Source organism: Antechinus flavipes, chromosome 4 (assembly GCF_016432865.1).
Source record: "Antechinus flavipes isolate AdamAnt ecotype Samford, QLD, Australia chromosome 4, AdamAnt_v2, whole genome shotgun sequence".
Lineage (NCBI taxonomy): Eukaryota > Metazoa > Chordata > Mammalia > Dasyuromorphia > Dasyuridae > Antechinus > Antechinus flavipes.
In genome coordinates this window covers 205,839,440-206,042,098 of record NC_067401.1, presented here as the reverse complement: position 1 = coordinate 206,042,098, position 202,659 = coordinate 205,839,440, and the positions used below count along the sequence as shown (strand labels likewise).

At 43.2% G+C, this 202,659-nt stretch overlaps 6 protein-coding genes and 2 long non-coding RNA genes across 16 annotated transcripts; 4 read left to right on the top strand and 4 right to left on the bottom strand.

Moving 5' to 3' along the window:
• The first annotated feature begins 16,960 nt into the window (after nt 1–16,960).
• CRIP3 (cysteine rich protein 3) lies at nt 16,961–25,468 on the top strand. Of its 3 annotated transcripts, XR_007953532.1 has the most exons (9): nt 16,962–17,052; nt 17,824–17,918; nt 19,071–19,128; nt 19,337–19,480; nt 23,872–23,943; nt 24,134–24,228; nt 24,585–24,642; nt 24,948–25,133; nt 25,296–25,468. XR_007953532.1 is itself a non-coding variant. In XM_051997013.1 (8 exons), exons 1-8 carry the CDS (start codon nt 17,010–17,012, stop codon nt 25,007–25,009), a joined length of 627 nt encoding a protein of 208 aa, XP_051852973.1. In that variant the 5' UTR covers nt 16,962–17,009; the 3' UTR covers nt 25,010–25,468. The 3 variants fall into 3 exon arrangements, 2 of the variants coding, with proteins under 2 accessions (XP_051852974.1, XP_051852973.1); XM_051997013.1 differs by having other exon boundaries at nt 24,948–25,468; XM_051997014.1 differs by lacking the exon at nt 24,585–24,642 and having other exon boundaries at nt 16,961–17,052; nt 24,948–25,468.
• Nucleotides 25,469–25,788: 320 nt separating this feature from the next.
• SLC22A7 (solute carrier family 22 member 7) lies at nt 25,789–37,317 on the bottom strand. The gene is made up of 10 exons (XM_051997012.1): nt 36,890–37,317; nt 35,743–35,846; nt 35,286–35,440; nt 34,296–34,464; nt 33,824–33,947; nt 32,176–32,285; nt 31,506–31,720; nt 30,546–30,654; nt 26,572–26,778; nt 25,789–26,405 (listed from the first exon to the last, which is right to left on the bottom strand). Exons 1-10 carry the CDS (start codon nt 37,259–37,261, stop codon nt 26,351–26,353), a joined length of 1,620 nt encoding a protein of 539 aa, XP_051852972.1. The 5' UTR covers nt 37,262–37,317; the 3' UTR covers nt 25,789–26,350.
• Nucleotides 37,318–51,387: 14,070 nt separating this feature from the next.
• On the bottom strand, nt 51,388–122,848 carry TTBK1 (tau tubulin kinase 1). Its single transcript, XM_051997009.1, has 15 exons — nt 121,245–122,848; nt 117,452–117,613; nt 109,417–109,564; nt 108,998–109,071; nt 108,627–108,767; nt 104,674–104,778; nt 103,977–104,042; nt 103,442–103,534; nt 103,058–103,183; nt 101,840–101,994; nt 98,546–98,777; nt 97,903–98,081; nt 93,979–94,525; nt 58,540–60,149; nt 51,388–56,928 (listed from the first exon to the last, which is right to left on the bottom strand). Exons 1-15 carry the CDS (start codon nt 121,566–121,568, stop codon nt 56,499–56,501), a joined length of 4,392 nt encoding a protein of 1,463 aa, XP_051852969.1. The 5' UTR covers nt 121,569–122,848; the 3' UTR covers nt 51,388–56,498.
• LOC127561774 (uncharacterized) lies at nt 54,818–68,156 on the top strand. The gene is made up of 3 exons (XR_007953530.1): nt 54,818–54,915; nt 57,399–57,455; nt 65,784–68,156. It is a non-coding gene; the product is annotated as an uncharacterized LOC127561774 (long non-coding RNA).
• Nucleotides 74,140–83,794, top strand: LOC127561775 (uncharacterized). The gene is made up of 2 exons (XR_007953531.1): nt 74,140–82,736; nt 83,513–83,794. It is a non-coding gene; the product is annotated as an uncharacterized LOC127561775 (long non-coding RNA).
• A 10,221-nt stretch (nt 122,849–133,069) lies between the features above and the next one.
• On the top strand, nt 133,070–137,816 carry DNPH1 (2'-deoxynucleoside 5'-phosphate N-hydrolase 1). 2 transcript variants are annotated; one of them, XM_051997011.1, is made up of 4 exons: nt 133,070–133,316; nt 137,005–137,073; nt 137,342–137,452; nt 137,556–137,816. In XM_051997011.1, the coding sequence occupies exons 1-4, from the start codon at nt 133,085–133,087 to the stop codon at nt 137,702–137,704; spliced, it is 561 nt and encodes a 186-aa protein (XP_051852971.1). In that variant the 5' UTR covers nt 133,070–133,084; the 3' UTR covers nt 137,705–137,816. The 2 variants fall into 2 exon arrangements, with proteins under 2 accessions (XP_051852971.1, XP_051852970.1); XM_051997010.1 differs by having other exon boundaries at nt 137,529–137,816.
• A 15,416-nt stretch (nt 137,817–153,232) lies between these two features.
• CUL9 (cullin 9) lies at nt 153,233–180,789 on the bottom strand. 5 transcript variants are annotated; one of them, XM_051997005.1, is made up of 41 exons: nt 180,681–180,789; nt 178,555–179,167; nt 178,020–178,174; nt 177,381–177,902; nt 176,807–176,945; nt 176,444–176,640; nt 175,883–176,219; nt 175,349–175,541; nt 174,716–174,923; nt 174,069–174,265; nt 172,445–172,662; nt 171,515–171,773; nt 171,276–171,381; nt 170,840–171,067; nt 170,002–170,092; nt 169,668–169,839; nt 169,224–169,329; nt 168,824–168,919; nt 168,269–168,444; nt 167,849–167,982; nt 167,411–167,590; nt 166,969–167,078; nt 166,703–166,885; nt 166,413–166,573; nt 166,019–166,256; nt 164,769–164,937; nt 163,516–163,661; nt 163,111–163,240; nt 162,735–162,934; nt 162,005–162,255; nt 161,069–161,414; nt 157,288–157,428; nt 156,953–157,117; nt 156,506–156,669; nt 155,952–156,045; nt 155,417–155,491; nt 155,126–155,236; nt 154,829–154,946; nt 154,493–154,626; nt 153,816–153,892; nt 153,233–153,654 (listed from the first exon to the last, which is right to left on the bottom strand). In XM_051997005.1, the coding sequence occupies exons 2-41, from the start codon at nt 179,156–179,158 to the stop codon at nt 153,459–153,461; spliced, it is 7,527 nt and encodes a 2,508-aa protein (XP_051852965.1). In that variant the 5' UTR covers nt 179,159–179,167; nt 180,681–180,789; the 3' UTR covers nt 153,233–153,458. The 5 variants fall into 5 exon arrangements, with proteins under 5 accessions (XP_051852965.1, XP_051852964.1, XP_051852966.1 ...); XM_051997004.1 differs by lacking the exon at nt 180,681–180,789 and having other exon boundaries at nt 178,555–179,359; XM_051997006.1 differs by lacking the exon at nt 180,681–180,789 and having other exon boundaries at nt 171,515–171,764; nt 178,555–179,359.
• A 7,034-nt stretch (nt 180,790–187,823) lies between these two features.
• Nucleotides 187,824–198,912, bottom strand: SRF (serum response factor). Of its 2 annotated transcripts, none has more exons than XM_051997002.1 (7): nt 198,291–198,912; nt 195,565–195,831; nt 193,924–194,185; nt 192,832–192,966; nt 191,341–191,532; nt 191,088–191,164; nt 187,824–190,294 (listed from the first exon to the last, which is right to left on the bottom strand). In XM_051997002.1, the coding sequence occupies exons 1-7, from the start codon at nt 198,804–198,806 to the stop codon at nt 190,196–190,198; spliced, it is 1,548 nt and encodes a 515-aa protein (XP_051852962.1). In that variant the 5' UTR covers nt 198,807–198,912; the 3' UTR covers nt 187,824–190,195. The 2 variants fall into 2 exon arrangements, with proteins under 2 accessions (XP_051852962.1, XP_051852963.1); XM_051997003.1 differs by having other exon boundaries at nt 192,832–192,948.
• Between the last annotated feature and the right edge of the window lie 3,747 nt (nt 198,913–202,659).

The window sequence follows — 202,659 nt, the reverse complement described above, 5'->3', positions numbered from 1 at the left end:
GCCAACCAAGGGGGAAAGAAGGGAAAGAGAAGAAAAGATGGCGACTGCAATAGTGATGACCTGGGAGAGAACTGAAAGATTGAGGAATCGGAGGTCACAGTGTTGGACAAAAAACAGATGTGGAGATTGAAAGACAGAGGAAGAAGTGCAATCAGTGCTGGAAAGGGAGCCCAGGAAGAATGTCACCAAGAGGGATCCAAGTCTAAGTGAGAGTTAGAAGATAGAAGTGTTGAGGTCTAGATTTGGGGTACCTAAATAAAATTAGGGTTTAGTTAAGGTCTAGTGGCAGGTTTGGGGAACAAGGAGTCAAGCAAAGGCCCCCTGCAACCCCCCTTGGATTCAGCGCAAGGATACGGCGGTAAATGGGATCTAGTAGCGGCGCAAGTCCCCCAATAAAAGCATTTATTGGCCCGAGAGCTAGATTGATAAAAGAGGTTTATTATTGGGTTTGGAAGTAAGGAGATAGGTGAAGATAGAGATAAGGAGGGCACTGGACAAAGGGTCCAGTGGACAGAGGGTCTTCACATGGCGACCATGTTTGGAATCTCTGCAAAGAGGGGTTCCCAGCATGGCCTTTTTATAATAGGAGACTTAGCTCTAGGGGCTTTTGGGTGTAGCCCCAAAGTTGGCTCATATCCGGGTGGGGCTGGGACAGGTCTGGATCTTCTATTGGAATTCAAAGGGACCAGGATTTGTGAGTTAAAGGGCAATTTACATTATTAACTAGGAGAGGGTGGGAATCTAGAAAGGAAGCTTTCCCGCATCAGAAGCAGTGGGAAAGAAACAATTTAATATGAAAGCAAATTCGTTGCCTATGGAGCATGTATTCCAAAATGCACAGAAGGAGCTTTACAGTGGGATATTGAGGGGGTTGGGTGGAAGGGAAAAGGAGTAAGGGTTTGGGCAAGGTGAATGTGGGGTGGAAAGAGAGTTTGAATGAGCTGTGGTCTCAGATAGAAGTGTACTCTTGGGCAGTTCAGGCCAGGGGCAGATGCTTAGAACTGAAGGAAGGGTGTTACTTTCTTTTTCCCAAGGCAAGAACCTAGGATAGAGACTTGATAGATTGTTCTTTCTCCTCTTCCTTGGAAAGGTGAAATCTGGGGCCCAGTGGAATGATTCTTTCTTCTCTTCTAACAAGAGGCATGAAACCGAATGGAACAGGATCAGTGGGATGGCATTTTCTCCCTTTGTTTCACAGCCAAGAGACTGGTGCTTTATGGAATGAGATCAGGAAGGAGACCTGGTATGATAGAATGGCATTTTCTCCCTCACTTGAAAGGCAGGAGACTTGGTATTTCTCCTTTTCCTATAAGCTCCTGGACACCAGACAGGAGACCCAGCATGATAGCTTGACATTTCTTCTTCTTCTTTTTTTTTTCTTTATTGAAGCTTTTTATTTTTCAAATTAGCCTTTGCAAAACCTTATGTTCCAATTCCTCCTCACCCTTTCTCCCACTCCCTCCCCTAGTTGGCAAGTAATACAATATATGTTAAACATGGGACATTTCTCACTTATACCAAAATTCTGTAGTCTCACTTTATATAGTAACAAAGAATTGAAAACAAAATAGTGCCCCAGTTTGGGAATGGCTAAATAAATGGTTCATACATTTAAGGAAATATTATTGGACCACCACCTTGTTAAATTATATATACTTAAAAATTGAATGTAACAGAAGTCCGAATTTTTATATAATAATATTCTCCGTACATTTCAATATACAGAGAATTGTTAAATGCACAATAAAAGAGAAAAAACTGACCTGGCTATGAAGAACATAGAGAAAATTTATATACCCTGATTCAAAGTATAGTAAATAAAACCAGGAAATAATATACACAGTGGCTACAATAATGTAAGTGGAGAAAATGCCAAAAAAAAGAAAACTAAACACATCATTGTTATAATGATCAATCTTGATCCTAAAGAAAAGAAATTCTCTTCTTTTCGGCAGGGGGCGGGGGGGAGAGGCATGAAATAGGGTATATATTATAAAGTTTACCAAAATGTTAGTTTTCCTGAACCAACTTTTTTTTCCTACTTACTTTTGTTCTTTCTTATAAGGAATACCTCTCTGAGGAAGAGGGGTGGGGAAGGAAAAAAAATCAACATAGATAAATTAAGGTGAGAAAAACAAAAGTTTAATAGTATTTTATTTTTCCAAATCCATGCAAAGATAATTTTCAACATTCACCTTTGCAAAATCTTGTGTTCTAAATTTTTCTTTCTCTCTTTGCTTCCCCAGAAATCACATATTTCCATATCATCATGCTACACAAGAAAAATCAGATGGGAGGTAGGGCGGGTAAGAAACATGACAAAGACAAAAAAGCAAACAAACAGACAACAACAAACATTATGTTTTGATCCACCTCCGTAGTTCTGTGTGGATATGGATAGCTCTATTACAAGTCTATTGGAATTGTCTTATCAACAATTTATTTTAAAGAGTTCCTATATTTTAAGAGTTCAGGCATCAGATCATTTAGAAAGCAATTTCCTGATTTAACACTACCTTTAGTGAAAGCAGAAGACGGTCTATGTGATTCTGGCAGTGCTCTATTGAAGAACAAAGCTAGTGAATTATTCAAACAGTGCATTTCTGATGAAAAAGGGTTTGCCTTTTCAGACCTGATTACTTTTTGGTGAAGTCTAAACCACAGGGTGGCACTACAAGTCTTGGGGAGACTAAAGGAGTCTGTGGGAAAGAGGGACATATTGGAATGACAGAGGGTTGCTATGACAGCAACCTCAAGTTCAATTCCTTCTGGGAGGAGCTGAGTGCTTTATGGATTCCCGTGAGTCTTTAGCATTTTATGCATTTTCTGTGGGTTGATATAAAGGTTGTCCAATAGCCAATAGCCATCATCTACTGAGTGCTTGGCCATGATTTAGGGTTCTTGCTATTCATGTTTGCAACACGCTAAGCACAAGCTATATTTTATTTATTTTAGAAATTTCCTGGGATTAGTCCAGATGAAGGTAAGATCTTCAATACACTATTATCCTCTTGTCTATGAGGCCAATTTTTTTTTTTTGTCTTTTAAAAAACAATAATAGGTGTTTAGTTTTTTAAATACATCCAAAACTAATCTTCAACATTCACCTTTGCAAAACCCTGTGCTCCAAACTTTTTTCCCTCCTTCTTCCAATCCACCTCCCCTAGACAGTAAGCAATCCAACATAGGTTAAACATGTGCAATTCTTCTAAACATATTCCCACATTTATCATTCTGAACGAGAAAAAATAGATGAAAAGGAAAGAAATTTTAAAAACCAGCAAGCAAACAAACAACAGCAACAACAAAAAAAGGTGAAAATATTATGTTGTGATCCATATTCAGTCCCCATAGTCCTCTCTCTAGATGCAGATGGCTCTCTCCATCACAAATCTATTGAAATTGAAGACCATTTAAAATTTTTAAAATTATTTTTAATAATAGCTTTTTAGTTTTAAAATACATGCAAATATATTTTTCAGTATTCACCCTTGCAAAACCTTGTGTTCCAAACTTTTCTCCCTCTTTTCTTCTTACTCCCTTCCCCGAGACAGCAAGTAATCTAATATAGATTAAACCTGTGCAATTCTTCTATACATGCTTCTACTTTATCGTGCTGCACAAGAAAAATCAGATCAAAAAGGAAAAAAAAATGAGAAAGAAAAAAGGCAAGTAAACAAAATAGGTGAAAATACTGTGTAGTGATCCATATTTAGTCCCCACATTCTCCTCTCTGGACACAGATGGCTTTCTCCATCATAAGTCTATTGGAACTGAGGCTAATTTTTTTAAAGGCTCAAATGCATAGTAATTCTTCACTTGGAAGCATAGTTAGGAAATGGCTTGTGTTTGTGCCTCCATTTAGAAAACAGATCACTAACAATGGGCTGGGGATTGCCCTACAAAGCTCACTTTCACTTGTGCGGTTCCCAAAGCTGTCCTGTCTTTATGCTTCAGAAAATGGAAAGAGGGTCAACAATAGGTGTTTATGAGAATTCAAGCAAATGTATTCTTCAGCAGAATAGAAAAATATGAGGGAAAGTGAAATAGACTTAGGATCTGTTCATTCCTAGAGACTATTTTTCTCTCCAACTATCAGAATGAGCATCTGTAATAAAAAAAGTCACATACTCTCCATTTGCAGACGTCTCCTCTCATGGTCTTGAAGAAGGGAATGGCACACATTGTGGTTACTGATTTGCCATGACAGTGTTACTGTTACCTCTCCTTTATCTTCTCTCTCAAGCCTGTTAAAACTCCGGCCACAAGTAAAGAACTCCCAACAGCAGGGTAGAGCACTGGGTTTGAAGTCAGGGAGGCGAGTTCAAATCAGACACTGGTTGTGTGCCCTTAAACAAGTCTCATAACCTCTGCCTCAATTTCCTGAACTATTAAAATGGGAATAATAACATCTGTCTCCTAGGATTGTTATGAGGATCAAATGAGATAATCTATAATAAAGCACCTGGGAAATAGTAGATACTTAATAAGTTCCTTCCTTTCTTAAGGAATTATGCAGTCAAATTTCTAGAAAGCTTAACTATATAAATACTGAATGCCCCAAAAATTATAGCAGGGGACCAAGGAGAGAAGAATACCATGAGCCAGGTACTGAAGTCATTGAGAAACTTAGAGAAATTACCAGGAAAATAGTAGATGACAATAATGAATGAGAAGGTAATATAGATGATTGGTTTGGACCTTAAGACAGGAGAAGTCATTGAAGGATAATAGTAGAGACTAGAAGTGACTGGGGAAAAAAAGGAGATATGACCCCCCTTTTCTACTGGCCCTGTGAATCCAGAGCCAAGAGAGAATGGTAATATAGTGACTAAAGGGTAAACTACATTAAAGTGAGGAAATGAAAGAATTTTCTTGTGCAGCATGATAAAGGTGAAAATATGTATAAAAGAATCACATATATTTAACTATATAGGTCACTTGTTGTCTAGGGAAAAGGGTGGGGGGAAAGGACAGAAAAAAAGCTTGGAACTCATGTTTAAGTTGCAGGAAAGCCTACTGAGAACAAATTGGGAGTTCCAAAGGGCATAAATAGCATGAAGTAGGTGATGAATGAACTTGGTTGGAGTTGGCCTAGGGAGGAATAAAACTATTTGAAGTTGGGATGATGTTCTAAAAGGAGGTAACCTGAGTATGGTGCTCTTACCTGAGGTGATAAACCTGAATGACTGAACTGAGCCAGCATAATAGTTTGGTGTGGCATAGAATCTGGAGTTACTGTTGACGTATGAGCCTCCTTAGGACAAGAGCCTTCTTGCTTCTTGATACTGGAGATCTAGACAGGGCAGGGGAGATAAGAGATATTAACATGAAGTCATAAAGAAAAGATGCACTAAATAGTATTTCATGATCCAGTAAAGCAAGCATCTTGGATGGAAATATTTTTAGGACAACATGTACTTATATTTAAGTTTCTCAGTTTTCTTTAAAAGATCTTCATGTATTCTATTAAAAATGAGGAAATAGAATGAATAGCTGGGGTCACACAAGAAAGTATCACATACACATTTCAGATCTAGGTCTTACAATTCCAAGTCCATTTGATCACCAGCAGAACACCATCAATAGAAGGACTATATTCACAAAGCCTGCTCCAAACTCATGATTTACACTAACCAGATTTAATTTCAGAAGCAAAATAATTTTCTTTATTTCATATTGTCCTCATCAAGAGTTGCATCTAAGACTTATATGAACTGATGCTAAGTGAAATGAGCAGAACCAGGAGATCATTATATACCTCAACAACGATACTGTATGAGGATGTATTCTGATGGAAGTGGATCTCTTCGATAAAGAGAAGATCTTACTCAGTTTCAATTGATCAAGGATGGACAGAAGCAACTACACCCAGAGAAAGAACACTGGGAAATGAATGTAAACTATTTGCATTTTTGTTTTTCTTCCCGGGTTATTTATACCTTCTGAATCCAATTCTCCCTGTGCAATAAGAGAACTGTTCGGTTCTGCAAACATATATTGTATCTAGGATATACTGCGACATATTTAACATGTAAAGGACTGCTTGCCATCTAAGGGAGGGGGTGGAGGGAGGGAGGGGAAAAATTGGAACAGAAGTGAGTGCAAGGGATAATGCTGTAAAAAATGACCCTGGCATGGGTTCTGTCAATAAAAAGTTATTATAAAATAAAAAAATTAAAAAAAAGAGTTGCATCTAGGAAATCTCAAAAATAGTTTATGTGTAGTCTCTTCATATGTAGGTAAATAAAAGAATTCTCAGCTTCCATTTAATATTTAAGGTAACATGCATATATCCATGATAGGACAGCCTTTATTCCACCTCACAGAAAAATATAGAAAACCAATAAAGAACTCAACAGTAGCTTATAATCAATATGGTTCTCACTTTAATTCTACTTTTCTCCAGGGTCTTAAAGTTGTCTGGTTTCATGGCACTGACCTTTGCCTTCTCACAAGGAAAATGACTTGAGATTATTAGAAGCAAGTTTCCCTGTATTCCAGTAGGTCCCATGTATGCCCCAGAGACTAATATAAGCATTTTTCCTTATGGTGCTATTCTGGGCTTAAAGGCCTGGAAAGATAAGGAACTTGGAGTTGCTAGATAAGTGCCTATGTTCCCACCCACAGCCTTCCAGTGAGTTCCAGGTCCCCAGGAATCCATGGAGGTCTCCTGTCCTATGGTACCTCCTATTGGACTTGGATTCTGAGGAAAAGAAACAAGTTTGGGGTTGTTGGAAGAGCAGCTCCTTTTCCTATCAGACCTACACTGTCAAAAGAACACATAAGGACATTGGAGGGGAAAGCAGAGATCACTGAGTCAGGCTGGAGTTGCCTCAGCAGTCATGACCACCACCACTCTCAATCAGCGAGAACTTGCCTGCCAGAAGAACGTGAAAAGTAAAGCAAATGAGATAAGGGAAAATTCCAGGATGTTGGCAGTCTACTGCTGCCAAAAAACAGAACTGAGATATCATGAGACAGAAGCAGAAAAAAGCCAGCGAGAAGAAAGAAACCAAATAAAGATGATTTGTGTTCATTTCCCTTATTGATGGTGTACCTCAGCTAGTTCTTTTACACTAGGGGTCTTTTACAACACTCTTAGGTCCAAGAATGAATGACATTCTACCCTCTGTTTACAATGAGTTTTTTGGGTACATCCTTCTTCCTTAGGCAGCCTTTTGGGGGGGGGGGGGGGAGGAGGAGATTTCAATGGGATTTACCCAGACCATTAAAGGTAGCTTTATAATTTTTTTTAAAAGAGTAATCGAATCCCAGAGTTTTTGATCCCCTATATTATGGCTCAGATACCTCTGTTACTCCTTTAATTTTGGAATGTTAGTCTGTCCCTTAGCCTTCTCTGTCTTAAAAGGGTGGATGAAAAAGCATTTAAGTGTTTAGGAATACAAATAAAAAGGCAGAAGTAAGTGCCTGTTCTCAAGAAGCTCACATTCTAACAGGGAAGGCAGCCTACACAGAAAGTTTCCACTGCAAGTTATATGGAAAAGTCCTGTGATCTGTAAGGTATAAGTAGCAAAACAATTCATCATGTATTTTTAATGTCATTTCCACTGATAAGATCAGCTTCTGATGTTGAACCTTTTGATGATGGTTCAAGGACTTTGATGGTGAGAACTTTCTTTTTTGGGTCTTAAGTTGCTTTGGCTACTGCTCTTCTGGAGGCAATAGCCAGACCACATTTCCATAGGGGTTGATTCCCAGGATGATGGCTGTAGTGGTCTCCTTGGCAACTGTACTTGTGCTCTAAGGGGAGCTGCTATTCCTGGGGTTCTTTGGCTCACCTGCCTGAAGGTGACAGGTGGTAAACAGCTGGTATTGGTGGCAAATGAGGAAGGTGGACCTCTTTGATGATTGCCTCCTTGGTGATGGCAGTGGGGCTGGGCTGGAGATAAAACTGGTGGTTAATGCAAGAGCCTGAATTCAGAAAAACTGGTTATCATAGCTATTCAGAGTTCAACTTCCTCTTAGTGTTCATTTTGTTTACATTTTGTTTCTGCTTACTATATCAGTTCATTCAAGTCATGCATATTTCTCTGAATTCTTCCATACTTGCAATTTCTTGCTGCACATTTCTTTGTAGTGGCCAGAAACTAGAAACTGAGTGGATGCCCATCAATTGGAGAATGGCTGAATAAATTGTGGTATATGAATGTTATGGAATATTATTGTTCTGTAAGGAATGACCAGCAGGATGAATACAGAGAGGACTGGCGAGACTTACATGAACTGATGCTAAATGAGCAGAACCAGGAAATCATTATATACTTCAACAACAATACTATATGATGATCAATTGTGATGGACCTGGCCATCTTCAGCAATGAGATGAACCAACTAAGTTCCAATAAAGCAGTAATGAATTGAACTAGCTATACCTAGCGAAAGACCTCTGGGAGAATATGAACCACTACATAGAATTCCTAATCCCTCTATTTTTGTCCGCCTGCGTTTTTGATTTCCTTCACAGGCTAATTGTACACTATTTCAAACTCCAATTCTTTTTGTACAATAAAATAATTGTATGGACATATATACATATATTATATTTAACTTATACTTTAATATATTTAACATGTATTGGTCAACCTGCCATCTGGGGAGGGGGTTGGGGAAAGGAGGGGAAAAGTTGGAACAAGGGGTTTTGCAACTGTCAATGCTGAAAAATTACCCATGCATATATCTTGTAAATAAAAAGCTATAAAATAAAAATTAAATTAAAAAAAAGAGAGAGAGGGAGAGGGGAGAAAGGGAGGGAAGGAGGAAGGAAAAAAGGAAAGGAGGAAGGGAGGAAGGAAGGAAGAAAGTAGGAAGGAAGGAAGGAAGAAAGAAAGGCTATGAAGCTGGAATATATACTGGACTTTTCTCTTTTTATCTTTTGAGTCCTTGAGATTTATGACAATATGAGTTTGCAGCCTATTTTTTTGGAAGAATATTTGCAGTGACAAATTTTTGTCCTTTATAGATGGATTTGATTTTCGGAAACAGCTGAAATTCATTTCGAGTCAGGCCTGGTGAGTAATGCCATATTTGGACAAAAATAAGCCTATGAAGAACTAATTCATGTTTTCTTAGATGACTCCTAAATGATCTTTGAAAGCAGTTCCAAATGAGGAGATCCAAAGATATCCTAAACATCACTGCAGTGATGCAGTAACTCCAGAGGCAATGCTCTTTACTTAGCTACAAAATGCCCCTTAACTGTTTTTCTTGCTTCTAGCTTTTCCCCTCTCCAATCTAATTGACTTGATATTTGGAATCATGCAGTGTTAGAATGAGTTTCTCATCCACAAATGTTCCTCGTATGCAAGCTTCTTCTGAGTGATTTCTGTACTTGCTCATCTTTCTCAATGATAGTATGTATATAGATGGGACTATATACATTAGGCTTATGGAGGAAACATTCTATTGTAAATTTCCTTCCTATGTTAGTCCAGTAAATGCATTTGCCTTGAGTTAATTCTGTTCTCTGGTTGATTATTAAAAGATAAATATTTCAGCAGAGTTCTATGAACTGTAGTTTTAGGAATGTGGATCCACAGAATAAGCTAAAGGATCTGCCATTAGAACCTCACTATGAGTGTGATTTACAAAGAAAAATTCACCCATTTATTTCAAAGAAAGTAACAATAAGCTAATTTACACAATTAAAACTTATCACCTGTCCTTTTAGTGTTATTTGTAACAAAATATAAAGTAAACTGTCAATAAAAAGTTATTTAAAAAAAAAGAAAAAAAGCTTCTAATTTTGAATAAAAACAAAAACAAAAACAAAAACAAAAACAAAAAAATAAAGTAAACTCCATCAGTAATTTGGAAATGTGCTCCAAAGTTTATATAAAACTGTGCATACCTTTTGATTCAATAATAATATTACTAGGTCTATATCCCAAAGACATATATATATATGAACCTATATGTTCAAAAATATTTATTGCAACTCTTTTTGTGGTAGCAAAGAACTGGAAATTGAGGGGATGACCATCAATTGGAAAATAGCTGAACAAAATGTGTTGTTATATGATGGAATACTGGTATGCTGAAGAAATGATGAGCAGGTGGATTTCAGAAAAACCTGGAAAGATTTACATAAACAGATGCAAAGTGAAATGAGCCAAACCAGGGGTACATTGTAGACAATAAAATCAATATTGTATGATGATCAACTGTGAATGAGCCATTTTCAGTAACATAATAAAAGATAATTCTAAATAACTCATGATGAAAAATAATATCTACCTTCAGAGAAAAGCTTTTTTTTCTTCTTTTTTTATTAAAGCGTTTTATTTTTCAAAACATACATGTGGACAATTCTTCAACATTAGCCCTTGCAAAACCCTGTGTTCCAATTTTCCTCCCTTTTCCCAATGCCCTCCTCTAGATGGCAAGTATTCCAATATATGTTAAACATGGTAGAAATATATGTTAAATCCAATATATGCATACATATTTACACAATTATCATGCTACACAAGAGAAAAAGAGAAGCAAAATAAAATGCAAGCAAACAACAACAAAAAGAGTGAAAATGTTATGTTGTGGTCCACACTCTGTTCCCATGGTTCTCTCTCTGGGTATAGATGGTTCTCTTCATCACTGAACAATTGGAACTGGTTAGAATCATCTCATTATGGAATTGATCCATCAGAATTGATCATGGTATAATCTTATTATTGCCATGTATAATCTTCTGGTTCTGCTCATTTCACTTAGTATTAGTTCATGTAAGTCAGAGAAAAACTTAATGGAGTATGAATGTAGATCAAAGCATACTTTAAAAAAAAACTATTTTTCTTGGGGGTTTTTTTTTTTGTCTGTTTTCTTTCACAATATGATTAATATGGAAAATTTTCCCATAACAATACATATATAACCAATATCAAATTACTTTCCTTCTCAATGAGGACGATAGGAAGAGAGGGAGAGAATTTAGAACTCAAAATTTTGAAAAAAACAAATGTCGAAATTTTATTACATGTAATTAAAAAATCAGGGGCAGTTAGTTGGTGTAGTGGATAGAGCACCAGTCCTGAAGTCAGGAGGATCTGAGTTCAAATCTAGCCTCAGACACTTAACACTTCCTGGCTATGTGACCCTGGACAAGTCACTTAACCCCAGTTGCCTCAGGGGAAAAGAAAGAAAGAAAGAAAGAAAGAAAGAAAGAAAGAAAGAAAAAGAAAAATCAAATTGCATATTTTGGGGGAAAAGGTAAGCTCCATCAGGACAAAGATTCTTTTTTTTTTTTTTAATTTAATTTAATTTAATTTAATAATAACTTTGTATTGACAGAATCCATGCCAGGGTAATTTTTTACAACATTATCCCTTGCACTCGCTTATGTTTCGATTTTTTTCCCCTCCCTCCCTCCACCACCCCCCCAGATGGCAAACAGAACTATATATGTTAAATATGTTGCAGTATATTCTAGATACAATACATATTTGCAGAACCGAACAGTTCTCCTGTTGCACAGGGAGAATTGGATTCAGAAGGTAAAAATAACTCGGGAAAAAAATCAAAAATGAAAATAGTTCACATTCGTTTCCCAGTGTTCCTTCTTTGGGTGCAGCTGTTTCTGTCCATCATTTATCCAATGAAACTCAGTTAAGTCTCTTTGTCATAGAAATCCACTTCCATCAGAATACATCCTCATACAGTATCGTTGTCGAAGTGTATAATGATCTCCTGGTTCTGCTCATCTCACTTAGCATCAGTCCATGTAGGTCTCTCCAAGCCTCTCTGTATTCATCCTGCTGGTCATTCCCTACAGAGCAATAATATTCCATAACATTCATATACCACAATTTACCCAGCCATTCTCCAATTGATGGGCATCCATTCATTTTCCAGCTTCTAGCCACTACAAACAGGGCTGCCACAAACATTTTGGCACATACAGGTCCCTTTCCCTTTTTTAGTATCTCTTTGGGGTATAAGCCCAGTAGTAGCACTGCTGGATCAAAGGGTATGCACAGTTTGATAACTTTTTGGGCATAATTCCAGATTGCTCTCCAGAATGGTTGGATTTGTTCACAACTCCACCAACAATGCATCAGTGTCCCAGTTTTCCTGCATCCCCTCCAACATTCATCATTATTTTTTCCTGCCATCTTAGCCAACCTGACAGGTGTGTAGTGATATCTCAGAGTTGTCTTAATTTGCATTTCTCTGATCAATAGTGATTTAGAACACTCTTTCATATGAGTGGTAATAGTTTCAATTTCATCATCTGAAAATTGTCTGTTCATATCCTTTGACCATTTATCAATTGGAGAATGGCTTGGTTTCTTATAAATTAGGGTCAGTTCTCTATATATTTTGGAAATGAGGCCTTTTTAGGACAAAGATTCTTAAACTGTAGGTTGTGACCCCATATGGGGTCAAATAATTGAATAACTGTGGAGGAAAGGACAAAAATCTGCCATTGTTAAGATTATTCAAAAGAAGGGGCTACAATGCAAAGGGGGCAGTGGACAGAGTGCTGAGTCTGGAGTCAGGAAGAACTGGATTAAAATCTGACTTCAATCACGTAATAGCTATATGACCATGGGCAAGTCACTTTACTCTGTTTGCCTTAGTTTTCTTATCTGTAAAATGGAAATAATAATAGTTCCTACCTCCCAGTTATGAGGATCAAATGAGATAATAATTATAAAGTGCTTAGCACAGTATCTAACACATATTAGGTACTTAATAAATGCTTGTACCTTTCCTCTTCTCTTTCCTTTTAGTACAACAATTGTTTTCTATTCTGGCCAAAAACTCGTCTCCTCCCAGACTGATATTTTTGTGATAGTAAACTTGGCCATGTTTTGTCTCAGTTCTTATCTAGTCCTTGCTCATTGAATAGGTATTGCCCCAGATCAATTGAGAACTGGGGAAGACCTTAATTTAGAAAAGAAAAAGTCATCCACTGCATCTTGGACCATGGCCAGTCATCTTGACCTTTTCTTGCCACTGGACTTCAATGACTCTATCTGAAGACTCATTGCAATTCTGCCTCACTTAAATCTAATTCATTCACAGGTTAAGAAATCACCCTCTCTGAGACCTAAGGACCAACAACAGTGAGGAGGAGTAAACTGGTTTCAGCCAGGAATACAGAGTGATTTTGCTCAAAGGCACAAAGATAGCTAGACATCAGAGGCAGATGCTCTTCCCTCTCTGGATGCCCATCACCCCTCCTCCATGTCTGTGTCAAGGGTCTTTACTGAGTTATTATGGAAAAAAAATAAATCATCAGGTGACCATTTCCCTGAATTTAATTAGGCTGCTCTTCAAATGACAGACGTACAATCTGTCAATGAGCCCAATAGTTCTATAATGATCAATTTAGAAAAAGGAAGAAAATAAGTTTTAGCCCTTAAAATTTTCTTCTGCCTCTGGTCTGTAAAGCAATGATCAATTTTTATATTTTACTATTTAGGTTTTTGTTTTGTTTAATTTTCATGTTGTATAATTGTCTGTGGATAGAGCACCAGCCCTGAAATCAGGAGGATCCAAGTTCAAATCTGGTCTCAGACACTTAACACTTCCTAGACGTGTGACCCTGGACAAGTCACTTAACCCCAATTGCCTCAGCAAAAAGCAAAAAATAAATAAATAAACAAATAAAAATTGTCTTCTTGGCAGGACATGGGGGAACACAGTTCTGTGAGAGGAGCAAGCAGATGCTAAGATGCTATGACACTTCTGCTCAGAAGCTCAGGTCCAGGTCGGGAGAAAAGACAAGGCTATGAAGGAATTCCCGATTTAAGGTAATGCCAGTAAAGGAAGTTCATCATTCTATTTTTATTAATTATTCTTGCTTCATGGGTACCAGGGCACCTAAATGACACACTGGATATATTCAGGCCTGGAGTCTAGAATATTTGTGCTCAGATATGGCTTTGGATATTTATTAGCTGTGTGATCCTTGAACAAGTCACTTCACTTCATTTGCCTCAGTTTCCTTATCTGTAAAATGATCTGGAAAAGGAAATGACAAACTACTCCAGTATCTTTGGAAGGAAACCCCAAACGGGGTCACAGAAAGTCAGATATAACTGGAAAAACAATTGAACAATAACAACAACATATAGGTGCTAAATTCAATAGCTTCTGTGCTGCAGAGGAGTACAAGCATTCTCAGCCCTATGAATTTGAGAACTCTGGAACAAAGCCCTAATTGCTTTGCCCTTTTTATAGCTCTGGAGCTTGTGCTCAATGGCATTCCAGTCTTGTGAGATCTAACAAAGGTTGTGCTCTGCTCACAGTGTCTTCAGGAACCCTAGGGCAACTTGGTCAAAATGAGACATTAGAGGAGAGTTCTAGTCGGGGCTTTTTAAATAGACATATTTAATTCCTAAACTCCAGAGGCATTAGGGCTGTTACATTTTGAAAGTTGAGAGGGTATTCCCACCACCAAGGCAGAGAGGGTGTAATGCTTCCATATCTTGTCATCCCGTATGATTCTTGTCCAGGTCTTTCCCTAAATACTCCTTTCATAAATTCTCATTACAATTTACTGAAGGCCTTTTAATGATTTGTGAATTTTAGTACAGTACTCAGACTGTCATACGTACTAGCCTACCTTGTTTTCCAGCCCTAAGTGTCCTTGATGAATGTCTTTTATGGCACTTCTTCATGCAACTCATCATAAGTAATATACCACAGCCTTCTTAGACCCACCCTGAGCGTTTCCACTGCCCTTTGGAGGCACCCACAATTTTGATTCTTCAGAGATTGTGGGTGTTCCATGATTCACAGCCAAATGGCTCCAGGAAGAAATTGATGTTGAAAGACTGGGCTGTCTTCCTATTAAATTCCAGGTCCATATTAAGCATTATGAATGTTAAAAACAAAACTACCAACAGCTTGAGAGTACCTACTATATGGAAGAAGACATTGTCCTAGAGCTGCCAAGTCAAAAATAACACATTCCCTGCCTTCACAGAGATAATGTTCAGACCATATTAATGAATACAATAGTTCTCAAAGTATGAACTGTGGACCTTTGGGAATCCCAGAGACTCCTCAAGAATGTCTATGAGGTAAGAAATGTTTTCAGAAAAATGGTGAAATTGTTTTCCTATTAAGGTACCCCTCTCTTTTCTAACTGTATATATTTTTCCTAGGCAACTTTTATTTTTTAATTATAGCTTTTATTTTCAAAATATATACATGGTTAATTCAACATTCACTCCTATAAAATCCTGTGTTCTTTTTCCCCTCCCTTCCCCCCTCCCTCAGTCAATAAGTGATCCAATATATGTTAAACATGTGCAATCTCTCTCTCTCTCTCTCTCTCTTTCTCTCTGTATATATATATATGTATATATATATATATATATATATATATATATATATATATATATATATATATATATATATATTTAATTGATATGTTGGCTGACTATAGGGTCAGCTTCAGTCAAAAGGATCTGATTTCAAGTTCTGCCTTTGACACACTCACACTAGAGTAAATTCTCTATACATATTTCCAAAAATATTATCTAACTATATATTTGTATGGAGGCTAGATTTTTTTTCATATACGTCATCTAAAATAACATCAAGAGGTGATTCAGGTCAATTCCAATAGACTTATGATGGAGAGAACCATCTGCATCCAGAAAGAGGATACAGGGACTGAATGTGGATCACAATATAATATTGTGTTTGTTGTTATTTGGTTGCTTTTTTTTTCTTTCTTTCTCTTTTTTCTTTTTTCATCTGATTTTTCTTATGCAGCATGATAAATGTGGAAATATGTATAGAAGAATTACACATGTTTAACACACATTGCTGTCTAGGAGAGGGGGATGGGGAAAGAGAGGGAGAAAAATTTGGAACACAAGGTTTTGCAAGAGTGAATGTTAAAAATGATCTTTACATGAATTTTGAAAATAATGAAAATTATCAAAAGAAATTATCAAAACAGACTGAATGCAGTAGATATGCAAATCCAACTGTCTTCTATTAAGCCAGACATTAAGGATATTTCAAAAATCTGTAAAACAATGTCACTCTTATCCCTTTTTTTCTTGTTTTGGAAAATACCATATGTGTGTTAACATGTAATGGTCTATTGTTATTTTTAAGTGAATCGATAATTAAACATAATCAGTTTTAATTTCTTAGAGTAAATATTGATAGACATAATAACCCAAATGAAGAAATTTCTTTGAGATCTTCAATAATTTTTATGTCTATAAATGCCTCCTGAGACCAAAAGTTTGGAAACTTCCTGAAGTGGTGTAAGGAGTTCTCAGTAAGGAAACTTCCTCTGCCTAAGATGTGCAACTGATAGACAGTCTTAGATATTAAGAGACTAGCTCAGACAGAGTCTCACAGCAAATGCTGGTGTCAGAGGCAGCGACTTGAACCCAGAAATCCTGACTTGGAGGTCAGATTTCTATCCACCAATAATAATAAGTAACATTTAAATAGTGTTTACCATGTGCCAGGCATTTTACAATTATTATCTCATTTGATCCTCACAACACCCTTGGGAAGTAGATTATTATCCCTACTTTACAGATGGTGAAACTGAGGCGCGCACGCGACACACACACATCCCTTCCACCTCCACCTCCGCCCATAGTTTCAAAATTCCCGGTATTGATTGCTCCAATTTCCTCCTGAGTACAGGGTCCACCCAGCCCGGCCACGGATGCCTTAGCCCTCACCCTACCTGGATGGGAACCCGATAACCGTGTCCCGCCCCAGGGAGAGAAGCATTAACAGAACCCCTCCACCATCTCGGTGCCCCGTTTGATGTCCATCCACCTCCAGCTCCCCCCCTCCCCGAGAAATTGCACCTTCAGGCAGCGCCGGTGAAGAAGCCCCGAGTCCCCAGGTACAGCCAATTGTAACCGAGATGCAGCGGCCGATGTCCAATGAGGCTTGGGAGTGCGACGGCGGGCGGGGTCGGAAGGGAGCCCAAGTGGGCTTAAGTCACCCGAGCCGCGAGCCCCAGTGTCCAGAGCAGCTCAGAAGCCTTAGGAGCCATGAGCTGGACGTGCCCGCGCTGCCAGCAGCCCGTGTTCTTCGGTGAGACCAGGGGAATCTGGGGGAGACGCAGGGATGGGTTTGGGGGAGACGCTGGGAACAAAGCTTGGAGAAGTTGAGAAAATTTGAGAGTCTGGGAGTGAGTTTGGGGAAGATCTGGGGGATACCTTGGGAGGCAGTTTGTGGGGGAAACCCCAGGGTACAAAGAAGTTAAGAACTCTGATAAGGTTTTCGGGATACTCTGGGAGCCAAGTAGTGGGGGAGACCTGTGTTAGATATAGACGAGACAATGGGATGAAAGTTTGGTGAAAACATTGGGAAGAGTTATTTGAGGAAGTAATTATAGGATGTAATTTAGGATGTGGTAAGTTCTGGGAGGCCCCAGAACCTGAAGACAGAATCGGAAAGGTCCCAGGGTTTCCACTCCTTTGCAGTTAGTTCTGTATGATATGCCTCTGTAGCTGGAATAGGCGATCCATCCCCCATTTCCCCGAGTAGAGTCTCAAGACGTGAGTCCCTTTCTGCTGTTTTTTGGGGTGAATGGGCCTAAGATTGGATATTAAAAATTGGCAAAGATTCAAAAGAGTGGGCTCCCCGGAAGGAGAAGGGGGCAGACTGGAAGGAAGGTAGGTAGAGTGGGAGAATGAGGGGTGGTATCTACTAAGACTCAAGGATTGAGGAAGAGCGATAACGAGAGCATTCTCTTCTGTAACACCCTTCTGTCCCCTGTCACCCCATTACTAAAATCCCTGAGGGGCTGAACTGCAAACGGAGATCCTGACGCTCCATTGTCCACTCCGTTCCTTCTCACAGCTGAGAAGGTGAGCTCCCTGGGTCAGAACTGGCATCGATTCTGCCTGAAATGTGAGCGCTGTCACAATGTCCTAGCTGCGGGTGGACACGCTGAGGTGAGGCCCCTATTGGGAGAGGAGGAGAAGAGAGGGAAGGGAAGGGGAGGAGAGAGAAGCTATGACCTCAATGGGTAGAGAGATAAGCAGAAGGGGTGTCCAGATTATCAGCCCTGAATACCCTGCCTGGCTGAACTTTTTGTGCCTGGATCGTGTCTCTGTTATCTGAATGCCCTTTCTAGCTCCCTCTCTCAGTCCCTAAGTCAATCTCTCCCTGAGGCACAGTGAAGAGAGCACTGGGCCTGGAGTCAGGAAAATCTGGACACAGAAATTTATTAGTTGTGTGACACTGGATCACTCTGCCTCGGCTTCCTCATCTGTAAAATGAAGGAAATAATAATTCCCCTCTCACAGGTTTGGGCGAGGATCAATGAGATAATAATCACAAAGCTCTTAGCAAAGTATCCGGCATATAGTAAGCACCATATAAATGTGTTATGTCATTTCCCCCCATATTTCCAACCCAGTTCTAGCTTCTCCAACCCCTAATTGATTGATTGTTTAATTTAACTTTGTTTAATTTGTTTAAACTAAAAAAAAAAATTGTTTAATTTAAAAAAAACTAAATTGTTTAATTTAAGTGAAAGTTTAATCAGCCACCATTCCCATACCACACTCTCTCACCTGCCTATTGCCAACTTTGACATCAGGGAAACTCAACTTCGTCTCTATTTAATTTGAAATCCCGGTGCAGGAGTTGCATTAAAAGGAGGGGATGTTGGAGAGGGAAGGTTAAAAATGGAAGATTGTCTTCTTGTCATTGACATTCCCCTTCTGCGGTAGGTCGTGCCAGTGCCCAACTGATCCTGGGTGAGCCCCAATGTGTTGCCTGATCAGGCTAGTCATATTTGAGAGCATATAGTTTCCCTTTCCTTTTCAGTAATTGTAGGATCCAGGTTGTATTGGAAGAAATAGGGGGATTATAAATCACAGTTTTTTTGGGGCATTATGAGAAAACAGGTACTCCCTAGCTCCCTAGACAGCTTTATGTTATGAAGGTGGGTTTTGGGACCCGAAACTGTAATAGATTGTAGTGCCTCCTCAGCTGGAAAATCAGAGGCATGGGGTAGGGATGGGGGGGTCCCCTGTGAATTCTTCATTCTGCAGTGATTTTACCACTTTAATCAATTCCTGTTTTCTTCCTGTGTTTAGCATAATGGAAAACCATATTGTCACAAACCATGTTATGCAGTCCTCTTTGGACCCCGGGGTAAGTGCCTGTCCCCACAAGGGATGGAGGGAGAGAAGGAGAGAGCAGCCTAAATGGGGGATATGATGAGATGGGCCTGAGAAGTGGAGCCATGGGTTTGGATTAGAGCTCACGGAAAGGATTTTGGGGGTGGTCATCTTCTGAGGCATACTAGGACACCCCCATTCTCACCCCCTACTCTCTTCTTCCTCTCTGTTCTGCCTTTCAGGAATCAAGATTGGTGGAGTGGGCTCCTACATGGAAGAACCCCCCCATCCTCCAGCTCCCATCACCACCATGCCTTTGACCACTGGAAGCTTCAGTCCACCCAGGAGCAGGACAGGCCTCCCTCAGGCCAAGAGGGCGAGGAGGAGTAAGTGCCCTTTTGGAGTAAGTGGAGTATATAGCATCAGAAAACCTTACCTCTGAGTCAGCTTCTTACCCATTCTGGGGTAGCAGGGAGGCAGAATTACCGGGCAAGAACAGAGTTTTTCACTCCAATATCCTCATTTCTGGGCCAGAAATAATAGCCATCTTTGTGCCATCTCTTGTTTTTTCATGACATAGTTTGAGATCCATATATTGTGTAATCTTAGGCAAATTTCTTAAGAGCAGCAATGTCAAATTCAAACAGAAACATCCCTATTGATTTAGGAAAACACGGGTTGACATTATGTATGCTATATATATATAAAATTTTGTTAAAGCATTTCTCAATTACATTTTAATCCGATTACTATCAGGATTTGACATCTTTGCTCTAAGGCTGTAAGAGGGTTGAGCTGGAAGGTGCTGACCTGAATTGGTAGAGGGAGTTTGCTCACTGTGGAGTTCTCTGTACCAATGAGATCACAAATCCATTCTCAAGTTCTGTCTCATTGGACACTTATGCCAATTCTGTGAGGTGGGCAGGATGAGCTCTCTGCATTCATGACAAAGATGATTCCCAAATCTGTGTATCCAGCTCCCCTGAAATGTCATCCTACATTTCCATCTGGCTGCTGGAAATCTCCTCATAGACGTCCCACTGGCATCTCAAACTTCCACATGTCCCAAATAGAAACTAGTATGTTTTGATCTAAACCTCCCCTCTCCCTCCATCCTTCCTTCCACCTCGGTTTCCCTGTCTCAGTGGAGAATGCCTCTCTTCTGCTCACTCCATCACCTTGGGGTGCTTTGGTTTGTTCCTTTTCTTTATCTGGTCCATTGTGCCAACAGTCATCAAACCTTATTGATTCTATCTCCAAAGCACCTGTCAAATTTATTTCCTTTCTCTCCACTTCTATGGCCTCTATGCTAATTCAAGTTTCTTACCTCACTACTATTATAAAGGCCCCCTAACTACGCCCATCCTGATGGAGTCTCTCTCTTCAAGCATCAGAGGCATGGGGTAGGGATGGGGGTCCCCTGTGAATTTTTCATTCTGCAGTGATTTTACCATTGCATCCATCCATTCATCCATCATCACAAAACTGCCAAAATTATCTATCAAAGAAACAATGCTGCTAGCTCTTTTTCCGGCCCAGAAACTTGCTCCCTATTGTCCCTGTGTTTCTTCCTCTTATAAAAGAAAACACAAAATTCTTCAGCCTGGCATTTAAGCTCCATCATATCCCAATCCATCCTTCCTGCCTTATCCCCTTCACACACCCTATGCTATAGTTGAGGAAGGGGGTCCCAGCTGTTGGCAGAATACATCTCAGAAAGGAGAGAATAGTGCCTTCAGAAACACATTTGGAAGACTTCTTATATTTACCTCAAACTTTAGGCCTTGTTTAGTTTTATCTGTGTAACATATATTTATTAATATATCTATTGCAAAATATTTTATTATATAAATTATTATATAATTATTCTATAAATTATATATAATTATATAAATTATTTATATATAAAATATATATCTATTCTAAAACATTTATCATTTTACATTATTTATATTTTAAAACTTATTATTTGTATTTCTATATTATATATTATGGTCATTATATTAGGACCTAGAAATAGTATATATTTATTTATATATCTATTATAAAATATTTATTTTATATACATTTTTATAGGTGTACCTATTATATATTTATTTCATATTATATATTATTTATTTATAGGTTTTTTATTTCTGTATAATATATACACATTATTTATTTATTAAGAGAAGTATTTTATATTATTTTATACAAATTATTATGAACATATAATAGCAAAATGTTATCTATTTCTTCATATATTTATTATTTATTTTGTACATTTTATATGTGCATATATATTTATTTTGATTTATTATATATTATTTATTTTATGTTTAATATAATATGTACATATTACATATTTATTAATATAATAATATATTTGTTAATCATGTACTGTGTGTGGCCCACAGAGCAAGGCAGTAGGAAAATAAAAATTAGTGCACAGCAGAGAGAGGGAAACTTTACTTTGTATTTTGGATCTGGTCCTTTGTGTGACCTTGGACAGGTCATTTACCTCTTCAGAGCTTCAGTTTTTTCATGTGTAAAAAGGGGTGTTGGATTAGCTCAGCTCTAAGCCTCCCTCAGCTGGTCAAGCCCCTGTGAGATTTTTTGAATTGAATGAGGAAACTGAGATGGAGAAAAGTTAACAAACGGGACTTGACCTGAGGTCACACGGCTATTCAGAGGCGCATCTGGGACCAAAAGCAGGTGGCTCACTCAGTCCAGTGCCGTGGAAAGGTGTGACAATAGTGATCTTTGTCTCTTAACTTCTCCCCTTCTTTTCAATGTCTGTATTTGGAGGTTTGGGCTGGGAAAGCCTTGATGCCCCCTCTGCCTCCTTTCCCTCCCATTCCCCCCAGCCCAAATAAGCACTGACACTACACTCTCCAACACCCGACACCACCTGCCCTGGGCTCCAGCTCCAATGTCCGGCTCAGGTTTCTCAGGGATTGAGTTGCTGCTGATTGGGGCCAGGCAGGCGGGCAAGAGGGGGTTGGCACCTTGGCACCAAAGAGCAGGATGACCAGGGCTCCTGGGGGAATAGGAAGAAGAATGGTAAGAACTGCTGAGACTGGGTGAGAGGGTGACGGTGAAATGTAGGGGGGTGAGAGAAAAAGAGACAGACAGAGAGAGAGGACAGGAAGGAAAGAGAGACAGACAGACAGACAGAGAGACAGGCAGAGAGACAGAGACAGAGAGAGACAGAGACAGGAAGGAAAGGAAAGAGAGAGAGAGACAGAGAGACAGAGACAGAGAGAGAGACGGACAGGAAGGAAAGGAAAGAGAGAGAGAGAGAGACAGAGAGAGAGACGGACAGGAAGGAAAGGAAAGAGAGAGAGACAGACAGACAGACAGTCAGGCAGAGAGACAGAGACAGAGAGAGAGAGAGACAGGAAGGAAAGGAAAGAGAGAGAGACAGAGAGACAGAGACAGAGAGAGAGACGGACAGGAAGGAAAGGAAAGAGAGAGAGACAGACAGACAGAGAGACAGAGAGAGAGACGACAGGAAGGAAAGGAAAGAGAGAGAGAGAGAGAGACAGACAGAGAGACAGAGACAGAGAGAGAGACGGACAGACAGAGAGACAGGCAGAGAGACAGAGACAGAGAGAGAGATGGACAGGAAGGAAAGGAAAGAGAGAGAGACAGAGAGAGAGACGGACAGGAAGAAAGGAAAGAGAGAGAGACAGAGACAGAGACAGAGAGAGAGACGGACAGGAAGGAAAGGAAAGAGAGAGAGAGAGACAGACAGACAGACAGTCAGGCAGAGAGACAGAGACAGAGAGAGAGAGAGACAAGAAGGAAAGGAAAGAGAGAGAGACAGAGACAGAGACAGAGAGAGATGGACAGGAAGGAAAGGAAAGAGAGAGAGAGAGACAGACAGACAGACAGTCAGGCAGAGAGACAGAGACAGAGAGAGAGAGAGAGGCAAGAAGGAAAGGAAAGAGAGAGAGAGAGACAGACAGTCAGGCAGAGAGACAGAGAGAGACAGTCAGGCAGAGAGACAGAGAGACAGAAAGGAAAGGAGAAAGAGACAGAGAGAGAAAACAAGAGAGAGAGAGAGACATAGACAGAGAGACAGAGAGGAAAGGAGAAAGAGACACACGGAGAGAAACAGAAAGAGAGAGAGAGAGAAACAGACAGAAAGGAAAGAGAAAGAGACATATAGAAACAGAGAGACAGAGAAAGACAGAAAGAGACAGAGAGAGAGAGAGAGAGAGGGAGGAAGGGAGACAGACAGGAAGGAAAGGAAAGAGAGAGAGACAGACAGAGAGACAGCCAAAGACAGAGACACACAGAAAGGAAAGGAGAAAGAGACACACAGAGAGAAATAGAGAGAGACAAAGAGACAGGGACAGACAGGAAGGAAAGAGACACAGAGAGAAAGAAAAACAAAGAGAGAAAAAGAAAGAGAAATACAGAGACACAGAGAGACAGACAAAGAGAGACAGAAAGACAGACATAGAGAGACAGAGACAGAGAGACAGGGACAGAGACAGAGAAAAACAAAGAGACAGGTAGGAAAGGAGAAAGAGACACAGAGAGAGATACACACAAGAGAGAGAAAAACAGAGAGACGACAATAGACTGAGGCAGACAGAGAGAAGGCAGTAGAGGGGGGCAAGAAGATGGGACACTGGAAAAGAACACTTCGTGAGGGGCACTTGAACTTGGGCTCTTTGTGGAGGGAAGCACAAGCCCCTTCAGCAGACCATCCCTTTGCCCAGTTCTGATGAGGATGGGCTCTGGATAGGTTGCTCCGGGGTCCAACCCAAGTCTCTTGTTTCCTAAGGCCCAACACAGGTGAAGACGTATGCCGGTGAGACCTCCCTGTGTCCTGGCTGTGGGAACCCCGTTTACTTTGGTGAGTTGGGAGGAGCAAGTCAGAGGCAGGTCTGGGCCGTTGGGATGGGCAGGCCGGGGCTGGAGAGACTGCCGGGGAGGAGATCAGAGCCCTCTCGCTCCTGTCACTCCTGCCCAGGCAGGACCCACATGGCACCCGGGGAACAACCCCTCAGCCATCCTCTGGGTACCACGACCTTTCTTTCTACTAGCTGAGAAGGTGATGTCCCTGGGCAGGAACTGGCATCGGCCCTGTCTCCGATGCCAGCGCTGCCGCAAAACCCTAACAGCGGGGAGCCACGCCGAGGTAAGCTGGGGTCTGATTGATGCAGGTGGGACAGGGAGTGCCCAGGGAAGTCTGGGAGCCAGACACAGACATAGTTGGGGGAGGGAGCTCAGAGTTCCAGAACCCCAGAGCCATGGAACATGAAAGAGATTACCTAGTCTCCCCCCTTCATCTTAAAGATGGGGAAACTGAGGCTCAGAAAAGGTAAATGATTTGACTGAAGCTGCAGGTAATCTCTGGAGGGGGAAGAAGGAAGAGTGGGAACAGGGGCCAGGGGAGACTCAGGAAGCTGCAGAGAGCCCTGGAAGAAAAGTGGAGACTAGGTGGGGCAGAAGGATTTAAGGTAGGACTAAATCAAGTTCCCGCTGTGTTCCCAGCATGATGGTTTCCCGTACTGCCACATCCCTTGCTACGGATACCTGTTTGGGCCCAAAGGTGGGAGCCCCAATCCCAGCAATAACCAAGCTGAAATGCACTTCACTTGCATAGCTTATGCATGATTTGCATGTAGTTCCCTTCAATATTAAACCGCTTCTCCTTCACTTTGCCCATTTCTTCCCAGCTCCCTACATTCTTCCCTTACTGCCTTCCTTTCCCTTCTCCCTCACTGTCCTCCCTTCCCTTCTCTCCTAGTGTCTCCCCAGTCTCCTTCCCTCTCATATCCACACCTCCTCCCTCTTTCCTTCTTCCCCAATGTCCCCTCAGGACCTTCAAGTGACTCTACTCTTCCACCCTTCCAGGTGTGAACATTGGTGACGTCGGCTGCTACATCTATGACTCCATAGAGTTGAAATCTGACTGAGAAGCTAATCAAAGAATCTGTTTTCCCTGCCCTGGATCCCTCCCAGGCTCTTCCCATCTCCCAGGTTGAACAAAAGGCTCAGAGATTTCCATCCTTTCAGACTGGACAGGGATTAGTGTTCCAGGTAGTTGCCAGGCTTCATCCCCCATTCCCATCCCGGTTGATGGTTTACACTTCTCCCCTTTGTGCCCGCCATGCACTGGATGATGGAAGGATGAGGGGTGGCAGGACAGGAAAAGGTTGAAGATGCCCTTTATCTTCCTCTAATACTCAGCATGTTCCTCAGACCTTTGGCTTCAGAACAATCCAAGTTCGGGAGGAAGAACTGGGGAGGAGGGGAGCCAAGCCCACCCTCCAGTGACGTCAAAGAAGGCCACCTTTCTCTGTAGGTGTCCCTGCACTTCTACCTTCTCCCCTCCCCTTCCTTGAAGTTCACCCAATAAAAGAGTTTGCTCCTTTCGTCTCGGCTTCCCCTTCCTTTAGCATCCAGGACAAAGCAAGGGAGGACTGGCTGGGAACTGAGGATAGGCATCAGCCAGCTGAATGTTCCTCCTCCAGGATGGAGCATGAGCCAGCCATGTTAGCAGGCAGTTCCAGGCTTCAGCATCCAGGAAGAGGAGACAGCCCTTTTCCTTTGGGGACCAACAGAGCGTCCCAGGTACTGTAGGTGTGTCTCCTGCTGGTCTCCCCCCGGAACAGCGTCAGAGAGAAGGCTGTGGATCCCGCCAGCTATACCAGGTCACCAGAGTCCTCAAAGTACAGGATCTCATACTCTCCAAAGCACTTGACAGGTATTTTTTTTTCATCTGATCCTCACAACAGCCCTGTGAGGTAGGCTGGGCATGTGGTATTATCACCATTCCACAAGTGAGGGAGAAACAGACCCACTGGACCAACAAAACCGGGACTAGCCCCCAGGCTTTCTTGAAGCCCTGTCCCCAGGATGGAGACACCCCCCCCCAAGTAGGGATCAGAAGAGCATCCCTGGAGGCAGCCCCTTTACTGGAGGAAGTTATGCAGAGACTTGTGAGGATGTGAGGGGCTAGGCCATCTCTAAAGTCTGTTCCAACTCTTTTAAGAGTGTTAGGGTGGCTCAGTGAGTGCACTGTTCTGCCCCATCCTGGGATGGTTGGGGTTTGTCAGCCCTGTCCCTCACTCCTTGCCCCAAGGACCAACCAGAAAGAGATGGGGTCATTGCTCACTTTGTGGTATCGGGACTTAGAGCCAGAAGGGACCTTGGAGAGTTAGCCTAGTCCTCTTATTTTACAGGTGAGCACGGCAGCTAGCAGAGCTAGGATTCTTGATCCCACATGTGGTGCTCTTTGCTCAGCACTGTGATGCTTAATCTTGCAGCACCTTCATGTGCATCTCCTCTTCCTGGGCCTTTGGCAAGGTCCTGAGGAAGAGAACATCAGATGGTAGAAGTAGACAATCCACTGTCCCTGCCCCAACCTGGGACTCTCCTCCCCGCCCCCTGCAGCCTTCTGCCCCAGGCTGGATCGGAGTGAGGGTATTCCCTTCATAGTGAGGATGTAGGGATTCATTAAGGTTCCCCAACGTACCTCTTTTCTTCCACATCCTGGATGGTTTCAGGAAGCTTTGCATGACGAGTTTCTGGCAGCAAGAGGGCAGTGGCCGAAGCCAGAAGGGCAATCCCACCATAGGTGACCTTGGGCAGTGAGGACCACGTCCCCTCCAGCAAGGTGGCCAGTGGTGCGAGGGAGCCCCCCAGCCGGCCCACGAGAGCTGTCAATCCCAACCCTGTCTGTCTGTGCCAGGGAAGCAGAACAGAGGATTCAGAGGGAGGGGGTGAACCAGTGCCTCAAACTACCCATCTCTGACAACTGATGGACAGCATGTCCGCTCTGCCATGGCCATCTGACAAACTTCCTTCACCAATCATAGAGGTCTAACATGAATAAAGAGCTTAGAGCGCCATTGCTCTCTCAGACAGAGACAGAGAAACACAGAAAGAGCCAAGCTCTTGAGAGAGCTCTAAAATCTTTTATTCCAAGAGAGAGAGACAGAAACAGAGACAAAGACAGAGAGAGAGAGAGAGAGAGAGAGACAGAGACAGAGACAGAGAGAGAGGAAAAAGGAGAGGGAGAGAGAGAGGGGAAAAAGGAGAGGGACAGGGATAGGGACAGAGAGACAGAAAGAGAGAGAAAGAGAGAGAGAGAGAAAGGAGGGAGAGAGGCCTGAATACATGCTCTAAGCTCTTTATTGAGTCACATTGAATTGAATGAGACCTAGTGATGCCCATGGGTATCTGCCTTTCTCTGCATCTTCTAGCTAAGCTTGAAGACGTCATAGATTCCAGGTTAAGAACCTACCACCCTGGGTAATGAGGTGTAATCCCTATTTTACAGATGAGAAAACAGATTCAAGGAGATTAAAAGATATAGCCAATAGTAAGTGATTGAGACTGTCTTGAACTGAGTGTCATTTGAATTCATGAAAATAAGTTTTCCTGATTCCAAGCCAGTGGTTTTTCAATCTGCCACCTAACTGCCTTCTAAAGCTTGTATATCCTCCATATTTGATAATGATACTCTATCCAAAGAACACGATTAATAAATGTTCATGAAATTGAAAAAAAAAAAAAAGATATAGCCAAGGTGACATAGCTGGAAGTGGCGGAACTGATTTAAACCCTTCCAAATCGAATGTCTCATTCTTGTCCTCCTCATCCTCCTCCACATCTCTCATACTGTTAGGAATTTAAAGGGATCAGTTAGTCGAAACCCCCTCGTTCTAGACGTCAAGAACCTCAGGCCCAGAAAAGGGAAGTTTATGACTAGTTAAGAATCGAAGCTAAGGCGAGCCAGGTCTTCAGACTGCAAATCCAGAGCTCTTTCCATTAGACTGCTCTCCTCTAATATCTTATTTGAGAGACGATGTCATAGATAGAACACAGGATTTGGGAATGGAAGACCTGCTTTCAAATCATGCTTCTGATATTAAGTAGTTAATGTGACTGTGGGAAAATCCATCTCTTTTAACCATGTACAACTTTCTAAGATTATATACAAAATGCAGAGGAAATTGCCTCATGCGGGTAATTTGATCCTCAAGACCAAAGCTTTCCCTTGAAGGATACTGAGCCTATTATGCAGGATAAGGCTTTTCACTTCCCCTCTTCTAACATCTATACACGGTTTGCTGTTGGCGATGGTCAATTGTTGTTGCTGAGTTGAGCTATTTAATGGACTCTTTAAGGTCCATTTGGGAATTCCTTGGCAAAGTTCTGGAGTGGTTTGCCATTCCTCCGCTGATTCATTTTACAGATGAGTAAATTGAGGCAAACAGTGTTAAGTGACTTCCCCAAGGTCATACAATTGGTAAATGTCTCAGGTCAGATTTAAACTCAGATCCTCCTGACTCTGGGGTCAGTGTGCTATCTAACTACCCAGCTGCCTGTACACAGGTGGGATCAGGTTAAAATGAATACTCGGACAGCTCTGACTAGGAAAAGAAGTCTTAAAATGTCCATTTTTTGCAAGATTTCCATTTATTTTTTGAAATGGAGTAAGGTATTATTGTGCCTGTATAACCTCTATCTGATTGCTCACTGTCTCAAGGATGGAGGGAGGGATGGAATTTGGAACTCTAAACTTTATTTTTAAATGTCAAAAATAAAAAGTTAATAACCTGTCCCCACCCACACTAGATTCTTGAAGGCAGAGTACATCCATGGTTATCACTGTACCTAATAATACAATGAATTGGAATTAGAAGACACTTAAATATTAGTGAATAAATCAATGAAAAAATATTTTAAATTGCTTTAACACACAATTGGGGAAAAATAAAACATATTATTTTTTCTGATTGAGTAAGGGCAGGGAGGAGGTGGATTGATGCTTGGTATTTGAATGTCCCATTTTTTTAGTCTCAGTTGGGAGCTAGCTGTCCCCTGTTTCTGCTCAGTATCCTCTTGACTCACTATTGAAGCAGGGAGGTCTGCTTCCATTCATTGTCCTGTGTTCCCACCCCAGCTCTGGGAGGCAGACATAGTTTATAATCCAAGTGCCCCCCCAAAACAATAGGTAATAAGTATCAATAGCTGCTATTTATGTATCAGAATTCCAGAATTGGAAGGCACTTCAGGAATGACTCAGTCAACTCTGTGCGAGATTAAAACAGAGATGAAATCCCACTTATGACAACTCTAGCTTTCAAATACGGGGTGCCCAAAAGTATTAATATCAATTTAAGCCTATTAACTCACTAAAACTTTTGGGATACATTGTACAGACTTTTAATGACTTCTCCACCCCTACCTCCCACATTGGACAGCTCCAATCTTTCCTTAAATTGAGCCTAAATCTTCCTCTTTGCACCTTCCACTTATTAATCTTAAATGGAAGTGCAACCCATGGGATCTAGCAGAACTCTTAATTTCTACTAACAACATTGTGAGTTTTTGTTTATTTTGGTATTTTGGTTTTTGATGGCAATTGGGATTTGATTATTTGTCCAGGGTCACACAACTGGCAAGTGTCTGAGGTTGAATTTGAACTCAGGTTCTCCTCAAATCAAGGCATTTTAAATGCTTGAAGACAGCTATCCTCTTCCCATGTCATCTCTGCCCCTTTATTCAGATCCTTCTCTGGCAAACCCTCCAGTGCTATCCTTCCCAATTGCAGAACAATTGCAGTTCTTATCTACTTAGCCTGACAAACAGATGTTTGTTCAATTTAATTGATTTGAGTTCAATTTAATTGCATTTTATAGATGAGGCTCAAGGTCACATAATAGCTACAGAGTGGAGGAAGGAAGCCAGATTTCTATACTCTTCTAACAGCGACAGACATAACAACAGACGCCTTATTTCATTTCAGATATGCAGACAGATGTCCTGCACAGACAGACTAGCTCTGATGTTTCTTGGGGTTACCAAGTGCTAAGTATCGCTCTGGATAGCAGAGTCTAGATAGAGGTGGTGTGTGTGTGTGTGTGTGTGTATGTGTGTGTGTGTGTGTGTATGTGTGTGTGTGTGTGTATGTGTGTGTGTGTGTGTGTACATCCAAGTGTGTATGAGATGCAGAGGAAGAAGAAAAAGGAGGAGAGAGAGAGAGAAAAACACACAGAGAGAATAGAGACAGAAAAACTAAAAGAAAAGGTAGAGTAGGAGAAAGACAAAGAGCTGGAGAGAAGACAAAGAGAAAAAAGACACACACAGAGAGAGAGCAAGACAGAGACACAGAGAGAGGGAGGAGGGGGAGAGAGACAGAGACAGAGAGACAGACACAGAGAGAGCAAGACAGAGAGAGACACAGAGAGAGGGAAAAGGGGGAGAGAGAGAGAGAAGGAGAGACAGACAGAGAGAGAGAGCAAGACAGAGACACAGAGAGAGGGAGGAGGGGGAGAGAGAGAGAGAGAGAGAAGGAGAGACAGACAGAGAGACAGAGAGAGAGAGAGAAATCTCAGAAGGTGGGAAAGAGGGGTAGGAGGTGGAGTGGTTTCTAGATGAAGCTCTGATCATGACCTAAATGAGACAGGGTGAAGATTGGTAATTGGGTCCCAGACTCACCTCAGTACAGTGGGGTACAACTCTGATGTGAACAGGTAGGCAGTAGTAAAGGCTGCTTCTGAAAAGCCTTTTCCAGCCACTCCCAGGACCAGTTTCCACGCCACCACCCCTGGGAGGGAGGAGAATGCTGGGGAGTGACTAGGGATCTTTGCTGGGCAGCATGTCAGGGGTGGGGAGAAGTGGGGTGGATAGGTAGGAGCTATGTCACCCAGAGAGTGAGTTTTTTTTTGGAATCATAGAGACATAGAATTTTGAAGAGTTAGAAAGATCACAGCTACAAGCATAGGATTTAGACCTTAAAGGAAGCTTAGAGATCATCTAGTCCAAGAGACCATTTTATAAATGAGGGAATTAAGGACTAGATTCTAGGAAAAATGACTTGCCCAAGGTCATACAATCTGTTGTCAAACCAGAACCTTAAGGTCCTGACTCCCAATCCAGTACTCTTTTCTAGTACATCAAAGATCCTTGACAAAAGGAAAGAATTTAGTCTCCAAGGGATAGAAGAGGGAAAAGGAAAATTAGAAAGGGAAAGAGAGGAAAGGTGGAAGTGAGGAAAGAAGTGAAGAAGGAAGGAAGAGAGAAAAGGAGGGGAGAATGGAAGGAAAGAAATGAAAGGGAGAACAGAGGGAGGAAGAAAGGAAGAGAAGGAGGAAAGAAGGGAGGAAAGAAAAAAGAAGGGTAGGAAGAATAGAGGGAGAGAAAGTAAGAAAGGAAAAGAAGGAAGGAAGGAAGGAAAGAAAGGAGGGAAGGAGAAAGGAAGGAAGGAAAGAAAGGAGGGCGAGAGGAAGGAAGGATAAAGTAAACAATTATTTATCAAGCCCCTGCTATGTGGCAGGCACTATACTAAGTCCTTTACAAATATTGTCTTGGAACGGGTATCGTATAGGACTTTGTATAAAGAGTGAGTCTGGAGACTGGCAGTGCAGTGAGGGTAAGGAAGGATTCCTGGGGACTCACCTGAGGGCAAGAGCAGACTAGTGCCCACAGTGAGGGCAGTGCCCAGCAGGGCCCCCACCTCAGTGAAGCGGCGCCCTGCATAGCGTATTGACAGGTAGACAATCATCTTGGAGGGCACCTCCACTGCCCCAAACAGAAGCTGTATTTGGTACAGATTCAGCCCCAGCCCTGACAGGTCCAGGCTCAGGCCATAATATGAGAAGTTCACCCCAAACCTGTAATGAGGGGAAGAGGAGGGTCTGGGACACCACAATCCCTGGCTCAGAGCCTCCCCTCAGATTCCCCACCCTCTGTCTTCCATGAGATCTCCCCTCAGATGCCTTCTTCCTTCAGACCTCCCCGCCCTGAGATTCCTTCCCTCTCCCTCACTCTCCTGTTCTCTCTTCAGTTATTCCCCCTCCCCTTACACACACATAATCCACTCTGCATCCTCCTTGTAATCTTCCCTTTGGACCTCTCCTCCTCCACCACTTCACACCCTCCCCACCAAGAAGACCCTTTTACTACCCCAGGTCTAGAACTGGGCTGAGTCTGGGTCCTCCCAAGTCCCATCCTCTCTGTGGTTTTAGGAAGGTCACTTTAAGGTGGATCCTTCTCCCTCTTCCTTCAGAGAACCCAGGTGGGAAGCCCCCCAGCCATGCCCCCGTCAGGAGGGGATCCCACTTCTCACCACACCACCATGCAGCACAGGGAGATGTGCCGGAGCCGGGGGGTCCGGAACAAGTCCAGGTAGGAAGGTCTTCTAACTATCTTTTCCCTTTCAGCCACCAGACTCAGGGCCTGCGATTAGGGAATGGGGTTTACCCAGATTTGTTGTTCATCCTTCAAAGCGGACCAGTGACATCAGGAGGGTGAGGTTTCGACTTGCAAGTGAATTGGATTTAAGTGAGGCAGGACTGTGCAAAGTCACCAGCCTTGTTCTCTCCTCTGGAGCCATCTGGTCCAGTGGCAAGGCAGAGGTCAGCGGGACTAGTGATGGCTCCCTGCTTACCCAGGAAGTTGTGGGGAATATGAAGGAGTACATAATCAGAGTCCTGGAATGGAAGAACTGAGAGAAGCCTCGGAGGTTACATGATCCAACTCACTCATTTTACACATTAGTTTGTCTTTTCTCATTTTGTTATTTTTTACTTTGTTTGTTTCCCTGGAGTCTAGGACATGGCTTGATACAAGCATTTCATAAATTGTTGATACAGAGAAAGGAAGAACTGAAACTCCTTTTTCTTTTTTTTAAATTAAAGCTTTTTGTTTTCAAAATACATGCATAAACAAGATAATTGTATAAATATATATGACTACATTCAATTTCATGTATTTTTATCATGTTTAACATATATTGGATTACTTGCCGTCTAAGGAGATGAGGAGAAGGGGGAGGAAATTGGAACATAAGATTTTGCAAAGGTCAATGTTGAAAAATTATCCATGCATATGTTTTGAAAATAAAAATCTTCAATAAAAATATATATATGCATAGATAAATTTCCTTCCCCTACTCTCTCCTAGAGAGCAAATAATTCAATATATGTTAAACATATGCAGTTCTTCTATACATATTTCCACAATTATCATGCTACACAAGAAAAATCAGATCAAAAAGAAAAAAATGTGAAACTCCTTTTTCTAGGAAAGGAAAATGATTTTGGCAAGATCATGCTTCCAAATAGTAGATGCTTCCAAATAGTAGACAGCAGGGGGACAGTTAGGTCAATAGTCAGGCTTCAGGAAGATCTGAGTTCAAATTCAGCCTCAGATACCTACTAGCTGTGTGACCCTGGGCAAGTCACTTAACTCTATTTGCCTCAGTTTCCTCATCTGTAAAATGAGTCAGAGAAGGAAATAACAAACTATTCTAATATCATTGCCAAGAAAACTGTTAGATTACTCATCTGGAACTAGAACCCACATGTCCTAATTCCCAGGTTGCTTCTCTTTCCATTACTCACTTGTGTGTCTATGTATGTGGGGGGGTGGGGGAACGGGAGATGTGGTGTTATAGTCAGTGGTAGTCATAGGGGAATCTGGTGCTTACATCCCTGTTCCCCAAGTCTATTGGACTTTCCTCCTATTTCTTGATAATAGCTTTTTTATTTTCAAAATACATGCAAAGATAGTTTTCAACATTCACCCTTGCGTTTCAAATTTTTCTCCCTCCCTTTCCCCTACCCCCTCCCTAGACAGCAAGCAATCCAATATAGGTTAAACACGTTCAATTCTTCTAAACCTATGTCACATTTAGCATTTTTTCTTCTGTTCCTAAAGGGCCAAAGGGTATGTTCGAAGATAGTGACAATTCTGTCCCCCCAACTCCACCTTACCTCAGTACTTAGTTTTTCCCTAGCTTGGGGCCGGCCATTGAGCACTGCACATCGGTGGAGGTAAAATTCGGCTTCCTTAATCCGATTCTGGGTCATAAGCCATCGGGCAGACTCAGGCACCCACCTGGAGGGCAGGAGGCAGAGGGTGGAGCCCTCCAGCCAGAGAGAAGCCTGGGATAGTGAGTGGGGCAGGCAGGAGGGATGGGGAAGCGGGGAGGAACCGAGTACCTCAAACCAAACTGATCCTGGACCTCAGCCTTACATAAGGATGGGATTGAATGCCAAGTATCTATGGAAACCCACTTTCAATGCCAAAAGGTAAAGGTACCATCCAACAAGGGAATGGAGGTTTGATTCAAACCACCCACCGGATCACCAACAATGTTCTGCTTTGGAATGCAGGGGGCTGTTGAGTCTTCCTTCCCCCCACTTCCTCTGCTCTCTGTGCCCCATGGTCACCCACTCATCTCACCAGAGACTGATGATGCCCAGGGCACAGGGCAGGGTCACAGCCAGCACCAGCCATCGCCAGTCTCGAATCAGGTAGCCAACCAAAGCCAGCAGCATCACCCCCCCAGACCAAAAGGTGCTGCCAAGGACACCAGCCATAGTGCGATGTTCAACATCTAGCCACTCTAATTCTGGGTTCCAGGAAGGTGGGCAGGGCAAGGGGGAAGAGAGAAAGAGAGACACATAGAGGGAGGGAGAGACAGAGTCTCAGAGAGAGAAAGACAGAGAGAGAGAGAGAGACAGAGAGACAGAAAGAGACAGAGACAGAGTCAGACAGAGAGACAGAGACAGAGAGTGAGAGAGAGAGAGAGAGAAAGAGAATGAGAGAGAGAGAGGGTGACAGAGTGAGAGAGAGACAGAGACAGAGAGAGAGAGAGTGAAAGAGAGAGAGAGAGAGACAGAGAGTGAGAGAGAGTGAGAGAGAGACAGAGAGAGAGAGTGAGAGACAGAGAGTGAGAGAGAGAGTGAGAAAGAGACAGAGAGAGAGAGAGTGAGAGACAGAGAGAGAGACAGAGACAGAGACAGAGGGAGTGAGAGAGAGAGAGAGAATGAGAGAAAGAAAGACAGAGACAGAGAGAGAGAGTGAGAAAGAGAGAGAGAGAGAGAAAGAAAGAGTGAGAGAGACAGAGACAGAGGGAGTGAGAGAGAGACAGAGAGACAGAGAGAGAGAGGAAATAGAAAAAAAGAGACAAAGAAATACAGATGGAAGATCTGAATTTGTCTTTATTTCACCTCTTCCGGAAGACCTGATCCTCTCCCTCCCTAAGAACAGTCCAATCCTTATAGAAGTCCTGGTTCCACTAGGACCCCAGGCTATGACCCAGTCATCCAACCAGACCCTCCCCACTTTTGTATTTCTTCCTGTGCCCACCAGGGCGGGGAATACACTCCCTCTCGTTCCATCCCTCCCCTCCCTATACCATGGAGCCCTCCACGCCCAGGGAGCTCTTACCTAGGGGCAAGACAATTATAGTGAAGCCTGCCAGGGCAACCCCTGTGAGGCTGCGGGTGATGACGAACATGACGTAGCTGACAGAAATGGTAGAGACCAGGCCCAGGGCTAGCGTGCTCATGTAGGCTACCAAGAGTAGTGGGCGTCTCCCAAACCTGGAGCAGAGTCAAGATCAGACCTTCTAAGAACTCAGGAAGGCAGCGCTCCCTCCCCCGGGAATGGAGACTTCTGGCCGGGAAATGTCCCAAAACACTTCTAGCCAGGGGATGGAGGGGTGTGTCCCAGGCCGTGGGGTTACACTGGCGTGGGGGGCAGTGGGAGGGCCCATCCTAGACAGAAAAAGATCAGAGCATGGCACCCAGGACCTAGGTGGACACTGAAGGGGCATTTTGGGCGGTACAGCCCAATTTACTTCCTTGGTTCTCTTGTTCACCCCATGCCCTCTGCACCCCTGTACCTGTCAGACAAGTATCCAAAGATCACAGCCCCCACGAGCACACCGATGAAGAAGAAGGTGGATATGGCACGATTCAGTCCTTTCCACTCGCACACTAGGTCCCACTAGATTGGGGTAAGAGTTGTAAAGGAGAGAGCTAGGCATCCCGCCTCCTTGCCTGCTGTCTGCCTTGGCCACTGCCCTAATAGCCTATGCTGGCATCCATGAAGAATACAGCCTCCCCTGAAGCCCCCACTCTCCAGAGTCCATCATCCATCACTTCTCTCCCCTCCTCTTCCCTCTGTATTACAAAGAGGCAAAGTGACACGGTCCAAACCAACTTTTTTTCCTGATATTTCCCACCAAGGTCATATACTCCACCTGCTTTCATCCTAGACCAAGGGATGGGGATAGTCTATTTCACTGTTCTTGATTTGATAGTCGACAAACAATTATTATTCTACTATTTTATGTAAAGAAGTGGGTTAGGGGCTGGGACCACTAAAACAAACCAAAAAAAATTTTCAGAGCTGGTGAAGTCCTTGGTGGGACCTTCTTTGACAGATGAGGGAAACTGAGGTTCAGAAAGGGTAAATGATTCATCCAAAAATCACACAAGGGGCAGAGCTGTGACTAGACTTCAAGTCCTTTATCCCTGTGGTCTTATTTTTTTCTATTCCACTATTCTCTTGCTCACACACTCAAGAGCATTTCCTATATGTTCAGTTACTTCCATCTTTCCCTCTTCTTGTACTGCCTATGGTAGTGGAATGAACTAGAATCAAAGGGTCCCAGAAATCCCAGGTTCAAATCTTGGCTTTGCTACTTACTAGCTATCCGACCTTGGTCATTAGTTAACTTCTCTGGAGCTCAGTAACTTTGTAAAATGAAGGGCTGTATTTTCTCAAGGTCCTTTCCCGCTTTGGATCAAATGGTCTCTTGCCTCTATCCCGGCAATATGTAAGTAGGAGAAGGGCTATCTCTTTCATTCTTAAAGTCCCTACACATTTGGCTCAGCGTGAGTCACTCTTCCCCTTTTCCCCTTCTCCAGTATCCTTAGATTCTGAGAATTAGAGGGACCCTAGAGATCCTGCATTCTAAGAAATTCTCCTCAGCCTTTTGTCTTGGGTAAGATCCAACAAACGTAACAGGAGAACGTGAGCCTTACCTCAGTGGCAATAGTAGAGTAAAACTGTGATTGGTCATAAGTCCAGCCTTCAGGACATGGCACAATTTGATCCTCCCTTTCCACCTGGCTAGTGTTGGAGAGTGGGTGTGGGTAGAGATATCGGTAGCAGGAGCTGAAGCTGCCATCAAGCTCCCGGGGCAAGTAGGCTTCCAGCCAAGCCGTCTCTAGGGTAAGGTTGTTGAGAGGCTCTTGGGCCGGCAGGGCACAATGGTGAGTGGGCACTGCGGCTATGAAAATCGGCAAGAGGAAGTTCAGAGGAAGCAGGAGCCGGGGCAGGGCCAACAGCATCACATTTCGAATCTGGAAGCGACCAAAGCCACCCACCTCCTTCAGGATCTCCTCAAAGCCCATGCCTCCCACCTGGACATGGGGCCCTGGATGTCAGGCACCCACTTGTTAAATCCACTGCCTGAACCCTGGACTCTGAGGGAAATCTAAGAGTCAGCAACCTGGGTGAGTTGAGAACCCTCCCACTGTAGGGGCCGGACTAGACTGATTCAGGGAGGTACTGCTTAGGTGGATCTATAGGCAGGCAGAGGGCCATCCGTGTCATGGGATTCCTCTCAGTCCCAAGCTCTATCTTACCGCCCCCCCAAACTCATATCAGGGTTGTTTCCCTCTTACTTAGCTCAGTATCAATACATTAGCAAGAGACATTATCCAGAAGGGGTCATTAGAGGAGGTGCATAGGGGAAGTCGGATCTGGAGAGGGAACCCGAGATAGCCTTTTGTCTGTCTTAAGATTGTAAGGGGTACAGCTAGGTGATGCAGCGGACAGAGCACCAGCCCTGAAGTCAGGAGGACCTGAGTTTAAACCTGGCCTCAGACACTTAACACTTCCTAGCTGTGAGACCCTGGGCGAGTCACTTAACTCCCATTGCCTCAGCAAAAAGATTGCAAGGTCCATCTGTGCATACCGTCTGATCCATCAGTGTCTCTACTGAGCTTATACCCCAAAGAGATCATAAAAAGGGGGAAAGGACTCATATGTGCCAAAATGTTTGTGGCAGCCCTGTTTGTAGTGGCCAGAAACTGGAAAATGAGTGGATGCTCATCAATTGGAGAATGGCTGGGTAAATTGTGGTATATGAATGTTATGGAATATTATTGTTCTGTAAGAAATGACCAGCAGGATGATTTCAAAAAGGCCTGGAGAGACTTACATGAACTGATGCTAAATGAAGTAGAACCAGGAGATCATTGTATACAGTGGCAACAAGATTATTTGAGATCTCTGATGAGCATGGCTCTTTTCCACAATGAGGTGATTCAGGACAATTCCAATGGACTTGTGATGGAGTCATCTCCATCCAGAAAGAAGACTCAAGGGACTGAATGTGGATCACAATATAGAATTTGCACCTTTTTTGTTGTTGTTTGCATGCTTTTTTTCTTTCTCATTTTTTCTTTTTTTTTGATATGATTTTTCTTGTGCAGCATAAGAAATGTGGAAATATGTATAGAAGAACTGCATGTTTAACATATATTGAACTGCTTGTTGTCTAAGGGAGAGGGGTGGGGAAAAGGGAGGGAGAAAAATTTAGAACACAGGTTTTTGCAAGGGTGAATGTTGAAAACTATCTTTACTTGTATTTTCAAAATAAAAAGCTATAATTTAAAAAAAAAAGATTTCAAGGTCTTGAAAATACTTGGTGTACAAAATGATGAACTCCTAGTCACCATCATGATATGAGCTGGTGGATCAGCAAGTACAATACCATGAGTTAAGACTTCTGCCATCTCTACTTGAGACTCTCTTTCCCAGGGTCTGGCCAACTCTTTACCCCAGAGTTGAATAACCTTCTTCCCTCTCCTTCCATTCAGCAAACACTTTTTAAACACCTGCTATGTGTCTTGCATCATGAAAATCTCTGGGGACAAAAAGGTAAAAATGAAATCCATCCTTTATGTCTCCCTGTCTGTCAGTTTCTCCTAGCCTCAGTTCTCACCCTGCGTGTCATTTGCCATCCATGTCCTAAAGTTTTCAGCCTCCCCAAAGCAGAGCACAAATGCTCTATTTTTTTCAGCCTGAATAAATGAACCCATACAGTAGGTTCAGACTGGGGCAAAAGTGGAGAGATCCTGGGCATCAAGACACTCTGTGCTGAGTGCCTTTTGTGCTGGATTTCCTGGATTTACCTGGATTTCTTTTTGCAGGGCATGGAGGGCAGGAGACAGAGGGTTTTAGGGCCAATGGCATCTACAGTTTCTGGAAGCCTAGATGCAGGGACACTAACCTGGACCCAAGGTTGACTGCCTATGAAGGTCGTTTTTCTCCAGTGATCCTGCCTGGGTCAAGGTCCTAGCACATTCCAGCAAGATCCTTTTTCTTGTACTTTAATGCCTCAGCTTCCAGTATCCTTTTTCCCTCCTTTCTTCCACCCCCCACCATTCCTCTGGATTTATTTTCCAGGTCAGTTGTTTTTTCAATGAGGCATTTTACATTTTCTTCTATTTTTTCTTTTTGATTTTGTTTGACTTATTCTTGATGTCTCATTGAATCATTTACTTCCATTTGTTCAATTCTAATTTTTAGTGAATTATTTTCTTCAGTTAGATTTTTTTTGCTTCTGGCCAATTGAACTTTTAAATGAGTTGTTTTGGTCATTGGATTTTTTCCCCCCAATTCACCAATTCTATTTTTTAAGGAGTTGCTTTCTTTTTCCATTTCACCAAATCTATTTTTAAGAAGTGTTTTTCTTCTATATATATATATATATTTTTTTTCCATTTCACCAATTGTATTTTTTTTCACCAACTGTATTTTTTAATGAGCTGTTTTCTTCAGACAAATTACGTTTTCTTTTTCAAATTCTCCTGTAAAGCTCTCATTTCTTTTCCCCATTTTTCTTCTCTAACTCTCTTTTAAGATCCTTTTTGAATTCTTTCAAGAGAGTCTTTTGAGTTGAAGAACTGGAGGGAAAGAAACTTTCCTGGGCATCCCTGGGCTGCAACCCCTTCTGACCAACTGAGAAATCTTCCAAGATATCTTATGCTGGAAATTTGTTACATTACAAATATTTGTGAGTTCTGTCACTCCAAAATCCATCCAGAAGCCTGATCTAGTATTGGTTCTGAGGGAAGCCAGGAAAGGCTCAGGCAAAGTCCTGTCTAGTTTCCATTATCTTGGCTCCATCCTCTTCCCACCAATCCCAAGAATTTCTTTTTGGCCCCAGTGCCTTCAAACCCAGGACTTCCAAGGTAAGTAGAGAGTCCTTCCTACTTCCAGTTTTCAGCTCAGATCTCTTTCCTCCTAGTCCTCCTTTCTCCTTTTGGCCACCCTGTTTCCTTTCAGCCTTTCTTCAGGTCTCATTCTCTGCCTGGAAGTGCCAACTCCGGGTCTGAGTTTGAGCTGCTCAGTTTACTGATTATGTGATATTGGGTAATGGTTTTCCCATCCCCAAATGAGAATAATGATACCTCTCCACAAGTGCCAGAAAGACACTTTGTAAACAGAAAAGTGCTGTGAGCTATTATTATTATTAATATGATGATGAGCATGATGATCAGTTGATGATTCTGAATGGACAGCCTCAGTAGTAAGATGGCATAATGCTTATGGATTCCCTAGATCCAGTGGAAGGACCAGAGCTTTGAACAGGAAAAATAAATAAAAATTATCAGTGCCTATCAGTACAGAAAGTCATGATAATTCTCAATTCAATTTGATCAGCATTTATTAAGTGCCGACTACATACAAAGTACTTAGGTCCTGGGAATACCAATATGAAATAATAATGATAGTATTTATAGAAGGATAGCTCAGTGGGGCAGTAGATAGAGCCCAGGACACACCAGAGAAAGAAATGGCAAGCCATTCCAGTATCATTGCTAAAATAAAATTGAACAACAGCATTTGCAAAACATTATGCAAATATTTTATCTTCACAATAATTCTGCTGAAGTAGTTACTGTTATCCTTATTTTATAGATGAAGAAACTGAGGCTAAGAAGGGTTAAATGATTGCCCAGATTTACATAGCTACTAAGTATCTGAAGCTGGATTTGAATTCACATCTTCCTGACTCAAGATTCAATGTTTCATCCACTGTACCACCTACCTGCCATAGGAAAGTGAAAAACAATCTTTTCCTCTAAGGAATTTGTTATATTCTATTCTCAAATTGTGGAACCAATCAGAGCTAAGTTAACTATAAGATCATAAGATCACGATGATGTAATAAGGACTCTGTGTCTCCCTAATCTTTGTGGAGGGTGGGCCACCTGGCCTGGGGGAAATTCCTAAAAATGATCCCCACCCATCTGAATCTCTGTTGGGAAAGCTATCTGGTTCCCATCCGAATCTCCCACTCCCAATTGATCTGATTAATCATTTTGGTCTGGGAAACAATCAACATTTTTTATTGAATTGAAAAATTAGCCCTTAATCTCCTTAGCCTCAAACCACAGAAGGCTAATAAAAAAAACGAGTCTGAACCCCAAACTTTTGCTAATTCCTTTCCGAATTTGACCCACTGAGGAAGTTGTTTCTCAGTGTAAATCCATCTTTGCTAAAAGCCTACCTTTGCTAAATTCCTTTGGAACTAGCCCCTGCAAATTGTTTGTCAGTGTAATAAACCTTTTTTTTTTTTTTTTGCCAAAAATCTCACCTGCAGTTTGGGATTGGGGATTCTTTCGCAAAAAACCTGCCACCGCCTGGGGATCTTTCACCCCTCGTTTCTCACACCTCACCACTGAGATTTAGACCTAGAAGATATAGTTCAATATTCATTTTACAATTAAGAACACTGAGGTTCAAAAAGATGATGTCACACAGTCCAAAAAGGATCTCACAGGGCATTTGGTCTAACCTATACTTCAATTCTTTAATTTTTAAAAAAAGTTTTGTTTTGTTTTTCTGTTCTTCCTTCTTTTCTTTCCTTTCTCTTGCTTCCTTCCTTCCTTTCTTCTTCCTTCCTTCCTCTCCCTTTTGCTCCCTCTGTTCCTTCTCCTCTCTCTCTCTCTCTCTCTCTTTCTCCAAAACTGTGCCTTTTAAATGATTACCCACCATGTCTCCCATCATTTCCCATCACATCATCCCAGTCATCTTCCTGCTTTTCCAATGACACCCCAGTCCCTCAGTTCTCATTCCACCAAAGAACCCTGCTTTATAATAAATCAGTAAAGTGAGGGGAAAACAAATTTGCATATTGACATTCTTTGGTAATCTATGTCTAATTCTGCACTCATCAAGATTTGGGAGTACCTTTATTCCTGGGTCTCACATCTTCACTTATTCCCCTCACCTTCCTTGGTCCCAGAATCCATCCAAAACAGCCAATTGATGGAAAGACATACTTCCCACTGGGAATATTCTCCCCTTCCTTGCTTCCCACCACCATTATCTTGGCCCCAGATATCCTACAATCCATCCAAGACAGAGTTTGGGGAAGACCTACTATCACTAGACATACCCTGTCCCCTTTCTTTCCTCCATGCTCCCCTCACCAGGATGCCCAGAACCTTTCAGGACCACTTTCACAAGTCTTGGATGAGATTAAAATGATCAACTCAGATAGAGGACCATCTGGCCTTGCTATCCTCCTTACCTCTATATCCTAAAGACCCCAATTCTCATAGATTGATGGCCACTGGGCCTTGCCATCCATCCTACAGATTAATTCAGAGTATGAGTTGCTGGACAGCAAGGAAAGTATTACTTTTTCCAATTGTGTCTCCAACACTTAGCACAATGCTTGGCAAAAACTAACTGTATTGATTAGAGTTTTAAAGTCTTTAAATATTATTTTCTTAGATTTCTCTAGCAAATCAGAGTGAAGGATGATGGGAATCTTGAAATCGGCTTATTCTCTCTCCTTTTCAGGAAATGCTAAAAAGACTCATTCTGGGAACTTAAAATTCCCAGATTGTTTTATTGCCATAATTAAGACAATCATGATATAGCCATACTGCCCCATTAGCATTTTTAAGATACCTATGATGGGAACTCAGGCTTTCCCAGACTGCTTTTGTTAATTTTTTCAAGGCAATCTCAACATCTCAATATACAACCTTGTTTTTGCTTTATTTCCCTTCCTTCCCTGAGAAACCGCCAAAGGTACATTTCCCTCATAAAAGATGCACTCATGATGAAGATCTTTGCTTGAAAACCTTTTCAAGAGTAAGCTCTCATAGTGTCTTCATAGTGTCTTTTCTTTAATAGCTTTTTTCTCCTTATTAAAGCTAAATCTGATTAGTCTGTTAAACTCCTCTGTGGATTTAACCTGCCACTCAATGGCATCAGGTCTCATGGAAAATACCTTTAATGGTGTAGTCCAAACTCCTTTCCTTATTAATTCCTTTGCTTTCCCAAATCTATTTCATATTTACCATTCTTGATGCCTATTTTACCTCTTCATTTTGTCTGTAAATGTCCTTTTTGGCAAAATAAAATAAATATTATTATCTTTTTTGTTATAGTGATCATGTGAATTGTTCTCCAAATTGTATTCATTTAAAATTGAATCAGTTCATCTAAGTCTTACCAAGTTTCTCTGAAGTTTTCATAATCATTATTTTTAAGGCTCAATAATATTCCATTATAGTCATAGGCTATAATTTTTTGTTATTCTTTCCTTCTCCCCAGTCAATGGGCACTCACTTCCCTCCTGATTTTTTGTGCTTCTATTTGCCCTCTTTCTCTCTTTGCAGTGTTTACCCCAGGGCACAGGGTAATGACAGAGAGAGAAGAAGACTGGCAGAGCAGTTTCTGATGACCCTGGCATATTAAAGGGTTATTGCCCTTCTGAAATCCCTTCACTGGGGAGCTCAGTAAATTCGTCCTTGCAAAAGAGAAGTCCTCTGAGAGGAGAAATGAGAATGTGTACATTGTGGTGTACAAGTTTGACTTCCTCTTTCTTCTGACCTCCAACTTGGATTTCTTGGAGTCATTAGGGTGAGCAGCTGGTCCCTGGGGACACATGAAGGAGCACAGAAAACTTGACCATCAATGCATTGAAGCCACAGTGCCCAGAAAGCAAGACAGCCAGGAATTAATACTATGGAAGAGGTTCTGATCTTGAGAGTTGAGATAACCAGAGATGTGAGGTAAGATTTATAGCTATTGACTGGTAAAATGAGAGAAACTGATTTTCCTTACTGTCTTCCCTACTTTCCCTTGAACCTAATCCAAAATCTTGAAATAGGAGATAGACAGCCTCTTTCCTTCTTTTACCACTAGTTGTTGATATGTGTGGCCAGGAAAGCTCCTAGGATATATATATATCCATAGTCTGAAAGAGTCACCAGGAGATAACATATACTTCCATATAGGAGTACTTGGTATATTTCCTTTCCATTTTATTCTTTGCACAATAGACTATGTGGCCACAATATGCTAAGTCCCTACATCTTGTGAATTCGGGAGGTTGTGATTAGAGAGAGGGTTGTCCAAAGTGTGATCTCATTAGCACATTACAAATAGTAGTTTTAATCTTTTTTAAAACAATATTCTACTTCATTTCCTAGATTGACTTTGGACCAGGCCATGGAGGAGAAAAAGCGTTCTCTCTCCGTCTCCATTTGTCTGTCTCTTTCTCTGTCTCTACCTTTACCTCTACTTCTTTCCCTCTTTCTCTTTCTCTGCTACTTTCTGTCTGTCTCTCCCTCTGTCTCTGTCTCTGTCTCTCCATCTCTCTGTCTCCCTCTCTCTCTCCATCTCTGTCTTCCTCTGTCTCTGTCTCTCCCTCTCTCTTTCTCTCTCTCTCTCTCTGTCTCTCTATCTCTCTGTCTCTATCTCTCTCTCCATCTCCCTCTCTCTCTCCATCTCTCTGTCTTCCTGTCTCTGTCTCTCCCTCTCTGTTTCTTTCACACACACACACACACACACACACACACACACACACACACACACAAATACACTTCTGAAAGAAAGTGATAGCTTACTATATTGGTAACTCAAGTGAGGTTCCAATTTGGTGGATAACTCATGTAGTACTCTCTTGCTAGATAATTAATACATGGACACATTGCCTTTTTGAAGGCTTAAGGACATCCTATGGAAAACCAAGGAGAACTCAACTATATAAAAAAGTAACTGTAAACCAGTGTGTATGTGTGTGTGTGTGTGTGTGTGTGTGTGTAGTATTTTATTCTTTCTATTTGACCACCTTGAATGATATTCCTATTAGTGACATCTCTGAGTCAGAGGGTATGCAGAGTTTTATGATATTTTAAACTTTGGAATTCTCTCTACAATTGGCTGTCCAACCTCTACTTGAAGATACCTAGTGACTGGGAAATTAATATTTAATTCAATTTAATATTTACTTATTAAATTACTTTTGGACAGCTGTAATTGTTAAGAAGTTTTTTTTTTTCTTTCACGTCATACTTATTTGCATAATTTATTGGAAGAATTTGTTGAAAGAAATTCTAAACTTACTCCCCCTATTTTAAGGAGATCAGAGGGATTAGAGTGAATATTCAGCAAAAAGAGAACAATATTTATCTGACTTTGGGAGAGGGACATTGAAGTCTACTAGTACAGCTAGATTCCAGTGAATGTGAATAATGTGTTGATATTTGAATTCATACTCTTAGAAATTATAACCTTGTAAAACATGGTAATTGGTTCCAACTCAATGGAAAAGGCAATACAAATTCAAATAATGTGACCACCTCAAGGGATTGATTATTTTCAGCAATTTGGCCTTAGTTGTACTTCTATGGAACCCTGCTTCCATTGATGAGATTTTTTTCCCCCTGAGAACTTCCATTTTGAGGAAGAGTCCCAGACTGGCCTGGACCAACATGCTTTTTCCCTAATACCCCTTTCTTTCCCACATGCCTTTTTAGCTTCCTTCTATGTCTTGTCTTCTCCAGTTAGAATGTAAGTTTCTTGAGGGAAGGGACAGTCTTTCCTTTTAATTGTATTGTATCCCTACCTCTTAACAACATCTCTTTTTAAAGGAATGGATGGTCAGTTGGATGAATAGCATTTATTAAGCACTTACTATGTGCCAGGAACCATGCTAAGCACAAACAAAAGCAAGACAGTCCCTTCCCTTGAGGAGTAAACATTCTAGTGGATGAAATAACAGGTGTATGGAAGTTTGAGAAGTCACTAACATGATAAGTGGCACCAAGTAGGGGTTAATTGACAAGCCCTTTTCAGAAACAGTGGCAATATTGATTTAATTACTGTTTCCAGAGAAAGAGGTATAAAGCAGGGAAGGGTGATGAGCAGAGGAGGGTGGTACCCACAGATCAGCAAGGTGGATAGCAAGGAGATGACTGGGGAAGAATCTGATGGAATATGAAGCATGGTCTGCGGTCTGCTAGGTCGTGGGGCCATGTTTTTTTTTTTTTTTTTCTGTCTGACCCTACCAGTCAGCACAGACTAGCTTCACATCTCCAAAGCAGGGTGAATAAAGAAGCCCAGAGCATAGTCTCAGGAAGTCTGGTGATCAAGAGGCAAGGTATGTCAAGGTAGACGGTTAGGTGAGCAAAACACCAGGGAATTCAAAGAGTAAAAATGGCTCAAGATGAATGTTGGAGGGGATGCGGGAAAACTGGGACACTGATGCATTGTTGGTGGGGTTGTGAACACATCCAGCCTTTCTGGAGAGCAATTTGGAACTATGCTCAAAAAGTTATCAGACTGTGCATACCCTTTGATCCAGCAGTGTTTCTACTGGGCTTATACCCCAAAGAGATACTAAAGAAAGGAAAGGGACCTGTATGTGCCAAAATGTTTGTAGCAGCCCTGTTTGTAGTGGCTAGAAGCTGGAAAATGAAAGGATGCCCATCAATTGGAGAATGGTTGGGTAAATTGTGATATATGAATGTTATGGAATATTATTGTTCTGTAAGACATGACCAGCAGGATGAATACAGGGAGGCTTGGAGAGACCTACATGAACTGATGCTAAGTGAAAAGAGCAGGACCAGGAGATCACTATACATGGCAACAACAAGATTATATGATGATCAACTCTGATGGACGTGGCTCTCTTCAACAATGAGATGATTGAGGCCAGTTGCAATGATCTTGTGATGAAGAGAGTCATCTACACCCAGAGAGAGGACCTGAATGTGGAATACAACACAGCATCTTCATGCTTTCTGTTGTTGTTTGCTTGAATTTTGTTTTTTTTCTCAGTTTTCCTTCTTGAGCTGATTTTTCTTGTATGTCAGGATAACTGTATAAATATGTATACCTGGATTTAACATATATTTTAACATATTTAACATATTGAACTATCTGCCATCTAGAGGAGGGGGTGGGGGAAAAGGAGGAGATAATTTAGAACAGAAGATTTTGCAAGGGTCAGGGTTGAAAAATTATCCATGCATATGTTTTGTAAATAAAAAGCTTTAATAAAATAAAAAAAAACAAAAAATGGCTCAAGAGACATACATTTAAACTCATGAGAATATGACCTGTACAAAGATAGTCATAAATATAATGTAGGGAGTGATGAGAGTAAGGGAGAGAGCTGGGTAACATATCTTAGGAGGCCAGCTCTTACATAGCATAGTCTCCTGTTCCTTCATTGTCCTACTATCTTCCTCTGGATATCCTTTAGGTTGTCAATATTCTACCAAAAATATGGTGTTCAAAACTGAGCATCAGTCTTTAGATGTTGTCTGATCAGTGCAGAAGAGCACTTTATTGCCTGATTTCACCTCCCTCTTCTACCCCAGCTCCAAATCATAGCAAAATCCTTAAAACAAAACAACTCAAATCTCAAGGGAACCCCAGAGGACTTCAGTCATTTTGTAGATGAGGGAACTTAGATTCAGAGAGGTAAAAAGTAACTTGTTCAGGTCAACTAGGAAATAAGTAGCAAGGCTGGGGTTCGAATGAAGGTTTTTGAAATTCTAACTCTGTAGTAAACAGAAAAAAATATATATATATAATATATGTATATACACACATATTTATAATGTGTATGTTTTTATATGCACACTATATATAAGTGTACTCTGTATGTGCACACACAGACATATCATATATATATCTATGTAGTTGTAAAGTATAAAGTTAAGTGTAGCAAGATTCTTCCAAGTGTTTCTGATTGCATGATATGAGATATATTTACCCTCTCCCCCTTTGGATAGGTCAGACTTTCAATGTGCTTATAAGCCCTGACCTTAGAAACTGATAAAAAGGAACAGAAGATTCACTAGCTTTAGAATGAGAATGAGAGGAAGAAATGTGGCTACTAGCTTTGTCACAAAACAGGGATGGGCTGAGAAATTAGAAATTATTATTACCATCATATCTAAGACAAAATTCTTGTGTTCCATAATTTATCAATGTTGTGTCTACAGGTCTGCTTTTGTTTGGCTGGCTTTCCCTTCAGCATTAATGAAATCCTATTGGCAAAAATATAACCTCTGACTTGTGAGACAAAGAGAAAAAGCCTTAGTGAAGAATAATGGCAGCACAAGGGTGCTATAACTTTGGGGTAATTGAAGGGTAAAGATTAAGATTTTTTTTTTAAGAAAGAACGCTCTTGATTCCATCCAAAGTTAACCCACTTCTTAACTGAGGCTATTCTCCTTGCATATGATACTTATGGTTACAGGAATAATAATAATGAGGTTGAGAAATTGGATGGAATTATAGGGGCAATGGGATAGCAGAGGTGGGAATGAGGATGGGAATGGAAACTGGAGATTTTGATAATGGGAATAGTGACAATAGGGATGGGCAAATGGCCAGATGTCAGTGTTGGGAATTGGGGATGCTAATAGGAAAGATGAGGGGGATACTTATAAGGATGATGATGGCAATTGATGGCAATAGGTGAATGGAGAAGATGGTGATAGTGGCAAGAGAATTGTGATGGGAAGGAATAATGAGGATGCTGCCCTCCCTCACTTAAATTCAATTCACTTGCCTGTCATGGTATCGTCTCTGTGATTGAGAAGACAATTATAAATGGGAAGCTGAAGGTGGTGATGGTAGAGAAGTTAATGATATGATAATCAGAAACAGGGGTGAAGGAGAATATAAAGGGTAAACGGTAGGCCCTCTGATCATAGAACCACGAAAGGAGTCCCTAGGTTTGAAATTGGGTCTAGTCTGGACCTGGGCTGAATGAAAGACTGGTCTGAACCCTTTAAGCAGGTATTCCTCTCCAATTAATAAGACCGTTTGGCTCCAGCTACCTAGAAAGTCCTTAATTCTCACTGCCCCTTCTATCCCTCGGCCATCGCTATCCACCTTGGAGCCCTCTCTGGTTAGAAGGACTCTGGGTATAGCATCTGGTCCACCCAGTCTTGGGGAAAATAGCAATAGCAACTTACCTGGCAAGAGCAGGCAGGAGTCTGGTGGGAAAGTTCTGCTGCTATTTCAAACTGCTGATAGCTGCAAATAAATCTTTCCTACCCACTTTGATCTCTTTTGAACTCCAAACCCTAACCCTGGTGCTCTTCTTTGTAGTTTCCTCCCTTTTGTCCAGTAGATTCAGAGAGTGGGGAAAAGAGGGAAGGAGAAAGAGGAGAGAAGAGAAGGAGAGAGAAAGGAGAGAGGGGGATGGACAGAGGGAGAGGAGGAAATAAAGGAAGAGGAGATAATATAGGGAAAAGAGGAAAGAAGGATAAAAGAGGAGAGAAATAAGGAGAGAGGAAGGCAAAAAAGAGCAAAGAGAAGAAGGGAGAGGGAGAGAAGATGGAAGGAGGTGGAGAGGAGGGGCATTTCTCTGGGTTTCCTTTTTGTCATATGTAGCAGCCCAAGTCCAGTCTCACTCATCATATAACCTCTCAGAGTAAAAACTAGGGAAAGTAAGCAAAATTCTAGGGTATAACAAGGAACACATTTTTATATTACTTTCCATAAATGTACATATTTTTAATGCCAGAAAGTTTTGCTCTCCATAACAGGTAGGTATCAAATAAGTTAACATGTTAAATATTTTGCAAACATAAAGCGCTATATAAATGCTAGCTATTATTAGTATCAGCAGTGTGTGTGTGTGTGTGTGTGTGTGTGTGTGTGGTCGCATATGTTCCAATGAAGACTGAGAGCTTCCAGAAAAGGATGTACCTTGCTCAGAGTATCCCAGTTCTGATTGCCCTGTGCCTCAGTATCTCCAGCTCCTTAGTGACAGGGGAATAGAAGAGAGAGGGACTGCTGGGGAGGGGCATAGGGGGAAGGAAAGATGGCCTGTAAGTAATGGGGCAGACTCTCACCATGAATGAGTTCAGGGCAAAAAAACTAATACTCCTGAAGTCCTGAAGTCTGAAAAGAGAGGGTGCTTCTCTCAGTACCCATTCCTGCTTCTCTTCGCATTCAGGTGACTTCTTCAGGAGAATCAAGCCCAGTCTGAATCCTGGGAATAGCTGTGTCTGGCTAGTGGGCCCTGTGATTCCTGAGAGTACGATGGAGTTGGGTTCTTCCAACCCTTCGGTAACGAGGAGGCCTGGGGTGGGGGCAGAGGGAGGCACTATCAAGAGAGATATAGGAACTGAGTGTGGAGGTACAAATCCTGGGCCAGGAGGACCCCGAGGGACTGGCCTGATTGCATAGAGTCTACGTGCAGGTCTGGTCACCACACCTTACGAGGGACACAAGGAATGGAAGAGATGCAGGCGGGACCTCGTGTAAGCAAGGGGATGCATGGAGAAGGTGGAGGCCCCAGAGGGGGCCCAATAAAAGGATAGGGTCATTTGGGAATACTATTTTGAAAGCTGAGAAGAGACAGGATTGAAGTCTAGACAGTCATAAAGGCAGAGGCAGGAGGAGTGTAGCTATAGGTTAAGTGATTTGCTCAGAGCCACACTGAGGTCCAGGCTGAACTTAGATGTTCCCCACGTCAGGTCCAGCACTCTGTCCGCTAAACTCCCAGCTGCCCCACTAAACTGTCCTATCTTTAAATGAGGAGGCTCCCTTTAGTCTGAAATACATTTAGTTCACCTGAAAAGAAGTCTGGCTGCACACAGCAAGGAGGATATCCTTACTCAGAAAAGTGGCACAAACTAAGAATATGAAGAAGTAAAGGAAAGATCCAGATGAATTGGAGAATGACAGATCAATAATCATCTTAGGAGAGAGGTGCTCCCTCCACTTCTCCCATTCCCAGTAATTCTCCAGAAACTATAAATTATGGATGAGTGTTGATCAGTCATTGGGAAGTGAATTTCCACATGGGGAGTTCCTTATACTGATGAAATAAATCAAAGTTGAGATTATTTTTTAAAAGGAAAGAAATAGGCAAGCACCCATTAAGGGAGCAAATTTGCCTCTAGCCTTTCCCCTCCTATCTTCCCTCCCCCATCCTAGGGCCCAGAACTTGTGGGCACTTTATAGTCACCTAGTTGGGTTCTGGAGCAGATAAAGAACAGACCCTGGGGCATGTGCCTCCTTTGCCCGTCTTTGCCCCAAGTAGATGCCAATACCTCCCACTCCCCTCCAGAAACAGATAGCCCCTCTTCCAACTGGATTCTCTGAGAGCAGAACGGCAGCAGGGAGTACTGCCCAGGGTCCCTTCAGCAGTTCCCTGCAGGGAAGGAGAGTCCAGGCCAGCTAAAAGGTCAACAGGCTTTAATGGCATGGCTACTTCCCTTCCAAGACCCGATCTAGTTATGACAGTGGCTTGGGGGGTGGGGGTATGCTGGGGGGGCACGGGCCACGTTGGCGTTCCAAGGCCAGGGCGGGGCGGGGCAGGGCCAGGCAGGTGGGACAGAGGCCATGCAATGACTGTAGGCAGTGTGAGTGTGAGTGTGTGTGTGTGTTGGGGAACTGTTACATTCTGTTTGGCGTGTAAACATTCTTCCGTGGCTTCTTCAGCAGAACGTAGAGATGGGAGGAGGGCGGCTAAACCTCCTCCCAGACCCAACACATCCCTAAACAAACAGTGGGAGTTGAGAAGGGCCCAGGAGCCTATCGGGACCCACCCACCTCCCCTTGGAGCGGGGGGCTTTAGGCTAGAGACCCGTCCCTTGAATGTCGGCAGAGTTGTCTTGCCACACAACTACCATCCCCTAAGTGCGTGTGGGGCCAGCCGGGCCCAGGCGGGCGTTGGTGAGGGGTCCCTTCTTTTCTGGGGGGGGGGGGACTATGAAGAGGAAATCCCATTTCTGAGATTAAAGCAGGCTTGCTCTTCCTTCTGAAAGGCATATGTGTGATGGAGGAAAGGGGAGGGAGGGACTCTGAACCGGGGAGACCTCGTTGGGAGGGAGGGGTACCAAGGAAGGAAGGGGTGGGGACCAATTAGACCAACCTTGTCGGGATGCGCGTTGGCAGAGATACCTGGGGGAAAGCAATAGGCAGGGCTCTGCTGGGTTTTTTGGAAAAGGGAGACAGAAATGTTTGCTCTGGATCCTGGTGGAGGAGGGAAAGGGCAAGTGGGGAGTGAGGGCCGAAACCAGCCCAGCCTGACCCCTTCCCTCCTGCTGCTTGTGACATTCTGTGCTGCTGAAGCCTGAGGCCAGTGGGAGGGAGAGAGGGCTAAGGAGGCTTGAGTTTCCTGTCTCCCATCCCCTTCCACTCCTAAAAGATGTGGGTATGTCTGACAGCTCACGTTCCGGCGGAGGAAGTCAGCGGGTGTCTCAGGGCTCTCTCAGGCTCTTCCTCTCTTCCTTTAAGAATCTGATCTAGGTAGGCTTTGGCCCCCAGGTGGACCTTACATTCATATCTGAGGTGGCAGCGGGGGGGAGAGAACCCTACCCCCAGGACGTTTGGATTGTCAGAGATGCTGTAAGTGTGTGTGAGAGGGGGCTGGCACTACCCCTCCCGCTGCCAAGGCCTGACATAATTCTTTGTGCCACGTGCCGGGGTCATCCTCCCTGTTGGCCAATCTAGAGAGGTACTGGACCAGGCTGGGCACTGGGCGGGAAGATAGAGGAGGTTCTGTCACTGGGGAGGAGGGAGGGAGATTCCTGAGTGTCCTGGATCAGCCACGACTTTGATTAGGATCGTTCTGCCTCACACTGGGATCGAACGCCCCTCTAAAGGGCAGGTTGAGGTGACCATGACTGAGACGCCCTCCCAAGGTTCCCTCATCTACATCCCTGGGAACGGGCTGAGCAGGGGGGTCTTACCCAAGGGGGTCTCATCTACAGGTGCTTGCCAAGTACTTGCCACATTGGTTGTAGTCCCTTTAGAAATGGCTGATTACTGATGGCTGACGTGGAAGCTGCGGCCACCTGTACCTCCCCTGGACCCTCTTCCTAACCCTGAGCTCCCCGGGCTCCCACGGTGGAGGGGCCTCCTTTAGAGAGCCCACATTGGCACCCCTGGTGTCTCGGGGGTCCTGCCTCCCTCCCTCCCTGCCCACCGAAGAAGGGCAAGAGCAGTTCCCAGGAGCTCCTTCTCCCAGGCTTTTCTCTCTCACAGTCTTGGGTGGGGCCGAGGGCATGGGGCAGGGGTCACTGACTGGGGGCAGGGCGAGCAGACAAGAAGGAATGGCAGAGAGTGATCTCTGAGGAGAGAAATTTAAAGAACACTCCTGGAAGACGGCCATTCCTGCCCGGGAAGGACAAGAGAACCCCGACTCCCCAGTCTTCTCTGGCTGTCAGGGTTCTCTAGTACAGATGGACCAGAATGTTCCCTGAAGGGAGGGGACGCCTGGGTCTGCCCTCTCTGCAACACCATTCCTTCTCTCAGGGAAAGAAGAAGCGGGGGTCCCCTGCCTTCTGCATTTCTCTCTTGAAGATGAGATACAACACCAGCAGCCTGCCCTGACCTTGACCTTGGCCTGAGGAGCTATTCTGGGACTAGGATGGGGCACACCTGGGGAGGGGGGAGGAGACTTGGGGACCCCCACAGCCCTCCCCCTTTCTCAGCTTGATTCTGGAGCAGAGGCCTGGCGGGGAGCCCCCTCCCCTCTTCCCCAGAGCACCCACCCTTTTCAGGGGATTGTCTGACCAGTCCTACAGGTGTGCCGCAGGAAGTGAGGGTGGGGTGGGGAGAGAAGAGGAGGTTACATTCTTTTTTCTGGTATTTCCCACCAGCTGAAGGTAAGGCCCTGCCCCAAGACATCCCACGCACCGATTAGGACAGGTTGAGGTAGCCCCGCTTAGACCAGACCTGTCTAAGTGCAGGGGAGCCTCCTTCTCTGTTCTCCCTCCAGGAGCAAGGGTGGGGTTGGGGGAGGATGCGGGATTAGCTCTCCTCCCAGCATCCAGGGGCTGTCCTGGGGACCGGGGAGCAGAAAGCCAGGAGTGAGGAGGTCTGATCAGCCCCACGCTCAGGCAGCCTGGGGACTGATGGGACCCTCAGCTCTTCAAAGGAGAACTACTCCTGCCCCCCTGGGGAGGGCCGAGGGGAAGAGGAAGGCCAGTCTTTCCCACCTTCTTCCTTCCACACCCCTCCTCTCCTGCGGACAGCTCCCTTGGGAATTGGGGGCCGGGGAGGGCGTACCCCACTATCCAGTCTCTTCTGTCTCTAGCACTGGGTTCGAGGCAGAGAAAATGGCACCAGGCTTGAGGGTCAGGGTGGCCCTCTTGGGACAAGCAGGGGGTGGGGGAGGGTCTGGGCAGGCCTGCTGGGTAAGTGTGCCCTCTCTCCAGACCTGGGGACAGGAGGGAAGAGGGGCATTAGTGAGCTATTTGTCATGCCCTTAGAGTACTTAGTACAGTGTGGGGCACCAAGGAGGCACTTAGTAAGTGTTTGTTGAATGACTTACTGAAATATTCTCAAAATTTGGCTAGATTCCTCCCTTTCACCTCATCTTCAGAGCATCCATCAGTTCTGAAAAATTAAAGGTGTGAGCATGATTTGGACAACTGAGAGAACCCTGCTCACCACTCTGCCTCACTCCTATTACCTCCCCCCCACAGACATATAATACATGTGGGTGGTGTGTATATTCCTGTATATTCCATATATACATGCACAAATATACACACATATTCTCTACCCCTGCCATTTCATTGCTACCAGAAACTCAAGGGTGGGAACTCCTGCTACCAGTACACAGCTGCAACCTTAGTCTTTACAAAGTCTCCTGGAACCCAGAGAATGGACAAGGTGACATGGCCAGGGCCGCCCAGCCAGATGTATCGGAGAACAGAGTGGAACCCAGGCTTTCTTGACTCTCTGCCTTGTACTAGTAAGTGCTTTAATAAGTGCATGTTAAATTGGGTAGTCTTCAAATCTAAGAGTTAATATAGGACAGTACAGGAAGCAATACTCTTCCCTCTGCAGTGAAGGCAGAAAGAGAGAGCTGTCTATTAGGCATACCCTAATATTTTTAATGGTATTTTCTGCTTTTTTTAAAATTTTAAAATAAAGTTTAATTGTAAATTTTTAAAATTAGCTTAAATTTTAGTGTCCAGGAACATCCTCATGCCATAAAACTTGGTATTTTTTGCCTCCTTTTAATTTTTTATTTTTAAATAAAATTTGTTAATTTTTAAAAAATTAAAGTAGGTTTTAAGGGGTTTTTAAGCTTGTTTGATCAATAGAAATGGCTTTTATGATTGTATATTTGATAAACATTCATCTTTTAAAAATTTCCTGGATTGATAACCTAATGAAACATAGTGTACAGCTATGTCAGCTACACTATGTATGGAGCGAGGAAGGGATTAAAGTCAGACAACTGGATGGAGGGTCAGTTCTGAGCGCTGGACTAGGTGACCCCCAGAAGGATTTAAATCTTGGTTAAAGGCCCATGCCAGCCTAGCATCCTGAAGTACTCACCCACAAAGCCAGGTCACAATCTGGAGGACTCTCCTGGGGAGCTGCCTGGCTCCTGACTGCAGTGGCAGGTCCTAATGAGGCACCCTTATTCTTGGAGGGGCAGGGATGGGGTGGAAGCGTGCTGAGGGAGGACACAGCATTATCCAGAGCAAATCACCCTGCCTCTCCAGAGACACTTGAAACAGCTATGGAGCAGTAGCTGGATCTGAGCCCTTCTATCCCCACAGCCCGCTTTCTCTGGCTTCCTTTTTCTTCCTGACCCCAATCACTCTCAGACAACTGGGGGAGCCCACTGGTCCCGCTCCCTCCTTTCTGGGGGAAAAGGTGTGCAGACTGGCTGATCCCTCAGAGGCAGTGGGCCTGGCCCCTGCGAAGAGGGAATTCTCACTGCTGGGACTTGAAACCTTCCAGGGAAGGAGGAGGTTAGGAAAGAGAAAGAGAAGGGGAGGTCACCTATGGAGCAGGAAGAGAGATCCCCACCAGGAACAGAGAGATGAAGAGTGAAGCTGTGGCTGGGGAGGAATGAATGGGAGGCCTCGGGGATGCTGAAGTCTGTGAAAAAAAGCTGGGGACTTGGAATTAGAGCGTGGCTGACCCCAAACCTCCTGGTGGTCCCGGGACCACTGCAGCCGGCTCCCGACGGCAGCAGGGGAGCCTGGAGCTCACTCCTCCGCCGGCCCGGCCTAGCTTCCCCGGGCTGTGAGGATCTGAGGAGGGTAGAAGGCGACCAGGGAAGGAGGAGCCGGGCCCTCCCCGGGCCCCCTTTCGCCCAGGAAGCGAGGGCTCTTGGTGGCTTACGGAGGAATGGGGCTTACCACAATGTGTGTGTGTGTGTGCGTGGGTGCGTGCCTGCATGTGGGTGCTCGGGAGGGAGTCGGTGGGCTGCTCAAATATCTGGCATGTAAGGCTGTGCTGGGGGGTGCTCCAGTGTCACCGGCCAAGGGGGGGGTTGGGGGTACCCAGCCGGACCGGATTGAGAGCGAGGCATCATTATCTGGCCCCGGTTTTGCCCTCCGAGGCCCCTGAGGCCCCCGCTCTGCCTTTGGTTGCCGGGCTGTAAGTCTGGAGTTTCCCTCTGGGTCCTTTCTTGGAGCCCCCCGGAGAGGGGGGCCCTTCAGGCTGCCCGGGCCCCAGAGTCTGAGGCTGGGCCCTGGCCAGGGGCGCGCCCCGTGGGAGGGTGCCGCCTGGCCGCGCCTGGTGGGAGGGAGAGGGACTCTCTCTCCGGGTCAGAGACTGGCTCCTTGGGGAAGCACTGAGATGTCTGGCAGAAGGGAGGCCTGGGCCACGGGAGGGAGGGACGTGGCTGGGGCGGCGGGGGCTGGCTCGGCTTGGGGCAGAGCCAGGGCTGGGGTGGGCAGGAGGTTGTTTGGCGCGGAGGTCAGCGGTGGCAGGAGGCCCAGGGGATCTCTGCAGCTGGAGCCTGTTAAAAAACAGAGGGAAGAACAGGAAAGTGAGAGCATATTTGGCGTGTTGCCAGGAAACGGAGCTAAAGGTGATATTTCACACAAAATTCTCAAACTTTTTCGTGGAAAGGTATCTTAGAGACCACCTAGTCTGATCTTTTCTTTTCTAAGGGAGAAATGGCTGCGCTTCCACTTCTGCTACGCTCTATTACATTTTTCAATTACATTCATGCTCTGTAAAGTTCAATAATTTTGGTCTTTGGACAATAGAACCATACCAATGCTAAGCTGAGTCCCTTCTTGCCTTTCTTCCCTGATCTCTTTCCATGATCCAGGCCATCAGGGATAGGCCGGACTTAGAAGCTATTAAAACAACCAAGTAAGGGGGTTCCCATTAGGGGCACCTGAGGGGGCATTATTAGAAAGGACATTAGGGTGATGGGGTGTGTGCCTCAGGATAACCTGAACTTGTTCTTTTTCCTTTTAGGGAGGGCTCAGTCATGACCTGAAGTCACTGGACACTGCCCCAAGGCCTGGCATCCTGGTGAGTCATTCCATCAATCTAGCCTGAATCCTCATGGCTCACTCCAGTGAACTGATGGACTCCTCCAAGGGGACGGAGGGGCTCCTCTTGGTTTATTTTGAGAGGAACCTAATTGTCTCTCCGATAGGATGCGAGCCCCTTGAGGACAGGGTGTGGTTCTTTTTTTGCCTCTGTAGCCCCAGCATCTTGGCATTTAGTAAGTAACCTGATAAATGCTTGTTGATGAATTGGTTAGTGCTGTTCTCTACTTCTAGGTGATGTTTAACTTTGCTTTATTTCCTTGTCTTTCCCTTGACTGGAGGGAACCTAATTAGCTCATGATTCCAGAGGGAATAATATGGATCAAAGGCCAAAGGCCTCCTCTCCTTCTCTTCTTTTCTCCAACGCTTCCTGACTGTCTGGTTATGACTTGGAATACTAAATTGGACTAATGGGACAGTTTCAGAATGCCCAGATAGGTGATCCGAAATTGGCTTGAGGGTGGCAAGAAATTCTGGAGCCAGAGAAGCCATTCTTTTCGGGGGCCACAAGGGAAAAGATCATCCAGGCCTAAAGAGACTCATAAGCAAAGTTAGTTCTCAGGAAACTTAGAAAATCTTAGAAGTAGAATACAATTCACCTAAACTTCTAATTATCTCACTTGGTAGTATTATCTCTGATTTGGTATATTCCTTTTTTTTCTTGTAACTAACCCCCTGGAAAATGTACTCTTTGGCTGGGAGTTAGAAAGTAAAGAGGAAGTGGGTGCTGAATTCCAACTATGGGGAGGGGACAGTAAATAAGGATTGGAGGCAGCTAATTTTTGTACTCAGAAGCCAGGCTTAGAGCCCAGGAAGCTGAGGGACTCAATCAATGTTTGATGAAGATTTAGGATAAAGGTTAAAATACTGAAAACAAATGGCAAAGGTCCCTTGGACAGGTTCCAAAAGAGAGATGGGTTCCTGGAAAGATTTAATGAGTCCTAAAGACTAAGGTCAGCTCCTTCACATAGCTCTACACTTGTGGGCACTGTACCTGCGGGAGGGAGGAATGAGGAATGGCACTATTTATCCGTCCCTGCACCATTTATCTCAAAGTGTCTCACCTGCTGGTGATGGCTGTGTCTGGCGATGGGACCATGCTGTTGGGGGCACCGGGGTGTTGCGTCCTCTGGGGACTCCCCCCGCTTTTGAGTTGTACTGGGGTGGGTGTCCTGACACTGACAGGCCGAGGGATTCGGCTCCTCGTGCCCACAGCCCGTTCCACCTTCCTGGGGGCCGAGTCATCTGAGTCATGGGTATCCTCCTCGGATCCCGTGCCAGACAGCGTCTCCGAGGCCCGACGCCGTTCCTCACTGGATGAAGCTGAGGATGAGGCTCCGGAGGCAAGCCGCAACAGGAGGCGGCCCTGCCTCTTCTCCATCACCAGGCGGGCGAGGTCAGGCTGCCGTGTCCGCTTACACCACCGTTCTTTGGCCGAGACTGAGGCTGACAGCTCAGAGCCTGTGTCCTCCTCAGAGAGGAGGATAGGGATACGGCTCCGGGGTCGGGAGCCAAGGAGAGCCTGGGATCCAGGGGCCACAGGGACTGTCTTCTCTGGGACCCCAGGCTCCGACGACAGAGCAGGCTCAGTTGGGATGGTGGAAGGCTGCCCGTTGGTGGGGGCAAGGCCATTGGGCAGAGTGTCGCCAGCCACTTCTGAGGGCGTATCCCCAGGTGGTACCGATAGGGCACAGCTCTCTGTCTCTGCTCCATCTGGCCCTGATAGAATACTGCCATTTTCTAAGGGAACAGAGGGCTTCTCCTCAGCAATATCCTTCTCCAGGATGGCCTCTGGGCCCAGCCCTCCATTGCCAAGGGTGGTTTCCTCAGGTCGAAGGGGCTGCCCACCGGAAGACATAACATTGAGATGGGTTTTCTCAGCAATGTGCACAAAGGTCCTCTCAACTTTGGTGAAGGGTGAGGAGGCAGCCGCCACAACACCCCCCGGTCCTACAGCTGGTCCCACCCCAGTACCAGCCCCAGGGGGCTTCTGTTCAGACTTGAGGACAGAGGACAGTGTCCCTGGCTCAGACACATCCAGCTGGCTCCCTGTGGGGTGGGGCCGCTCATTCTGTGGGGTCAGGGCAGCCAGGGTGCCGAGGTCAGGGTCAGGAGCCAGGTCAGTGGTGACAGGTGACTTCTTCATGTCACCTGGGGAGAAGAGCACCAGTGTCTTGGACCCCTCCTCTGGCTCTAGGTCCCCATCAGCCATAGATGCCCTACCCTTAGATTCTTTCTGGTCATCAGCAAGTAACGTGGATGGGGCTCCTTCTTGGCTTCTGTCTGTACTCTTCTCACTCACTTCACTGCTGGAGTCACTTCTCAGCCCTAGCACCTGTCCCAAAGCTGCTTCTTCTTCCTCTTCCTCTTCCTCCTCTTCCTCTTCTTCCTCTTCCTCTTCTTCCTCTTCTTCTTCCTCCTCCTCTTCTTCCTCCTCTTCCTCATTATCCTCTTCTTGGCCTTTCCCGTTGATCTCTGGCTGGATGGGAGCTGGCACGGACTGACAAGGGGCACTGAGGACGACATGGGAGAAGTCTACTGTCCGGACCCTGTGCAGGAGGCGGGCACGCTCCCTGTAATCAGACAGGTCTTTCTTGAAGTCCTGGTAGGGCAGGCTCAGGGGCACAGCCCTAGGGAGGCCATTCACCTCAAAAGGTGAAGACATTGAGAACACCTGCAATTGGATTCAGGGAGGACTAGATGAGTTAGAATTCCCTGTTCTTCTACCCACCCAAAGTATCCCAGCAATGGACCTCCCAAGACCTGCCTCCACTTAAGGACCAGGAGAGAGCCATAATCACCTGTGTCTCCTTTGGGCCACATTTACACTGTTCCCACCCAAGTCAGAGGAATCAATCTAAACCATGTATACAGTGCTTATGTTCTTAATCTATAAAATGAAGATAATAATGGCACCTTCTTCCCAAACTTGTTGTAAAGCTCAAATGAGACAGTAATGTAGACCTAATACAATGTCATTGTTAGCTTTTATTATTACTATATGTCAGACACTATGACATTATTACCTATCTCTCTAGATTCTAGGAAGAAGACTGATACATTGGCACACAGTAGGTGATTAATTAGGGCATCTAGGTGATCATCAAGTGATTAGAACACCAAGCCTGCAGTCAAGAAGGCATCTTGCAGAGTTCAGATCTGACCCAGACACTTAATATGCAAGCCTGGGTGAGTCACTTAACCGTGTCTGCCTCAGTTTCCTCATCTGTAAAATAAACTGGAGAAGGAAATGGCAAACCACTCCAGTATCTCTGTCAAGAAAACCCCTGTGAAGTCAGGAAGAGTTGGGCAAGACTAAAATGACTGGATAACAAAAGGCACTTAATAAATGTTTGCTGAGTGATGAGACTAGTCTCTCTCTCATATCCTCTTTTCCTCCTTCTCGCTCCCTTTCCCTCTTTCCCTCTTTTTCTTTCCTTTTTCTTCTTCCTCTGTTTCCCACTTTAGCAACCCTAACCCTGGAGCATCTGTCTCGGGTTCAAAGGGGATCTAAATATTAGTGTGACTGCTTGGCTATTGCATAGCTAGATCTGGCCAATAACTCAGAAAGGCAGTTTATGGCAAAGAAGGAGATGGGAACAGTTAGCCTGGACAAAGGAAGACTTACAGAGTGACTTGGGATAACACTCATTCATTTGGAAACCTATCATGTGAAAAAAGGATTAGATGCATTCTGGTTGGCCCGAGAAGGCCCCTTTATCAGCAATGCGGGGATGTTGCAGCGAAGAAGATTTTGATTGGATATAGACTTCCTAATTAGGAAAGTGGAATGGGTTGCCTTGAAAATGATAATAAGGACACCACCAACAAAATCCAAGAGCAAGAGATACAAAGAGAAATTCCATTCAAAATAACTGTTGATAGCATAAAATATTTGGGAATCTACCTACCAAAGGAAAGTCAGGAATTATATGAGCAAAATTACAAAAAAGTTTTCACACAAATAAAGTCAGACTTAAATAATTGGAAAAATATTAAGTGCTCTTGGATAGGCCGAGCAAATATAATAAAGATGACAATACTCCCTAAACTAATCTATTTATTTAGTGCTATACCAATCAGACTTCCAAGAAAATATTTTAATGATTTAGAAAAAATAACAACAAAATTCATATGGAACAATAAAAAGTCGAGAATCTCAAGGGAATTAATGAAAAAAAAATCAAATGAAGGTGGTCTAGCTGTACCTGATCTAAAATTATATTATAAAGCAGCAGTCACCAAAACCATTTGGTATTGGCTTAGAAATAGATTAGTTGATCAGTGGAAAAGGTTAGGTTCACAAGACAGAATAGTCAACTATAGCAATTAGTGTTTGACAAACCCAAAGATTCTAAATTTTGGGATAAGATTTCATTATTTGATAAAAACTGCTGGGATAACTGGAAATTAGTATGGCAGAAATTAGGCAAGGACCCACACTTAACACCACATACCAAGATAAGATCAAAATGGGTCCATGACCTAGGCATAAAGAACGAGATTATAAATAAATTAGAGGAACATAGGATAGTTTATCTCTCAGACTTGTGGAGGAGAAAGAAATTTGTGACCAAAGATGAACTAGAGACCATTACCAATCACAAAATAGAAAATTTTGATTATATCAAATTAAAAAGCCTTTGTACAAACAGAACGAATGCAAACAAGATTAGTAGGGAAGTAACAAACTGGGAAAACATCTTTACAATTAAAGGTTCTGATAAAGGCCTCATTTCCAAAATATATAGAGAACTGACTCAAATTTATAAAAAATCAAGCCATTCTCCAATTGATAAATGGTCAAAGGATATGAACAGACAATTTTCAGATGAAGAAATTGAAACTATTACCACTCACATGAAAGAGTGTTCCAAATCACTATTGATCAGAGAAATGCAAATTAAGACAACTCTGAGATACCACTACACACCTGTCAGATTGGCTAAGATGACAGGAAAAAATAATGATGAATGTTGGAGGAGATGCGGGAAAACGGGGACACTGATGCATTGTTGGTGGAGTTGTGAACGAATCCAGCCATTCTGGAGAGCGATCTGGAATTATGCCCAAAAAGTTATCAAACTGTGCATACCCTTTGATCCAGCAGTGTTTCTATTGGGCTTATACCCCAAAGAGATACTAAAAAAGGGAAGGGGACCTGTATGTGCCAAAATGTTTGTAGCAGCCCTGTTTGTAGTGGCTAGAAACTGGAAAATGAATGGATGCCCATCAATTGGAGAATGGCTGGGTAAATTGTGGTATATGAATGTTATGGAATATTATTGCTCTGTAAGGAATGACCAGCAGGATGAATACAGAGAGGCTTGGAGAGACTTACATGGACTGATGCTAAGTGAGATGAGCAGAACCAGGAGATCATTATACACTTCGACAACGATATTGTATGAGGATGTATTCTGATGGAAGTGGATTTCTCTGACAAAGAGACTTAACTGAGTTTCATTGGAGAAATGATGGACAGAAACAGCTACACCCAAAGAAGGAATACTGGAAATGATTGTGAACTATTTACATTTTTGATTTTCTTCCCGAGTTATTTTTACCTTCTGAATCCAATTCTCCCTGTGCAGCGGGAGAACTGTTCGGTTCTGCAAATATGTATTGTATCTAGGATATACTGCAACATATTTAACATATATAGGACTGCTTGCCATCTTGGGGCGGGGAGGAGGGAGGGAGGGGAAAAAACGAAACATAAGTGATTGCAAGGGATAATGTCGTGTAAAAATTATCCTGGCATGGATTCTGTCAATACAAAGTTATTATTAAATAAAATAAAAATAAATGAATAAATAAATAAATAAATAAAAAGAAAATGATAATAAGGGGTCAACCGCCACCTGGGGGAGGGGTTGGGGGGAAGGAGGGGAAAAATTGGAACAAAATAATTTCTAAATAATAAGCTATTTTAAAAAATGATAATAAGGGTTCACATTTATATAGCATTTTCCAATGTGATTTCCCAGCAACAGTCTTTGTGAAATGGGGTAGATAGGCATGATTAATCCTATTTTGCAGATGGAGAAACTGAGTCACAATGAGGTTAAGTCACTTTCTGAAGGACACATAGCTGGCAGTTGAAGGGGGAGCTTAAAGATTGTTCCCTACCTCCCAATCACCTAACCCCTTCAGTTAACAGATGAAAAACTAGGTTCTGGAGAAGAGAAGTTACTAATCTAAGATCACACTGTCAAATAGTCTCCTCGGTACTCAAACTCATATCTGACTCCATTATTCAAGACAGCCTTCCTCATGACTGCAGGTCTTAAAGTAGACTTCAGAACTCACTCAGCTCTTGACCAATTTCCACAAGAATCTTTTCCTAATATTCCCTACTCCAGCTTCCATCCCAAAATTACTTATTATCTATCTTAACTTCTACAGGTTGTCCCAAAAGTCTTCGTGCAGTTTAAAGTTTCAATGGATTAGTACCTATTAAAAATCTTTAAAACTGCACCAAGACTTTCGGAACACCTCCTATATATACAAGTCTTCTCTTTCAGGAAGAGAATTTCCCTAAGGGCTTGCAAGACCAGAGTCATTTCTGTTTTCTCATCCCCAGGGCTTAGCACAAAGTCTGGTACATAGTAGGCATTCAACAAACGCTTCATAGACTTAAAAGAGTTAAAAGGGACCTAAGAAGTCACAGAATAAAACAAACCAGCAGGGACCCCAGAACTTATTTAGGCCTCGTTTTACAGAAGAGGAGCTCTCATATAGTTGAAAGATCTACTGGGTTTAGAGTTCAGAGTTTGGGATTTGAATGTTGGATTAGGTAAATTGGGACAGAGGTCTTTGACCTGGGGAAGTCTAGACACTGATTTTGAAATTCTTAGCTAAAGGAACCAAGAGACTCAAAGAATCCTAAAATAGTCAAGCTGAAAAAGATCTAAAAGGTCATCCATACCAGAGGTGTTACCTTCCCTGCCCATCTACTGCAAGTAGCTAGGAAAAGTCATAAAATTAAAATCGAATTGGGAAATGTTTGACAAAATAAACAAAAATACAACATATTAATTTTAAATTATTAAATAATTTAATAAATATTTGTAATTTTCTATTTGAATTTGACCTCTTTTCTATCTGAATTTGACACCACTGATCTAGACTAACCCTTTTATTATTTTGCAGTCCAGGAAACTGAGGCACAGGGAGCATAAATGATTTATCCAGGGTCATACAGTGAATTAGCAGCAGAGAGAGGACTAGAACCCCGGTCTTGGACACAAGTTTTGGACCCTTTTCTCTTAAGTGTCTGATCCTTTTGGGTTTTGCTCAGGAACTCAATTATTTTGTTGCCCTTCTTGTCTGTGGCCCTCCTCTTATCTGGTTCTCCTCCTACCTATTTGACTGCTCCTTCTCAGTCTCATTTACTGGGTCTTCATGCAGATCACATGCCTGGAATTCTCTCCTCATCTCTTCCTCCTGACTTCCTAGCTAAAAATCCCACCTTCTACAGTAAGTCTTTCCAAATCCCCTTTAATTCTTACACCTTTTCTCAGTTAGATATCTCTGATTTATATCCTGTAACTAGATAATTTGCACATAGTTGACTACATGCTGTCTTTTCCATTAGACTGAAAGTTCCTTGAGAACAGGAACTGTCTTTTGCCTTTCTTTGTATTCCCAGTGATTAGCACAGGGCCTGGCACACTGTAAGCACTAAATAAATGTTGACTCTTTGACTGACTTGGTCTCTAGACTGACAGGGACCTAGAATACCTCTTCATCTGTCACTACTCTCTCTCCCCCTTTTTGAAAATTATTTTTATTTTTTATTTTCCCAGTTACACATAAAACATTATTTTTTTCTGGTTATACATATACATTTTTTAAAATCACATTTCCTTATGAATCATGTTCTCCTTCTCCCCTTTCAACTGTTTCCCCAAACATCTCCTGCATGGTTTTGATACAGATAGTGTTCCCCTTGAACTTTTGGGGAGATGGGAGGGAAACTTGTGAGGAGCTCTCCTCTGGGAGAGACCCACTCCAGGGAATCAAGATAAGTAGTTTCATTCTGTTATCTTGATAGACTAGCTGCACCCTCTATTGAGTTGAAAATTAGCCCAGGACCACTCCTACTTAGCTTGAATTTAAGTGGTCTCATTCAACTGGGAATCTAGGCCTGAGACTTCAGTCTCAGATTTCCTATTAAAAAACACAATTTTAAACTCATAACTTGCAGAGGTCCGAAGTGACACGGCTGCCTACCAGGACCCCTTCCCACTGTGAAGAGACACCCTCTTCTCAGTGTTAACATTTCTGTTTATTTCTCTGCCAGGATTTCTCTGCTGGGACCTTTATCTCTCTGCCAGGACTGACTTCTCAGTGCCAATAAAACTTCTTTTTTGCCACTAATATTTCGGATTCGTGAATTCTTTCATGTTGAATCTGAGCCAACCAAAAGGGGATTCTCACACCCTTATTCTCTGCACTGCCACTAACCGCATCAATTTAATCCCTAGAAGAAATGCCTTTTTGCCCCTCAGTTACCAATCACCAAAATCCCTTTCCCCCTCCCTATAGTAACCATCTCTTTACCCAAGGCTGCTCTCTCCTCTACCCCTAGAGTATAAGCAACAAACGCTACCACTCAGTTCATTGAGAACCAGTTAAGGTTCCATTTTGCCTTCTACCTCACATCCCTCCCCAATCCTTCTTTGAGGATATGCTCCTGGCCATAGTGTCTCACCCCTCCTTAAAATTTGGGTCATAATTCCGAAATGACTCCTCTTACCAGGGAGGTTTGGGGAGGATTCTCCATTGTACTGGTGGAAAAATTGACGTCCAGAAAAAGGCAATGACAACGTCATATACAGGATCCATATAACTTGGATCTCCTGCCTCTTAGCCCAGCACTTTTCTTTTCAAATTTTGATTGATGCTATTTTTAAAATGACTTTTACTTCCTAATAAATGTTCCCCTCCCTCCCCAATAGAATCCTGTTATAATAAATATGCAGTTAGGCAAAACAAATCGACATGCTGGTCATGTCTGAAGACGTATGCTTTATTCTACACCTAAAGTTCACCACTTCCTTTTAGAAAGTCAGTCCTGTATTGTTCTTTTCATGATCTCCAATGCTTCCTAAGGAAGCGCCATGTCCACCCTCTCTCCACTGAGAAAGAAGTAACTGGGAAAACCTTGCCTTTCCTTCCTGCTAGCAGTGGTTGGGGCTCCTGGACATTCTGTTCTGTGGTCTAGCTTCTTATGAATACTTGGGGTGACTGGGGGCCTATTAAATGTGCCCCGGGAATTGTGGCCTCTATCCACTCACCTAGTTCATGCTTCAACTCCCCAGATAAGGAGGCTCCCTTCTTGCTAGGTTTTGTGACACTGCTCTTTTCCAGTTCCCCTACTATCTGTCTGTCTGCCCTTACTTCTCAGTCTCCTTAGCTGATCTGTCTTGGGCTGTCTTCTCTTCTCCCTTTATCTCAGGGATGGGGAACCTTTTTATTTTTTCTGCCAAGGGCCATTTGGATATTTATAGCATCATTCATGGGCCATACAAAATTATCAACTTAAAAACTCAAGCAGTGAGAAGTTGTTGTACTTAGCTTTCAGCTCATCACCATTTGCAGTTGCCTTGGCAGGACCAGACTAAATGATTTCAAAGGATGTTCCCTATTCTTGCTTTATTTCTCCCTCTCCCTCCAACATCAGAAACTAATAGAATTTTCATCGTGGAAATGATATAAACAAAGAAGCATTTCCATCTGCCTTGTTGCTCCACCCTAAGGACTATGGGATCTATCCATCTGACTTGCAGTTAAAACCTTCCATTCTATACTATCTTTCTTGGTGATCTCATCAGCTCCCAAGGATTCAATTATCTTTCTGCAAATGATTCCCAGATCTATATATCTACTCTTAATTTTTCTTCTGAGCTCCAATCTTGCATCCCCAGCTTTTGGAACATCTCGAACTAGATGACCCATCTCAAATTCAGCATATCTGAAACAGAAATCATTATCTCATCCCCATCCACCCCTACCACCGCCCACCAAAACAACAACAACAAACCAAATCCTTATCCTATTCCCAACTTTTCTATTTCTGGTGAGAACACCACCCTTCTCTCTTTCACCCAAGGTCAAAAACTCGCTGTCATCTTTGACCATTGATTTACACTCACCCTACATAGCTAATCGATCAAAATTGACATTCCTTTGGGTAGAGCATTCACGATACCCCATGTGGATAGAAGGAAGAGAAAGGAAAGGATAAAAAAAAAAGAAAAGAACAAATCAGAAAAGAAAAAGAAAGAAAAAAGCTGTGTCAAACAGAGACCCGTTAAAGACCCTATTAGTTTAAAAAGAGCCAAGGTCTTTCACTACATCTGGAGCCATTTCTAGTCATTCTGATCTCTATCTAACCTATGGACCCAGATGACACTGGGGGAGAAAGTGAGGCTAGTGGCTTTGCACAGCTCTTTCTCACTTAAATCCTTACATATTATAGCATCACCTCCCTGATTGTCATTCATGGTCTTCTTTAAGAACAAAGGACAAACAACAACCTCTGAGTAGAAGGAGGACCTGCCCCAAGGAAAACCTAACTGAAACCAGCTAATGGAGCAACACAACTTTTTCCTCTCTTCTCTTCTCTTCTCTTCTCTTCTCTTCTCTTCTCTTCTCTTCTCTTCTCTTCTCTTCTCTTTCTTCTCTTCTCTTCTCCTTTCCTCCATCCTTCCTTCCCTCTTTCTTTCTTTCTCTTTCTTTCTTTCTTTCTTTCTTTCTTTCTTTCTTTCTTTCTTTCTTTCTTTCTTTCTTTCTTTCTTTCTTTCTTTCTTTCTCTCTTTCTTTTTTCCTAGATAAAAGGGACTGATTTCTGCCTCACTTCTACCCTATCCTTTTTTTATTTTATTTATTATAACTTTTAATTGACAGAGCTCATGCCTGGGTAATTTTTTTTACAACATTATCCCTTGCACTCATTTCTGTTCTGACTTTTCCCCTCCCTCCCTTCACCCCTTCCCCAGATGGCAAGCAGTCCTATACAAGTTAAATATTTCACATTTACCCTATCCTTAATCACAGATTGGATGTTGCCTCAATCAAACTGAGATCTCTTATCTTAAAAACCTTAGCTTAAAAAGACCAAGGTCTCTACACCCAGGGCCATCTCCAGTCTTCCTGATCTGTGTCTTCATAAGGATGCAAATGGAGAAAGTGAGACTGGTCCCTTTAAACAGCCCTTCCTTATTTAAAGCCAATTTTTTTTTGTATCACCTTCCAGATATTATGGTTCTCATTGAGAAAACAAAGGATAATCAACAACAATGTATCTAATCTGTTGTCAAGTCTTATAATTTCTACTTTCACAGTATCACATATGTGTATGTGTATGTGTGTATATATAAATTCTCCATTCACAGAGCTATCCTGGTATAGGCCCTCATCACCTCAAGCCTGGATTATTTCAAAAGCTTTCTATTTGGTTTCCCTGCCTTAAACCTGTCCCCATTCCAATCTACCTCTACTCACTTTCCAAAGTAATTTTTCTAAAATTCCCATTAACTATCACTTTCTCCCAATCCTCTTTCAATGCACTCTAGTGGCTCCCTATTACCTCCAAGATCAAAAATAAAATCCTGTTTGGAATTTAAAGTCTTTTATTATCAGGCCCCTTTTAAACCTTTTCATTCTTTTTATAATTTACTCTCTACCATATCCTCTAAAATCTAATGACTCGTTGATTTTTTAAGTCCCTGTGCCTAGAATGCTCTTCCTCCACACCTTGACCTTCTGGCTTTCCTGTCTTCTTTCAAGACTGATCAAAGCTCACTTTTTGCAAGGTTTCCTAGGCCCCTTCAAGTTAGTAGCTTCCCTCTGAGATTAGTTCCAATTTATTTTACATACATATATAACATACATACATACATACATATATATGTAGCTGTTTGAAAGTTGTTTCCCTGCTTTTGGCCTTTTTCTTTCTTTCCTTTTTTGCCTTTCTTTGTATGCTCTGAGCTTACCACATAGTAAGTAATTAATAAATATTTGCTGATTGACTCACCAAGACTTATTTAACTTTACATTAGCCCTTAGCTCCAGTAGGATGCTTTACAAATAACTGGCATTAGAAAAATGTTTGTTTAATGAATGAACGGGGGGAATCAGTAATCTTTGATTTCTCTGAACTTTGGAGTTGTTTCCCAAACTAATTTGGACATAGATCACTTTTGGGTCTGGAATATACTGATGGAACCTACACAAAATAACTCAATGCTTTGATGTTATGCAATACCTTAGAGATAGAGGTTGGGAAATTTTGGATGAAAAGAGGAAATTGAGCCAATTTTGTCTGTGTAAGCATTTTGAAGAAAGGCAGTAGGGTGAACAAATTGTGGAGTGTAAATGTAATATAATATTCTTATACTATATGAAACATCAACTAAGAATTCAAAGAAACTTGAGAAGACCAGTGTGAACTGATGCATTGTGAAATAAGCAAAAAAGAGCCAGGAAAGCAATATGTTCAATAACATAAAGGAAAGCAACAATGAAAAACCATTCAATGTCCCTCTGGGTAGAAGAAGGTAGAAATGTAGGAACAGGGAAACAAGCTGTGATTTCATCACAGGGAAATTCCAGATGAGAAAACTTCAACTAATTCAAGTCAGCATCTTTTCTGCCATTTTTGGTCTCAGAAAGTTACCTAGATCAGTGGGGTCAAACTCAAATATAAACAGTCACTAAATTTACAAAAGTACCCCTGTAGGCCACATATTGAGTTAGAAAATTACTGATTAATGCCATCTATATTCTGTATTTTTTGTTTTGTTTTATTAAATATTTGTCAATTACAGTTTAATCTGGTTACAGCAGCAATGCCCAGTGGGCTAGGTGTTTTATATTTCTGGATGAAAGTATCTAGAGATTAGGAGACTTGCTCAGGGTCACTCAATTAGGATGATGAGAGATGAGACCAGTATCTAAGTCTGAAAGGAAAACATTATAAACATGACCATTTCAGTGACTAATTATGATTTTAGAAAACTGACAGTAGAATATACTTCCCTCTCTTGGCAAAGTGGTTGTAGAGAATGAGGCAAACTTTGTCAGAAATCACCAATGTGTTAATTTGTTTTATTTAACTCTTTGTTGGAAGTGAGGGCTCTTTTAGGAAAGGGATGTGTCATTGGGAAATGACAGTGATGTGAAAAAGGGACATCAATAAAATGTTTATTTTAAAAAGACACAGAGAGGCAACATGACCTAATGCAAAGAGGACATTTTAGAAGTCAAAAAGAGTTCAAGTCCTCTGCCTCTGACACAGTACCCGGCATGGTATTTGAATGTTTAATAAATATTTATTAACTGATAAACACATACTAGACCATGGTCAGGGAAATGGCCCAGGCAATTCTCTAAGACAGAAAAGTTGCCAATCTAAAGTTCCTTCAAACATATGAAATCATATGGTTTGAGGAGGGCAGCAGGATATTTTGAGATACTAATTTCGCATTTAATAATTAGAAGGAGTAAAATACTGTTAGCATTGAAAATGTCACAATAAGGTCACATGGTAGAATGTCAGAATTCTGTTAAATATGGTTTGAGAAATAGTGCTTTAGAGAGATTCTTGGAGGATCAGAGAACTGGGGAAGTCTTTACTAACCCTGGATTAGTTAGGAAGAATCTTACAATGAGATCCCTTCTTGAACATAATAGGATGAACTAAAAAGGATCTATTCAACTCTTAATTCTTTTACTTTATTATCCCTCAGTGTGAAGAGCTACAGGTTCAATGTTGTTGGATCCTTTTTTTGATCTTAGTGATAAATAAACTCCCTTAGCACTAAAGGTAGAAGAGAGCAATTCTCAGGTTAAAAGAAAATATTTTCGGGGGGTCTGGTCTTAAGCAAACTTAGAAAGAGCTAATATTGATCCTAGAACAGATCAGGAAGGAGGAGGAGGCAGAATTGGAGAAGTAATAAAACTAGAGCTGAAAACAATCTCTGAGGTCATCTAGTAGAAACTGATCATTTTACAGATGAAGAAACTGAGGCCTTGGGGAAAGTTAAGTTAAATGCCCAAGGTTACACAGTAATCAACAAAGACAGGAGTTGAACCCAAATCTTTTAATTCTAGAATTCTTTCCATCGTAAATTATTGACTTTTTACTAATTCCTTTCCTTAGAGAGGAATAAGTGAACTAGATTGGCAGATCTTAGTTTAGTATTTTCCTGAAAGAAAATATCTCCCTATAAACTGTGGGCTACCCCAAAGCTGATACAAATCCTCCTAATTTTCTCACCCAGGTGTAGTATGTCTCCTTTTGTGTTCTTCTAAATCTCACAGAGAGCTGGGAGAATGTCTGACCTCCAAAGGAGCTATAATTATTCCCCATCCCTTTTGTTACAATTCTGACAAAAAAAAAAAAAAACAAAAAACAAACAAAAAACAAACAAGCTTTTGTTAAGTGCCTGCTGTGTGCCAGGCACTGTGCTAAGCACTTTAAAAATATTCTCTACCTTAATCTTCACAATAACCTACATCCATTTTACAGATGAGAAAACCCAGTGAGAGAGATCATGTAACTCATTCAGGTCTCATAACTAGTAAAGTGTTTAAGGTCAAATTTAAACTCAGATCCCCTAAACTTCGAAATGAATGGAAACAAGACTATGAGTATGGGCACTGAACGGGAGGAGGCATGTGATTTTTCTTTCTTGTGCACCAAGATGTCAAAAATCTCTTCAATGGTTTTTACTTGATAGGATCAGGGTACTGATCTCCAATTAGGGCTATAGGTTGAGTAACAGAGAATGCTAGTGTATTAGCTAGTTACTTTATCTGAACCTATTGAGGGGGCAACATAGCTCTAAATCCCAGAATGGATTGAGATTATGATTGACTCATTGACTCCTCACCTTGGGGTCCCATCTCCCATAGCAAGAATTGGGAATTTACAATAGGGATAAAATAAATCAAACCCTAAATGTCGGTATGGGCTAAGAAATTCACTCCGATTGGTTCTCTCTGGGGAAGGATGAGACTTGAGTTGGAATGAACCACAGAGTTAATTTAATCTAACCCCTTTGTGCACAGTCACACACAGCCAAAATTCTTGTTTCTCAGCCTAGCACTTTTCTCATTACGATTCAGCCAGTATTAAACTCTGTGCCATGCAAAGTGGGGAAGAGGAGCAGAAGGGAGCTGTGTCAGAGGAAAACTCACAATCTAGCTCCTCCCACCCACTGCAGAGCATCTGTCCAAGCAACCTCCATTCCAACCTCTTCTGCTTCCCTTAGTCTACAATCCAGTGCAGGAAGGGGCCTCTTGAGTAGTTGTTGGGAGGATAGGGAGCGTCTGTCCTCGTAAAGTGCATGTGGTTCTGTCTCTCACTTCTCTTTGTTTCTTCATCTGTCTTTTTCTCTCAAGCTCTGTTTTCCTGGATTTTGGTTCTCCCCCCTTTTTTTTCTCTGTCTTCTGGCCTCTATATCTGATTAATCTCCAGCAGCCACACTCCTTTCCAATTGATCAGAGGCCTTTGAGAGCTGGCCCTGCCCAGCACCTCAGGCCCTTCCCATCCTTAGGGCAGCCTAGGAGCACACAATGGAAGAGTGTATATACTTGCTAGTTACTTCTATCTGGACCCAGGGAGGGGGCAATCCAGCTCTAAATCCCTGATGTGTATTAAAATTATTACTGACTAACTCCTCACCTTGGGGCCCCATCTCCCCTAGCAAAGACTGGGAACCTACAATAGGGATAAAATAAATCAAACCCTAAATGTCCCAGGAGATGGGGGATGGGGTGGGCTAGAAAATTCACTCTCATTGGTCCCCTCCAGGGAAGGATCAGACTTGAAGAAGAGGGTTTCTTCCACTGGGCTTTTGTTTGTTTGCTTTTTTACTCTTTACCCTGAGGAGAATAACAGTCTAGGAGAGTGTCCAAGCTGCCTTGGGGGTTGGGCACTGCGGCAGTCGCTCTGCAGAGCTGATCTCCCTCTCCCTCCCTCTTCCTCCTTCTCCAAGCTATTTCTCCTGCCCCACCCCCACCCAGTAATTCAGTCTGCTCTCTCCCCACGGACCCTCTTCTGTTTCTTTCTGCCTTGTTTCAATTTCCCCCTTTTTGTTCCCCCTTCTCGGATTCTTATCTCCTTTTCCCATTCACTCTCAACCCTCCTTTTCCTGAGTTTTTCTCACTCACCCTTGCTCTGTCACCTCTTTCCCAAACCACTTCTGTCCCTTGTCTCCTTCTCTTTCCCTTTCTCTGCCTCCCTACCCCCAGATTATCCCTTTCTACTCTTAGCATACTAGTCTCTGCAATACTAGCCACTCATTTACAAGGTCAGAGGCCCTCTCAGAGAGTCCTCAGCTTTCTGTTTCTACTTGCTGGAGAAACAAGGGAGCAGAACAGGAATGCAGGCTACTGCCATCAGCTGCCAGTCCAGAGACAAAGATAGGGAAAGGGGCACTGTGCCAACTCAACCTCCTGGGCCCGGGGCCTCTTCTCCCCAATCCCCTCCTCTGCTATCCCCCCAAAAGGAAAGCAGGACTGACCCCTGTGCCACAAGTCCCCTGACCACAAATATCTCTAACTCCTGAAAACAGGCCTAGGAACAGACTCCCCCCCCCCCCCCACAAGATGAAGAGTTGTAGTGTGGTCCAACTCTCTGTATGGGTGGGAGATGGTGTTCTCCCCCTCTCTCACAGTGTAGTGATTGGCACACAGAGTAAATAGATGCTTAACAAGGAAACTAAGGAGAAGGAATGCAGGTCGTTGCACACAGAGTGGGAAGCGGAGATCCTAACGCCCCTCAGCAGGGATCTAAACAGCTCTGGCTCGGGAGCTGGGGCCAGGAGGGCCCCCTTCTCCCTGCCAAAGCAGCCTCAGCAGGGAGGGGGAGAGTTAATATGGCCAGGAAAATCTTCCTCTTCCTCTCCCTTCTCCCACACACTTCCATCTTCCTATCCTTCCGCTGAGTTAACGCCCCGAGCCCAATCCTTGGGACAGGCTGCCCTGAGGTGACAGAGAAGACCCGGGGGGGTGACCGCCAGAGCAAGAGAGAGCGGAAAGAAAGCAGGCAGAACGCTGGCAGATTCCTGGAAGGAGTCTTTAATAAGGATTTGGTAGTATACAAGCTCTCCGGATTGTCTGGATTAACATACAGGGACTTTAAAAAGGCACAAAATCCTTTGCACAGCGGCTGGGGGCCCTTAGGGCGCTTCCTCCCTCTCCCCTTTCTACCCCCGCGCGTGTGCGTGTCGGTGCGTGTCCGTGTCAGCCCCCCACCCCCGTGACCTTGCGCGTGTGCGTTTGTGTAGTTGGTGTGTCGTCTTCAAGTGTTGGATTTGTACAGTACTCGCAGTCCTAGGCAGCCCAGCGAGGCGAGCGGAGGGGAAGGCGAGGGAGAGGGGAGGGAGGGAGCGCGCTCAGTGCATGCTTTTATTATACAGAGGCCAGAGCCCGGAGCCGCTCTCTAAACCGCTATGTACACCAGGGAAGGGCAGGACCCCGAAGAAGGAAGAAAAGAAAAAAAAAAAAAACAGAAAGAAAGAAAGAAAAGAAGCTTCCAATTGTTTCTTTTCTTGTTTCTTGCATGCTTAGTCTGCCCCGGGGGAATAGTGCAAGCGTATAATACAGTATTATTGCATTAAAAAAAGGCGGGGGAAGAGCTGGAGTGATGATGGGAGGGGGCTCAGGGGATAAATCAGCTGTGGCTCAGGATCTTTTGGGAGATTCATGTCTCCTGTGCCCCCAACCCCAAGCCTCCTCCTGGCCAAGAAGGCGCTTCCTGGCCAGCAGGTGCTTGCTGAGTGAAGGGGTGAGGGTGGGGGGAAGGGAGAGGAAGAAGGATGCATATGGCCTCAAAAAATTGGGCTGAGCCCCCCGAGGCTGAGCTGCCCAATCAACATCCTCCCCCAAATGGTAGATGAGAATGAGGATGGGGATGAAAGGATGTGGGGCAGCCCCTCTTCTTGCTCAATACTGTCATTACAAATTAGCCGGAACCCTGTCTCTCTTTCTCTCTCTCTCTCTCCCCCCCTCACCCAGCCCCTCAAAGTGGGGAGAATAGAAGGGGATCAGTGATGGAGCAAGTGCAAAGGAAGCAGATGTTGGTCCCTGAGTTTATTTTGTGGGGAGGAGTGGAAGGTTAGGGGACCCCCCAGTGGCCTCCATTATGGGGGGCAGTAGGAGAAGAGAGGGGTTAGGGATTCTTGGAACAATGGGCATGGCCAGTGGGGGCCGGGACTGCTCGGAGAGACCCAGGCTCTGAGCTTCTTTCTCCCTCACTTTAGGCTCTTTGGCATCCAATTGCAAGGCCAATTTTTTTTTTTTGGGGGGGGGAGGAGTTAGAGGTAAGGGAATGGATAAGCCAGCTCTTCTGGCTGGTGAGGTAAAAAAGGGTTGGGGGAAGGTGGAGTGTGAGGGAGAGAAACCCACTGAGCCAGGAAAATAACCCCCTTTCCAAAATCTCTTTCCCCAGGCTCAACTCCCTCTATCCCCACTCTGGAAGCACGTAAAAAGGTGGGGGACAGGACTCCTTCCGCTACCCTCCAGGCCCCACCTAGGGGAAAGAGACAAGAGAGCTGGAGGCCAAAGGAAACAAGATGGGGTGGGGGTGAGAACATAGACAAGGACGGGGCCAAAAAAAGAGAAACCAACATATATACAAATAGCAGCAGACAATTGGGGAGGAGGCGCAGCCCGGTCCCCAGCTCCTCTGGGAGGAGCCAATGAGAAAGAACCCCCACTGCCAGCTTGGGGGCTGAGGTCACCCCAAGGTGGAAGCTCTGGAAATCTGTGTGGGAAATGGGGTACGAGGCCTGGGGCATAAAAGAGCAGAAGAAGCCATCTCGGGGGGAGGGGAGGCAGGCTGAAACCCTGCTTCATAGGCAAGCGGACAGGTGCTGGGAGAAAACCTCCCTTTCCCCCACCCCTTCCCGGTCCCCCGCCCTAAGTATCCCGGCGCCACGCTCTCCTCCCACGCCAGCGTCCCTATCCCCGGTCACGCGGCTTAGTTTAGCAGCTTGTTAAAAAGACACAAGATACATTCGTGATGCGATCGATCGCCGCCGCGGGGGCGGGGGGGCAGAGTACAAAGTTACTACAGTGAATGAACTTTTGGGAAAACAGCCCAGAAACGCCACCGCCTCTGTCCGGTCTGAGCTGGGGAAAATCTCTAGCTTGTCGTCGGGGGCAGGGGGCTGATATGCCAGGAAATGAGGGGCAGGGCGGAGCTTTGTGTGGCTCAAGCAGAATTACAAGTCTCATCGAAAATAAAACGCGAGTGGGGGCTGTCGGAAGAGAGCAAAAGGGTCTTCCTCAACCCCACCCTCACTATGCGTCTGCAGATTGGAAAGAATTAAGTTTGGGGGACCATCTTGAATATGAGCAGTGCCACGGAGCCTCCTTAGAACAGTACACCCCTTCACAAACACACACACTCACACAACTAACGGTTCCAGACAAAGGTGTATGACTAGAAGTTCCCCCCAACAGAAGGACACTTGAAGTCCCCAAACCCACCCTACAATTACCAAACCTCATCTCTCCTAGATGATAGCCCTTTAGTGTTCTGATCCCACCCAAGCATGCCCTGGACTACCAGAAGTCAGCAAGATTGAAGGATTCCATGCCTTGGCCTGACCTTTGGCTACCCTAAACCCCAGAGTCCTCTCTGTGTTGGTATTGTGCTGGATACCAAACCTCCTACTTTCTGCACTCACTCCCCACCCCAATGCTCAGGTTGGTGGAAAGCCGAAGGAAATTGGATCTTCTATCATTAGATGGCCCAGGTACTGGGAAGGCAATGAACCCCTCAAACTCCTCCAGGAAAGACAAATTAGACCATCCCACTGCCCAACTGCAGAGCTGCAGGAGCTGGGGAGGTGGGGTGACAGACTGGGAGAGAAATTTTTAAAATGAGGAAATGGAGATTCACACTTAACTGAATCTGCCCCATGGCTTGGGTACAAAGGTAGAGATGGGAAAGGTCTGGTACTTAGTTAACTAGTGTGGGTCCATTAAAACTGTGGAAAATAGTCCTGGGGGGGAGGATGTGATGAAGATCCTTTGAGGTGAGGAGTTAGTGAAAAAGTGATGAAAAAATTAGCTATTACTTTGAAGGAAATAAAGCCCCCTAGCCTGTTCTCTGGCTTATGGATCAAAGCTTTTGCAGAAGAAACTTGTCCTTTCCCTTTAATGAAAGCTGATCTACAACACTCCTTAGACCTTTGTAACCATTCAACAATGCCAGTACTTGTAGCACACTGGGGCCTCTCACCAGCAAAAGGGTCACTGGCCCAGGTCCTATCTTTTAGGTTGGACTGAATCCTGACAAAGATGGGAGGATCGAAAGACTTTCCCCCAGGGTCTCTCCCTTCCTCCCCTCCCCCATTCATCCCAGTCAAGAACCACATACAGAATACAGCAAGGAAAGGAAACATCCTTGGAAGCTGGGTAGGATACTGGCAAACTGGCAAGATGAACTCACCACTTCCCACCCAGATCAGCATTAATCCCCTCTTCAAAGTCATCTGGTCATCTCTAAAATCAACACAATTGATAGATCTCAGTATGGCCACACCAGCATCCGAGGACATGCATGCAACAGACTGAGTACCAAATACTAGCTCTTTTTCTGGGATAGAACAGGAGTAAGAAGGAGCAGGAGAGAGATTTCAGATCCTCCATGGCCTGCTTGTTGGGCATGGGTGAGGTCACTACACATCCTCTCAGGCCCAAATTGAAATCATTGATATAAATAGCCCTCATGATCCAGTCTAGGGTAGAACAGGCAAAGTAAGAAAGGGATGGAAATTATGAAACCTAATGCAGTTGCAAATGGAAATCCCTTAAGGAGGGTATAAAAGGTTAATAATGTACTAGAAGTAGTCCAGAAGTTCCAAATTCTAGTCCCTCATTAGGTCAAGGGTTAAGGATTAATTTTTCATGCCTTCCATGGCTTTTAATGCCAATCCATTTGGATTGGATGAGTGGACCTGGTGCTTGAAGGTTTTTGAAAGTCAGGGAAAATTGGGATGGGACGTAAGAGTTGGCTACCATTCTGCCCATCTAACTCCTGCCCTAGGACCAAAAGCTATTAAGACCTTTCTAAAACACACCAGGAAGACCAGGTGGCTATCTACTAAAACTTACATGGAGTCACAGAATATACTCACATAAACCCGTAAGTATGTACCTGCTCATGCCTTCATATACAGATAAGCATATGGCATTTTAGCTTGGGATAACAGAAAGAGTCCTAGATTTGTAGTCTGAAGACTTCCATTCAAATCTTAGCTCTGTCACTGCCACTGTCTGGCAAGACATTTAATTCCCTCTGGACTTTTCTTACCTGTATCAAATAAGAGAGTTTAATTAGATGATATCTAAAATCTTTCTTCCACCTCCAAGGTCCTATGATCCATAGACTTTGGCCAAAAAGCAAGAGCTTCTCTTTAGAAGCCCACTTGGTCTGAGTGGGTCAAGGAGAAGATACCTCCTTTTCAGACTCCAAAGTCTGGGCCTCTCCACTCTCCAGAAAATCCAAGGCCTACCCATTTAAAAAAAGACAGAATCATGGGGTCACTGGATTTCTCAAGGACTTCAAGAGCCACCTGATTCAACTCTAATTTTACAGAGGAGAGAAATCTGGAAAGGGGAAGTCCCAAGGTCACAAGGAGAGTTGATGGTTCTGCCAGGTATCTGTCTCAGGATACCAAGCTGCTCTCTCATAGATGTTTAGAGGCTAAAGAAAAATCTCCCTAGTGCCTTGGTTACTAGACCAAAGAACTCAAATTCAGAATTCAGTAGGACCTGGATATTTTGTTAAATGCCATATAAATTACTTTCCCTAAAGACTGTTTCCAAATACAAAAGTCTGGTTTTGAACACCCACTGTTTCATCTGGGGGTTCACATTGACCAGGCTTCCAACTACAACTGCATTCTGACCTCTGACCTTGCCTTTCAGTCCTGCAACTTCAATCATTCTGGTAAGTGACTGAGGAGGAGAAAATGGAAGGAACTAAGATAAAGGAGTAAAGCCTTTCCCTGAAGTGGAAGACTGTTTCCATGCCATTCATTAGGAGATGCATGCAGATAATATGGGTGAAACCTGCTCTGTTAATCCTCTTTCAAAGATGACTCAACAAGGAAAGTCCTAAACTCTTATTGATAAGGAAGAAAGGGGACAAGCTGCTGGTCATTTTGGGGAAGGAAGTCATCTCACACACTATTCCATTCCATAAGGGAAACAAAAAAAGGAAGGAAAAAAATTATCTTTTCTACCAATAAATAATTTAAGTAAGTAAAAAAAAAAGACTAAATAAATAAACCAATAAGTTAGGTAAGTTCCTGGTTATTTAGCATCCTCAGGAAATGAGATACTCTGGTAAATCCAAAAATTCTCTTTAAAAATGTGCCACAAACATTCTTTTCCAAGCAAGCACACCTGAAGTCATCCAAACAAAGGCTGGGCTCATTCCATGTAGGGAATTGCCTTCATAGAACTTCTTAAAAATCACATAAAATTTTCTGCCTCCTTATTGGGCAGTCACATCTCACTTTAGGCCACACAGGATTGCCAATCATTCCTCAGCCTGACTATCTATGCCACTCTGCAATACTGGCTCAGAATGATTTTTGACTATTTACAGAAAAACAAATTCATCTTTAAAGACTCCAGGGACATCACCCCAGAAGAGCCCCAGACTCCAAAAGCAATCCCCAAAGAGGAATTTTAAATGTGTTTTGAACTATGACTTCCCAAATGAACTACTCTGAAAGGCTGGGCACTGAATTACATTATTTGAGTTCTTGATTGACTCTTAAAAAAAAAAAAGTCTCCATACCTTATCATAAGGTATTGTTGAAATAAGGTTGCAGTTTCCCAAAGGGAATACAGTAAAATGCTAAAAACCTTTCTGAATGAAATTTGATCTTTGATGGTTTAGAATGTATTCATGATTTTGTGGACATAACATCAGTGATTGCTAAACTACAACTATATGAAAGGACTGATTAATGGAGAATTCTACTTAAAAGAATGTCTTCTTTCACACTGACAGGAAGTGACTTAATTCCAATTAGCCTAGGTCTTTGGAATCCTCTCGATGTAATCTTAGGGGAGAATTCTGGGGGTAATGGAGGAAGGGGTAAGTACTTTTATTAGATGTCTCACTAATAAGGGGAGGGGCCTTCAAGGTAGTTAGAAATAGAAGGAATTAAAAGGAATGGGAAAAGATTAGGGGACTGAAAGGGAAGGTTCATGGGAATTAAGGTATATTTAATATTTTCTTGAATAGAGAGCAATTAATGAGATGGCAAAAGATGGGGGGGTAAGCAAAATTTTAAATAGGTATAGATGGGGGAGTCCTTTGAGAGTCAACTGGGAATTTAGCTCAGGGATTTGTCAGAACTGAGGAAAAGAGTGGGTTATTGGGATGAAGGAGAGGGTAGATTAAAGGTTATAGAATATTCCTATTCTTAGGTTTTATCCTAGGGATGGATGGCTTTTGGAGTTGATGATCTATCTGTCTCTCTTTTGTGCTTTTGTTTCCTGGAGGCTCTTTGCTTGCCACTTCCTAGAAAGGGAACACAGAAGAAATTCATTACCCTCCAAAGAAAGCATTTGGAAGGTTCAAGGGCAGCAGAGTCAGAAGACAGGAAGTTGAATTACAAATCTGATAGAGGGCAGAGAACCCAAGACCTCAAATTACATGGGAATGGGACTGCCAGTGAAGAATGCTGCCTTTTTTGTTTGTTTTTTGGTTTGGTTTTTTTTTTTGTTTGTTTGTTAATAAGAATAAGGTTTAGTAGGAAGTGGAGAGAATGCAAAGAGATGAATATATGATGTCTAAAATCCTTTCCAATGTCAACACACAATGATTAAGATTCCAGACACAGAAACTCTAATCAAATTTGAGACACCTGGGTTTGGATAGAGACTTGTGAAGAGGATGGAAGGATAAGAGAAAAATCCCTACTTCACCCAACCCCAGACTTGTACATGGAACTGGAAGAGAATATAAGTCAGTTCACTGAAATGGAACCATCACAGGATCATTATTTTAGAGCTGGAAAAGACCTTAGTGGTCATTGAACTCAACCTCTCAGTTTTGCAGATGAGGTAACTGAGGCTAAGGGAAACTAAGGGAAATCCAAGTCAGTCACCAGAAAATACAAATGGAGAGTGACCTGGTCCCTAAAGACTCCCCATCACCAAGGGACCAATGATCCTATGTACCAAGCTGTACCAGGGAAAGGCGCTCAGTTCCTTGGAGTCCTAGAAAATAGAATATCAAAGCTGCAAAAGACTTTAGTGACCATCTCTTCCAAATTCCTCTTTTTTTTTTTCCCCATTTGCAGATTTTCCTTGGGATCACCAACTCTATCTAGATACAGCTGGTAAAATGAGGAGCCAATAAGGGAGGGAGAGGGAATAGCTTCAGAAACTGATAGTATGGAGATAACTACTCAGTAATAAAAAGATAGCCCTCTTTCCCCCATATGTTAGGGCAAACGTCAGTACACACACACAATCAGCATTAGCTTCTTTACAATAAACACGTTTGCCATTGGAAAAAACCTCAAGGGAGTCCCAGCCTCGAACTCCTGTTTTCTCTTACACTCGGATGTACTGCCCTCTCTTTTTCCCTGAGGGACGTGACCGGCGGGGAGGCACCTTCGCCGGGGTCCCAAGGAACCCTGACATTTCCAAGGAATGCCTGGAAGGAGAGGCTGAGGGTTGGGAGGCGAGTGGAAGACACTGCCCTCCGGGACGATGACACGAGACGGGGAGCTAGGTCCTAGGAGCTGTTTCCTTTGAACATCCCCACGGGGAAATGGGGGGGAGGAAGTGAGCTTTCCCAAAGTGGGACAGCGGCCCACACACCCCCCCCACGGTGCCTCCCAAACACTTGCTCTGACTCAGCTGCCTGCTCCGAGAGGCGTTCTGGCTGGCCAGACTCGGGGTGGCAGCTGCACGCGGCCATTTCTCTCTCTCCCTGTCTTGCCTCCCACCTCGCCGGGCGGGGAGAGGGTAAGTCACACAGCAGCCACGGGAGGTTGGAGGTCACAGAAGAAACGGCGCAGAGAAAACCTCCCCCCAGACTGACCCCGAGCTCTGGGACGTCCCACCCCCCCGACCCCTTCGTTTCCACCGTACTCTGGACAGTCAGTCCTCTGCCTCTGAGAGGTTTGTGAGCAGGTCTTCCATCCTCGCCTACTGAACACCAATCACTGCCACCACTGGCTTCCCCGCCCTCCTGCCGGTACCGGACAAAGGGAAAACGGGGAGCAGAGATGGGATGGGGGGAAGAGGCCTTCTTTTCGTGTTTGGGCTGAATGGAGGATGGTTTTTGAGTCAGGAAAAGGAGATGTTACAGTACCTTGAGCCAATGTTATTGGGGGTAGCATGTATTGCATGATGGGAAGGAAGTGTGTGTGCGTGTGTCTGTGTGTGTGTGTGTGATTATTGCATTCTGGGAAGGAGCCACCTTCTCTGCCCGCCCCCCTCCCTCGGCGTGCCCCCCTCCCCGCCCTGCCCCCTCTGGTGGGGAGGGGGGCCCAGCCTAGGTCTTGTGGGTGAATCGGGCCCACACCTGCTGTAGCTGGGACCTGGAGATTCGGAGCACCGAGGGCATGAGTCTGTGGTTGCCTGGCGCGAGGGGCGCGTGGCGCCGGTGGGGCGCTCGGACTGGGCTGCTCTCGGCCGAGCGGCTGCGCTGAATGAGGGAGCCAGAGCCGGGGCCGCCGGGGTGAGGGTAATGTTCCGTCTCCAGCGTGGAGGAGGAGAACACGGAGGACGCCAGTCGTCGTAGGGGGCTGTACCTCGGGAGGGAGTGCCCAGAGAGTCTGTCCTCCTCCAACTGAAAGAGACCAAGAAGAGTGGAGGGAAAAGAGGTGTCAGGCACAGACTCGACAGCTCCGTCTCGGGGGGCCAACACGCCGCTCACAGCCCCCTAGACGCCGGCGTCCCGGGGAACACTGGGTGGGGAGAGCCGGACAGGACTCGCTAACTAAAGCCTGCCTCCCAACCTCTGCCTAGGGCTCCGAGCTCCTTCCCGACTCCTCCCTCCCAAGCCAAACTCCTCCTCCTTCCGAAGGGTATGCTGGCCCCTCCATCCTCTCTCAGCTTCGCCTGCCACGCAAGTCACACCTCAGTGCCCCGACTCACCTCCTCCACGAAGCCTTCCCCGATTAACCTCACCTGGCTTTATACTTCCTTTGCATGGAACCCCGTAGGGACTTATTTAGTCAATATTTATCAAGCACTTATTATTTCTCCATGTGTTGGTTTGCAATATTAAAAATAACCCACATTTCCATAGTGCTTTTTACATTGTCAGTTTGTCTCATAACAATCCTGAGAAGTGAGGCGTATACAAACATAATTATTTGTATCATTTTGGTGGGAACTTGAGCCTCAGCTTGAAAGGTTTATGACTTGGCCAGAGTTAATAAATTGGTGAAAACCAGGTTTAAACATGTCTATTGACTTTCAAGAACAGTATTTTCTTCATTTCTTCACTATCCTCTCCCCTCCATCTCCTCTCCTCTTCTTCTTCCTCTTCCTCCTTTTTTCTTCCTCCTTCTTTTCCTCCTCCTCTCTCTCCTCTTTCTCCTCCTTCCTCTTTTCCTCCTCCTCCTCTTCTTCTCCTCCTCCTCCTCTTCTTCTTCCTCTCCTTCCTCTTCTTCCTCCTCCTCCTCTTCTTCCCTCTCTTCTTCTTCCTCCTCTTCCTCCTCCTCCTCCTCTCTTCCTCCTCTTCTCCCCCCCTCCTCTTCTTCTCCTCCCTCCTCCTCCTCTTCCAGCACATTCATCACACCATAGCAGAACACTCAACAGATGGCAGCAATATTTGGATGAGTCAAGGGAAGCTAGTAATTGTCTGAGTTATGGCCCCTTTCCTAGCACCAGCTACTCTTAATCTAGAGAGGCAATTCTATCCAGCTCTCACGCCAAGGCAGGATGTCCCTGCTATGCCAACAAAGGCTTGTCCCCCCTCTTTCCACCCACCTTCTCTACCCTCTCATTCCTGTAAGAAGCCCTCTACATTGTAGTTCTCCTTTATCAGTTCGAATTAGCAACTGCTCTACAAGTTACAATCTTTGTGTCTGAATAACTTAAATAACTTGCTTAAAATGTCACAGGGGCAGGACTTAAAACACAGTCATTCAGAGTGCAGAGTGCAAAGTCGACTCTGTTGAAGTCATTCTTAAACTGTTTCATCCATAAGATTATCTTTCTTCACTAAATCCAATGACCATTGTTTTGAATTCTGGTCTACCGGGAAAAGAATGTCAGTAAGGATCTTGAATCCTAGAAGTACAGTCCATGGTGCTGAATTCTGCTTGATTTACCTACTCTAGACCAGAGCTTCTAAAACTTTTTCTCATCATGATCCCTTTTTCCAGGAAAAACTTTTTACATGATTGCACCACCCCCACACTCAGATCAGAAATCCCACGTGAGGTCAAACCCCACAGTTTAAGAAGCTTTGCCCTTGAGAGTTAAGGAAGTGGATGGATATGCGGCCAGAAAAGAGAGGAGGGTGAAAATGAGCATTTTCCCCACCCAATTGACTGCTCCCATATTGTTCTCTGCTATCCAGAAGGACAGACCACCAAGCAGTGTTCTGTTGTCTAGACAGCTTTAATTATCTCCCCTGTGTCCTGGGAAAATCAGGCTGACTCCCACCCCTAACTCTAAGAGCCTGAGACTACCTAGTATGTGTGAATGGATAGAAGTTAGTTTAGTCACTGCCAACAGTTTAGTCCTCAGTTCCCATCGCTTAATCATAATGCTGATTTAGAGCTGGAAGGGGATTTTAGAAGTCTTCAGTACAGAAAGGTTAACTTGCCCAGGGTCACGTAGTAAGTGTCTGAGGGAAATTTTGAGTCTGGTGCTCTCTCCTTTATACTATGAGGCCTTGGGGATAGTTTAAACTGCTTTCAGCAAATGGTTCTGGAGATATCCTCAACATAGTGTCAAAACCCTCCCTGATTTCAAGCTTTGTTCCATTCCTTTCCCAATTTCCCTTGGGAAGGATCACTCTATCCTCTATCCACATTAATCACAGCCTTGCCTGGATCCTGACATATGGGTCTCTTATTTCTTCAAAGATTGCTTCTCCCCTAGCTATTTTTTCTCTACAGAACTTAGCACAGTGCATGGCACATAGCAGACATTTAATAAATGTTGATTCATTGAATGATTATTGATTATGACATAATATATAACATCATCACTCCTCAATCCATGAACCTTACAGAGTTATAGTCTATGACCAAGCACCAGAAATAGATGTGTGTTCCCACCATCTGAGGAGAGGTTATCCTGCCCTGTATAATTAGGCAGGGGTCCCTCTTGTGATCCCAGTTATTAGCATATCAGACTTGAATCCTGCCCCAGGAGCTGGCTGCCAATTTCTGGTGTGACTCCTCATTCCTCACTTCCTTTCATTCTCCTCTGAAAGTTTATACTCTTGCATGCTCCTTTTGTTCATATGGCCTCTTCCTAAAAGCAGAAGTCTGGCCCAAGATGCCTTCCTTTGAGCCATGGGACATTTCACTCAAAAAGGTAAAACTTGGCTGCAACCCCCTCAACCTCTCTCATCATGAATACTCTTTCCAATGCTACTTCCTGCCTCCATCACTCACAACCTTTTTCTCCCGTCCTTTGAAACAATCAGGCTGTAATGGAGGATATAGTTTGGTGTGTCTATTGGGCAAGCACCAGGCAAATGCAGGGCCTCTAGAATTTGATGTAGAATTTCTTCTGTTTCCTCTAATGGATTTGCTGAGACAAAGTTTAAGCTGCTCCTCATTCTGGGAATGGGAGGAACAAAATACTGGAAAAAGGATCTGTAAGTGATGGGGTGAGGGTGGGGGACAGGACCGAATGCAGTCTTGTTTCCAGTTCAGGAATAACTTCCTGCACAATCCTGGGAAATATACTGGGAGCATACTTCTCTGCCTTCAGCCTACTTTCTTGGGGTTGGGAAATGAGGGAAAGAATGGCAAAAGGAGGCAAAGGGTTTGGTAGACGGGAATTTGAAGGGTCCTTCTTTCTCTTTGGAGTTCAGCTGAGGAAGTTAAAGGAAAATGCACTTTAGTGGGGGAAAGGAGGAATAGCTCCCACATAGTACTAATCCTTCCTCAGTCAATTCAGACTTGACAGCCCATATTACATTTCTAGTTGGAAAGTTCTACCTTAAGTTTTGCCTCCACCTTTATGGACACTCTGTTTCCCTACTAGCAGTGAAATATGAAACCTTTTGCCCCTTTTCCAAGGAGGCTCAAAAAGAAAGGGGCTTTATTACCCCTCTATCCCACACAGCAGCAAAAAGAATGAAGAAGTAGTTTTTCTGTTTCCCAGTACCTATCTTCATGGCCTACCACATTCAACTGTCCCTATGGGGAGTATACAATGAAGAGATCTCTAGAGAATCAAAAGACCTAAGCAGGGGTCCTCAAACGATGGCCCATGGGCCAGATGCGGCAGCTGAGGACGATTATCCCCCTCACCCAGGGCTGTGAAGTTTCTTTATTTAAAGGCCCACAAAACAAACTTTTTGTTTTTACTGTAGTCCGGCCCTTCAACAGTCTGAGGGAAAGTGAACTGGCCCCCTATTTAAAAAGTTTGAGGACCCCTGAGTCCTAAGGAGAAGTGGGTTTAGGAAGGAGCCAATGTGAATGGGAATGAAGTAAGTTATATAGAAAATGCCTAGAGACATGTACATGAGAGACATCATTCTTGAGACTTAAATTCTTACTCTAATAAACTCTCTATTTCCCTTGTTGATGCAGAAGGGGAATTTTGTTTTGTTTCCCCAGAGAAGATTTTATTTCATCATTTTGCTTGACTCATGCTAGATATAGTTTACTAGTGGGTCTGCAGTTTTTGACCCCCCAAAGACTGATTGGACTAGTTGGGAGCTGGCCAAGGATGAAGATTTCATTGCTAATGGTACATAACTTAGTATTAATTCTATTTGAATTGATACCTTCCTCCAAAAAGAAAAATTTAGATCATAAGCTTTTTGAGAACATGCTGCAGGGCTTACTCATCGTTTTATGTCCTCAATGCATGCAGTCGACACTTAATTCAACATTTATTAAGCATTAACTATGTTTGATATGCCTATGCAATAGGCATGGGGGTACAAGAAAGCCATAATACAGCACTTCAGTAGGATCATAGGACTTCTTGACTTCAGGGCAAGTACTCTATCCCACAGCAAATTTCAATGCAAAAAAGACCTTGGAGGCTCTCTAGTCCATCCCCCTCATTTAAGACATGAATTACCTCACCCAGAGTCATACAGATAGCAAACTCACACAATATTCAAAGTCAGGTCTGTGACCTGAAAAAAAAAAAAGGCGAAAGGGCCCACAAACTAATGGAGAGAATATGAAGCCTCTCCATCAGATCAGCAAATTGTAGATCTCCTTATGCCATGCTCTCAATGCAAATAGTTGAAACTTATTAAGAACTTATATATGTCTTCATATTCATGGAACAAGTTCGGGCAAAAGAGAGCTCTATAAAAAGTGCTTCTAGGAAAGAGGGAGACATCATCTTTAGCTAGAGAGAATGGATGAGGTGGTAACTACACTGGACCTTGAAGGAAGAAAAGGAATGTGACAGAGATGAAGAAGGGAATGAATTCCAGGCATGGAGGACCAGGTTGGGCAGAATGGTATACCCAGGTATTTGCATGCATGAATAATATCAGAGAACATTTAGTAGTTTAATGTAGTTAGAACACAGAGCAATTAAGTGGTGCAGTAGAGAGCCAGGCTTGAAGTCAGGAAGACTCAGCTTCATGAATTCAAATCCAGCTTTAGGCACTATGATTCTGAGAAAGTCACTTCATCCTGTTTACCTTAGCTTCCTTATCTGTAAAATGATCTAAGGAAGAAAATGGCTCCAGTATCTTTACCAAAAAACTACAGAAGGGGTCATGAAGAGTTGGACATTGCTAAAAAATGACTAAACAACAATAACAAAAATGTGAGACATGACTAGAAAGAAATCCTCATAGATTTAAAGCAGCAAGGGACCTCAAATACTATCTATCCATAGAATCCTACACCTGGAGCTGGAAGAGGACTTAGAGACGATCTAACATAGATTCTATTTTTTTTAATACATAAAAAGATTACATCTGAAAAAAGTTAAGTAACTTGTTCAACATCACACATGTAGTAAGCTAAATTAATGGCTGTTGAATGAATGAATGATCTACCATGCTAGCTCTTGAATAAAAGGCCCTCAAATTTTGATGGCCCTCAAATATTTCTGTGCATTTCAGACTTCTGGTGTCAAAGGATTCATCCTAAGGATGAGTACAATTATCCAGGGATACCCCAATGGCCACAGACACTCTCTTGAACCCCAAAAACCAGAGGATCCCTTCTTTCTCAGGAAGGGCAAGAAGGCCATTTTGGATTATCCTGAGGGACATGGGAAATAAAATTGCAGAATGACCCACCCTTCTACTCCAACCAAATTAAATGGTTCCAGTAAACAAAGACATACGGGGGCAGCTACATGGCGCAGTGGGATAGAGTACTTGCCCTGAAGTCAAGAGGACCTGAGTTCAAGTTTGATCTCAGACACTTAATATTTCCTAGCTGTGCGACCCTAGACAAACTTTACTTAACCCCAATTGCCTCAGCAAAAACAAACAAACAACAACAACCCCCCCAAAAAAAATACAAAAAAAAGAGCTTTAGAAAGGAAAATCTTGTGACAACCTCAACCCCCAAATCACATATTACTTTCCAAAGTCAAAACAACATTTCTTTATTAGATGTTGTTAGGGAATATCAATATTATTGCTCTCCCATTTGTTCAGATAACTAAGAATTGGCTGTATTTATTACCCTTTTTAATGATCATTTTAATAAGGAAATTTATACCCAGTCCCAAACTTCCAAACCAAAAACAGGATTTAGTGATGTGAAGGACTAATTTTATTTTCCAGCAGTTCCCATCCTTCATACATTATTAGGAATGATCAGACGAGTTTTCCAGTCAAGTTTTCCACTGCTGGACAGTGTGCCTTGTGTCTGAAGCCTGAATGTGTGTGCCATCAGACTTGGGGAGAATCTTAAGACAATGCCAGGTGCTTAATGAACATTTGTTGAATTTAATTTAATTGACAGGGATGGTGTTTACCCCTTCAGACTGGGAGTTCCCCAAAGCTGGTCTTTCCTAAAGACTAAGTTCCCCAAAGATTCAACCATGTGTCTTCTTCACAACTGGAGCCCTGACAATAGGAACCACCTTCTCTAGCTCTGTTCTCAGGGTCTATATAGCATGTCCTCCCACACAGCTGTCAGCAAATTTTGTGGCACAGAGAGACATGGTAACTGATGGAGAAAATGATTGAGAGAACAGCATCGGGAAGGAAGTAAAATGAGACTAGGGCAGGACTGTGAACAGACAAGTATGAGTATTTCTGTGTCAAGATCTCGGTACAGCTTCCTCTCCCCATGTCATTCATACCTTCTAGACCTTATCTGAGGCAATGAAATTAAAGGCTTAAAAGAGTATAGATCTGACTAGCAGACCTTGCAGATTACTGAGGTCAGCCCTTTCATTTTACAGATGAGAAAAATGAGGCCACGATGAATGAGGTGACTTGCCCCTGCAAAAGGGTTATACAACCAACCACTCGAAATGTGGAATCAGACACTAAGTTGTCACTTCAAGAATTTCCAAACTTAAAAATCCAGCTCAGGACCCAGTGCTTCCCAGGAAGGAGAGAAACTGGGGTAGCGAGGAGATGAAGGAGAAAGGGAAGAAAGAGGCAGGTAAATGCTCCCAAAGAGGAGATACATTTAGGGGCATAATATTAGTGATATATCCACGCATTGTCACATTGTCCAAACATTGAAATATATACAAAGAAACGCCAGATGTCTGGTCTGGAAAAAGCTTTAGCAGATCTTTTAGTCCAGGGGTTCTTAACCTTTTTGTATGTAATAAATGCCTTTGGCAGTCTGATTAAGCCTAAAATGAATGTGGTTTTGTTTTCTATGTTCATAATTGAAGGAAACATTAAATTTCAGTTGGATGTTAGTGAAAATAAAAATGTAAATTTTTTCTGTTCAAGTTCATGGAATTCATGAAATCTTTCCATGTATTCCAGGTTAAGAACTCCTGATCTAGTCTAAAATCTTCATTTTGTAGAAGAGAAAATTGAAGTACTCCCACATAAAGTGGTACATATATACACATACATAATCACAATCACATTCTGACACATGACATAGGTGTACTACTCAGTAATCCATTCATGTACATAAACACAATCATACACAGAAAAACAACACATTTCTCATATCCCTTTGCTCTCAGAGTTTTACCTACACTTACAGATCAGCATAAAATTCCACATTCTTATCCCCTTCTCCCCATTTCTGCCTAGAAAGAGACAGATGGTCATAGCCTGAGGCTCCAAGCCCAGCATGAGGATGGAGGAGGGGAAGGCTCCTACTAAGTCATAGGAACTACAAGAAAACAATTGGCTCTCAAAAATGAAAATAAAGCTCCAAGGTGATTGAGCTGTTAAGGTGGCAGCTGGAACACAGGAGATGGTAGGGCTGGGAAGGAGAGACAGAGGGAATGTACCATCAGAAATTCCAATAGCTTGGCCACTTTCTCAAGAGATGTGTCTAGGAAATAGTTTTATTCTTCACCCGAAGACCTCAATTTTTTCCTCATTTACCACTCCTATTCTACCCTCATTTTTATAAACCATCTCCTAGTTCATCTGTTACCTTCAGCAGCAAGTGCTTTTTTCTAGTTATCCCACCCTACTTTCAGATACCTGGACCACCCAGCTCAGCACAAGTCTCTTCTTTTCATTCATGTGGCTTCTGAAATTCCTCCTTCTCCAACTATATGGACTGATGGAAAGAGCAAAAATGAGCAGCTTCTCCCTTCATATCCCCGTCTGAGCCTTCATGTAACCCTCATCCTACTCCCTTCAAAAGCACTTACTGAGCTGAGAAAGAATTAATAATGTAGTCCAATCAGTTGCCCAAGAAAGAGTGAATACTGAATGTGTTCCAATCATTTGCCCAAGGAAGAGTTAATAATGAGTGTGTTCCAATCAGTTGCCCAAATCCATCACTATTAATGTCAATTAAGGTGAAGTTGTCATTCTCACAGTTAGATTGTACTCCCTTCCCCGAATGACCTCTGCAAGTCTTTGTCCCTTTTGAAATTAGACTACCTAGTCTAATTTAGAGAAGATTGTGAGAAAACTGAGCCTACATTGCTCTTCTGGACCAGAACAGTGTCTATACACTTTGACTTGAAAGATGCCACAAGACTTCATCTGTACCCCCAAACTACTCTTTTCAGCCTGCCACAGTATCATTCACTTCTAAATGATCTGAAATTCTCATTATATGAGTTAAAATAAATAATATTCACAAAACATGAGAAAGCCATAGAGAATCTTAGAGATCATCTAATCTAATGTCCTCATTTACAGACAGGATAAATCATCACTGGCTGTGTATATGGATGGTACTGATTCCCAAAGACCTGGGATCTTTTGATAAAGCACACTGCTTCTTTCTACTCTAGAAAGCAGAGATGGGGCAGCTTCATCTTCAAAAGACTAAAGAAAGAATGAACACATTAGGGTTAGTTGGTCTGGAGAAAGAGAGATTAGTCTCTTTCAGCTGACTTCCTAGTGCAGATTTAACACTGAATATATCACTCCTGAGAGCCCAAGGAGCCTAGTCCCAAACTAGTCCCAAAGGCTGGATAGTGGGAATGTGAAGATGAAGGAAAGGGTACAGAAAAACAGAAAGAGACCAGAATGGGCACAAAAGATGAGATAGAGGAATAGAACACAAATCCCCATCTTCATTATTTTTCTTTGCTGGACTCCCAGAGGATAGGCATAGTTAGTATGCTCCTAACCAACAGCCCAGTTAGTCCATGGCAGCCATTTGCAAGAGCTATACCATACTTATCAAATGAGATAATATTTGTAAAACACTTAGCATAGTGCCTGGCACATTTGATAAATGTATTTAATAAATGTTTCTTCCCTCCCTCCTTCTTTATTTTCTCCTACCCTTATTTCTTTCTCCCTCCTACTCTCCTTTCCTTCCTTTTTTCCACTCCTTCCCTTTCCTTTTTTCTTGTTTTCCTCCTTCCTTTTTTTCTTTTTTCTTCCTTTTCTCCCTACCTCTACTTTCTTTTTCTTCCTTTATTCTTCTCTCCTTCCTTCCTTTTTTTTTTTCCTATTTCCTTTCTTCCACCCCTCCTTCCTCACATCCCTTTGTAATGTGCCTTAACTCTTCTGGAAGCCTTGCTCCCTAGAGAGGACCCTCTACTGCCTAAGCATGGGGCAAGGTGAGATCAAGGCAGTGCATTATAGACCAGAACAGTAACCCCACAGGATTCTTCCTCCTCTAGAGTCTGGGAGTAGAGTACTGACGCACACAGCCTGGCTCCCTGCCTGGCAGCTCCTGATATTTCCCTGGTACCACCTAAGTGCCATATCTTCATATCTTTAATATCTCAACCTTCCTTGCCTGAGGGGCACAGAAGAGGAACTGGCCACACAGCCTGACTCACTGGCACCCCACAGGTCACAGAGGGGAAGATGGATTTGGGAGAGCAGCTAATCATGTGGGCACTATTGAAGAAAGGAGCTCAGTTTTCTGGCTGCATGCCTATCACCCTGACACCTGTGCTCCCAGAGAGCATAATAATAAATACCACGCCCTTCTACCCACAGGAGAAATTCCAAGCTCCCTGGCCTGGCATTAAAGGGCCTCCATAATCTGACCCCTACCTACCTATCTCCCTTTAGTAGCTTCTGTTACAAGCCATATTGTCTGTCCCCGTCTTCCTCCCCAAAGAAACCTTTGTATATTCCTGTTTTCATGCCTCTGCTCATTATAACTCTCCCTTTATTTCCTGGAGAGATTACTTATTCTGAAGCCTTAACACATTTACTGCCTGTATCACCCATTAGGTATTTTATACCTTTGAAAACATTAAATAACAACAGAAAACAACATGTGATCAAAGTCTACCCTCTCCCTCCAATCTAGACTGTAAGTTCCATGAGGGTAGGCTCTACTTTCATTTTTTCAAAGCAATTCCACATTCACTACTTCCAGTTTGGGGTCAAACAATCCAAGAAAGGAAAGAACAAGCAAGATCACAGTTTTACAAATGAGAGAGGTGTAGTGCTTGAAGGCCCAAAGTCACACAAAACAGTTAGCTGCAGAGCTGGGCTAAGAAGGCACAAGTGCTGACTCTCCAGCCGGGAAGTTTCCTCACCATTACTACGCTGCCTCCCCAGTATTAGGCCCCAAAGTGTGGAAGCAAACCAACAGGCTGAGCCTCTGAGAAAGCTGGATCCTAGTCTCGCAACCCTCAATCTGCTCCCAGTAGCGAAGACCCCCTAAGACCTCAAGGAAGGCTGAAGAGATGCACGGGAAAGGGATGGGGAGCGTTGATCTTACCTGTCTCTGCGGGCCGATGGGGTCCGATTCTCTCCTCCTCGGCCGGGGTCCGGAGTGCAGGGAGGAGTGTGAGGGGCTGCCCGGGGTGGGAGGTAGGGCAGGCTCTGCCTGACCCTGCAAGTGATGCTGCTGCTGCCGGAGGTCTTCCTCGGCCACAGTCTGCATGCTGCGCCCTCGGGGCCGCACTGGGGCGGACTCGGCCCCGGCCCCCGGCCGCCTGCGCTCATCGCCCTCGTCGGGCAGCGGCCGAAGCTCCTCTGGTTCCTCGTCCGTCGTACCCGACGTGCTGGGCTCGGCGCCCGGGTGGAAGTCCTTGAGCTCCGTTTCCTTGTCGATGATGACCCACTCCTTGCTGTCAAAGTCCTCCTCCTCCGCCAGGGGCACGGAGCGGAAGGCGTTGCTCAAGGCCTCCTGCTCCACCGAGGCGGACACATCCATGCGCCCGCTGGCTTGCCGGTCAGCCTGGCCCGTGTCCACCGACAGCATCTGGGCAGGCTGGGAGGAGCACGCCTGGCGGGAGGGGGAACCCGGAAGGTCCATCCGAGACCTGCAAAGCCACACAGCTCTGGGGGCTCAGCCTGACCCTGCCCTGCTCTGCCCAGATTTAGACCTCCCCCACACCCCCCCAAGACCAGCTTAGTTTCCCAATAGGGTCAGACTCCTAGTTGTCCAAAGCCTGTACCCACCTGGTGTGATTTCAGGAGCCAGAAAAAGACATCCTAAACATGGAAACATGCTGTCACTCTATTCCGGGTCTTTATGCCTGGACTCCTAAATAATCTTCTTACCTCTACTCAGAATCCCAGATTTGGGTTAGATCTGGAATCAGAATTCCAGAGCTTCAAAGTTTCCCAGTCAGTGAAATCAAGTCCAACCCATATGTGAAAAAGAACCCCTATTACAAATCCTTACCAAAAAAATGGTCATCCAATCTTTGCGTGAAGAACAGTAAAAGAAACCCCTAATCTACTCCCCCAGCCCAGCCCACCAGTCTCTAGTTCCCATCTCTAATCCATTCCAGGACAAACTAATTTTCCTCCCTTTCCTCTCCTCAACCAGGCTCAAAGGCTTTTAATGGCTCCTTCCTACCCAGACCTTTGAGACTTCACCACAATTTGACCTCCATGTACCTTTCCAGGTAGATCTCTCATTATTACTCTATGCAATTCTTCTGCTTAGCCCAGACTAATCTGCTTATGATACGATAAATACTTCTTGGAATTTGGTGTCAGAAAATGTGGGTTCAAATTCTTGTTCTACTGTTTATTACTTTGTGACCTTGGGGAAGTCCCTCTTCCTGCCCTCCATCTGGGTCTCAGTTTCCTATTTTGTAGATTGAAGAGCATTGACTGGATGATCTAAGGTCCCTTTAAACTCTCAATCCTGAAATTCTGATGTAATCTTTCCCACGTCTAGGCCTTGGCTCTAGCTTTCTGACACTGAAATATCTACCCCACCTCTACTGATCCAAACACTTCTCTTAAACCTTTTCCTACATGAAAAACAGTGAGTGATCTCTCCTTTAAAGCTCCTGTGGCAGTTGCTGTCTGCATCATTCTTTTGGCATTATCATAAGCTGATGCTCTGTAAAATCTTTTGGTCAAATTGTTCTTTAAACCTTTTGTAATTGAACCTTTCTTTTGTTTATAATGTATTTCTGCAACTGAATCACAAACTCCTGGAGTCTTTCTTGGTATTCCAGACTCAGTGAAACAGAAGATATCTTAAAAGTCATTTTACAAAGGAAACTTCATTTTATAAAGGAAAAATCTGAAGCCCCAAAGGGGTAAGCCACCCAGATAGTGAGTGACAGGACCTGGAATTGGTGGTGTAGTACCTGAACCAAAATCCAGTATCTTTCACATTATACCATACTGCCTCCCAACAGTGGGGTTCAATAAATAGCTATTGATTTATTGGTTTATAAAGCTTCAAATATTGTCAGTAATGTAAATTTACATGAAAATATAAATAGACATGAATATATAAATGATATTAAGCCCTTACCTTGGCACATCATAAGCACTTAATAAATGTTTTTTCATTCATTCACATTCATTATCTGAAAGTAGGCTTTGATAGGGGAAAGAAGAGAAATGAGGGCACTCCACTCTGGTGGAAATGAGTTATAGAATGGGAGGGGTGGGAATTAAAAGAAAAAGGATGCTGAAGATGTAAACTCCATGGGGTGTCTACAATGTAGGATTGGGTCTACAAATGGCCTTGTTCCCACATGCCCTTCAAAGGCAATTGAGATTGTTCTGCTTAACCTTCAAATCCCTTCTCCAAAGCTCCCTCAAATATCACCATCTCAACTATCAGAGCTTTCACTTAAAATCAAATTAATCTGCATACTGGTCTCTACCTATCCCTTCCTGCCTTACTACTGGACTCTGTTTGGGCTTGTATTGAGATTTTCTCCTCCCAACTCTTTGTCTTTTCAAACACAGCTTAAAACCCACCTACTCCAAAAAGCTCTCTCTGATTAGTCTCATGAAGCTAAAAGGAACCATATTAGTCTTCTAGTGTAGTTATCTCATTTTACATATGAAGAAACTGAGGATCATAGAAGAGGAAATGATGAATCCAATGCTAATTAGCAGCAGAGCCAAAACTGGAACTCAAGTCATCTAAGGATCAATCAACCACTTTCCCACAACAGCACACTGTCTCTATTTAGCCTTATTGAATTTCAGTCAGTATTTCCTCAAAGTTCTTATACCCTATATTTGTAAGGAAATTAATTTTTAGGTGAATATGAGAGAAAAAGAGACATAGAGAGATAGAGACAAAGGTGGTTTAGTGAAATGTATAAGCCGAATTGTACCTCTGATTCTTCTAGATCACTGTCTGAATGATTAGCTGAATCACTCCTCACTGTGCCTCAGTTTTTTTGTCTAGGAAATGAGGGGACTAGATTAAATGTTCTTTAAGACTCTTTGCTATCTCTGAGATTTTGCAAGAGACTGTAAATTCTTCCCCTGCTGGGACCAAGTTTTTGTCTTTTTTCCTGTTTCTATCACAATACAGACTCTGCACACAGGGGTTTCTCAATTATAAGGCTTGACTAATCATTCCTTTACATCCTCTGAAAAGAAGGCAAGATACTGTTCTTAGGTTTTCCTTAGGGGATGAGATTGCAGTAGAAATTAGTAGGTCATGGTGTTCTACCCTACTAGCCCCAACTACCTCATAGCCACAGTGCCCAAGACAGGTTTGGGTCAGCTGCCACCCACATTCCACTATTCCTACCCTCCGGAGGATCGCAAATGTACCTTCTTTGGAAAGGTCAGGCTGAAGGACAAGTTCATAGAAGGAAACACACCATGAGATTTCTCTCACATCCCTCACCCATAACCCAGTGCTTCATCCAACCTATGACTCTCTTTATTCCACTAACATTCTCCTGGGCCCCACCATGTCTCTAATCTATTTTAACATCAGCTCTCTCCAGACTCTGGGCCTTCAGGGATACTTCTTCTCCTCCATCCTGGATCCTAAGGAAACCAAATATATTCTCTTCACCCAAGAAGTCTTCCATTGTTCACTATGCCAAAGTTTTTCCTTGGCTGTTCTTCCTTTAAGAAGCTTTTTTTAAAGGAACAGAAATGTCTTTGGATTCAAATCCCTTCTTATTATATATACCTCTCGCCAAGCTTATTTGTATCTCTAGCACTTAGCATGTTAGCTAAGTCTAACCCCTGGACTGTCCTAGCTCCTGTATCTGATCCCTTCTTGTCTCCCTCAGCATCCTTCAAGACTTATGTATGGTTGCCACTATGTAAAAAACAATACCCCTTCCCTTGTATTATCTATCCCAAACCCAGATAAGAGCTAAAGGAAAAAGAGCTGAAGGAAAATGTGGAGGGGACTGAGTCTTTGAACCCAGTCAACCCAGATCCCTCCCCCAGCCTTCAAACCCACCTCCTCTCATGTAGCTCAGCCCGCCCATCAGCTGTGGATAGTCGCTCAGACTCAGGGCTGTTGACCCTTCGATAGCGCAGGGAGCGAACAGGGGTGGTTGGGGAGTCTGGGGGTGCACGTACTGGGGAGCTGGGGACCCCCACTCCACGGCTCTGATCTTCCTCCACCACACATTGTGTCTGCAAGGGAGAGTGTGGGGTCTGTAGGCTACAGTGGCCCCACCTTGATGGGAGGGGATAAAGAAATGCTTTGGGTTGGGGTAAGAGGTTGGGAAGAGACTTTGTCTCCTGGAGAGTTCCCCCTTTTCAAGGAGGTGGGGAGGTGGGAGATGGGATGGTTCTTCTCCAGTACAAGGGAAATGGGAAGTCTGTTGAGATGAAAGGATTGAGAGGCCCTCTTTTCTGAGAGAGAGAAAATAGGAAGATAGAGAAAAAGGGCAATTGTGGGAAAGGGGAGGAGGAAATGTGGAATGGGGCATAATAATAGGAGGATTATGAGTTAGAGGACCAAGAAATGAGGAGAAGAGCACAGGGGGATGGGTAGACTGAGTAATGGGGAAATAGAGAGATGGGAGATAAGAAGACAGAGGAATAAAGGAATGGGGAAATAGGTCTTCCCCTGGGCTATTCCCCTTGGTTGTTACTTTGCTGATGTTAATCCTGAGCTTGTTGCGGTTGACATCCGTCTCCTCCCAGACCTCAGCTTCAGGAACCCCAGGATGGGAAGTGGTATGAGGGATGGGGCCCAGCCCCTCCAGGGGCCGCCCAGGTAGGAGAGGGGGTGCGTTTTCCTGGTCACTCAGATGCTCGCCCTGCAAAACGTCTTCTGTGTTCTCCCTTAGCAAGTCCCCAGGCACAGGGGTCACATTCACCACTCTATGGTTGGAGAGAGAGAGAAGAGACAGACACAAAAATGTCAATGATCTCTCTACCACAGGCACCTCTTTCCTATCTCCAAAGGTTCCCAAATCTTTTATTTTATAAATGGGCAAACTGAGGTCAAGAATGGAGAAATGACCTGCTTGAAATCATAAAAAAAAATTTAGTAATTCCTGTTATGACTAATAGGAAAAGAGCTAGGGGTTGGGATGAGGTAGTATAGTGTGGAAAGGAAGGGTCTCTGGAGGTGGATTAGAGGGGAATGTTTGGGAAATATTTGAGCAAAACTATGTAAGTATAGAGTTCTATCCACTAGTGAGCTCTGTGGGCAGGACTCAGCTACTTCTAGATGGAGTGGAAAAAGAAAAATATGCTCAATAAAAAAAAATCAAAGTAAGAGTGGAAAACTGAGGTACCCACTGAGTCAAGAAAGTGATGTGTAAAAAATCCAAATCCATACCAGGAGATGCTCTGTGCTTCCTTCCTTCCTTCCTTCCTCCCATTCCTTCCTTCCTTCCTTTCTTCTATCTTCTTTACCTTTTCCTTTCTTTCTTCCTTCCTCCCTCCATTCCTTCCTCCTGCCTTCCCTTCTTCCCTTTCCTCCCCTTCCTTCCTTCTTCCTTTTCTTTCTTCCTTCCTTCCTTTCTTCCATCCAATTTTTCCTTCCTTTCTTCATTCCTTCCTTCCTTCCTCCTCTCTATCCCTCCCTTCTTTCTTCCTTTCCTTTCTTCCTTTCTTTCTTTCCTTTCTCTCTTTCTTTTGTGCCTCAGTCTTCTTATCTTGCCTAGGTTGGAATTATATAGTCCATTCATAACCTCAATCCCACTGCTGATGGGCACTAAAGTTTTCCCCAGTTTCTGACCCAAGCCAGTTCACTTCTCCTTAGGCAACCTGATGACCCTCAGCCCCTGGGAGCTCACCATACTGGGATTGGATTTTATGAGAACACTCAATCAACTTTTGCCACTATGCCTAAGGGAAGACCCTTTTTCATTGGCTTCTGGTATCTAGAGTTGGAAAGGATCTCAGAGATTATTTTGTCTAAACCCCTTGTTTCTAATAAAAATTCATGTAACGAATTTAACAATTTCATTAAATTGCTTGATTTCTATTTAGTTCTCTACCTGGTTTCTTTTAGTCCCAAAAAGAAGCCTGTTATGACTACTAAGATTGGGGAATGTGCATACAGAACTATATAAGGTCAGGGATCTGCCTCACTGGTAAAATCTGCAGGCAAATTAATAGCTCATCATTAGATGATCTTTGGTCCCCATTCTATGAAAGATCTAATTCTAAATGAAGTAAAGAAATGGTCTTTCCTTCTGATAACTGAGAATCATAAGCATAGTAATGTTTCTTTGCTGGATGGAGATATGCTTAAATAGGGGATAGACTAGATTGTTTGTAAGATCTGACTTCAAATTCTATATCCATGACTTATGGCCTGTCCAAACTACAGCTTTCTGAAAAGCCAGAAGTTACCATTATGAACAGCTGGGGAGGAAATGTACCACAGTTGGTTCAACTAAGCAAGATGGCAGGGTCCAGTGCGGACTAAGCCAGATGCTTACTCAGTGGGAGGGTAACTCCACAATCTTGTCATTTGCAAGTATTGCTATATTATCTTAACCTCCTCTCCTCCATATGCTTTCTTAGAACGTTTTAGATAGCTCTTTTTTGTCCCTTTCATGCCTTATCTTGTATCTTGCTTATTTATGTACATGTCTTATTCTGCTATTTCCTCTTTTGTATTATAAGCTCCTTGAGGACAGGGACTGTCATTTTTTTTTTTCATCTATGTATCCCCAGCCCCTAATATGATGCCTTGCTTAGAAAAGGTACGTAATAAGTATTTGTTGAATTTAATTGAACTTCTCTCTCTCAAATTAGAGGCAACATGATGAAAAGCCTGGAGAGTTGCCCATTTCTTCAAATGCTAATGATGCCTTTTGAAACTTCAACCCTTCAGGATCAAATAAAAAATCCTCTTCTTGCTTTTTAAAGCCATTCATGATCTTGTCCCTTCCTACCTTTCTATTACACTACAATCTTTTCCATTTTGACCATGATTCAGGGATATGGCCTCCTTCCTGTTCCTCAAAACAGGAGACTCCAGACAATTTCTCTAGTTCTCTGTTCCTCATGGTAACTTCTCCCTTCTCATTTCTACCTCCCAGCCTCCCTGACTTCCTTCAAGTCTCAAAAGTAAAATCCCACCTTTTATAAGAAATTTTTCCCAATCCCACTTAATCTTAATGTGAGAGCTCCTGGGGGGCAGGGACTAGTTTGGTTTGCTTGATTTTTGTTTTTCTTTGTGTCCTCAGTATTTAGCACAGTGCTTGGTACTTAATAAAAGCTTGCTGACTGACTAGATGTGCTCAGGTCAGGAGAATCCAGGGTCACCAAAGCAATGTAGAGATCTAGGCATGATACAGCAAAGTATAATAGAAAAAAAAAAAATTAGCACTGGAGTCAGAGAGAACTGAGCTCAAATCTAGCCTCATTTACTAGCTGAGTGGCCCTGGGCAAGTCATTTGACCCTGATTTTGGGAAAGAAGAGAAAGGAAATAAGGAAGAAAGACAGGAAGGAAGGAAGGAGAAAAGGAGGAAAGGAAGAAAGAAGGGAAGGAAGAAAGAGAAAGAAAAAAGAAAGGAGGGAGAGATGGAAGAAGTGAGGGAGGAAGGAAGGAAGAACACTGGACTTGGAGTGAAACAAGATGTAATTCAGGTCTCAACTGTGCCACTTCTTTTGTTGACTAAAAATACCCCAGATTTTAAAATAAGTGAATAAGTAGATTAATTAATGAATAAGCAATAGAGAAATGAATAAAGAAATAAATGGACAGACAGAAAGAAAAATAGATTATGTTAAAGGCCAGTAAGACAGATGGGGGGAGGAAAGAGAAGGGAAAGGAGCAGGTAATCCTTTACTGGAATAGCTGGAATAGCCTACCCTACCCTGGCATCGGCGCCTGGATAGAATGACCTCTCTAGATCAAGAGTTGCTGGTGTTAGAAAAGGGGTATAACTCAGGCAATCATTAGCTTCCCTTGACTCACCCAAACATTGCTGCCGTCTGTCGAGTGTTCTGCTGTGGTGGGGTGGACGTACTGGTAGAAAGGAGGACATCAGTGCCTGCTTTTTCCCAGTCAAAGGCCTCATTCTCAGTGATGCCCCGTTCTTTCATGCTGTTCTCAAACACTGACATAATCAGCTGTGGGAGAAGGAGAAAGGTGTGACAGGGAGTTTGGGGAGAGGAGCCAGAAAAGTATCAGAGCAAGGCTTCTTAACCTTTCTGTGTGTCATGAGCTCCTACTGTCAGTCTGATGAAGCCTGAATCGTGTTTTTAAATGCACAAAACAAAAGGCATTATCAAGGAAACCAATTAAATGAAACTATTATTAAACTTTTTAAAAGTTCATAGACCCCCAGATTTTAAAAATTCTGTATTAAATAGAGAAGGATCTTGAGGGAATAGGAAATACACTTAAAAAAAAGAAGAATTTTTATTTTAAATAAAAATCATATAATCGATATACAAATCAGCACTTCAAGTCAACAGCTTTGATAACCTGGATGGTAAAATAGAATTAGTGCTGAAGACAGGTACCCCTGATTGTGAGACTTCCTGACAACTCTGTCCTATTCTTACAGGAATTACAAGTTTAGAGATGAAGATACCTTAGACATGTTCTTCATTTTACAAATAAGGAACCTGGGGTCTAGAGAAAGGAAGTAACTTATCCAGGATTACATAGCTACTAAGTGTCTTTGGTGAGATTTGAACTCAGATCTTCCAAAATTCTATCTACTTACTATACGCTACCTCTCTTAATTGCCAAAATGGCAATGTCAAAAAGAGACTACCTTTCTGCCTTTAAAGAAACCCTCTGAGGAGATTGTGAGCTCCTTGGAGGCAGGACCTCCTCCATGCTCAGAGCCCCCCTCATAGAGCAGGGTGCCTAACAGAGGGTTCCATGATGCTGCCAAGCAGATGGATGGATCTCAGGATGCTATAACTTTTAGAAACAGGTGGAGTGCTACTAAGCATCTCAGCAGTCCTTTAGATAGCCGCAAGAGAGATGATCAGAAGCAGTATCCCAGGTTGTGGTTCCCAAATGCACAAGCAGAAAAATGGCCAGAGGGAGGTCAGAAGACAGAGTGGGGTCCAGGATACCCTTACATATGACGCTTCCCTCGCTATCCCTACTCCCTTCCTTCCTAGAGCCCTGCTTAAAGTGAGCCTGTGAAGGAGTGGGATAGACACAGGCACTGACCTGGTAATCGGGCTTGGTAAAATAGTCGAGGTTGGCAATATGATCCAGGAAGAGATGGAACTCTGATGGCATGTGCTTCAGCAGCATCCGGTGTTCATACTTCTCCTTGATCATCCCCACCTGCTCCTGGAGGTGTGTGGGGAGGGGAAAAGTAGAGGCTCCTCCCCAAACAATGAGACTGCCTTAATTCTGCCTCAAAAGACTGATATCAGTCTCTTCCCATATACCTCCAATGTACACCACTTCCCCAAAGGTCCTTCAGTCCACATGAACTCCTCCTGTTTCCTATTCTCTATCCATTCCTCCTCCTTCTTCCCAGGTTTTCATGTCAGGTCCTCTGCTCCCCCAGATTCATCTCAACCAAGCCTGGCCCAGGGTTCTCACCTTGTCCTTGATCTTGCGCCAGGGTAGCTGCCCTACAGCAAATTCCACCAGCATGTAGAAGAGAGACCACAGGTCATCATGTCGACCCATCTCCTGAAGGGGACAGAATGGGATCAGAGTAGCCTGAAGCTCCCCCTTCCAGCTTTCCATCCCTAAGGAACAAGAGGAACTTCTCTTCCTCCAGAGTGGCAGGAGGCTGCAGTCAGGGTTGTCTAAGGCCTAGGGGCCTTAAAGGGACAGGGGAAGCCTTATGTTCCAAATGAAAACTAATTTTCCTGTGTCTACTATACACAATTTGTCTTGAGCTGGAGAAAGGTGGGAGCAGAATACTTGGAGTCACAAAACAAGGGAGCAAAAGAAATAATGGGGGTGGGGGGAGAGACTTAAAACATTTCTAAAAGCTGTTGATCTTACCCTTTGCTCTGCTCTCCTCTCTAGGAACCTCCATTTCCTTACTTAGTAACAGCCTACGTCCCTTCCCTCAGCCCTCTCTCTGTAACCAGTCCTTTACCAGCTCCAAGAATCACCTACTTACCCGATTTTTGTGGGCATTGACTGAAGCATATCGAACTGTCCCCCGAAACCCAGCTACATTCCGAGGCTGCAGGGAAAGAGACGATTAGTCATCAGATCAAATGAAATAATATCTATAAAATGCTTAACACAGTGCCTGGCACTTAGTAGTCACTATATAAATTATTATTATTATCATTTCATCTACCTGATACCCTCTATACTTTGAATATACTTTGAATCGAACATGTCGAACCCTAGCCCTACTCATCAGGCACAGATATTCCATAAGCCAAACTGTATATTAATGCCCTAAAACAGCAACCCTGGATCCTGGAGACTCCAACCCTACAATCCTACTCAGATGCTTCCATTCCCAGACCGAAACGCTTTGTCCTCTGACCTAAAATACATTGACACTTGACCCTATTCATCCCTTGCCCTCCCACTTCAGTCTCTTCCTTCCTATCCCTGGAGACGGATGTGAGGGGGACCCTTCCACTGTGAAGGAGTGGATGCTGAGGGACCTGTTCATTGGAAAGAGTGGATCTCAAAAAGGGAGGATATTGGAATTCACTCACTCCTTGTATTAGAGTAGATGTGCCCCAGATACTTATGTCCACGGTGGGGTATCCCATGAGTATTCTTCAGGGAGCCATTGGAGTGTGGGAAGTTTCTAATATGGAAATGACTCCAGATTGTAGGGAATTGGTACTCACAGGTCGTACTTCCCCCGTGGTGTTGGTATATTGGCGTGCCAGCCCAAAGTCCAGCATGTAGCACTTCCTATAGGTGGAGGGCAGGCGGCCCATGGCAAAATTCGACTGTGGGGAAGACAGGGAGTGGACCCATAAATTCTGTGTTTCTTTAGGTCAGATAAAAAAGGGAGGGTGGGGGGATAGGGGAGAAAGAAAACTCCATATTGCCCCTCTTTTCTCTATATCCTCTCTCCTGGCCTTACAAATCACCCTAAAGGCTGCTCTGAATGACCTTGCTGCTGGAGTAAGAATAAAGTGTCAAGGGAAATCTCTACCTCTGTGAATCCCATAGTTGTCTTATCCAGGGATACAAGGCAGTGGGGATAAATCGGAAATCTGCTAAAGCAAGAGCCAATTGTTAAATGTTCATTGTGAATATTTACACCTCAGAAATCAGCAAATGTCACAAACTGGCTTGAATTTGTTATTTTGCTAATTGTTTAGACTTAAATAAAGAGAGGGAGAAAATATTATTAATGCATAGTTTCCCCCCCTAGTAATCCAGTTATTAAACATTTTTTAGCACATCCCTGGGTATAATGGAAAGCACACTGCACTAGGAAGTAGGGAGCCTTGTCCTTGTTCCACATATTTTTCCATTAAATATCTTAAGAGACTTGTCTCTTAAGCTTCTTGAGCCTCAGTTGCCTAATCTCTAAAATGGTTGATAACAATATCAAGTTATTGGACCAGATGGTTTCTAGAGCTTCAACTCTGCAATTTAGGATCCTATGAAAATACAATGGCCCTAAATAGACAGATCCCACTCCCCATCATGCCCCTCAGTTTCTCCCAGCTTAGCTAGAGAACCTCACAGTTTGCTAATTCCTATATCTCTGGAAGAAAGAGGGAAAGTTACTCCTTAGTAGTCTGGGTAGTGAAGAGAGAAAAGGACAGAGGCATGCTCAGGTGAGGAGGAAGAGGTTGTGCTTTTTGGAGCGAAGAGAAGAGACGAAGGAAAGGAGATTGTAAAACAGTGCCTGATACATAAGTAAGCTCAGTATAAACATTATCGATTATTATGTAAATGTCAGATATCGTTACTATAGAATTAGGTCTAGAATTCAGCTCTTCTAACTCCCAATCTGGTGTTCTGTCCACCACATTACATCTCCATACCTAAACACCATTCTTTTGCAATTACATGATTGATTTCATGTTTGTTTGTGTCTCATCTCCTTTTATAAGACTGGTAGCTTCTGAAGGACAGGACGTTATCTTGCATTTCTGACAGAGCCTCCCATAAGACTGGGCACAGAATTGTGTTCAGTAATTACTTTTGAAAATGATAATCACTCAATAAACACCTATCAAGTGCCTATTATGTGCCAGGAATTCTGCTAAATTCTGGGAATACAAAAAGAGGCAAAAGATAGTCCTTGTCTTTAAGGAGGAGATAGGGAAAAGAAGGAATTCAGAGATTGAAGATTGGGAGTGGGGTGGAGGTGAAGAAATTCGACCTCTGGCAGGAAAACCAAACAGATGGGACCAAAGCCCAGGTATCATTCCTTGCACTTGGTGGTAGTGATGGGCCTGGAGCAGAGCCAGCTTCTTTTCCTGCCCGGGGTCCCATTTCTTCACCTGAAACATCTGTAGAAAAGTTTGCCCCCTGGGAATTATGGTCTCTAGGTAAGAAAGGCTGCCTGATTTGGCAAGATAAGGGGCATATGTAGCCTTGCTTGATCTCTGATTGCACTTGGAAGCAAATCAAAATCACAGAATCCTTGTGTTAGAAGGGACCTCAGCGACTGGTTAGTCCAATCTTCACCTGGACAGGTTTTCTCTACAACATCCTAGACAAGTAAAAATTCAGCCTGTGCTTGAATACTTTTAGAGACAAGGAACTCACTATCTATCAAGCAGGCCTGTTCTGCTACTGGATAGCTGAAATGGTTACGAAGCTGTTCCAGAAAATCTGAGGGTCTCTGCCACCCAGACTGCTATTTTTGTTAATAGTAAACTAAGCCATCTTTTGTCTCATTTCTTACCTAGCCCATAATCATTATCTATTGCTTCAGACAAACTGAGACCTAAGAGAAATTTTAATTTAGAAAGGCAAAGGTCACCTACTACATTCTGCAGTGTTGCCAGTCATCTTGATTCTTGAATTGCCACTAGACTAAAGTGATTCTGGAGGAAGGAGGCTGATGACTTTGTGCAGCTCTGCCTCACAATTCAATTCACTTATAAATCAAGACAGTACTCTCATGATGTCATTGGTCCTCTTTAAGAATGAAGGACAAATAATAAATCTTTAACCTACATCTGCCTCTTTGCCATTCTTATTCACAGCTTCTGCCCTCTAGTGCCAAGCAGAACATGGCTAATCCCTCTTGCCTATGACAGTCCTTGAAATCCTAGATGACAGCTATCAAGTTCCCTTTGAGACTCCTGTTCTCCAGAACAAATATCCCTCCAACTGACTGTTAACTAACACATGATTCTTCACTACTTTTGTTGCCCTTCACTCTGCAATTTCTCAATATCGTTCCTAAACTGTGGTAGTTAAAATTCCAGGGATGATGTACTGGACAGAGTATTATGGGACTATCACCTCCTTATTGTTGAATTCTCTGCTTCTTATGATAGACACAAATTACTTTAGATTGCTATCATGCTCTGTTGACTCATATGGACTTTACAATTCGTTAAACCTCCCTATCCCAGATATTTTTCAGAGGACCTGTGACCTAGCCATGCCTCTGCCATTTTGTACTAGAGAAGTGACTTCTTGAACTCAAGAATAAGAATTTATATTTATCCCTATTAAATTTCACCTGGTTTAATTCAGTCTAGGGTTCTTGTGTCCAAAATCTTTCTAAATCCTGTCTCAATCATAAAACAAAAGTAAATAAAAAATTTACACCTTTTATCCAAGTCACTAATGAAAATGTCAAACAGTCTAGAGTCAAGTATAGATTCTTAGAATGCATCATTAATAATCTCCATCCAAAGGAACATCAAACCATTAATAACTATTCTTTGGGTCTGGACATTCAACTAAGTTCTGGGTTCATAAAGCACCCACAGCTCTTCATTTTTTTTATTCCATAGGAACAGCATAAGAAACTATCTCAGGATAGATTCTTGTATTATACACACTGAAAATTCTGAGAAATATTTGTCAGATTTTAAACTTTATTTCCTTTTCTCTCAAATCAAACAAACAACCTAATCTGTTTCTGGGTAATCTAAGAGTTAGACAATCAAAGAAGAAAAACAAAGATTTGTTCCCTGAGTGTTGAGATGTTGGCAATTAAAGATAATAGCTGACATTTACATATCACTTTTAGGTTTACAAAGCACTATACCTGGTTTATTTAATTCTCATAGAAGCCAAGTGACACTCTCACTCCAGGTATGTTAACCCTATATTACAAATGGGGAAACTGAAGCTCAGAGAAGTTAAATACCCATATTTCCAGAGCTAATAGACGTCCAGAGGTGGGGTAGAATCCAGATCTCTCCTGATTCCAAGTCTAGCATGCTTTCCATTCATTATAATAAACAGATTCTCTCTGGTAGAGTTCTAGTGTAGTTATCTAATAATGATTTAATATAGATCAGAGATTCTTAATTTTTTTAAAATCATGGATCCCTTTGGCAGCCTTATGAAACCTTATTAATCCTTTCTCAGAATTATATTTTTAAATGTATAAAATGAAACACAAAGAAAACCAATTATAATGAGATATGGTGATCCAATTATTTTAAAAGTAAAATAAAAATTTAAAAATTTCACATTAGAAATCCCTGGTACAGAGAAATAAAGAAAAACCTAATGTAGTAACCAGACTAATTAGTTTCCTTTTTATGTTCTGGAGTTTGATTTCCTCACATATGGTAGAGGGAGAAAGGAATGGGAAAGAGGATTTTAGGAGAAGGAAAGGAAAAGGTAGGCAGTGGGCTCTCACAGGCTTGATGTCCCGGTGAAGGAATCCCACAGAATGGATGGCCTCGATGGACTCCAGGATCTGCTTGCCTAGCCTCAACGTGGTGCTCAGAGTGAAGGTGCCCCGGGGCTGGCTGCGGCGCAGGTCTGCCAGGTTGCGCCCCTAGAAATCACCCCACCATGTGTTGGCCACATCATGACCCTTGGAGCCATCCCCCAAGGCTACAGTGGTCATGGTGCCTCCCCAGAGTGCCATCACCCACTGGCTCAGCAGTCAAGATGACACTGGTCTCCCTGACTTTGACTTTGCTTCAGTAGCACCCAGAGCCCTGCCTCCTCAGGAAGAAGGGACAGAAAGGAAAAAAGGCAAGAGGCGTTCCTCAGGGATCTCACCTGGAGTTGCATTACCACATAATTGAACTTCTCATTCCTGCCACAGCCAATAAACCGGCAAACATGGTCCTTCCCTGTGAACCACAGAAAATCACAAACCTGTCATGCCCCCAATCCCATCATTTCTTTTTGTCCCACCCCCAGAACCCTGTCAGTCCTTTCACAGGTCCTGCTTCCCCTATCACCTCCCCCTCCATCATCCACCCACCATTATTCCTTTTTCCATCTCTCCACCAATACCCTAAGATCTGTCCCCCCAACTGCCTTCTTTGGTTGTACCTCATCCCTCTGCCTAGCAAAGCCTAATGGTATAAGAAGCCATCTTTGCCCTCTGGTAGTCAGGGATGATCACTGTCATTTCCTATGAGGTGGAGAGTAAGACACACTGGGAAGCACAGAATGGGAGCCTGAAGGGGTACCTTGCAGTTTCTTCAGCACCGCCACTTCCATCTTGAGGACCTGTTTAGGTTGCTGGGCAGACTCGACTTTCAGAGCCACATTCTCCCGAGTCAACAGGTCCATGGCCTCGTAGATCTCCCCAAAGCCCCCGCCCCCGATCTTCTTCAGCTACAGAGGAGGATAGAGAGAGCTCAGCTCAGTTCCAAGGAAGCTCCCCCCCCCCCCCCCACTATGACCTTTTCTCTTTATGAACTACTATCCAATTCTATGTCCTCTGGAAGCATTTTGTCTTCCCTATTAGTTGGATAACTCCCCAAAGAAAGGAACTATTTCTTGCCTTTCAAACTGGGAGCTCCCAGAAGATAAAGATTTCCTGGGCATAAAAATTATATATTCCCTCCCTACCTTAAATTGAGAGTTATCTAAATGCAGGGGCATCTATCAAAATGGGAGCTCCCTGAGGACAAAGATCAAGTCAATTCTCCCTCCTTTCCCTGCCCATTACTTCCTCTACTCAGTGCCCAAGCCTTTATAAAACTTATATGGCACAGAGAGGGCACTCAGTTCACATGTACACAACACAGAGAATAGATCAGATTTTAGAGTCTGGGAAAAGGGAATGTGGTCTTAATGGGTTTCCATATATAGTACAGTCCAGGGAAAAAAGACTTTTTAACTGTTTGGGTAGTTCTTAATTTTTTCTTTTCCTGTGGGACTTCCACGATAGACAACCTCCACTTAAGAAGGTAGGCACCTTCTCAGAATATATAAGCCATGGTAAAGAGCTTCTGGGAGAAGAGGTAGGTTATATTAGATTGTTTGCTGTCTCAAGAAGGGGGAAGGTAAGGGAAAGTGGGAGAAAAATTTAGAATACAAAGTTTTACAAAAATGAATGTTGAAAACCATCTTTACCACATATTTGGAAAAATAAAATACTGAGAGAGAGAGAGAGAGAGAGAGAGAGAGAAGAGCTTCCCCAAAGATTGGCAGCATCTTGTATGGTATGATGTCATAGAATAATGGAGGTAGGGCCTGGCAAGGGACAATCATTAACTTCTCCACTTACTGAACTACTGCTGATTATTCCCATGACTCCTACACAAATGTTCAACATCAGGTAACAATCTTTCTATTCATTCATTCATTAAACATTTATTATGGATCTTTTGAATAGAGAGTGCTGGAGGAGATACAAAATTCAGATAAGACACATTCTCCATGCCTTCATGAAACTTACAGTCTAGTTGTGGAATAAGACATAATTATAATATCCAATATTACGTGATCAATACATGATACCATGAGAGTTATGTCCCCAAAAGCATAATTAAGATTCAAGGGGAAAATGAAGGGGAAGGGACCAGGCATTTAAGTTGAACTTCAAAGGACAGAATACAACAGATAAAATCTAAACATAAAGTTCTAAACATAAACATAAAACAGTTTAAACATAGAGTTCTGTGATGGGGTAGCGTGAAGTATGATCAAGAAGTAAAGAGTAATCCAATTTGGCTAGAGTGTAGAGTGCTTGGAGGATAGTCACATGAAATGAAACCAGATTGTAAAAGTCTTGAATACCATATAAAAGCCTAAATTGTACTTGGGATCTGGCAGAAAACCACTGAAAATTTTGATAGAGGAGTGATATGATCATATCTATTACACAGAAATATTACCCTGATAGCAGTATACAGATGGATTAGAGGGGTGGAGAGTGGACAAAGGAAATCTGTTAGAAGAGTCTAGGCAGTTCTAGGGAGCTGATTGAATTCTATATCCCATATTGATACAGAGGAAAGAGCAAGGAGTCAAAACCTGAGTTCTAGTCCAGCTTTGCCATTAATGAATTTTAATGTCATTTTTCTATTTTGGGACCTTGTCTCCATCTCTAAGATAAGAAAATTGTACTACATAATTTTTAAAGTTCCTTCTACCTTTTAATACAGTCTAGCTTTCCTAGTCATCCTAACCATCCAATATCATTTCTCCTGTCTCCATCTGTCTTTGGCACTTCCTAGCTAAAACTGCAAGATTTAGAGCAGGAAGGACCTTCTAACATAGTTTCCCTGGGAAGATAAGCCAGAGCTTCAGGTTGGGTCTCTGGAGGACTATTTGGGTCTATAATATATTCCCACCACTCATAAAATTCCAGGATTTACAGTTAAGAATGTACCTTGGAAATCATATTTGATGATTTTTTTTTGACAGAGGAGATAATTGAGACCTAGGAAGATGAAATGATTTGTCCAATGTGAGTTATTTAGAGTAAGAGAGATAGCATATGAAACCAAAATCTACTGACTTGAAATTCAGTGTTATTTCTATTCCCCTTCCCCCATAACAGAAAATAAAGAAAGGACTTTCAGGCCAGCATTGGACAATAGGACATCACATTAGATACTGAACCATTACAGATGGACAAGAAATAGACAGCAGTTCTGAGAGGAAGCTTTTGCAAAGATAAGGCTGAGCACAGCCAGCCACATACATCAAGGCAGACTTCCTGAAAAAAAAAATTTACTTTGTAGAGTTTTGAGAAGTGGAAGTAGGGAAGGATTTAAAGGGAAAAAAGGTATCTTTTGTGAACTTCAAATCAGATTGAATTATCATAATGAGATAATCAGAACTGTTCCAATTTTATCTATTTATATTTTCAGATGTGTCTTTTGTTGAAGAAAATGAGAACAATGAAATTTAAATTATTTGACTAAATCATTTCATGGGAGTATAGTTAAAATGTCATGAACCTAGACCAATGATCTCAGTCTAGCAAGCTTAGGGGCATAGAGCTCAGATTCAACTTAGTTGTAATCCCCCTTCCAGGGGGATTCTCTTAGTTCCTGGCTCCCTATTCCTCCCAATTCCAAGCATCAATCAGGTTTTTGATCATGTAGAAACTCTTTGGTTTCCTGAAGTTCAATACTCATCCTCAGTTACTGTGACCCAGGACATTCCACCTATCCTTGGCAATCAGTATGTCAAGTCAAGGCTTGGAGGTGTAGGTATGTTAGTATAGGGCTAGCAACTCTGAAATTAGATAAATTCCTTCTTTATTATGTTGTTGCTATTGTTATTTTTGGGGAGGAGGCAATCAAGGTTAAGTGACTTGTCCAGAGTCACACAGTTGGTAAATGTGTGAGGTCACATTTGAACTCAGGTCCTCCTGACTCCAGGATTAGTGTTTGATCCATTATACTGCCTAGCTGTCTCTAGGTTCCTTTTAAAGGCACTTCTAATTACAATCTAAATGCAACATTTCTGAAATTGTAAATTAACTTTTTCCATATATATAATAAACCTTGGTAAGAAATCATTCTTGTGATATAGAATGTACAGAAATTGGGTAGAAGAATAATAGGGAATGTCATTCAGTAGGGTTCAATTCTTCATAACCCCATGAACCACATCACATCAATATTGAATGTGTAGTTTTCTAGGCAAAGACACTAGAATGGTTTCACCATTTCCTTCTCAGTGGATTAAACCAAACAGAAATTAAATGACTTCCCCAAGGCCATACAGCTATCTGAAGTCAGATTGATATTTAGGCCATCCTGATGTTGGACCCAGCATTCTATCCACTGAGCCACCTTGCTGCTACCTATAAGGAGGAGATAGTAAGAATTTCAATGGGCATCTGTAACTGCTTGCTAAGGACTTGGGATTCAAAGAGAGAAAAAACAAAACTGTCTTTGGGCTCTAAGAGTTTAAATTCTCCTGGATGGGGATGTAGAATATGTATACAGATAAGGATGCACATGGAGAAAGGGGCGTCTTGAGCAGTGGCAGAAGGGAAACAAGGAATTAGAGTTGAACTATGTCAGTTCTGTGAATGCAGAGAACCAAGTGGATTCAGTATTAGGAAGGTCTAGTTAGTCCCTTGAGTTCAGGAATCAGGAAAGTTTTTTGTAAAAAGTCAAAGTAAAAAGGGGGATTAAAGATAAGGTCTTCTGGAACAGTTCAGAGAGAAGATGATAATTCAGGAAAGGTTGAGGATCAATTGAGGCCTTGCAGAGGATTATTCCTAGCCATTCAGTGAAGGAAAGTTTGCATTAAGACTGAGAAGATAGCATGGAAGGATACTTTTAGTCAGCTGGAAGGAAGAGTTCTGGACAGTGGGTTTAAAGGAAAAAAGAAAAAAAAAGAGGTAGCAAAAGAATAAGAAACAGAAGAATGAGAAGCCTCTCCAGTTGAGAGTTTTATTTTGATAGGATACTTATAGACTAAAGGACAAGGGAGAGAAGAGAATGGGATTTGGTTGAAGAAGATCTGAGGACAGATCAGAGTGATTAGAAACAGGGAGACCAAAGAGGAGGTTATTTGAGTAATCTCAGAGTAAAGAGTTAAACTATAGATGTGACTATGGAATGAGGAAAAAGGAGAAAATAAAATATGGAGAAATAATTGGTGGGAAGGAAGGAGGAGGGAAGAAGAAAACATGGAATTGAAATTGGCTTCAAAGGCTGTCATAGCTTCAGAGAATGATAGGAAAAACAGGGAAGGGGAAATGAAGCTCCTCAAACCTATTCAGTTCAGAGAAATTGTAAACTGTTTCTCACTCTACTTCTAAAATGATTCTTGTCCTCTCTGACCTTCTAACACTTAGCACTGGAATCACAGAATATTAGACTTAACAGTAGCCTTAGAATATAGACTGTTGGGACACAGAACCTATGGTACTTTAGAGACTGTGTTAATCTACTCTATGTCCAAGGTCATACAGCTAGTAAATGACATATTGGTAATGGGAACTCAGCTCCTCTGACTACAAAACTAAGGTCTTTCCCACCATCCCAGGCTGCTTCACATGTATGTTTCATTCATTCATTCAATTTTTTGTTCCTTAATTTGGGACCTCTGATTTCATATTTATAGGAAATTCCAGGAAAGAGAATAAGGATTATCTAGGAAATTTTTAGTCACAAAACTATCTAGAATTGGAAACTGACTCTCCAATTTACAATCTTAAGAGAGTTTCCTGGATTAATAAGAGATTGTGACCTTCTGAGGGTCACATGGATTTGCTAAGTGTCAGGAGGCAGAACTTGAACCCAGAATTTCCTGACTCAGAGATACCTCTTATGTCATATATACTTATGTTATATATCATGTATATGATGATATATACTTATTTAAATTGTTTTTTATATGATATATATATAAATAAAATGAAGCAATGTCTTTGCTCAGGGTCACACAGCTAGTAAGTGTCTGAGATCAGAATTCAGATCCTCCTGATTTATATATCTTTATACCACCCCCAGACCCTCAAACAAGAAGTTTAGCATACTTTCTGATTGAATAAAATGATTTATTGGAAAGAAGATCAGGAGCTAGAGATCTGGGAGTCCACAGACAGGTGAATTAAAACCAAAGAGCTCCCCAAGGTGATGGTGGTAGAGACAGAGATATACACAGGAAGAGAAAGAAAGATAGAAGCAGACAGAGGTAGGTAGAGAGAAGAAAGAAAAAGGCAGAGGAAGAGTAAGAGACAAAGATATAGAGGAAGACAATAGAAAGAAAGGCGCATAGGCCCTGTGGAAAACAGGTTAATGACTTGGCATAGAAGTGGACTCATAGAAGGAAGCAGGGAAAGAATTGTTAGAAAGAGAGAAAACAGAGAAAGTGCCCTCAAAGCAATGAGACAAATAAGAGGAAGAATTTTTAGTTTAGAGGTACATACAATAGAAGAGCCAGGTATCCTTAAAGACAGGAAGGATTCTTATATGCTGAACAAGCTAGGTACCAGCCTCCCTAAAGATAAGGGGATAGGGGATGAGAATTTGTATCAATACCCTTATCCCCATCTCTCATTAAGTTCTCTGGGCATTTTATCTTTTTCTCCCTTCCTTCCCTCCTTCTTTCCTTCCTTCCTTTTTTCCTCCTTCCTTTCTTCCTTCCTTCCTTCTCCAAAGGTTACCCACCCCCTACTCCACATTCCCCTTACCTAAACTCCCCAGGCAGAATCCCTTCCTCATTCCACACTGCCTATCAAATACTGTTCTTTCATCTTCAAAATTATGCTCAACAACATTTATTAGCCCCTATTTGCCCAGTAGCCTTTCCTAAATAATACCAAGCTGGAGCAATCTCTCCAATCCCTTCAGTATTCTAGTCTACATGACTCTCTCCCTTTGTAGAGTATGGACTTCTTTTCCTGACTTGAATATCTTGTCTTCCCCACTCAGGCAGTAAATTACATCAGAAAGTAGATCCCCCTCATCATTATACTGGAAATTCCCTGAGATGAGAAATTGTGTCCCCCACTTCCCCAGACCGGGAGACTTCAGAAACCACATTATGTATCTTCTCATAATCCAGGGAGCTACTGGATAATAGATATCATATCTTCCCCTCCTTCTGTATTTTTCCCTCTAAGTACCTAATATATGGAATTATATATAGGAGTTTAGGATGGGCAAAGGCAGAATTATCTTAGTCCCAATTTCCCAAACATCACCATCTTCCTTTCTTGGTCTATTTTATCTTTTTAAAAATTTCCTATGTTAAAGCACTATGCTTCCAGACCCCAACACCTCTCTTCCAAGAAATTAAAGATTAAACAGTTGATTAAAAATTAAAGTTGGATTAAAGAGGTTGGAGACCTCATTAGTAGCTGGTTTTGGAAAGAAGAAAATCCCACTAACATACTCTCCTGCATTCTCCTCTTCCATTCTTCTATATTGAATTATCATTCAGTTATATCAGCTCTCCACCTCAGGATGCCAGGAGGTGTCATTTTCTCTGACAAAAGGGCAACCTTTATCCTTTCTCTCCAATTCTCTATTTCCCCCTCCTCTTCCCCATCAAGAAAGACCTTGGTGGCCTGGTGGTTGTTGCCATGGAGACTAGCCAACTCAAAGATCCAGGCTTTCTCCCTGATGCACTAGCCCCCAGAAGACAGTCCCATACCCTATGTTCTCTTTCCTTCATAGAGTGCCCTCTGACTCTTTACAAAGTTCTAGCCTTTAATGTAAAAGTAGAATTTAGACAATACACATCCAAATAAATTCCATCTTCTAGCCATCCCCTCTCCTAGACATGTCTTCTGGCCCTCTCCAAACACACACACACACACACACACACACACACACACACACCTGAAAGACACAAGAGGGGAGGGGGAAAAGGAGGTCTCTCAACTGCTCAAACAGGAAGAATCCTACCCTCATCCTAGAATTTCCTAAAAATCATCCTGACCTTATAATACCAACAGGATACTGAGATCCTAGTGGAGAGATAAAAGAGATTAATGCTCAGAAGCCTGTCACCCCATCATAATGAACTTCCTGCTATCTCCTCCTAATATACGCCCCCTCCTAATCAGCCCAGAACCAATAAGAGCAAGTCAGGACTGCAGCTCCCAGAAAGCTAAGCAGCAAGGGATCCTGGTTCCAACTGAGTGAGGTATGCTGGGAAATGTAGTCTCTGCATTCTGCACCTGCCGCAGGAGCCCAAGTAGGAGGGGGTATAGAAGGAATATGATCGTGGGTAGGACGGAGTAGAGTGCAGTTTGCAAGGTCCTCACTGCTCTCTCCCCCGCCTCCCGCCCAGAGCCTGAGTAGGAGAGATATGGTTCAGCCATCCCTAATTCTGCCAAATCAGGAGGGATCATCCTTAAACCAGTATCTTAGAGAGTTAATGGGATCTGATAGAGAAAAAGAGCTCCCTTCTTACTCCTCCTCCCTTGAGCTCTGCAGCTCAGACTCAGAACACTGACGGAAATCCAACCAGGACTACTTCTAGCAGAGGCAGTCCAACCTGACATTGCTGGAAAAGAGAGTGCTGAAGGTGCCTGGGGTGAGGACTGGAGGGAAGGGTGAACGGGAAAGCAGAGCAGGAACAAAGATTCCAGGCCTAGCCATACAAAATTAAGCATGCAAATGAAATGCTAACAATATGCAAATATATTGAACACCTCCTCCTTTGGGACTCAGTAGCTGGGACACTTTGAGCAGCAGCTGCTTAACCCTTTCTACTCCATCCCATTCTACCCACCTCCCTCTAAGGATCCTTTACTGCTCTTTGCCCTTCTACTGTCCATGGGTCACTCACCACTTTCCAGCGCTCCTTGACCACGTAGTTGGCCGGCAGGATGTCGGCCTGCTCCCCTCCCCCACTCATGTTGGCCTCTTCCCTGAGGGCAGCCGCTAGGCACTGCATCCGCCAGCCAGAGGGAGGGGTTTTGGTGGCACCTGCTTGGTTTGGGCCATCTACCTGGGGAGGTGCGAAGGTTTGTGAGTGAGTGGAGATGAAAATACTTGGGACCCATCTGGAAAGTGAGGAAAGCCCAACATGTCCCCAGTCCGTATTTCCCACCTACCACCTCCCAGAGGGGAAAAATCACCTGGACCATTCACTGGGACACCTTCCCTTCCCCACCCAAAGCAAGTTCGTCTGGGAACATTTTGAAGAGGAAAGAAAAACTACACCAGGCATGGGAAGACACGGGGCTTGGAGTGAGGGAGGAAGTCACAACAGGAGAAGCCATGCTAGCCAAGGAAAGACTCCAAAATAAAAAAAAAAAATGAGAAGAGGAACATAATAATGATAGGAAATGACATAGGCTAGTGTTAAGACAGAACTAGCCACGACAAGATATGCTGGTTAACCAGAGACACAATAGTAATTCAAGAGAGATACATTCCTCTATGAGAAAGAAACATGCTAACCAAGGTGAGATTCTACTCATCATAGGAGGGCCATTTTAACTAAGGAGGCACATGCTAGAGTAGGGATGCTACATGCTCATGAAAGGAAATCTGATAAAAACTAATGAAAAAAGGCAATGTAACTGAGGAAAGATATATGAATTAGCCAAGGTGAGAAATGACAATATAGGACACTCAGGCAAACCAAGGTGAGCTATGTGAATATAGAAAAGACATGAGAACCAAGGTGAGACATGCTAACCTTGAGAATCATTCTAGCCAAGAAAAGCCAGGACAACACAGTAATATGCACCCTGACTAAGCAGACATATCAATGGGTAAAAAAACCCAAAAATCTCAAAACTAACTTTGGAGAATTTCTTCTTGAAAAGAGAGACTCACTAATACAGCCATAGGGAGTAAGAAGGATGCTATAGTGCATCCCCTTGTGAAATAGGCCCGAGATATCACTTAGAAGTAGGGACAATCAGTCTGGAGGGAGAAAAGAAGGGAAAGAAAAGAAGCATCTGGAGGAGGGTGAAAGAGAACAAGGTACTGATATGAATTAGGAGATGGGGGAAATGAAGCCACTTATTAAGATAAGAAAGGACTGAAACGAAGAAGAATGAATAAGAAAATAACTTTTCTGATAGAAGAGTTTTCATGGTGGGGAAAGAGGAGAGAGAAGAACCCTTGACTATTCTGTTCAAGAGAGGATGAGGAAATGAGACTTCGGATGAGGGGAGAGCAAAAGAGAGCAGTCATCAGGAAAGACTTCCTAAGTTTAGGAACTTTTTTTTTTTTTTTTTTTTTACAAAACTGAGCATCTGTTATTTAGGGAGGTCAAGGCTGGAGGTCTCTAGAGATTTTTGAGAGAAAAAGTCAGCTCTCTATTATCCTGTTTGGAGGCATATGGGCATGGAAGGTCATAATATCTCTGTCATTTGGTGATTTAGAGCCAGTATCTTCACTTTGCTCTTCCTTTTTCTTTTCCTAACATAGCTGCCTATCTTCATTTTCAAACTGATCCTGTATGAAAGGAATAACTTGTTAAGGAAAATGGGAGAGAGAAAAGTCGAATATCCTGGTATCAAGGAGAAGGGAAAAGTTGATAAGGTCATGGGACCAGGAAGAGTGTATCTATAGAAACTAGGTTAAAGGACTGAGAAGATATAAAGAAATGGTTTCTCTTTTTTCTTTGGAATAGAATGTGTAGTTTCCCTGGGAACCAGCATTTAAATTTCCTGAAGCCAAGTCCATGGATGGAAAGGCATAGATAAGGAGTAAGATATGAACTTCACTGGCTTCCAATAGTTTCTTGCTATAGGTGGATGATTTAGAACTCCCTTCACTGGATGAATTTTACTACCTAGGTTTTACAATCCAGGAGTTGGGAGTAATTGATGGAGGGAAAGTCTTGCTTATTCAAATGGCTCAGTTTAGCTTTATCCAGCAGATCCCAATAAGCCCTTCCTGTCTTCCACCTCCCATCAGTGAGTGCTGAAATATTTCCTTGTTATTGCTGAGTCGTTTCAGTCATGTACAAATCTCTGTGACCCCATTTGGGTTTTTTTTGGCAAAGATACTAGAGTAGTTTGCCATTTCCTTCTCTAGCTCATTTTACAGATAAGGAAATCAAGGTAAACAGGATTTTAAAAGACTTGTCCAGGGTCATACAGCTAGTAAGTATCTGAGGCTGGATTCACAAAAATAAGTCTTCCTGATTTCAGGCATGGAACTCTATTCATTGTACTATCTAACAGCCCTTAATGAAATGGAACAGGGGTAATTAGGAAAAGGAGAATGCCCTTGGATAGTATAAACAATTACAAGATAAAAGAAGGAATAGAATCCAGGAGATAAGACTGAAAGAAACTATAGGAGAAAATTAGAGATTAAGGGCGTCTGTATAGAGGGAATAATTTTGTTGACATTTTCCAACCCATCAACTTGTATCCTCCTCTCCTTATTGTCACTTTATTATAGATAGAAATGGAGGTAGATATATAGGAAGAAAGAATTGAACTTCCTCCTTCTTTTGGGGGTCCATCCTATCTAAGACATCCATGACTTGGATCAAGGGAGGCATATGAGGTAAGAGAAGGAAAACCTGTATATGTTTTTTATAAATATGTGACTGCTGATATGAAATAATGGGTACATATTAATGGTACATATGTGCAGCAGATATATGCATGTATATATATATATGTAATTGTAAATGAAAACTCATGTAGGTGTACATTAAAATTCCTATGTGTGTGTATGAGTGTGTTATATAAGGAGTTTATATTGAATGCTCCAAGTAAGAGGTGTGAAGAGACAAGTAGGTGATGGGACAGGTGAAGTGTTGGAAATAGGTGAGGAGATAATCAAGTCATTGAAGGAGATGATGGGGAGAGGTGTAGTGTTAAGACTAGGGCAAATGAAGAAAGGGATAAGAATAGATAAGAAGTAATAGGAATAGTTGGAGGTAACAGAAAAGTAAGGAAGATGACTAGGATAGATAAGGACTATGGGAAGAAGCCAGGGGACACTGAGAACAGTTAAAGGGATTATGATCATCCCTAAGGTGAGGGGATGATGATTACACAGAAGAGGGGTAAAGAAAGATGGAATCAAGGATTGCTAATAGGGATAAGTAAGGATAGATTTGGAAGAGAAAAATGATGGTAATAGATGAGGAAATGATGGATACCCGTAAAGGGGCAATGTGGACCAATAAGGGGGCTATAGGGACAGAGGAAAAGCAATAGGAACAGGTGTTACATAGACAGATAAGAATGGCTTTCTGGTGAGCAAGCTGATGAGAATGATGGAGGGAAGGAACAGGAGGATGCTGAATTCCTCAGAGAACATTAAGAGAAATGTGTGTAAGCAAGAGATTGAGGACAAGGATGGGCCTCAAGCTCTGCTGTCTCTGGCCCTGCTCTGGGTGGTGACGGGAGGGCGGGGGAGTAGGAGGAGGACATAGGGAGCCTGGATCTGGGAGCAGAGGGATGCAGCAGCAACGATGGGTGGGAAGGGAGAGAGAGAGAGGCCAGGCGGCCCTTTCCATCTCCACTCTTTTCCTTTGCACCCGCCCGGGCCTTCCCCGCCTTCCTTCTGCCCAGGTCTCCTCCAACCAGCCCCCAACCCCAGGCTCCTCAGAATCCAGCCTCCAGGGCCCCGATTCCTCGGCCCCGCCCCACCCTCACCTGCTCTGTCTCCGCTGCGGCTGCGGCTGCAGCGGCTCCGGGCGGCGCATCCCCCGGGGCCCGGGCGGGGCGGGGGCGGGGGCGGCTCAGTGCGGCTTGGCGCAGCCCGCTCCCCCTGGCAGTGGTGGTGGCTGCAGCGGCAGCGGCTGCGGCGGCCTCCCGACCCCGACCATCCCGGCCCGGCCCGGCCCGACCCCGATCTTCCTCCCGCGGCAGCGGCGGCGGCGGCGGCGGCGACGGAGCGGGGAGCTGCCCACAATGCACTGCGACGCCAGCATCAGCACCAGCCCTGACATCACCGCCCCACCGCCCGGGCTCTGACATCACCGCTCCAGCTCTGACATCATCACCTCGGCTCTGACACCTCTCTCCAGTCTACGAAGAGAAGATCCATAGACGCTCCGCCCTCATCTAATCTCTGATTAACCGATCAATCAGCTCAGATTTCACTGATCCAGCTGAGTTATTCTCCAAACCTGTCCCATCTTTATTTTTCTACCTCTCTTCACCTGTCCCCATCACTCGACATGAACCTCAGAACTTCTCATCAATCTTAATCATCCCAGCTTTTCCTATTATCCCTCTTCCCCCCCCCCCCCATTTCGTTCCCCTCCTCCCCTCCCCCCCCTTCCACAAGCCTTTCCCTGTTTATTTTCATTTGTTCCTTCTTATCACTTGACCTGTCTACTTTCCTGATTTACTTTCACTTTCCTGTCAGCCTTTGCATCCTGCCCTCCTTGAATTGGGATCACTTTAATTCAGGAAGTGTGAGGAGTCCTCTACTGGATTTTTATCCCAGATAATCCTTTTCTGTGGAGGAATTTCAGTTCCTCACCTGCAAAATGGGGCAAAACTTCGATGAGAGAAGGAGCGTTGGTTTTGGAATTAGAAGACCTGTATTCCAATTCTGATTCTGACACTGACTTATGTAACCTTTGGCAAATCACAACTTCATGGGATTCAGTTTCCTCCTCTGTAAAATAAGAGTGTATGACTAGATTATCTCTGAGGTCCCTTCCAGATTTTTTCTTTCTCTTTGATTGGTAGGAAAGGCTGATGCCTAGGGTAAAATAACTGTTTTGTGTGATTGAATATGTGTTAAGATATGTTCATCATCCTATGAAGATTCACTAAAAAGATTCTGTAGTAACAGACAATACAAAAGGATAATAATGTACTTCATCCTAGTCCAGTATGATTTTGTTTTCCTGCACTAACTCTATGTTTTGAAAGCTTTCCATTCAATGTAGCTTGGAGATGAGCATTTGGTGTGGTAAATTAACATATTATTAAGTTTGCATGGATCAAAATTATATCCAGGCAAGGTTTATATTTGTAGTACAGGAATTTGTGCCTGTTCATGAAAGTAGGATTCTGATGTCCAATTCTAGACATTAATTCAAGTCTTTCTAGTTATTCAGATGCTAAAAGTTTAAAACCTGTGGTAATGTATTGTCCAGTTTCTACTGTCTTTATATAATCTACATTTGATCTAAATTTGATCATTTGCCTGGACTCCTTAAAGATAAATCTTCTGTAATTTCTCATGGAAATAACCAAATCTGAATTCCTTTAAAAATCCTATTTCCACAAATAAATCCCCATAACTCAACCATTTGTTTGTTGCTTCTCTGTTGATTTCTTGTAGGCTGAATTCTTGTGGCTGTCACTTGTGGAGGGCTTTTTACTTTTACCTTTGGATCTTACTTGTTTCACAGGTTCTATCTGGCAATAAACCAATCTTGGTTCCATTCAAGAAATCTAATGACATGTAAATGTTATTAACCTTTACTATTGGTTGGTGAAGTGATGTCTACTTGTTCTGAAAGTATTTCTGTAGGTTTTTGATATATTCTACAAATATCTAACAATTCCTTTCTTCTTTTTTCAAGGAAGTTGTAATCTTTCTCTAGCTGCCTATAGGTGTATTAGGTCCTGTATTTCATTAATATTTTAGTTTTTATGGATACTTTCCATAATCATTATCATCATCACTAGCAGCATATTAGATTTGTGATATAGTAGAACTATTCACTGAACTAGTATGGAGGAAGAAGACTCAAGTTTGAGGTATGTTTCTAACCTTGAACAAGTCACTTTTCCTCTTTGTGCTTTAATTTCCTTAATTGCAAAGCAGATCATCTCATCACCAGATAGCGACCAGGAGATTATTATTTTTTGGCCACAATAACTTATTGCTATGTATGTATTAAAGTGTAGAGGGGAGAGAGGGAAGTGGAGCCAAGGTGACAGAATTATAGAGAGCAGGATAGCCAAGTTCCCCTCCACAAAACTCTTTTAAATAGATCTAGAAAATATAGTAGGCCAAAATTTTATAGATAAATCCAGAAAAAGTCACTGCGAATCATTTGTCTAACCCAGCTTGGGATGGGAAGCAAGACAAAGCAATTTTTGGACACTGGGGATGAGTGGGGACAGTGTACTCCAGTGTCTAGGCAGATGCTGTGCACCAAGACAAAAGGAATCCTAGACTCATATTGGGGAAACTCCATATCTTATTTGTTGGGGACAGTTGCCAATTGGCAGCATTATTATCCATTACCCAGTTCTAAGTCAAGAGCCAGAGTGGACTGAAAAGGGGTCTTGTGCATAGGAATGGCGTTTCCAGGTAGAGAGTCCCTGAGCAGTGTACAGAAAAGGGAAGAAATTCAGAAGAAAGCAGCAGTAGTATAGCTCAAATTCTAGGAGCAGAACAAGGTCTCAGTTTTAGCATTTAACTCACCTTCAGAGAAATAACCATAACAAGAATCCTAGATCAAAGGGAAGCATACAATTTCACCACTGAACCAACAGAACTTTCCAGCCAGCTGATAAGAGATGAATTCAATAGTATCTACCATTGCTTAGACTCAGGTCAAGAGCAAAGCTCAGAGGGGATGCTTCGAGGAGGCAGAACAAATAGACTTTGCCTCAATAAGATCATATTGAGAGCACTGAAAGCTTGCAGGTCCCTAGCCTATTCATGAGATCTTAAAACAATACAACATTCAATATCCCTAAAGAGACCAACAACAGGGCTAGCCCAGATCTTTCCAGAATATGACAGAGTCCAACCCTAAAAATCAAGTCCAGAGTTAGGAGGTAAACTGAAAGAATGAGCAAACGAATTCTACAATAAAGAACTATGATGGTAGCAGATATGCTTATGAGTTAATCTACATAAGACATAATAATCAATGACTGTAGCAATCTACTATTTATAAACTCAAAGACTCCAGCTTTTGGGATAAGAATCCACTATTTGATAAAATTGCTGGAAAAACAAAAAATAGTATGTCACAAACTCAGCAAAAATCTATATTTCACACTCCATACCAAAATAAAGTCAAAATGAGTACATGATTTAGGCATAAAGTGTAATACTATAAACATATTAGGAGAGCAAGGGATAGTTTACCTATCAGATCTTTGGAGAAGAGAGGAATTTATGGCCAAAGAATAAAGAACTATTATGAAATGCAAAATGGATAATTTTGATTATATGACATTTTTAAAAATTTTGCATAAACTCAATGCAGCCAAGATTAGAACGAAAGCAGAAAGCTGGTAAACAATTTTTATAGCCAGTGTATCTGACAAAGACTTCATTTCTAAAATATACGGAGAACTGATAAAATGTATAAGACAAGTCATTCCCCATGATTCCCCATTGATAAAAATGGTCAAAGGATATGAACAGACAATTTTAAGATGAAAAAAGTTAAAGCCATCTATAGTCATGAAAAAAATGTTCTAAATCACTATTGATTAGAGAAATACAAATTAAAACAACTCTGAAGTGCCACCTCACCTTTCGGATTGGTTAAGGATAGGAAAAGGTAATGATAAATGTTGGAGGGGATATGGGAAAACTGGGACACTAATGTATTGTTGGTAGAGTTGTGAATTGATCCAGTGATTCTGGAGAGCAATTCAGAACTATGTCCAAAGAGCTAAAAATCTCAGCAATTCAGTGATCCAAGGCAATCCCAATAAACTTTGGATGGAAAATGCCATTCTCATCCAGAGAGATTCTTATGGAAACTGAATGTGGATCAGCATACATAATTTTCACCTTTTCTTCTTTTTTTTTTCTCATGGTTTTTCCCTTTTGTTCTGATTTTTCTCTCCCAACTTTCCAAACAGAATTATGTATATATTTTAAAAATAAATGTACATGTATAACCTAAAAAAAATTAAAACAAAAAAGGAGAAAAAAGAATCAGTCTAGAAGAGAATGTTTCCAAAATATCTATAAGCAATGCCTCAGAGGATATACAACTTGGGTACAAACTAAATTAGGAATATCTGGAATGGATTTTTTTTTAAGATTTTAAAAAAGTTTTTCATAATTAATGAGAGGAAAAGAATTGAGAGTTAATAGGAAAGGAAACCAATAGTTTGGCACAAGATACAAAACTTTGTCCAAGGAACAAACCTCCCTGAAAATTAGAATGGACCAAAGAGAAGCCACAAGACAAAAAATATTAAAAGTAATCAAAAGGTTGAAAATATGGCAGAAAATATAAAGTATCTCAGCAAAAACAACTGTTGGGGGAGGGGAGATGGTAGAGAAAATTTTTTTAAAATTCCTGTACTATCTTAAAGCTATACTCCCAGCCCCCAAAGAGCCTAAATATCATATTTCAATGATTCTTAAAAGAAAACTGCCCAGATCTTTTAGAGAATAGAAATAATCCACTGGTCACCACTTGAAAGAAATTCCAAAATGAAACTTTCAGGAACATTATGGACAAAATTTGGTTTTCAGGTCAAAGAGAAAATAGCTCAAGCAGCCAGAAAGAAAAGACTGCAGGTACAAAGGAGCCACAGTTAGAATTACACACAATTTAGCAGGCACCAGTATAAAAGAGAAATGAATCTGGAATCCTATATTTCAGAAGGCAAAGGATGTGTGCCTCCAGCCAAGAATAACTCACCTAGCAAAACTGAGTAGAATCTACAGGGGGGGAGAAGGGAATAGATCTTTAACAAAATAGAGGACTCCCAAATATTACTCATGAAAAGACTTTTGTAGAGCTTTGTAGAAAAGAGCTTTGTAGAAACTTAGGCCAAACGTAGGAGTAAAGAGGAACATAAAAGGTAAACATGATGAACCACAACATAGCATTTCCACTCTTTCTGTTATTGTTTGTTTGCATTTTTGTTTTTTCTTCTCAGGTTATTTTTGCCTTCTTTCTAAAAACAGTCTTTCTTGTACAGCAAGATAACTGTATAAATATGTATACATATATTGTATTTAACATATAGTTTAACATGTATGGAATTACCTGCCATCTAGGAAAGAGGGTGGAGGGAAGGAGGGGAAAAGTTGAAACAGAAGTTTTTGCAAGGGTCAATGTTGAAAAATTACCCATGCATATGTTTTATATATAAAAACTATAATAAAAAAAAAGGTAAACATGAATGAACAATCATAAGGGAATACACAAGGATAAACTGCTTACATTCTAGTATGGTATGATGAAATATATGATCCTTCTGAACTTTATTATGATCTAGAGTCAAAGATGAAGTCTAAGTAGACAAGGCCTAAGAATGGTTCTGTAATGTCCCAATCTTAAAAGGAAAATGGAAAGAGAGGAGAAGTAGAATATATGATGGGGTGGGGGAAAGGAAGATTAGAGAAAAAAACCGCATAATCAAGATGTGCAAGTAGACATCTATACAAACAAGGAAGAGGGAAGAGAGAGAAACAGCTCAACACATCAAACTCACTTTCATCTGAACTAATTAAAGGAAGGAAGAGTATACACACATTTAAATACATTTCTGTCAACAGGAAAAAAAAAAGGAGGGTAAGTAAAGAGGGGAGGAGGAAGAATTTGAGGTTTAGTTAAGGGATGATTAATCCTAAACAAAATAAATTAAGGATGCAAAAAATATTTACAAATCTTTTTGAGGTAACAAAGAATGGGAATCTGAGAGGGCACCCAGAAGTTGTGGAATCAATTAGCAGACTATTGTATATAAATGTAGATAATAATTTATATGGTATATAAATGGAATACTATTGTGTTATAAAAAATTATGAAGGGGATGATTTCATAAAAACCGGAAAATACTATTACGAATTGATTCCAGATAAAGTGAATAGAAGCAAAAAAATAATTTATACAATGACAACTATATGGTAATGACATATAATTTTGATAGAATTAGGATCTCTTATCAGTGTAATAACAAACTACAATTTCAGAACACTAATGATACAACACACTACTCACTCTGGATAAAGAGAAGAAAGATTCAAACTTCAGAAATGGTTTTGTGTTTTTTTTTTTTAATATGGCCAATGTGGAATTTTAAAAATTATATGTGTTTGTAATGGATTTTTTCTTTTTTTTCTCATGGAGGGGGGAATAATAAAATAGATTTTTGCTACTTGAAACAAATAAAAATATAATTTGCTTAAACGTGTGAATATGATATAATCTTTTTAAATTAAATTAATTTTTTTTGGTCAGCAAAAACACACCTTTACTGGTCCTCTCCACAATTGAGAATTAATAAAAAACAAAACCTTCTTCACAAATATATAAAGTCAAGCAAAACAACTTCCACATTGAACGTATACAAAAAGAAATTAATATATATATGTATATATATATAATATATATATATATATATATATAATATACAGTCATTTCTGCTATAATGCTTGCTTTGAAATATGAGATTATTCCAATATAACTGATATGTTCAAGAACAATTTGAGAATAACATGAATTTCATGTTTGCTTATGGGTGACTTCATCCTCAAGAAATACTGGATGAATATTAAAAAACTGCACTCAGCTCTACTAAGTCGTGTAGAAATGCACAAAACATACATATGTACATGCATCAAACATCTACCTTAGTTTTTCTATGTATTATTTTACAAGGTTGTATTTTGCTAATCTTTCACATTTGTGAACTTTCTTATACATACATATATATGTTAATACATACACATACACACATATTTATCCATTCATTCAATATCCCAGTGCAAAAGGAAAGTTTTAAAGATTTGGGAGCTGCTTGAAAGAATAAGCATTTGAAAGAAATAAAAGAACATATGCTATCTCCTGAGCAACAGGTATAGAAGAAAGCAGATTTCAGACTGTGAAAGACAATACTACAAACATAAAAGAACATTTTTGGCTGAAAGTGTTTGGTTCCAAAACCCATTTTTCCACAAGTTCTATAGTTTTTATTGTTCAATTTTGTATAGAACAATAATTTTTAGGAACATATATATTGCATTATACAAAACTTCCTTCCTCTTATATGTCTTATATATAATAGTCTCATTACGTGTGTGTGTGTGTGTGTGTGTCTTATTCTGTATTCTTTCTTTTCTCAATCAAACAAGTACTATGTCACATCATTAGTCCTCTGGAATGGTTCTTGCTCTGCTCAGAATTCCTGTCTTTCATAGTTGTGGGCCTTTACAATATTGTTATCATTGTATAAATTGTTCTTTGGGTTCAGTGTCCTTCATTACACACCAATTCATGTAAGTCTCCTCAGGGTTCTCTAAAACCACATCTTTTATTTTCATTTCTTACCTCATGATAGTATTCAGTGGCATTTATAAACTATAACTTGTTCATCCATTCCCCAATTTATGGTACTGCTTCAGATTCCCATTCTTAGCCACCACAAAAAGAGTTATTTTGGACTGATCCTTCCCTTAAACAATGATCTTTTTGATTTCCAATGTCCCATTCTCCCCTCTCTGGTCCTTTCCCTCTGTAAAGTGAAATGTATTTCAGTAACCAAATGTATGTGTGTGTTTAACCTTCCCTCCTTTAGATGAGAGAGAGATTCAAGTGTTAGCATGGTTGTAGACTCCTCTTTTTGTACCCAACTATAGGAGATAATTTTCCTGAACCTTCCTTTCCATTTCCTCCTTAACATATTCATCTTCCTCTCTTCATTTTCTTTTTAAGATCATCAGGATATAACAGAACCAATCCAAAGTTTTCTTTTTAATTATCCCTATTATCCCTACTAATAACAGGATTCAGAGGGCATACAATGTAGTCATCCCCTTGTACCAGAAGCAGTTTATCCTTGTGTATTCACTTATGATTATTCATTCAAGTTTACCTTTTTATGTTTCTCTTTACTTCTATATTTGATCTTCAGTATTTCTACAACGTTCTGGTCTTTCATGAGGAATCCTTGGGAGTTCACTATTTCTTTAACAATCCAATTCTTCCCCTTCCCCTCCCCCAAATTGTACTCACTTTGCTACATAAGTATTTCTTGACTGTAAGTGCACAACCTTTGCTTTCTGGAATACTGGATTCCAGGTTCATTTCTGTGTGATGGCTACTAAATAGTGCATAATTCTGACTGTGAGTCTTTCATATTTGGGTTCTTTCTTTCTGGCTATTTTAAGTATTTTCTCTGTGACCTGGAAACCAAATTTTGTTCACAATGTTTCTGGAAGTTTCAATTTGGGAATGACCATTCAGGAAGTGACCAATGGATTCTTTCTCATTTTACATTCTGTTTGTAAGGGATGTGGGCAGTTTTCTTACAAGATTTACTGAAATAATGATATTTAGGCTCTTAGGGGTGTGTGGGGTATAGCTTTAAGAGAATGCAGTGATTTTTAAATTTGTTCTCTATAATCTTTTTTTTTTCCAAAACAATTGTTTCTGCAAAAAGATACCTTACATTTTCTCCTATATTTTCAATCCTTTTCTGTCTTTTAATATTTCTTTGTAGTCTCATGGGGTCATTAGCTTCTCTTTGGTCCATTCTAATTTTTAGGGAGGTTTGTTGTTTGGACAAGAAACTAGTGCCAAACTAGTAATTTCTTTTTCACTTTTTTCCTTCTACAATTCTCTTTTCTTTTCCATTGTTTCCTTTAGAGCTGTCACTTCATTGATTAAAAAAAATTTTTTTAACTATTTTTTTTAAGTCTCTTCATCTTATCTGGGAATTCTAGGTGAACTTGTGCCCAATTGGAATTTTTTTTGAGTTTTTGCTTGTAGATGTTTTAAAGTGATTATTTTTAGGGAGGTTTGTTGTTTGGACAAGAAATTAGTGCCAAACTAGTAATTTCTTTTTCACTTTTTTCCTTCTACAATTCTCTTTTCTTTTCCATTGTTTCCTTTAGAGCTGTCACTTCATTGATTAAAAAAAATTTTTTTAACTATTTTTTTTAAGTCTCTTCATCTTATCTGGGAATTCTAGGTGGACTTGTGCCCAATTGGAATTTTTTTTGAGTTTTTGCTTGTAGATGTTTTAGAGTGATTATTTTCTGGGTTTGTGTCTTAAACGTCCTGCCGACATAATAGCTCTTTATAATGGAATTCTCTTGTTTGTACATTCTTCCAGCCTGCTTACTAACTTCAGATTTGATACTAGGTTTGGGCTTTCTGCACTTCTGAAGAGAAAGTTTGGACTGTTTTTGTTGCTGCTTTCTTAGTGTATTGAGTCCTATGTCATTCCAGGTTTTCGGGGACAGTTCAGGCTGGGAACTTGCAATCTGACACCTTTTCCTGACTTTTGTTCTCAGTGTTCTGCCACGGGTGTAGGATCAACTACTGATCTGGTGCACAGCTTCTCCCTCATGCTACAATACTCCACAAATCTCTCTATTGGCCAAACCCCAATGTAGTACCAGAACCAGGATTTGAACCCAGGTCTTCTGATGCCAAATCCAGAACTTTTTCTACTGTACTATATTTACCATGAGAATAATAGAAAGAGCAGACTTTGAGCATTAGGTGAAACTAATAAGATGAAATGTAATAGAGATGAGTATAAAGTTTTATATTTGGGCATAAAAATTATCTTCAAAAGTACAGGCTAGGTAAAGGATGGTAATTCAGAAGCTCTAGAAGTTATTTTGTTTCATAAATGCTCAAATGAGTTGAGAGTGATGTGCTAGCCAAAAAAGTTGAAGCCATTTTGGGCTTTGAGAGACAAAGTTTTCAAGAATAAGAATGTGATAGGGAGGTAGATGGCAGAATGAATAGAGTGTTGGGCCTAGATCACAAAGATCTGAGTTCAAATCCAGCCTCAGAAATTCTTAGCTTAGTTTAACACTTCATCTCCAACCTTCTCAGTTTTCCCATCTGTAAAATGGAATTGATAATAGAACTTACTCCCCTAGAATGTTGTGAGAATCAAATGAGATCATATTTGTAAAGTACCTAGCACAGATCCTGGAGCATGTTGTTCAGTCATGTCTGATTCTTTGTGACCTTATCTTGGTTTTTCTTGGCAAAAATATTGGAGCAGTTTCCAGTGGATAAAAACAAGATTAAGTGACTTTCCCAGGATTACACATCTACTGTGTACCTGAGACAGGATGTGAATTTAGATCTTCCTGACTCCAGACCCAGCACTCTATGCACCTAATGACCTATAACTACCTCCTTATACCTGGGCCCTTGCAGTTTAGGAAGCTAAAAAGTGTCTGAAGCAGAGCTTCTTAACCTTTTTCCACTGAAGACTTCTTCTTGCCTGAGAAATTTTTATGCAATTTCTCCATGGTACATAGGTATATAAAATAGTTATACAAATCAAACATTTACTGATAATTTTGTGACTCCCACTCCATATTCGGTCTCAAACCACAGTTTAAGAAGCTGAGGTCTAGAAGGTGGTAAACAGGATTACTTAAAAGCCCAGTCTCCTTCTAGGAGGACTTGATAGAAGGAATTGTGGATCAATATTGGGTTTGAAAAACAGAATAGTCAGGGAATACATGACTTCTCCTTTCAAGTATTTGTAAGACTGTGCAGTGGAAAAGGGAATAGACTTGTTTTGTCTGGACCCCAGAACAATGGGCAGGAGTTACAAGGAGACTGATTCAATTGGTTCAGATGAAAAAAAAAAAAAAAAGCCCAACACAACTCCCTAACAATGAGAGCCTTAGGAGGGCATAGTTCCCCCATTGCAGAAATGGATTCCCACTTGAACTCTAAATTCTATGACTGTGATTTCTATTAAGAACAGTTGCAAAGAAAGCCCTCTATATACAGATGCTACTGTGTGACCCTGGACAAGTCACTCCACCCCCTTTGCCTCAATTTCTTCATCTGTAAAAATAAGCTAGTTATCTTTGCCAAGAAAATCCCAAATGGGAACATGGGGAAGTGGGATACGACTGAAATGTCTGAAAACCCATAATTACCACACAGACTACAGCTAGGAGCTTTTGTTGTTGCATCTTCTTGTTTAGTCCTTTTCAGTTTTGTGACCCTAGTTGGGGTTTTCTTGACAGATTTTTGAGTGGTTTGCCATTTCCTTCTCCAGATCATTTTGACAAATGAAGAAACTGAGGCAAAAAAGGTGAAGTGATTTGCTCAGGATCTCACAGCTAGTTAAGCGTCCAAGGTCACAGTCGGAACTCAGTTTTCCTGAGCTCTATCCATCTCGCCATCTAGTTGGCAGTCTTATTCCCATTTCCCGGATGAGGAAAACGAGGCTGAGAGAAAATAACGGATCATGTGCCCGGGGTCACATGGAAAGGGAAGAATTACCCGGTGTAGAACCTCCGTCCCACCACAGCCTCGGGCTGCGCACGTGCGCGCTCCCGCTAAGATACCGACGACGCAGGTGTCAGCATCCTAGTGGTTATGACGGTCGCAGGGCGTAGCCCAGTGCGGGGAGAGGGGAGGGCGGGGGCGTTCTTAGCGTGGCCCTCCAGCCCCTCTCCGCTAACACTCACTATAAGGGGGAGGTGGGATAGAAGTAGAGGCCCCGAGCTGCCAGGTCACGTGCCTGGAAGTCACGTGCGCCCCGGGGCGGTGCCGTAGTTCACGCGGCGGGCGGAGCCTGTAGGGGGCGTACCGGAGGCGGGGATGGCGGCTGCATCGGCTCCTGGACGGGAACGGGGCGGGGAGTGGGGCGCTGGGGCGGAGCCACGGGAGCCCGGGGAGCCGGGGGGGCCGGGTCGACTATCCCTGTACTTTTGCGGGAGCATCCGAGGCGAGAGGCAAGACCGGGCCCTTTACGGGCGCATCGTGTCAAGACTGCGGCGCTTCGGGGTGGTGCTCACTGAGCACGTGGCGGCCGCCGAGCTGGGCGCGCGCGGTGAGAGGCCGGCCCGAGGGCGGAGGGCGGGGTCTGAAGCCACCTCCCTGCGACCGGGCGGGGGCTGGGAAGGGAGAAAGGACGCTTTCCTCCTCTCCCCCTGCGGAGTCCCGGCGATGTGCGTTGGGGGGCGGGGCCTTGGCGGGAAAGGGAGGGGCGGAGCGTCGACGGAGATCGGGCTTGCGACGGAGGCCACTCGGCCAAGTGGGCGATCCCTGGGTAGTTGGAATCTGAGCTGGACCCTAACGGGGCCAACCTGGAACTTCTAGACGGCCTCCAGGGCAGTGGGCAGGGACTGTTAGAGGCAACTGGGTGGTCTAATGGGTAGAGCTCCAGGCCTGTACTCAGGAAGACCCGAGTTCCAATGTGGCCTCAGAGACTTCCTAACTGTGAGACCCTGGGCAAGTCACTTTCCTCATCTCTAATATGTGTTACAGAATGTTACAGATTACATGTGTCTAATATGATAATGAGAGCATGTACCTCCCAGGGTGGTTGTGAAGATTAAATGAGATATTTGTAAAGCACTGGCCCAGAGTAAGTTCTATATAAATGGTAGCTATTAATATTGAAGCCCTTAGGACAGTGCCTGGCACATATAAAGTGCTATATAAATATTAGCTATTATTATTTTTAAAGCCTTCAGCACAGTGCCTCTCACAGTGCCATATAACTATATATAATAGTTAGCTACTATTATTAATGAAGAGGGGTGAGAAAGAGTGAGATAACTCATCAAATCCTTCTGTCTGGGTAAAGTTCTTTCTGTAAAGTTAGAAAATTTTTTCTTTATACTGATTTGAAATCTGCTTTTTAACTTTCATTCAATAAACATAAACCTACTATTTACCAGTGAATACGAAACCAGACAAAAAAAAAATAGTCCTTGTCCTCTAGGAGCTTACAGTCTAGTGGCCAATAGGCTGGTGACCCTGTCACAAAAGGAATGATGTTAATATGATATAATTTGTTCTTCCTGAACCCGTGATGGCTCTTGGTAATCACCATCTGCCTTTCTAGAGGCTCACAAACTCAATCTTTAAAAACCCATTCTTTAATGTTGTCAGCTGTGACTTGAAATTGCTAGCTGTTTCTGTGATGTCTCTGTTTGTTGAAATTAAGACATTTGCTTGTTTCCAATCACTGAGCTCTTCAGTATTTTTAAAGATTGCTCATACAATTGCTCAGCGATCACATCTGTAAAATTCTTTCAGTACACTGGGATATAATTGTCTTTCTTCTCTCTCAATTACCTTCAGGTTCAATTATCACATGGTGATGTTTGGCAGAACAAACATTTTTTTATTTTTTTTCAGTTGCCAAAATAGTGAGAAACAAAGTAGCATAACAGTCTTGAAAGGAACCTTACAAGTCATGTAGTCACTTAACATCCATAATTATACCTTTATAAGCCCTCCAATGAGTAGTCATTTAAGCTCTGCTTGAAGGCTTCCAGTGACAGTGAAAATAAGCAGCCTGTGCTGCTCATTGCTCTCAGTATTAGGTTGTTTTTCCCTTTATTGACTTGAAATCTACTTTTCCTCAACATCCACCCGTTACTCCTTGTTCTGATTTTGGAGATCAAGAAGAAAAAGGCTTCTGTATTATAGAAACTATAATAGTTCTGCAATAACATAGATAAGTCAAAGGACATTCATTTACCGTCCTGACTTGTTTTTTGTTTATCTAGGAAGATTTACTGTTCTGGAAAAAGCCTCCCCAGGATCTTTCTTCACATTTTTCTTTGTCATCTGCTAATGTTAATACTCTTTTTCCTAAGTCTGTCTCAGTATTTTTGGTGACACGTCATATCTTCCGTCTTTTGTGCATATATCTGTTTTTTGTGATATATATATATATATATATCTTCCATCTTTTTAAAAAATCAGCTTATTGGAGAGCTCTCCGTATATGGCTGTATTGATTTTTTTTTTTTTTTTACTGAGGCAATTGGGATTAAGTGACTTGCCCAGGATCACACCAGCTAGGAAGTGTTAAGTGTCTAAGCCTAGATTTGAACTTGGATCCTCCTGACTTCAGGGCTGGTGCTCTATCCACTGCATCAACTAGCTGCCCCATCCAGATTGATTTCTTTTGATAATTGCTCCCTTATTGAGATTATTATGCAGATGTAAATCCAATAGCTTTTTTTTTTTTTCCTGTTCTTATTCTTCAGGACCTCTTTATAGTATTTTATACAGTTGACCAGTCTCCTTTTCTAGATAACCTTTTCTTCTGAGGTACCATACTAGTTTTCCTACTGTGTCTCTTTAGTCCTTACAGTTCTCCCTTGCTATTTCCTATCTCTTACCATTTAAATGTCGGTGTCCTTCAAGGTCTTGCCCTTGAGCCTCTTTATTGCAACCTTTGGAAATCTTATTTACTGCCAAGACTTTAATCATTTATAAATACAGATGAGTTCTGCATCCAGAGAGAGAACTATGGAGACTGAATGTGAATTGAAGCTTAGTGTTTTCACCTTTTTTTTTTTTTTTTTGCTTGTTTGTTTGTTTTTCTTTCTTTCTTGTGGTCTGATTTTTTTTGTGTGTGCACAACATAACAAATATGAAAATATTTTTTAAAGTATTGCACATATCTAACCTATATCAGAGTGCTTGCTGGCTTGGAGAGGGGGGAAGGGAGGGAGAACAATTTGGAACACAAGTTTTACAAAAATGAATCTTATCTTTACATGGATTTGGAAAAATAAAATATTATTGAAAAACAAACAAACAAACAAACAAATAAATACAGATGAGTTCCAAGTCTGTATCTCAAGCCCTTCTTAATCTCTCATTCTGCAGGCCCATATTTCCAACTGCTTGACAGTTCACTATTCTCTCTGCTATGTTCTTCTAGGAGCACAAACTCTAAAATAGTTGGTCTATCAGAGCCCTCTTTTAATTCTTAATCTCTTTCTTACCCTCCACATTGTCAGCTGACAAATCTAGTTCTTCCAAATAGCCGTATCATGTGTTCTTTTCTGTTAATATAGCCACAATTCCAAGACATATTTCTGTCTTAAAGTATTAGAATAGACCCCTTTGTAGGTCTTTTTGTATTCTATTTCTTCTCTTTCAATCCATCTTAGCTTATCTTCCTAAGATACTGCTTTGATCATGCTTTTTATCCTGCTCAAAAACTTCCTTTACTGCCTCCAGAAAAAAATTCAATTCCCCAGACTGGAATTCAAGGCTTCCCACAATCCACAGTACTTTTATCTCCTGATCTCCATTTAAAACAATTTTAATGAGACTCACTTTGGCTGGTCCTTATGCCTTCCGTGTTTCATATTCTCATCTCTGCTTTCTTGTTTATACCTTCCTTCACACAGGGATTGTTCTCCTCACTCTGTATATTCATTTCTTAACCATCTTTCAAGGTCCAGCTGAAGTCCCACTCTTCACTTATTGTGCTTTCTGTGATCTTGAAAACAGGAGCTCAGTCCCAAACTTCTCTACATTAAATATTTTTCATAGAATCTTCAATTTGAAAAGAACCTTATAAATCACATGGCCTTCCTTCTTACTCCTACTCTACTCCATCAGTAGTGAGTTTCTGTGGGATGAAAAAGATGGAGTGGGATTTTGGATAGTGCCTGGAAAAGGGCCTGAGGACAGGTGATAGATCAAGATGGGAATGAGATTCCAAACTTCCTTAACTGACCTTGTCCCCCCAATCTCTGCAGGAGAAGAGGCAGCAGGGGGTGACAGACTCATTCATGAGCGAGACCTGGCTTGGTTGCAACAGGCAGATGGTGAGTGACCCCCTTTGGATTCTCAGTTCTTGGAAGCACAAGGTTGAAATTTCTTGGATTTTTCATCTCTTTTTCAAGGAGGCTATTGCCTTTACCCTCCAGGCTGACTGGGTGCTCTCTCCACACCTTTCCATGAGAATAATACTTCCACCTTATGTTTAATTGTATACTGCTTTATGATTTCATAGTCAATCTCTAATCTTCTCTGCTCCTATACAAACACTAGAGAAAATCTGAGCCAGCTTGTCATCTTCTTGTCTCCCTGTAGTGGTGGTGGCCGAAGTGACGCAGCCTTCCCTGGGTGTGGGCTATGAGCTGGGCCGGGCTGTGGCCATGAACAAAAGAATCCTGTGCCTGTTTCGCCCTCAGTCTGGCCGAGGTGAGTGTCCCGAGGCCTGCCATGTGCTTCTGCCATGGAGGGGACAGGAGCCTGAGGAGAGACCCTGGCTGTTTAGTCACCTCTGCCTCTGCTCTTCCTCCAGTGCTCTCGGCCATGATCCGTGGGGCTGCTGATGGGACACGGTTTCAGGTGTGGGACTATGAAGAGAATGAAGTGGAGACGCTGCTGGACCGGTACTTTGAGACTGAGCCCCCTGAGCCTGGGGCTGCCTCCCCCTCTCCAACTTCTTGACCTAATCTTGATATCTAAATTTCTACCCCAAATCTGCTTGATTCTGCTTCTTCTATGTGCCATTCTTAGCCCCTCTCCCCAGTCCTGAATTAAAAAGTGTGTTCAAGTTGTATCTTTGTGTCATTTCTTGGAGTGGAGAAGGTGTGGAAAAGAGGGAGTTCACAGAAAACCGATCACAGAAACAAAGAGTTTATTTTATTGAGGGTGTTTAAGGCTTCCAGGAACACCAGCCCTTTCACACATACCCCTGCCACTGTGGCAAAAGATGGCCTGTATTCTCAAAAGATGAATTCTAGCAGGTGGGCATGAATGGAAAGGCTTTGAATATGGACTTGGCAAGATTCTTTTATCTTTGACCTGATGGCCCTAGTTCATATATTTCCTGCCCAGGGGCATGGATCCCCATGCGATATACCTGCTGATAGAACAATCGTTATATGGTTGAATACGTCCCATGACTGAGAAACTCACTCAAGCAGGCCTTTCCACTGCTGGACAGACATGTGGCAAAGGGGGTTAGAATCTTGTCTCAGGCATACCTGTGGGACCCTGGACAAAACCTCTCCCTCAGTTTCTTCATTTGTAAAATAAGAGAAAATAATCAACTGTTTTAAAGGGTTGGGAAGATCAAATGAAATCCTACATGTAAACCTTCAGCATTATGTCACATTAGCAATTAATATTGTAGCTGACATAAGCAGAGGACCTTATGATTTATAGAGAACTTTACCAACACCTTTTCTTAAGATGAAATACTGTTCCTTCCACTTACTGGTCTTTCCTAGTTACTAGTTACTTTGCCCTCTGAGAACAAATAAATCTAAACTCTTCTGTCCTAATTCCTCTCAAGACTAAACATTTCTGGTTACTTCAACTGAACTTTGGGTTCATCTCTAATTTCACCATTCTGGTCAACTTCATCTGGTCATCCTACAAAATGTCAAAGACCCTTTTGTTATGGACCTCCTAAAATTAAACATTATCGTTTTCAATAGCCATTTGCCAATAGACAAGTCAAAAGATATTCTAAGGAATAGAAAAATATTAACCATATGAAAATACTAAAAATCACCAATAAGTGGTGAGAGAAATTCAGATAAAAAACCCTGAGATTTTATCTCATCCCCTGCAAATTGCCAAAAATTACAAAAGATGGGAATAGTCAATGTTGGAGAGATTGGGAAACAATAGACATATGGGTACTTGGTTGGCAAAGCTGTCAGTTTGGGAAAGCAATTTGGAATTATGCAAATAAAGTGTCTAAAATATCCATGACTCCAGAGACTCCATTACTGGATTTATATCCCCCCAAAAAATCATCAATAGGAAAGTTCTCAGATGCACCAAAATGTTTATAGAAGCACTTTTTTTTTTTTTAAATAGCAAAGAATTGGAAACAGTAGATTCCCATCAATTGGAAATGACTTAACAAACTGGTACATGAATGTAATGGAAATGTCTGTAATACAGAAAAGTATGGAAAGATTTGTATGAACCAATGCATAGAAAAGTAAGCAGAGGCAAGAAAATAATATGCTAAACGCAGTAGTTAAAACTGTAAATGGAAAGAACAACCATACACATAAAAATTTAAAATGAATATTACATAATTATAAAGAACAGGCATACTTGAAAGAAGATACATGAGAGAATGTTTCCCCTTTGTAGAGGTGGGAGGTCCACAAGTATATATTAACAAGTTTTGGAATTTATTCAGTGTATTGATGGGTTGTGCTGAGTTTTTCTAATTTTTTTTTTTTTTTTTTTTGTCTTTAAAAATATGTATGACTTTGTGCATTGTTGGTGGAGTTGTGAACGAATCCAACCATTCTGGAGAGCAATCTGGAATTAGGCCCAAAAAGTTATCAAACTGTGCATACCCTTTGATCCAGCAGTGTTACTACTGGGCTTATACCCCAAAGAAATATTAAAGAAGGGAAAGGGACCTGTATGTGCCAAAATGTTTGTGGCAGCCCTGTTTGTAGTGGCTAGAAACTGGAAATTGAATAGATGCCCATCAATTGGAGAATGGTTGGGTAAATTATGATATATGAATGTTATGGAATATTATGGTTCTGTAAGAAATGACCAGCAGGATGAATACAGAGAGACTGGCAAGACTTCCATGAACTGATGCTAAGTGAAATGAGTAGAACCAGGAGATCATTATACACTTTGGCAATGATATTGTATGAGGATGTATTCTGATGGAAGTGGATTTCTTTGACAAAGAGACCTAACTGAGTTCCAATTGATAAATGATGGACAGAAGCAGCTACACCCAAAGAAAGAACACTGGGAAACGAATGTGAACTATTTGCATTTTTGTTTTTCTTCCCGGGTTATTTTTACCTTCTGAATCCAATTCTCCCTGTGCAACAAGAGAACTGTTCGGTTCTGCAAACATATATTGTATCTAGGATATACTGCAACATATCTAACATATATAGGACTGCTTGCCATCTGGGGAGGGGGTGGAGGGAAGGAGGGGAAAAATCGGAACAGAAACGAGTGCAAGGGATAATGCTGTAAAAAAATTACCCTGGCATGGATTCTGTCAATATAAAGTTATTATTAAATAAAATAAAAAATAATAATAAATATGTATGAAGAGTGAGCTAGTTGGTGTAATGGGTCTAACCCCAATTATCTCAGCAAATACATATGTGTGTGTGTGTGTATACATACATATAGCTATTAAGTGTCTGACATTGAATTTGAACACTGGAAGATGTCTTCTTCATTCTAGGCCCAGAGTTCTATCCACTGCACTGCCAAGCTGCAGTAGGGAACCATAGTTATGTGACATTTCTGATATTGTTACATTCAGGTGATATATTGGATAAATTTTCTGGACTGTTTTATTTCTTCTTCCTTTTTAATTTTTTTTTGTACAAGGAATGAATAAGGAGGAGTCTTGTTTCCTCTGTTCTCAATTAGGGGCCATGTTAGATCACTTAATGTGTGTTTGGTTTGTCATTTCATGACCCTTACCTTCTCCTCCAGTTTCTTAAGTTGGATGGGGATTGTCTGTCTGGTGATTTGGTTATATGCCCATATACTGATAACCCTTCTAGTAGAGAAGGGAAGAAGGATACATTTGGAAATGAAGATGATGGGACAAGAAAAATTAGCAATAAAACTTAAAATAAAAACTAAATTCCAGAGTCTTTCTATTTCTTCTAAGATCAGATACAAACTCCTCTAGGACAGTATAACTCTCTTCTGGAATTATTTTATTTTATTTTCATTTATGAATTTCAACTAAATTGGTCTTATTATCTATCACATTTCCCAAATCAACTGTCTCCATGTTTTTGCACAAGCTGCCTTTACCATATGCAGACTATATCCTCCCACCTCATGTCTATCCCTTAGAATCTATCTTTTTTTAAAGTTCAACTGATGCTCAGTGAAATGAGCAGAACCAGATCATTGTACACAACAATAAGATTATACAACAATCAATTCTAATGGCCAAGGCTCTCTTCAACAAAGAGATGATTCAAACCAGTTCCAATTGTTCAGTGATGAAGAGAGCCATCTACACCCAGAGAGAGGCCTGTGGGAACTGAATGTGGATCACAGCATAGTATTTTCACTTTTTTGGTTTGTTATTTGCTTGCATTTTGTTTTCTTTCTCATTTTTCCCTTTTTGATCTGATTTTTCTTGTGCAGCATGATAATTGTATAAATATGTATACATATACTGGATTTAACATATATTTTTAACATGTTTAACATATATTGGATTATTTGCCATCTAGGAGAGAGGGTAGGGAGAAGGAGGGGAAAATTTGGAATACAAAGTTTTGCAAGGGTTGATGTTGAAAAATTATCCATGCATGTGTTTTGAAAATAAAAAGCTTTAATTTAAAAAAAAAAGAAGAAGAAAAAAAATTCTCAAAAAAGAATCAGTCTGCCTGTGGACCTTTTATATCTCTTACTTAATTCCCTCTGAAGGACACATTTCTTCTCCTCCAGTTAGAACATTAGCATTATAGAAGCCCTCTTATCTGCTCAAACAAATCTATTTTTTTAGGTTAAAAAAAAAAAAAAAAGCCGAGGTCAGATGCTATCCTGATCCTCTCAGTTGCTAGTGCCTATCCCACCAAAATTATCTTGTAGGAACCATGTAGGGCAGCTAGATAACATAGTGGATAGAGTTCTGGGTCTGGAGTCAAAAACACTTATCTTCTGAGTTTAAATCTAACCTAGACATTTACTATCTAAGTGATTCTGGACAAGTCACTTAACCCAATTTGCCTCAGTTTCTTCATTTGTCATATGAGCTAGAGAAAGAAATGGCAAACTAATCCAGTATCTTTACTAAGGAAAAACCCCAAACAGCATCATGAAGAGTCATATATGACAAAAAAATGACTGAACAACAACAAAGCATATTTTTAATCTGGTCATATAGGAATGTATTTGTCTTGCTAGAACCAACACTCCTTTTTTCGTTCTGTTTTGTTTTTCTATATATATTCCCAATGTCTGCCACTTAGTTATCACTTAATAAATATTTGTTGAATAACTGACTGATTCAGTGTTTGTCAATCAATTGCTTGAGACTTAAGTGATTAAATCATGAAACATGATTTTTTACTGACAGTGTCCTCTCTATGGCACTTACTAGTTGGGTGACTGGACAAATCACTTAACCTCTCTGTTTACTTCAATTTCCTCATCTGTCAAGTGGGAGGAATGATTGCACCTATCTCCAGGGCTATGAGGATCAAATGATAGAACATTTATAAAACACTTAGTATGGTGCCTGGCTAAGTGTTATATAAATGTTAGCTCTCATTAGTATAGTTATTTATCTATGCACATTGTTGTGCACTAGCAATTTATATAGTAATTTATCAGGTGTCTAAAATTAGGCATATATATATTTTTTAAAAACTGAACAGTGCTTTTATTGTTTTTAACTTATTTACAATTCTAAATTATTTCTTTCCCTGTACTCTCTCCACCCATTATACAAATAAAATTATGAAAAACATATTTCTGCATTTTGAAACATACAGTCTTGAAAAAGTTATTTTAAAGCATGTTGTCCCACATAAAAAGGAAACACATCAGAAAAAAACAGCTGTTTAATTTACAGCCTGAACAAATTTCTTTAAATATGGATTTTTTTTTTCCTGCTCTGCAATATTACAACATTTAAGATGGAAATCCCAGATAAGCCCTCACATGTGATTTTTGTTGTTGTTGTTCAATGTTGCCTCTCTTAAGTATATAGGAGAAAATGAGTAGATTCCATCAATTGAGAAATGGCTAAATAAGTTATGATATATGAAAGTAATGGAATATTATTGTTCTATAAAAAAGTATGAACAAACTGATTTTAGAAAAGTCTGGAAAGATTTATACAAACTGTTATGAATGAAACAAGTAGAGCCAGGAATACATTGTACACAGTAACAGCAAGATTGTGTGATGATCAACCATGAAAGATTTGATTCTTCTCAGCAATTTAAGGATTCCAGGCAATTCTAATAAACTTTGGTAGAAAAATGCCATCTGCATCCAGAGAAAGAAGTATGGAGACAATGTAAATCAATATATGCTATGTTCACTTTTTTTCCCTTTTTCTTATTTTTTTCTCTCTTTTTTCCTTTTGTTCTCTCCCAATATGATTCATAAATGCATATTTTAAAAATTAACATATAAAAAAAGAAAGCAATAAAAAGGGGGGAAGTATATAGGAAGACAGCTATCTCAATGTTGATTATTCAGCAAGGGATTATAACTCTCTCATTGTAATATCAGAATTAGCTATTAATAGGGTGTTCTTGAATTATTAGTTTAGACGTTTTCAGTCATGCTAAGGAGCATTCAAAAAGAAACAGGTACTTTCTAATACGATTCAGTATTGCTTCTTGCTACTAGAGGACATTTCAATTTGCAAGAGCATAGGGGGTTCTTCCTAACACAAAAGACCCCTCCACTTCATCACTTGACTTGGAAGAGGATTTTATGTTAGGTCATTGATAGCCAGGTTCAATTTCATCTAAGAGCATGCATGGATTGTTGCTCAAAATATTAAATAATTAATATACTAAATGGATCTGAGGCTCCACTCTGAAGGGGTCTTCCATTTTTTCAGGTCACTTTCTCCTGCATTCATAGATTCAGATACCTAAACATACTGTATTTTTAATAGTGGAATTAAATGCAAAGAAACATATGGACTCTTTTCATTACACTGTTTCCTTCCCAGGAACTTTTCTGCAGATGGGAGAGATCTCTATCCATGCACACTTGCAGATGGCATTTATTGTCAGTCAAATGGGCATTATTAAGCATCTTCTATCTCTCAGGTACTGTGCGAAACACTAGGGGTACAAAGAGAATCCAAAAACAGTCCGTGCCTTCCAGGAGCTGATGGTTTAAAGGAGGCTACAACAATAAAACAAATATATACAAATAAGCTATCTACAGGATAAAAAGGGAAATAATTATTAGAAAAGAGGGATTAATTAGGAAAAACTACTTGTAGAAGATAGGATTTTAGTTCAGATTTGAAGGAAACCAGGTCAGCCAAAGGATGGAATTGAGGAGAGAGAGTAATTCCAAGCAAGAGGTATAGCCAGAGAAAATTCACAATGCACGCAGATGAAATGATTTGTTCATGAAATAGCTAGATGGACAATGGCACTGGATTGAAGAGTGAGTGGGGTGTAGGATTACAGAAGACTGAAAAGAGAGAGGAAGGGGCAAGATTGTGAGGAGCCAAACTGAGGATTTTATATTTGAGATGATAAGGAGCTGCTGGAGTTTTTTGAGTAGGGGGAAGTGACAAGGTCAGACCTGGACTTTAGAAAAATCACTTTGATGGCTGCATGGAAATTGTAGTGGAATAAAGAGTGATGGGATACAGTCCCTATATTTTTGTCCACCTGCATTTTTTGATTTCCTTCATAGGTTAATAGTAAACTATTTCACAGTCTGATTCTTTTTGTACAGCAAAATAACTGTTTGGACATGTATACTTATATTGTATTTAATTTATACTTTAACATATTTAACATGTATTGGTCAACCTGCCATTTGGGAGAGGGGATGGGGGGAAAAAGGGGAAAAATTGGAACAAAAGATTTGGCAATTGTCAATGCTGTAAAATTACCCATGCATATAACTTGTAAATAAAAAGCTATAATAAAAAAAAAAAACTCCAAAAAAAAAAAGAGTGATGGGATAGCAGGATGACCAACTAGCAGGTTGTTGCAACAGTCTAGTAAAGGAGGTCTACACCAGGGTGGTAACATTATTAGAGGAAATAACAGGGAACATTAAAAGACATTGCAAAAGTGAAATTGATAGCACTTGGAGACAGATTGGATATGGGGGTGAGGATGGTGAGAAGTAATGAGAAGTCAAAGGTGGCGTCTAAATTGTGAATCTGGAGAATTAGGATGATGATGCCCTTGACAATAAGAGGGAAGTCTGGACTGGAGGAGGGTTTGGGGAAAGATAATGAGTTGTTTTGGACACCTGACTTTAAGATGTGTACTGAATGGAACACAAGATTTTGCAACAGTGAATGTAGAAAACTATTTTTGCATATATTTTGAAAATAAAAAGCTATTATTTAAAAAAAGAATTAAAAAAAAAGATGGGTACTGGACAACAGTAAGATTATGGGGCAATCAACTATGAGAGACTTAAATCTTCACAGCAATACAGTGATTCAAGATAATTGGAATAGACTTGGAATGGAAAAATGTCATCTACATCCAGAGAAAGAACTATGGAGACTGAATATAGTTCACAGCAAATTATTTACATCTTTTTTGTTTGTTTAGCTAATAAGCGTATGAGACCAGAATTGAACTTCAGAACCATTTGCTTAAACCAATACACCACTTGGCTGCCCCAGAATTAAAAGATTTGAGTAGAGACTCTCTGTAAAAGATAGTATTTTAGTTCAGACTTAAAGAAAGCCAGTAGCTAGAATTCGAGGAGGGGAGAGTATTCTAGACATGGAGAAATTCTAGGTCAGAGAAAATGCCAGGAGGGGAAGGATGGAGGACATAGTAAGAGATGTCTGGGACCAAGAGTTTCCCATCTGCCACCAGGACACTTATCTTTTGATTAATCAAGGCTCCAGAAATGGAGAAGACCATCAGGCTATTGTTTTGAAGGTGACATATCTCTGGAGACAGCTTCCCTAGCACAGATATGGGGCCAAGGAACTTGCAGTTAATTTTCACTTAGCCACAATTCCTATCTTCACAGGGGTTCCAGGGACAGGAGGGATTCTGGAAGAGGAGAAAGAGAAAGAACAGTAGAATAACTTGTGGAGGGAGAAAGGAGACATAATGAATGACTTTTCCACATGCTTGATTCCCTTTAGATTCCCCAGTCCCCAGCCTCTTTGCCCTTTTCCAGGCCTCCACTCTCTGAAGGACACAGGAGTCCCCTCCCTTCAAAGTCTCAATTCTTTTTACCCCCCTCCCTGATCATGTTCTTGACAGCCCCTCCTTGAAGGACTCATGTGTCCAGCCTCTTAAGAGAGATACAATTTTTTTATAATCCTTGTATCCTTTTAATACCTCTAGGATCGGGTGGTCTGGCCCTCAGTTTCTCATTTCTGATCTGCCCAATCCTTGATCACCCTCAATGACTCAAATACTTGGAATCTCCTCCACCAATCCTTTTGATCTTGCCTACCCTCCTAAATGTTCAGCACTCTAGTCAATTGAGTGCAATCCCCCTTCTCCTTCCTTCCTTCCCCCTCTTCCCACTCCCTGCCTCAGTTCTCTGGTGTCTCATTCCCACTCTCAGCAAACCTCTGTTTAATTATAATTTCCCACAATGAAAAAATTAGTGCAATAGATCAGTTGTTCTAACTGTATAAATAATATTCCATATTCAGTCTTCCATTTCTGCTAAAAGGAGAGGGAAAGACTTTTTTCAATTCTTCCCCAAGAGGCTATAAGTTTTTGGAAGGTTAGAATTCTGATTTCTCCATCATCTCTGGACCTCCATTGCACTCATCATAGTGTTCTGCAAACAAAACATGCTCAAAGAAGAGTTGCTGAGCTAGATTTTTTGCTGGAGAGAAGAGCAATAACTGGGTATTAGTTCATTCTAAAAGTTCTATTCTCTAATCTTTTCAAGAGAATGAATGTTAAATATGTTGGATTTAACATACATATTTTACTATGTTTAACATATATTGGATTACTTGCCATCTGGAGGATGGAGTGGGGGTAGGTAAGGGAAATTGGAAGACAAGGTTTTGCAAAGGTTAATACTGAAAAATTATATATGCATATGTTTTGAAAATAAAAAGCTTTAACAAAAAAAGAGAATGAATGTTACAGTTAAATCTAAATTAGCAAAGAATTGGAAATTGAAGGATGTCCATCAATTGGAGAATAGCTAAATAAGTTGTGGTATACGAATACAATGGAATATTATTGTCCTATAAGAAATGATGAGCAGGCAGATTTCAGAAAAGCCTGGAAAGACTTACATGAACTGAGGCTGAGTGAAGTGAGCAGTTAAGAGAATATTGTACACAGTAACAGCATCACTGTGAGATGATTATCTATGTCAGACTTAGTTCTTCTCAGCAATGCAATGATCCAAGACAATTCCAAAAGACTCATGATGGAAAATGTTATCATCATCCAGAGAAAGAACTATGAGATATGAATGCGGATTGAAGGATACCATTTTCACTTTTGTTGTTGGGGTTTTTTTTTGTTTGTTTCTTGTGTTTTTTTCCCTTTTGTTCTGAGTCCTCTTTCATAACATAACTAATGTGGAAATAAGTTTAACATGATTGAATATGTATCCAATATTAGACTGTATCCTATATAGATTAGGGAGGAGGGAAAGGAAGGAGAGAGAAAAACTTGGAGTTCTAAAATCTTACAAAGATAAATGTAGAAAACTATCTATGCATAATTGGAAAGAAAATACTAAGTGAAAAAAATTTCTATTTCATCTCTGAGTAAGCTAAAGCTATCCCTTTACCCTCCTTCCCCCTCCCACAGACAAATATAGTTGACACCTCTCAATATGAACCATATTTCCCAGGAGAACAATCATGAAGACTTGAACTGCACAGGCAAAAGTGTACCTGGGACACTGGAAGGCCCAAAAAGAGAGTCAGACAAAGTGATGAGATTCATAGAAGCACAAATGTTATCTGACAGGAATGAATACAAACTTTATTTTTTTAAAGATATAGTGTTATTCCATTCTGGAGAGCAATTTGGAACTATGCTCAAAAAGTTATCAAACTGTGCATACTCTTTGATTCAGCAATGTTGCTACTGGGCTTATATGGAAAGAGATCTTATAGGAGGGAAAGGGACCAGTATTGCAAGAATGTTTGTGGCAGCCCTATTTGTAGTGGCCAGAAACTGGAAAATGAATGGATGCCCATCAGTTGGAGAATGGCTGAATAAATTGTAGTATATGAATATTATGAAATATTATTGTTTGGTAAGAAATGACCAGCAGGATGAATATAAAGAGGACTGGCGAGACTTACACGAACTGATGCTGAGTGAAATGAGCAGGACCAGGAGATCATTATACATGGCAACAACAAGATTATATGATGATCAATTCTGATGGATGTGGCTCTTTTCAACAATGAGATGATTCAAACCAGGTCCAATTGTTCAGTGATGAAGAAAGCATCTACAACCAGAGAGTGACCTCTGGGAACTGAGTGGATCACAACATAACGTTCTCACTCTCTCGTTATTTGCTTGAATTTTGTTTTCCTTCTCAGATTTTTTTTTACCTTTTTTCTAGATGCAATCTTTCTTGAGCAGCAAGATAATTGTATAAATATGTATACACATATTGTATTTAACATATACTTTAACATATTTAACATGTATGGGACTACCTGCCATCTAGGGGAGAGGGTTGGGGAAAGGAGGAGAAAAGTTGAAACAGAAAGTTTTGTAAGGGTCAAGGTTGAAAAATTACCCATGCATATGTTTTGTAAATAAAAAGCTATTAAAAAAAAAAAAAGGCATAGTATTTTTGGGCAGCTAGGTAGTATAGTGGAGAGAGCAACAGCCCTGAAGTCAGGAGGACCTGAGTTCAAATTTGACCTCAGACACTTAACACTTTCTAGCTGAGTGACCCTGGGCAAGTCACTTAACCCCAATTGCCTCAGCAAAAAGAAAGAAAAAGAAAAGAAAAAAATGTTAAATATTTACCAATTACAAATGCAAGTTTTACCTGGCAAGAATGAATACAAACTTTATTTTTTTAAATATAGTTTTATTTTTGTTAAATATTTACCAATTTCATGTAAAGTTTTTTAACATTCATTTTTAAAAATTTGAGTTCCAAATTCTCTTCCTCCTTCCTGCCCCTCCCTTCCCCTTTGTGAAGGCTATATAAATTATACATAGGAAATCATGTAAAATATTTCCATATTAACCATGTTGCAAAAGAAAACACATACAAAAACACACAAAATAGGAAAAATAAGGGCAGTTTTAAAAGTATGCTTCAATCTGCACTTAGAGTTTATCAGTTCTCTTTCTGGAAGGGAAGAGTATTTTTGGTAGATAAATCTATACTGAGGTGCATTAAGGGGATGGCTAATTGTCACTAATTCTATGCAGAAGGATAAAAGTCTATTGAGCTATTCTTCATCATGGAACAATGATGGATTTTGGAAATGCAGGAAAAATTATCTTGCAAAGACTGTTTCAAGACTTGGTAAGTGATCCTCATGCAACTGATGTCATCAGAGCAATGCAGACAGAAATCATTGCCAGCAGTAGCCTAGATGAGATAGCCCTCCTGAGTTTCAAGGGTCAATTAAATCCACAAAACTCAGCCTCAGCAGGCTCCAGACCTTCCAAGCATGGTCACAGGAGCAAAGCAGGATAACAGCAACATAACAGCCAAGTTGCAGATACAAAACTCAAAACAATTGGATGAAAGATGGAGCAGTACACAATCTTTCTCTCCTTGGGGAGGACCAAAGGAATGGAGGCCAGAGAAACTTGACATGAGAACACTCTTATAAGGTAATCATCAAAGTAGCAAACCCAGCTTCGGTTGTTATAATTGTTATTACATAAGATATAATTATATATAATATATTATATTACATATGTGTAATATAATATATTATATATATAATTGTGGATTAGATGGCTATGCTTTTATTTGGATGTATGCCTTGGGCAAGGAGAAGTTAAAATCCTTTGATCCAGTTTCAGGAAACTAGACAGAGCATGGCCACTCTGGGCTCCAACAACAGTCACATTTGCCTTATTATCAATTCTTTGTTGATCTATTCCATCTAAACTCACAGGATTTTGAATTGAGATGATGGTAAAAATTGAAAATGTGGTCTGCAATGTCCTATATGATGGATCTCAAGATGCCATCATTTTCCTATCTTTTTAGGACAGATAATTGGGGGAAAATACTTTTAATATCGTAATAGAGCTTAGACTTAGTGGATTTGGTGATAAATACTAAACATGCATGAGAAATATTCAGGTGAACTTGAAATTTCATAATGAAATAATGGTTCGGCAACAAGTTTATATCAATTCTGATGGACATGGCTCTTTCCAAAAATGAGATGATTCAGATCACTTCCCAATAAACTTGTGATGAAGAGGGCCATCTACACCCAGAGAGAGAATCATGGGAACTGAGTGTGGAACACAACATAGCATTCTCACTCTTTCTATTATTTGCTTGCATTTTATTTTCTGTTTTTTTTCCCTTCTTAATCTGATTTTTCTTATGCAGCAAGATAACTATAAACATGTATACACATATTAAATTTAACATATATTTTAACATATTTAACATGTATTGATACTTGCCATCTAGAGAAGAGGTAGGGGAAGAAAGGGAAAAAATGGAACACAAGGTTTTACAAGCGTCAATGTTGAAAAATTAACCATGCATATGTTTGCAAATAAAAAAAGAAAGAAAAAATAAAAAATAAATTGTGGTTGTAGCAAAATATTATCTATCCCATATAGCGTTATTGAGGTTTTGCTAAGTGCTCCAATTTTCTCATCATATGCTAGGTTTTATCATCTTCAAATAAAGATTTTATTTTCAAACTTATATTTTATCTTCAAACAAAATGCACATTTCATTTAAAAAAATGTTGGTATCAACAGAAAAGTGGACTCTTTGGCTCTGGTATATCTAGATCTTCCAACACTTTGGAATTTTAGTACTGATTAGAACTAAATTCTTGTCTTTTAAAAATTCTATCAGAATACTGTAAGCAACAAGCTGGGACCCAATATCTAACTTTAATCATCCATAGAAACTGTGCAGAAGCCTACAAGATGGGCAAGAGATTCCACTGAACATTAGAAGAGTACCAACTGTTTTCTCTCTTTGATGGAACCTGAGATATTTGACTTTGGGGACTCCTCGATACCACAGTGGAAGGATAGATGGAAGTTGGAACTCAGCAAAATGATAGAGTCTCATAGCATGAGTGCATTGGGCTTGAGGTGCAGTCAAGAGAATCTAGGAGAATCCAAGAGAACCCAATTCTCAAATATTCCAAGGGAGATATAGGATTCTTCTGTCTGTGATGGAAGATCTCAGAAACCATCTCAAAGAGAAGGTAGTTAATGGCATCATCACAGAACCGGTAGTCCTGTATTCCCTAGGGTGGTACTGACTGGGAAAAATGGAAAGATACAGATGTGTACAGACTACATAACTTGCACAAAAAGGACGAGTAATCACACTGGTGCACATGCCACGATTGCAAGATGCCCTAGATTGTTTGCTAGGCAGACAGTAGTTTTCGGTCTTGGTCTAGTAGTCAGCTGTCCATGAATCCCCAAGTTAGATGACTCCTGGGAAACTTGGGAATAAAATAATTCCAGCGAATGGAGGGGGCCCCATCAGGACTACTGACCATGACCACCTCTTTAGCTTGGAAGAGACAAGCAGTTGGAAACTATTGATGGACACTCACCAAAACAGCAGTTAGCTGGCAAAGCGGATAGTGCCAGGCTGAACTCGAGAAGATCGGAGTTCAAATCTTGCCTCAGACACCTCCTAGTTGTATGACCCTGGGCAAGTCACTTAACCCTGTTTACCTCAGTTTCTCCATCTGTAAAACAAACTGGAGAAGAATATGGCAACCACTCCAGCATCTTTGCCAAGAAAACCCCCAAATGGCTGAAATGAGTGTACACCTATACATAAGCTGAGAAAAATCCTGTCCACCAGCTAAACAAAATCTATCTGACCCAGATATGGATACTGAAAGTGTTGCATCCAGTGAAGGAAACGTTATTATTATGGGACAGGATTTTTGAAACTAGAGCCAACTTCTTTCTGGCCCCATTGCTGCTGCATCTGGATTGTTCGTTAGTCAGGCCTGCTGCTTTTGACTGACTGCTGTGAACTAAAAACATGCATATACTTTTCCAGTGTGTGTGGTCTTTTAGGTAGTGAAGCACGTTGTAGCTGCATTCTCCTCCCAAGTGACACCTTAATGCATGCATATTCCTCTATTAGTTTCAATGAAACCGAAAGTTGCTTACTGGGATGCCAGAAAAAAATCACCCTTGCTGTTTTAAGGCACTGTTTGCATTTATACTGTATTGTTACAGGTTTTTAAATTGTCCTGGTTCTTCTTTATAAGGGACAGCGACATTTCCGCCCAGGGGAAGAATGCCATCTTTAGCTTGAAGGATCATTTGAAAGGGACTCTCTCCTCACTAGTGGAGATTGATTGTTCAATTTCCTCAGGCTCAGTTTAAAATGTTTAGCTTGGAATTGGTTTTCTGATATATGTTCTAACATTTAAGGGCCTACTGTGCACAAGAGAAAAAGTCTCTGTTCTCAGGAAGGACACATTTTTAACACAATCACTTATACTTACCAGCCCCCGAAGATCCCCCCACTCACTCCTCCCCTGTGCCTCTGTCTATACATAAATTATATCTGGAATGCCTCAGCTCTCAGCTTTGTCCATCTACTCACCTTTCAAAATTCAGTTTTGGTGCCACAATCCACCAAGACAACTCGTGTTATTTTTCCTTCCAAATCTCATTACACTTTTTCGCTATTATCTTTTACATATTTACCATACTTATATTGTGTTCATACAATAGATAACAAGCTTCTCTTCATTTTGGTATGCTCTTAAGCACCTGACTGTCCTGCCCATTATAAACAATGAATGTTACTGAACTGCTAATGTTTTGAAGTCCCCTTAATTAGGTTATGTCCTTCCCAATCCTCAAGGCAAAAGTTTTTACATCCCTGAAACCAGTCACGAGGGGGAAGCCCAAGCTAACTCAATAAAAATGCCTGGCTCACTCTCAGTCAGCTAGCATTTATTAAGTGCCTACTGTGTGACAGGCACTGCAATAGGCACTGGGGATATATAGAAAGGCAGTTCTCAAGGAGCTCATAGATTAATGGGGAAAACAATATGCAAACAATGATGTACAAACAAGCTATATTTAGGTTCAACTGAGAACACTTTCAGAGGAAAGGCATTAAGATGAAGACAGGTAAAAGAAAAGCCGTTTATTTAATAAACAGAACAAGGTACAATCCCTGGTGGTCAGTTTTCCCAGAGAGTTTCAGGGCAGCCCTCCTGAGGGGCCCCTCTATGGGAGAGGGATGACCCACCCCTAAGACAACCCCAAAGTTTCTTAACTCCTAAACAGTCATCCTAGGCACTTTCTACCCATACTGGGGGTGGGCTGGTTTTGGGGGGAGGCACAGCCACCACCCCTTAGTCATAGCCTTCATCCTCATCCTCATCATCAAAAAAGAAAGTATCTCGATCTAGGTTTTCTGACTCATCGTCATAGGAAAAATTGTCATCATCCAGCTCCTCATCATCATACTCATCCTGCTGCCACCCTGGTACCTCATCCTCATCTTCCTCATCTTCTTCTTCTTGACCCAGTTCTGAGGATCCCTGTGGCCTGAGGTGAGAGAGAGGAGAAAAAGAAAAAAGTCTCATTTAGCAGCAAGCTTATGGGAGGAGGGAGGTCTAAAGGCTTTCCCTGGGGCTCCTCCCCTCCTCTCTTAGCAGTACAAGACCCTCCTACCAGTGCCAAGAAGACCCTCTCATTCCCCTACTCACTGGTTGCTGGGAACATTAGACACCTTCACTTCTTGTGGCTCTGAGCTTGGTGGGGTCTGAAGACCAATTCTGAAATCCTGTCAGAGGAAAGGAAGGATTTGGGGGGAAGGGTCATTGGCCACAAGTCCCTGCTCATCCACATATCTGTGGGTTCAACATCAGTTGAGTGTTTGAGGGAGAGGGAGAGAAAGGGAAGGGAAAGAGAAAAGGAGAGAGTGAAAAAGGAGGGAGGAGAGGGAAAAAGGGAAGGAGAGATGGAGAGAGGGGGAAGGAGTTAGAGGGGAAGGAGAAAGGGAAGGGAGAGAAAGAAGAGGGACAGGAGAGAAAGAAGGGGGAGAAAGGAAAGGAAGGAGGGATATGAGGAAAAGAGAAAACATCCCAGTAGTATCCTAAGTAACCAGACAAAGCCTGAATGAAGGAGGTAACAGGTGAAACATGTCAAGCTTCCTTCTTTCAAAGGGTTTAGAGTAGGGATACCATGTAATCTGGAACTGCTTTTCACCTAGCCTGCTGATATTCTACAATGATTCTTGTATAAAGAAGAGGTTCTGATATTTTACTGAAAGTACTAGAAAGGAGGAAAGGAATAGGGGGTGTGGTGGTGGAGAGGGAGGGAAGCAATAGAATCTATATGTTTGGGGGAAACTTGGCAGGGTGGAGTAGAATAGGATATGCACCTGTGTGGAATGCTGTAGGATAGCCAATAATCTCTCCTGAATACGCCGAAGAAGCTCCAGGCCTGTGCTGAGGTGCTCAGCCTTGAAGAGTTTCAGAGAGGCAGCCAGGTCCTGACACTGCAATAGGGTCTCCTCTGTAGGGATGGTTTAGCACAGGGATCTTTATTCTTTATGGGCAGGGAGAAGATTCTTCATTGAACAGAAGGAAGTGAGGGGGTAAGGAAGAAGGGCATCCTCTCTATGGGAACCTGTGGCAGAAGGGGATATTGGGGGCTGCCTTGAGGTTGCAAGAGGGGGCAGGTTTGAGGTGTACTACCCTAGAAGTAGGGGTCTCACCCAGGAGGATCTGAAGGGCATTGGTGTGCAGCTCCAAGTTCTCTGTCTGCTGTTCCACCACATCCATGCGCTCCGTGTCTTGGTTGTAGTAGCTGTATACGCAGGCATAGGCCAGGACCTGGGAGATGATTAAAGAGCCCTCCAGTTGCAGCTTAAACAACTCCCTTAACTCTATGTTCCTGCATCCCCTGTCCGGGGAGGCTGGACCTGTCTCTTTTCCTTTCTCCACTTCAATTTAGAAAGTGGGAAGGCAGCAAAACCCATCAGACCCTACCTCTCCCAAACATCCCATCCAACCTTTCTGGCCTGCTCTAGGCCCCGGCAGGCATCAATGAGAAAGGTGAGGGGCTGTGGTGGGGGCATCTCTGAGATAGCAGAGACGCAGCTCCGTAGATTCAGTGTAAACTCCTGTCCAGAAAGACATTCATTAGCATCAGTTTGAAGTTTCATTCCCCCAAATTTAGGCAGTTCAGGGCACCTGCTGCTCCTGGGCCCTCAGCTGTATCTCTCTAGCCCAGTGTGTGGCCCTCCCAGAGATTCCAGAGAGATCACAGGTGTCCTGTCTACCTCCTAGGCCTTCCCTTTCACCTGGGCCTGGTGATGGAAAGTACATCTCTCATTGTAGTCCTGAAACCGCTTCTCTTGTCGAGCAGCTTTGCTTACCTAGATTAAGGAAGAGGAAATGGGAAGGATAGATTTTGGGGGAGGCAAGGGAAGAGGTCAGTGAGCAAAGATTCCCCCATTTTTGGTCCTTTCTGTAACTTCCTCTCCCAAACTGAAGTACGATGAATGGTATTCTAGGAGTTGGGCCACTCTCCTTAGGGATGAGGGATAGAGCCATAGTAGTTCAGGGTATCCTATGGATAGGCTTTACCTCTAAGTTGACCTCTCAAGCTTGCAGGGGGGATGTCCTGTCCTGTCTTTCTTCCCTGTTATCCATCCTACTTCCACCAGCCTCTCTGAGGGGATGGGGGAAGGGGAGTGTACCCTAAAGTGATGGGTAACCAATGCTCTGAAGCACAAAGCCCACACTTTGACCTTCAAGGCACTCAAGTCCTGGTTCTGGGAGCTTCAACTTCCCATACCCTCCTCCCTTAGATCTTCATTCTTCCATTCTTCTCACCATGGCTGAGCAGTTGTAATAGTCCTTGTGTGTTGGCTTCCAAGGCTTGAGACAGCGCCAGCAAAAGCCATGGTTACATTTGGCACATGTCATGCTGTTGGGGAGAACACAGATCAGTGGCCCCTCTTGGGGCAAGATTGTTACCAGCAATGCCAAGGCCTGAGAGGACTTAACTGCCCCTTGCTAGAGTACTCCCACGTCCCTCCTGAAGGAAGCGGGGAATACTGATTGCACTAAAATTCCTGGGTCAAAAAGCTCAAGACCTGCTGTGAACACATTCACATACTGATTGTGCCCAGGCCTTATCCTACCCAACCCCTGGATCACTATTCTTTTCCTATGCCTCAGAAATTCTACAACCTGATCACAAACATGCCCCAACATACTGTTCCTTCGAGTCCTTACCACTCCTCCTCAAAAGAAAAATGCCCTTTCTCTTGGGACCCCTTATTTGCTCTAGCCAAAGTTTAAGGCTCTACGGCTAAGGGCTGACCACCCCATGAGGATCCCTCTCCCATCTCTTTAGCACAGCTGCCCCTCCTTCTCCTTCTTACTGTAAACACCCTTCATTCTTCTCTATGGGTGCCTGGCAGCTGGGACAGCGCTTGGAGATGAGCTTGGCCAGGTGCTTGCTTTGAGCCTCCACACTCATGCCCTCATAGTAGCCACCGTCATCCACCCACTGGGACATGTGGCTACAACTGGCAGGATAGTGAGCCTGGGTTGAGTAGAGGGATAGAAAAAGTTGAGCAGAGGCCCCAACTCCATCAAGCTAAGGATGAGTTTCATTGGTGGAGGAAGGAGGGGATGAAGGAGAGGGGTATCAAGGGAAAGAATGAGCCAGACTCTGGAGAGAAAGGTGGAATAAAGATATTTCATTTTGCTAAAAGAATGGGGTGGAGAGAGAAACAAGTAACACTGTGTCTGCATGCATGTACATTCACAAGCACACATGAATGTATAAGGGAAACATGTATGTATATAGGGACAGGGGTGCCCACCTCTGGGAAATTACAATTGAAGCAGGAGGCCCAGCCACACTTGGAGCAGGCGGCCCCACAGCCCAAGCCCTGGCGGCACAGGATACGGTCACAGCCTTGGGGGTTGGTGCACCAAGTCATGTTGGAACAGCTTTCCACATATCCTCGCAGAAGGGCCTTCTCATACTGTGACAAAGAAAGACACCAAGAGAATTGGGAGACAACTCCAAGAGACCTTCTCCAAATCCCAGAATTGTATCCCTTCTACTTCATGCCCAGGGACTGTCCCTCATAGTTCTGAATTACAGAAGCAAGGTTGTTGGAGGGGAGAAGTTGGGAGAAGAAAGGGTCAGTACCTTGGCAATGACTTCAGGGGAAGAGACAATGGCACGGATGAAGGCACTGGTAGGCTGAGCAGGACAGTCAGCAATGGGACAGGTGCAATTCAACACAAGATTCTGTTCAATTCGTGTTGTCAGGTACTCATTCCAGCAGGACTAGGGGAATTCAGGATTGAGGTGGTCAGAACCAAGGACCTCTTACCATCCTACAGCTGGGGGATAGCAGGAGATAAACATCTAGCTTATACCCTGGAGATTCCCTAGAAGTGGATTGTCCCAGATTGCCAGACTCAATTTACTCAGTACCAGCCAGGCTTCCCCATTAAGATTAACCTGAAGAGATTAGGATCCTGGTGCAGCAAAAATCAAATACTGGACTTGAAATCAGAATTCAAACTCTGACACTTACTAGCTATGGACAAGTTATTCAATTTTTCTCCTTGAAATCAGGATACTTAGCCTCTATCATAAGGTTATTTTGAGAAAAGTACTTTGTATATAAACAGATAATTCTCAGACGAATTGAAACTATTTATAAACATATGAAAATATGCTTCAAATCATTATTAATCAGAGAAATGCAAATTAAAAGACAACTCTGAGATACCACTACACACCTGTCAGATTGGCTAGAATGACAGGGAAAGATAATGTGGAATGTTGGAGGGGATGTGGGAAAACTGGGACACTGATACATTGTTGGTGGAATTGTGAACACATCCAGCCATTCTGGAGAGCAATTTGGAACTACGCTCAAAAAGTTATTAAACTGTGCATACCCTTTGATCCAGCAGCATTTCTACTAGGCTTATGCCCCAAAGAGATACTACAGAAAGGAAAGGGACCTGTATGTGCCAAAATGTTTGTGGCAGCCCTGTTTGTAGTGGCCAGAAACTGGAAAATGAAAGGATGTCCATCAATTGGAGAATGGTTGAGTAAATTGTGGTATATGAATGTTATGGAATATTATTGTTCTGTAAGGAATGACCAGCAGGATGAATACAGAGAGGACTAGCGAGACTTACATGAACTGATGCTAAGTGAAACGAGCAGAACCAGGAGATCATTATATATCTCAACAACGATACTGTTTGAGGATGTATTCTGATGGAAGTGGATCTCTTCAATAAAGAGAGCTTTAATTGATCAAAGATGGACAGAAGCAGCAACACCCAAAGAAAGAACACTGGGAAATGAATATAAACTGCTTGCATTTTTGTTTTTCTTCCCGGATTATTTATACCTTCTAAATTCAATTCTCCCTGTGCAATAAGAAAACTGTTCGGTTCTGCACACATATATTGTATCTAGGATATACTGTAACCTATTCAACATGTAAAGGACTGCTTGCCATCTGGGGGAGGGGGTGGAGGGAAAGAGGGGAAAAATTGGAACAGAAGTGAATGCAAGGGATAATGCTGTAAAAAATTACCCTGGCATGGGTTCTATCAATAAAAAGTTATAAATAACAACAACAACAACAACAAAAAAAAAAAAAAAAAAAAGAGAGAGAGAGAAAAGTACTTTGTAAATTTTCAAATGCTAAACAAAGGCCAGTTGTTATTTTTATCTTCTTGGGAAATTCCCCAACTCTAAATCTCTGGAACTTGAGGAGAGAAGCACTGGTCTCTAAACACTATGTAGATAAATCCAAAATGAAGAAAGAAAAAAGAGAATCCCAAGAGGGAAAAAGAGGCATCAGTTCTAAGCAGGAATCAGATTAAAAAAAAAAGCATGGAGCACAAGGTCTAGGATTATATAGTTGCCTTTCAAATCTTCAACTTCACCCTCCTAAGCCCAATCTTTTCTTCTAACTACTTCCAATCCTCTATTGGACATTTCCACTTGGCTGTTTGAAGACATACAAACTCAACATCTAAAACAAATCAGCAAAACCAACATCCTTTTCATTGAAGAAACTGTGCTTGTCATATGTCATATATGTTGTCAGACATGGTCAACATGTTGACTGGTTTGGCTGATCTGTTTTTTTTTTTTTTTAATCTCATTATAAGGTAAGCCTTGGTGGAGATAAGAGGGAGAGATATATTTGGAAATGAGTATTATATAAAAGCAGAAGGCAACAATGACACTTAAGAAAAACAATCTTTCCCCCACAAAACAGACTTTCCCTCTTTCTGCCAATAAGTTGCTCTCCCAGTCACTCAGGCTGCACAACCCTCCATGATTCTCGACTTTTTTTTCCCCATGGTACATTTCCAGTCAATCAATTCTTCACTCACAATCTCTTTCAAATTCATTCTTCTCTTTGCATCTCTACTGTTGCCACCATCACTCAGACCTTCAGCATCTCAAACCCATATGTCTCCTTGTTTCATCTCCCATCTTGTATAAGGCTGCCAGGTTAATCATTCCAAATTACTATTTTAACCATATCATTTTCCAGCTCAAAAATGTACAAGGATTCACTATTACATAAAGAATAAAGTTCAAGTTCCTTAGTTTAGGAATTAACTTTAGCTCCATTACTCACCTATAAAAATCCTTTGCATGTCTATTTACTCCACTGTAACCCAAAAGTCATTCTCAACCTCTAACCTTGGCTTGTGGTGCTTTTCTTACCTAGAACATCTGCTATCCCAAAGGTATCAAAATTCAAATAAAAAGGGAACTAACCATATTAGAAAACCACAAATTAACATTATTTCTTCTTTTTTGTATTTTCATTTATTTTTGCTAAATATTTCCCAATAATATTTAATGTGGTTCAGGCCCCATTTGGAAGTTGTCAGCATATGGCTTCTGTATTACCTCATCTTTTGGGCTGCCTCATCCCTTGAGACCCAGACACTAGCATGTAGCATATAGTGCTTTGAATTGTCCCTGAATTTTTCATTGGTATGTGTCTCATTTTCCCATCTAGATTCCAAATTCCTCAGGGCATGGACTGTTTCCTAGGGCCTAGCACAGTGCAGTGGCTTGGGAAATGTTTGTTGACTGAGCAGGGTCTGCTTCTCCCATTTTTGGGACTGCAGAGTATGATGCACATACCAGCATCTCATGTATTAGTGCTTAGTGTTTTTTTTCTCACACCCTTGTAATGTTTTTGTTGTTGTTTAGTCACATCCAACTCTTTGTGATCCCACAAACCACACTCTCCACAGAATTTTCTTGGTAAAGCTATCGAAGTAATTTGCTATTTCCTTTTTCCAGCTCATTTTACAGATGAGGAAACTGAGGCAAACAAGGTTAAGTGACACAGAGCCAGTAAGTATCTGAGGTCACATTAGAATTTCAGGTCCAGTGTTCTATCTACTGAGGCACCCAGCTGCCCTTAAAGTGTTTTTCTTACAACCCTTTAATGTAGATAGGTGATGAGACTGAGACAAAAACAAGTGAAGTTATTTGTCAAGGGTCATTTAGTTAGTCAGTACTGGAGTTAGAACAACTCAAATCTTCTGACTCAGCACAACATTCTTTCCATTAGGCCAAGTGGTCTTACACAGTTGATATCAATAAATATTTGTTAAATGTTAAATGAATGAATCATTGGAGTGGAGAGAAGGAAAAGGAAAACTGTTCAGAAGAGGAGACAAAGATCCAGAAGGAAAATAAAACCATGTTGTATGGAAGACTAGGGTGGAGAGAGAGTATCCTGAGTGGGACATAAGGAAATGTGAGCTGAAGCAGATGGAAGTCTAGTTTAGGTTAAAAAAAAAAGAAAAGAAAAATTAAGATCAGGGATCTAAAAGAGAGGCAATCATAAATGAAAAGAAATGGAAATCTCTAGTTAAGTAGCGAAAAGATGCATGGCTAGAGGCAGGGGCATCCTCACCTTGCAGCAGTAGTGCATGCAGCAGAGGGCAGGTGGCTGATCTTCAGGGCTCAAGGGGCTGACACATACAGGGCACTGGGTGGGGAGTGGTGGTGGCGTCTGGGCCAGAGGTACCCGAAGGCCTGAGGCCAGCAGCAAGGGTTCTGGATCTTCACTGTAGCTCTGCAGCAGCTGGTCTGCCCCCCATCGAGTGTGGGCCAGTAAATGCAGTGCAACATCTGGCTCCAAGCTCAGGGTCTCCTGTACTTGGTTCACTGTCTGTTCCATTAGGCCTTCCACCTCATGAGGGCTCATGGTTCGGCCTGCAGGTAGCTGCAAGGATGCAAGGGCAGCCACTTCTTTAGGCCTAGTTGGAGATGAGATACAGATATAGAATAACTGTTAGCAACCCTGTCTCATACATACAGCCTATCCAAGCCTAACCCAAACTGATCAAGAACAGCCTAGAGACAAATGATCTATGACTATGACAAATACACTATTTTGGTAAAAATTAATCTTATTTTTTAAAGCATCAAGTGAATAGGATAATTAAGAAAAAGCTTATAGTGATTCTAAAAACTATATCTGTTGATTTGTCTTTTGTGCAAACACGGATTTTCATGTTTTACAGTGGCTTTACAGAACATAGTAGGTGCACTAAAGAAACTTCTGCTGAATGCAGTTGTATTTTCAAAATAATTTGCTTCTAGTGAAATGTGCTTAATAAGGAAAATATACTAAGTTCTTTGAGGGCAGCGACTGTTATCTTTGTAATCTCAGTATCTTGGAGCACATCATGAATACAAATGCCTATTCAAGTGAACATTTGGTCTGATGGGGGCAGACAGGGAGATGAAACTTAGGGTCCCAGCAGTGCCCACCATGGGTCAAGCTTCCCCACTCTGCTCCAAGTTGGACAGAGAGTGAGAAACCAGAGCGACTCCTCCAGCCCACCTGAGCTGGGAAGTCACAGCACTCCGAGTGCCACAGAAAGGAACATTGGCTTGGCCCCGTTGAGGATCTGCAGGCTCCGGAGCTGCATATGCCAGGACTTGGGGCCGGTCTTCCTGCCTTCGAACATAACCCTGGCCCAGGAGATGGAGGATGCAGGAGAGGACATCGGCGCTGCTGCAGCCAGCCTCTCCACCCATGTTGCTGCCCAGGCCCTTGGGGCTAGATGGGCCCTTCTGCCAAGCCTCCAGTACCTAGGGGCACACACAGAGGTTACTGTCAACCAACTCCAATCCTCAATCTGGTTTCCAGAGAATAATGATAACTAGCATTTATATAGCACTTTAAGATCTGTAAAGTACTTTGTATTTTATCCTTATCTGATCCTAAAAACAACCCTGTGAGGTAGGTGATATTATCCCTGTTTTATAGATGAGAAAACTTAAGCTGATAAAGATTTAAGGCCTTCCCAGGATCACAAAGTGTCTGAGGCAGAAGCTGAACTCAGTTCTTCCTGACTTCAATTCCAACACACTTTCCCCTTTGCCACCTAACTGCCAAAAATATGTCCTATGAGATTTGAAATCCCAGATGGATGCACTGGAGTACCTCCAGATCTGGGCTCCTGGGTGGCCTCTTCATTATGGAGCTGGATATACAGATGCTGCTTCCCAATAACCATCCCTAGAGAACCCCTAGGTCACCACCTTCCATGGACTTCTTTCCCCCGTACCAGACAGACAAGCTGATCAATATGCAGGCCTTTCTCGCCATGGGCTTTGAGGATTCGGACAAGGAGGCAGCTCAGGAGGTTCCTCTTCCTCTCCAGGGTTCGGCACTCGTCCTCCTCCACACTCAGGTATGTCTGGGGGGGGAGCAGCCACAAGGCCTCCCCCCCAGGCTCCTTCTCCACCTCCCGAAGTCGCAGCACACCTGAGACACCACCCCCACCCCCAATGCCCTCAGAAATATGGCCAAGGGGATAGGACAAAGCTCCTCTGAGGGGAGGTAAAAGTATAAAAACTTAAATTCCTCCCTTCTCCCTTCACCTCCCCTTCCCTGTCCTGCCCTTCCCCAGGCAGAGAGTCTGAACAACAACCATTACCTACCTCCAGGAGGGAAATCCTGACCCTCATGAAGGCTCAGGGGACCAAGTGCTGAGGTGAGAGGTTGAAGGGCTTGATGCAACAGCTCTGAAGAGAGGTCTGAACTCTGAAGAAGAGTATCCAAAAGCACCTCCTAGTGAAAGGAATGAAAGAATTAAGAGTATAAAGTGCTCCTTCCCATAGCAATCTGGCAAATGTCTGGGCTTTAAAAAGAAGAGCAAAGGATTGGCTGGGGATGATAGAAGGAAACCTGTACTTGGGACAGGAGCAGAATTAGGATTTCTCACATTGTTCTAAAGACAAAAGACCAAAAAAAAAAAAATATGGAGGGAAGCATATAAAACAGAAAAGATAGAAAGATCAAAGGTAGGAACCAGGAAGATAAGGAAAGACAAAATAGGGCAATACCTCCATCTTGTTGAAATGCAAAAGAAGCCACATCTGCAAAGTGGAGACATGTAGTGTCTGTGTCCCAAAAAGCAACTCAGCCCGGCCCAACCACGACCACTGTAGCCGCCTTCGAGGCCCCAGTTCTAGGACTGGTCGATTTTGACCTGGGAATGTAGAGAAGGAACTGTCAACAGAAGTCTGTCTGTTTCCTAATGCATATTTAGTGAGTCCTTCCTATGTGTTCCATGCTGTGCTTGGTGCTATGGGAAACATGAGACTAGTAAGGTATGAAATATAATTTTGATAGCTTACAATCTTTCAAAGATAAGGAGACAAAGACCATGAGATTGGAGGTCTTCATTACACTGATAGTTTCTTCGGTAAGCATGGGAATTATCGATGGACAGGAGCAAGGTCAAGATGTTTGAGATCTCAGGTAAGATTTTAAAATTACATTGCCTGTATATAATAGTCCTTTGGATAGTCTGAGCCTTCACTGAACTTGTGAACTTAAATGACTACAAAATAGTAATAACATACCCCATAGGAAGAGATTTTTTTTTTTTTGCATTAAAAATGAGTGTTACAAAAATAATTTTAAAACATTCTTTTAATTCTATCACATGTGGCATATTTTGCCCTGTATTTTGCCACTCTACCCCCAGGAAGATGATCATCCATCTCTTATTTTTCCCTTTTCCAAAGCTCAGAGCAGGGCTCAGCCCTATTCAAAAGCTCAAGAAACATAATATAGTACTAGACTTTGAGGCAGGAAAATATTATTATAGTAAAGGTGCCACAACTAACTGTGTGATCTTGGGCAAGTCACCACTCCTCTAAGGCCCCACTATCTCACCTAAAAAGTGAGGAAACTGAACTAGATCATCTCTAATGTCCCTTCCAACTTTTAACATTTGGTGAAAGACAGAAAGGATTGTAGGTACCAGAGGCAGCCACGTACCATTCTTCTCCAGCATCATTTGTGCCCCCTGGTGGCCATAACTGTCCATTCTATTTTCCCTTACCTCCACAGACCTCTTGAACTCAATGAAGAGCAGGATGCTAAGGATCAAAGACTCCAGTGGTAACCCAGCGCCTACAGTTTAGAGTGTTCCTCATTTCCATGCACCCTGATGCCAAAATTTCTGTTTATTCTATCTTCCTACATAAACTCTTAGGTCTTCTTTAGACTGCACTCTCATATGCTAAGTCTATTCTTTCTTGTACTCCCCTTTTAGCCCCATGTCCCAGCTGTGCCCCCACCCACTTACTCTGACTGTAGAAGTTGGAAAACCGGGTGAGGCTGGTGCTGAGAGCGGGGGGGAAGTACTTGGTGGGCTCGTGCAGGTAGCAGAGGGGGGACACGGGCCAGCAGCGGGGAGACAGGACCAGCACAGACACTTCAGGGACTGGCTCCTCAGCCACCAGCTCTGCTACTGGCTGTGGGGACAAATGTCTTTCAGGGACCTTCCTCCTTCAAGTTGGTCCAATTTAACAAACACATAAATCTTACTCTGCACAAGGCACTGGGACGGGTGCTCTGGGGAATATAAACATAAATACCACATATCCCTCTTCTACCCAGGGAAGGGATTCCTTAGCTCCATATATTTTCTGTCTGCCCCTCCTTAAATCCTCTGTCCCTCCCCTTCCCCTGGGGATGGGCTTCTAGCCTCTCTGTCACTTCATCTCCTCCTGAGGATGGGTCCCTGGCCTCAGATCTCACCTCCTTCTAGGAAAGGGTCCCCAGCCCCAGATCTCACCTCCTTCTAGGAAAGGGTCCCCAACCCAAGATCTCACCTCCTTCTAGGAATGGGTTCTGGCCCCAGATCTCACCTCCTTCTAGGAGTGGGTGCCCGGCCCCAGATCTCACCTCCTTCTAGGAAAGGGTCCCCAACCCAAGATCTCACCTCCTTCTAGGAATGGGTTCCGGCCCCAGATCTCACCTCCTTCTAGGAGTGGGTGCCCGGCCCCAGATCTCACCTCCTTCTAGGAATGGGTCCTGGGCCCCAGGTCTCACCTCCTTCTAGGAATGGGTCCCGGGCCCCAGGTCTCACCTCCTTCTAGGAATGGGTCCCCAGCCCCAGATCTCACCTCCTTCTAGCAAAGGGTCCCTGGCCCCAAATATCACCTCCTTCGAGAAATGGGTCCCTGGCCCCAGATCTCACCTCCTTCTAGGAATGGGTCTCCAGCCCCAGATCCCACCTCCTTCGAGGAATGGGTCCCTGGCCCCAGATCTCACCTCCTTCTAGGAAAGGGTCCCTGGCCCCAGGTCTCACCTCCTTCTAGCAAAGGGTCCCCGGCCTCAGATCTCACCTCCTTTTAGGAAAGGGTCCCCAGCCCCAGATCTCACCTCCTTCTAGGAATGGGTCCCCGGCCCCAGATCTCACCTCCTTCTAGCAAAGGGTCCCTGGCCCCAGACCTTCCCTCTCTCACCTCACCTCCTGCCGAGGCTGGGTCTCTGGCCCTTGTCTGTCACCTCCTCTTGAGGCTGGGGCCTCAGCCCCTGCCTCTTGCTCACCTCTTCCTGGGGATAGGCCTCCAGCCCTTGCTCTTCATCCTCTTCCTGTTCCAGGAATTGCTGGTCGATCTGCTCAAGCTGGAAGAGGTGGAACTGGTGCTGCAGCTCCTCCGACGTGCTCAGGCTGCTCAGCATCTGCTGGGGTAGTCGGTTGGGGAAGCAGAGCCCAATCTGCTCCAGCACGGCCCGCTCCAGCCAGCTCGGGCCCAGGCTCAGGAGGCGGTCTGCCAGATAGTACCTGCAGCGCACGTAGCCCAGGCCTTACTGAGGACGGACTCGGTGCCCTCCCAGCTGCTTCCTGCCTCGGCTCTGGAGGGCCCCCGGAGTCCCCCCTCAGCCACGACCGCCGCCCCCGGTGCCGCCCCCGCCGGCTCTCTGAGGCCCCCTCACTCACTGGTAAAAGTGCTCAAAGGTGGTGGCGAGCTCTAGGCCAGACAGGACCATCATGGGCTCCAGGCTCCGCTGCAGCTGGCCCAGCATCTCTTCCCCCTGAGGGCCGCCCACGCGGCTCCTCTGGATCTGCTGGTCGATGTGCCGGGCGAACTGCTCGCTCACCTGGGCACGGGACAGAAGGCGGAAGCAGTGGAAAGGGGGCAGAAGGAGGGGAAGAAGGGAGGGGGCGAGGGGACTGGGAATGGGGGTGGGGGAGGCCGCCCCTCTGAAGGGGGAGCAGGGAGGACTCACGTGGGCAGCGGTGAGGAAGGAAAGCTGCAGAAGAGCCCCAGAGAAGCCCTGGCGCAGGGCCAGCGTGAAGGCTGCCCGCGGCCCAAAGAGCTCCGCCCCAGCGCTCTGGAGCCGTTCGTAGATGTCGCAGTAGCTGGGCACGAGGTCCGGGGCCTGCCAGGCCGCGGTCAGAAACCTGCTCACCTGAGGGCAGGAGGCGGGAGCATGAAGGGGCGGCCGGGCTCCTCTAGGCCTTCCCCACACCCGCCAGCCCCCACCCTGCCCACCTGCTCTTGTACCACTCCCCTCCAACACTGGGTGATACCCCTCAGGCTGCCACCAGGAGGTCCCAGTCCAGCCCCCGAGTTCAGCTCCCGACTCTTACTATTCTTGCCATCTGTGGAGACAGAGACCGAAGGAAAAAAAGTCTCAGTCTCTTGACCCCTAGTCTGAGGATTCTCTCCTGGATCCCTCTCAACTTTCCATGATGGAGGGAACATGAGGAACAAAAGACACATCCTTCCATCCCTAGGCTATGACAATATTCCAAGATGGATGAGAAGGATAGAATATGTCACAGACTTGGAAAAACAGAAGAAATGAGGGGGGAAGGGAGGGGAGGCACAGCAGACTGAGATAACGCTGCTAGGGAAAAGATGGGAGTGTTTTTTCTTTCCTGACAGTCTCTATTTGAGGACCCTCAACTAGAACTCATTTCCTGAGACTCACTGGGCCGGGTGGGAGGTTCAGGAGGAGGTCCTGGTGGAGGCTCCACATGCACCAGCAGATGGCTGAGACGACGAACCCGGGAGGTAAAAGAATCTGCTCGGCCTTGTGGGCAACGGGCCTTCTCTCTGTGCTCCAGGTACTGGCTCAGCAGCCAGGCCAGGGGGCTCACCCCACTGCCATCTGAGAAGGGAAGACAGTTCAGGAAAAAATAAGAAATTATGGGCTGATTGATGGGATGGAGGCTGAGCAATTACTGGTAGGGGCAGTTCTTGAAAGAAAGCTATCAAAGTAAAAGTATAGGATGGTTACCCGGGGCAGTCATTAGGGAAGATGTTACAGGATGGCTACCAGGGACACTTCTTGAGGAAAAGTTCCCAGAGCAGAACTTGTACAAGTTACCAGGAGCAGTTTCTGGGAGAGAGGCAAGGGGATAGTTACCAGGGGCAGTGATGCTCTGCACCAAGGGGCTGACCAAGGCTTCCCAGCAGGTCCTTCCCAGTGCCTGGGCAGCCTCATCATCAGGGAGGAATCGATCTGCAAAACTCTGCTCATGGCGCAAAGCCCCGTTCAGTCTGGTGACAGGGTCAGGAGCTAGAGGCACGAGCCCCTGGCCCCAAGACTATCCCTCAATACAATACCCTGAATGTTCCCGTGTCAAGAGCCCCCCACAGACATCAGGAGGGCCTCCTCCCCCAGAAATGCCCTATCCCCCTCTCTGAAAACCCCAGACTCTCCCAGGTTGTGATTCTCACCCCACCCTCTTCCCTCTTGTCTTGCTCCCCCTTCCACCACACCTGCTCCAGCTCCCCCACCTTCCCTCCCCCCCCCCCCCCCCCCCCCGGATGTCCCTCTCCACACCTAGGGCAGAGCTGCAGCAGGCGCTTCCGGTCCTGAGCAATATCTTGACTCCAAGCTTGGGCTCGAACGGTGTAGAAAAGGTGAGTGCGGCGACACAGCTGCTCGCGGAACAGTGGCCAGAAAGTGGGTTTGGGGCCCAGAACCTCCACCCCTCGCACACGGGTGTCAATGCCACCCTGAAACATGTGACTGTCAGTGACTTTCTGCAGCAGCCGGGCTCCCTCCCCAAACTCTTCCTTCAGCAAAGCTTTGGGATAAAATGCTGGTACAAAGTTAGGGCCCCAAATCCCACCAATTTAGAGTATCTTATAACTGTCCAGAAACAACTCCCACATTATTATACTTGTAGTGCCTCCTGGACCTCTTTCCAACAGGTCAAGTGAGGACCCAAATTCAAAATTTGGCCTCCTTCCTTCAAATACTTCATATGTTAAAAACTCTCCCATCCCTATTATTTCCTCCTGTTCCCTGAACACAAGATCATTGTGTTTAATGCTTCCCTAACCTCTTCAAAGAGGTCTTTTGATCTCCACAGACCCTGCACCAAGCTTTTACCTGTTGGCATCGTTTGATACGAATCTGAAGGATGGGCCAGAAGCGGGTCAGGTTCTCCAAGAGCAGTACACGGCTAGCAGAAGGCATCACATTAACCTGAAGCAGGAGAAAGAGTTGCCATATTCCTGATGATGCAAAAGGGAGCAGTATTCTCTCCTTGCCCTTAATCAACTTCCTTTGGCCCCTGGGACCACTGATCTCTTTCTTCCTTCACAAGGTCCGCCTTGTGATCTCAGGGCTCCACCATTCCACAGTCTTAACTATCACTATTTATGACTTTCCTATGACAAAGGGCTAAGGACTTCCCTCTGGGGGAAGAGATACCCTCTCTGCATATACAATGATTAGCTGCTGGGAATGGGAGAAAGGTGTATGGGGATTGGGGGATCAGGGTTCTCACTGTGTTGAGTTCGGTGCTGACAGAGCTGGCATTGTCTCCCCCCAGCACCACCACACGGGCTGGCATGTAGCTTGAGTCTTCACTGGCCACCAGCAGAGTCAGCTGTCTGGGGGGAAGGAACCCATCAGAGACCATGCCCAGAGGGTAGCCCCTCAGTCAAAATTCAGAGACTTCCTCCTCTCCTGGACTTCTAGGCTTAGACCCAAAACATTTTAAACCTGGATGGGATCTTAAGAAATCATGTAAGTCCCCTTCCTCTCCCTTCCTTTTAGAGATTTTCCTAAATGGTTTGCCCAATGTCAACAAGTGAATTAACAATCAAACCAAGGGCAGAGCCAGGCAGCCTCATATCAAGTACAGGGCTCTTATATGCTCCCTTCCATAAGGTTCTGAGGAAGTATATACATAGCACTCCAGTGCACAACAGTTTGTGTTTCACCACACCTGACAAGGACCCCCCGGTGCATATGCAGGGTGATGTAGTGAGAGCCAGTGCTGCCATTGGATTCCCAGTAAGTCTTGGGATTTCGGTCAGTCAATTTGCTGGCCCCATGAGGATTGGATGACACTTCCACCTTCTCCCAACACTTATCTTCCTTCACCTCCACACTGGACCCTGGGGCCAAAAAGGAAGGAAAGAAAAAAACATAATCTGACTGAAGGAAGGACAAGGGACAGAGGAAAGCAAGGACGGAGTGGGAAAACCACCAGGCTGGGACTGATGAGGGTAGAAGAGACAGCCACTGGCCCTAACCAAGGGAAGTTGAAGGACACTGACCCTGGCAGAGATGCCTGAGGAAGACGTCAAAGAAAGGGATGTTAATGGGCCGGTGGGTTCTTCGGTGCTCTTCAATCTGGCCAAGAACCATCTGTAGTTAAGACCACAAGAATAGAAATAATTTTAACACATCAGGAAACAGAAGGGCAGTGTAAAATCTGGACTTGCTTTCTGGAGGTCCTCCAGAAGGGCCTTGGTCTCAGCAAGATAAACACCACGAGGATGAACAAGAATAGAGTCCAAAGTCTTTATTGTTGTCATAGTCTGACACTCCAGCAGTCTCTTCCAGCAGTCTGACACTCTGCCAGTCTCAACCAGTCTCCCTCTGAGTCTGACTTTGTCCCCAGTTTAAATACCCTATTACAATTACATCATTACAGTACACTGAGTATGTGTGAACTACATTACATCACCATGCTCAGTACTAAGTATATGTATACTACAGAACCATCACCTCATCAATTCCACTGAGGTAACACCTTGTTTCAAGTATACTTCTCTGAAGTTTTGCCCCCTACAGGGCACTACAGCACAGTGACAGAGAGGACATGTTTTATGGCAAGAAAGTCAAAGTTCTAAGATTCTGCTTTTTCCTCCTCCCATCAAACCTAGCATAAACTATAGTATCATGCAGGGATCTGGTTAAAGAATTCCCCTCTCTCCTAGTCATCCCAAATCAGACTGATAGATCAGATGCTCCCTCCCTTCCACCTAAAACCCTAACCTGCTTCCCTTGCTGTTGTGGCGCCATATTCTCACCCAGCACTTCTCCCTCCCTCCCCGCCCTAATCTCTTGTTATTTCTGAGGCTCTATCCCCTCATCTCCCATGCTGCTGACCTGGATACAGCCAGCCAGGATGCTCGTTGTGAGGTTGCTGTAGAGCCGGGCATGCTTTTCACACTCGCTCACGAGGTCCCGGAGCTCAGGTCCCAGGAGCAGCTGGGCTGTGTGCTTGTCCAAGGCTTTGGTGAGGGCCTCTCGAGCTCCCAGACGGCACAAAACCACTGCGCAGTCCTTGTGTAACGTGGCCAGGCGATGCAGGAAACGGATTAATTCCTGGACCACCTGGGATGGGGACCAGGGAAGGTAGAGTAGAAAAGGGACCAGGATCAAGAGATGGGCAAGGCCAAATACACAAAGTTTGATCAAACAGATGCAAGAACAGAGATAGTGGAAAACAGGAGTCAGGCAAAAGGAAATGTCAATACACAATGTCTTCTATTTTCTACTTTGGACCTGCTGCCCAGTCTCCCTCCCTACTGAAGAGTCATACCTCCCGGTCATTGCTGGGGGCATTCATGCAGGCCAGACATGGTTCCATGGCCTCATGCCAGGGGAGGAGGATGGCCTCAGGGAAATCCAGCAGCCTGATCAGTATTCTGGGAGAGGTGGAAATACAATCTTTTTGCTTCACACTGACTACTTACTTCTATCCCTGCATGGTCTCTACCCTATCTTAGCTCCTCCACCACCCCATGTGCCCTATATTTCCCTCCCTCTCACTCATCTCACCTCAAAACTGTCATATGTAGTGATTTGTTAGGCCCTGGGGTCTCCAGACTCTGTAGCAATAGCAGGAAAGGCTGGGGCTGATGTTGAAGCCTCTTCAGCACTTGATTCACATCACCCTCCCGGGATCCTTCGGGGCAGATGCTTCGCTCTAGCTCTAAAAGTAACTCCCCAGAGGGGCCAGCGCTCCCCACTAGGTTCCGCAGCAATGGCTCGTCTGTTCCAGCCTGAGGTTCAGGGCAAGGTGGCTCTGCTATTATAGCTCAAATACAGAGGAAGAAGTGGGTAAATAAATGGGCACAACTGAAGATCTACCCCCCATCAACCTAGGAATGTTTAGGAAATTCTTTTTTTTTTCTGAGACCTTTTGTGAGTTTTCATTTTTCAAAGAAAGCCATGTTACACATAATACATTTTTAGGTTGCCAAATTCAGTGATTTCAAATCTGTAAAGAGATAAAAGAGTATTGTCTCTATTTCCATTTGTCCAAAAATTAACTAAAAGGAGACTCATACTTTCCAAAGCTTCAAAATTTCCAAAATTTTCCTATTTCTAGCCATGTTCTTTTCCCACTCTTAGGATCACTTTCCCTGTTCTCCCTGACTCTTGGAGAGTTCTAGATTCCCTAATTAATGGGAAATCAAGAAGTCATATTATCTCTCTCTCTGCTGTCTGGCAGTACTATACCATGTCCAAAGAAATGAGAATGTCTTTTGTGTTCAAAGCTCTCCAAAAGGGAGTCCTCAGTCTCTATTCATTGCTCATTCTAAGGCCTCTTGTAACTTTTCTTGTTTTTGACTCTTAATAGGATTCCACTGTAGTAATACTGATAAGTCAAAGTCTCAGTTTCCAACTAGAGACTAGCAAGTTTTGAGTTCCTCTAAATTCCAGAGCCAAATACCACTTCCCAGCCCTCCTGACCCATGGTAGTACCTGCATGCTCTGGGCTGCCAGGAGGCCCATGCTCTGAAAGCCGGCTGAGCAGGGTAAGGATGAGAGTACGAGTGGGGGGCACAGGTTCTGGTCCTCCCCCACAATGACTGTGCAGGGCTTCTTGCAGTTCCTGGGTTGCCAGTTGTTCCCCTAAGGCTTGGTGGTTGCACATGAGCATGTTAAGGAGGAGTAGCCCATTGCCTACAGCTGAAGAACACCTAGAATAGAGATGGGGGTAGGGGGAAGAGAGAATAAGAGAGAAGGCAGAGGAGAAAAGAAAGAAATAGAAGGGAAGGAAAAACATAGGACTAAAAATTACAAAGGCCCTCAGATAGCATTTAATCTAATCCTTTCACTTAAATGATGAAGAAACTGAATAGCAGAGATTCAATTTTAGTGACTTGTACAAGGCTAACCTGTAGTAAAATTATCTGAGCTAGATTCAAATTAAGGTCTACTGAATCCAAATTCAGGGTTCTCTTTCACTGCAGTATTCTGTGGTAGAAGAAGGAAAGAGCTCCAATAACAGACTCCCAGATTCATTTATTTACTAATTCAACAAACAATGATTGAGCACCTTCTGTTTGCAGAGCACTGAGAAAGATACAAAATGTAGCAAAGACACTGTCCCTGCCTACGGGGGCCTTACAATAGTACTTTCTGAGCTACACCCAAAGAAAGAACACTGGGAAATGAATATAAACTGCTTGCATTTTTGTTTTTCTTCCCGGATTATTTATACCTTCTGAATTCAATTCTCCCTGTGCAACAAGAGAACTGTTCGGTTCTGCACACATATATTGTATCTAGGATATACTGTAACCTATTCAACATGTAAAGGACTGATTGCCATCTGGGGGAGGGGGTGGAGGGAGGGAGGGGAAAAATCGGAACAGAAGTGAATGCAAGGGATAATGCTGTAAAAAATTACCCTGGCATGGGTTCTATCAATAAAAAGTTATTTAAAAAAAGAGAAGAGAATGCATTCCAGTAGTGGTGGACAGCCTGTGCAAAGATACAGAAATGGAAATTGGAGTGTTGTGTGAGAAATAAATAGCGAGGTTCAATAAAAAAAAAAAAATAGTACTTCTGTATGTATGAGCACAACTGATACATCTCCCTTCCTCTAGAAACATGCTAACTCAAGCCTTTAAGACAAAAGTTTTTGTGTGTGTGTATGCATGCACATAAACACACATAATACACACACATGACATTGGCCAATGTGAGAATCTGTTTTGCTTGGCTAAATAAATTTATTATAAGGGCTTTTTTTTTAATTGTTCTTTTTTCAACACAGAGGATGCTGGAGGAAGAGAAAATATATTTCTGTTCATTGAAGAAAATAAATTTTTTTTAAAAGATAAGGGTCTCTTTACTACAAATGTTCAGTGATCTCCTCTAGATCCTCTAAAGATCCCATCTAAAATCTGTCCCAACATCAGTAAAGAATGTTGAACCTGATGTAAGGATAAAGGGAATTTCTGAAAGGAACAAAAGATGAAAGTAACACTTGTGATCAAGTAGTGCCAAGCCTCAGAAAGGTGTAGGAGGCAGTTATTTTAAGTTGGGTACAGAGATGATGGGCACTATGGGTGAGGCAAAGCCCAGCAAACTCCTTTACCCTTCAGTTTGTAGCATAAGGATGACAGCAGCAGGGATTGCCCCCAAAAGATTGTCAGTGCCAGGACGAGCAGCTGAGCCAATACTGGCAAAGATTTCGCGGATCATCTGGGCTTCAGAAGCTGCCAAGGGAGATGCTCGACCACTGCCTCCACTGGGAAGTTCACAGGGCCCAGCACTGGCCAAGACCTTCAGTGCCTGCATGGAAATATAGTAGGATGGTAAGGTATGGTCAAAACCATTCCTGTTATAGTGAAATCAGCAGCTGCAAAACCTGATGCTCTGTTGGAGCCTAGGCTGCTAGTAGATGTCCGATGTTTCGAGGAAGCAATTGGTGAGCTCTTACCAAATGGTACTAAAAATGATAGAAAGTACATATCCTCAATTGGCAATATTCTACTTTACTCCATCAAAGCAAAGGAGAACTATGTCTCTCACTTCAAATCAGATCACAGGATTTCTTCCTGTGGTTTTCTTTTCACTTTCAAATTTGCCTTGGATATTCATTTTAAACAGACTTCTGCTGCAAAAACATTGTGGACTATAGAGTACCACAATCAGTCTGACTCCCATATAACCCTAAGGGTGACTGGGGATGGTGAAGATGTGCTGAAGATCCCACAGTTCATTCCCATTCCCCATACTCACTGCCAAACCAGCCTGCTGCACAAGGACTGAAGTCTTATACTCTTGCATGCAGACCAGCACGGCGTAGACCCCACCTTCTGTGGCAAAGAGGGGACGCCACTCGTGTTTAGCCATGAGCAAATAAAGAAGGCGTAGTGCCAGGACCACCAGTAGTTTCTCCCCAACCTGATTAGTCAGCAGCTCAATCAGTGTCTTGACTAACTTCTCTCTAGAGGAAAAAGATAGCAGAGCAGCAAGTAATTTTGATTTGGAGATTAGGAATTGGGGAAAGGTTGGAATACACTATCCCAAATTCTTATTTCAACTTTCTACTATGCTAAACAAGCCATAAATTCTTCATTTATCTCAACTGATTCTTCCTAATTCTAAATCTGCCCATTATACTCTACAATCTTCTCGCTTCACTTTACTGAATTCTTCCATTCCCCAACCAATCCCTTTCTTGTCTGTCTTCCAATTATATTTCCATTGCTCTGAAATCTTTGCTCTCCCCTTCTTATTCTCTCTTCTTATGCCTCAGGTTTTATTCTAATCAGCTGTTCTATCTGGCTTTGTCTCTTTTTTCCTTACACCTGGACTTATCCTTCCTGACTTTCTGTCATCAGTCACCCCCTACCTCTCCTGGGGTCTGACCTGAGAGCTTTGTCTGGACGGAGCAGAGGGTGATCACGTCCTGTGGCTTCTTCCACAGCTTTAGAGAGAGCATAGAGTCCTGAAAGTTGCAGATTTGTTTCTGAGTTGGATCTCTGCACCATGGCGATGGCTTCCGTCACATGTTGTTCCAGGGAGCTCCTTCGACCTGGACCCCTCAAGACACTGCATAGTTCTGGATTGGAGGGAAAAAGAGATGATGTATCAGTCTTTGTTGGTGTAAGATACTCCCTTGATTCCTTGACCAACAATCTCAATATTTCAAGAGGTAAAACTATTCAATCAAAATCAAGATTGGGGAATTCTAGAACATGGATTTTCCTCTTTTAGGAATACTCTAGACAGAGAAGGGAGATAAGGAGGATTGGATCCCAGGGATCCTTTTAAATAAAAACGTAGGCCATTTCCTCACCTAAGGTCTAGATTACAAGCCAAGGTGGCTTTCCACAGCTTTCTTCTTGACCACCAAGTATTTAATGCAATTCTCTTACCCCACTTCACTTTGGCTGAACTCACCACCGGCTGACTCTTTCAATTCAGGGGGCAGAACCAGTCCTTCTGCCACCAGGAGCTGGTTGAAAAGCTGGGAATCATTCTGTGCCTTGGGGGGCTCAGCCTCCACCTTGATTTTCTCAGGCAATGATGTCTTGGGGGTGCAGGTGTCTTGAGGCACTATAGGGGCTGGGCTGACTGAATGTCCTGTGTTAGGCTGTGGCCCATACTTGCTGTAGACATGAGAACTCAGCAGGTCACTGTGGGTGCTTCCCTGGCATTGCCCACTGAGTGCTAATACCAACTTCTGTGCCAACTCCATTGGCACTGAGAGCTCACCCAGGGCTTCTTCCTCCAGGGTCTGAGAATAATGGGGAAAACACATTGTATTGAACAATAGTGGAAAGGAACCATTGGGACTGAGGGGGAATATTTTCTCACCTTCCTTTACCCTAGGCCTTCATGGTTTCTTTAAACCATGTTCAGTTTTTGAAGCCCCTCTCCTGGCACAATCTCTACTTACTAGCCCCTCCCCTCTTACCAGCAGACTCACCTCTCAGAATGCCACTTTTGGACCCAACATACCTCTCCATCTGGGTTCTCTTGGAGGAGCCGGAGAAACTCTTGTTGCTCAGGTCCATCCAGCTTCTTGATGAAGAAAAGAAGTTCCCACCATTCGGCCTGGCTCAGGCACCCAGACTCTGTGTTGCTCTGAGCCTCAGGTTTAAGGTACGGCAGAGCATACAACCCCCCAAGAGGCTTCCAGTCTAAAGAAGGAGGAACTGTGGGTATAAGACACGAGGATACTGACCAAATGTCCAGGAGAATATGAAACTGGAGACATTTGGGACAATTCAGTCATAGACAGCATCTCTCTGATCCTAGTCCCTCTACCCAGAAAAGCCCACATTCCCCAAGGAACTTGTGGTCTTGCCTCCCCAAGCTCACCTACACCTGGGGCTTGGGGCCCATTGCTTCCTGTCCCTTTCTCTGGCTCAGTAGTAACTTTGTCCTCAGTTACAGGACCCAGAATCTCCACCATGTGCCAGTGCACCCAGTATGTGCGGCCTGTCGACTGCCACAGTACCTGGAGTAAAGAGTGGAGGAAGTTTAGTCGCTTGGGCCAGGGGGGCATCCTCAGTTAGAGACCCAGACCTGGGGCATGTCAGGCCCCTTCCCATCAGCCACTAAAACATCCGGGGCTTGGGCAGCTCTCCCCAGAGTGGAGGCTAGGGGAAGAGCATACAAAGGACCCAAACTCTGTCAAATGAGAAGAGAAGGGAGGTAGCAGTATACTCGGTTGTTTCTGTCTCCTTTCCACTACCAGGAACCTCTCTGTCTGGCCTCTCAGTGGTTCAATCTTTTCCAAACGGCCATTCTCCCTCCCTGGGGCTAAGGTAGGGAGAGAGTCCCTCTCCAGCCTTCCCCTACTTTCTCTAGGGTCTCTTTCTTTTCCAGGGATGCTATTCTACCTCCCCCGCCCCACCCTCGAGGTCACCAGTTCCAGCCCACGGACACAGACCTGCACAGGGGGCATTCCATTGTTGCTCTGCCGAAACTCGCCTTGGTCCCCAGCACTGATCTCCTCATAATCCTCCAGCATTCGAACGCGCATCCCTGGCTGCAGGGTCTCCTGGACGTAGTCCGCGTAGCCACTCAGGCTCGAGAACTCAGACCGAGGCCTGAAGGCCCGGCTTGGCCTCCTGGGGGAAGCAGGGGGAAGCAGGGTGGGGAGGATGGTGCTCGGCACAGAGGACCTGGGCTGAAAGATAGACCGGGCGGGCCGAGGGGGAGACGCAGGCTGCCTCCCTGGGCCCCGGTCCCATCCCATGCCCCGAACCAATTCTGAAATCAGGTTGCCCATGGCCATGCTAAACTCCAGTTCCCTCTGGCCACGGCTCTTCTCCACACTGGAGGACTTGTTAGGGGAGCACCGGTTTCCCCACTCCCCAGACCCTGGCTCCACGCTGCTACTTAGCTGGTCCAGGAGGGACGTGACACACAAGTAACGCTTCACTAAGGAGAAGAGCAGCTTTCCAGGGATCTGCAGGACAAACACCCTGGGCTCAGGGCACTGACTTCCCGGCTCTGCCTCTTCCAAGCACGCTGCCAGAGGAGGGAGGACAAAAGCCCAGCCTGCGCCCGCACTCCCTCCCGTTACCTGGGGCAGGTGGATCCCTTCAAAGGCCATGCAGTGCTCTTCGGAGGATGTGGTCTCTGCAAACAGCTCCAACAGAGTGGAGCGGCTGTCAAAGTCCATGTGCTGTTCGATGCCATCCTGCTGGCTCAGTGACAGGAGCACATGGGCCCTGCTCCCTAAAACACAAGCCCTGCTCTGCATCCTGTCCCAAAAACCCATCTACCGCCTGCCTTCTGCCCAGTTCTCTCTCATCACCTGCTTCTCACTCTCTTCCAGCCTCCGGCAGAACCAGGCCCTCTCCCACCAAAGGGCTCCGGGGACCGGCGGGCTCTGAGGGCTGAGACCCAGCCTCACACAATAACCTGCGCACGCACATCTGGCCGTTCAATTCTAAACTCTGTCTCTTTCTAGTCACCCCCCTCCTCCTTCAGTGGGGGTGCCTTCGCTCGGGGGAACCGAAGGGTCCTGACCCCCTCCTTTGCCAAGGGCCGATCCCAGGTCCTGCCGGGGTCCTGCCTCTTTCCCGCTTCCCCTTTCCTTCCCTGCTGGCCCTCACCAGCGTCGTGGGCCGCCAAGGCCTGCAGCATCTTCCCGGCGCTCCTGCGAATCTGGGACTCGGGGTTGCCCAGCATGTGCATGAGCAGGTCCAAGGCCCCAGTCTCCCGGAAGACGCCAGCCAGGGGTCCGATGCTGGCGTAGGCGCTGAGCACGTGGATGGTGTGTAGCACCGAGGCTGCGGGACTCGAGCTCCCCCCCCCATCCAGCTGCCGGGCGGCTCGACGCACCAGTCCTCGGACGTCTGCGGCCATCTCTCCCAGAGAGGCTTCGTCCAGCCCCCCGGCATCCCGGGGAAAGGCGCCCACGCTGCCCACGGGTTCGTGCTGGGGCCCCTTGGCTGGGGCTCGCTCGCCAAGGAGCATGGGGCAGTTGGCGTAGACCTCGGGGGCAGAGAGCCACATGAGGATGTGCTCTGCCTTGCCCTCTATGGAGCTGCCGCTGCCCACTCCGCCCTCCTTCCCACGCTGAAGGACAGTCCAACGGATCAAGTACTCTGGATGCCCATCGTGGCCCTGGCGCTGCCGCAGCAGTTCCTCGGGGTACGCCTGCAGTCGTGGGCCCAGGGGCACCAGCAGGTCTCTGCTTCTGCGTTCTCCCACCATCCTGGGCACCTACAACAGAGGAAGAAAAGGAGCGGGGTGAGGAAAAGTGCTCGCTGTGAAGTGACTCTGTGGGGAGGTGGAGACTGTGGGGCAGAACTGACTTATCTCATCAGAACAAAGGGAAGAGGAGCCCAGAACCAGGGATCCAGGGCAGGGGAAAACATAAGAGGAATTTGGGTTGTTATGGGAAAGGCATAGATGGTAGTGGCTGGAGTATCAGATTCCTGATGTAATGAGGCTAGGAGCAAGAAGGCAAAGTAGACAAAGAAATGAAAGAAGGCATAATATTAATGAATAAGCAATAATAGAATGATGGGCCACAGATTTAGAACCTGAAAGAACTTTGGAAGTAAATCAGTCTAACACTCATTTTGGAGATTAAAAGAGATGAGAAGATAAGATAGTTGGTATAATCTAGAGAAGGGACTCAGGAAAAATTAAAAGTGAAGATAGTGATTAAACAGAGGAAAAAAAAAAAAAAAAGGAATAACAGTCCTAGCAGAAAAAAAAGCAAGAACAGCCCGATGGCACAATGGTGACCAAAATCAAAATTAGTATCTAAGGGATGATAGTAAGATGATGACATCAGGACATTTTAGAAAAAAACAAGTCCTGAATTTGTGAAAGTGTAGGAGTATAAAAATGGAAAATAGTTATTTGTCTCTGAAACTATCACAAAACAGGCCCTCACCACGCCTGCTAGGACAAGTCCTTCCAAAGAGGTCTTCCTTTCTTGCCTCTCCTATACCATTGTACCCTCCAAACCAGCCAAGAGACAATCTATGTGGAGAAAATCAAGACTGGCTTCACGTGAGTCAATAGGTGGATCAGTGTGTTTCTATCTGAAGGGAAAGAATAAGCAATAAGTGTATGCGAGGGAGATCCCAGTCAGAGGGATGTGTAAGGAGGATGAGCAAGTAAAGGACATAAAAAAAAAAAAAGGGTCATCAGGGTGGGGGAGTTCTAGAGAGAGGGTAAGAAGCCGCATGGGGGGGGAGTGGGGACTGAGAAGTAAAGAGGGTCGAGTCTGGAGAGAGGAGGAAGGCATGTGCATGGCCAGGATGGGTAAAGAGCCTCCAAGGAGAAGGCTTGGGGTCACGGAGGGCACCTGCAGGGGGCTAGGAATAAGGAGGGTCAGGATGTGCAGCAAGCTTGTGGTAGGTAGGAGTCCGAGGGAGGGATCGGGAGAAAGAGGAGGGTCCAAGAGGAGCTGGGGGAGGGCCGGGGGTGTGTCTGAAGAGAAAGATAGAGGTAGGGTGTGCATGGGAGGGAGCCCCAGGAGGTGCATGACGGGGGAAGGGAGGCTCTAGGAAAAGTGCATACGAGTGGGGGAGGGTCGAACGGGGGGGGGCGCGTGTATGGGGTGGGGAGACGGCGTGTGAGGGGGAGGGTCAGGGCGGGGTGACCGTTGGTACAGGGAGTGGGCTCTAGGGGCCGCGCGGCTTGGGGCGGCGGGGGAGGGTTCGAAGTGGAAGGGGATGAGAGACAGGGGACCCCCACCCCGTGCGCACGCTCCTCTCACCTCCCGCCGCCCCGCGCGCCCCCTTTTGCCGGCTCCGACTAGACGGTCCCGCCGGACCCGGCCGCCTCAGTCAGCGAGCACCCTCACTTCCGGGTCCTCTACTGCACCTGCGCTCACTGTCCGGCTTCTACGGAAACCAGGCGGAACGCCTGCTCGGGGGAGAAGGGTGGGTAGCGCCGTAGCGCCAGCGGAGGCGGAGGCGGAGGTGGAGGACTGTGCGCGTGCGCACCGCCCTTCTCCGGATAGGGCGGGTCTAGCTTTTCCCGGCTTCTACGAGGTTGGAGCTATAACCCCCGCGTTGTGGGGGGGGGCTCGCGGCTTCCGAGCTTATGACATCACGGGCTGCAGTCCCGGGGCACTTTTCCCAGGTGAAAGCAACTTCTTGCGGGGTAGTTTACCTGAACTCCTTTCTTGAGTCTGCTTCTGAGCTTTTACTCAAGTTCTCTTCCTTGTCCTTAATTTCTGAGCGTTTATCCGTGCTCTCGTTTCTCGGACATGTTTTTTTCCTTCTTAAAAGAATATTTTTAAATTTTTAGAAACTTTTTAAGTTAAAAAAATTAAAATGTTTAATTTTTGAAAAATAAAACATTTAAAGTTTTTTTTTTTTTTTTTTTTTTTACATTTCTGCCTTGTCTCCATAACCTTCACTCACGGTGACACAACAAGACCTTCCCCTCTCTACTCCCCTTCTTTCCTCTCCCTTCTCCCCCCTCCCCCCTCCAGCCAACGGTTACGTGAACCAAGATATTATCGGCCTCATAGACTTTTCATTCTAATGGGGAAAACAACACTATAAGGGAAAAGTGTGGCCGGAAAGGAGCATTTTAGTCTAGAAAGATCACAGGGAAGTAAAGTGAAGTCGTAAGAAAATCTTGACACATTCCGTCTGATAAAATGCCAGAATTAATTTGATTGTGGTTCATGTGGTTCCAGAACCGGAAAGGAATGGGGTAGAAGGCTGTGGAGCTTTCTTGAAATAGAATTTTCCTTTGAACAAAGAAATGTTTCATCATCTCTCTACTGAATTCTGATCTTTTATTGTTATTTTTCTTTAAGGTTATTGGAGTTACTATGTGTAGTATTCTGTTTGCCATCAGTTCAAAAGTCATAAGTCATCCCAAGTTTCTCCAAATTCCTCAGTCATCTTTCCTTTTGTTGGAATAAATATTCCATGGTATCCATACATATCACAACTTATTCAGTTATTCTTTTTCATCTAATCCATTGATGTATACTGTTTCCTACTTTGATTGAGAGGGGAAAGGGAGTGCCATAAAAAAATCTTACTTTGATTAATTTGATCAATTTTGGACTTTGGGGAAAATTTTTTTTAACCCTTTGACCTTGGAAAATATGCCCAGTAATGGTACTCTTGATTCAAATAGTCTGAGTCCTGGTACTATTTCTTTCTTTTTCTTTTAAAAAAATTTTTTTTTAAAAATTATAACTTTTTATTGACAGAACCCATGCCTGGGTAATTTTTCTTACAACATTATCCCTTGCACTCACTTATATTACTATTTTTCCCCTCCCCCAGATGGCAAGCAGTCCTATACATGTTGAATATGTCACCATATATCCTAGATACAATATATGTTTGCAGAACCGAACAGTTCTCTTGTTGCATAGGGAGAATTGGATTCAGAAGGTATAAATAACCTGGGAAGAAAAACAAAAATACAAATAGTTCACATTCGTTTCCCAGTGTTCTTTCTTTGGGTGTAGCTGCTTCTGTCATCATTGATCAATTGAAAATGAGTTAGATCTCTTTGTCAAAGAAATCCACTTCCATCAGAATACATCCTCATACAGTATCATTGTTGAAGTGTATAATGATCTCCTGGTTCTGCTCATTTCACTTAGCTTAAGTTCATGTAAATCTCTCCAAGCCTTTCTGTATTCATCCTGCTGGTCATTTCTTACAGAACAATAATATTCATAACATTCATATCAGGTTCTATTTCTGAGCTCAAAATCAACTTCATTTTTAGTTGTTATTTTCTTTTACTTATCCTTCTCCATTCCCTGGGTCCTATTCTGTCCTGGGCTTTCCAAAGCCTTCTCAATTGTGACTCTATTTCTGAATCCTTATTCATCCTTCCTTCCTGAAGTTTATAATCTAAAACACTCACATCCATGTCACTTGTGTGGAGCCTTATTTTTGAGCCCTTATATTCACAATTCTTCCCCCTCCTCCAGTTCTCAGGAATCTCATTTTCCAGCCTTTTTCTTTTCAGAACCCTCTCCATCTTTATTTTCCTGAAACTTATTTCTGATATCCTTCTTTCTGAAGTTTTCTATTCCTCAAACTCTGGTTGCTTAATTTGCAGACAATTTTCTGACACATTATCCAAGGGAAAAAAATGAATAAATAAAAGGCATTGATTAGGGGATATGTGCCAAATATTGTGTTAAGACTGGAATAGTCCCTGACCTCAAAGAGCTTTCATTTTAATGAGGGAAACAACCCTGATAGAAGGAAAGGTGGCCAGGAAAGAGAATTTTGTTTTGGAAAGATTACAGGGATGGTGAGGAGAGTATCTTGACACATTCCATCCAGGAACAATGCCAAAGTTAATTTAATCATGGTTTATGATTCCAGAACCAGAAGGGAATGGGGGTAGAAAGCAATGGAGCTTTCTTAAAATAGCATTCCAGGTTTCCAGGGCAAAAGATTTTCTAGGATATGGTCTCTGTTGTTGGCAACATGTTTATTTCTTCATCTATCATCTATTCATTCATTATTTGGAAATCTGCAACATTTTATTTTTAAAAATTAACAGCTTCAGAATAGTTCCAAATGCAATATTTTTTTTTTCCAAAAAATACTAAAGAGTATGGTGTAAAACATCTCATTAAATATAAACTTTCTTTTTTTATAATGCATTGCATCAATCTTGATGTGAAAAGAATTTTATGTTGCATCCTGGAACATAGAAATTATCTGTATTGAAACAAGATGTCTAATGTATCAGAGGGACTTCTTTCTCCCTGACTATTTTCTATGTTTGTTAAAATAAATACCGGGGGCAGCTAGGTGGCACAGTAGATAGAGTGCCAGCAATGGAGTGAGAAGAACCTGAGTTTAAATGTGGCCTCAGACACTTGGCACTTACTAGCTGTGTGAGCCTGGGCAAGTCACCCAACCTAAATTGTCTTACCATTAAAAAAAAAAAAGTCAAAACTCAAGAATTTCAACTTAGTTGTAGCAAATTTCACAACAGAATTGGCAACAGGAGGCAGCATGGCATAATAGAGGGTCACTTTTTAAAAATTTTATTTTAATAGTATATTATTTTCCCAATTACATATAAAATTGATTTTCAACATTCTTTTTTTGGGGAGGTTCCTAGTAAATTTATTTATTTTTAATAAACATTGCTTTATGAATCATGTTGAGAAAGAAAAATCAGAGCAAAAGGGGAAAACTATGGGAGAGGTAAAAAGAAGTGAACAAAGTTTATTGGAATTGTCTTCGATCACTAAATTGCTGAGAAGAGCTAAATCTATCATAGTTGATTATCATACAATCTTGCCATTGCTATGTACAGTGTCCTGGTTCTACTCATTTAACTCAGCAACAGTTCATGTAAATCTTTCCAGGCTCTCCTGAAATCAACTTGTTCATCATTTCTCATAAAACAATAATATTCCATTACCTTCATCTACCCTAACTTATTCAGCCATTCCCCACTTAATGGGCATCCATTCAATTTCCAATTCTTTGCCATTACCCAAAAGAACTGCTACCAACATTTTTGCACATGTGGGTTTTTTATGATCTCTTTGGATTACAGACTCAGTAGAACACTGCTGGATCAAAGGGTATGCACAGTTTGATAGCCCTTTGGGTATAGTTCCAAATTGTTCTCCAAAATGTCTGGATCAGTAAATAATTCTACCAACAATGCATCAGTCAGGGTTCCAGTTTTCCCACATCTCCTCCAACATTCATCATTATCTTTTCCTGTCATCTTAACCAATCTAAGAGGTGAACTGGTACCTCAGAGTTGTTTTCATTTGCATCTTTCTAATCAGTAGTGATTTAGAGCTTTTTTTCATGATTATAGATGGCTTTAATTTTTTCAACTGAAAATTGGCTATTCATATCATTTGACCATTTTATCATTTGGGGAATGACTTGCCTTCTTATAAAATTTACTCAATTCTCAATATATTTTAAAAGGGAGGCCTTTATTAGAAACTCTGGTTTTAAAATTTGTTTCTCAGCTTTCTGCTTCCTTTCTAATCTTGGCTGCACTGGTTTTGTGCAAAACCTTTTTAATTTAATATAATCAAAATTACCTATTTTACATTTCATAATATTCTCTAGTTCTTCTTTGGTCATAAATTCCTCCCTTCTCCAAAGACCTAATAGGTAAGCCATCTCTTGCTCTCCTAACTTACTTATATCACCCTTTATGTCTAAACCCATTTTCACCTTATCTTGGTATGGGATAGAAGGTCACTTTGAAGTCAGGAGAGCCTCCCTATTTATTGCCTCTAGAATACCATACCAAAGACTCTGGTGCTTGAAGTCATTTGCAAATCTGATCCAGCTTACCTTTCCAGGCATATTGCATATTACCCTTCTCTTCACAAACTACAATCCAACCAAATAGGCCTTCTTGGTATTCCCCATGTATATTTTATTTCCCATCTATGAACTTTTGCACAGTTATGTCTTCCACCTAAAATGGAGCTTCCCTCCTCACTCCGTTTTAGAATCCCTGACTTAATTGACACTTCTCACAGGAGGCATTTCAGGATCCTTCTGGGAATGTTCTTCCCTCCCCTCCATTCCTCAAAATTGTGTATTTATAATGTATATATTTGGTAACAGATTTTGTTTGCTTTCATATGCACATACCATGTTGCTTCCTACCTAGACTGTCAGCTTCTTGAGGACTTTTCGTTTTTGTTTTTGGAACCCTATCTATTAGCACAGTACCTGGAACGTAGCTGTTGTTCATCCTTTATTTTCAAAGACCCGTAACATCATAGGTGGTCTTGACTTGCTCATGAATTGGATTTAAGACAGAATTGAATAAAATAGGTAGCCTTTTCTCCAGTAGCAGAACAAAAGTTAGGACTGGTAATAGCCAGGGATGCAGTGGATGACTTTTTGCTCTTGATACCTAACCAAACTCTAAGCACTTCATGTTGTCGGCTTCAGTCACCTTTTTGGCCGTTGTGCCCATTTGGCTCAGTGGATGGAGCAGCTTTGTGAGTTTAGATTTGGTCTCAAATACTTCTTATCTGTGGGCAAGTCTCTTCATCTCTTTTACCTCAGTTTCCCTATCTGAAAAATGAGCTGAAGGCAGCAATGGTAAATCACTGCAGTCTTTTTATGATCCTAAATGAGATCACCAAGAATTGGATATAACTGAACAACTGGCCCTCTCTTTCTCTATGAAAAATACTTCTTTGAAAAAAAGTGGTATTATTGCTACCAGATATATCTATGCATTGCTGATTTGTCTCTAACAAAAATTAGCTGTATGATAGTGGAGAAGCCATTTAATGAGGCAGCTAGATAGTACAGTGGATAGAATGCTGGGCTTGGAATCAGGAAGACTCAAGTTCAAATTTTACCTCAGATGCTTACTAGCATGTTTGCCTCAATTTCCCCACTTGTAAAATGAGGATAATAGGCCCCTTCCTCCCAGAATTGTGAGGCTCAAATAAGATATTTATAAATCACTTATTCTCCATTTGTAAAATGGAGGATAATAACAGAACCTACCTCCAAGAATTGTGAGGATCAATGAGATATTTATGAAACACTTAGCATAATACTTGGCACACAATGGGCCTTTAGTGTTTCTCTTCCTTTGGTGTTTAAGAGTTCTAGGTAACTATCTAAGACTACATTAATGGGAAGAATTCCCATAGACTAAATCACAGGTTCAGAACCTAAGGTTTCAGTGTCCTGGCCAGGAGGAGAACCCATCTTCCCTTGTTTCGCTTTACCTGCATTAATTTCCTATTTTTTCTGAACTCCATCCATTCTCAATGACCCTAACCCACAGTTTGGATACTACAATCTCTAAAGAACTGGGTAACCAAAATGGAAGGATATGTATTAGGTCCAATTAAGCTGCAACATGTTACCAGAGATGAATTCAGAACCAAAAAAAAAGTGATGTAAAAAAAGTTATCCAATCAGGAAGGTGGATTAGTATTATAGTAAGGACAGCTCACATGTTGCATCTGTATTCCCAAAATGTCTTGAGATTTGGAAAGTCACATCTGGAGCAGATAGATATTCTTTGGAAGGACATGGACAAGAATCAATGACAAGAAGGTCATTATATCTTGGATCCTTTGAAATACTGTGAAATGCTCTTTCATAGATCCTATAAATCTCATTTCAGAGCCCCTTGCCAAACCTTGCTTGCTCTCAAATCCTAATTCCCATCCTCTTAAATTTCCTATTCCCTGGGAGGAGGAGTATAAAGAAGATAGTAAGCATTTACATAATGCCTACTGTGTACTAAGCACTAGGCTAAACAATTTTTCTAAATATTCTCATTTGGCCTTCACAACTACTGTGTGGTAGATGCTATTAACTTCATTATAGCTGAGGAAAGTCGATTTGCCCAGGGTCACACAGCTAGTGTCTTAAGGTGAAATTTGAACTCAGGGCCTGCATCTACTATACTACCAGTTTTCTGAATCCAGGAAACAAATTATACTCCATTCCAGGCACCCCTCCCCCACCGATTTTCTTCTGGAGGAATAACAAAGAATAGCACATGAAACCTTCTCTCATTGTTGGGCCTTTGGGGTTTTTTTGCTAACAAAAACAATATTAGGAAATTATGACCAAGCTTGGACACAGATATGAGAGTTTACTGCACCTCTCTTCCTTAATTTGCGAAGATGAGAGATGACTAAGGATATGGAAGACTATTCTAAATCTGGTAAATGTGGTTTGTTTTGTATTGTCCTTTTCTCTCACCTTCATTTTTAGAGTTACAATGGATTGCTTTATGGGAATTGGGAGGACATAGGAAATAAAATTGACATAAAAACAAAATAATTTTTTAAAGAAAAAAATGGAATCAACCTTATGCACCTCTCATTAGAAAGGCTTAGAATATAACTATTGTGTTAGGGAAAAAAGATCAAGACCCCAGATTCTGTGCACAAAATGATACATTTATTGAAAGAGTATTTTTTTTTTTTTAATACAAAAGAAAGCTCTGTACATAGGACTGTGATCATGTCCATGAACTCCCGGGTCAGCATCCCAGGGATGTAGAAACCACTGACACTCAAACACACCCCACACACTCACCACACATACACACAGCCACACAGCCACACACTCACACACCCAGAGCCGCCAGAGGAGGGGAACGCTAAGGGTCACCACACAAGAAATGTCATCTCATCCCTGAAGCACACATGTTCTTACAAGGCCGCGCTCACATAAACATTAGAAGCACTTAACCTGATCTCACTGGATCTTGCCTTCTTTGGGGAGATGATGGAAATAAAGCTCTCTTCCCAAGGATAGGCAAGGTGGGTCCTAGGAGGACATGGCTGCAATTCAGAGAAGAGAGGCTGGGCACATTACAGACCTGAGTCCCTAACTCCCCCAATCCCTGACTCTGAGAGGCAATTCCTAGTCCCAGACACCAGCCGTGACCCATCCTTGCAACCCATCCCCGTATCCCCCATCTGCCCCACCAACCAGGTTTTGTGGGAAATCCCAGGATGGTGGCTCCCACTCTAGCACCCCAGATTTGGGAAAGACAGCAGGGAGAAAACAGATTACAGGACTCTAGGTTGTTGGCAAATCAATCCCCTTGAGATCTGGGCTGTGAGCAGAGACTCTGCATCCCACCATCAAGCTGTCAAGGCAGGGTTATTTCTCACTGAATTAAAAGCAGTCAAGAAAAGGTTTTTTTAAAAACCCGCAATCCAGCTGCAATTCCCCTCTTCTGGAAAATCAGATGCTCAGAATACAGGTAATGGAGGAGAGCAGGTTCACTGGGTACAAAACCCTCTGCTAATGCTGGCCTACCCTGCACATCCGCCTAATGGGGGGTAAGGGGGATGGGGCACGGCCCCTGTAAGAAATACATAAATACTGAGGTTACACTTAGAAAAATAAAGTCATTTTCTTCAAGGCTTTTTGTCTTAATTTTAAAAAGTTACAGTAGCTGCTCACTCCCTGGGAGAGCTGCCCTTCTCTGGCTCCCCGGTACTGCATCGATCTCTTGAGCTGCTCCCAACTCTACTAGTCAGCCCCAATCCCCACCACTGCGTAATGCAATTTATCCCAGGCAGCTGGGAGCCTGATGGAATGCATGGCTGCATCTCCCATGCACATGGCACAAACAAAATCCAGGGCCTCTACCAAAATGGGGTTGGGACAGGTCCCCACAAGCCCTAATCCTATAGCTGGATTCCCTTCTCTGCTTCCTTGAAACCCTCTTACTAAACACCAAAGGGCAAACTAGGCCCAGAGCTGGTGGTAACCCTCCCCGCTCTTTTGAGGCATGGCCCATGGGGCCCTTTCCCCACTTCTTCCTGGCTTATATATAGGATCTGTTAAGATCCCAGAACGTCCTTTACTCTTCCACACTGGTGGGATCCCAGAGCCCACAGAATGGCTCTACCTCCTATAGTCCAACCAGTACTGGGGAGGCCAACAGTATCTCCCCAGGGAAGAGGGTGGGAGAAGGAAGAGGAGGAAAAGGGAGAGGAGGGAAAAACGTGGTGGGATGATGAGAAAAACGCCATAAAAAAAAGTTAAATATTTTAAAAATATATATTTATAGATTTGTTTTCACTTGTCTCCTCTCAAATAAAAGGTTCAAAATTAAACCTTAAGTAAAGCAGCAGGGGGGTAAAGTGGGGATGAAAGGGGATCCAGGCCATTCTCTCCATCCCAGGAGCCACTGTGGCACAAGTGGCAAGGGACAGGAGGCAGCGTGCCCACTGGCCATGGACATTTGCCCGGTGCATAGGCCCAACTGCTAGGGAACTAATGGGAGAGAGGGGAGGTGGGGACACAGTTCCCCAACCACATAGTTGGCTCTGAGGGAAGGTGGTCTCTCACCCAGCCTATGGCAGACACAGTGCTAACCCATGTGCAGCAAGGAGGCTGAGGGCAGAACCTCCAAGCTGCTTCCTTAGGAGAAGGATGCAGTACCCTAATGACCACAGGTCCCACAGAGGGAAGGAGGGGGCACGGTCCCATTGGGCATAGCTAATACTCGTGGCAAACATCGAGCCAAGCTGGGAAGGGGGGGAAGCAAGGCAGCCCCACAGTAAACAGAAATGAGAGGTGGAACCAGGATGGGAGAGAGGGAGAAAAGGGTGGAGGGCAGGCAAGTCCATTTCTTTGGCTGGAGTGAGAGGGCAAAGTCCTGTGGCGGCCCCTCTCTCCTCCCTGCCTCCCTCCTGCGGCCTGTCAACGTGTGTGTAAAGAAAACGTGAAAAGGCAACAATAAATAAGTGAGGCCGTCCATCCATCAGTCCAGGGTTGGCAGAGCTACTCATTCACTCTTGGTGCTGTGCGTTGTTGCATCCAGGTTCACCACCTGTAGTTCTGTCAAATTGCTGCTGCTGCCTGCCTGCTGCCCAATCACTGCCATCTGTAGGAGGTGAGGGAAGGTGAGGCAGAAGGTCAGACTTACATGCTTTAAACCAGGGGTCCTCAAACTACGGCCCACAGGCCAGATGCAGCAGCTGAGGACAATTATCCCCCTCACCCAGGGCTATGAAGTTTCTTTATTTAAAGGCCCACAAAACAAAGTTTTTGTTTTTACTATAGTCCGGCCCTCCAACAGTCTGAGGGACAGTGAACTGGCCCCTATTTAAAAAGTTTGAGGACCCCTGCTTTAAACTGTTTAGCAGAGGAGCTAAGAGTCACTGGAAGACCTTCATCCTGCTCCAGTGCCAAGGCAGGAGGAGATCCAAAACATCTAAGGAGGCAGAAGTGGCAGGTGTGATTTCTAGTTCTGACCCTTAATGTCTGTGCAACTCTACTGAACCTGCTTCCTCACATGCAAAATGCCAACAGTACCTATTCCTTATGCAGAGTATCTCCTACATTGTTGTGAGGACAGTGTAGAAGAGAAACAAAATGTGAGAGAGAAAGCCAGAAAACCCCCCACCCCTTAACACAGACTGGTGACTGTGGGGAAGTCACATAATCTCTCAGTGTCCCAAGTAGCTCCCTAAGAGGATATTAGACATAAAGCAGCTGCTGATCTGAATTGGCACATGAGATTCTTCACTGGGAATTCCCTAGACCAGTAAGTTCTCAGTTCTGATCCAAAATAGCTGCCCCCTTCTCACCCTAACAAAAACAGATAAATGCTCAAGAAATGGGAAGGGTGACTAGCATGTAGTCGTAAGAGTAGGAGAGGCGCCCTACCCACCTACCTGATGAAGCTGGACGGCAGACACTGGGATTTGCACAGTTCCTGAGGGTGCAGTCAGGAACACCTGGGGGACTCCACCTATACCAGAAAACCATAGGGGCTGAAGTCAGAGGTCTTAATTTAAGGGCCTCTGGGCAGGGGAGCAGTTGGGGAATTGAGTGAGCCACCCAATGTCTGTGATCAACATCACCTATCAGGGAATGGGAAAAACCCTCATGCTCATTCTTCTCATCCTCCCCCATAACACAACTCACCTTGCTCCTGGACCTGTCCGTGGGAAACCTGCATGGCGGAAGGTGCCTGGGAGAAGGCATTGAGCACGGTGAGGCTGCCGTCGGCCAGCCCTGGGGTGGGGGCGTACATCACTGCATGGGAGCTGGGGTACATCATATGACCACCCACTGTAGTGGGTACTGATGAAGTCATAATGGTGGCGGGCAGTGTCACTGGTGAGCACAGACAATTAAGTGTCACAGGAATCTGGCTAAGAAAAGGTATTCTCTCTCTAATCCTTTGCTCCCTAACCTCTTCAGATTTATCTCCATACATACTCCCAGACAATAAGGGCCCTCCAACTGTGGATTGGAAAAGGAAGAAGACAGATATAACCAGCCTGGAAACCCGAGACAGACATCACTTCTGTCCAACTTAATGATAAAGCCTTAAACCAGCCTCTTCTCCTCACGATTATTCTTTACCCAAATGCAACAGCAATACCTACATCTTATCCAAAAAGTTTATTTTACATTCTAAAATCATCAACACAAATTTTATCACCATTTTCAAGTTTGATATTCAGCCATCTGTTCATGGGCCTGTTTTAAACACTATGAACCGCCCCCATTCCCCCCAAGTAAGAGCCACACCTGTTTAAACTGATTCTACATAATGAAGAATCTCAATAAACCTCTTTGGAGTTAGAAGACCATGCTGTTTGTTCTCACTCCTCACCCCCCAAATATGCAGCTGTTGAACTTCTTTTTTTTTTGAACTTATCTTTTAAGTCAAGGAGAATTATAATATATTTCATCTTAAGATTATTCTTGAAGTAACTGGAGGCATGCCCAGAAAGTCTTCCTTCCTATCAACTGCCAGCTGAAATTCTACCTAGCCTTCAAGGCCCAGCTGTACGTCTACAATTCTTCTGATTCATGTCCTAACCCAACACAAGCCATGTGTCCTTAAAGGATTCTGTATCTGCCTCTCTTACGATGTTTTGTATATCTGTGCATGTGTCTAATTTCCTGACAGTAAAAATGTGTCTTCAACTTCATTATTTTCCTCATCCTAGAACAGTCCTGAAACAGTCCTGCTGAAAGAGCATATGGTAAGTGCTCAATACACAGGGGTTCAATTGAAAGGAGGCACTTCAGGGAATCCAGCTCCTGGCACAGCACCATACAGAGATGGACACTGATAACTGAATAGCTGTTGACCTCATGCCATCCTCTCCCCCCTTCTGTTTTCCTTCTCTGTAAAAAGGGCCAGTCTACTTGTACTCTGCTAATTTCAACTGTACTGTTTTATGATTCTTCCTCCCTAAAAACGAGTCTGCTACTTTGGGTCGTCTGTTCCTATGCTGAATAAGAGGAAGTTCAAAACCTTTTTCATTCTTATCTTGTCCCCATAAAAACTAAGAACAGCCCACCCATTTTCCCTATCATAGATGTCAGGTATAAAGTCTCAAGAAATTACCTACAAGCAAAAGCTGTATGAGGATCTCATCATAGAGACATGAGCCATACCTGTCCCACTGGAGGTTTGTGTGAGGTCTGTGCTGCTGTCACTAGAGGGAGACGTCTGCTGAGGGGCCTGGTGAACTTGAATGGCCTGGACTGGAACCTGCTGGGCCACTGCCCCACCTGTCAGAAGGAGAGACCCTACTCATGGTTTATCCCAGCTAAGAGGCAACCCACAGCCACCACTAGACTCCCAAAGCACACTCAATTTCTGGGTCTGACATATTGTTCCTCATCTTTCATTTCCCCTTTACCCCAACTTGGATACAGCATTGCCCAGAAACAAGCAGTCCAGCAAGAAGAGATTAAATAAATCCTGTGGCTTGGCATTCAAAGTCATTCATAATCAGATAATATCCAATCTTTTTTTTCTTAGCACACTATTTTTCGACACAGACAGAACACTTGTTGCTGCTTTCCCTCCTCAATGTTTTGCTCAGCATTTCCTACACCTAGGTCTTTTTCTTCCTTCTTGTCTCTAACTGATAACTCTACCTTTCTCCCTAGGCCTCAATAGCACTTTCATGGTGGATTTCTCTAACATAGCTGTCATGTACTAAATTTGTATAATTATCTGGGTGGGTTTCCTATGTCCCTACCAGATTGAAAAAAGTTCACTAAGGGCAGAAGCCACATCTTGTCTTATTTCTTCTTGAGCTACATTTCTCTAGCACCTGGTACAGAGTTCTGCACTCGCAGTGGCACTAACCACAAGAGGCCCTATTTGGAGCAGTGTAGGCTCTCTCATGCTTCTGTCCCTGCCCCTAGACTTCTTAGTCAAAGTTAACTTGCCAGGGATATGTGTTCATCCCATCAGAAAGGGTGGGGAAGCAGAAGACTGTCTGTTGTCCCGGCTGCAGTTGGGGAGCAGGATAAGCTGACTAGGTAAGTGAGTTCATCTGGGAAGAGAGCATCTGCCAATGGGACATGAGGTTTTGGTCAGGCCTAACCCCTGCTCTTATTTTCTCCCTCTCCCTTTCTATTGTGTATCTCTTTGTGCCCACCTCACTCCCAGGGCTGGCTAGCTTGCTCCCTGGGCACCAAGTATAAAGGAGGAAGTGGAAAAACCCCATCAATTTTGCCTCTCTCAACACTCACCAGGCATGAGGGTGAAGCTGGTAGGCAGTTGCATGAGGCCTCCGGAGGAGACAGGGCCACTGCCCGTACTCTTCAGCACAGTCCCATTGGCACTGCTGACGGCACTGGGGCTGACACTACCAGAGACAGGCGCCAGGTAGTTGGTGATTGGGAAGGAAGGGCCGCTGCTGACTTGCATCGTGGTAGAGGTGCTGGGTGCTGTCTGGATGGTGGAAGTTGTACCCGGCAGATTGGTGACTGTGAACGATGGCTTCAGCGTGTCCTACAGCCAGGGCAAGGATGGGGCTGTGAGCCTAGATCAGACGATCCTACCCATCATGACCTGTCACTGAAACATGGCTCTCAATATCCCAAGGTCCCCAAGCAACAATGCTTAATTAAAAAGAGCAATGCTGTGGACCTCAGCAGCCTATCCATAGATGTGACTTTGAGCAGGCACTCTCCAAAGACCCTTTAAGTTTTAAAGTTGCAAAATTCTCACAAATCTGAATAATAATAATAATAATAATAATAATTAGCACTAAGGGTAACAGCACTTTGCAAATATGATCTCATTTGATCCTCACAACCACCCTAGTGGTTTGTGCTCTTATATTCCTGTTTTGAGATGAACAAAATGAGCAGATGCTTTCCCCTACAATCCTGGGAGGAGAATCCTACTCCAGAGATGCATCAAACACCTCAGTGGTAGGGAGAGTGAGGAAAAGGCAGTTCAATCTGAGTGCCTGTCTCCCTTCCATCAAAAGAATCCTTAATCTCCTGCCATTTCTAACACCTGTGCTAAAGGGGAAAAAAAACCAAAAACAAAAAACATTTGTAGGTAGAGTGAGGCAGACCAGTTCTTCTATCATCAGGGGAGGACAAGGGCCTGCAAGCAGTGGAGGGGAGGAGGAACAGGAAGAGGAAGAGAAGAAAAGGATCCTGACTCTGTCCAGGCCTCATGAGGTGGAAGTGACAGACAAGTCCTAAAATGTGTAGGATGGCTTAGGGACCAGGCTGTCCGGAGCTGCCTGGCTGTGGCCACCCATTGGTAGAGGTGTTGCTAAGAGAGCCAGAGGGCTTGGCTGAAGACCACAAGGGGGCGGAGTTGCTGGTGACTAAGAGAAGAAAGCCCAGCCCATTCCCCCAAATGGGAGGAAGGGAGGGAACAAGGAGGAGGGAGGGGCGGGACAGGGGGTGACCCAGACAGTGGCCAGTGCGTGGCCCCACCCCACCGAGCTTGGTGACATGCTTGGCAGAGCAGGCTGCATAGGTGGGCTGCTAAGCCAGCCAGGCATGAGGTCTGCAGGGCTCCCAGGATCATCCCGGCCCGGTGTATGCTGGCCTCCGAGCCCACACGTCAGGCAGGATTCAGCTACACCCCCGCCCCCACCCCCAGTGGGGAGACAGCTGGCTGGAGGAATGCAAGGGCCCCTGCCAGGCAGGCAGCCTGGCGGGCGGGAGGAGGCTCATGTGGAGCCGGAGCATGCCTTATATGGGCACGGAGGCCACCCGCTTATCAGGGGGCCGGGCTCCAACTCAGACGGTGGGAACTGGGCACCTGTCCTTCAGGCTGGGGGGAGAGCCGAGCCAGCCCCTTCCCACATGACATTGTGCTTCTTTTGTCCCTCTCCCCTCCGAGGCACCCCGCCATGTGCACACCTTGGTCTCACCGCTGCTGTCAGACTCAGACACCTGGTAGGTGAGGTCTGTCTCTTCAAAGCCCGTGGCACTCATTCGCTGGTCTGTGGTGGGGTCTGAGCGTGGTGGCGAGTCTGGTGAGTTAAGGCAAGTCTGGATCAATGCCTTGCCAGTCTCGCTGGTGATCATGGGCTGCAATTTTCGAGTAGCAAAGGTGTATACATGTCCCGTTTCACTGGCCACAAGTAACAACACCTGTGTTCCTGTCAGTGTAGAGAGCTCATAGGCCTGGAAGGGAAAAGAAGAGGTGAGTGGGTCAGCAAAGGGGTAGGAACCCCCTATATAAGACCCTTAAAAACCTCCGAACCCAATGTTCTTCTGAGGTACAGTGGAACGGATTATATAATGACCCATACTGATCTGAATTTCTATCAGATTTCCTGGAACATTAGAAGTTGAGCATATTTAAAACATCTCTCCTGATACTTAAACTAAGAATCCCACCCCATCCCAAATCATCCTTAGGGCAGTACACAAACTCCTTTAGCTAGTTTTAGCTTCCAGGTCCCTCCTGATGACCCTACAGTCAACCCCAGGGGAGAAAGAGGAGCACAGTTCAGCTGCTCTCCTATGCACTTGGGCAGATTCAAGACCCAAGCACAGCTGCTGGAAAGCTTAAAAGAGCACATTCACACACTACATACACACACACTCTCACACACCCACCCCCCAGCCACAAGTCCCCACACCGTTTTGAAAGGCAAGCAGGGCACCAGGAAGAAACATGTGTCTGGGATTTCCACAAACAGCTGAAGTCACTTTCCTGTCCAACACAAGCCATCCTGGGATCCATACTGTGTTGAATGTCCTTTCTCACTCTTGGCAGGACTTTTAATGATATCACCTTTCTTTTAGTTCCTGAATCCTAATTGTATAGTTAGTTACCTTTTATTGCACTGATCTCTCTTCTTCCTCATTTTTGAGGGATTAATAGAAAATAGAAAATAGAAAAAATGTCCAGAGCTGAAAGAGATCTTGGAAATAATCTAATCTAATCTTACTCCCTCATTCTGGAGAGGAAAAATGCTAAGGCCTAGACAGAGGAAGTCATTTGAAGTGGTCATCCAACAATTTCATGAAAGAAGTAGGACTATAATCTGGGTATCTGGAACTCTGTCTGCTAGACACTAAGTTGCTTCATTGACCAATACTCTGCTTACCCTAATCATCAGGCCCCGAAACAACACGAACCACTGCAATCTTATTCTTATTTCTGGAACCTTTCACAACTTAAGGCCCAAGTTTCCATGTACCTATATTTTGGTCACAGAAGTGACCAGAGAGAATTCCTACTTTGGAGGATCATCCTTACTGATAACTCTGCTTATGCCAAGTGTTGGAGTCTGTAAAGGAGGCAGTCCCACAGCTATATGTTAGATCACGTCTCCCACATTTTTTCGGGGCAGGGGATACCCGGAGCTCTCCAAGACCAATAGAACAATGCTAATTTCTCTACTGGGCAGATAACAAGGATAGAACTCTCAAAGCTCTGACATCTTATCCTTCAAGCATCTATTCCTCTACTGGAAAGCAATCCCCTCCATCTCGATTAACAAAAATTTAGACTCCTCCTCTTCCCACCCCCTTTTACCATGCTGGAGAGCTTAGGAAACTCAGGCCTCTTCTACAAAAGAAAGAGTAAAAAACTGTCTAGGGCAATTGGGATTTGAATGTTCATGTACAGTACTATCCATCACTTAACTTTCTTTCAAAGCCCTAGTCCATTCCCACTTTATGGAAAAACTAGACTTGTTCTTTCTTCTTAAGGTCTAGGGGCTTTCCTCTCCCTTCCCCCTATGCTTCTCCTCTACTTCCTCTCACAATGCTCATTGATCCTATTTTGTGTCAGTCCTCATACCTACCTACCTGAGCTTGTAACATTCATTATCCTAGTCACTACCACCCTAAAATATAGATGTACATAAACAGATTCCCACCTATCTATGGAGACCACTCTCTCTCTCTATGTTTTTCTATAAGATAGAGCTTTCTACAGTTATATATACACGAGTACAGATCTATGTATATAGATTTATATCATCAGGTTTAGAAGTACAGCTATGTAAATAGACAGTTACAGATCTCTAGAGAACCATTTCCCCCCACTTCTGTGGGACTCAGTCGCTGTCCCCAGGAGCTCAGTAGGGCCTCAGTTTCTTTCCCCCTGACTCGGGGCTGCCCGTCTCCCCCTGACAAGGTGGGCGGACCTTTGTTGCCGCTACTCACTCCATCTTTACATACACCTTTCCCACCCCTGGCTCGCTTCTTCATCTTGGTGCTTTCTCTGCATGTTGTACACACACCTGCCCTACCATGCCCCGAGCCTTGTTTGTTACTCACCCCTTCCTGGCAGTCTCTGACTTGTCCTGTTACTACCTCAGCTCTCTCCATCCCAAACATCTCCGTGGTTCACGATTTCTCCTCCCTTCCCCCTTATTACTCATTTCTTCCCACTTCCACACTCCCGGTCCCTCTCTCGGGCGTGGGGCATCTTCTTCCTCCTCTGACCCCTGCCCGGCAGGGTCTCCCTGACTCCCACGCCGAGCTCCAGCACTATCTTCCATTCATCACCCGGTCCTTTCCTTCTCCTCCTCCTCCTCCTCCTCCCGGATGCCCCCCGCCCCGGTTTCCTTCCCCAGCCGCCGGGTCCGTGCCGGATCCTCCGGCCGGACCCCCCGCGTTGTTACCTTTTTCATGATGCCCGTCTTCCTCTTGCTGAAGGTCGTGTAGCGCCGCAGCTTGTTGTCGATGAACTCCATCTTGATCTTCACGCGGCCACGGGTCTTCTTGCCCGGCTTGGCCCCGCTCACGGCGCCGCTAACCGGGCCATAGGCCCCGGCCGCCGCCGCTGCCACGGCCGCCGCCGCTGCCTCGGACCCGCCGACCACCACGCCGAGTTCCATGTCGCTCAGGCCGCGCTTGAGGCCACGCCGCTCGGAGCCCAGCTCCTCCTCGTCGCCGGACTCGGAGTCGCCCTCGCTGCCGCTGTACAGGGTCCCCGTGGCCGCTGCCGCCGCCGCCGCCGCCGCCGCCTCCCGCTCCAGGCGGCCGGGCCCCAGCCCCGCGCCATTCCCGGGGCCGCGGCCCCCGTTAGCCCCGCGAGTCCCGCCGCCCGGCCGCCCCGTCGGGGCCCGGACCAGGCCGCCCCCCAGGGCCGAACCCCGGCCCAGCGCCGCCGCGGCCCCAGCCTGGCTCGGTAACATGGCGCTCAGTACGGGCGGGCAGGCGTCCGGACGGGCGGGCAATCAGCGCGGGGCCGGGGCTGCTGCTGCTGCTGCCGCCGCCGCCATCGGCCTCCGCTCCCCGCCCCGACTCGGCTCCTGCTACCGCTGCTGCTGCTGCTCCTTTTCTGGCCGCCGCCGCCGCCGCTCCGAGCCCGGGGCCCCTTGCACGGCCCGCTCCGGGCCCTCTCGCTCCTGCCCCGGTGGCCCGGGTTGCCCCAGGCCGCGTGCAGCGCCCCCTGTCCGAGAGCTTGGGCGGCGCGCCCCGCGGCCGTCAACGTGCCCCCGGGGGCTGGGGCTGAAGCAGCAGCTGCTGGCGGCAGCGGCGGCGGCGGCGGCGGCGGCGGGCGGGCGGAGGGGGCCGGGACCACGCGCTGTCGGCGGAGGGATCCCCCGACCCTTCCCCCCATATAAAGAGATACAATGTTTCCTTTTATGGCGAGGCCGCTCCTTATATGGTGAGCCCCAGCGCCCCCGCCCTATTGGTCGGCGGTTCCGGCACCTCCATCGGCCATTGGCCCGCCTTAGTGGGGGGGGCTATTCATTTGCATTGGCATACCAGGCCAGCTGCTGTCATTCTAGCGTCAGGCAGAGGCGCGGAGTCCGGAGGCTCCGGCGTCTCTTAAAGAGACAGGAGGTTGGAACAAGGCTGGTCTCCGCCCCCTCACCGGTGGGGGTTGAAAGAATCCTAGGATGGGGTGGAATGGGCGGAGGGAAACCCGGGAGATGAAGCGGCTTAGAGCGCCTATCCCGGGGCGGTGAGGAAAGGAAATTGGAACCCAGAAGGGACACAACCGGCAAGAATGGGGAGGGGAGGGTGGGGGGAGCCCGAGCTGGACTGATGAGGCGGCTGCGCAGGGGGTCAGCTTAACTAAAAGAGGCACGAAAGAAAGGCATTCCGTGGTGGCGGTGGAACTGAAGGAGGGGGCTCTGCGCTGGCCTTGACCCCAGGTGCCCAGACCTCAAACATTCTCCCCCAATTTCTCTCTTAATTAGGACTATAATTTAAAGGGCCAGCTCCTTGGTCTTCAGCTATCATCTTCTACCTTGGGGATAAGAGGAAAACCTTTGGAAAAATTACATCAGGAAGAAGAAAAGGGAATCCTGATTTAAAGCAAATAAATTCTTTAAGTCCAGCCTTTTCATTTCACAAATGAGAAAACTGAGTCACAGAAGTTCAAATGGGTTATTCAGTGTCACACAGCTAGTGTCCAAGATCTCGACCCTGGACTTGCATTTTTTTTTTTCTTTGAGGGGAAGAGAGGAAGTTTGGGGATTTGAAACCACAGCTTCCAGTTATGAGACGAGGCCGGGCGAAGTTTAAGCGTACTTTTAGAGTTATGTGTTGCAAATAGCCGGACAAAGGAACGACCCTTTGTTTAGCCTCTCAGTCACACCCTCGCCCCGCAAACATCGGGTGGAGGGGATTTTTTAAAGTAGAGGAAAAAGTCAAAATTATGCTCACTTTCTAATTTTTTCATAGGAAAAATGAAAACTAAGAAGAATGGGATCTATATGAGATAGAACTGGACTAGATAGAACCCCACTACTGGAGATCATTTACAGTACTTGAGCTCCCTCCCCCTCCTCCTTACATAGGATTGTGAAGGCACATGATAGGAAGTGGCTGTAAAATGTCATAATTAGGTTAAAAAGCAAAGCTAGGATTCAAATCCTTATCTTCTTCTGACTTAAGTTCAATGCTACATTCCAAAGGAACATTATATTGCAATGGAGTAGAGGACTGTTTCATACACTGTACTTATGTTTCCAGCATCTGGCAATTAATAATATGGGCTGATTGACAGATAACTTGTTTATCAAATCCACAAAATAAATGTAAAGAATTTAATATTCTTGGTACTCCTTGTAAATGTAAAATACAAACACATAATATTCTACAATACATGAAAAGGTCTGATTTCATCAGCAGAGTCGTCTATGACTACATAGATTGAAGTTATGACTACTCCACTACTTAAATGAAATTTCTATTAAGTTTCTTGAAGCAAAGTGAGATTTCAACTCAACTTCTGCCCATGAAAATTACATTGGCAAAAGGAAATCATCCTTATAAGTGTTTAGGACTATATGGGACTAGAGATCCATTTATGACTTCAGGAGTGGGAAAGCTAAACATTCTTATGTTTTCTAAACATAGAAAGCCATGTCTATATGTGGCTCATGTCTCTCCTCCCCACCCCCAAGTGCCCAGCCACAACCTTAAGCCTTCTCTGTCAATTCTGTAATTGTAGGAAAGAGCCCTGATTTGAGCTTCAGAAAACCTTAAGTCACAGACCCTGAACACCAGCTTCCTGATTTGTAACATAGGGATAATGAAGCAAAACCTAGCCACATTTGTCTTTTTACAGACCAAGGTCATATTGGGATTCTCAGCTTTAACTTAGGAAATGAGAAAATGTGATGATCTCTTTTCATTTTTTATCCCCTACTCTCTGGGTACAATGAGATTTTCCAAAAGACATCAGGAAGACCAAACATAGGGTTATATTCACGTGATCGTAGAACTCAAGAAGGGCCTCAGAGACCATCTGATCTCCATCTGTCGCTCCATTTTATAGATGAAAAGAAGCCAAGAAGAGTTAAATGACTTGCCCAAGTGATCACCAAAGTATATATTACGAAAAATTGGAACTCAAGTCCTCTGAATTCTACATTTAGTGTTTTCATTCCATCCCACTACACTGGTGATATATGTAAGACTTAAACGGGGTCAAATTTCACTCCAGCTTCCCTGCAATGCATCATAACAAGAACTTCTAGCTGGGGCCCCCACATTCCTTCTCATATCCATGAGATATAATGTGTGGCTGAATACAACTCTGAAGTAGTAGCATAAATGGCCACAAGGTGTTTTGGGGGTTCCCCCCTTTTTTTCTTAGAGTGCTTTGGAAACATAGCATTTAACAGTTCGAAAGAGTCATAGAACTAAAATCTAGGTTCTAGACGTACACTTTAGTCCAATTCTATTATTTTGTAGATGAGGAAATTAAAGATTCAGGGGGAAAGTAGTTTGAATCATTAAACAGTCTCAAGATCTAAATCCAGAGTAAATCCAAACCCAGTGACCTTTCCACTAACCCAAACTGAAATTTCATGTAACACTGTAGTTATTATATACATCTCATCAACTCTCTTCCATGTTATCCTAGAAATTCTCCACAGGAAGTCCACTCAATGAACTAGTGGCCTTCCTCTGATCCTCAAAGTTTTTAAGAATTAGGTCTATATATATCTGTTGTTATGCTTTACTGGTTCACTTAATTTATCTTAAACCACTTTTTTCCAATAAAAAATTTTGAGGGTAAATATGTAAGCTTATTTATACGTACTTTTACATCTCTTGCCCATTTTTGATAATTTAAAAGAAACTGGGTGACTCACAGCTACTATACAATATCAATAGAAGAATTTGTGATCAAAGGATGAATTTTTATCTCTTAAAAAATTTTTTTTGTTTCAACCAACTTAAAAGAACTGTATATTTTCTTAAATGCAATCCATGCTTGAGATTTTTCAGTTAGGCCCAGGCCAATGGGTCCAATCAAGATATATCTATCTAAGATAATGGGTAAAATGGTTGTTTTAGGATTAATAACAGAAACTTCAGCAACCTGAAAGTATTCACTGTATAAATTTTATGAGTAATTATTCATTCCCTTCTTTCTTTTTATGTGGATTTTTAGAGGTTTAAACCAGAGTGGTTTTGAATTATAGTTGAAAAAACATGCTAAGAGAAAAGAAGTGATCTACTCAAAATCTTCTCATTTAAGATCATTCAGTGGACTCAGTGGTTTTGTTACCATCTCCAGTC

What these genes read in the sequence shown, in the direction of transcription:
- CRIP3 (XM_051997013.1), top strand. Translation starts at nt 17,010, where the DNA reads ATGAGCTGGACGTGCCCGCGCTGCCAGCAGCCCGTGTTCTTCG. An exon ending in CCAGCAGCCCGTGTTCTTCG is followed by an intron (nt 17,053 to 17,823) that starts GTGAGACCAGGG and finishes TCCTTCTCACAG; the next exon opens with CTGAGAAGGTGAGCTCCCTG. An exon ending in CAGCGGGGAGCCACGCCGAG is followed by an intron (nt 24,229 to 24,584) that starts GTAAGCTGGGGT and finishes CTGTGTTCCCAG; the next exon opens with CATGATGGTTTCCCGTACTG.
- SRF (XM_051997002.1), bottom strand. Translation starts at nt 198,806, where the DNA reads ATGTTACCGAGCCAGGCTGGGGCCGCGGCGGCGCTGGGCCGGGGTTCG. An exon ending in CGGACAGGTCCAGGAGCAAG is followed by an intron (nt 191,165 to 191,340) that starts GTGAGTTGTGTT and finishes TTTCTGGTATAG; the next exon opens with GTGGAGTCCCCCAGGTGTTC. An exon ending in CTGCCGTCCAGCTTCATCAG is followed by an intron (nt 190,295 to 191,087) that starts GTAGGTGGGTAG and finishes CACCTCCTACAG; the next exon opens with ATGGCAGTGATTGGGCAGCA.
- DNPH1 (XM_051997010.1), top strand. Translation starts at nt 133,085, where the DNA reads ATGGCGGCTGCATCGGCTCCTGGACGGGAACGGGGCGGGGAGTGGGGC. An exon ending in TTGGTTGCAACAGGCAGATG is followed by an intron (nt 137,074 to 137,341) that starts GTGAGTGACCCC and finishes GTCTCCCTGTAG; the next exon opens with TGGTGGTGGCCGAAGTGACG. An exon ending in TCGCCCTCAGTCTGGCCGAG is followed by an intron (nt 137,453 to 137,528) that starts GTGAGTGTCCCG and finishes CTGGCTGTTTAG; the next exon opens with TCACCTCTGCCTCTGCTCTT.
- TTBK1 (XM_051997009.1), bottom strand. Translation starts at nt 121,568, where the DNA reads ATGTCAGAGCCCGGGCGGTGGGGCGGTGATGTCAGGGCTGGTGCTGAT. An exon ending in TCAAGGAGCGCTGGAAAGTG is followed by an intron (nt 109,565 to 117,451) that starts GTGAGTGACCCA and finishes CCTCCTCTGTAG; the next exon opens with CTGAAGAAGATCGGGGGCGG. An exon ending in CCACGGGGGAAGTACGACCT is followed by an intron (nt 104,043 to 104,673) that starts GTGAGTACCAAT and finishes CTTTCCCTGCAG; the next exon opens with CCTCGGAATGTAGCTGGGTT.
- SLC22A7 (XM_051997012.1), bottom strand. Translation starts at nt 37,261, where the DNA reads ATGGGCTTTGAGGAGATCCTGAAGGAGGTGGGTGGCTTTGGTCGCTTC. An exon ending in TATAATTGTCTTGCCCCTAG is followed by an intron (nt 34,465 to 35,285) that starts GTAAGAGCTCCC and finishes CCTGGAACCCAG; the next exon opens with AATTAGAGTGGCTAGATGTT. An exon ending in CTGTGCTGCATGGTGGTGTG is followed by an intron (nt 31,721 to 32,175) that starts GTGAGAAGTGGG and finishes CCCTCATTACAG; the next exon opens with GTTTGGGGTGAACTTCTCAT.
- CUL9 (XM_051997005.1), bottom strand. Translation starts at nt 179,158, where the DNA reads ATGGTGGGAGAACGCAGAAGCAGAGACCTGCTGGTGCCCCTGGGCCCA. An exon ending in ACCTTTGAGCACTTTTACCA is followed by an intron (nt 166,257 to 166,412) that starts GTGAGTGAGGGG and finishes CGTGCGCTGCAG; the next exon opens with GTACTATCTGGCAGACCGCC. An exon ending in TTCCAACTTCTACAGTCAGA is followed by an intron (nt 163,662 to 164,768) that starts GTAAGTGGGTGG and finishes CTACATTCCCAG; the next exon opens with GTCAAAATCGACCAGTCCTA.